The following is a 288358-nucleotide window of genomic DNA, read 5'->3' as shown; positions in this document are numbered from 1 at the left end:
CAACTGAAATGGAACTAGGGCCCAATTCCATGGTTCTGCTTACTGTAAGCACAGAATTGACGCTTAAAGAGGCAGGGAATTCTGTGCTTACGGCAAGCGTATTTCACGCGTAAGCGGTGAATTTTTGCTTCCACGATACTAGGCATTCTACACTAACAAGGCTAGCGCAGAAATTTGGCACTTGCACGTAAGCGGGGAATCGTGATCGTAAGCACAGAATTCGGCGGTAAGCAGAGCCATGAAATTGGGCCCAGGTGATGGTGGCGACTTCAGGAACACACCCCCATTACAATTTGAGGATGAGGCAGCCACGGACGCAAGTCTTGCTGAATGATGAAAATGTGACAAATATTATCTGACAACAAAAGTTTTTGGAGACCTTGTGTGCCCCTCATTTTGTGTGCCCATTGTTAAGCAAAACAATGTCCTGAGCAGAATTTTTCAGCTACCTGGCAAGTAGATACACACATGGTGTTACCGCAAACCAAATATACATTGATACCTCACCATGCAATGCCTCAAATCCTATATAAGTGGCTTTACTTACTTGTAATCCCAAGTATCCTCGCCGGACATGAAGTGGCGAGGCATCTGACCACAGCCGTAGTAATTTGCATAGCTGAGTGGTATGTGGTCCACGTCGTGATGAACGAAGCAATCCCATTCGTTGAATCGTAGCGACTCTAAAAATCCTACATTCATAAGGAACGCTTTATTGAAAGGTTCCTTATTATTCTGAAAATGAGAAACAAAAAAAAGGAAAGACAAATTATGACTGAGATGTGTTAATAAAAAAGAAAAAAAAGTGACAAATATATTTGAATATCTGTGCATACATGTAACTATCTTTCTAGGAAATTTCAAAGAGAGCAATTTTGCAAGGGTCCCTTGCTTAATTTGTAGCATGGTTTTAAAAATGTATAAAATGTACCTCGTGTGAAAGGAAAGGACAACAACTTTTCCTACAGTCCAAGTTCTCTTGCAAAATCTTGTCAAGCAATCGCTACATTTTACCACCATGCTAAAATTAAGCTAGGGACCCCAGTTAAATTGCTGTCGTGTGAATAGTACTTAAAGTCAACTGTACGTATACAATTGTCTACTTTTCTGGGGCACAACCCACATTCCTTGGCAACTTAGGATTACAGGTGTGCATGATCAGACTGTAATGCAATATTCAAGCACAGTGGAACATATTCTATGACCCAAGCAGAATCTAGTGTGTGCCAATCCAATGAAATGCACATTAGCGTACTAAGAAACCACCTTGGAAACACAACAACCCAATACCAATTGTACTTTACTAAAAACTACTTTTGAAGTGCTAACAAAAAAAGTACTCCAGTGGAATGTTGTGCACTTAATTATAATGAAGGTTGACAAATACTGGCTCAACAGGAAACTCTCAGCCCCCCCCCCCTTCCTTTTTTGTTGCACTTTCTACCACTCAAAATTTCATCTTTTTTTACCCCATTTGACTGCAATCTTTTACACCAGTTTGCATGCCGGCCTACTTGCTTATGTCTGCAGTTTTGTTGTCCTTAAAGACACTAATGGTAATTGTCAAAGACCGGTCTTCTCTCTTGGTGTACCTCAACATATGCACAAAGTAACAAACCTGTGAAAATTTGAGCTCAATTGGTCGTCGAAGTTGCGAGATGATAATGAAAGGAAAAAACACCCCTGTCACACAAAGTTGTATGCTTCTCGATGCTTGATTTCGAGACCTCAAATTCTAAATCCGAGGTCTGAAAATCAAATCCGTGGAAAATTACGTTACTTCAGAGGGAGCCGTTTCTCACAATGTTTTATTCCATCAACCTCTCCCTATTACTTGTTACCAAGTAAGGTTTTATGCTAATATATATTTTGAGTAATTACCAATAGTGTACACTGCCTTTAATAATTATAGCCTTCCAGAACAACTTTACCAGGTAAAAAAATGTCAGGCCTTTTAATATTTTGGTGCATCCATATAAAAAAAAAAGTCTAGGTTTTGCTGGCACCAAATTTGACACCAACAACTGGAGTAAAGAAGTTAGAAGAAGGGTTCGACTAAGCTTTTTTTAAACATATTGCAGACATGACATGTTTGGGTACATACACAAGTAGTGTACACCATACACGTACATCCAATAATTGTACAGTATAAATTTTTAGGCTCTAGTTTCAGTTTTGAAAAAAAAAAACAATTCTTGGCTGCATTTAAAAGTATTCTTGGCTGCATTTTAAAGTTCTTCACTTTCACAGGGCCAAAGATATGAGCTTTAGGCTTAAAAAATGTCACAATACTTGCAAAAATATTTTAAGTACACATGTGGCTAATGCCACACCCACCCCAAACAGGACCAAATTTCATAGAAAAGGCTGCTTACTATATTTTTTTCTGCTAAGCAAAAATAAGCAGGACACCAATCACAAATGGCAAGTGACATACTGTACACATGTAGAATTTGGGCTGGTAATCTTATTGAGGTAAGCACAATTAAGCTATGATTTAGTTATTTTTTATTTTTTTAAAGCCCTCAGAAATTAGTCAGCAGTTACGCCACTGCCAAGTGTGACTGTGAGGTAATGGAAAATTACTACTGCACGTGTACCATTGCACCTTGTACTTAAGAATGTACATGTACTCATACTGCACAATAGAATCTATTGGTTACAACAGCGTCATAATAAATCATTTACAGACTGCTTCCTGTTAGCATTTTGAAGGGTACAACAAAAAAAGGTTATACCATGGTTTCCTTCCTCTGCGGTTGAACAAAGTTATTTTCATTTCGTTCCAAAAACAGGACACTTCTTCTCAGAACTGAGAAGTCTCCCGAACAATCCAAAAAATCTACTCCGTGGTAGTAGCATATATAGCAAGACAGTTCTCTAAGAACAAACTCTACCTGTCAAGTAGACACACACATGGTGTTACCGAAAAACCAAATTAAACATGCAATATATTCATTCAAACATTCTTTCCTTTTCGTTTTTAGCAGTGTGCAAAATATTGCATTATTCAGGTATACTTTGGGGAAATTACTCCATAAGTAAATGTACATGTACATAAAAGCTAACTCAGTAAAAGGATGCTGGAGAGCTGTTGATATTATTAAACATTGTTGGAAACGACACCCTTTGAAGTATCTGAGCAGTTTTAAAGCCATTATACACTTTCCGTACAGAAAAAAAAAAAAAAAGTTCGCAGATTTACAAATAACTTACAGGGTTCACAGAAGGTAGTGGTGAACTTGAAATATTATTCCATGAAGTGCTTTACTTTTTGAGAAAACATGAAAACAATATCAATTCTTGATAGCGAGAATTACGAGTTTATTTTTACACGTGTCATGACACGAGGAAACGTGCGGAAACAAGGGTGGGTTTTCCCGTTACTTTCTCCCGACTCCGATGACCGATTGAGCCTAATTTTTCACAGGTTTGTTATTTCATATAGAAGTTGTGATACACGAAGTGTGGGCCTTGGACAATACTGTTTACCGAAAGAGTCCAATGGCTTTTAAAGAAAAAGGCTGTTTTTCACCACAAATTTGATCAAAGAAAGATTTTGGGCATGAAGCCCTTCTCAGGCATCTGAGAGCACACAATGCTACGCAACAATGGTGGTTCCGAATTTTATAAATCTGCATTTAAATGGCCGATTGAGCTCAACTTTTCACTGGTTAGTTATTTTATGCGTATGCTGGAATACATCAAGTGAGATTCTAGCTGGTCTTTGGCAATTACCAAAAGCACATCCTGATTTTAATGAGTTGAATGTCCCACAAACAAAGCTCAAGCCGCTAGTCGCATTAGTGCACGACTCCAAGATAGTGTACTGAAAGACAGGTCAAAGGTCAGCAAGTTTGTTGACCCAGAAGTGAATAAAGTACTTGGCAGGAAGTACTACTTTGTCTGGTTGAAGCAAGGTTGTTGAAAGGCGTAAGTCACGAGAAACGTTACAGTACATAAGACATGTAGTAGGCCTACAGTGTACAGTTTCTTATTGTAGTTTAATAGTATCTTATTTGCCTTGCTGTAAAGATACATCCAACACCAATGTACCATACAAAAATGGTATGGATAGAAAACATTGTTAAATTCCAGTCTGAAAGATGAAGTTCGGACTACAGTCATTTTCTCAGGAAGCATTTCCCTCTGAAATTGAGACACTTTCAAGAAGACTGTGCCTGAAAAACTTAAGAACATCCACAACTTAAGAACATCCACAACTCTTTAAAAGGGTATCAGTATTATACCAAGAAAAATCCTCTGAATTTTAATCAACAAGGATTTATTTCTTCTTGTGCCTTTGAGAGAACGAATAACTAGTGATTCAAACTGCCGAGTCCTCGGTTAACAAGTGCGTTATCACGAAAAAAGCAAAGTTTATTGTAAAGGAAATTAGATTAGATTTGTTATGTCTTTTGCCTAAAACCAGGAAGTATCTTTATCTGAACATCAAAGAACCAAACCGGGATTAGAAAAAATTTAAAATAAAGATCTACATTTTATGTAATGGCTAAAAATTGGTCCAGAGACCTATTTCTTTGTAACACAGCCGCCTTTTGTAGAAGCGATCCCATTACGATACACAGAGTCAGTTTTCAGATTTCTTACGGCAGCAGTTAACATCAAAGGTCCTTTTCCCTTCTCATACTTGTCGAGAAATTTACGCCGAGTCTTTCGCTGTCAGTGACACTGAAGTGCTATTCACACGACAGCAATTTAACTGAGGTCCCTTGCTTAATTTTAGCATGGTTGTAAAATGTAGCAATTGTTTGACAGCATTTTACAAGAGACCTTGAATAGTACAACATTTGTTGTCCTTTCACGCGAGGTACATTTTGTAAAATTTTACAACCAGGCTACAATTTAGCAAGGCTCCCTTGCCAAATTGCTGTCAGGTGAAAAGCATTTAAAGCCCCTTTCACACGAGAGCAATTTAGCAAGGGTCTCTTGCCAAATTGTAACCAGGTTGTACAATTTTACGAAATGTACCTCGTGTGAAAGGACAAAATTGTTTCTACTGTCCAAGCAAAATCTTGTCTTACACCGTTACATTTTACAACCTAGCTAAAATTAAACAAGGGACCCTAGTTTAATTTATTTCATGTGAATAGCACTTAAGCAGCCACTCCAATACAGTTCTCTCTTTAATCAATCTAGAATGGAACAAGCCAGACCAGACACTATCCTTTCATCCGGACATATCTAATACTGATAACTTATCCCCGAAACTGAATGAGCACTGATTGAAGTTTTTTTGTGATCGTCGCTTCATATGAGCAACTTGTGAGTATGTAATTAAATATTGGCGGTTGAAAAAGGAAAATCGAATCAATCATGATAACGTATACATTACTGGCCGTTGACAAAAATTGTGTCGTCCACAATATTTCAAACTAATCTACTTTCAGAGGACCCTCAACAGGACCCAACTTCATGCAATCAAGCAAATGGATTCATTAAAAATTTGTTCATAATTGAAAAACCATAATCTGCTTATAAATGCACAGTTTTCCTATTCTGTCGCAAACTAACACGGTCAGCCATTTTGTGGAGTACAAATTTTTGACTCCATAAAAAGGCCAACCGTGTTAGTTCGCGACATAAAAGGAAAACCATGCAAGTTCAAAGCATGTTTGTGTGGTTGATAGTTTAAAACATTGTGAGAAACGGCTCCCTCTGTTTTCGAGAAGGTCTCGAAATCAAGCGTCTGAAAGCACACAACTTTGTGTGACAAGGGTGTTTTTTTTTTCTTTCATAGTTATCTCACAACTCTGACTACCAATCAAGCTCAAATTTTCACAGATTTGTTATTTTATGCATATGTTGAGATACACCAAGTGAGAAGACAGGTCTTTGACAATTACCAATTAGTGTCCAGTGTCCTTTTCAAAGACCAACTCGCCCGACCCAAGGTGAAAGTTAAAACATCAAAGAGATGACAGTGAATGAGAAATTATTTTATATTTGAGCTGTTAGTATACATTGGCTTCAGATTCATGTACATGTAGGAATTGTTGCAAATAAAAAATACAATTTATTTTAGCATTTTAGCATAAAGGTATTTTTGAAAATTTCACACCTGTTTCTCCACACAGGTAATATTTTTTTGACAAACAACTAATTAAGCTGGATCGCATCACACAAAAATTATTCAACAAAAAATAGCTTCCCCCTAATCACACAAATGTAACAATTGAAAACCATGGAAACGATATTCTGGAAATTGCCCGTTTGACCGCGCTTCCTTTCAGAGAAAAGTGCAGCGCATTATTAGAAAAAGAGACATTCATTGTACTCTTAATTATCTCAAAAATAGTTAATGGCCTGACTTTTCGACCCTAGCAGAGTCTTTCTCGAAGGCTGAATGACAACGCAACAAACATAAGCGGGTAATCAAGTTTACCATTATTTATAAGCAACAGCTAATTCTATTTTCTTATTAAAGACTATTGGTAATTGTCAAAATCCAGTCTCCTCACTTGGTGTATCTCAACATAAGCATAAAATAACAAACCCGTGAAAATTTGAGCTCGATTGGTCGTCGAAGTTGCGAGATAACTATGAAAGAAAAAAACAGCCTTGTCACACGAAGTTGTGTGCTTTCAGATGCTTGACCTCAAATTCTAAACTTGAGGTCTCGAAATCAAATTCGTGGAAAATTACTTCTTTCTCGAAAACTACGTCACTTCAGAGGGATCTGTTTCTCACAATGTTTTATACTATCAACCTCTTCCCATTACTCCAAATCAATAAAGGTTTTATGCTAATAATTCTTTTAAGTATTACCAATAGTGTCCACTGCCTTTAATTATCTCCTTTAAAAAAAACCTACTCAGCAGCAGTCAAAATAAATTCAGTGCATCTCAAATTATTTATTCACCACTCAACTGATGTCGTTCTTGACTACAAAGCAGTTACACGCTCAACATTTCCAAGGACAAAATAAGCCCTTAAGACTTTAGAAACGTTGTCTCTGTCTGAGCTAGCTCCCTAGCCCCCCCCCCCCCTCCCCTAGGTCAAAATCACTGAAACTGAACACTGCAACGACCAACAATTGTAAATTCATGAAATCCCCCACCCCTTTTTTGATTTCTCCCTAATTTCTTTTTTCTTTTCTTTTTTAGGGGGGGGGGGCGGTCTTCTAATCCTCGCTAGCTCGCTAGCTCGCAAAGATCAACATAGTAGAGAGCACACATCGGCCGCAAGGGAATCAAATTACAGGATGATTTCTGCGTACACAGCCCAGTCAAATTATTCCTTGAATTGCATTTTAGTGGCTACTGTATCCTGAAGCTGACATTAAAAAGGCCTCCAACAAGTGCGGTTAGACTATTTATAATTTTCTTTTTTTTCACATTCTATCACACAAAAAAGATGTACAAATCGTGTTCAATCTCATCAAATAAAAACCCTGAGCCAAAATTGAACACAATTTTGTTGTGCACGCATACACTTGTATAATTATATTGAAAATTATTGAGTAGGCTTAATTGTATGTAACTAAAGGCAGCAAAAAGAAGTTTTTTTAACTATAACTAATAAAATGTTTCTTTTCAAATTCTCCAATTCAATTTGCTTTTTTGCAGATTTAAAGATGGCAACGAATTTTATTTTATTTGCCAATATATTTTGAGCATTTTTTTAAAAGCCATTGGACCCTTTCGGTACAGAAACAAAAATAAACGTTCACAGATTTATAAGAAAGTAACTAACAGGGTTTACAGAAGGTAGTGGTGAAAGACTTCTCTTGAAATATTATTCCATGAAATGCTTTACTTTTTGAGAAAACAGTAAAACAATATCAATTCTCGATAGCGAGAATTACGGATACAAGGGCGGGTTTTCCTGTTATTTTCTCCGGACTCCGATGACTGATTGAGCCTAAATTTTCACAGGTTTGTTATTTGATATAGAAGTAGTGATACACGAAGTGTGGGCCTTGGACAATAGACCTTATGCACATGACGTCATTTCAGTACGGCGCCCCCGCATTGAGGTCAAAAGGAGATTGTTCATTGGTCAATCTATGTGCGTTTTGATTGTTTCGTCACCGTTTGACCTCAAAGATGGCAGCTGGATGACGTCAATGCATAAGGTCTATACTGTTTACCGAAAGGGTCCAATGGCTTTAAAAGACTGATGTATGTTACCCCTACGTGGCCACAAAGCATTCAGAATGGAAAAGAGGACTTTTGATGATGTCATTGTGACCCTTTCTTTTGTGTAGGGGGGGGGGGTCTGGATTTGTAAAGAATTAGTAGTGTACACACACACACACCAAAGTTCATATACGCAATGTACCTTCCATATGTACGATGCATCTGACGTACCATCCACTACAAAATGCACTCACAGCATACAATAATACGTTCCTAAGATACAAGAGTAAACATTACAAACAAAATTTACTCTCCTCTTGTGCCAACACGTACATTGTACCCTTAGAGAGGAAATAGTTAATGAGATTGTACGAAGACGAGGGAAGCTGGGTCATATACTCATTATCCACACCCCCCCCCCCCCTTCGGGCCGGATAACCCATCCATAATTTAGTATCAATTCAGACAGGTTGAGAGGGCATGGCATTAAAGGGAAGGAAACTCTGTGCAAAATCCCCCTCACGACAAATTCAGTGACACACTTGTTCCACGAACGAATGTGATCACTAATTGCTTAGTTAGTATCTTCCTTTTTCCTGTTCCCACGCTGCTGTCAAATCACTACATCGCAGGGTTGGGAAAGTTTAACCAGGTTAAACAAACACTAAAATTCATTTCAAAATTTACACAAAGCAGATACTTTTTTTTTACTTGTTTTTTAATTATTATTTTTTATCCCAAACAAATCTCCTAATACATTATTTTCAATCCCTCAAAATTTGACAGACTTATAACTTTTTTTTAATACCGACTTGAATTAGTTGATGACTGCTGCATAAGCAAAACCCTCAGTTCCGCGATATATTTTGTCTATGTCATTTCCTTCCCATTTGGCTGTCCATGTTCTGTCGTTGCCTCAAGAGTGTTTCGGGGTAAACAAGTATTTATTTATTACTAATTAATTTCTGCCACCTTGAAAGGAACGTTTAAAGGGATTGGGCGAGTTGGTCTATGAAGGGCATTTGAAAATCATTTGTTATAAAATGCATATGGGTGGAAAGATGTTTTAAAGTAGAATATAATGATCCACACAAAAATGCCTCGAAATTGCACGGTTTTCCAATATACGTCATGAATTAACGCGGCACACCATTTTGTGAAGTCAAATATTTGACTCCACAAAATGACCCCGTGTTACATGTAGTTTACCAAATATAAGGAAAACACTGCAATTTTGAGGTGATCATTATGTGGAATGTGGATCATTAATTCTATTTTTGTTATACTTATTTCTAACCATATAACCTTTTCATATGCCTTTCATAACCTTTTTCAAGGCAACGTGTCCCTTTAAAGCTATTTGACACTTTCGGTAAACAATATTGTCCAAAGGCCCACACTTCGTGTATCACAACTTACATGTATAAAATAACAAACCTGTGAAAATTTAGGCTCAACCAGTCATCAGAGTCGGGAGAGAATAACGGGAAAACCCACCCTTGTTTCCGCACGTTTTGCCGTGTCATGACATATGTTTAAAATAAATCCGTAATTCTCGATATCGAGAATTGTTTTAATGTTTTCTCAAAAAGTAAAGCATGTCATGGAATAATATTTCAAGAGAAGTCTTTCACCATTACCTTCTCTAAACCCTGTAAGTTATTTGTAAATCTGTGAACTTTTATTTTTTTGTCTCAGAGATGATAATCGTGGCCCAGTACATTATCATCTATATTCAAAATGTTGTCACATAAAGCGCACTCAAATCCTGACTAAACCTTTCTGGTAAGTCTGTCCTTGAGCAAGACACTTTACCGGAACTCCTTTGTATCATCCAGGAATTTCTTTTATCAAGAGTGGATTATAATTTGATTAGTCATCACAATGTCGCCCGTAGTTCACACTGTAAACTTGCTAAAAGGAAGTCCTGAAAACATTTATTTGTTCTTAAATTTACCTTTTTTTAGCACCCACTTATCTCAAAAATGGAAGTTGGGTGTCCAATTTCATAGAGCTACTTTTTAGAAGCTATTAAGCACAACAAAATTTCACTTGCCAAAATAAGGTTACCGGTTACCAGCTGAAAAAACCCATGCAGTAACTGTAATTGGTATGACTGCTTTTGAACAGCGTAATTATGCAGGTATTTTTTCTTCATGCTTGCAGATAATAATAATAATAATAATAATAATAATCATAACAAATTCTTATGTAGCGTATTATCACAATAACCGTCTCAATGCGCTTTTACATTAGTCCCCTGGTCATTGGGCCAATAGCATCCCTTTATGATGTAATCTACCTCATAAAACAACTCCTGCCACGTATCAATTGGCCCTCCGGGTAAAAATAATCACATGACTGCCTTTCAACCTTTTAAGATTTCTTTAAAAACTGCCTGGGGTACTTGTTGTTTTTTTTTTTATTTATTATTGCTACTTAAATGTATACGTAATTGACATGCACTGACATTTGAGTGCACACCATGGCCCAACTTCATAGAGCTGCTTAAGCACAAAATTTTGCTTAAGCAAAAAACTCATTGCTTAGTAAGAATCAGATTACCGGCCAAGACTCCACTCAATTGTTATGCTAAGTAAACAACAGCTAAATACTAGTCATAAGCAATATATATGAAACATGTGTAAAATAAGCGAGCTATTTTCATGCTTAAGCAAATTTTTTGCTTAAGCAGCTCTGAGGGTGCATTTGCATGAGGTTGTACAGGTGGTAATGTACCAGGTTCTACATGCATTTCTGCACACACTTGAATGTTAATCACTCACAAAATCTTACAAAAGTTACGGCTTTTCCATACCAGCACCTGATACTAATATATATAAAAAACGGACTCAAGAAAAGAAGAAAAAAATATTCAGGGATTGATTTTTTTTTTTTTTTTTTTTTTTTTTTAAGCCTGAACTCCAGAGGCTTAATCAATACTGTACGTGTACCTCTGATGGTGCACGTACTATATGGTAATTAAAAATTGACAATTAAAATGTCTCCTACTTGACTTTATATGCACTGTATTTTTGACACGACCAATCATGTACGTACCTTCTTTGCTTTAGGTCAGTGGTTCATGTGATTAAAAATTAACTAAAGTGTTTTGTACTGCCTGGGTCGTCAATTGAACTTAAAGGTAAATTAATGTTCAGGACAAAAGGATATTATTGTCTATAAAAACCATCTTACTTCATAACCCCCCCCCCCCCCCCCATAAACAAAATTAAACGCTAATTTTATTGTTGACTTTGATTCCACTAAATTTATGGAATTATTTTTGTTGTAAAAGTATCTGGGGAAAAAGTAAGAAAAGAAGACAGGTTTTTGTCTAGGAATGTGGACCTGTACCGTATACAACCCGTGTTAAAGGGTCTGGGTACTTTTGTTGAAAATGATTTTCGTCTCAGGAGACGAAAATTATTTTAGCATGTAAAACGTATATATATATATCTAAAAACCGTGTAAGTTTAATGTACATATTTAAAGTTGTGGACATATGGTTTTATGCTGATAATTATTTTGAAATACTGTACGGAAATTGTGACAGAGCAATTCACAAATTTCACACATTGACTCGTGAGGATTTTGCGTACATCGTTGAATCATGCCTAGGCCTGAAAACCACAATTCCCCAAAGCAATATACTAGGATCCTTCCTCACTCAAAATAAAAATCCATCACGGAATCGTGACTCAACATCCTTAATGTTGGACATTGATTTTGAAGGTAATACCTCAAACTATGTCTGTATGTAAACTTACATCCTAAGCCCAATGTTTGCCTTAAGCTAAAAAAAAAAATTAAAAAAACTAGGCTGCAGCAAAAGTGTGCTTACCAGATATGTTACAAGCTAACATATCTTGTTATATGTACATGTACCCAGTTCTGACTGGCATCATGCACATTTTTACCAAGCAGTAAACTGCAATATGTTCTGCTTTAAAGCAGAATTGGGCCCAGTTTACTTCTACTATAATGAAGTGCAGTCATCAGAATAATTTTTAAAAAATGTTGTTGGATTTAAAACTGAATCCAACAAAATGTGAAGTTGGATTTTGGAACAGAATCCAACAAAACCTTAAGAAATTTGATTTTGGAACAGAATCCATCAAAACACAAAGCTGGATTTGAAACATCATCCCAAAAGAAATGAAGTAAGACTTTGAACAGAATCGAACAAGACATGGAGTAAGGTTTTGGAAGAGAATTCCATCAAAACATGGAAATGGATTTGGAACAAATTCCAACAAAATATGAAAATGGACTTGAAAGTACTTCCAACAAAACATGATAATGGATTTAGATCAAATTCCATCAATATATACAAAATGGACTTAACAAAATCCAACAAAGCATGAAAATGGATTTGGAACAAATACCAACAAAATATGAAAATGGACTTGAAACAAAATCGTTTTTGAAAGGGCAAAAACATGAAAATGAATTTGGAAAAAAAATCCAAAAAAACCTGGAAAAGGATTTGGAACTAATTCCAACAAAACATGAAAATGGATTTGGAAAAAAAATCCAACAAAACATGGTAAGGATTGGAACTAATTAAAAAAAAAACATGGACATGGAGTTGGATCAACATCGAACAAAACATGAAAGTCGACTTGAAACAAATCCAACAAAACATGGAAATGGATTTGGAACAAATTCCAACAAAATCCAACAAACATGAAACAGTAGGAGTGAAAGGCTACGTACCTGCTCTATGACATAAATACCAAACTCTAAGAGTTGAGCTTTTAGAAAGGGCACTAAATGACGGAGGAAGATAGGTAGTTGTGTAAATCGGTCCCGGAACGGAACTATAACTGCTACCTGTAAAGAGAAACAACAAAAACAAAATAAATGAATACTGAGTAACAGGGCTGTATGCTTCGTTTTTGAAAGGGCAAGGGCACCAAGGCAATTTCTCTTTGTCAAAGGGCACCCTATGAGGAAATTGTAAAATTCTACTGGAGCATTTCAAGGGCACCAAGGCAATGACAAGGGGCAATGGAGGCAATCGCCTCCGTTGCCTCTGTGAAGTATCAGGCCTGGAGTAAAATGCATGTTAAATTTGCATCGGGGATAAAGAATATTCATTTTTGTTTTTACCCATTGTTTATACACCGATGTGTGTTAGCACACATCGTTGTTTATAGGTAAAAATCGATGTTTACAAAAAAAAAAAAAAAAAAAAACGCTTTAAAACAATTGAAATTGGTACAATCTTAATTAAAAAAAATTAATGTCTTTAAAGATTTATTTTAAATAATTAATGATTTTTAATATATGGCCAGGAATATTGGAATTGAAGGCCTTTGATAAACTTTTTTAATTCCAGGCATACATGTATGTCCCTGGCTTTTGTTTTGTTTACGTTTGTATTTTGTATGTGTTTTTTATGCCAAATAAATAATCATAAACCTGTGTTTTCCAAATGCTTCCTTTATCCTTCGATCGTCACAATCATTCCTTTACCACAAGCAAACTTTTACTTATGGATCTAAATATGGAATTATTGCTAAACAATTAATTATTATCATTCTCAGCATATGCAGGTACCTATGAAGTACATTGTAGATCTATATATTAGGTATTAATCATGTACCCGCATGCCAGGTAACCTTGCCATCCTGCTAAGCAGTATTTGTCCAAGCGTGTTAGCTCGGAACAAAATATGTGCGAGCTGCTCAGCTGATGTAGACACGGTTGCCAGGTTACAAAACCCATCGCAAATTAAATGTATGCCACGCCTCCTTTGTTAGCCAATCAGATGTGAGCAGAATGGATTTGGTTTTTCCACCTACCCAGACATTGAGCTAATGTACACATTGAAAACAATGAGTCAATGTCAGGCAAGAGTAGGGATTATGTACCAGTTATAATTAACCTATTTACGCATTGCCATTATTCTTTCTGTAATGTTGTTGTGTCTGTTTTTCTTTGTGTTTTGTTTTTGTTTTGTTTTGGTTTTACTGCGCCTTGAACACCCAGCAGGGTGGATATGTGCGCATTACAAGTCTTATTATTATTATTATTATTATTATTATTATTATTATTATTATTATTATTATTATTATTATTATTATTATTATTATTATTATTATTATTATTATTATTATTATTATTATTATTATTATTATTATTATTATTATTATTATTATTATTATTATTATTATTATTATTATTATTATTATTATTATTATTATTATTATTATTTCTTCAGTCTTTTTTAAAGGTAGTGGTTACTATTGGTAATTACTCAAAACAATTATAAGCATTAAAACCTTACTTGGTAACGAGTAATGGGGAGAGGTTGATAGTATAAAACTTGGTTACACCAAATGAGAATACTGGTCTTTGACGTGTCCACTGTCCAGCGCCTTTTAAATTTAAGATGGGGAGGATGACTTATGACGCGGGGGAAACGATTCCACATCCAACCTCCCAACATATCAGCGCAAATTTAGCCGTGAGCACAAATTCAGTGGGATCGAATAAATCAGCAACACTGTTTGAATCACGGCCACTTCGTCTGCTCTGTGCTCCATATGGCCTACTTTTACCACAGGGTATCTAGAGCAAGCATTTAAAGGCACTGGACACTGATCTCAAAAAAAATTGTTAGCATAAAAACTTAATTGGTAACAAGCAATGGAGAGCTGTTGATAGTACAAAACATTGTGAGAAATGGCTCCCTCTGAAGTCACGTAGTTTTCAAGAAAGAAGTAAATTTTCGCTAAATTATTTGAACTAGAATTTGAGGTCTCGAAAACACACAACTTTGTTTGACAAGGGTGTTTTTTTCTTCCATTATTGTCTCGCAGCTCCGACGACCAATACAGTTCAAATTTTCAAAGGCTTGTTATTTTGTGCACAGTTGAGATACACCAAGTGAGAAGACTGATCTTTGACGATTACCAAAGGTGTTTAGCGTCTTTAAAGTGTGTTGATGCCTTTTGTAGATCAAGTTTTGTGCCGCGACATGAATCCCTTCTCACTGTGAATTTAGATGTGTATGTAATACAATTTACCTGTAGAAATTTCAGCTTCATTAGTCGTCAAGTTTTTGAGAGAAAAAAAGTCAAGATCACATCTGAGCAATGTTTATTAAAGGAGCGTCGCATAAATCTGTTGCACATGTACATGCAACAATAATTTTCGTCTCCCGAGACAAAAATTATTTTAATGAAATCGTTTTATTCGTTTCTCAAAAACTACAGCACCTCCCAAAGTAATATTTTACGGAAGCTTTCTGCCATCAGTATCTTCAAACTGAGTAAGTTTAATGTAAATCTGTGGAATTTGTGACTTGTGTCGTGCCAAAAGTACTTAAAACTTTTAAAGCGCAACCGCACAATTGACAGAAATTATTCCAAGCACTGTCAATGTTTCCATATGTGGACTGCTTCTTATGGGTGTCATTAGACAAGATTTTTATTTTATTTTTCCTAATTCTGGATTACTACAAGTCGTCCCTCGTAGTCATCAACATTTAACAATCTATTTGAGCAAAAACATTTATCAACAGGAAATCTATTTTAACTTGTTTAATAATGTCTTTGTTAAATCATTATAATGTAATTTTGATAATTTTTGACAACTCTCTTGTTTTTTTGGCAAACCAAAGCCTAAACGGCAAGACTTGTCGACTCATTTGTTTTTTGCAAATCAAAGCCTGAACGTCATGATTTGTCATTTGGAGATGTTACCTTGACCCAAGCTCTGATGACGAGCAATCCTAATTAGGATGTATTGATGTAATCGGCTGGCTTTTTGTTTAGTGCATTTCTGTGCACTTTGTTTGTGTGAATGACGTCGGTTTATGGTACTACAGAAGTCAAGCACTCACTCAGTTGATCAGCTTGTATTGAATATGTCTTCATATTATCCAAAGTGGTTTAAACACAACTAATCACAATTTATGAAAACCTAGAGTAAAAGTCCATTTACCACTTAATAATGTTGGTTGCTTTTAAACAATATAACTGATTGGAATCTAATTTTAATTTAATCTCACAATGCCAAGTGGACTGACCGTAGGTGCATACAACTTAGCATTTGTAAAGTATCATGTGCGAAGTATTGTGTAACATTAAATTTAAGGCAGCTGCATGCAATGTTAACTACAGTAAGGTTCCAAGTTCAATTTTGAGAAATGGCAGGATTGACTCAATGACCTTGACCTTAAATGACCTTTGAGAAAGTTCAAGTAGTGACCCACATCAAGTTTGGGAAGTCACCTTTGAACTTTGTGTATCATGCCTGAACTGTAACTACATGTATTGTTTTGATAATCTTTATTTTCAATTTCGTTTAAAAGAAGTAGAATTTTATAAGTCATTACACATGTTCAGTTGAGTGTGGGTTCGAGCCCCAGTCTTGACTCAAACTCTGGTGTTTCTGATCAGCAGAGTGTGGGTTCAAGCCCCCGTCTTGACTCAAACTCTAGGGTGTTTCTGATCAGCAGAGTGTGGGTTCAAGCCCCCATCTTGACTCGAACTCTGGTGTTTCTGATCAGCAGAGTGAGAGTTCGAGACCAGGTCTTGACACAAACTCTGGTGTTTCTGATCGAGCCCCCGTCTTGACTCGAACTCTGGTGTTTCTGATCAGCAGAGTGTGGGTTCGAGCCCCGGTCTTGACTCAAACTCTAGGGTGTTTCTGATCAGCAGAGTGTGGGTTCGAGCCCCGGACTTGTCTCAAACTCTTGTGTTTCTGATCAGCAGAGTGTGAGTTCGAGCCTCGGTCTTGACACAGTGTATTGCATGTAACCGATCCCAGTTACAATTTGGACTAAAGAGAAGGGGTTTGCCTCGGTGTTTCTGGCATTGGTTGCCAAGTGTGCCAAGGCACCTTGTAGAACCCTTAGAAGGTGCTATATAAAAGGATTTCATATTTAATAAACTTCAAAACTTAATTTAAAAGGTGTTTCTCTTTGTAACAGCACCTTGAACACCTTATTGGTGGATACATGCACTGTATAATTATTAAGTAGGATTTAAAACACTGCATGGTGGAAGTAAGAGATGGTAACACAAGATGAATTTCTCTTTTTGAGTAGTGTCGGTCGTAAAAAGAACCGGTGATAAACGACTCAACGTTTCGAAAAGTACATGGAGTTACCGCAAACCTCTCTTAGTAAATTTTATAATTATTAATAATTATTGCGGTTATTATATTTTTCATTTTGTCAATATGTAAATAGTCAAAAAGTTAGTTAATACGTACCTTCCATCGCGGTTCACAATTCCTGGGCCTCCAGTGGCCTCCTGGTGTGTATATATAATCATCCACATCAATGGAACCTCGTAAACACGTCTTTGAACGCCTGATCACATCTTTCAGGTTTTTCCGCCTTGTTTCGTCGAGGGCGCTCTGCGCCTCTCGGTTAAAACGCCGTATTTTGGCAAAAGTTCGATTGTTTAGGATCTTCCTGTTTATAAAGTCTATCGAAACACCTGAGAAATTGACTTGCACTCTGTCGTCTGCGGACAGAAGAAAAAGACGGTCAAAAAAAAAAAGCAATTAGGAAAATTTGATTTAGGAATGAACAGGGATGGAGGCAGTCTATGACAAGCTGAAGTGTAGTGAAATGTCATCAACTAAAAGCTGTATTTTAAGTGCAAAACGTGATAATGCCAATGTTATATATAGATAACAATTCCCCTCGATTTCAGACAATTCACACAGCTTGGGTATATTCCTGTATTTACAGGAAATTGGTTTCAGGTACACACCGAGATATTGTAAAGTGTGAAGAAGCAATTATGGTCGAACACCATCCAGTTATCAGTTATTGTTTCGTACTAGCACAGTTTATAACACTCTAAGGGTGGCAATATATCAATGCGGGGGCAACATCATAGACAGGGCTTTATTTAGTATGGGGGAAGGCAGATGAGTTTACAACTCGAAGTGCGTGTGCACTGCGTCAGGGGAATCAGGGCTTCTTCAAGCAAAACTGATTGTAAAAGTAAGACTTGCAAACTTTGCGTGGTAGAAAAAGACTAGGGACTGATCCAAAATAGCATCTAAGAAAACGGCTAAAGCACGTATTCATGCATAGACCTTATCGTGAGTCCGGCCTGGCTGATTTTTCTCAGTTTTCAAAAGGCATTGTGGGAAGTAAAAGGGGGCTCCAGAAAAAGCAGTCCGGGGAAAAAGCGGAGACCGGGAGAAAAACGACTAGCAGAGAATTAAAAAACGCAGATATTAATGTGGAAAATTCACATGCCTGTAGTATGTACTAACGCAATCTGTCAACGCAGTCAGTTTGCATCGGTTAAGGCTGAGCTACACTGCAGCGATATCGAAAAACGGTAATGATAACGACGAAAAGAGAATGCTACTATTGGTTGAATGAGCATGTGCGTATTCTGCGTGGAGCAATTCAACAAATAGAATGCATTCTCTTTGAGTCATTATCGTTATCGCTGCAAATTTGCTGGTGGGTGGCCCGGTCACGCCTGTCTGGTTTATTATTCGTTTAACCTGATGCACTGTACCCTTTCATGTGACGTAATCGCACATTACTACAATACACTGCAAATTCAAACACCTTGATTTTTCCTATCGAGGCCTATGTCAAGAGTTTTTTCCTGTTTCAAAGCAAAAGAGCATCCGTGTCTATTATTTATTACAAGAATGATTTCCTTTGAAACCTCAAGAGATTACGGGAATATAACTAGTAAATAGAGGTTTAGGTGTGTTAACGACACCCCCGCCCCTGCCGAAAACTACCCTCTACACAATGCACAGCTTCCATCTACATTAATAATTTACCGCCAGATTCTGAATAGATTTGTGCGTACCATAATTTTCGGAATAAAGCCCCCAGCATTTATAAGACGCGTCACTTAAAAGTCATTAAAACGAGATACATACACGTACGTCAATGTAAATATGCCGCATCAAAAAACACCTGACTTCCTTTGCAGTGACTCCCAAGCGCATTGAAAAGACTTTTGTTATTTTTCGGACCGGCGTTATCTCTTTACATAATTAATGAGGCAGGACCGTAAGTGGAATATTTATAAATTCTCATTAAAAAAATTTAGACGGAAATTCAGCAAAATATTTTTTCAATATGCCATGGCTTCAGTGGTCTGTTTATAAAAACACTATCCAAGATTGGAAGTATATATTGTTGGGTTCACTTTGAAAATGGTCAAATTTTCTGATATGCTAGTGGTATAATTTGAGCCTCAAATTTAGTTTCAAAATGAAATCAAGTCTTTGCTGATGAGACTAGTGATTTATAGTAAGGTGCCTTGTAACATAAAGTGTGGACCGTAAGATATTGACAAAATAGGGACACCGCCAATATAGGGCTAGATAGCTCAGTTGGTAGAGCGCCAGCACATTAATCCGGAGGTCGTTGGTTCGAATCCCACTCTAGTCAATTCTTTGTTCAACCCCAAAAATCATAAAGTGTGCTTACAACATTCAAAGGAATGTGGAACAAGACCACTCGGTTAAGCACACAATCATGCTAGACTTCACAGCAGCACCGTACTCAGTCGACGTTTCAAGCCTGGAATTTCACCTTTCGCAAAGGGCACTTTGGAAAGTCAGAAATTCTTAAAGTCTTTGGGAAACTTTTGAATGGGCACCAAGGCCAAGACTAGGGTCAACAGATGCCATGGTCTCTGAGGTCCATGTTTATAACCAAGCCTGCATCAACAATTTTTGCATTTTGCATCGGCAAGTACAGGCTTGACGTGTGAATTTGCAATCATTTCTTTTTTTCAATTTCGAGGGTCGACTTATTTTTCTTTGATCTATACATTTTTTGTAAATGTATCGAAGTGAAATGAATTGGCTGCCCAAATTATCAGGTCGCTGTTTAGTAGCCTGACACATAAGCAGCAGGGCACGTTGACGGACTGAAAACTACTTCATAAGCCTTGCTACATACATGTCTACTATACTAAGCACGGACGGCGGAGATGGCCTCTCCACCCCTGTAGTACAAGACACTAATAATGCATGATTTGAAGGGGACGGGTCTAGATGACATGGCGTGTGTGATGGCCTAATGACGTCTTCATGTGCGCCCTTTCTTGCTTACCTGGACTGGCAAACGTTGGCTCTGTACAAACATTAAAAGCTGTGCTGGATCCTTCTTTTTCTAACGACGTCTTTCCTGCACGAAGAAGAAGAAAAAAAACAAGGATGGAACTCAAAGAGTGATTTATAACACTGTGGACATAACACGCTCGTGAGCAATTAACCCTCACTGCTAATTGAGTAAATGTTCAACTATACGCAGTCTGATAATAAAATCCGCTTCGTGACATCATCTATATTTACACTTGAAAATGTCATGTGTACTTTGTAGGTCAATTTTTTTTTTTCGCTCGGCATTTTGGGATACTGTTGGAGAAGGAATTCCCACGTGAAAAAAATCTTCACAATAAACAACCCTATATAATCCTTGGTGACAGTTGCAGCCTGTGAAAAATTGATCGACCGCTGCAGAAATTTTGTACACTTTGGCGACGAGTGAGGACTGCACTGCCGATGGACACTACCGTAGCACACTATCGCATCCACCCTAAACTCCCCTGGAATTTTTTTTACTCTGCGAGCGGCCTTCTCATAATAACCATTGGATTCTGTTCAAGCATCAAATATGAATGCCCCTTGCTTTTTGCCATGATTTGCAGTGGTGCCCTTTGTAGAGTCCTACATTTACCTCTTCTTCTTCTTTTTTTCCCACAGAAATGAAACAGGAAATTCTGGACAATGGACCACAATTTTTTTGTAAAGAGTTTTCTGTAGCATTGACATAATATCAAGAATCACAATCACATTCCAACTTTCATTTAATTTTTTTTAATTTTTTTCTCCTTTTTTTTTTTTCGTCTCAATTAATTTTGACAGATGAGGCCGTTACAAAACAAAAAGCACTCAAAAGCTTATTGCATAATGCCTCAGACAATACACAACAGTATACATGAAATCCGCCACATTGTTTGTACATTGGCTGATGATGGACATGATATAACATCAGCATCCAGACTCGGACAATTATTTTATATTTCGTCATTGATTTACTCCCACTTATCATTTACAAGTCCACCATTATCAAAATGGCTTTATGAAAGGGTCAGTCGACAAACTCGGAGGCAATCCTTTGAAGTCGGGTAAGCGACTGACAACCGTACATGCTAACCCAGTATTCATGTTGACAGCGCCCTCTAGTGTTAATCTGTCACATGACACCTCGATGATGACGAGTTCTAGATCTCGTTTCTTGCGGAGTGTAACATTAGCCCACATTGCTGGCTTTAATCAATGGATGACTGTTGTTACGCATTGGTTGACTTGCCGCGCTGATTGAATAAAGAGCACACCCACTTTAAAGGCACTGGGGTGGATTTCACAAAGGTAGTCCTAACTTAGGACTAGTCCTAGCCAATGATAAGAGATAGGACCAGTCCTAAGTTAGGATGAGTTACTGGTCCTAACTTAGGACCAGTCCTATCTCTTAGCATTGCCTAGGACTAGTCCTAAGTTAGGACAATCTTTGTGAAATCCACCCCTGGTCACATTCTGGTAATTGTCAAAGACCAGTATTCTCACTCAGTGTATCCCAGCAAATTAACATGCATAAAATAACAAATCTGTGAAAATTTGTGCTTAATTAAATGTCGAAGTTGCGAGAGAATAATGAAAGAAAAAACACCCTTGTTGCACAATTAATTTTAAATAAAAACAGGTCAAAGTCTTTTATTAGATTCCAAAATTTGAGAAATAACTGCTTTCCCAAACACCACATTGCTTCAGAGGGAGCAGTTTCTCACATTGATTTACATGTATACTATAGACAGCTCTCCATTGTTCGTTACCTTGTAAGGTTTCCATGCTACCAATATTTAGAGTAAAAATCATTAGTGTCTATTGCCTTTAAAGTGTCGGTTAGAAGGCGGCCATCTTCCATGCTATTAAATCGCACCAAAAACATCCCTGTTGAGCAGTCTGTATCGAGACGCTTTATTGCTTCAGGCACTTGATACAGACAGGTATACACAAAATGCTTCACAGTGAATTTACAAAGTTCGATGCTGTGCAGTACATGGACTGTAAATTCAAGCACGATAGTCTATGAAGAAACAAGCTAACTGCATGTTACTTATTAACACTTCATTAACAAATATGGGGTAACGGTTTCGATAAGCCCATAGCGGTACATGTAGGCCTATGTGATATGTTTTGCGATGCAACATGTGCACTTTGTACTGTATATCGATGTACACATGTGTAGGCACAATTTTTGTGGAAAAAAAACCTGCTATTTGGATAAAGATTTTAATTGTCTGAAACTTGCGTATGTCACGCGTAATGGCCAGATAAGCTAGTCTACATGTACGCATTGGGAGTTGTGGTTGTACACTTACATGAATGTTTACCTTTCCATTGTGGGTGTGTGTGAAATGGGTCCATCAGGGCACTGGACACTATTGGTAATGGACCCTTCCCATGAAATATGCTAAATACATTCACGCATGCGTACAGACCCTGTTGGTTGGCAAACGCCATAGAGTTGTGCACTAAGCAGACGCGCAATTGCGTCTGCGTCACGCACCCATTAGCCGTGTACAAAACAGCGCGATGTTCCCTCATTCTGCCAACCAAAACGTTAGTGCGCACGCGCTACGTGCAATTTACATACTTCATGGGAAGGGTCTATTGCATGTACTCAGTTGTTAGCATCAAAAACTTACTTGGTAACAAGCAATAAAGAGCTGTTGGTAGTTTACAACATTTTGAGAAACGGCCCCCTCTGAAGTAATGTTGTTTTTAGAAAGAGGTAATTTCTCACTCAAATTATAAAAGACTTCTGCAGGAGCCTTTTAAAATGCATCTGAAAGCACACAAATTTATTATGCAACAAGGGTGTTTTTTCTTTCAGTAATCTCTTGCAAATTCGATGACCAATTGAGCCAACATTTTCACCAATGTGTTATTTTATGTACATGTATTGTTGGGATACACCAAGTGAGAACGCTGGTCTTTTGACAATTACCAGACTTGTCCAGTGCCTTTAAGTCTGGAAACCAAGATTGTGATTTCGCTGCTCGGCTATAATTATTAGTACACTTCATAAAGTACATTATAAAAAGTAGAGCTGGTTCCAGGTGCCAATAAAAACCTCTTAACTTGGCTCTGAAGACGGGGGAGTTACAGCCTAGCACTAAGACATGTACTGTACCAGACAAGGGGGAACGGTTATTACTACAATTAGCATGATCACGTCTGTTCCTACTTGCAAAGTGGATTTCCATCGCTAGCAGGCAATAACAGGTGTCCCGGCGTCAAGAATCAGGATCATTTTAAAGGGATTGTGCACTGTGCCAATTAGCCGAATAAAATTTATTTAAACATATTTAACGTCCTGCCTTTTTGAAAAGAGGAAGGAGGTGGGCCTTTTTTTTTTCTTTTCTTTTTTTCTTTTTTTTTTCCAAGCGAATGAGAGCTGTTGATAGTATAAAACAATGTGAGAAAGGGCTTTCTCTGAAGTAGCATAGTTTTTTGAGAAAGAGGTTATTTCTCACTTAAATATCAAAAGACTTAAGACCTGAAGCCTTTTTGGCATACTGAAAGTACACAAACTTGTGCAACAAGGGTGTTTTTTTCCTTTCCTTATTCTCTTGCAACTTTGTTGACCAAATGAGTCCAAATTTTCACAGGTTTGTTATTTTATAATGCATATAATGTTGGAATACAACAAGCATGACATGTGAGAATACTGGTCTTTGACAATTATCAAAAGGTGCCTCTAAAGGTAGAATGTACTTTTTTGGTAATTACTCCACAAGTTAATGACCATACTTGGTAAAGAGCACTGAGAGATGTTGATACTATTAAATGTTATTACAAATGTCAAATGACAACCGTTGAAGAGACTATAGTTGACCCAAAAGTTTGAATTTGAGAAAGGCTTCTCAGGCATCGGAAGACACACAATTCTAGGCAAAAGGGGTATTGGTTTTTTTTCTTCTTCCATTCTTGCACCTTCGATGACCAATTGAGCACAGATTTTCACAGGTTTGTAATTTTATGCATTTTAATTTGGGATACACCAAGTACATGTGTACATGTTACGGGTCTTTGACAATTACCAGTGGTGTACCCTGCCTTTAAACACACAAATCACATGAGCCCGATGCATTATCCGTTTTCGGAGGGTTGCAGTTTCTTTCTAACAAGTCATTGATTTTGTTTTGGACTGGACATGTTTTGGTTTACATTATAAAGTTTGCAGCAGCACTGCTCCATAGTCTCTGTAAACAGGGTGTTTTTTGGCGAGGGTCCAGTTGTTCGACGACGAGGGCAAGGGTTGCATTCTCTAAAGGCGGGAAAATCATTAGGACCTTATCATGGCACATGAATGGAGTCAAAGATCATTTTATAATGTACTTTGTACCACTTTATCCTGTATCTAAAAACCGTGCAGGGCTGATACTCAAAGGAGACTATGGTCGCCATCATGTTCCTGATCACTGCCTTGGTGCCCCTTAAAGGGATGGTACACGTTTGGTAATTACTGAAAACAAATATTAACTTAAAAACTGACTTGGTAACGAGAATTGGAGAGCTGTTGATAGAATACAACATTGTGGGAAACGACTCCCTCTGAAATAGAATAGATTTTGAGAAAGAGGTAATTTCTCACTAAAATAATAAAAGACTTATAGCTAGAAGTCTTTTATTCTTATCTGAAAGCACACAATTTCGTCCAACAAGGGCGTTTTTTCTTTCATCATTTTCTCGCAACTTCGATGACCAATTGAGCCCAAATTTTCACAGGCTTGTTATTTTATGGTTATGATGGGATACACCATTAGTGAGAAGACTGGTCTTTGACAATTGCGAAACGTGTACCTTCCCTTTAAAATGTTCCAGTACAAAAGTTAACTTCCTTCCCAGAGCATCATGCATGTCAGCATGTGGATACAATCTAGGTGTCCCTACTAAGGGAAAAAAATGCCTAGTACTCTTACAAAGTCCAGTATCACTATCATGAACAACTTCTTAAAGCTGCTTTAAAGGCAGAAAAAGTAGCTAAGCGCCAACAAAATGTTGCTTACCAGGATAAGGTTACCAGCCAAACTAACATGTCACACGCACAATTTGTGACTGGTATTCCTGCTCTTTCTGCTTAGCAGAAATTTGTAAGCAATATTCAGGCCTGTATGCTTCATTTTTGAAAGGGCAAGGGCACCGAGGCATTTTCTCCTTGGTAAAGGGCACCCTATGAGGAAATTGTAAATTTGTACTGTAGCATTTCAAGGGCACCAAGGCAATGACAAGGGGCAACGGAGGCAATCGCCTCCGCTGCCTCCGTGAAGTATTAGACCTGAATATTTTCTGCTTAAGCAGCTCTACACACTTGTTGTTGTATGAAACTTGGCCCAGGTCTGCACGCCTGTCACTAAGTGTACAACTGTACTTTCTTGTCTAGTACAGTGTACTTACAGATGTATACGTGATGAGTACACATTCTGAACCTATGCTCTATGCCTGAACTAATATTAGTCAATCTAAAATTCTGATGGCGTGAGACTAAGATTAGACTTGGGGGAGGGGAAGAAAATGGCAGTAATGTATTAGATTGTACTTTACTCGTACCTAGTGCGGGTACAAATTCCCTGAACGAAAATTACAGGGCATTAGTTTTGAGAATGTCAAAAGCATTGGATGGAGTTGTACATGTACTATCTGTGACAAACACATAGTAAATGTATTACCATCATGTATAAATGGTACAAATACATACATGTACATGAATGCATGTATTATTTCCCAAACAAAACGTTATCTCAAAGGGACAACACTTCTCATTAAATAAATGCTCAACAATTAAACAGTTATTGCCAAAATTGTAAAACAGATTTTATGATTTAGGATCTCAACTTCCCCGACTTCAAAGATTAAATTGTGAAATTTTCTACCAACCAGTAATTTCAAACGCATTTTTCTACAAACATGTACATTTTTAGCTGCAGGTGACTTTTTGGCACTTCTTGAAATTGCTGTCCACATACGTCCGTAGAGAAAGATCAATTAATTAACTTTCTGTTGTTTGTCTGTCAATAGGTTAAGGCACAAAAGACTCTGCTTCACCTTAACCTAATTGCTGTCCTACTCGAAGCTTCCTAATATAACTATCTAAATCATTGCGAACTTTCATTCGTTTTCATTTTATATCCTAAGTTGTACTATGTAATACTGTAAACTACTGTGTAAATGTACATGTAGGGAAGCAATAAAATAAATGTGTGCAAATACAAAAAACAAATACAAATTTACAGTAAAATATACAATCAGCTATTGACCCATACACTTTCAAAATACGTAGGAAAACAGTTGGTATTCCATTGGTGTACAATGTCCATGTACATGTACATGTAGTACTGACTGCATACATTTGCAAACCGTAACTGCATACAACCGGGGCCCAATTTCACAGAGCTGCTAAGCACAAAAATTTGCTTAGCATGACATTTCTTCCTCGATAAAAAACAGGGTTACCAACCAAATTTAAACGTGATTTTAAGGATATAAGCAAACTATTGCTCAAAACCAGTAACAAGCAAATATGCAACAAATTGTAACTCTGTTTGAAGTCCTGTTTTTATCAAGGAAGAAATTTCACGCTAAGCAAATTTTTGTGCTTCAAAGCAGCTCTATGAACTTGGGCCCTGTACTGTATACATTTGCAACCTGTACACCATCTGCATGACCTACTTGCATTTAACAATACAAAAAATTGCTTTGGAAATCCGTCTTGGTTGGATGAGCACATCTATATTTGCACTACAAAGATATAATACACATTTCCACTGGTACTATGTACATTTGATAAACATTTGTGTTGACTCCATGTCACAGAGAGAGATCATTTTCAATGCAGGCAGCCTCCCACGATTAAATCAATTATTTACCAACCATTGGCCAACTCCGCGGGGGCGGTTGTTAAGCATTTTTGACGAGGGGCCCACACTTTGTCAATGAAATGCCACAAGTGTGCACGCTACAATGTAAAGAACATACAGCTTTGGCGAACTGATAACATTTTATTATAATTGGATTTCAAATTAACTAGACTGCATTTTTAAAAAGTAATTTGACACTGCTGCTGTTGGCAATGCTGCATGAATTAAAGCTTAGTTCATACCACCGGCGAATGCGATACGAATTCTGACGCCACAGCCCTGTTTTTGCTGCAAATGTTTTGCAGGAGTTGAATAAATTTCAACTGGAATGCAAATTATCCATTTTCGAATCTGTGATGTTAACAATCAGGCCTGGAATTTCACGGAGGCAACGGAGGCCATGGCCTCCGTTGCCCCTGGTCTTGGCCTTGGTGCCCTTTCAAAAATTCCCATAGACTTTACGATTTTCCAATGGAAGCGTCCTTTTGAAAATAAAAATGGCCTTGCCCTCTCAAAGATGAAATTCCAGGCCTGAACATTTGTTTTGAAAAACGCATTCGCATTTGCAGGAAGTGCGAACCGGGCTTGAATCTCAATTGTCAAAGCCAACTTTAATGGTTGCCAAACTAAATTCCAGTGGATAAACAAAAATGACAGAATGAAAGTGAAAGTTCATCTACGAAGCTTTTATCAAGGATGCGGAAAGCACACAATTCAATGCAACAACATGAACAAGTAATGTCAAGGGTTTCCTTTCATTGTGTTATTACAATTTCAATGACTGATTCAGCCCAAATTTTTCGTAAAGTTTTGTTATTTTATGCATTAGTTGGGATACTCAAAGTGAGGATACTTCAACCGATTTCACGAAACACTAGGATTGATCCTATCTCAAGTTAGGACGAGTAACCCGTCCTAACTTAGGACGGGTTCAATGCGTCTTAACGTCGGAACTTGACTCGTCCTAAATCCTAAGATTAATCCTTAATTAGAAGGAGTTTGGTGAAATCGACCGATGGTCTTTAACAAAATTACCAAATATACCCTGCCTTAGTATAGGGTCTCTCGCACATAGTACAAATGCAGGCTGACCAACAAGGCAACTTTAGCACACCAAAAACCTTCTCTCGCAACACCAAAAATCACAAAGTTTTACCTCTTCTAAAAAGGCATCTGGTATTTTCTGCTGAGTTCTCCTTTATACCCCTCTCCGCCCGACTTCCCCTCGTTTCTTCCCTTAGCACACCGAGGATGTGTGTGTGCTGCTGTAGAGGGCCACGGTTGACGGGAACTTCAAAAACTGCGTAAAACAGAAAGAAAGACATACAAGTTAAAATTAAATACCACGGTTGGTTTGAATCCCAACCAAGTAATATGCCTGTAAAAAAAATTTCCACAGAACTCAGGAAAGCACCGAGTATACAGTGTTTAAAACATTTATCAGTGTATATGGGTAAAACCAAAAATGAATATTAATTAAAGTAGTATGGATTTTTTTTTTTTTTATTATTATATAAGGAGCAAATGTGAACAATAGCCCAACAGACATTGACATGGTCAATGAACAGAATGAAATTTAAATCAGACTGAAGGATCTTAAAAGAAGAACTCTGATGGGCTAATCAAATGGTTTACTGCAGCTCAAATTTACCAGAAAAGAATAACAGAAAAACAAAGATATATGCTATCAAGGAAACACTGAATTATGTAAGAAGGATGTCCTAAAGCAATGGTGACAGTATCTGAAAATAAATTATCATTTCTTTTCGTTCGGTAAGCACCAGAAGGTTAGCATGCCTTTTCGTGTGCTTACGGTTAGCAAAGCTATGAAATAAAAATTGCACAGTAAGCACAAAATTGGCCGCTAAGCAGCGCTATAAAATTGGGCCCAGATGGCAAAGCCTCTTTCATAAGACTGCAGGGGTGGATTTCACGAAGAGTTAGGACTAGTCTTATCTCGAGTTAGGACCAGTTACTCGTCCTAACTTAGGACTATCCATGCAATTTGTATCTCCTAGGACTAGTCCTAAGATAGGACTAGTCCTAACTCTTTGTGAAATCCACCCCTGCAACTCAAACTGAAAACAGGAATCTACAAGTCTACAATATATTGAAACAGGAGCATCAACTCCAACACCAGGACAACCGAGGCCGTTGCCCCAGTGAAACTCCAGTCTGAAAACCTGGCAGCTAGAAAAATTAGATTTCTGACAACTCACTTACAACACAATAAAAAGGACTGCTTCACGACATAATATAAGTGCAATATGAATCAGTTTGAGGCTTGAAGCATAGGTTTGTGTTTCTCTTCTTTCTGCGTAATGTAGATCTATTCCAATTTAGCCAATAAATGACACCATCACCCAAAGGGTATCAATCTTTAACACTCAGTCCACTTTGTCTGGAGTCAAAACAGGACCCTTCGAATGGAATTTCCCCCACAAGCAAACAGTCTATAGATATTAAAGGAACACGTTGCCTTGGATCGGACGAGTTGGTCTATAAAAAGCGTTTGTAGCCGCTATTTTTTTAAATGCATATGGTTGGAAAGATGTTGTAAAAGTAGAATACAATGATCCACATAAACATGCCTCGAAATTGCGTGGCTTACCTTTTACTGTGCGAACTAACACGGTCGGCCATCTCCCATAAATGGCCGACCGTGTTAGTCGACGAGGTAGAAGGAAAACCGTGCAATTTTGAGGCATGTTTGTGTGGATCATTGTATTCTACTTTTACAACATCTTTCTACCCATCATGCATTTTATAACAAATGGCTACAAACGCTTTTCAAAGACCAACTCGACCGGTCCAAGGCAACGTGCTCCTTTAAAGGTACATGAGTGATTTCTTGTTCTATCTACATGTACATGTACCAAATGCTTGAAAAAAGAGGTCAATAGACCTTTATCACAGCGCGGCCATCTTGAATTTCTCCCATTGATTAAACGTTACCGAACCGAGGCTGGAAGAACTAAATAGTCTGGTTCCTATTTTCAAAATGATTACAAGCTTCCATTACTGTTATTCGATACGAGGAACATGACCAAGATGGCGGCAGCATGATAAAGGTCTAATACCAAATGAATAAGGGATATCTTAGGCCGTGTCCGAAACGGCGACTTCGGCTACAGCTACGGCTAGATCGTGCGCGTCTGCCTATTCTTCAACACTGGTAGACTCGCTGATCTAGACGTAGCTGTAGCCGAAGTCGTCGTTTCGGACATGGCCTAAGTTTAAATACTTGCACTGGATACCAGTAAATGTACGTGTAAAGCCTTCTCCCTTATTAACATTTGTTACTTTTGATGGGTGTAAAATAATTATCACTGTCAGGCTTTGTTACGTGTTAACACAATTTTTCTGATTCATCCAAGGGCCAAAATATACATCAGAAATCAGACTGTGACCAAATCCTTCACAATTTGCTTTTTAAAAACAGCATCCACTACAATATGAAACACACTCTATTAACCACTTCAATAACGCAGACACCGTCCAATGTTTTGACCCCTGCATTAAGATGCTTTGAGCTCAACTATCCCTCTAGAGTCTTGCAATCTTGATCATGCGATACTGATCTGTTTCTATCGCTTGTACCTTTGTGTAATTCCTTCTCCCTGAACTACACTTGGAGTACATTGTACGTTTATGTAACTCGTCTTAATCCAGACTCCATTGTGTATTCCAATGATGGTTCTTACCAGGGTCTAGGACCAGTCTGAAAAAACCCATCAACCAACGACAAAGGGTACACGTTGGACCTTTTTTGCGCAATGCACTCTGTATACATTAGGGACCTGATTTGCGTTGATCAAGTCAGAATGCAGGTAGGCAGGCAGACGTAGATGCCGAGGCCTGGAACTAATTTAAGGCAGCGGAGGCTGCAGAGGCCTCCGTTGCCCCTGGTCTTATTTAGTCTTGGTGCCCCTTCAAAAGTTTCCAATAGACTTTAAGATTTTCCCAATGGAAGTGTGTCCTTTGCAAATTTGAAAATGGAAATGGCCTCCAAGAAGAAACCCATGGATGCACACAATGCTAGCCTGCCAGGTATGGTACTTTACAATGTGGTCTACCCAAAAAAAAAAATGTTTAAGAAATGATTTTCTAACATCAACTTGTCTTCATGGTTGTAGCATTTTAAACAGGGAAATCTAGCTCTCAAGAGTTTTCTTCACAAGCATCAACGTCATAAGGGTGCGTTTCCGATCAACATTAAAGAAAGTATAAAAGGGAAGGTACACGTTTGGTAATTACTAATAACAAATATTAACTTAAAAACTGACTTGGTAACGAGCAATGGAGAGCTATTGATAGTATCAAACATTGTGAGAAACGGCTCCCTCTGAAGTAGCATAGATTTTGAGAAAGAGGTAGTTTCTCACAAAAATAATAAAAGACTTCTAGCAAGAAGTCTTTTATTCGTATCTGAACGCGCGTAAATTCGCCCAACAAGGGTGGTTTTTTCTCTCATCATTTTCTTGCAACTTCGATGACCAACTTAGCTCAAATTTCCACAGGCTTGTTATTTTATGCTAAATGTTAGGATATACCAAGTAAGAAGACTACTCTTTGAAAATTACAAAACGTGTACCTTCCCTTGAAGTAATTAAGGTTCTGATAAATATCCAAAGAGATGTTTTTATTAAAAATTAAAGACAACTACTCTGAAGCGTTACTCTGGGACTCTGGCAGCAGGTGTTTCCATCTCGTTCATCAATATCAAGGTCATCAGACACTCACTATTTGTTACAAAACACAGACTGCAGTTGGGGAGATAGTCCCGATAACAACACAAGTCCTGAAGTCAGTTTTTGGTGATGATCAGAAGAAAAAATACCCAATATCAGAAAAACAACGTTTCCAATCAAGTTACGGAGGTTTTTTAACAAACTTCACAACGGATGGCATGTTTTCACTGGGTTTCCCTTTTCCCAGGCACTACGGAGGATGTTTATAAGCGACCGTACTTGAACCAAATGAAGCGTCAAATTATTAAGTAAAGTCATTGATGTTAAAATTTAGAATGTAAAATTATCAACCAGTGTAAATTTTGCCTGCCATAATATGCCCTGGAATACCCATCTGGTCACTGCTAAATGTAAACAACGTGGCATCTAGGCAATTGCTTCAATTTCTCCTGAAAGGGATCCAGCGTAGGGCTACATGTTTTGAACACTCAAATTTTGAAATTGCATACAAAAACCGCTGTTGAACATTTTAAAGCAGACCTGTGTTTAAATACACTGTGGTCTCTAGATTAGGTTCTTTCTCAAATAGTAAATTTTCTTGACAATTCTTTCCATTTTTCACACTTAAATTTAAATGATTAGTATAAACTTGCCCTTTTCACAAAAATAAGAGACACAATTTTATTTGAACTTTACATAAAACATGTACAGTGTGCACCCAACAACGTTTGACCAAAGCGCCTAATTTTGTTACACTAGGAATACAAGTACTCCAACAGAGGTAACAATCATGAGTTTCATCAGTTGTGTGGACATCTTTTCCCAAGGGTACAAAAACCACCTGTAAATATCGCATTCGTTCAATAAACGGAAAAGGCTCTGCCGTTGGGGAGGGGGGGGAGTATTTTCAATAAATTTACAGATGAACAACACAAAAGAATCCACACATGGCAAATGATACATGTGTTTATGGATGCTCAAACTCCGCGGCACTCCCAGAGGCCACATATTGACATTTAAAAAGATAGAGAGAAAAAATAGTCAATCGGGCTTGTTGCTTCACTGAGGCAACAGAGGCAATCGCCTCAAATGCCCTTTGGCCATTGCTATGCTGCCCCTTGAACGTTCCAAACAAAAAATATTACAATTTCCCTAATAAGAGGTGCCTTTAACTGAAGAGAAAATGCCTTAGTGCCCTTTGCCCTTTCAAAAACGAGACATTCGGTGCACATAATATCTTTCACTATCCTGTAAACATAAATCAAGGGTGTGTCAGTCTGACACACCCTTGATTTATCAGAGGTCGAAATTTAGTGTATTTTTATGATACAGGGCGTAGTAACCCAGAATTTTTAGTAGCCCTGATGAGATTTTGGTACCCCGAAAAACAACAATGCGTCTTAAGTTACGGCACAAATTGGTCACCGAAAGTATTTCATTTTAAAATACCATCAGCTCAGGTCAGAATGTTTGTGATGGATAACTTACTGCATTATTTTCCCACTAGCCCGCCGGGCTATCAAACTGGAAAAATGAGCAGCCCGGCTGTAAATCTGGTAGTCGCGGGCTAGCAGGCTAGTGGAAAATTACAAACCCTGTGTGTTCAACCATTTTATAAAGAAAGGTCATTTCTCTGGTTGAACGAACTTTCTTTTTGTTAGTATGCACAAACGAAAGAAATTTCTGTCAAATGTTCTAGTGTATAGTTCGCTTTGGTTGAACAAACTTTTTTGGTTTGCACAAAAGAAAGATTATTTCTGTCCAGTTTTCTAGGTAAGGTTTGATAAATTCCATTTCCTTGATGTAATTTTGGATAGCACTTCTCTGTTGTTTCATTGTGGGGTCAAATATGTATAATTTGTAACCGTTTTTTAAATATTGTTATTATGTCCTATCTTTTGTAATTACCCAAGTTTTTTTGGAATTGAATTAAAAGGAATTTGGGGGAATTTAATTGTTAAAGTCGCAGTTAAAACAAACATACATGAATAAATTAGGCCTTAAAAATCTGTGATTTAGATTAAGTGGTGGAGAATATAGACATTCAGTTATTTTTGTTTGAATGCTTTGGGAATAGGCACACATTCTTGTCTAGAAATACATACACAATGTAATGTAAGTTAAAAAAATATAATGTTTGTGTCCAAAACAACAGTCTAGACAGTTAAACTCCCCGGACCACTTACTGAAGTCCAGCATTCAAAATGGCCTACACAATTCAGAGTTTCAAAGACCGGACGGTTTTGTCAACTTTATCACTCATGGGTAAATACTTGATAGACCATTTCGCGCTGTCTCGATGGGAAAAAACAACTCAGGACCAAAAAAAACAAAAAACAAACAGAAAAAACACAGCGATCAAGAGGGGAGGTAAGCTTAAGGGGAGGAGCTGTCTATTTTCTTCATGTATAAATGACAAAGCGGCAAACCAAACAAGAGCGTGTCTACCTACACGTCTTGCCATCAACCAAGCATAAGATCTAAAAATACACACGGAATAGAACGACATCAAGAAGTGATGATGGCATCGCTACCCCGGAATCATTCCAGAAAATGGCTCCGTAGTCTCTTGTTTTGCCGGGGCTGTCCCTCCGGACCCTGCTCCAGGATCAATGTGTTATTTTTCTAGTGTCTAAATGGAAGTCAGCTCGCTAATGGAATCAGACAGAGGTTGGGATGTGGGGAATATTGTGTGACCGGCAAGTCAAAAAATTCAAGACAACTGATACCGGCATCCATGATGATGTGGTTTTGGAGACCATCAGAATGGAAAGTGTTAATAATGACCCCTTCATTAGGGGTTAAGTGGGCTCCCATTGTGATAATAATATAACTTATATGCAGTAGAGCTCTTTATCACCCGACTTCTCTGACAAAGCACTTTTTTGTTTAGGTCTACCAGCCCCAGTCCTTCTGAATCCTTCATTTTGGCAAATTTTGACACAGACAGATCTTGGGTTGTAATTTTACAGGAATATTAACAACGGGATCACCTGATTCCATTATTATTCATTGGATGAGGGTTGTGTTTCACAACAACAAGACACAAGAAATTCCAGGTTGACATATGAAAATTTAGTCTACTTAAAAAAACAATGCATTTAGGGCCTATCGCGACCAGGTAAGCATTATGTTGATAGCCCTAACCTACTTTCATCTGATTAGTGTGCGCAGCAATGGTTTATCAAGGACACGCGTGTCTTCTTGTCCTCAATATCGAATAAAGCTTCCTTTTAAACTGGCACTGTGATGTAAATCAACAAGGCAATTCATGGTTAAATGCGCCATATCCCAGTGGATTTTAAGAGCAAGGAAAATTTTTCCTTTGTCGAGAGATCTTTTGGCGAAAACGTACAAACACAAAAAAAAAAAAAAAAGGTTGAAAGAAACATCAATCTTTGGGGGTATTAGTAATGGAATTATCTGGGGCGTGGAATTTCCTTCTGCTGCTTTGGACTCTAAGAAAGCAGAAAACTACAACATGTAATCCAAGGGCTACGGGAAACTTCTTCCTCCATGATTAAAGGGGCGGTAGCCTAAACTTTTGGTAAATTACTCAAAAATTATTTACCATGGGAATTTACACTATCAATTTTGATCCATCATGACAATTTACTTGGTCAAGAGCACTGGAGAGCTGTTAATATTGTATAACAAAACATTGTAACAAACAAAACGATCCCCTTTGAGATAAAGTGGTTAATTTTTCCGCAAAATTTGAATCTAAGAAAGGCTACAAAAATTGCCAAATGAATTTTTTGTGTCAGGACATTCACAGGAAATGATTTTGTCTCTCAGTTTTTCAGAGCAAAATATTTGGACTTCCAACTTATTTTGTGCACACTGAATAGTTGCTAATCATCTCCTTTGTCTACTCTTCACATGTATAGATAGGTTGGCCTACATGTAAACCAATTTACTATTATAGCCAACTAGTTTCCTGTCACTCCCTTTGTCTACTGACTATTCACATCATCATTTGCCAAATCAACGAGCACACATTTTTCATGAATAGTTTTATATATTCAAATTAAATTACAATGATCTTCTCCAGTGTTGCATATTATGTAATATAAACAATCATGCCCATCTTGCATCAGGGCAATGGGGAGTCTACATTGTCAATAATTGAAGGTTTAATATACACAAACACAGTAGGTCTACACCAGGTATAATCTTGTGTGCCTTATAAGCCTTTATGCTACATTGTGTACACGTACATGTGTACAGTACATTTTGTGATGCATTGTGTATGGGGGTTGGTAGTGACAGCAAACACATGGTGGTTGGCATGGGGGCCTCCACAAGAAAGAACAACAAAACAATACCAAACATGTACAGCGTACCATACAAATTAAAGGCAGTGGACACTATTGGTAATTGTCAAAGACTAGCCTTCACAGTTGGTGTATCTCCACATATATGCATAAAATAACAAACCTGTGAAAATTTGAGCTCAATCGGTTATCGAAGTTGCAAAATGATCATGAATGAAAACAAAAACTTGTCACAAAAAGTTGTGTGCGTTTAGATGGTTGATTTTGAGACCTCAAGTTTAAAAGGACTATCATGGGCCCAATTTCATAGAGCTGCTTTTAAGCTTACTTTATGAAAGTTGTACCCTAGTGTACATTACAAAAACAAGAAGCCAATCAAACATAAAATATTTTTTTTTAAATGTACAGGAACTATGATAACCCCTTCAAAACATGAAACTGCTACAACCTTACAGGGGTGGATTTCACAAAGGTAGTCCTAACTTAGGACTAGTCCTAGGCAATGCTCTATCTCTTAGCATTGCCTAGGACTAGTCCTAAGTTAGGATTACCTTTGTGAAATCCACCCCTGGAGTCCTAAATAATGTTAAGATAAAAATAAGCAAAACTCAATTATTCTCCCACAACTTCGACGACCAATCGAGTCCAAATGTTCACAGATTTGTTATTGAATGCATGTTGAAATACACCAAGTGAAAATACTGGTCTTTTCCAATTGTGTCCAGTGCCTTTAACCTAGATACATGTACAATGCATTAAATGTGTATTGTCCCCACAAACTAACTGTGTTTTTATACACCATGCCACATATCGGGGGGGGGGGGGGGCAAATGCCATTTGATTGTGCTACTGTAACATTAAAACGTTGCTACGCGGCGCTACATACTAGGTTAATTTCCAAGTTGATTTTCATACCAACAGATGTCCCTAATTTTATGGTTTCTCCCCACATTCACAATGGCAGTTCTAAATTAGCAGTCGGTCATAACAGCAGTACAAAGAACAGGTGCTTTCCCCTCGGTCTGCCAGACCTCTACAGGGGTTGAGCGATTTTTCTGTATCAATCAATGCAGACAGGCATATCAATTATTAAATTGAAAACCAGCCATTGAACATTTAGCGTCTTCAAATACCCACTGGACCAACTAGTCAGAGTCCTGTAATTTTAGCACGTGACATACAGTTCATGTAGGAGTACGTGGATACTTCCCAGACATTTGAACAGGGTGAACAGTTCAAGTGTAAAAAGGGTGACAAATTGTTCCAGGAATTTCCTTGAAAATGCATAATTTTAAGCAATGTGAATGATTTTATCTTGATGACTTTTAAAACCATTCTCAAATTATAAACATTTATTATATTAAATAATTTGTTTTAATTTGTTTGCAATATCCGCAGCAATTCTACAAACTTTATTATTGTAGGAGAGTTTCAGTTCTCAATATCTTTTATTTTCTGACAAATACAGGTCAACTTTAATGGACTCTCTTCCAAACGTCCATGTATATGTGCACTTAATTTTGTCCCGGTGTTTTGTTTTCCTTCTTTTGTTTTCTTGCCACACAGCGGTAACGTAAAAGGCGGCCTTTGTACGAGAATCAGGCTTTTGTTTTTGCAAACTTGCCTGCAGCTGCACTGCCAAGGTAATCATATTAGGTAATACATAGTGTCTGAATTAATTCACCAAGCCATTTTCCCCGCTGCAATGTACTAGATTACTACAGAAGAGGGACGTCTGTAGTGACAGATCATTCTAGAAAATGAAAGAAGCTGGACGGCAAAGAAAACAAGAACATGATAGAAACTTGGTTTTTGGTTTCGTCCTTTAGATTTAAACTTAAATTCAACAAAAATCATGAGAAAAAATTTTCATATACTCTGGATTGCACAGTAGTAGAGTTTTTGAAACCTTGCAAAAATATCAGAATGGGAAAAAAAATCCTCTTAAGGCCTTTTTAATTCACTGTGCTTCGCCTAGACTTGGGTGCAGAATCCCAGTTTTGAAAAAAATCTGTAGCACTATTAAGAACACTCAACAAAAACTGGCTTATAGTTGTTGTTCCATTTCTGGTTGTTTTTGGTTTTGGGGTTTGGTTTTTGTTTTTGTTTTTGGGGGAAGGGTGTTTGTTGGAGTGTGTTTATTCTTTATCAATGTTTTATTCTTTCGTTGTACACACATTATGTAACAATGAGCAGAATAATGCACATGTGTTGCAATGTATATAGGGGTAATACACTGTCACATGTACTAATGCATCTGATGTATACACCCCCAAAAAAATCAATTTCTCCACAGCTTCATTTCAGTGAGGTTATATTTAGTTTAAAAGCACTAAACAATGTGGCATCTGCTACACAGTCTACTCTAGTCTGGTCACTGCTTGCACAAAAGCAACCATATCAATAATTCAACACAGAGACCCACACCTCTGCAGATTTGACACAACAAACTACATACACAGTATACAAATGGACCATTTCTGCACTGTGCCTCCTTCTGAACAATTCATCTGTTGAGAACTACACACGTGTACATAATTTTAAATTGTGCGCCCATGAAATCTATTGTTCGATGTTGTCGTTAAATCGGTCACTGACAAAAATACACACTGTTTAGAGAAAGAGATAAAACTAACCACAAAATTGAAGTGTACGTTAGACCGGGGTGCTCTTGGGCCATTTTAGGCCTAGATACCATGTACTTCACAAAAGTACATGCCCCCTGATCATTGCCTTGGTGCCCTTGAAATGCTCTGCAGTAGAAATGTACAATTTCCTTCTATAGGGTGCCCTTTACCAAGAAGAACATGCCTTGGTGCACTTATTCCTTTCAAAAACGAATACAGGCCTGGGGCGTTTGAGAATTAGAGGAAATTAGAAAACATGGCCAGAATGCTTTGGTTGGTAAGTAATGCCTACATTTGGCCTTGCTCCGGGCTGAATGTAAAATTATACATGCCTATACCACTACATGTATGTATAAAGGGTACACGTTTTTAAACATACAGGCTACACAATCAATCAATAGCCTTGACAAGATAATTATAATACAGGGTATGAAAGTGTTCTGTTGTGGGTACAAGTTTGTAACTAAGGGAATAAAAGATTAGCGACAAGTTTTTCAATGGCCGTTTACAGGCGGCAGTGTCGGCGGCCGTTGAATAAAGGCACGAGCCGAAGGCGGGGGCCTTTATCACACGGCAACACCCTGCAAGGTTTTAAACGGTTGTAGACTCTATCGACATGAATGTGGACTTGCATACAACCATGTAGACTTCCATACAACCAGTACAATCAGCAGCCGTTTATACCCACACTTGATCAAGACAGTTATATTAAATATTGTTTACACAATTCATTATTGTGTACACTGTACACTATACAGTGTTCTACAGAGGGCATGTAATTTATTGTACAAGTTTTTAATGCATGCAATCAGTACAATCATTGGTACTATCAGCAGAATAGATACCCACACTTAATCAAGACAGTTACATTCAATACTGTGTACTTATACACACTATATCCAAGAGCAAGGAACAGTGACTACATAATGTACCGTGTCCTGCTGAGTCCTGAGTAGTGACCAGTGCCCGGAATCCTCTAATTATTGTTTCCTCTTTGTAATGTGATTGTGCACCAATTTTAGTGTGTGTACTGGTACTACAGTATTTATGGTTTATTGTAGTTATATTTTGGTGTGATCCCTTGCTACTCGGCAGTTAACGGTTGTATGGCTTTCTGACTGGTACCACCGAACATTTTGACAAAATAAGGAAACCACGAATATAGGGCTCTGTTGGTAGAGCCCCACTTTAAAAAGGACCGTCTAAAGGTCACCAATCATTTTTTTAAAAGCCCCTAATACCCAGAAGAGTTTCTTGTACAAGTAGGCCTACTACAAGTACAATACCTCAGAAATGAGTGTGTATAGGGTATTAGCTTAGAAGGTCCAAAAAGCATGGATACAAAATGATGTGTCCTCACGTGTGCAGTGCAGTATTATAAACTCATCTGTTATGGTGCGTCACCCTGACCTTTGCATGACGTGTCAATAACAGACAACAGTGGAAAGGTTCCGAGTGGTCATATAGAAAGATTAAACAGTACGCGATGTACACACACTCAATTGGTCACTTCTTTTATTAGGTCAATTCAGTGAGTCATCACCATCACCCACATGCTTAGGGTGTGCCCAAAACAATGGTGTTGTATAGTAACATACAAGTAGGCCTCAAATTAACCATTCCCCAACTTGAGTCTACATGCAGGGTTCTACCATAAAACAAGAACAAAACTCTGGGGCAAATTTGTGGATGTTACATTACTGTAAGCCGAAGCACGCTGAACTGAAACAAGGTCTTCACCCACATGCTTAGGGTGGGCTCCAAACAATGGCGTTGTATAGTAACATACAAGTAGGCCTCAAATTAACCATTCCCCAACTTGAGTCTACATGCAGGGTTCTACCATAAAACAAGAACAAAACTCTGGGGCAAATTTGTGGATGTTACATTACTGTAAGCCGAAGCACGCTGAACTGAAACAAGGTCTTCACCCACATGCTTAGGGTGGGCTCCAAACAATGGCGTTGTATAGTAACATACAAGTAGGCCTCAAATTAACCATTCCCCAACTTGAGTCTACATGCAGGGTTCTACCATAAAACAAGAACAAAACTCTGGGGCAAATTTGTGGATGTTACATTACTGTAAGCCGAAGCACGCTGAACTGAAGCAAGGTCTTCACCCACATGCTTAGGGTGGGCTCCAAACAATGGCATTGTATAGTAACTTACAAGTAGGCCTCAAATTAACCATTTCCCAACTTGAGTCTACATGCATGTCTCTACCGTAAAACAAAAAGAAAACTCTGAGGCAAATTTGTGGATGTTACATGTCATGTACTGTAAGCTGAAGCACGTTGAATAAGTTCTTCACCCACATGCTTAGGTTGCACTCCAAACAATAGTAACTAGAAAGCACGGTAGCTGTATTTGAGCAAATACGGGTATCTCTGCCCGGCGGGGGGTGGAGCATAATATTCTGCATGGTTTATGTTGCACTTGGAGAAATGAAAATTGTGTGTGTTTTGGGGGTGATACAGAACAATATTCGCATACGTTACTCGCGAATACGAAATCCGACCATACGCAAGCGCATACGTAAGCATGCGCACATATTCCCAAATATTTTCACGACATACATGTACGTATGCCGACAAGTTTACAGTTATGCGATGTGCTTTTGGGCCACCGTACCTTTTTGATTGCATACGTTTGCGATGTCACAAATTTATTCGCAAATGTTTGCGCATACGTATGCGGTGTCAAGAAATTATTCGCGAATAAGTATGATGTCGCGATCAGACTGGATGCTAAAAATCCACAGATATATATTAGAAATTTTAATTAAACATATGCGACAAAGTATAATAAAATTTTTGACAACTCAAACATATTCGCATACGTTACTCGCGAATATCTTAACGAAATCCCACCATACGCAAGCGCATACGTAAGCATGCGCACATATTCCCAAATATTTTCACGGCATACGTATGCCGACAAGTTTACAGTTACCGTACCTTTTTGATTAGGTAAAAGTCAGCTGCGCACGACATACATGTACGTATGCCGACAAGTTTACAGTTATGCGATGTGCTTTTGGGCCACCGTACCTTTTTGATTGCATACGTTTGCGATGTCACAAATTTATTCGCAAATGTTTGCGCATACGTATGCGGTGTCAAGAAATTATTCGCGAATAAGTATGATGTCGCGATCAGACTGGATGCTAAAAATCCACAGATATATATTAGAAATTTTAATTAAACATATGCGACAAAGTATAATAAAATTTTCGACAACTCAAACATATTCGCATACGTTACTCGCAAATATCTTAACGAAATCCCACCATACGCAAGCGCATACGTAAGCATGCGCACATATTCCCAAATATTTTCACGGCATACGTATGCCGACAAGTTTACAGTTACCGTACCTTTTTGATTAGGTAAAAGTCAGCTGCCTATTATTACATGGACAAGTGATAACACTATTAATATCAAGTGTCCAACTTTTACTAAGAAACACTTAAGTTTGGTACTGTTACCAACAGTATCATGCAGTTGTTTTACAACATATTTCATTGCAAAGACATTTGGCAAGGTAATGAATCTCACATAAATTCCAAAAACATTCAAAACCTTTTCTTAAGATGCACTGTGAAAAGAATAATTTGTAAAAGCTAATAAGCTAATTTAAAACAATTTTTCTATAAAAATGCTCCGTTATTGAATGACTATTGACTTATGGATTAACGGTGACGATTGCGAAGTTTCCTCACTCAAACTAAAGCTCATGTAACTAACAACCATACACGGTTAGCACGGTTAACATCCGTTGGCTCTCCGGGTTTTCACCGAACCCGTATGCCGTGAATAAGCTCCAGACCACGGCAGAGTGTTTTTAACGTTCACGGTGCAGGTCACACTGCGACCGGAAAATCCCCCATTGCAATAACGTGGGGAAAAGCTTCGGTGGTGATCGTCTCGCAGCGCAGCGTAGAGGATTCACTCATCACGTAAATAAAACAACCTCGTTATATTTTTACGTTGCAATTCTGATCGGCTTACAAGCTTTAGGTACGAGGTTGGAATTTTTGGTTCCGTTTTTTACGAAACCGCGGCTTTAGCTTGGGATGTCACTTGGGCTTCGACTTGGGCTTCGTCTGCCTGTTTGAAGCCCCGTTAGAAAAGCACATGTTTTCTAAATAACTGACGGAGCCTAAGCCCAAGCCCAATATGTGGCCACGGTTTTGCAAATGCAAGCTGAAGAAGAAGGAGAAGGAGAAGAAGAAGAAGAAGAAGAAGAAGAAGAATATCCACCACAAGGACAATATCTCTGCCGTTGCACGGGCAGAGATAATGTACAAGTATGACTCAAATTCCCTCGTTGAGTAGGCCTTATATGCATGCTGTGCAGGTTTCTACCATAAAACAAAAACAAAACTCTGGGGAAAATTTGTGGCTGTTACATGTCATGTACTGTAAGCTGAAGCACGTTGAATTAGAATTTCACCCACATTCAAACAATGGCTTAGCATAGTAATGTACAAGTGTCTCAAATTAACCATTTCCAAACTAACATGCAGGGTTCTACCATAATAACAAACAAAAAACTGTGGGGCACTCTGCACCCGAATTTGACTGTGGATGTTACATGTACTGTTAGCTGAAGCACGTTCTATACCCACATTCTGTACCAAAATTTGTGGATGTTACATGTACTGTTAGTGTTAGCTGAAGCCGTTGAATTGAAACTCGGTCTTCGGTATGCTTTTTACTTGGTGTTAGACTTGGTTTTTAAAGCCCAACTGTGGGTAATCTGGAGCATGGTTTTCTCTGGATGTTTTTATGTGAAATTAATTGTTCTAAATTTGTTTGTAATTGATTGGCCCAAATTTGCACGTCTCGGCACGCACATTGCGCGTATCGGCACGATCAATAGCTTCTGCATCAACGGTAGAACCCTGGAGCTGGAGTTAAAATACGTAGTAGTACCAACTCAAATTGGGAGTGGACGGTCATGACGGTTGCTCAGCTTGTGTTGGGTTGAACATGCATAATCACCCTTGGGTTGTACACATAATTGTGGTTAAACAAAATTAACGCAATCAATGGGGGCCAATAACTAGGGTATGCGTTGGCCTGAACTGTACAGTATTCAGAGTATAGCCAACAACCATGATTACAGATTTCCTGCAAAACACAAAACTGTGCTGTTTTTGTTGGACAACATGGCGTATGTTACCGAAAATACCGATAGTCGTTACGCATGCTTATATCTCATCGATCACAGTTCATAATATTATCTCGCAATCACATTGATAAATAATATATAGCATTTATAGTTTGTCAGCATGTTTAGGACTTAGGTCCATGTAAAAATAGGGATGGCTATTCAGCAGCGCTCACTCAACAAAAATATAATATGATGTAAAGATATTGGGTATATTGCCGGTACCAGCTCTTTGCTGCGTAGAACACTATAAATTGTACAAAAATTATTAACAGTTAGATTACAGGCATGAGAACAAGTGTTTTTAGCGCTCGGCCAGTAATCTCAGAACTGGACAAGCTTTTAATAAAACCAAAATGATGTTCAAATGTTCAAATTCCAGAATAAGTATTTGTATACTTTAAGTGTTATTGCCTATTCATATTCATTTAATTTTAACAATATTTAAATAATCCCTCTTTTCTGACCATCCATGCTGACTAACTAAGTTGTTAAAATAAAATAAAAAACATTGCCTTTCCAAGAACAAGATCCATTCTGCATTCACCAATCAATTAACACTACTTAAATATAAAACAATGCAATTTTATTTAAAAAAATAAAAAATTGCTCAACACTAGTGTTTTTTAAAATTTTATATAGCTTTTATAGGCCTACCTACAGTTACACAGAAGAAAGAATAAATCCAACAAGACAAGACTATTTACAGGGAAAAAAGAAGGGATAACTTTCCGTATGGCGCCACCACTTTTTCACTCATTTTTACAAAAAGGGATATATCAATCAGGTAAATTAGATACTATATATTATTTTTTTTTCGAATGAAAAAGTGGTGGCGCCATACGGAAACTTTTCCAAAAGAAGAATTATTCCATCACAGAGCAGAGGGGGGGAATACTTACCACTTTTTAACTGCAGTGAAAGAAGAACTGTCCAGACCATAAAAAGGGTAATACATAGAAGGAATAGCCGTGACAACCAGGATCGATGTGTCCTGTAAACTACTGTCCCCATTATCATATAAACACGCATTGTTAAAATCGCTAAAAACTACCCCCACACCCCGGTCGACGGGACGGCTTGGGTAGAGAAAACCTCGAGAGTAGAGGCACACACAGGAGCCACAGATGATGTCAGAGGAACCGTAAAAATCCACAACGATTGGTGACGATAAATCCACGAAAAGCGATCGGGCGACTCAACGTCCGTTTTGCCGGTCGATGTTGATGAAATGTCCTGCTAAATGGAGGGTTGCTGCCGGTACTGCTGGAAATCCGCGCTCGGACATCAGCAGCCATTCCGAATTTGACACATGGTAAATCCAAGGGCAAGAAAACGCCTCCAAAAACAACCGATCAAACCGTTACAAATTAATCCATGGACACAGTTGATACTGTTTTAAGTACCAGTGAACATTGTGGTGTTCTTATCTGTCTGAAAATGCGGTAAAAATGGCAAACAAATATTGGCTGAAGTTCACTTCGACGTGTGTATCGGTCACTCACTTTTGTGCACGTACGTTCTACGGCCGGCCGAGTACATACGATGTACCTACTGCCACAACGCCTATTTCCATAACACACACACAGTATATTGATCTTCCGGGTCAAAATGCAGCACCGTGAATAGTCAATGGCCGTTCTGCTAATTATTCGTCACTAGCTATAGCGTGTGATGAAAGGAAAACAAAATATTTCGAAGGGCGTGAGCAAGGGCGCCCTCATTCAGTTTTGATTTTTGCACTCGGGGGGCGACACGTTTTTGTAATGATTACAAAACGTGTCGCCCCCTGAGTGCAAAAATCATTACTTCAATAGACCTTTCTTTTGTTGATAAACAAACCGCCTTGTTGGCATGGTCGGCCGAATGTTAGTAAAACACTCAATCGTAAAAACAGATGTTTCAACAAATTTCAACATTTTCAATTAAATAAAATACCTCTCATCATAAGTTGCTTTATTTTAAACAAAATCAACAAATTTTGTTACATTGTTACAAAAATAGCGATCTATTCTTGATTTGCACTTATGGCTTTCTATAGTTTTCCAATCTGGGTTGGCAAAAACTCGGGCTGTGACGTTACAAAAGAAAGGTCTATAAATCAGTAATTAATACTCAAAGCAAATGGTAGCATAAACAGTTACTTTCTAGAGAGCAACGGAGAGCTGTAGGTATTATAAAACATTGTGAGAAACGGCTCCTTCTGCAATACATAGTTTTTCGAGAAAGAATTCTCACTATAAACCTTTGAACCTGAAGACTCATCCGTGGATGAAGCCTTTTCTCAGCAGGCATTTGAAAGCACACAAACTTGTGCGAAAATGGTTGATCTTCCATTTTGTTTGGTTGCAACTTCAATGACCAATTTTGAGCCCAAAATTTCACAGCCGGTTTTTGACACCATTACCCCCAAAAACGTGTCCAGTGGCGTTGGTGTCAGCATATCCAAGAGAAACTTATTTCTCAGCTTGGAAAACAAATTCATCTCCCATCGAATCAGAATGAGTGGTAAAAAAGAGGGAGCTACCAATGGGTAGACGTTTATACACAGACTAGATCGCCGTATGGGAATAGACTCTCTGCAGCTGGGGTGAGGACACTGGAAAGGGTATAGACCTGTGGACATGCCACACCCGCTTTTAGCACCATAGAAAGTCCCGCCTCAATAAGTTAAGCCCGTGATTTATTCCGTTTTATCGCCATTTTGTATTCAGTTTTTTAACTTATCGTTAATAATGTTTAATTTGTTAGTGTTTGTAAGTTGTTATTGTTGTTGTTGTTGTTGTTGTTGTTTTTCCCAACATAATCTAATTGAAGCCCCAAAAAGTCTGCTTTACGGAAGGTTTTCCTAATCTCTGAAGGTTCGAGTGGTGACAACAACTGCCGAGTGTGATGTGGGGATGACGAGGTGTGTATTAAGGAGTTAATAATTAATGATCATGTACACCACACAAGGCTGTACTTGTTAATTTCTAACTGGAAATAACGACACACAAGGTCGATCGTTTGTTGTTTATAAGTGAGAAGATAACTCGAAAGTTCGTGTTCTTAAAACAAAAATTACTGATTCACGAACTTCAACCATTCTTCCTCCATGATTCAACAAACCATAATCTGACTGGTATGACAGCGCATTAATTAGTCGTTCTTTTGTTAATAATGATGAAAAGCTAAGTGGCCTCGTTAAAGACCTGCTTGAACGAAAATGTCAAGTCGTGAACTTTGCTGAATTCCACTTTAAATGTTTTCGATGAATAAGGAAATCGAATCATATGATTATAAATAGGTTTCAATTGTGTAAAAAAAACAATCATTTTGTATGCCCTTGTCCAGAGCTTTTCTGCGAGATTTGCGAAAAGCCCCGTTACGTAATCACTCTCAAAACGTCATAAGTAGATAAAGCCGCTTTGTTGCGGCGTGGATGTATAACAAAGCAAACTCCCACAAATGACGTCAGCGGCATTGTCCTTTGACGCCCGCTCTCAACGGCAGAAGTGTTTTTAGTTTTTCAAAAAACCTTTAGGTAGGGGCCTGATTTTTTACTCGATAATTACGAAAAGTTCAGAAGTGTACACATATCAAAATTACATTAAAATGGTGAACAAGTGCATTATAAACAAGTAAAAATACCATTTCTGTTGAAAACATTCCGCTCAGGTAGCTGTTTATTAAGTGAATTTTCAAGTTTTATTTTCCTTTGAGTGCATTGAGAAAATAAAATAAGCTGTTGTGAACAACTTACCAAGCATTGTAGACCGATGGTATAAATGAACAAAATAGTCAATGGCCTGGCGTTAATGGCATGGCCTTCGATAAAGACTCTGCTAGGGTCGAAACGTCAGGCCGTTAACTATTGTTTGCATTTCTGTTTTATAATACAAGACAATGTCGATAATAGTTTTCAGCTTGATGTTACGAAGGTGTGCGCTTGCCCGGTCGCGAATTTTTTTTTCTTCAAGGATGGTAAAGGCCAATAGATTTGCAGACACGCTCCCATTGACTGCCACGCACTTGACGCTGAATTATTCATCAGTGGGAATTCAGTGTATTTTGGCAAAACACCAAGGACTCCCCTATATTGACCGGCGCGTTTAATTTACACATTATTTTGGACAACAGTTACCATGAGGTTCCTGGGGGTTTTGACTCCAAAAACGGGGGGGGGGGGGGGGGGGACTGACCCCTCCCGACGCACACCCTACTTAACTTTATAATCACATCTTATCACCCAAAAGCACTTTTAAGCGCCCTAAACAGGAAGACTAGGGATCGAAAATAAAACAATTAATTAAATTTGCCGCGGAAACCCGAAGTTGGTGAAACCGAAACCCGAAGTTGGTGGAAACCCACACAATCATGTATGGACTAAGCAGATTTAACGTTTTGTGAAAATGCAATTTTCTATTACTCTGCTTTTCAGCCAGCTGAAAAGCAGATTTTACTCGGGCGGCCGAAAAGTGGTCATCTCATTTTCTTCTTTCAGATACCGGAAAATCAAATTTAACCTAGGAAATATAGGTGGCCGAGAAGTGACCATTTGCTTTTTTCACTTTCAAAGGACGGCCCGTGAACGTGAACCATAAAACGCGCACAATGCACGAGCGCTGAACTGTGTTTATGTTTGTGTTGGGGAACCAATCACGTCAGTCAGTCAGTCGATACTGGAAGAAGTAGGCCTTCTTTTGTGATAACCGCGCTTTCAGAATATACTTCAAGGATTCTTTCCTTACAAAGAACACGGTCAGCCATACAGTTTCCCGTGTGATGAACTGAAACATTCACGGGCGGTCCTTTGAACGAAAAAAGCAAATGGCCACTTTCCCGTGTGGTTTAAACGGGTGGCACGTTTAGACTTGTTCAATGAACTGAAACATTCACGGGCGGTCCTTTGAACGAAAAAAGCAAATGGCCACTTTTCGGCCACCTAGGTAAATTAATTTGATTTTCCGGTATCTGAAAGAAGAAAAGGAGATGGCCACTTTTCGGCCGCCCGAGTAAAATCTGCTTTTCAGGTGGCAGACAAGCAGAGAAATAGAAAATTGCATTTCACAGAACGTTCAATCTTCTTTTCTACTATCTGGTGGCAGTAAAGCAAAATGCCAATTTTCGTCCGCCAGCATTAGGAGAAAAAGTAAAACCTGCAGATTCGCATTGTGCGGTGGAGAGCTCCGCGTAAGGCGCTTGTAGAAATATGGCGTGAAAATCCAAAGTTGACAATTTTTAATTTTTTTTGTATAAGGCTTAATCAATAGTACGAAAAGTTTACAAAGCCGCCGCTGAAAAAGCCTGAGCTAGGTTCTACTCACATTGAGATACAACGGTGATCACCATAACACCAATGGTGAGCTGTACGAAGCACATTGCGGTGAGTACACATTTCTTTTGAGCGGGCATCATGGCAATCCCTTTTTACAACCACCGCCGGATCAACCAAACGAAGTCCGAACTGTTGATGCCACACCTCCCATCTATAGATACTGAGCAGGCTTTGATGAGAACATGGGGGAAACAAGTAAAAGTTCAGCCACCCAAGTACACTAGCCGGGTATTCAACTAGCCTTGTTATATTTTTAACAAGGCAATCTGCCCGGCCCGTCGTGCACACGTACTGTGACATCAGTGTTGATTTTTACCTTGATCATCACACATGACGCAGCGCACTTTAAGTTTATGAATCAATCGTAAACAATTCGACCTTTTCGTTGTTGATTATTGAACCGCGCCGGTTGGCCATGGCATGGACGAAAGTTTGTTACCAAAACATAGTTGCGCTAACATTTTCTGCAAACTAAATAAAATACCTCCAATGATTGGTCGCTTTGTTTCAAACAAAATAATTCGATATTTGTTTGTTTAATGTTTGATGTAACATTAATACGAATTGTTTTTGCTTTGCATATGGCTTTCCATAGTTTCCCAACCTCGGTTGGCAAAAAAAAAGTCTTTCTATAAATTCAAATATTATTTGAGTGAGAAATTACCTATTTCTCAAAAACTGAATTGCTTCAGCGGGAGTCATTTCTCATAATGTTTTATATTACATGTATTTCAATAGCTCTCCGTTGTTCGTTACCAAGAAGGCTCGAGTGCTTAAACATAATATTTTTATGGTGGGGCCATTTGGGCGTGTCTGGCTGGCCCAACCCACCACTGAAAATGTATGGCAGTGGTCATTCATGGTACCTGGGACTCTGCTAAACATTTTCCAAGAGGTTTCATCGGGTTAACTTTCCAGCTAAGCTAGCTCAATTTTGGGTCACTGGTTATGTACGTCTGGCTGGCCCCGCCCACCACCCAAAATGTCTGGCAGTGGCCATTCATGATACCTGGGACTATGCCAAACATGTTCCAAGAGGTTTCATCGGGTTTAACTTTCCAGCTGAGCTAGCTCGATTTTGGGGCCCTTTCCCAAGGCCCACTTGACCACACCCACCAGGAGTGTCCTCGGCAGACGTCCATTTCCTTACTTAGGCATGCACATTGGCCATTGCTATATACATGAAAATTGGTTAACTTTCCAGCTTGGCTGACCCCCCTGGGCTCCTGCTCAAATAAAAGGGCGGTTGTATCGACAACAGACTTTTATTCTTTTGATCACCATCAGCCCCATGTATAATAAACTTCAACGGCTGACGAATGCACTTTTGGTATTGTCATTGTTAAACTCCGGTTCCATTGTGTGCTGTATGTTACCCTCCACACATAGATTTTTCTTGTGAATAGTAGCTGTGTATGATTCATGTTTCGCTGAATAATGTGGCAATAACAAACTTTTATCATTTTGAACTGAATGCTTGATTTTTTATCTAGAGGTAAATGCTTGAGGCCAGTAAGAGTATTGTGCACGTACACCATGTAGTTTTTGTTGGAAACCGTTTGCTAACAGCCATTTATGTTACCCTTTGAAATAAAATCAGAAAATTTATAAGTTTGCTTGTTGCATAAAATTAAATTGAAGATGATGCCTGAATTGATTTTTACAATCAGAGTTGGACTCCAGACTGACGTGTTGGACTCCTTGAACACTCCAAGTGGTTCAATAGGTAGTGCAATTCCAATACTTATGCTGATGTTCTCATGATGTCAGCATCAACAGGAAGTTCCAACAACTTTGTCCCCTTGTACAATTAATTATGCAAATATGGGTCACGTGGTTAATTAATTACGATTTTTAATTTTATTTTGGGTCGGTGGTTTGATGTTTGATCTAGTACGATTTGATTTCACAGAACTCTTAACCACCAAACTCTGCGCTTATGATCACCATTTTCCGCTTACTGTGTTTTTCAAACATCATCGTGTCATGCATGCACACAGGTTATGTTTGGCTAACAATTGAGAAAAAGAAAAGGCAACACTATCGACATAAAGATAAGAATCTAATTTAAATATTACAAAAAGAAATATTTCTTTAGTTTTGGGGGATAAAAAAAAATATTAAATTCATATGGAGATTTGAACTCGCACGTATCAGAGATGTAAGCGCGACTGATACTAGGCCATGAGGCCCAATGCATAATACGAGGGTTTACATGTATTTGTATCAACAGAGGGGATTATGATCCGGCGAAATAATTCTCGTGTCATGATTTTGCGAACATTGTCACTAAATATGAACTGCTAACGCCTTTAACTATTAAGTAGGGTTGAAATGTAGTATTAGATGCCTTTAGGGGTTTACGCACATTCGTCCACGGAGGACGCCACCTCGGAGTCTAAATTTGACATTATTTTTTTCACTCATTTCTCAAAAACTACAACACCACAGCAAGTAATATTTTAAGGGAAGCTTTCAACTGTCATTATCTTCAAACTGTTTAAGTTTAGTGTAATTCTGTGGACACCATGGTATGTCGTCGTCGTCAAAAACCCCTATTTATATACGCACGTTCGTTAAACGAAAACCCTAAGCCTTCGTGTACAAAGCATATTGGTCCAGAACTCGGTTAGGAAACGAAGAAACAGAGACTGCGCTGTGGTCCAGAACGTATGTAGAAAAACAAGAAAAAGAGACTTGAGTAGACTCCTCTCAAGAAGTCACAACTCATGATAGGTACATACTGAATTGCATTTACCATAGAGAATGTTTAACAATAACATGGAAGTGACTGCATCCAGTTATGTTCAAACGCGTAGACTCATCTCAAGAAGTCACAACTCATGATAGGTACATACTGTATGGCATTTACCAAAGAGAATATTTAACAATAATATGGAAGCGACTGCATCCAGTTATATTCAAATGAAGATTACGTGGCTAATTAATGAAGATTTTTAATTTTGTTTACATTTAGAGTAAAGCTTATGTTCTAAGCTTCAATTTGGTATATGATTTCACTCTTTTGAAGTTATGGTCTAGGAGATTAGGTTTAAAGACAAAAACGTGTGCAATTGCTATGGGTTTGAAGCAGAAACAAAGAATAAGACAAAAATTAAAATCTCGACAGAAACAATACCTGTTCCGACAGTAGGTCGGAACAGCTAATTAAAAACTAATTGGTTAAACAAAGACAAAAAATGACATTTTTGATACAAGATTTGAAACCAGTGGTTTGTGTTGTTGATTTGTCATATGAAGGGCTAAGTGAATGATATAATTTAATGTTTAACGAACAATTTGATAATAGGGCTTCGATCAGTGTTCCATTGGGTTGGGTTTTTGTGTGCTGAAACTGGCATTGTCACTATTCTGTGATTCACAAGGTACTTATAATGAAACCAATTCATTGGTGGCATCGTGACGATGTGTCACTCACAAGTGACATTATTACCCCAGGTCACACTGGGCCTTCAATCATTCCTTAAACCATCTCAGCTCCCTGGGGAGTATACAGCCTGTGCACAATATAGGCTACTTGGCTAAACCAATCACAAGAATCATCTCTGCCCTCACACATTCACAGGTACCCATTTACCTAAGCTTGGGCGATATCGATTTATTTAATTCACGATATATCGCCGACAATATATCGCGATATTTGATATAATCGCAATTATTTAAATTTGACATCACCAGTCTTCAAACTCCAAGTGAAAGTTGTAGAAGAGACAGTCATAGCATAAGAGAGGTGTTCTAATGACCTATTCCTCTGGTTTTACTCCAAACCTATGGGGTGCAAGATGTCTCAGCTAGCAAATACATCGTGATATTGCGATATTTCGCGCCATATCGATATTTCGATTAAAACCGAATCCATCCAATATCGAAATCGTTTCCAAATTAATATCACGATATTCGATAATATCGTGATATCGCCCAAGCTTACATTTACCCCTAGGTGGAGAGAAGCAATTATAGTTAAACGATGGTTGTTTTATCTTTACCAGTCCTGCCAAATGTATTACAAAACCTTTTAAGGATTTGGGTACTTTTTGTTACACAAAACACAATGTCCACAGATTGACACTAAACTTACTCGGTTTGAAGATAATGATAATAGAAAGCCTACCTTCAAATAGTACTTGCTGAGGTGCTGTAGTTTTGGAGAAATGACTAAAACCATGTCACAATAATTATATAACACATTTTACATGCTAAAATAATTGTCTACTCACTGAGACAACAATTATTTTTGTGACTTGTTTGACTCGTATCTCAAAAAGAACAGCATCTCAGCATATATCATTTTAAGGAAAGGTTTCTAGCATTATTATCTTCAAACTGTGTAAGTTTAATGTAAATCTGTGGACTATTTATTTTTTGTCCAACAAAAAGTACCCAGACCCTTTAAGTGTGGCCAATCAAGTGAATGTCTAGAACTTCGGAGCACATGTAGTTTTTAACCTTGTGTATTGCTTTCGTCCATTTCTGTCTCCTAAAAAGTAGGTTTTCTCCGGATGCTGTACAATATCATTGAGAATCGCTTTAAGATGATCAGCCACAGGCTTAAGATCTCTTTTATCGTGAGCTGCCAGAAGGTTCGTCTCCGGCAGGAAAAAATGCGCAATGGTCCCCTTCAGGAGGGCTTGGATAAGAGCCAGGAATAAATCCACAAAGGCACGACCCAGCTTGCCTGGTTCCCAGTCTTCATCTTGTGGATACTGCACGCACTGATGGAGGAACACAGTGCGGATGATGCGGGCGCCGACCGGACTGAAGTCCTCTCGGTTTTCTTCACAAACAGCTAGGAGGGCATTTAAGGCATGTCGACGGCAAGTCTGGGTAGAGCTACCGATGTCCGCTTGGGATGCAAGGAGAATCTCACCTGGGTAGAAACAGCTACACCACATCTTGCGAGAATCTTCTCGTCCCTTTGGACTATTCAGAAGTGAAAAACAAAATAATAATTAAAAGATCAAAACATTCAATTAAATGCATTGCAGTTGAGGGTGGCTATCCCCCAAAAAATTAAACAAAAAATAAAACGAAAAAGTAAAAAAAAGACAAATGTTTCCATCTAAAATTCTTCAATGTTAAAGTAAAGGTTGAACAAATATAGATCCAATGTCTAAAATGTACATTAATTTATCACTTATAACACCCCTTTTACAAGGATTCTGTCTTTTGATTGGTTGAGAGCGCGTCAAATGATACCTTTGTGTCTTTTTTTTTACTGGAAAGCTGCACAAACGTGTCTTGCTGTACACATAACAAACAATGAACTACACGTATACCCATAGCAACCAGTGTACTACACCCATAGCAACCCATAGCAACAGTATCTAAACGTTTAGGCACAATATATGTATGGGGCATTATAAAACTGATATTGACTGCTTTTACTCATGCTATGGTTAAAACTATGACAACCTCTGTGACACCCATGGCTTTCTGCTTTCCCTTAGCTTTGCCTCAGGAAATAAAGAACCTCAGGAGTTGTAGTTTAACCATAGCACTCGAAGCAGTCAATATTTGTATAGTTCTCATTCTTTCAACTCAAGCTTACCCTATTGCAAAGAGATAAAAATGTGACTTGAGGGAGACTAGTCTGTCCATAGTCATCCATGCACATTGTGGCCAGCGCTGTACCATCCCTTCTGGCCATTGCTGGATATTAACGGCTGGTATGAGACTAACAATAAAGGTGTTGCCATTCAGCAGAAATGTTAACGTTACTGCTGGGCCTGAATGAAAAGAAAATAAGGGGGAAAACAAGTTTATTATACATGGTAAAAATGACTATCCTTACAGGTATACAGCATTGGTAGAGCTGACAGAATAGTCACAGACTGTGTTCATGTTTTGTGTGATGAAATAAAAAACCTGTGAAAATTTGAGATAATCCGTTTTGTGTGAAAATAGTGAAAAACTGACAAATCATCAGCATATAAAAACACACTGTCCTTAATTTTGGTTAACAACCAATATCAGGTGCTGGTTGTATTTAGGTTTCAAGGGGTGGATTTCACAAAGAGTTAAGACTAGTCTCATCTCTAGTCAGGGCGAGTTACTCATCCTAACTTAGGACTAGCCATACGTTTTTAATGTCTCCTACTTAACTCTTTGTGAAGTCGACCCCAGATACAGTTTTCTCGAATTAGCTTCAATTTGGGGGAAAATAGTTCAGACAAGATGATTCTACTATGAATTCCATAATAATAATAATAATAACAAATTCTTATATAGCGCATTTCACAATAAACCGTATCAATGCGCTTTACATTAGTCCCCTGGTCATTGGGCCAATAAACATCCCTTTAATCTTTCTCAGCTCCCATTAGGGAGTATACAGCCCCGAGCTGCCGTGGCGCTCCGAAAGCTTGTCATTCACAATATCAACCTCTACCCTCGCAGGTACCCATTTATACCCCTGGGTGAAGAGAAGCAATTATAGTAAAGTATCTTGCTCAAGGACACAAGTGTCACGACCAGGATTCGAACTAGCACCAGAACTTGAATTCGATGCTCTTAACCACTCGGCCGTGACACTCTACACTCTCCATAAACAGTAAATAGATAAATCTCCTGCGATCTTGTTGATTCCCCCCTTCCACTCTCAATTCAAGCCCTGATATAATGATACAGTCCCGGGCCCCCCACATTTACACTTAATGGACCCACCTTCTCTGTTTACTTTGACCTCATAGACAGTTGGCTCTCTCTCCCAGAAACATTTCTTCTCCAAAGTGGAGACCGCTTCTTGCACAAGGCGATGAAAACGTCGCAACACCTTCCCGGGTAGAAGCAGAGATCCCTGTCCCTGCAATGTGACATTAACATACATCAATTAAAGCTCATCAAACTCAATAGCATGTCTAATATGTGTGGCAGAGGGTGTGTCCCCCCCCCCCCCCCCCCCCCCAATGTGGCTTACTGAAAGACACTCTGGACACTATTGGTAATTGTCAAAGACCAGTCTTCTCATTTGGTGTATCTCATGCACAAAATAAAAAACCTGTGAAAATCTTAACTCAATTGGTCGTCGAAGTTATAAGATGATAATGGACAAATTTCAAAACACCCTTGTCACAAGAAGTTGTGTGCTTTCAGATGCTTGATTTCGAGACCTCAAAATCTAATTCTTAAGTCTTGAAACCAACTTTGTGGAAAACATCATTCAAGCACAAAATATAAATTTATTATCAGCAAACCTTGTTTTGATATAATAAAAAAAAATAATAATAATTATAGTTAAGGTAAAAAGATACACACATAAAAAAGAGTTTGATTAAATAGCCCCCTAAATTCTGTCTTAGCCCCCCCCCCCGAAAAAAAGGTAACGTGTCTTTTATGTTTTTGCTTTGTTTTGAACATGACAAAAAGTATAAAATGAAGATCCCTAAAAAAGAACAAAAGCAATATGACAACTAGTCCTTCAAATAAGCGTAAAAAAAAATCAGATGGATAATGCTACAGATGTGTAACCATGGCAACCTACATCATCCTTTTGCTGCCGATTAGTACAGCTCAAATCCTGAAGGAACGTAACATCTGTGTCCGTTGTCAAGTAACCGAACCCTTGTAACGGGGTCACATATGGATTGTCGCTCTGGCACGAGTCTGTGAAGGTGACACAGCGTCCATCATCAACGGGGATATCTGATCTCTTGACGGTGAGGAGATTTGGTAGAGGAACCAAAATGTCAAAACGGTGTTCGTCGCTGGCGGTCACGCCGAAGCGACAGTCGGAGGTAGTCGGGACGTCCGTCTGAAAACGATCATCCTGTTCACACACGAGGTGAAGAATTGGACAGATGGCCCTGTCAATGAGCCCCTGCTGGTTGGAATGTATTATTTTCTTCTCTGGATAGACGTGACCGTCGAGAAAACTGTTTAGATTTTCAGTCAAACTTGGTTTCTGATTTGCCATTTTGGTGTCATCGTGTTTACAAGTTTACAAGGAATGTTTAGACTGGTTACCTTTTTAAAACCAATAGCTTTCTCACAAGTGTATATGGACGCCAGACAAAGTATGGAAAGCCAAAGCACACAAAAAGTAGCACACTACTGCGTTAAACAATTCAAAAGATACATAAAACAGACGGAGATAAAAAAAATTACTTAGTTAAAACTAAGTAAAGTGGAACTATTGGTGGCGCTAATTCTTGATTCTGCTGCCGAGCAAAACTGTAAACATCAGCTGGCGGACTGTTGCATTTTTCTTGAAGTTTTCCTTTTTTCGGTTTAACAGTAGTTTAACAGAGTTTTCTCAAAAGATCAACATAATTTTGGGCAGAAAAATGGTTCGAAGTAAGTAAATGTCATCTATTTCGTCCTTGGTCTTTTCCCTTCTCCTGTGCCATTGTTTTTTAATTAATGTCAGTCATTGAGTGAGTGGCAGTTGTTTGGCATTTGGTAAACAACCGTTCAGTAAACGAAAAGGGTAATCTTCCGTATGGCGCCACCACTTTTTCATTCAAAATAAAATAATATAGTATCTAATTTACCTGATTGATTTATCCCTTTTTGTAAAAATGAGTGAAAAAGTGGTGGCGCCATACGGAAAGTTATCCATATTTTGTATTAATTGTTTAAAAATTTAACATCCAGATCAGGGCCGTAGTTCATGGCTCCGCTTACCGTAAGCACAGATTCGGCGCTTACGCCACGGAAGCAGGGAATTCTGTGCTTATGCCAAGCGTATTTCACAGGAATAGCGGGGAAATTTGGGGTTGTGGGGCAGTAAAAGAGAAAACAAAGTAGTACACGACTGAGGACAAAAGGATTATATCAACAATCCAGGTTTGCGGGGACTGACAAAAATGCCTGCACTAGTGACTAGTCATCACCAAGAAGTGTGTCATTAATCCAACCTGGAAGGACAAGACAAAAGGACAAACAATATTTCAGATTTCAGAGCCAATAATTGCACAGTACACACAATTCAAACTCTTCAGCCTAAACCTTTTAAAAGAACATTCAAACAAACTATTCTCCTCATTCTCATTTCCAAACTTTTACAGTTACGGAAAACCTGATCCGCAAACGGGCAGAACATAACAACATGGAGATCTCCACCCTTGAAGAAGTTTCCCTGCATCAGCAGGACATTGAACGGTGAGCAATCTTTAGCTGGGATGATCATCACCAACTGGTCCTAGCGGTCCCTGTCAGGGACTGGAAGGTTAGGCTGTATCTTAAATGGCCGCTACAGTTACGGCTACGACTGTTGCTAAGGGTGTCGCTAAGGCTGTCCTATACTTCAACATAATATGATGTAAAGTGATCTAGCCATAGTTGTAGCCATTGCCGCTTATTCAAACATAGCCCAACCCTCCTACTTTCGGTAACCTTACTCAGTGAGTTCACCAATCATTTTAAAGGCAAAGTAAACTTTTCTTTTTTTTACATTTGATTGTTTTAATACAAAGTATGTAAACATTAAAACTAGCTTGTGAAAATCTCATTTCAAAAGGTGGTCGCATATTTGGAAAAATCGACAAAATCTGTGGCAAATAGTTATTGTCCACGGAGAATAATCCCTTTACAACCTCTATGAGCCCGGCTGGTAGAGCAGAATGCACTACCTTCAAAACTTTTTAAAAACAGTTATGGTTTAAGTGCTTTGCTGAAGAGCACAAATGTCCTGACCGGGATTCGAACCCACACTCTGCTGCTGACAGTGGTGGTGTTTGATCCAGTTTGAATCCTGTATACAGCTGTTCTTCTTAGAAAAAGAAATTGTTCAGTTTATCCACAATTACTTCTTTACAACATTACTAAACTAAATCCTGTTTTTTTAGAATCGAGTATTTGGACAAGTGGTGCAGAGAGCTAAAGATTCTTTACCTTCAGAGCAACCTCATCCCCAGGATTGGTAAGCCGAATTGTGTCAGTGAAGACCCCTGGCATAGACCTTAAAGGGAAGGTACACATTTGGTAATTACTCAAAACAAATATTAACTTAAAAACTGACTTGGTAACGATCATTGGAGAGCTGTTGATAGTACAAAACATTGTGAGAAACGGCTCCCTCTGAAGTAGCATAGATTTTGAAATAGAGGTAATTTCTCACTAAAATAGTAAAAGACTTCTAGCTAGAAGTCTTTTATTCCTATCTGAGCGCACACAAAATTGTCTAACAAGGGTGTTTTTTTTTCATCTTTTTCTCCCAACTCTGATGACCAATTGAGCTCAAATTTTCACAGGTTTGTAATTTTATGCATATGTTGAGATACACCAAGTGAAAACACTGGTCTTTGACAATTACCAATAGTGTACCTTCCCTTTAAAGCAAATACTCAAGTTTGATCGCTAGCTAGACCAGTTTGAACCTCGTATTTGTGTTTCCCATTCTATCCCTTTCAGAAAATGTCAGCAGGCTGAAGAAATTGGAGTATCTTAACCTGGCCCTTAATAACGTTGAGAAGATTGAAAACCTAGGAGGTAGGTGATGAGTGAACCCTTTTATAGAATGGTAAAACCAGGGCCCAATTTCATAGAGCTGCTAAGCACAAAAATTTGCTAAGCATGAAAAATGTTCCCTGATAAAAACAGGATTACCAGCCAAATTTCCATTTGTTACATAGTGCTCGTTACTGGTATTCAGCTTTTGTTTGCTTATCCTGAAAATCACATGGAAATTTGGTTGGTAAACCTGTTTTTATCAAGGAAGAAATTTCATGCTTAGCAATTTTTGTGCTTAGCAGCTCTATGAAATTAGGCCCTGTATCTTAATAATTATTATAATAATGATCAGTTGTTGTATTGTGCTGTTCACACAGCACTGCCAACATTATTAACACTGGTCATTGGGCCATTTAAGTACTTCCTTTATCTCAGCTACATGTACCTTGGGAGTATACAGCCTGTGCAATTAATAGACGCTACTAAGCTCTGTAAATCACGAGAACCATCTCTGCCCTCACAGGTACCCGTTTACCCCTGGGTGGTGAGAAGCAATTATAGGGTGCGTTCGTTTAGCTTCCCTGGGTCGTCCCCTGTGTGTGGCGGTTTATTTTCCCAGGACGAACGTGTGCAGATAATTACCCACGTTCGTCCTGGGAAAAAAAACAGCCACACACCAGTCTTGCTCTAGGACACAAGTGTCACCACCGGGATTGAACCCACACTCTGCTGAAATATTTGTTTCAAACTGTCTGTATATGTCTTGCATTTATTATTTTATGAATAATTATAACTTAAATCAAAGACAAATTTGTCAACGATGAAATAACAGTGATTTGATTTAAAACAATTAAAATATGTTGACTATTTTTTGTCCATTAATTTGTATAGGTTGCGAGACACTCAAGAAATTGGACCTTACCATTAACTTTGTGGGGGAGATCACAAGTGTGGAGAGCCTAAGAGACAACTACAATCTACGAGAGCTGTAAGACACCAATAATATAGGGACAAAAATATGTGTTTATTTAGGAAGCCTAAGACACAAACTCTTTTCTGTCCCTGGAACGTTTCATTATTATAAATATTTTATATTTTGGTATTGAAGATAGATGCCTCTTAAATAAACTTAAACACTAGCTCACAAGGCTGAGGAAACCTGTGAATGGGGATGTTTGCTATTGAATCAGACACACCAGAATTTATGTGCTATAGAAGATCTTATTATTAAATAAGTAGGATAGATGGCCTTAGCTTTCGATCCAAACCGACCTTCTTCAAAGGCATCAACAAGAACAAAGAAATACATAACCATTTATAGAGAAAAATGTTCTGAAAAGAACAGGCGGGGAGTGGGAAAAGATCAAATGGATATGGTTGTAACAAATAAATACAAGACACAAGCAAATCAATGGGATCACCCCGAAGGGATACACAACAGAAAAATAAGTTTCTTACTACGACTGATGTGGGTCTAAATTTTGATTATAAACCTTATGGATTAGTGGCATGTAACCAGTTTCTGTGTTTAACAAGTTTTAATGCATACAAGCTTTAAGAAATTGAGCCCCGGTCATGAGGGAAGTTTGCCAAGCCTGCACCATGCAAAGGGTAAACGAAAAAAAAAGAAGGTATTTTCGTTCAAATTTTGACAATATTTCAAACACAATTTGATTATTTTGATAACATTTCAGATTTCTGACGGGAAATCCTTGCACAAAGTTCAAAGGTTACAGAGAGTACGTCATCGCAGTGCTACCACAGTTACAGGTACAGTACCAATAAAATGGTGACAAGTTTGGAGCGTCTCTCAGTTCTGTTGCCAATGTTGTGCCTACTCTAGACTTGTGGAAAAGTCGTTAAATGTTTGCCGCGGTGATGATAGCGTTCCGACTCTCCCCGCGATTCCCGTGGTATTCTCGCGAGACTGCTGGTCCCGCGAGACGACTGCTCTCACGACTACGGTCCCATTTAAAGGGGAGTATAAAAGTCGGGCAACCAGCAGAGAGCAGTGATCTCCCCAGAGCACCGCCACAACTTGACTATCTCAACGCGTGGGACCAGTAACGACTTGTTCACAAGTCTTTGCACACCCTAACGTTTTGACTGATGTTCTTTGGTATTTTTTTTTTATGTGGAATTTCGCAGTATCTGGATGGCAAAGAGATTGATAAGTCAGAGAGGATTACAGCGATGCAAGACTTGAAGATGATCAGACCCAAAATCTTAGAAGAACAAGAAGACTACAGAATCAAGAGAGTAGGTTGCTTGTCATGTATTTAGAGGAACAACAGGAGTGCGTTTTGGCGACCCCAACCAAAAAACTGTCTCGGTTGTTGGTCGTTGGTTCTGCTGTTCAGACTGAACGATATCCGAGTTGTGAGCTAGGTTACCGTTTTGGTTATGACGTCAGAAACAGTTTTTGGTTGGGGTCGTCAAAACGCAGTCCAGAGCATTGATTGATTGATTGATTGATTGATTGACTGATTGATTGATTGATTGATTGACTGATTGATTGATTGACTGATTGGTTGATCGATTGATGTTTTTTTTTTTTTGAGTGGGGGGACATCCACGCAAACACCCTCAAATGTATAAAGGAATAGGTCTCTTACTTAAAAACGTAGCTCCACATACCTTGCAGAAAAAATACTGAGTGCTTTGATATGTCCCTAGCGATGATAAAGCACTATATTAGAACACAGTAGTATTATTATTATTTTTATTATTACTAAATCCAAGGCAGCCACATTTTTCGAATGCATGAAGAAAAAGATTCATAGGTTTTCAGGTATGCAACTGCAGTTTGTACAAGCACATTGTTATGCACAGTATGATTTTGTATCATTATTTTCATTTGTCAATGGCATAGCTGAGAAACCTAAGAGGTACTTTAAACCAGCTGAAAAGGTTTTGTTTACATAAACAGGAAATTGTAACGATGGTTTATGGCCCTTTTTTGAAAACACAGCTTGGGCTTGGTGTTGTGTTCTATTCTGCCTGTTTGAAGCCCTGTAAGGTGGGGTTGAGGGTTAGGGTTGGGTTGAGGGTTAGGGTTGGGTTGATCGAGGGGGGTTTACAATATTAGTTTTATAATTAGTACTCTGATTTTAATTACATCCTCTGTCCTCTGATTGTGTTCCCAAGGAAAAGGAGAAGAAAGCTGCCAGTGGAGAGAAAGAGTCGACGGATGAGAATAAGAAAGGAAAAGGATTTGATGGCCGCTGGTATACTGATGTGAATAAAGAGTGAGTATTAAAAACAACAAAGTCTCCTGATGATGACTAGAGCAAGGTAGTCGAAATGTTGAGACCAATTAAGAACTTACATAGTAATGAAGTTAATAAAGAAAAGTCCCCGCGATCCACTAAGGAAAAGTAGTAGTCCTGGTTGCTAATCTTGTTGATTTTTGTGCACCATTATATTCAGGTAAAATTTCAGGAAAAGGATAAGAAACAGAAATACATGGTTTTGTTTTTGACTTGTGGAATCATTCATGGAAAACATTGAAAACAATCTGAATTCAGTCCCAAACCTTTTCTTTGGCACCATTGTTTGGTTCTTAATTTTTCAAAGTGCCTAATAAATGTGGCTCATTGTTTCACCTCATAGGGACAACAAGAGTAATGGACACGGTGATGCAGATGAGAAAGAAGTTGTTACCATGGAAACCGATGAGGATAACAGCAGGTGAGTCAAGACATAACTGGGGGAAGGGGGGTGGTTTGCCTTGAAAATTATTTCAGTTTTTCCTTTACCCTATTAAAATGAATCAACTGTTGATCAAATTTGTGGCATGTCTTGGCCGAGCTGTTAAAGAATAACAGACTCGATCTCTGGTGTTTCTGATCAGAAGAGAGTGGGTTCGAGTCCTGGTCATGGTGAATGGTATTAATTGGTCATACAGTAGGAGGGTTACCTGTGCACCATGTAGATGCATTCACCATGGTGTTGCATCTATCATTTAACACCACAGTGAATGGTATTAATTGGACATACAGTTGGAGGGTTAACTGTGCATGAATGTTGATGTTGATGAATGTAGTATTGCTGATTTGGTATAGTTCAAAACCACAGTAGACGAAACTGAATTTTTGATGTGTTTTTTTTCTTCAAAGTTTTTGGCAAGAAGAGACGGAATTTACACCTGAGTCTCGGATTGCTGTCCACGACCACATCAAGAAAACTAGAGAGAAGGAAGAACAAAAATCGTAAGTCCATAATGGGAATTATCAATATTTTTTTTAGGTATTAAGAACTGTCTACAATTTTCACTTCTGTTTCACTTGTGAAAAAGGGGTGGGGATGGTATTCAAGATTTTTTTATTTTTAATCACAGTTGGTCCAATAAACTAGATTTTGTATTCTTTGTCTTTTGATTTTGTTTTTCTTTCTTTCTTTCTTTCTTTCTTTCTTTCTTTCAAGGAAACCTACCCATGATGTACCAAAGAGGAAGATACGACTGACAACGGATGACGGAAAGTTCTTGAACATCAACGAAGCAAAGTAATCTCTGATTTCATCCTCTTTTTTAAATTTCTATTTCATTTATTCATTCTGGTTGTGAAGTCAAGGACTCTTAGGAAAGTGAACTTAATCACCGTACTATCCAAGAACCCAATAGAGAGAAGACCAAGAAGTTGGTTTTACAGTTTTATAAATAAAAGATAGATTGGCTGTTTCCTGCTCGGTGTTATTTATCCCCTTGCAGGAGTTTGCTGAGTTCTCTTGAGGGGAAGATCATCTAAACAAACAAACAAACAAACAAACAAACAAGCAAACAAACAAGCAAACAAACAAGCAACTGCATGCAGTTGGTCACAACTTCACACTAGAAAACTAAGTTTGTCTCGGGTTTTCTTCACAGGATGGACTTTGCACTGACTGAGGATGAAGAAACCAACTGCCTCTGCCTGGACGTAGCGTGCTATAAATACCTAGACACCTCGCTCATTGATGTTGACGTACAACCAACGCATGTTAAAGTTGTCGTCAAAGGAAAGGTATGTTACTGTTCAGTCACAGGGCTAAATATCCGTAAATAATAATAATAATAAAAGAATATTTATAAAGCTCCTTATGCCAGGCCTCAAGACGCTTTCCTTAAGCTGTAAAGCACAACAAATTACAAACCTCAGAAAGGTCATGCTGAGCCGATACCAGTTACAGTCAATCAATCAATCAATTGTTTTTACGGTTGGAGTCAGCTCTGATCGCTCTATATCGCTTACCTGTTCTCATCAACTCAAACAAACTATTCGCAGGGTGAAATTCATCTGAAATAATAGATCTTGATTTCTTTACCAGCCAAAATACAATGTATTGTTGTAGTTTTTCACTGGTTCCCAGCTTATGTTTGCTTTAAGGCACTGGACGCCTTTAGCAAATGTCAAAGACAGTCCAGTCTTCTCACTTGGTGTATCTCAACATATGCATAAAATAACAAACCTGGGAAAATTTGAGCTCAATCGGTCATCGAAGTTGCGAGATAATGGAATAATGGAAGAAAAAACACCCTTGTCGTGTGCTTCCCTGCAGCCTTGCCCTCTCTAAAGTTTGCCTGAATTTCTCTTTATTGTATCCTGTTTTATATTTTGTGTATTATATGTATGTAAATTAGAGAAGTAGAGTGAAATGAGTCATTAAAGGCAGTGGACATTATTGGTAATTACTCAAAATAATTATTAGCATAAAACCTTTCTTGGTGACAAGTAATAGGGAGAGATTGATGGTATAAAACATTGTGAGAAACGGCACCCTCAGAAGTGCCATAGTTTCCGAGAAAGAAGTAATTTTCCACGACTTTGATTTCGAGACCTCAGATTTAGAACTTGAGGTCTCGAAATCAACCGTTTAAACGCACACACCTTGGTGTGACAAGAACAAGGGTGTTTTTTTCTTTCATTTATATCTCGCAAGTTCGATGACCGATTGAGCTCAAATTTTCACAGGTTTGTTATTTTATGTATTTGTTGAGATACACCAACTATGAAGGCTAGTCTTTGACAATTACCAATAGTATCAACTGCCTTTAATTACATTGTTTTTCCCTCATTTCTTCAGGTGTTCCAGTTAGTATTGACGGAGGAGATCATGCCAGACAGCAGTAAAGCTCAGCGATCACAAACTACCGGCCATCTTCTTATTAGTATGCCAAAGGTATTTAAAGCCATTATACACTTTCGGAACAGAAGAAAAAATTAAAGTTCACAGATTAACAAATAACTTACAGGGTTTACAGAAGGTAGTGGTGAAAGACTCCTCTTGAAATATTATTACATGAAATGCTTATACTTTTTGAGAAAACATTAAAACAATTATGAATTCTCGATAGCCAGAATTACGGCCGAAACGTGCGGAAACAAGGGTGGGTTTTCTCCTTATTTTCTCCTGACTCCGATAACCGATTGAGCCTTACTTTTCACAGGTTTGTTATTTTATATATAAGTTGTGATACACAAAGTGTGGGCCTTCGGACAATACTGAATACCGGAAGTGTCCAATGGCTTTAAGAAAGTCACCAAGAAATATTTCCATGCAGGAAGTAAAACCCCTAACAGGAACACACAATCCGAGAAGCGTTTGCATCTCAAAATTCCAAATACCTTATACTATAGAAAGGCTGATGTAGGTTTCTATTCTAACTAGTAGTTTTTAAAGCCATTAATTTTCATTCAAATTTTGTTTTCATGTACCTTTCTCAGGTCAAGCAAGTCGTCAAAGCCCAAAAGGCAAAGAAACCCATCAACATTTCAACAAGAGGTGTGAAGAAAGATGAGGGAAAGACGCAGAAGACAGACACTCAAGGAAGGTGAGTCCTCCTTTAAATTAATTTAATAGTCCTCTAGGCATGTAAGTGTAGAGTGGTGGGCCTGTTTACGCCGCTACATTAGCTTCAACCGTACAACAATATTTTTGGCTAAAATTAAAAAGCAACATCCAGGGCCCACAATTTCATAAAGCCTGTAGCCCTAAGCACAAAACGTACTAAGCACAGAAAATGTTTGCTTACCAGAAACAGGTTACTAGCCAAAATAACATTATTAGTTTACATTGTTTTAACTGGTGTCTCCGCTAAATTGTTGCTTAGCAAAGAATTTTTTTCTTAAGCAGAATTTTCTGCTTAAGATCTTTATGAGAATTTGGCGGTAATCAGAGCCATGAAGTTGTGCCTAAGTGGCGCAAGGTAGAGTACCAAACCCATCTGCATACACAAAACCAAAACAAGAATAGCGATCTCAATACCAAGTTCTCTCTTTTTCCCCAAAAGGACAATTGGCGGCACTCTGGAGGTTGATCCATCATCGGCAAAGAACGTTGACCTAATGGTGACTAAGCAGCCTCGTCAACATGGACCATACGAAAGCATGAAGAGGAAAGAGGTCGTGGCCAGACCGAACAGTGAGGATTTCGTGGATGACCCGGATGTGCCTCCTTTGATATGATGAAAATATTTTATTTTATTTTATATTTCTGGTGATTAAACCAACGATGCTTCATAAGTGAACTTAATCACTGTAGCTGGCGAGTAGCTTGCTATGTGAGCCAGAAACACCAGGGTTAACCCCTACTCTTCCATGATAGGTGTATGGGTTCTTTTACGCGCATTCCAATCGCAGTACGCTGAATCTACCCCTCCATTCCATTCCTAGTATAGACCTACAGCTTATTGTCGCATCCTAAGGACAAAGAAATTATGATCAAGTATCTTGCTCTTGATCAGAAATGTGAAATTTTCTTTGAAAAGTAGTTTTCTTTTTGTGAATCCAAAAAAGAGTAACCTCTGCTGCACATGGTACTCAAGTGTAGATTCCATTTCAATATTCAGAAACAGTACATCCGTCCATAGAGTCGTTAATTTTTATATACATGTCATTTTGAAAAATGTATGTTATTGGGTTACATACAGTTTGTGTTTCTCATCTGCAGTTTTGTACAAGTTCACATTTTTGTATAGTTTTACTTTCTGTATATTTGCACTTCTTGTGTTTTCAAAAGATTTGTACAATAAATTTGTCTACATGTACTAAATTATGACATTGTTATTTTGTGTATGTTATGTACATGTATAGACCCGCTTGCATACAATGACGTTAGCTCAAACAGCGCCCTCGCCCATTGCAAAGGAAGACCCAGACTGAAAGTTGTGCGTGGCACATAATGCGCTTGCACATTTCCATTGTTTGACCTGGCGGCCTACTCAAGGGGTTATGTGCTTAAATGTGAAAAATTTTCTTGCAATACCTTTACATAATGTACATAAACTGCATGCAAATGGAAGACACAAAAAAAGCCTAAATTAGTGTTAGTTAAAGGATGCGCATCTTTATGTTACAATGAACAAATGTATTTGCCAATTTTTGTCAACATAATTTTGTTTATTGAAAAGTAAAAATAACGCCCACGCTCATTCAACCAATTAAGGGCGTGCATTGTTAACGTTCTCGTTGTCGTTCTCGTTGAATCCAAAGAACATTCCATAAGCGCTGTTTTGTTTGTAGCGGCGAGTACACACAATGTTTGCAACACATAAATCGACACCCAAACAATACGCCTTGTAGAATTGTGTCAATGTCTTGGTTCTATCACAATCAGAGAAGGGACAGCAGAACAAAGGAACACAAAAAAAGGAACAAACCTGTCTTTGTGTGGTTTAGCTGATGAAACAAAGGAAAGAAATGTCCTCACATCAATGGATAACAAAGTCAGAGAAAACACTTTTTTCTTACATTTTTCAGGCTTTTCTTTATTACAAAAATCCATGCATTGCTGACAAATATATTAAATGAACGTTATTAATAGACACTTTATTCACACAGTATTTACATATATTCAATCATCAGAGAGAAGTGCTTATTTATTTTTAAAAAACCTAAGTCCATACAGGCATGCATGTAGAATTTGACCATAACTATTTGATGGAAGATTTTTCTGTGCTGCTAAACTAAAAGATAAAATGTTGAATGCTTTTGATAAAATACCCCATACCGTTTGTATGTGTTTTTTTTCTGTGTAAAGGACTAGGCTTGGGAAAAGCCATGGTCTCTCCTAATTTGCATCTTACCCAAAAAAATTGTTTGCCTGTTTAAAAATATTTTAGAAGACAGTTCGTTGGGCACTATTGCGTCTTTGTTATTAAAACATTAGTTGGAAGTGGTCGGTTAAAAATAACAAATATGAGTTATAAAACCCCCCCCCAAGTTACCATTTCCTAAAAGTGCATAAATTCCCCAAATAATTGTTAAAAAGGCAATCGTATTTAAACGTATAATTCAAAAAATGACACTTAAAGTCAATTGCTATACAAACCAGGGCTTGTGTGCCATACTTAAAATTGGACGGAATTTAAAGGGACGGAATACAGCTGTATTTCTCAGCTGTTTATTATGTTAACATTACAAATTACAACTTCACATGATCACTTTAGTATTACTGAAAAAACCTTTTAAAAATGGTCTCACCCCCTAACACAGTGAAAATATAATCCTCTAACTTGGTCAGAATAAATTTTGTTGTGGGATAGTTTGAGAAGTGATGAATAGAAAGTACTATTTTATACTGGAAGAACCCAAATTGTTACTGCAAACCAGGAAGTCAGCGAGTCTTTTAATGGAGTTTTAACTTAAAATGTTTTAACCAAGTAAAGGCCCGGTCCCACTGCAGCGATAACGAGAACGATAACGATCACGACGCAAAGAGAACGCGTTCTATTGGTTGAATCGCTCCACGCAGAATACGCATTCGCCCATTCAACCAATAGAATGCATTCTCTTGGCGTAGTTATCGTTGCAGTGGGACCGGGCCTTTAATCAAAGAGACAAGCCCAGTCCTGGAATTTCACAGAGGCTATGGCCTCCGCTGCTCTTGTTCTTTTTAAAAAATGGAAATGGCCGAGCACTCCAATATGAAATTCCAGGCCTGCAAGCCCTCTGTTCATAACATCATTGCTCAGAAATTGCTTCATAAATTGAATGATATACCCTTCCTACAGTGTATGTAATACTGAAATGTCCCCCCCCCCCCCTTCCCCAACCCTTTGAACCAAACAAGACCCTCAATATTTCAATGCGTTCATGGCAGTGTAAACTTCCCGATCGGTGCGGAATGTGCCGAGGTTCTTCTGAGTGTCTGTGACTGGCCCGGTGGTCAGCTTCTGTCGGACAGCCATGCATTTGTTGTCAAGATCCAGTGAGTTATTCTTGAGGACAAGGTCCTGGTTGATGCGATACAGTTGCTTCTCGTTGGCATCACGGATGTTGCTGTTGATTATAAAAGAAGAGAGAGAGAGAGCGGTTAGATCTCCAGATTTCAAGGAAAATCCTTAAAAGGGGATTCATTTAAAGGGAAGGTATGAAGGTTGAGGTAACATTGAGGTAAAAATAAATAAAGTTGTTATATGCCCCAAAATTTGAATCTGATAAAAGGCTCCTTAGATCGTATATTCCTAAAAGGATTTGTCTTCCTGTGAGGACATAACCACCACAGATTTATGACGATATCTCAAAAACTCTACCAGTGGAAATATCACTGAGCAATTACGAACATCATAATACTGAAGTAGGCTTAAAGGAAATGCAATGTCAGAAGTTTTAACTTACTGTGCGTCTTGAAGCTTATTCTTCAATGCCTTGATAGAATCTTGGATCTCGTTCACTTCTCCAACCAGGCCATACTGGGCGTTATCTCGACACAACTCTACGTTAGGGCGGTAGGTACGGTTCTCTAGACGGGTCATGGCAAGCATGAGAGGGCGCTCTTTGTCCTGGATTGCACGCTCAAGATCGCGGATGTTCTTCTCCTGTTTAGCAATCTCTTCCTCGGTCTGGAATGGGAATCAAAGAATAAACAACTTATCAAGAATGCCACACACTTTCTTGAACAAGTTCATAAGAATAACTACAGCGAAATTCCCCAAACTTTTAGCAGAGACTTGTATTTTAAGTTTGAAATTGGCTTTTAATGAAAAAACCACTATATTTGCAATCAGGAAAATATTTAGAAAAAATTCAACATAATAAGGGAAAAAGTTTCCATACATAAGGAGATCATCAGAACTTTTTGTTAATTTTCTGCAAAATCAAGTTGAGTTGGCAGCTCTTTATTGAGTTTGCAACAAAAGGACAACTTTAAGGGAAACTTTGCGGAAATCAAACTTTGATAGTGTTAATTTTGCAACGAGGATAAAGAGTCTAACTTGTTTTTACCATTACATCGATGTGTACTACTAGGCCCTGTATACTCGGTACTTTTACCGAGTTCCGTGAAAACAAAAATTTACAGGCAAATCACTTGGGTGGAATTCTAACCCACAACCTCTTCATGCAAAGTTCCAAAATCTTTACTTACATTTTTCTTCTGCCACTCGTCCTCATCCTTAGCCTGTTCCATCTCATGGATGCGTTTCCGGAGAGCAAACTCTGATGCTTGACGCTGAGCCTCCAGGTCATTATCGGTCTGCTTGATGGTGCTATTGATGGCCTCGCGCAGGTGAGTAGAGGAACGGATCTCGGCGTTGGCGCGGTCTGTGTTGTACTGGCTGAAGTCTTGCCATGTCTGTGGTGTGACACTCCTGTAAGGAAGACAGAAAGTAACATTTATCAAAATGACATCTAGTACATAAATATTTTTACTACTCCAAGAATTTCACTGTATAACTAAACATTTTCATAAAGACAAAGTCATCTGGGCCAAAGTCTGTCCTGTCTGTAAGCACAAAAACTTGCTAAGCACAGACAAATATATAGGGCTCAGCTGAAACCAGCCAAAAGTCCACAAAGTTTACAATGTGACTGGGGCCCCATCCAGTTTTTGCTAGAGCATGGAAATATTCTAAGCATTTTCTGCTTAACAGCCCCATGGTACTTAGTACCATGGCACAATATCTTTAAGCTGCCTTGAGCACAAAATGCAGTTCAGCAAAACAAAAAATATGCCTTCCAGATTGTGATTATCAACCAAACTACCATGTCACAGGTACAACTTGCGACTGGTACCCTGGTAATTTCTGCTTATAGCATAAAAATGTTAAGCAATATTTTCTGCTTTAAGCAGCTCTATGGAATTGTGTCCAGGTCACCTTTCATGTGCCTTTTCAAACAAAACCACAAAGGAAAGTGGAAAGCCTTCAAGATAAGATAACAATTTTCCCGGTTACTATCTTGACGAGAGCTAGCTTACCCTTTGGGTGTGCGTGTGGAGTTAGGCTGCAGGCAGATATCGGGTGAGTCGATGCTTAGGTCCTGGCAGTATGTATCAATTTGCTTGGCTTCTGTCTTGTCTCGTAGATCAGCAGCGAGTTGCTGACGAGCTTCTTGGAGTAGACAGAGCTGCTCAAAAGCAGAGGCTACTTTGGCCTGTAGGGCCTCTTTGATACCTTCAATCACTTCCACTTCCTGCAATGAAAAAAAAAACCCAAACAAATAAAGTCGTAGTTGTTTATTAGGCATCGATGAACATAGAGAATCAACACTTGCTGACTCAAGCATGGTGGCAAAGAGTGTCCAGGGCCTGAAATAACATAAAAGCCAAAGTCTCTGTTGTTCTGTTTGGACGTGTTTAGGAAGTTCCATAGCCGAGCGAAGAAGCTACCTGTTTTTTTTTTTTTTTCAGTAAACAAGATTTGACCAAAAAACTACATATATATCTCCGTGATTCAAGGCCTGTAAGTCTTTATTAACTACCCTCTACAAAAAGTTTAAGAAGCTGCAGCTGCCAAAGCCGAGTCTCTTTTCAATGTTGCATGAGATTTAGATAAGACTTAAGACATCGTATTTGGGCAGTTACAAAAAAAAACGTTCTTCCTTTTTTTTTAGGCCCATAAGTCAGATCATTAGGTAGACTTTTTATTATTATTATACAAAATAATGAATCAGTCAAGGTGTTAAGGAGAATCTCACCTTGTTAAGCTGAGCACTGGCGTCGTCATCAACAATGTCAATTTTTCTGCGCCCATCTCGAAGTGTCACACATTCAGTTGCAACATCGAGGGGTAGTGCTTTAGCTTCAAGTGCTCTCTCCGCCTCATCTTTATCACGGGATAATCTTGCGATCTCCTCGTCGGTGTCGGCTAGGGTCTTCTCGAGGGTCTCCCTCCACTTTTCGATGTCGGTGATTCTGTTGGTCAACCTCGTGGTGCTGTCGTGAATACCCCATGCTGTGCGGTTGTAGGTGTCATTGCGGAGCTGATGTGAGGTCTGGCGTGTGTTGTGCGAGCCGTCGCGCAGCTTTTCTGCGTTTGTGGCTAGGAGGTGGTTGTTTGTGTGCCAATCAGAAGGAGCGTAGTGGGTGGCTGGCTTGCTTGCAATGTCTGCCCGGATCGACATGGTTGGTGATTTTCAGATAACCTGTTCGGAAAAAGAAGTTTGGATAATTTAGCATTTGGCAGACTTGTAAAACACTAACACGATTCATCAAATTAAAACAAAGTTGTGTAGCATAATATTAATAATGGAACTTTTGGAAGGCTCAAGTCAAAATGTTGTTTTCTGTTTCACTATTTCAGGACTGCTGTTTTCCACACATGTTATTCCTCCATGGTCTAATCAACTTTCATACAAAATGATAATGTTCCAACTTTCTAACCCAATCTCCTCACTCATTTTATATAAAAAAGTCTCTATAAATAAAAGCATTTATAATCAACAAATACGGCAACCTAAAACAGTTTATGTTCAGCCTTTTTAAAGAACTTTTAAAATTAAAGCTTTATTTTATTTTTATATTTTATTTTTACTTCTGATTAATTATTATTATAATCTATTTACAAAAACAGGATACTTACCCTCAAAAATTGAAAGGACTAGAACAAATCGTGTGTTCTTCAAAGGATGCAAACCAAAGCTGAATGTCTGAGTTTGTGGTTCGGTTTGGTTTGGTTTTGGTTTAGCCACCGTTATCCTGTTGAGCCTCCTTGCAATGCTGCACTACTGCTAATGTGATTTACGCGTGTTTATGATGTGCGGCTGGCCTAAACACACTGCCCATATGCTTGTTACTAAGCAACACAACACATCACCAACTCACATTACAACAGCGCCTTTGATTTGCTAATTAGACTCCATTCAGCGCTACTGGACCAATGAAAGGCCCGTTTGGTGGTAAGGTGGAGGGCGTTGCACCGGTGCCATAGAAACCGCAAGCTGTTATGAGGCCTGGACAATCATCGTTGGTGGCGCTAAAACAACATACTGGTGTCGTCTGCTGTTTTTACTTATTGGCGGCATCGTGAAGAACAATATTATCGCCTCCAGTTTCTGTATTATATGAACAGTATTTTCTAGTCAACTGATCGACATTTAAGTATTCGGTCCGTTACCAGGGCCCAATTTCATAGAGCTGCTAAGCACAAGTATTTGCTAAGCATGAAATTTCTTCCTTGATAAAAACAGGATTACCATTATAATTTCCACGTGATTTTCAGGATAAGCAAACAACAGCTAAATACCAGTAACAAGCAAAATGCAACAAATGGAAATTTGGTTGGTAATCCTGTTTTTATCAAGGAAGAAATTCCATGCTTAGCAAATGAAATTGGGCTCTGCTTAGTTTACGTCAATTTGACAAAGTTAACCATGTAAAATAAAGACCAATTGTAAGCTTGTATTTTGTTGTGCCTCATTTCCACCAACCCAGGCTCACAACCCATGTCCAGACAGGCTATCTGTGACTTTATCAATTTATGTGTTTATTTTATGGCCTCTGGCCACCCTCATTGACCATGTCACACTGACCAATGTGTATAATCATTTTTTTTTTCACCTATACATGTACATCATTTTTCTCTAGTCTGCTTTCTTCTAAAGATACTCCTAGTTAGCCCAGTGCGAAATCTTGCACTGTGGCCTGATCCAGTCTTCTATCTGTTTCTGCTACTTCTCTTATAGTGCTTGCTCGCCTCTGAACCTCACTGGACACCTTTGTATTGTCACACAGATCTAAATAAGTTTTCCTGTATTCAAGCCCAAAGATAACAGTTTGTTGGTCTCCTTTATGTTTTACCGGCCAGCCTGCTATTCTGCTTATATAGTGACACTATCATACATGTATTTTGTTCAAGCTTTACAAACAAATAATAATCAAATCTAATACGATTTGGGGTTTTTTAATAAAAGAATCATCAACAAGTGACATTTTGCTATTTCAAAATATTTTACACTTAAATATATTTAACAATCTGTTCGCAAATGGTAAATTTAATATCATTTCACAAGTTGAGACAAACAAAAACAAACACAATGGCTATACAAGTCAGTGATAATGAAATACAATTTTTAATGTCAAAATCGTCAAAATATACAATTTATTGTAGAAACAAAGATTATTGTATTTACATTAATAAATAAAACTTTTCTTGTAATATTTTTATTTACATAATGTACAACTTATTGTTAAGTACAGCACAACAGTTTTATGAAGTGTTTTATTAACTGTTTATGGAAACAACTAAAACTTTTGTAAGGTCAAAGCACCATGGATGGAATTGATAGAAATAGAGGAAATTTGTAATAGAAATGTATTTTGACATAACGCTGCGTCGCCTAAAATGTGCAAAAATAGTCATCAACCATTGTGTATAGAGCAGGAATGAGAGTCACTCCTAACTAAACAAAAGTATGTTACTTATGATCTAAATTTTAGGAGGTATTTTGAAATGATGGCTTTCCAACCTTAAATTAACCCCTTTCAAAATATAAATTTGTAAGAGCTTCTTGGAACAGTATCCTCAAAAGGGTTTAAAAAAGCAGGGTTTAATATCGGAAGAAAACAACAGCTGTTTACGTCACAAAGCAGATACTGAATGACTGAAGTCTGAATTCAGATAAAAGTCTGCAATTTCTCATCCCTAAATACAGTGACCTACGAATCCCCCCCCCCCACCCACCAGTGCAACCCTTCACTCTGAAATAATATCAAAATAATAACATAAATGATTGACAGCAATCATAATGTCCATTTCTTCTGCGCGTTGTAGAGGAATGACTGGCCTTTGCTTACGGTCTCTGGTCTGTACGTAGCTGCAATGGATTTAGAAAAAAAGGTCTTAACATTAGCACTGATGTATTATCAAAGACATGCTTCAATAGTTAAAATACATAGTTAATTTGGGTGAAAGGGTTTTAACATGAATTGGCATGTGTTGTGTTTCATAAACGTATTTGAATTTATTATAATTTTGAAATTACCTCTTTCAGTAAAACTATATTATTTTAAAAGGTGTCGTTTTGAGCGATGCTTTATAATATCAGCAGCTCTCAAATGCCTTTTACCAAGTAACTTTTGTTTATGGTTATTATATTAATTAAATGAAGTAATTACCAGAGGTGTACCCTCCCTTTAAAGGCACTGGACACATTGGTAATTACTCAAAACAATTGTTAGCATAAAAACTAACTTGGTAACGAGCAATGGAGAGCTGTTTACAGTATAAAACATTGTGAGAAACGGCTCCCTCTGATTGTAGTTTTTGAGAAAGAAGTAATATCTCAGTAAAATATTTGAACTTAATTGGGACTGCACACGCGAGGTTTTAAAATCAAGCATCTGAAAGCACACACCTTGTGCGACAAGGGTGTTTTTTCTTTCATTATTCTCTCGCAACTTTGACAACCAATTGAGATCAAATTTTCACAGGTTTGTTATTTTGTGCATATGTTGCGATACACCAAGTGAGAAGACTGGTCTATGACAATTACCGAAGGTGTCCAGTGTCTTTAACATCCCACCATGTTTGATTTGACTTACCTGGGCCAGGGTGATCAGCAGTTTTCTGGACATTTCCCACCCATCTACTCGTTGTCGAGACGAACGCTGCACCGGACATGTAATGTTTAGCGGGGCCCTTGTAGTTGACGAGCTCATAGCTCCCTGGGCCAGGCTCTGGGAGTGGGGGAGGTAGGGGCATGGCAGGAGCCGATATACACAGGTAGTGTTTCCTCCTGAAAGGGATCAACAAATTCTTAATTTTAATTTTACGTTCGTTTATAATTTTGGGCCGTCTGTTTTGGCAGCTTGAAATTTACCTGGGCCCAATTTCATATAGGTGCTTAAACAGAAAATATTGCTTAAGTTTGTTTTGCTTGGAAGGATACCAGTAACAAATTGTATGTGACATGGTATTTTGGCTGGTAACCCTGTTCTGGTAAGCAGCTCTATGACATTAGACCCTGATTTGTTTAGTTTTTTAATTACTCTAAGCCTGTATAACTCATATGAGCTCAATGACACGTTCAATAATCCAAATGTAAAAATATGACTTATTGATTTAAGAAGTATTTTTTTACATAATAATAAAACAAAAATAATCATTAAAATAAATGCAAAATAAACTTACTTTAACAAGCATTTATTTAATAACACAATGACTGATTACAATCAACATACATAGTTTTATTGATTTGAATCACAAGTTTACGAATAGTTATCAGAGCCTTTCTCTTGAAAGTTGCAATTCCTCTAGAATTGTGGGTTCAAATCCCACCAGAGTCGACACATTGAGTAAATACACACACCAGTGTTAAATCAAAATAGTATCAGAGAAAAATTTACTAGTGAGTTGTAACACTATTTCACTATTATAACACTACTCATGTTTTACTCATGCAAGGGTCATGGGTTCTAATCCCACCAGAGTGCTTATCACACATGTGTGGTAGGGTGACCCCCAAAGCATATTGTTCCAAAAGGTTTTAACACTTGTTATGTTTTACACATTTTTATGCATGGAGGAAATACAGAAATGGAAATTTAAGTTTGAGAGGGCAAGGCCATTTTCATTTTGCAAAGGGCATTTCCGTTGGAAAGTCTTACAGCAGAGAGCTTTGCCAGCATTTGCAGCTTAAAGATTAAATTAAGTTTAATTAATTTTAATTAATAAATATTTTTAATCTTTAACAAGATTAAAAATATTTATTTTCATAATAAAAAAAACATGACATTTGTCTTCCCTTTGTGAAGGAAAATACAAGAGAGGCATAACAACAGTAGACAACAAGAATAACAAATTACAATTAACAGATATATATACAAATATAAAGATTATTAAGAGCAGGTAAAAGTAAAACAAAATTAAAATAGATATTGTAATCAGGATCTGCATCTTGCAATCAGAAGATGTCATACAACAATCAGTGAGATGTTTATAAATAACATTCAGCACCATAGGGACAAAGTTTCCACAATCAGGGAGATTTTAGAATTTGCCCATCAGACTTGGAAATATTGGTTTGTTTTCAGGTAGGAGAAGAATTGTCAACTCAATGCCTGTAAATTATATGGATGTGTAATTTAAAGTGGTTGAACTTACGGCATTAACAACTTGTTGGCGGGGTCTTCAACTGGTTCATGAGGTCTGTACTGCCCTGGACCTGGGTTCTAAAAAAGTACAACAAATACAGATTTTCAAACATTTACTTTTGAGTACGATAATTTCTTACAATTCTGTTGAGTATCAAGTTACAAAGATAAATAAACTAGGTAAATGGTTTTTAATTGCTTGTTCAAATAAAAGCAATATTATGGGTGCGATCGTTTAGCTTCCCTGGTGCTATGTGAACAAATACCAAGGCCCACTTTCGAAAAAGCATGTAAGCATGAAAACCTGCCAACACAGGTAAATATGGCTTAGCAAAAACAGGTTATCAACCAACATTTCATTAAAAGGTTAGATTTTTGCATTGAAGATATTTGTTAAGCAGTATTTCCTGCTAAGCAGCTTTATCACGCTGTTTCCTGCTAAGCAGCTGTTTTTCAACTTACATCTGCTGGGGAGACAGCCATTTGCCGTTTCGTTGTTGACTTGAAGCTGCTTGTTGTTGCTTTGGATGACTCTTTTGTGAGGGAGTCGTTAATATTGTACTGGCCTGCATACACAAAGAAAGAACAAATTAGAAAAGATTTTTTTCAATACAAAATGCTGTGGTCCAGTAGGAATTCAAATTTCACTGTACAGTAACCGTTCAAAATACTTAGAGATTACAGCTGTGAAAACTTATAGAAAGGATCCTCAGGTTTTGAATCAAGTAAAGGGGAACTTCTATGAGGAAAATGTAAATTTGTATTGCAACTGCTCAAAGGGCACGCTGCGTGTGTCGTGGGTTATTTCGAAGCCTGTATCCTAGCAAAAAGCCTTAGAGCTCTCAAGTAAGAAAATAATTTTCAACGAAACTTTACAAAAATCTAAACGGATCATGTTTAAATACATTTAGAAAACAAAAATCAGAAAGAGATTCATCACTTACAAGGAGCTGGGGCTAGTGTCCGAGGGCCTTGGAAGTCAACCCTTTTTGTTGTGGATTTGAAGGATGCTTGAAACTGGCTGCCATGATTTTTATGCAGTATGTCGTCTGATATCTATGGTGGGAAAATAAAAATAATCATTCAATCAATTTATAAACCACTTTTTTTCAACACGACCAATAACAAGAACACAAAGAATGCAAGTTATTCATCTTGGGCTGAGGTTGAAATATGTATAACAAAATGACATAACACACATGTACTACTGATACTTCGAAAAATCTTTGAAAGCTCTTTAAAATTGTACCCAGGACACAGACTCCAGTACACAGGGCTCATCATTTTCCTCAGCAGAATTTCATGGAGCTGCTTAAGCAAACAAAATTGTGTAAACATTTTCTGCTTAGCAGAAATAAGCAGTATACCAGTCAAAAATTGTACATACACCAGGTTAGTTTGGCTGGTAACCTTGTTCTGGTAAGCATAATTTGTGTGCTAAGCTACTTTTTGAAATTGGGCACTGAATTCTATTGCAGTGGTGTGTGCACACTGGGGGTGAAAATGACTTACGTGGTATTGGTTAGGAGCTGGTTGACTACCTCTCTTGTCCTGAACAACAGCAATGGGTTTATGGAAGGAGCTGGATACCGACGCCTGGTTGTGATCTGACTGAGTACGGAGTAGACTAGGTAGATTGTAGGCCGCCGATCCTGGGCCTGGGGTGCCTTTATTTCGAGGTATTCTACGCACCTGTTCAAAAAATGACGATGTGAATAACTAAGTAGTAAACGACAAGGGGAAAAGGACTGGGTACATTTTTTAATGACTTTGCATTGAACAAAGAAAATAAAACTCGAGGGGGACTTGAACCTGTTACCTCCAGATTAATATTTGGCACTCTACCAACTGAGCTATCTAGCCCTATGCTGGTGGTCTCCCTATTTTGTCAATAAGTTTGTTCAGGGTTGCCATTCAGAAGCCATATAACCTGTAACTGCCTATAACCAGGGGCCAATTACATAGAGCTGCTAAGCCAAAAATTTGCTTAAGCATGAAAATAGCTCGCTTATTTTTCACATGTTACTAGCAAAAATGTCATGCTATATACTTTGCTTGTGGCTGGTATTTAGCTGTTGTTTACTTAGCATAACAATTGTGTGGAGTCTTGGCCGGTAATCTGATTTTACTAAGCAAGGATTTTTTTGCTTAAGCATAATTTTGTGCTTAAGCAGCTCTATGAAATTGGGCCCAGGTCTATACTAGTCAAACAATATCTTAAAAGTCCTTACCTTTGACACAAAGCCAACGCCTAGTCCCTTCTTTGATAGCGATGAACTTGTCTTATCAACCGCAACTCTGAGATTTCCATAGGAACCCGGCCCTGGATTGGCGTTCTGTAAGGTGTAATTAAATATCATCTTCATTTGAAGCCTTTAACAATCAAATTAATTTATAATAATATCCATAAAACACATGAATTAGCAAGTCCATTTAAAAAAAAAGGAAACACTCACATGTAATTTGAATAAAGGTATAACAATTAGAAATAGATTGTGATATAATAATGAGCAAAGCACAGAACATTAAAAATTATCAAATTGAAACAAGAAAACCCAAAATACAAATGTTTAGGCCTAATTCTAAGAAAAGCAAAGTCTTAAGGAGCAGAATCAAAGCAGTATGATAACTGAATTATAAATATTAAAATCCTGAACTACAAATACTGAACTAAAATTTTTAAACAGAGTCATGCATAAAACACAGATACAATACCACAAGTGACATGTTCACAATTTTAAGAAAAATAATAACAAAGTGTTACAAAGTTATAAAGTCAAAACAGGTTAAGTGTATTTTGCAAATACTGACAGCTGCAAAATGAAACAGAGCAAATTAATATACAGAGTCATGCATAAAACACAGGAACAATACCACAAGTGACATGTTCACAATTTTAACAGGAAAATAATAACAAAGTGTTACAAAGTTGTAAAGTCAAAACAGGTGAAGTGTATTTTGCAAATACTGACAGCTGCAAAATGAAACAGAGCAAATTAATATACAGAGTCATGCATAAAACACAGGAACAATACCACAAGTGACATATTCACGATTATAAGGAAAATAATAACAAAGTGTTTTAAAGTTATAAAGTCCAAACAGGTGAAAATGTACTTTGCAATTACTGCAGCTGCAAAATAAAGCAAAATTTGTGGCTGTAGTTGGCACGCAAATATGCTTACAGACAAATAAGCAGCAATATGAAACTGGCCCAGGGTTAATCCGATCCTGAACTCCTCTACTTACAGTGTTTAAATCATGGTTGAACCGTTTAGTCGTTCCCCCAAAACCCTTTTTATCAGCATTTGATGTTACTATGGTTTGATACTTTGTTGGTATTGAAGAAGTTGCTGCTACAACACCCGGTCCTGAAAAGATTCAAAGAACAGAATAAATCAAGAGAATTATTTTATTATTATTCAACAGTAACACTTATTATAGCGACTCTCATGACTCTCTACTGTAACTAAAGACAAAGGGTCAAGCATGGCAAAGACTTTTTAAAAATATGAAGATTTAGAAAAAATACTGCAAGTAAGAAGTATTCAAAACCTACACTATAATTTGTACGAACAATGTCAACAGCAAAAATGTTCCATCAATTCCATCATCCATTCCATTCCTTTGCTTTGTTTTTGTTTTTTAAATTAAAAATGAGTGAAAAAGTATAATATGCGGTAACCCTTCTTCTCAGGTAAGAAAACAATTCTGTGGTTTTGGAGTTAAATAACGGCGGATAAATTGGTGGCGACGTGCGGAAGATTATCCGGCGGGTGGGGCACCTTTTTCAACAATTTTGGTTTTATCACGAATTAGATTAAGTTCTGATCAATATTAAAAAAGTGTTATAATATAAAATAAAAATACAATAAATATTAAATTGTTAAACTGCTTTCAAAACTTACCTTTATGAAGTCTACCAGGTCTCCCTCCACCGACAGATCTCCGGTAACCGGGCTCTAATGTCTGCACACTGTCAGCCATAATTTCAATTAAGAATTTGATAAAATAGAAAAATCAGAACATGTTCCACCGTCCGCAAGAGACTAAACGCAAACGTGTTTACAAATAATACAATGCCTGTGCACTGCCAGCCACACTCGTTCAATACAAATGTTGCTACGCAGAGGAACTATTTTTTCAAAGGTTGTGTCGTTTATGTAGTCGTTGAATCGTTTAAAATCTACAATTTTGCAATTATTTTGCTAATTTGATAAGTGACATTTTGGTAACAGTCTGTTTGTCTGTGTGTGATTATATATGGTTAAAATTGTATTAAATTGTACGCGGATGAATTTACTGTTTCCATATCAACAAAAAGTTGATTGGCAAAGCGCCCGCAGTTGTTGAAAAACATGCTCAATTTGTTTTTTTTTTGCGGCTGGATGACAAGACTCTGTATGCGCGTGTACACTGTGTGGTGCCCACGGGCAGTAGAAAGGACCACTGTGGTATTTATGTCTGTGGACACACAAGTAAAACAAAAAAAGGGGGGGGGGGAAATGGCTGGGTAAAAACTTGCTTTTCAAATTGCTTCAATTTTTAGAAACGGATAAATTAGGTGTTTTACTACTAGCTACAAAGGAAAGGATGTTCATGATGAAGTGTGCTATTTTATTTTTATTTTTTCTTAATTCTTAAAATTTCTTTTCTTCAATATTTCAAAATTGTGTGAATGCGAAATATGGATTTTTAATGTTAAATTAAAAAGTTTACATCCTCTTATTTCATATTTTGATGCTGGGGATGGATCGAGGTGTGTTAAATCGTATAGAGAAATCCTCTATGGTGAATACCACTATATATCCATCTATCCCATTTCTGGTCATTCACGTACCATGGGGTTCAAGTCCATAGTGTAATATTTGGCTTGTTACAGCATGGAGGTAGAATGGTTACAGGGAGTTTCTAATGAAATAATCTAAAACCGCATACGTAGTTTGTTTTCATTTTTTTACCAGCTTTTTCACATGCAGCTAGTAATGTCGACATAGTGAAGTCGACTCTTGTCATAATTTAAACAACGTAATAATATTGGTAGCTGCTAGCTGCTTATGTCGACATTGCAAACATTAATAAACTGCGCCAATAAAGTATCTAAACACTTACAAATGGTCAGATATATCGGAACCTGAAATAGTATGCCAAAAAATAATTATTCATTTCGAGTCACCGTTAATTTCTGCACATTTTGACACATCTTGTGTTGCGCTATACGATGTTGTTTGGTGGATTTACGGGCACTTGAGTGGCTTAAGGTCGAATTTCAAAAGTTGCAAAAGCCCCTATTCAAGCTAAATCGTTGTATTGTGACGAGTAAGATCAGTGTTTCTTTTGCCCGCCTTTTAAAAATGATTTTTTTTTTGGTCGCGTGTTGGATAAATCGTTTGCGATGAACATCAGCAATAGTTGTCAGTAACCAAGCAAAGGGGTCAAAGATGGGAGGCATACAACAATGATAAGCAAGGAAAGGTGTTTCAAGATAAGATGGCTCAAATGACCAAACAGGAAAGAGGACGGATCGTTGGTTTGATAGAAGCCGGTACGTCGATGCAAGCTGCAGGTCATCAGGTAACAACGTCACCAGAGACGGTCAGTAAATGGTGGAATCGCTACCAAGCTCAGGGAAATGTGGACGACCTGCCAATGAGTGGCCGTCCGTGGTTACTTCTGCAGCAGAAGAAAGTGAACAAGTCCACCAAGCCTGACACCACTCTTGAGGGATTGCGACGCATCCTGATCGGTAAATGGCAGGGGATTGACCAGGGACAGATCAGAGGTCTCATTGAGAGTATGTGAAGACGACTCCTTGGCGTTCAGGACAGTGTGATGGAGGACACACCAAGAATGGGGGACAGGATATCAGCAGTTTTAAAGTTAAATATACGGCAATTAATGTCATGGTCATATAAACGAAACGAGTTTGTGTCTTTTGTCTTGATTTTGTCTGAGTGTGATGCTTATGTGAGTTCCCTTCTGGAATTGGGGTGAATAGGGGCTTTTGCAACTTTTGAAATTCGACCTCAAGCCACTCAAGTGTCCATAAATCCACCAAACAACATCGTAGCGCAACACAAGATGTGTCAAAATGTGCAGAAATTAACGGTGAATAGAAACGAACAATTAATTTTTTGTAGACTATTTCAGGTTCCGATAAATCTGACCATTTGTAAGTGTTTAGATACTTTATTGGCGCAGTTTAGTTTATGACATTCCTCTTTGTTTTTTATGGTTTTTTATAATACGTAGCTCGACGTGGCTGGCTGGTGCCCCCCCCCCCCACCCCGGCCCGGCCGCGCCATCCCAGTACACAAACAAAGGTGCAAGGTATGGTGTGTGTGCTGATGTGGGTGACTCAAGACTCCGCCAAACTTTATACGGGGGTGTTTGCTATTTTTGTATAAAAAAACATTGATTCGAAGACACATATTGTAGTAAAAAAGGTAATTTAAAGAGTCTAGATCTATTTTGAAAATAAATAAATTGTCAATTTTATTTAATGTTAGAGATTTGTTTTTATATTGAATAATACAGTGTCAAATTTTATAAGTACACCCCCAATTGGAGCATATATCAGCCCAAGCCCTTTTAAGGGGCAGCCAATCAACAAGTCTCTTCCCCAAGCATGATATGTGGACCAATCAGTTGGCTGCAGGAGTGTGGTCTATAGATTGACAATAGTGTGGCGCGAATCTCGATTTTGGACCGGCAATTTCCCACCAAATTATTTCATTCTTGTTGCTGCTCCCGCCCCGGTAACTTCTCCAAAACCTCACTAGTTTTAGTGTCATTTACACAACCCCCATTTAGAAAAATCTTGCACAAGTGTCAGTTTAGTTCATTTTCTTTTGCCTGTCAATATTTTATCCGTCAATATGTTGTCTGCACACTCACCGGAATCAACTAAAAACCTCGCAAAGAATTTACAAAACTTGAGAGTCAACGACCAAGAAAACCAGGTAAGTTTTCAAAACTTTTGAGACTTTCAGTCGGTCTCATTTGTTCCTTTCAGCTCACTTCAAATAAATACTGTGTATGAACACTTAAAGTTAAAGTGGCGAGTATAAAAGCAAAATCAGGCAAGATTTGCCGAGTGTTGCTTGTGCCTTTTTATGCCCGATTTTGAAGAAACCTTTTTGGACATGTTGGACGGACAATTTCACCATCAATTAACTCTTTATCATGTTTATATTTCTTGTTTTTCGTGTTTCTACAGCCGCCAAATGGATTGAAATCGAGACCAGCTCTTGGGGACTCAACAAACCTAAAAAAGGTGAGTACGACAACCGACAACTAATTCAAAGTATTTCTTTGACCGTCCTCCTTTGGGAAGTTTGGGTTAGGTAACTTTTCCGTTGGCATCGTTAAATGCTTGTGTAACAGCTGATCGGTTGTTTACCTAACAAAGTCGTTGGGCTTGGCGCGCTGTGTGGACAATGGCGGGAGATCGATTGCGTATTGTCTGGTTTCGCCCGGACAAAAGAGATGAATATTCAGAAGGATTATCTAGCAGGCGCAAAGACTGATGTTCAAGATGTTGTTATCAGGTTATAATCAATGAAGCGTAGTAAATTGCAAATCGGTTTCCTGCCTTCCCTTGCCAAGAAGATTGCATGACTACGATACGAGTTTCTAAACATAACATAATGCTAACTAACTAAAGGCAAAAATCATGTAAACTGTCCAGTCATTATGCTTGATCAGCAGGTTGATTGAGTCAGAAAGGTTTTCTTTCTTTGTTTTATTGTCATAAATTCCCAAGCAAATAAGCAAGGCACTCTAAACTAAGTCTAACTCTTGTTTAGTTAAAAAAAGCCTTTATTTTGATCTGTGTTTTCCCCCGCAGTGAGTCATGGACATGATCATTATTTTAATTTAAAAGTTCATTTCAAATCTCAGAATGTGCACAGATTTATTGCCACTTTTCTTTCGTGCCATGATCAAACAACCCCTGCTGAAATTGATGAAACTTTGCATACACAGACCATATAATTTAATGATACTAATGTGGCATCTTAAATTGAAGTAAATGTCAATGTGCCAAGTGACGTCGGATTAAAGAGGCACTTTCACTTTGCCAAAATCAAGCAACACAAATATTTTGCTCTTATTTTCGCCCCAAGATTTCCAATTTGAATTCTTCAAATCGTTTTAAATTGATTTATGATTAATTCATAATTGGTTTTTTCCCCACAGAATATTATTCCCACAACAACTAAACCAAAGAAAGTAGAAACAAAGAAAGAATTAACACCAGAAGAACAAATGAAGGAAGATGTAAAGGTAAGTTTTAACCGCCCCGCCATAAAAAAAAAATGAATAAATAAATAAGTAAAATAAGTAAAAAAAAAAACAGAACACGAGACAAAATCCAAGAAAAAGAAAAATTGTGAGTCAAATCAAAATTAAATTTTAAACCTGATAAACTAAATTGCCCAAGAAAAAAGTGTGGTTTATCACTGCAAAATGGCAACAAAAATGTGCTCGAGTTAAATCTAACTAAATTTTAAAATGTTTTCTCCATCAAAATTCATAAACTTTTGCAATACAATAAAACATGTTCTCTTGTTTTTGTTTTTTTACAGCGATTTCAGAAAGAACAACAGCAACTTATACAAGATGAGCCGCTCCTACGAGATAACCCTCATAGGTTCGTCATCTTCCCAATCCAGTACCAGGTAAGAATAAAATCTCATCAACATTTGGACCCAAGTCCGAAGAGCTGCTTAGCTAAAATTTATGCTTACTGCTAAAAAAAACCGGAGCACTACATTTATAGGACAAAATACCATGTCACATGTATTGATGTGAGTAAGAGTGGTGGTTGCCTGCTCATGCGGAAATCCAGAGTTACAAATACGTAACATAGGGGCAAGTGTGTGTAAATTGCAAGGAGATTTATTGATATGAACAGAGTCGGATCTAGGCAATTGTGCTAGTAGTTGGCTACTACAGTCGACTCCCGTTGGCGTTATAACGAGATACATACGTCATCATTGTGCATGCACACAACACGTGTACATGTACTTGCATATACAAGACATAATGGCCGCACGTGTGTACACACAGATGCATGGCAGAGCTGCACTTGACTATACTACTGTGTGCATAGAGTAGTACATTATGTGCGATGTACTGCACAAACAAGCACAACGAGGGGATTATAAAACTGTTTTAACTAAGTTGGTTTAGTCTTAAATTCAATTTTAAAATCAATTTACATTTTACAAGATTGATAAAAAGTGTAAGATTTTAACTTGCGTTCATGTTTTGGGAAGTTTCTCTTACAAAACTTTGGTCGCAGGCAGTTTATTGCCAATGCAATAAATAGAGTCTTGGTTTTCATTGGTAACCACCTGTTTAACGCTGGATGGTTCATTGCTGCTGCGAGACACCAGGGGAAATCTTACTGCTGCAATGCATACTGCACACACTGAACATTTTCAGTGAATAAAATAAAAGCTGGATTTTCATTGGTAATTATCCACTAGTGTAATAATAGAAGGTTCATTGCTAACGCGAGATACCAGGGAAGATGTTCTGTGCATGTGTGTGCATGTGCAATACACTCGTCGCAGCAACAAAAAATAGAATCTTGATTTTCATTGGTAAACACTGTGTCATGTTGGATGGTTCATTGCCAATGTGGGATACCAGGTAAAATCTTGCTTTTGCATTCAATAATATTGATCACGCAACTAGTTTTGATTGTAAGTTGCGGGTGTTTTTTTTCTTCTGAAAATTTATAATGCGCTTATAAACTCAGTGGATCAGTATCTTTTCTTAAGATTTCTCCAATGTTTGAACCATGCAAACCTCCTAATACCACCATTGTCCGGAGTTTGGAATTAACAACCTTGCTTGCTGACTCGTGACTCCCGATTTCGGATTAGTGTTGCTAGCGGTAGCGTCCACTTAACACCTCTATTGTATGTCTTAAAAGCCACATATTGACTTTACCAGCTGTACAGGTATTTCCTTTGTTGGTTTTTGAATTGTTCTCGTTATAGAAGGGTTTTAAACAATGTTTTGCTCGTAATGGGTCTCCCAAATTACCTCGTTATAACCGTGTTCTCGCTACTACCGTGCTCGTATAATCAGTATTTTAATGCATTGAAACACGCATGGGGCCGTTCGGGACCGGCAAAAAACCTCGTATCAACCGGAACCTCGTAACATGCGAGCTCGTAATAACGGGAGTCGACTGTAATTCCTTATTTATTGGCTACTAATTCCTTATTTATTGGCTACTAATTCCTTATTCATTGGCTACTAATTCCTTATTTATTTCCTTGAATCAGGACATTTGGGCTATGTACAAGAAAGCTGAAGCTTCCTTCTGGACTGTAGAGGAAGTGGATCTCTCTAAGGATAAACCAGACTGGGAGGATAAGCTGAAGCCTGATGAGAAGCACTTCATCTCCCACGTCTTGGCTTTCTTCGCGGCCAGCGACGGCATCGTCAACGAGAACCTGGTCGAGAGGTTCAGTCAGGAAGTACAGATCCCGGAGGCTCGATGCTTCTATGGCTTTCAGATTGCCATCGAGAATATCCACTCAGAGATGTACAGTCTACTCATAGATACATACGTCAAAGACCCAGAAAAAAGGTTGGTGTGAAAAAAAAGCAAGTGGGAGAGTCGCAAGCTTTGACCAAAAAAAGTTTGAATGTTCAGGCCTGGAATCTTCGAGGGGGCAAGGCCAATTTAATTTTGCAAAGGGCACACCCGTTGGACAATCTTGAAGTCTATGTGAAACATCCCTCTTTAAATTCCATGTTGTTTTTTTCAAAAAAAATTTCTTCACAAGGGTAAGAGTCTATCCTATCAGCAAGTTAAACTTCTGTAAACAACAGTTAAGAAATCTGTCCAAACTATTATTGCATTGCCAAGTAATATGCCAATTTCAAATTACAAAGGTTTTTAGGAAAGAAATAATAGTAGTTCAAATGTCTTTCAAGATGGAACTCAACGAGACAATTTTTTGAAGTTTTCCCTTTTGATTTTTCCTCCCACCAGGGAATTCCTCTTCAATGCCATCGAGACGTTACCCTGTGTCAAGCAGAAGGCCGACTGGGCTTTGAACTGGATCGGATCCGACACGACCACGTACGGCGAGAGAGTCGTGGCTTTCGCCGCTGTGGAAGGCATCTTCTTCTCTGGGTCGTTTGCGTCGATATTCTGGTTGAAGAAAAGGGGTCTCATGCCTGGATTGACGTTCTCTAATGAGCTCATCAGCAGAGATGAGGTAGGTGTACTCGTTGAGCTTCAAAATGGTTATAAGTTTTGACTCTCGTAATTGAACACTTGGTTGTTTTGAAAACAATGAGCTGGCCATTCCACTTGCTGAGTCAGCAAGATTTTTACTCTAACGAAGGTGGTGTTTGTGTTGCTGACACGTAAAAGCACTGTACACCCCAGGAGTGAGACATTTTGGACTTGTATTTGAATTCAGTCCTTTTGCCTTCTTAAAAGAAATGCTGTTATTTTCTCCTGGTGATAAACAAGTCTTGTTCTGTCAAGGATACCATTCCAAAAGCTTGAAATCTTTACCTGAGTGTGGTTACCAAAAGGTGGAAACGCCATCGTTTCAACATACGTCCCTTGTATTTTCATGATTTAGATCCTGGTTTGAGACTTCACGAAGCCTTAACTCTCACTCGTAATACTCAGTGCCTCAAGTTGTTAAATAAAATCCCCAAGAGTCTGGTCCATAACTAAGACGCTGTTTTCATCTTGATACAAAAATTCCATTATTAACAAAAGTATCATTGTCAAAACTTCGCAGGGTCTCCACTGCGACTTTGCTTGTCTGATGTTCAACCATCTCGTCCACAAACCCTCGGAGGAGCGTATCAAGTCGATCATCGCGGAGGCAGTCAAGATTGAGCAGGAGTTCCTTACGGACGCCCTCCCGTGCTCCCTCATCGGAATGAACGCTAAACTAATGAAGCAATACATCGAGTTTGTTGCCGACAGACTACTCCTTGAACTGAAATGCACCAAGGTGAGTTTCCAAGAACCATGAGGCTCAAGTTCTAATCAGAAATCCTTTAGTTGCAAAGTGCTTCAAAATGTAACTTCTGAACATAAATTAGCTGGACAAAAATTTGCTTGGCACCAGCCAAAAACATTAGGTCTCCACACATGGTAGCCTGTCAACCAATCAAAGCTTAGTAAAAGGGTGTCTAAATGAGTTGGAAAGTTAAAAACTGGGTGTTCAAATTGTCATGTAAACGACATATTAGACAGGGTGTCCAATTGGCAAAGGCACCCCCGATTTCCGACAGTTTAACCAAGTTCTACGATTGGAGACATGAATGAACATGTTGACATCCAAAATTCATTCAGACTAGTCCCAACCAGTTTCCAAAAACGCTTTTCAAAGAACTGGTGGTTAACAAGTCAACATTTCCAACAGTATAGACTGTATTGAATAACCCCTTATTGCTATGAAAAGTCGTCATCTTTTAGGGCACGCCGTATGCACATCTAAACGTGAACATCATCGAAGCACGCAACATTCCTGGTTTGATTTCTACGGCACATGCACGCAGTACGCACAGACGCCATCTTGTCATATTCAATACCGTCTATACTCTGGTGGTCTTCAGGAGAATGCAGTGTATAATTAGTATCAATTTTTAAAAATTTCTCTCTATTGTTTTCCCCCTAGGTCTGGAATGTAGAGAATCCTTTTGACTTCATGGAGAACATCTCGCTAGAAGGCAAGACGAACTTCTTCGAGAAGAGAGTCGGAGAGTACCAGAAGTCGGGTGTCATGGCCGCCAAAGAGGACTCCATGTTTACTTTGGACGCAGATTTCTAAACGGCACTAGTATCTAGAACAATTTTATAAGGATGGCCGACGCTCAAAGTTATATGTGCGATCCTCCACGCTCGCACATTGGATTGAAAAAGCTTCTGAAGATGGACGAAAATGGTTATCTCGAACATGGTGCTATAATTGAGTTTTAACCACGTGTTTTAAGATATTCTTCTCCAGGAAAACCAAAGGTTGACGATCAGAGTTTTTACTGTCCCCTTCCCCCCCGTTATATTTTTATCACCAGGGTATTGGCAGGTTTTTTTGGAACAAAACTGGCCATAGTTCTGCACAATAAGGTAGAACATTGCAAGATTTAAATGGGCCAATGTAGGTTGAGTTTTCACCAATACAGGGCAGCTTTGATAAAATTGCAATTTTCTTAAAGATACCGAAGGAAATTTTTTATTTGAGCACAACAGAATTTTTTAACGTGTATTTATTATTTGAATTTGAAAGTTTAGTAGTATTATTCGAGCGTCGTCTTGTCTTGTCTTTTACCGTAATATTAACCTGTAATTTAAAAAGTTTTTTTTCCCCGTCATTATTTATCCTGTGACTTTTAAATTGCCTAAACAGTAATTACATAACCAGCTTTCACTGCCAGTTTTTATTTTGACTAACAAGTTTTTAATTCAGCTTAATAGATTTCCAGTTGATGGTTCAATTATTTCAGATTGTTCCGTTACATTGTGGGGTTGCATGGCTGAACAAAATTTCATTCCGCATGGAATCAGAGATTGTTTCTATTTGGTCAAATAATTCCACTTTAGTAATTTTATCACTGGTAATTTAAACAGACTGAACAAAAAGGGACCAAAATGCTGTGTACATGTACTATGTTTTATTCTATTCTATAATTATGAACATTTATTGTACATTGTGTAGTTATAATTTTATTTGTACTCTGTACTGGTAATGCCGTATGTGCCTTGACTTAAGTAGATTTTTTTTTTTTCAAGTTTTAAGAAAATTATAGCTTAACTCGTAGGATTTGATCTGAAATTTTTAAGAGTGATCAGTTTTTAAGAAAAGTAAAGACATCCCAAACAGTTATTGTCCCCAAGTATCTTTTTTGACAGTTAAACTGTTCCAGGGACCAGACAGTCCTGAAGGTCTTATGTCGAGTGTGCTTAAAGGAAAACGTTGCCTTGGATCGGTCGAGTTGGTCTTTGAAAAGCGTTCTGTAACCGTTTCTTATAAAATCGGTATGGTTAGAAAGATGTTGTAAAAGTAGAATACAATGATCTACACAAATATGCCTCGAAATTGCCTGGTTTTCATTTTACTTGTGATACTTGTGTGGATCATTATATTCTACTTTGAAAACATCTTTCTAACCATATACATTTCATAACAAACGGTCTCAAACGCTGTTCAAAGACCAACTCGTCCGATCCAAGGCAACGTGTTCCTTTAAAAACATATAGTGCAGTGAACACCGTACATTCCTTGAATGTTTTTCAACTTTCGAATGACCTCATTGCAAAATATTTTTTAGTCGCGCAATTTTTACATTTCCAAACGACTGGTCATTGGTAAAAGCTGTATAATGTATTTTGTAAAGCATGGACAAATACTTCCATTTTTTTAGGAGGGATGTTCAATTTTTACTTTCTGTTCACAGTGTAAATAGACAATTGGCAATCTGCCCCTATAAATAAATTAAATATAAATTCCAAAGAATGTGTCATTTTCTGTTATTTTAAGTTACATGTACGTTTATCGCCTTTTCTGGACATGGCATAGTTTGGATACTGTACGACTTATAACAGAAATGTTATAAGAGGATGGCAACACAGCAGAATGAGCTTTAGGACTGCTCTGGCAGATTTTAATTTTAACACAAAAACAGATCGAACGAGAGAAATATCAGTCCTATAAAACAAGTACATGAAAATGAACTCTGACCCTAAAAGTATAGTACTTTTACCATAGAGTTAGATATGTAGTGTATAAGAACTTGAGGGTGTACTGGCCTATATATACACAGCCCGGCATGCGCATATGCAGCCATTTTCTAAGCCGACAAAACAGCATCGCGTAGAGCGTTCAATAAACACACTCCAATGTGTACTTCATATTCAACGCGCGTACAGAATGGCGCGCGTGTCTACTTCGCGTTTGTGTAAGCATCACCACCAGTGCGCCCTCTAGTTCTTATAACTCTATCACTCTTTTTTAAGGAGTTCCCCATGAAAAACAAGCAGCATAATATCCCTTTGGGATAGCTAAGTGCTCATTTCAACAGACCATCCTACTATAAAAATCATGAGAAAAGAAAGGAAATAATGGTTATTGGACTGTGCCTCACTCACTAGAAAGTGATGAGAGACTATTGCCCTAATACTAGTGTTGAAAACTTTAATCTTGTACAGACCATAGAAGCCACAAACCGGTAGTACCAAAATGCCTAGAAAGATTTGAACTATTTCTACTTCATGATCTGAATTGATATTTTCCCATATTATAACTTGGCATCTATGATTCTGAAAAACAACATTTCTGCTTAACATGATATTTTTTAGACGCGCTTATAAAAACAAGGCGTTTCAAAAGATCAACAACAAAACCAAGTCTGGGTGTATGGTGATGATTATACAGTAATAATTGGTCTGATTGAATCCATTACATCATGAAAGAGTAAGACAGAGGCAATGTGATCAGCAGTGAACACACCTAAAAATAAACCAATGAAGAGACGGGTTATATAAATTCAAGAAGTTGCTAGTTCTGTGAAAATTTCATTTCTGGTTTTAAAAACAAACGTGTTTTATTCAAACTCTGTGAGACTTGTACATAAACATAAACAAACAGCATATTCAACACAACCAAGTATTACATTTAGGTCCTAAAAGGACATGTTGCCATGGGACATTCTTGCAAAGGTTTACCTCTCACACATTTGCCATAAAAAATTATCTAAATGCAAAGTCGGGGGCAGATTTTACAATGTTTTGAAGCAGGGCAGTGTATAAAAGCAGTTCATGTTTTTAATTGTATAGATAAGTTGTTTCCACTTGACACCTCACTGTGTGTAACAACAGCTCTGCTCGTTACCAAGTAAGTTTTTATTCTACCTCTAGTGTCCAGTGCCTTTAAAATGGAGCTCTTTGAACATTACAGCTAACTGTTTTTTTATTATTAAAATTTTCACTTGCAAATAATCTTGTTATGCAACATTTTCTTGAGGGCGGTTTCTCCTGATATTGGGTGGGGCTCGGATTTGGAGCTGAGGGTTGCCACACAACTGATACAAAATAATCCCCACCTCTCACTGGAATTACATTCTATACCTCATAAATTTTATTTTCACTAAAAACATTTCAGGTTCTCTATGTCATGTCTAATGTAACACTATAAAGTAGCATTGTGAAAGACTTTTATTGAAACAGTTTTTAAACATGAAAACTGTCAAGGGGCACCAAGGCAATGACCGGGGGGGGGGGGGGGGGGGCACCCAATGCAATGTGAGGTATCAAGCCTGTATGGGATCGGGGGTGGATTTCACAAAGAGTTAGGACTAGTCTTATCTCAAGTTAGGACAAGTTACTCATCCTAACTTAGGACTAGCCATTCGTTTTTGATATCTCCTAGGACTAGTCCTAAGTTAGGACAAGTTACTCGTCCTAACTTAGGACTAGCCATTCGTTTTTGATATCTCCTAGGACTAGTCCTAAGTTAGGACAAGTTACTCGTCCTAACTTAGGACTAGCCATTCGTTTTTGATATCTCCTAGGACTAGTCCTAAGTTAGGACTAGTCCTAACTCTTTGTGAAATTGACCCCATGTACATGTACACCATACCAGGTTTGGAGTCAAGTTTACCCAATGGTGTTGGATTTTTCTAGAGGGAGGAAGGAGTTGTGGTTTTAATGGGTGCGTTCGATTAGCTTCCCTGTGTCGACTCCGCGGTGCTCATTCGGGAGAGCCCCTGACAAGAGCTAATCAAATCACTCACCCTCTCCTGGTGACGTCATGCACCTCGGGCCAGCCCCAAGTGACCCGTTCCACAAGCAGGGCACTTGGGGCTGACCCGGGTGAGCCCCTGGAATGACGTCAAAACTATTCAAACAGATCAGGGGCAGATTAGGGTTGACCCAGGGAAGCTGTTCAAACGCACACTATGATAATTATTACTATCATCACATTGTGCACAACATTGTTGTAATACTACTTTATGTACGGACACGCACATGGTGAATCGGCAATAAAATACTTCAGCTTTTGACCACCTCAAACATGACTACATGTACAGTGATGAGTGCATTTCTCTATTTATAATGACTTAGTCTAAACCACACACAGTCACAGGTTTTTTCATTCTTTTGTTCTCATTCAGATTAGCAACGAACACAAGGTACACAACAAAATTGCACGGCAAACGATGCTTGAGTAAATAAAAACCAAAACAATATGAAAATAATTTACCAAAATATAACGCTTCAAGTAATCAAGTATTCTTCACAACTGACAAAAAGAATTAAAGGCAGTAGACAATATTGGTAATGACTCAAAATAATTATTAGCACAAAACCTTCTTGGTGACGAGTAATGGGGAGAGGTTGATGGTTTAAAACATTGTAAGAAGTGGCTCCCTCTGAACTGACATAGTTTTTGAGAAAGAAGTAATTTTCCACGAATTTGATTTCGAGACCTCAGAATTAGAACTTGAGGTCTCGAAATCAACCATCTAAACGCACACAACTTTGTGTGACAAGGGTTGTTTTTCTTTCATTATTATCTCGCAAGTTCGATGACTGATTGAGCTCAAACTTTCACAGGTTTGTTTTTTTATGCATATGTTGAGATACACCAACTGTGAAGTCTAGTCTTTGACAATCACCAATAGTGTCCACTGCCTTTAAACTTATCAGAACACCTTAATGTGCAAAGGTTGTGCTTTATACATTGTAACTACCACAATGTCATCCATTATTTGTAAAAATATTACATAAATGTACAAAATTACACAGAGAATAATTGTTTCAAGTAAACTAACCACAAGGTGAATTGGCAGTTATAAATCAATTTTAGGGTGAACAAAGACAAACTGACTAGAGTGGGATTTGAACCAGCGCCCTCTGCTAAAATTCTCAGGCTAGTGGCATAGTGGCCTAGAAGGTATGTCAATCCATTGGGGTTACTGACACATTGTTAAAATTACTGGCCAGGTGGTCGAGCTCTTAACATCCACTGGAGTCAAAATATGACAAACAAAGTCCTACATGGAATCTACCCAAGCTCTCAGCAAAAAATCAGACAGAGAAGGATGCGCTTTGCTTGCCACTGCTACAGGAGCAAAGTGAACCAGTGTCCAATATTGTTCGGTGGACCCCTAAGCATGGGAGGAGGAAACCTGGTAGACCGGCACTAACTTATACTGACATTCTCAAAATGGACACGGGATTTGAATCAACAGATTTTAAGTCGGCAATGGGGGACAGAAAGGCTTGGGGAACCAACGTGATTCGATGACATCACTCGACTTAAGCAAGTAAGGTCGAGAGGGCAGTAACCGATTCTCCCAATTTAATTTTTAAAAAGAAATCCCATCTCATAGCCAATAAAACTACCGATGAACACCCAAAATGAATTACTTTAACATAAATAATTAATACAAATACACTGCCATATTTGCTAAAAATAAATTATAGATGAAGACAGTGGTTTTTTTTAGGCAGTGAAAGATGTTTTCACTTGTTTTAGAAGTGCTCAAAATCAGGATGGGAACAACGCTCATATTTGAAGACCATGATCTCTCTTAGCTAGCCCCTAAACTCTCACATGGCTAGCCCCTGAGCCAACATGACTAGCTGCTGACCTTACATGGCTAGCCCCTGAGCCAACATGGCTAGCTGCTGTCCTTACATGGCAGCCCCTAAGCTCTCACACAGGAAGCCCCCGAGCTCACATAGCTAGCCCCTAAACTCACATAGCTAGCCCCCGAGCTCTCATAGCTAGCCCCTAAACTCTCACATGGCTAGCCCCTAAGCTTTCACACAGCTAGCCCCTGAGCTCACACAGCTAGCCCCTGAACTCACATAGCTAGCCCCTGAGTTTATAGCTAGCCCCCTATCTCACATAGCTAGCCCCTGAGCTCTCATCTCTAGCCGCTGAACTCGCATAGCTAGCCCCCGAGCTCACATAGCTAGCCCCGAAGGTCACATAGCTAGCCCCTGAGCTCACATGGCTAGCCCCCTAGCTCATATACGTAGCTAGCCCCCGAGCTCTCATCTCTAGCCCCTGAGCTCACATAGCTAGCCCACGAGCTCACACAGCTAGCCCCTGAGATCACATAGCTAGCCCCGAGCTCATATAGCTAGCCCCCGAGCTCTCATCGCTAGCCACCGAGCTCTCACAGCTAGCCCCCGAGCTCACTCAGCTAGCTGCCGAACTCGCATAGCTAGCCCCGAGCTCACATAGCTAGCCCCGAAGGTCACATAGCTAGCCCCGAAGGTCACATAGCTAGCCCCTGAGCTCACATAGCTAGCCCCCTAGCTCACATCAATAGCTAGCCCCTGAGCTATCGTCGGATTGCGTGACTTGTCTTGTAGCGTGACTTGTCTTGTAGCTGGCAACCTAAGTTCCATGTGCTTCCCCCTTTGACAACAACGAAGGCCAAACATGCCAGAGTTTATAAAGCTTGCCAGCAAGTCTTTTTTCTTCTTCAAACGTGACATGTAGCAAATCAAATCGATCTACAATGTCTTTCCCAGAAAAACATTCACTGGAAACTCTCATAAGGACGTGTGACCCTCGGCTGACCGCCTGCACGTATTTTCCCCAATCGTGTCTCCTAAAACAAGACATTCAGATCCTTTAGATTGATGCGCCGTTTTATGCTGAGAAGATGTCCTCCCATCGGGCAAGGCTCGCTTCGACAAAATGTCCTTCAGCTGAGTCACATAATGTCTTCCTTGGGAACAAGAGGTTTTGAGAGAATAAACCACTATCCTTCTTTAACCTATGGTAGTGTACATGTATTTACTATATCCTTTTGATATTTACAGACTCGTCCCCTCGGTGTTGGCGTCTCAAGCTGGTGGGAGGTCGTCGTCTTCGTCGCAGCATCGACACCATTTACATTTACAGCAGAGGATGCATGGAGCAACGAGGAGGAGAAAGGGTGAGGCAAGAAAGAGGAGAAGGCCAAATCCAGCGAAGATTCCAATAACCTGAAATCAATCATTAAATAAATCAATCAATCAGTCAATTAATCAATCAATTAATTCACCTTTTTTTTCACTAACCTTGTTTAATGGTAAAAAAGTTCATTGTCTACTGACATGAATTTATTGTTATTGAATAAAACATAGATTACAGGCCAAGTTTTGTAAAGTAATAAAGAAGTAAATTTAATAATTTATTAATCAATCACCTTATTAATAAATAAATTAGGTACCGGTAAATAAAAATTCAATCAATTAACTTATCCAATAACCAACTAATTTATCAATCCATCAACTAATTTATCAATCAATATATTTATAAATTATTAAATATTCAATCAATCCATCCCTCCAATCACCTGAAATCAATAAGAATAAAATAATAAAAATACCAAAATTAATACAGCGCTTTAGTCATGTTGACATACACTAGGGTGCTGAACATGGCACTAGTAAAAACCTTACAAGTACAACTGTATGGACACATAATACAATAAGAAACAGAATTATCACAATATAATAGGAGTAAAAAACATTTACATTATTCAGTAAATTTTTAAAACATTCAATCTGGGCTGGCGGCAAATAGCACAACAATATTTTCAATAATAACTTTAGACAAGTTGACACAATCCTTCTGGTGGCATGCATATCAAGAAACATTTGTGGTGGAAACCAAAGTTATAAATAAACTCTGGGTTATCGTGGAAGCTGTTTCTATAAATATTGGTTAGAGTACACTATACCAGGAAATGACAGAGTTCAAGCGTATCCTAAAATAATCTTCACAGGAAACAAAGCCAAATCAACCCTCTTCAACTGAACACAAAATACTGACCGCAATAACATACTGTAGGCTCTTTTCCTTGTGACAAAACACAGCAGCAGTAAAAAGCCATTGGACACTTTCAGTGCAGACATTTTTTTTAAAGTTCACAGATTTACACATAACTTACAGGGTTTACAGAAGGTAATGGTAAAAGACTTCTCTTGAAATATTATTCCATGAAATGCTTTACTTTTTGGGAAAACATTAAAACAATATCAATTCTCGATATCGAGAAACATGGATTTATTTAAAACACATGTCATGACACGGTGAAACGTGCGGAAACAAGGGTTTTCCCATTATTTTCTCCCGACTCCGAAGACCGACTGAGCCTAATTTTTCACAGGTTTGTTATTTTATATATAAGTTGTGACACACGAAGTGTGGACCTTGGAATTACTGTTTACCGAAAGTGTCCAATGGCTTTAAATCAAATAAAGGGCAAACATTTTATGCAAATGACAGATTAAAAACAGGGTGTAAAAAGCTGAAAACGGGTCATCACTTGCAGCTCGGCCCTTCATGCCAAAACAGTCAAACTCAAAAATGTTGATCTATTATAGGATCATTTCTGGGTAAATTTAGTTTTTTTTTTTTTTTTTTTTTCAATTTCAAAGTTTCACAGACATACTAATGTACTGGTGTGAATATAACATATCGTAGCTCGGCCTTCTTTTTATACTTACATCCAGTGTTATGGCATAACAGATTATCTCTGCACTTGCTTTTCTCAATATGGAGTTGTTGGAGATTTTGCCATGGCCAAGCTACCACAGCCCCCTCTATCTGTGAATTATAGAGCACCCCTTACTCTTGACTACCCTTACCTGTGTTCTGTGCCAAATGACAGACGCTCTGGAATGCCCGAGTTTGTTCTTGCATGGCCCCTTATCATAGTGCCGCAGTAAAAAGTCGTCCTGTGAGAATGATTCGTAATAATAAAATAATAATATTAATGAAAACTTATAAAACGCACAAATCCAACAAAGTGCTCCTGGCGCTAAATACAAACAAAAACATACATAAATGTACACTTTATATAACCATTTAAAAAAGCGTAAGCCAAAGCTGAGAAAAAAATGTAGAACATGTGGTATAGAAATACAATACAAATGCAATATCTAAGAAAACATTGAAAATTTTAAACAAAAACAAACCATTTACTCAAAGAACTCAAAGAAATTTAAGTGGGAACAGAAGAAAAAAAAGTGTCTGAATCCCACCCGAGTGGTTTGTTTTGTTCGCAGAACTCGGGAAAGTACGAGTATACAGTGCTTAATTAACATTGGTGTAAGGGTTAAAACAATATACAACAAAAAGAAACAAAAACAAAAATTACCCTTCTTGGCACTGGGTCAGAAACCATAACCCCGCATGAATCATCTTTGATTTAATTTGTATATTTATTTTAGGCCTAATTTATGTATTTATTCGATGTACATTGTTTTAAAACAACCAAGACAAAATGGCAAACTCACACATGTCTAAAATTGATTTAACTAGAACAAAACAGTAAATATTTTTGAGCATTAAGAAATAAATACAGGAGTCAAGGCAACCTTGAAAAGTAAATAATATAAACCCACAAAACAGCGGGTGCAGTACAATATAGAAAACATTGGCAATAGTGAAACACCAATAATTTAGAGTCAAGAATAACTTTCAGCAAGACTTAGAGTAAATATTAAACTTACGTCAAGATTTAAAACAAAGAATATACATTCGTCCAGAATTACAATAAATTTGTCAATGGTTTGAGTCAATATTAATATTTCATCCAGATTTAGAATAAAGAATTAACTTTTGGCAAGATTTTGAATCAAGAATTAAACTTACGTCAAGATTTGCCAGGCAGTACCAACAGAATACGTGTTTACATCTTTTGCACATCATCTGTGCGCACCCCTCATCTCGTTCAATCGGTATATGACACATCGGACAGCGTTTAATCTTGGCTACATCCTCATTGTCAAAGGGTAAACTACAAGAGAACCACATCCAATATTATTATCTGCTTACAAGCGAAATCTGTTTGTTAAAGTAAAGGACATTCTTGAGGACGACCTTAGCAACATCCTTAGCAGCAGTCGTAGCCAGAGCTGAAGCTGCCAATTCAGATTAAGCCTTCATTTAAAGACACTGGACACCAGTCTTCTCACTTGGTGTATCTCAACATATGCATGAAATAACAAACCTGTGCAAGTTTGAGCTCAATTGGTCGTTTAAGTTGCGAGATAAAAATGCAAGAAAAAACACCATTGTCACCCAAAGTTGTGTGCTTTCAGATGCTTGGTTTCGGGACCTCAAAATCTAATTCTGAGGTCTAGAAATCAAATTCTTGAAAAAAAAAATCTTTCTGAAAAACTATGTTACTTCAGAAGGAACCGTTTCTCACAATGTTTTTTACTATCAACAGCTCTCTATTGCTCATTACCAAGTTAGTATTAATGCTACTATATATTTTGTGTAATTACGGATAGTGTCCAGTGTCTTTAACTTACCCGAGCGCTTCCAGAACATGAGAACTTGAGCTGGCCTTGTGTGTCAACGTGCCCATGTATTCACCACATGACAGGTTGGCGTGCCAACGGGATTTGCAGATTGAACAGAAATTTGTACCGCACTATAGACAAAAAATACAGAAAAGAAAAAACATCCTAAAAAGAACTATTGGACCGACTTGAAAATACTTGTTAAAAGTATGACAGGGTTTCTTCAAAAATATTTAATGGCCTGACGTGTCAACCCTAGCAGAGTCTTTCTCGAAGGCTAAAATTGGGATTTCTAGAACTGACAAAATAGTCCAGGAAGTGTTCATGCTTTGTGTGATCAAACCTGGGCCAAATTTAATAAAGCTGTTTTATAAGCAGACAGTAGTACTGCTTGACAAATTTCTTTGCTAAGCAAAAATTGAGTCGGGCACCAGCCACAACAATGCAAACTTTTAAATGTAATTTGGGCTGATAAACTGATTCTGCTAAGCAATACTATTCTGTGTTTAGCAAGTTTTTGTGCTTACACCCTTTATGAAGATGGGCCTATTCCAGTGAGTAGGTCAAAGAAATTAGTAGCAATGCAAATTTTCAACATAAAACACAATGTCCTTAATATTGAACCAGACTCAGCAGTCACATTTTGTTTAGGTTTCCAGATACGTACATTTATTCAGAATATGACTTCACTTTTATACAGGCAAGTATTTCACAGAAAAAAAAATGTTTTTAAATGTAGTAGTGTATTAACTTCATGATAATCAGTAAGTTTTCAGACTTCATGTATAACAATATAATATATATTATCCTGTAAATTAATGTATTTTTAATTTATCCAACTAGTTTTTTTAATGTGTTCTTAGTTTGATGAAGATGTAAAAAAAAATATATGCATACTCACGGTCGGGCAATGCACCGGCTTAGCTTTAGACGGGTCCCCGTTGCACACATGACAGATAGTCTCACAGCCGACTTCGGGGCACCAGGTTCTGCTGGGATCAAGGTCTACCTCTGCACGAAAATGAGATTGGTGGGCGTGTTACCATGGTAACCAAATATCGTTTGGCAATGAGAAAGTGGAAATTATGTTTTCAGATGCTAATCAAATGTGAGGGTCCTTGTGCAGTTTGGAATTTTGAGATGTGTTTAGGAGGATAAATGAGTAGGGATGCATGGATTCTTGGCCATGCTAACAAAGTCCAGATGATCCCATGTATTTTTATTACAAACATTAGGCCTACTTATTACTTATTTATTGTCTTTACTGTCTGTCTGTGTCTTGTTTAATGTTTGCACAAATGTGGTTGTTTCAGCATTCATGTTTTTTTTATTATAGTAATTGGACTAATGTTTTTTTTCTTCTTCTTTGTATTTGATAAAAACGAATGATCTTGTTCTTGCTAGGAATAGACCGATCCATTAGGCTCTGCCCACAACTCACGTGTGTGCAAGAACTAGGAGCCTCTCCAATGCCTTTCTGCACAACTCTACTGCGCGCGCCAGGCATACGCACACGCATGTCGGACTTGATTTGTCGGACCTTCGTTGCGTTGTGATTGGCCAATACGCAATAGGGCGGAGCTTAATGGATCGGTCTTTTGTTCAAACAGCATTTCCCTGAAAGGCTTCCCCAGAAATACTCAGAAGTTTTAATTGTTTACTACTTATTTTTAAAAATTATAATCCAACAATACATGTACATACAAAATAAAATAGGTTACCCCAGCCAATTTCAGCAAAAATTAATTCAACTAATTAAATCGCTTTAAAATGCAAGATCTCACTTATACATTGTAATTCGTGTGTATTGTAAATAAAAACCTTTCTTTTCATTCAGATTCGTTCCAATGGGAGACTTTGGAACGCTAGGTGGCAGCAGACTTACCAGGTAAATTTCCATTGCTTTTATAGTTCTGAGCATGCGCAGATTACTGAGAACAATGGATTTTTACCTGGTAAGTCTGCTGCCACCAAGCGTCCCAAAAGTCTCCCATTAAACTACACTTCAATTTTTACCCATTCTTGCCAGGTGTTAAACTTGCCCAGAACCACTGTTAGTTCAGTAATGTCACTAGAAAAGTATACTTATTAGTGGAAGTGTCGTGGCCGAGCGGTTAAGAGCACCGAATTCAAACTCTGGTGTTTCTGATCAGCAGAGTGTGGGTTCGAATCCCCAGCCGTGACACTTGTGTCCTTGAGCAAGACACTTAACCATTGCTTCGTCCTTCAGATGGGACGTAAAGCCGTTGGTCCCATGTGTTGTGTAACGCATGTAAAAGAACCCAGTGCACTTTTTGAAAAGAGAAGGGGTTCGCCCCGGTGTTCCTGGTTGTGGCTGCTTAATGCGCCTTAGCACCTTGTAAACCCTTATAAGGTGCTAAATAATTGGGTCTCAGAATTCATCACTGCAATTACCTATCTTTCTGAAAGTTTGTATATACTCAGCGCCTTGAGTACCTTGTTTGGTAGATACGTGCGCTATATAAGACTTTGATATCGATATTATATTATATTATTATTCAACGTCAGAAAAATGGTGCAGTAAAATGACTTGCAGCAAAAACAGAAAGCAGAGTGAGGAAAAAGTCAATTAGTTACACAAAATTAATACAGGTAGGGAAGCAGGAAATGATTGATAGAAAGATGCAGGTATCATTCAAGAATTGGGTCCCATCACACTGGTCGGGCCGGCCGTCACTCACAGCTACTAAGTAAAAATGAAATATTCATAATTTTAGTAGAATATTTCATTTTTTATTTATTTAAAGATGCTATGTCAGATTTTTGGCCCCAAACATTAAAAAATAGATTGTTTTGAGTGAATGGTATTTCAAAGAGTATCACACGCTCTAACAAAAAAAAGTTTAACTTTTACTTTTAATGGTCAGGAAACTTGACAAAAATTTAAAACGTTTCTTATAAAACACATAAGAATTGGTCACGTGTTATATTGGGATCCCGACAAAAACTAATTTTGAGCACTTTATTTCACTGCTACTAATAATTGGCGGACTTTTTCGAGCAATGGCTCAAATGAAAGCTTGTAACTTTCTCGACCCCCATCAAAATACATATTGAATTTTAAATCACAATTTTTGGGTCAAATCAGCAAAAAATCTGAGATAGCATCTTTAATCTGAAGCCAACACAACTTCCAAGATAACAAAACACATAAGGTTTTGTTTAGTGACACTGGACACTATTGGTTATTGTCAAAGGCCAGTCTTCTCACTTGGTGTATCTCAACATAATGCATAAAATAACAAACCTGTGAAAATTTGAGCTCAATGGTCGTCGAAGTTGCGAGATAACAATGGAAGAAAAAACACCATTGTCACACAAAGTTGTGTGCTTTCACATGCTTAATTTTGAAAACTCAAGTTCTAAATCTGAGGTCTCAAAATCAAATTCATAGAAAATAACTTCTCTCTCAAAAACTCTGTCATTTCAGAGGGAGCCGTTTCTCACAATGTTTAATACTTTCAACAGCTCTCCATTACTCGTTACCAAGTAAGGTTTTATGCTAATAATTATTTTGACTTTATACACCAATAGTGTTTACAGCCTTTAAAGCCATTGGACCCTTTCGGTTCAGAAAAAAAATAGAAATTCACAGATTTACAAATAACTTACAGGGTTTACAGAAGGCAATGGTGAAAGACTTCTCTTGAAATATTATTCCATGAAATGCTTTACTTTTTGAGAAAACAGCAAAACAATATAAATTCTTGTTTACGAGAATTACGGATTTATTTTAAACACATGTCATGACACGGCGAAACGCGCGGAAACAAGGGTGGGGTTTTCTGTTGTTTTCTCCCAACTCCGATGACCGATTGAGCCTAAATTTTCACAGGTTTGTTATTTGATATAGAAGTTGTGGTTCACAAAGTGTGGGCCTTGGACAACACTGTTTACCGAAAGGGTCCAATGGCTTTAAGTATTCAATCCTGACAATTTCTGACAAAATTCAATCACTGGATAACTTTTCATTTCCCTTCGCCAGAATTTATTTTGCCAGACTAAAAAGAGATCAGAGAAACTTACCGAGCTCAAATTTGACTTGCTTGTATCTCTCAAACACTTCACTTTCAACAAGAAATTTTACCTGTAGCATAAAAGAGAGAAAAATAAATGATAAATAAAAACCAATAACAACTAAATGTTTATTGTTTTATTTGTTTTTTAAAACATTTAAATTTTAATTTTATTTATTCATTAATTTTATTTTTCTTTGGGGGGGGGGGGCGGTAGACAATTCTAAGGCTGCACTGAAATCTGCATTTAGGTATTGTTAAATGTACACCCTTAGAGAACCGATGAAGTAACAACAGATGCAAAGAGCTTTGGGAATGCAATCATCAGTGCTAGAGAAGATCGTGTTTTTTAAAGGTTTTTTTGGGGGGGGGGGATTACAATACTCTTTTCATTGCTCTATGGTTTGCACCGGACAGATGTGAACAAAAAATATGAATTCAGATTAAAGTCTGACATTCTTCATCCCAAAACTTACACAGCTAGAGAATAATTTTGGCACTATCCTCGTGAGAGGAGTGGGCAATGAGCAGAGCGATGAAACAGGGCTTACTATTCAAGGTTTTTCTCTATCCATGTAGACATCATAAACCACTACAATTACAGACTGAGCAGTGTCATGGGTCCGGTACCGGTTGCATAATAGACATTGGTTTGTTAGCGAAATGAGAAACTTGCAGAGGGGAATACAGAGTAGGATACACTGTACAAAATGTAAAGGTTAATTCTGCTTGGTTCAGACCCCGAGGGGCAATACAGTGTACATGTACGTGGAAGAATAACTAATCGAACATTGCCATTTGTAAACACGTACATGTACAGTATGTATAAACTTTGGCATGTTTAGCCTAGGGGTACTACTACATGTCAGACATTACACCTTGTCTTATTTCACCAGAAATATATTTAGGCTGACAAAAAAAACCTTTAAAAAAAACAGTTGATCGTCCCGTCCCTCCTTCTTTTTTGAGGCTGCATCCTTGTTGAAAAGATTTTTTTATTTTCATTTTGTTTCTTCAAAAAGACACAATTTCTGTGTATTTCTCATTTAACTTACTAATCTTTGAAGACTTTGTATATAACTACATAAAAGTAAATGGTGACTTCAAACTGCAGAACTGGTGGCCAGTTTGAAATAAAATGAGTGCCGGCCATCATTGAAAGAAATTTAAAAAATAAAATAAAAAGGCCCTCATCCTCCTCTTTTTGGAAAAACCTGGACGGCCAACTGACACTTTCTTTTATTTGGCCTTAGTAAAGTACTAGTTGGAAACCTGCGCTAGCGCTACCCAGGGGTCCCCCTCTAGCAGAGTTTTAAATTTAAATTGGCCGGTTAGCACACTGACTTGTAATAGGTAGACCTGATAGTGCTTCAGCACACACTCCATTTTTACATCCCTGTTGAGACCTCTTTTGTTAAATTTTGTCAAAATCAAGCATCACAACCTGTGCAACAAGGGCGTTTTTTTTTTTATAAAAAAAAACTGCGTAGCAAAAAGAAAACGGTCACAATTATCTACTACAATGTGTGTACATCAGGCTCCTACATTCAGCATAAGAAAAAAAACTTTAAAAACAGTGATTTAAAAAACAACTAGCAACACTAATTTTACAATGACCGATAGTATCAAAACAGTTTTCTTTTCAAATCAATTAAGCAGGAAATCAAAAATCAAAATCAAATTTTGCTTTTATGTCAGACGTAATATTGGCCCATGGAAAAAAGTATTAACAAAGCAGTACAAGGGCTGTTGTGTGTCACTGTTCAAAAACCATTTTACTAAGACTTCTGGGTGCAAAAAAAACCAAAATCAGAAAAGCCACATCATTTTTTGATTGGGATATTATATTATCGACCAAATCGAGAAGAGAGAATACAATGAAGAAATTTCAGTTTTAGATGTCTGAGAAAACACAAGAGAATTATTCTAGGGAAAAACCTACGCAGTCAAGTAGGGACTGAAAACCCAATCCACATAGTGCCCCTGGTGGGATTCAAACCGCAGTCCCAGAGGTCGAAGGCAAGCCAAGACACCAGCTACACTAACCCGACTGCATCAGTGTTTGACCCTTTCACAATCTCCCCCCAAAAAGGTCAAGTGAATTGAGAATTCACCATTCCGTACATTGCCATGTTCCCTTGTGAACAAAACTAGCTGATGTAAATCCCCCAGGCTTTTTTTCACTGGAGAATTATGTTGCAACATGGCACAAAATGCCGATTGAAATATTGTACAGAAAAGCAGTCTTTGTGGGTATGACCTTTCACACAATGGGAGACTTTCTGGGACGATAGAGGGCAGCAGACTTACCGGGTAAATCCATTGTTCTCAGAATTATGCGCATGTTCAGAACTACGTAAACAATGGAAATTTACCCGGTATGTCTACTGCCACCTAGCGTTGGAAAGTCTCCTATAGGACAGTACTTACTGTTTTGCCCAAATATGGTGGTTCAAATGTAACGATAACACAGGCTGACAGTGTATAGGTACTGGACTTTGTGGGGCTGCGCTTGTATAGACCTTTATTATGCTGCCTCCATCTTGGTCATGTTCCTCGTATCGAATAACAATAATGAATGCTAATAATCATTTTGCAATTAGGAACCAGACTATTTTGTTCTTCCAGCCTCGGTTTGGTAACATTGGTATTTAAATGGGAGAAATTCAAGATGGCTGCACCGAGATAAAGGTTGATTGTAGTGTGAAACTTCTCACTGAATTTGAAGTATTCATTGTTAACTGGGGGAGGGGGGCATTAACTTTATCAAACCCTTCTTTTGCTATTTTTTTTATATCTCATTTGAGAGGGGAGGGCGGGGGTAGGGTGGAGGTAGGGGGAGGGGGAAGGGGAGGGGAAGGGTTCTGAGGCGGGGAGGGGACACCCACCAGTCAGAGGAACTAACTTACTGGCATGACTGGTGCATATATGAAAAACAAATCTTAAATTTATACGGTTGTTTCCAAGAGGCGTGCACTGGGTTCTGCCTAGGATTTCCTGAGGTGAACGCTTCTCTGGAAACCATTGCGAGATGGATCAGTTACACGTATCATATAAACAGACTCAATTCAACGAAGTGCTCAAAATTAATGGCTTCGGATACCATTTTTACTGGTAAATACCCAAGTTGACATTTTGTTGAAAACCTTTGAAAGGAAATTGCAAGTGTAATTTAAAAATTTCGAAAATGTGCGGTGGTTAGAAACAGAGTAAACTCTTCCAGTGGTGGTTGGAGAATCCTGAGTGCCGGGCGAGTTTTCCGGCATCCCACATTGTGCGTACAAACTTCAGTAAGGGACACTGACCGCAATCCACACATCATGTACAATACGTTTGTTACAACTGGTGCTGTAGTGTAATGCCAAATGCATTTTCTGCTCCACCTATCATGACATGAACTACATCCATCTACGCTAGGAGGGCATTATAAGCACCGTCAAGCAATTGGGCAGAAACTGTGACAAACTGGCATGCTACAGTAGATGGGCCTAGTTTCATTTTCATTTTCATTTGTAAACAATTTTAGGTAAGAACGAGGACAAATTTACTAGAGTGGGACTCAAACCTTATTTTTTGGATTAACGTTAAAACTTCTGGCTCCCAAATGAGAAAGAGGCAGAATTACAAAATGTGGATTTCAGGGAATAGGGTGTTCTGGCTGAGCAGTTAAGAGCATCGAATTCTGGTGACCGAGTCATCAGAGTATGGGTTCGAATCCCGGTAATGACACTTGTGTCCTTAAGCAAGATGCTTTACTCTTCACCCAGTGGTAAATAGGTACTCGCAAGGTTAGAGCTTGATATTACGGTGTATGTATGAACAAAGCCTTTGGAGCACCACGGCTATACTTCTCCAGGGAACCAAGACAGATTAAAGGCAGTGGACACTAATTGGTAATTACTCAAAATAATTATCAGCATAAAACCTCGTTTGGTAATGAGTAATGGGGAGAGGTTGATAGTATAAAACATTGTGAGAATAGGCTCCCTCTAAAGTGACGTAGTTTTCGAGAAAGAAGTAATTTTCCACGATTTTGATTTTGAGACCTCAAGTTTAGAATTTGAGGTCTCGAAATCAAGCATCTGAGAGCACACAACTTCGTGTGACAAGGGTGTTTTTTCCTTTCATAGTTATCTCGCAACTCCGACGACCAATCAAGCTCAAATTTTTACAGGTTTGTTAATTTATGCATATGTTGAGATACACCAAGTAAGAAGACTTGTCTTTGACAATTACCAATAGTGTCCATTGTCTTTAATGTTATTGGTGCAGTGACCAGGGCACTAATGTAAAACATCTTGATACAGATTCTAAAATGCCATAAGTTCCAAAAAAATAAGACAGTGCAGAGGCATAGAATAGTTTCTAAAATAACAACCCAAAGTGGTAAACAAATTTTTTTTTCTAAAATTCAATCCAAAATTCCTCCTTACACTCCTCTATAGATAGGAGGGCATTTAAGCTCAATCAAGCAATTGGGCAGAAACTGTTACAAACTGGCATGCTACAGTAGTGGGCCTAGATTCATTTTCATGTGTATACAATTTTAGGTATACTTATGTAAGAACAGTAAAAAGTTAACTAGATGACGTGAACCTACATGTATGTGTTCTAGATTAATGTTTCCGGCTCCCAGCAAAGAAGGAAGATGCAGATTTCAAAATGAACTTAGGTTTTGTGGAAACATGGAAAAGTATATAGGATTATGCATACATACAGGGTGTCATGGACAAGCGGTTAAGAGCATCAAACTTAAGTTCTTGTGGTTATAAGTCATCGGAGTATGGGTTCGAATCCTGGTCAATAATAATAATAATATCGAAGTCTTATATAGCGCACGTACCTACCAAACAAGGTACTCAAGGCGCTGAGTATATACAAAAATTCAGAAAGATAGGTTATTGCCGTGATGAATTTTGAGACCCATTTAGTTAGCACCTTATAAGGGTTTACAAGGTGCTACAAGGTGTCAAGACACGCTTTACTATGTCAATTAAATTCAATTAAATTCAATTCAATTCAATGCAATTCAATTCAATTCGATGCAATTCAATTCAATTCAATAATACTTTTATTCAATACTCTTGTTGCGAAAAGAACAATTGTGAGAATTAAACAGTGGTTTCACCCAGCGGTATAAAACGGAATGATTATTACAAAAGTTGTGAACAGTTCCAAAAAATAACACAGCGCAGAGGCACGGAATATTTTTCTAAAATAACAACCCAAACTGGTTTTTACAATGTAGATCTTCAATCCAAAATGCCATCTGTCATGTCTGCTAAGCTTGGGCAATATTAATTTATTTTATTTTACGATATATCGTTTACAATATATTGCGATATTCGATATAATCGCGATTAATTAAATTTGACATCATCAGTCTTCAAACTCCCAGCGAAAGTTGTAGAAGAGACAGTCATAGCATAAGAGAGGTGTTCTAATGACCTATTCTTCTGGTTTTACTCCAAGCCTATGGGGTGCAAGATGTCTCGGCTAGGAAATACATCGCGATACTTAATCGATATCACCATACTTAATCGATATTGTGATATATCAATATTTCGATTAAAACCAAATCGATCCGATATCGAAATTGTTTCCAAATTAGTATTGCGATACTCGATGATATTGTGGTATCGCCCAAGCTTAATGTCTGTGTACACAAAAGGGGTCTCTGTAGGTTCATGTCTTAACCAAGCTGACTTAATTCCGAATGAAGTGATCCGAACTGAGTGAACATTACCAACAGCAAGAACCACACTCTACAACAAACGTCTCATCTGATCAGGTTCCTTAGTCTCTCCTAGAAAAATCTACACTACACAACACACAGGGAAGTTGAGTTGCTAGACAATAGACAGCTGACCCTGTCAACCTTTTGTCTAAAACTGCTGCCGTCAGAGTGCAATGTCGGTCAGGTCATATCCTTTCAACAGTGGAGTGAATTCCAGGACGGAACATTCAACCGTGAAACACCCAACAATGCATTCAATAAATGCAGATTCTTACTATACCAAAGAGGGTTCAGACTAATTTGACTGACCTTCCAGCCTCAGTTTGGTTAGTATTGATTTGAATGGGAGATAAAAAACAAGATGGCTGACGGTATTTCCCCCTTACCTCATTGCCAAGGACTTTACCCTGAAAGAACTTCCAGCCTCAATTTGGTTAGCATTGATTTGAATGGGAGATAAAAAACAAGATGGCTGACGGTATTTCCCCCTTACCTCGTTGCCGAGGACTTTGCCCTTCTCTCTGCATGCTGCATCAGGGCAGGTTATACTACTGATGGCACTCTCCTGGATAAGAATTGACAAGTACTGACGAAGACACTGTCAAAGACAAAAAAGGTAAACCGTTTATTTTATCGTTATTGTGGCCTTGAATTTCAGTCTTGAAGGGCCACAGGAATTTTCCTCTGGGGGGTGCGTTCCACTCACGCAAACGTTGCCAACAGTTGCGCACGTTCGCCAACAATTTCAAGTGGAACGAGTTGTTCGCCGCCACCGTTGGCGAACGTTGGCAACTTTAGGCGAACATACTTCGGAGGTGTTGGCGAGTGATTTTTAAAATGGCGGACAAGCATACGGTATTATTTCTTTGTCACAAACATAATTACATTGTATTTTTGGTGGATGATAATGCAGATTTGGAATAACAAAGTTAATTAGTTGATGTAATGATGTCAAAAAGAGGACTATTGCAGCAAAAACGAAGTTTAAAAAAAACATAGTATGGTGCGCGCCATCTTCATTTCAGGGCGCCGCCATATTGACATCGCGTATACGCACCAATCGTTCAAACGATAAAAAAACGTTTGCGCGAACAGTTGCGAGTCGTTTGCGCGAGTGGAACGCACCCCTGGTAAGAGGCACTTAACTTGGACAGTAGAACAAATTAATGTCCCTTCACACTAGGTACATGTTGTAAATTTTTACAACCATGTTACAATTTAGCATGGGACCCTTGCTAAATTGCTCTAGTGTGAAAGGGGCTTAACTTTCATTGACTTCATTATTATTGAGAGAGATTTGTAGTGACTTACCAATATACAATACACACAGCTACATCCTTGCATTTGGTGCATTTCCTTCATGGGATATTCACAAAGGCACAGTTTACATGTTATAAGGGGATCCAGCGCTAGTTCACCACTCACTGTACTGATTGCCATGGCAACGCTTGGTTGATAAAAAAACAACACTGGATTGCTGGAAACAGTTAAGTAGTCAACCTGAAGATTTCTCTACCTCCGCATCGGAGACTGTTGTTTTCCGTGCACTGTACCTGTAGGTCTAAAAGAAGAGGCAAAACTTTAATTTAAAGGTAACTTCAACGGAATACACAAAGTCACCAGTGCCTCATAAAGCGGTTGACTGACCCCTTGCACGCACGTCACCCGCAGCGACTGTGTCACGCTAATCATTTTGGTTGTCAATAGGTTTACGTGTATACACCGCGTCACCTAAAATGCGCACTTCACTAAATAACGCACGGTGACATTGACCACCAATATGGAACATCCAAGATTATTCTAATGATGACGCCAGGTGAATTGGTCAATAGCAGAAAATAGACCGCATTGAGTATGACGTCACCATTCATTATACCTGCCCTACAACATTGCGTCTGTGAGCTTGTGATTGTCGTGTGCCATAGAAATCAAATTGGGAAGGCTGGGTGCTCCATTGATGTTCGCGTTTAGATGCAATTACGGTCTGCCCTACGATATGGCAATTTTCATAGCAACAAAGGGGTTAGTCGATTCGGTCTATACTATACTGCTTCTAAGAAAATGTCTTGGCGTAGCAAATTAATCATTAGTGGGGCACCGGTCCCAACAATGTGAACTTCATGGAATAGTGGTCGGTAATCGGCTTCTGCTAAGCAAAGTTTTTCTGTTTTTGTGGGCTTCATGAATATTGGGCCCCAGTGCCCATTTTTCCTCATTGACAATAAGGTCTACACAAAACTGGCTTACGGCAGATGTTTAAAGAAGTTGGGCATAACTTAAGAGCGCCCTCTGTCTTTGGGGTTAAGCTTGATGGCCGATGTGTGCAGTCAACTTGAAATTCATTATTGTGTACAACTGCATGATATACGAATAACCCTGCATTGTTTTGTTTCACCCATAGACCTTATCGTGATTACCGCCTGGTTGATTTTGCTGAATATCTGAAATAACTGTGGAAAGCAAACTTTAAAGGGACATACTGTGTCCCTTCTCCCTTCCCTCACTTCCTTATAACACCCCTTTCTTTCACAGAATGGTTCAGTCAAACTTGGCCGCGGCTCAGCGGGCATGGCGGGTGGTCGATCCCCTGACTGGTACCTGCTGGTACAATGTACATCGCTTGGTGACCAAAAAATAAAGCGTTGAACATATTGAGAAGTCAGAAAAACAACATTAAAACCCTCCTACTGTTCGCAACATTTTCAAGTGAGTTGACCAACCATTTGAAACCATTCAACTGCCAAAGTTGTGTATGGTGACAGAACTGTGCACAGAACTAACTGTGTACTGTGTACATGCATTCCCTCATGGTATCATATAGCAAGGCTGGCATAGCTTATCTATCATTCAAAACCACAGTGAATGGTATTGAATGGTCAGACAGCACGAGGGTTAAGTACAGAGAAGAAAATTGCATTTCATAAAGATGTTTTTTAATTTAACTCAACAAAAAGGTAATACAGGCATTAATATGAATGTATACTTAGTGTGTGGGGGAAAGTTTTGGTCATGTAGTACATGTTAAAAGGAAACTGAAGTTATTGATGGCAAACGATCGTAAAATTCACCTATCAACGATTAATTTATAAGTATAGCGTTTAGGAGGCCGAAAATGTTAGACCCCTAAGACTCATGTCGACAGGAGGGTTACGTTATCGCAAGGTAATGGGAGCCTTAAAAAAAAAGGAAAGGAAGTTCAACGTGCCTGTGCCTTGACTTTGCTATAAAAAAAAATGATACTGTCACTTCTGTCAGTGTCACGTTCTTGGCAGGTTAAAACATAAATGATTTGCCCTTCTTTTAATTTATTCATTAATATAGACCGTATGCACATGACATCATTTCAGTACGGCGCCCTCGCCTGAGGTCAAAAGGAGGTTGTTCATTGGCCAATCTACGTGCGTTTTGATTGTTTCGTCACCGTTTGACCTCAAAGATTAAATTGGTTCATTATTCTTTAAATTCAATCAATTCAAAGTTAAAAACAAAAATTAAGCCAGTGATATAAAGTGGTGGCCTGACGATGGGGACCATAACTCGACCGTAAATGATTCTAAGCTAATTCTACCTCTATCATCAAAATTAATATTGTTGATTCAACCTCCACACCTCATGACCGCAACACGGTGTGGACAGTACACTCACAATGCACACAGTACAGTCCGCCAACCACAACAATTCGTGAATGCGACTTCAATTCTTCAAGGAAACATTTGTACCAAATTAAATTCTTCACGTTTATAAATATAATTATACTCACTTGCTCATTCCAAAAAGTAACCGGCAGAATTAATTACTTGATGGAGCATTCTTGGGTACATAACCATCACCAAATGTTAAAAATGTAGCGAGAACAATACAATGCAATTGTCCTATTTTACGGACACAACAAGAAACACACAATTTTAACATTACAAATTAATGTGTGTACGTTTTTGTGATGTAGCCGACTTAACTTTCTAATGGGTATTTTTTATCGCCACTTCCGGTTTCAAAGAGTAGGTGACTTTAAATGGGGGTGTAGTTCTTGCAGTCATCAAATGTTGAATCAAAACCAAAATGTGAAGATATTCGATTTAAAAAAACACACTTCCTTTATGAACATATAAAACAATCCACAGTGTGATATTGAAAAACATTAAAACATCAGAGCTGTAAGCTTGTGGTTATAAATATTGTCCCCTATTGTTAAAAATGGACTGTGCCAATCTGAGAATTTTCCAATAGTGTATGTCCAAGATAGAGGGCGCCATCTTCAAAGTGCACGAGTAGTTCACTGTTTATGAAACAGGAGTTTGTGGACAATTCTTTCAAACAAGAGAGTTTGTAAATATTTTCCCCCATAATAATTGTTTACAGTTTTAATGGGTATATATCCTGCTTTACTCCCATTAAACAATGAAACCCCAAATTCTGGCTCCTTCAGCTGTTAGCATCATAGAGGAAGGCAGACTATTCACCTAATTTAGCAGATCCAGGATTTTCCGGATTTTGTGTAGGGTTGGGAGGGGGTGAGCCTTTGAGGGATGAAAATCAGGCCTCAAAGTCCCAAAACAGAGAAATAGAAAACTTTTGCATTTCACTACATTTACTGGAAATAGTTTCAATGTCATATGGTGGGGGTCAAGGAGCAGATGTAGGGTCCAGGAGGGGTAGGAAGGGGGGCAAGCTCCGAGCTTCGAAGTTCTGACATAGTGATGAATATTTCATTCTCCCTTTGGTGATTGCGTTACATTCAAGAAAACTTAAAGGATCAATGAGACTTTGAGAAAATATTAAAATCAGGAAAAATCCTAACCACACATGAGTGTATTGATAACTAAGGGTAAGGGGATGGGAATCAAAAGTCAATAAAACACATTTTAAAATTATATTATCACCCCTCACTTATTTCTTTATTTCTAAAACTGATTTTATCTGGGTCCCAATTTCATAGAGCTGCTTAAGCAGAAAATAACTGCTTCACAATGTGTTGCTTAGTACGAATGAGCAGGATACATGTGACATGGTAGTTTGGATGGTAACCTTACTCTAGTAAGCATATTTTTGTTGTGCTAAGCTACTTTCTTGTGCTTAAGCAGCTCAATGGTATTCGGCCCTGTTCATGTAAAAAAAATCTACTAGGGTAAAAATTCTATTTTTTTTCTGCATTTATACCTGCATTTTTTTAAACAGCTAACTTAATAAGAACCCATGATCGGTTCTTCTAAGTCTGGGAAAGAGCATTTATTTGTGAACATACAAGGCACTGTACCAGAGTCATTCAAATCTAACAGCAAAATGGTTTATATTGAGCACTGTTGTAAAACAAAATTGAAATATGGAATTATGTCATTCTTCCTAACATACAGAGAAAAAAAAGATAGCAAAAACCACAACCATTAAGTTTGTCACCAGACTAAACACAGGCCACCATACGCCTCTCTTAATATTCATACATGACGTCATAATTCTTACCAAACATGAGGGCATATAGGCGCATGTCCGCCACCACTTGCAGTGGCTGCGCCTATAGCCTCGATTTGGGTTAGAATTGTGACGCAATCATGCACTAAATATTAAGAGAGGCGTATAGGCGCACGTCCACCACCACTTGCAGTGGCTGCGCCTAAGGCCTTGTTTTGGGTTTATATAGAATTGTGACGTAGTGACAAATAAATATAAAGAGAGGCATATTGCCAGCATTGCTGAGGTCAAACAATAGAAATGTGCAAGCGTGTATGTACCACCCACAACATTCAGCCAATGGTGTCTTCCTTTTACCTCAGTGAGGGCGCTGTATTACGTCATATTACCTGTACACAAAATTTAAAACGTAGGCCCAACAATTTCATAAAGCTAGGGCCTCACTTCATTAAGCCTATAAGTATAAAGCTAAGCAAAGACCAATCTTGCAATATATAAGTCACATAAACTGGTTAATACCAGCTAAAATTACATAATTTTCCATTGTTGCAACTGGTGCCCCACTAATGTTATACTTGGCAAAGAAATTTGCTAAGCAGTATTTTCTGCTTACAGCTTTATGAAATTGGGCCCTGTTCACACAAAATCTTGCTAAGCAAAGAAACCATGCTTGGCAGAAACAGGTTGCCAGCCTGAAATGCCTTGAAGTTCACATTGTTGCAACTGGCACCCTATTCATCTTTAAACCGTGTAAGTTTGTGGCTTTTGTGTTTTGTGTCACAAAAAAAGTATCCAAACACTTTAAAGACACTGGACACTATTGGTAATTGTCAAAGACCAGTCTTCTTACTTGGTGTATCTCAAAATATGCATAAAATAACAAACCTGTGAAAATTGAGATTGATTGATCGTTGAACATGCGAGATAACTATGAAAGAAAAAGCACCCTCGTCACACGAAGTTGTTTGCTTTCAGATGCTTGATTTCGGGACCTCAAAATCTAATTCTGAGGTCTCAAAATCAACTTCAAATATTTCAGTGGAAAATTACTTCTTTCTCGAAAACTACGTTACTTCAGAGGGAGCCGTTTCTCACAATGTCTCAAACATTCAACAGCTCTCATTGCTTGTTACCAAGTAAGATTTTATGCTAACAATTATTTTGAGTAATTAGCAATAGTGTCCACTGCCTTTAAGCAATATTGTCAGCTCGAGCAGCTCTATAAAATTGGGCCCCCGTTGCCGAGAGTTTTCCAAAACTTGACGTCAGCTACCTGCTGTAGTCACGGATTGCTGCGACTAACTCTTTCATGATGGACATCTTTTCCATGTGGTGTTGCTCTCTGGCGAGACTCTGCCTCTTCTCTTGCTCTCTTAAGAAGTCGATAAGTTTATCAATGTTACCGGAACTGTGGCGTACTACAGGGAGAATGTGAAAGTCAATATTTTAGAAATTAATTTTGATTTTGCACCGATGTGTGTTAGCACTGTATACTCAGTATAGTATAGTATACATTTAATAGATGTTAAATTTGCATCCGGGTTAAATTTGCACCTGGGATACAGAGTATTAATTTTGGTTTAACCCTTGCATCGATGTGTGTTAGCATTGTATACTCAGTACTTTTAACCGATTTAATAGATATAAAATTTGCATCTGGGATAAAGAACATTAATTTTGGTTTAACCCTTGCATCGATGTGTGTTAGCATTGTATACTCAGTACTTTTAACCGATTTAATAGATATAAAATTTGCATCTGGGATAAAGAACACTAATTTTGGTTTAACCCTTGCACCGATGTGTGTTAGCACTTGGTACTTTCCCAGTTTCAAAACATCAATTAAATCGTTGCAGCGGCTGCTAAGGATTCAAACTGCCTCTAGCTACCGGGCAATCTCGGTGGTCTAGTTGGTAAGGCACTGCTCCAGAACTGCGAAGGTCGTGGGTTCGAATCCCACCCTCCCAGTACTATGCGTGTAACTTCTTTTGACAGAACTCGGGAATGTCAATTCAGAGGTCAAGGGTTCAAATCCAGCTCTCGTCAATTTGTCTTTTGTTCAACTCAAAATTAATTGAAGCAATACCCTACCTTCGCTTCCTGTGAATGACTGAACAAAGGTCTCACTGCCACCGTGGTCATTCTCAACGCCTACATGTGTGAGTTTCGTCCTCTTTGGCTTTGGTTTTCTTGGGTTCTTGAAAACTGAAGAATAGAATACAATGAACAGTGTCAAGTCTGATGGTATAATCTTAAGCTGTGAATGCATCCAAAAGGCACATCAGTCAACCCTCCTACTATCTGACCGTTTAATATCATCAGTTTGGGTGTAGAATGATAAGCTATGCCAGCCTGCAATAGAACTTTATCATGCTGCCTCCATCTTGGTCATGTTCCTCGAATAACAATAATTTATGATAACCATTTTTTTGAAAAAGGGAACCAGACTGTTTTGTTTTTCCAGCCTTGGTTTGGTAACATTTATATCAATGAGAGAAATTCAAGATGGCAGCACCGTGATAAAGGTCTACAATATACCAAGTGGTTAATGCATCTTAACAGTACACAGTCAACCCTCCTACTGTCTGACCATTCAAAAACATCCACTGTGGTTTTATATAACATAAGCTATATGTCATCCTGCAAAATGATATCAAGTGGTGAATGCACAGCCGTAAGTTACAAAAGTTTTGCGACACCTTGTGAATATACCAAGCCACTTTACGTCAAAAAAATGAGTTAGCAAACACAGGGTGCCCTATTGGGTTGTGTCGCACTTGGTGATGATAGGCGAACACTTTACGCAGAAGTCAACCTTCCCACCCAAATACAGAAGGATATGAAAGGATCCGATAGGGTAAGGCGTTTACATGTGAGGGCAGAGATGTTTTTTTGTGATTGATTTAGCCGGGTAGCGTATGAGCTGCAAAAGGCTGTATATAATCCCCAGGGATCTGAGATGGTTTAAGGAATGATTTAAGGCCCAGTGACCAGGGGTCGATTTCACAAAGAGTTAGGATGAGTCCTAACTTCGGACTAGCCCTTGTAGATATTACAAACTTAAAGGCAGTGGACACTATTGGTAATTACTCAAAATAATTATTAGCATAAAACCTTTCTTGGTGACGAGTAATGGGGAGAGGTTGATGGTATAAAACATTGTGAGAAACGGCTCCCTCTGAAGTGCCATAGTTTTCGAGAAAGAAGTAATTTTCAACGAATTTGATTTCGAGACCTCAGATTTAGAACTTGAGGTCTCAAAATCAACCATCTAAACGCACACAACTTCGTGTGACTAAGGTGTTTTTCTTTCATTATTATCTCGCAACTTTGATGACCGATTGAGCTCAAATTTTCACAGGTTTGTTATTTTATGCATATGTTGAGATACACCAACTGTGGAGGCTAGCCTTTGACAATTACCAATAGTGTCCACTGCCTTTAAGGCTAGTCCTAAGTTAGGACGAACTTAGGACTGGACTAGTCCTAACTCTTTGTGAAATCCACCCAAGGGGTAATAATGTGAAGCGCTTTGGGATGCCCTTCTGGCGTGAAAAGCGCTATATAAAAACTAAATATTATTATTATTGTTTATGTTCACAAAGCCCTTCCCCAAATCTGACAGTCTTCATGATACGAACCTCTCTTCACTCTCTCTGGAGTCGAGCAAACAGACGGGCTTCCAATATCGCTGCCATCAGTGTTAAAGGAGCCTGGGTCCCCTGCAAAATCGAACGAATACAAAATGGTCAGCATTAATCAAGTCAAACGCAATACATTTTCAAACGCAAATCGGGGATGAGAAATTCAGATTCTTTTCTGAATTCAGACCTTTTTGTGTCTGCCTGGTGAAGAATATAATAAAATAGTGGTTATAGTTTCTTCAAGTATATCGAAATTGTACTCTTTGATCTACTAACTCTAGCATTGAGGATATTGTTCCCAAAAGCTTGCAATCTTCAACTCTAAGGGTAATTTGAACTGTGAAAATTATTTTAAAAAGTGATTCAACATTTCTTTCTGCGTTAAAATTGAGGATAAAATGTTAATAATGGACAAACAATGGACATTCACACATCAGGAAATGACTTTTCCTTTTACCCTTTCAGGTTTCAGTGGTAGGTCAAAAATTTGTGGAAGCTATGGACATTTATTTTGATCAAATTTTATGGTTCTGCATAATGTAAGCAAAGAATTAGCGCTTGTGGAAGCAGGGAACTCCGTGCTTACATCAAGCCTGTTTCACCGATTATCTTTGATTTTTTTTATTGTGTGCATGTATACTCCATGTTAGCACACATTCTTCGCTTAAAGGAACACGTTGCCTTGAATCGGACGAGTTGGTCTTTGAAAAGCGTTTGTAACCGTTTGTTATAAAATGCATATGATTAGAAAGATATTTTAAAAGTAGAATATAATGATCCACACAAGTATCACTCTAAATTGCATGGTTTTCCTTTTACCTCATCAACTAACACGGTCTGCCATTTATGGGAGTCAAATTTTTAGTTCGCAAAGTAAATGGAAAACCATGCAATTTCGAGGACAATTTGTGCGGATCATTGTATTCTACTTTTAAAACATCTTTCTAACCATATGCATTTTGTCACAAATGGTTACAAACGCTTTTCAAAGACCAACTCGAATGATCCAATGCAACGTGTTCCTTGAAACAGATAGCATACAAATTTGGCACATGCACAGTAAGCGGACAATGGTGATAGTAAGCTTAGAATTTGGCAGTAAGCAGAGCCATGAAATCAGGCCCTGCATGCAAAACCCCTACAGTACAACAAACATAACACAATTTTGCATTGGGTCACAAGAGTCCTTCAAGCCTCACTGTGGTTACACTGATTGGAATGGGAGAAAAAACAAGATGGCCGTCCCACATGATTATGGTTTATTTCGTTTGACAATTCAAAAACAAACATGCAGTGTGTTAGTATTATTTAGCGTTATCTACTTAAACGCATCCATTCTTGACCTGCAAAACAAACAGTCAGTCATTAAATTCTTGACATTTCACATTATTTACTTAACTAATCGATGAATAAGTTACTTTTTGCCTTTCCACCTCTGTCAGCTTTAACAAGATCGATTTTAGTTGTTTAGCCTGTAGTTCTGGTAAATCCATTTAAAAACAACCATGAGACAAACAGTGCTATAATGCTCGTTACACAAATTTGTAAACAAAATCTCGAAACACAGCGCACCAAAGCGAAAAACACAAGCAGTACAGCATCTTTCAAAAGAGTACAAAATCTTGTCAATGCCGCGCTGAAGAAAACCTGATGCTACCGTCCATTCTTTCTAATTGCCTTTTGCCACTCAACTTTGCTGAACCGAGGAGAAACTGCGACTTAAAAGTAGTTTCTTGTCTTTACATTAAGATTTAGATTTAATGAGCTTAATAAATAACAATATCCTAGTGGCTGGATCAAGACAATATGGTACAACTTGAGAAGAAAATTATAATACGGAATAAGACCACAGCAATAGAATGCCACCCCTAACAGGATGGATAATCATAACGTGTCATTGAATTGGTGAGCAGGGCGAGCGACCGGATTGGGTGGAAGCCCCCCACTAAAAGAAGGTACAACATTATTATCCTTTTAATAGAAGGAAATTTGCATTATTATACTTGTTCATCGAGCAAACATTGAGAGCATTCCTCTAACTTTCTCAACTCCCCATTCCTGTAACTTCATCATACAACCCCTAGCTGCTTATATCTGCTTCAAAACATAACAAGAGTCCTGCAGATTTTAGGAAAGGGTGCATAACTTATGTCATGTCATAAAACCACGCCACACAAAATACTGCAAAGCTTTGCCAGTGTCTCCGATTGCATTACACCAAAACTCTGTCTAACTTTTGCTTACTTTCTTTTCACATGCACCTTTAACCAACTTTCTGTAGTCGATCTGGAGTTAATTTATGTTCCGTGCGCACAAATCAGTGTGTCATGCATGCCTATGTCTATCCAATGAAACCATTGGATTTGGGAGACCAGTGCCTGTCTTTATCATTGCAGACTAAAGACAGGGGACCAGTCTAAGCATGGTACGGTAACCATGCCTGATGTAAGGGTAGAGGGTATACCCCCTATTGCTCCCATCATTATCTGCTTTTATTATTGCTTTGTGTACTATATTATGTTAAATCTATATTAATTTTATTGTGTACCCCAGATGTGGGGCAACAGATCTACGGATCATAGTATGTATTTGCTTTTGTTGTCCCTTGCCCATCTTGGGGTATATTGTCAATGTATTTTGTTTTGTACTGTTATGGCAAATAAAATAATAATAATAATAATAATAATAATAATAATAATAATAATAATAATAATAATAATAATAATAATAATAATAATAATAATAATAATAATAATAATAATAATAATAATAATAATAATAATAATAATAATACTTTAACACACTATTTTCCTGTTGTACAGATTTACCCCCCGAAACCCATCCCCACCGAGAGAAGAAAAAACAAAAAACAAAAAAACAAAAACAAAAACATAGCAAAAAACAAACCCAAAACAACCCTAAAACCTTCTTAAGAATTCCTTAGATTCCAAGCACACATTAATGACACAATAGGGGCAGGGGTGCACCATGCCCCATTTATAAAGCATGCAGTGAGCATACCCATCAACAACTTGGTCTAGCCATGCAGTGCAGTATTAAGGATTCACAGATAAGACAGAGGCTTTGAGAGAGCCATAACAGTCCAACAAGGTGGGCTAGCGTTAAAGGCAGTGGACACTATTGGTAATTACTCAAAATAATAATTAACATAAAACCTTACTTTGTAATGAGTATTGGTGAGAGGTTGATAGTATAAAACATTGTGAGAAACGGCTCCCTCTGAAGTGGAGTAGTTTTTGAGATTTTCGATTTTGAGGTCTTGAAATAAAGTGTCACGAATTCGTGTGACAAGGGTGTTTTTCTTCCATTATTATCTTGCAAATTCAACGACCAATTGAGCTCAAATTTTCACAGGTTTGTTATTTTGTACATATGTTGAGATACACCAAGTGAGGAGACCGGTCTTTGACAATTACCAAACGTGTCCAGTGTCTTTAATATAGATACCTTTTAGTGTCTTCTCAAAAAGAGAATTATCCTCCACTGAGAACACTTCCTCAGTGTAAGAATGGATCTCTCTTAGCGACTTTCCAGGAGTTTCGTTGTTTCTCTTGTCGCGCATGTATTTGTGGTGTAGACTCTTGACCTTCAGTCGACACGCCTCTGAGCTCTTCTTGATCTTGGCGTGACGGTTGTATACCAGCGCCACCTTGTGCCATTTCTGCTTGGCGTGATCTCGATATCGGACGTAGCACTGGAGAAGAGCTTGCTCGGACCGGTTCGTCCAAGCACCTGAAAATGAACATTGAAAATTGAAAACATGGGCTCAATTGGTCACTGAAGTTGCAAGAAAATAATGAAAGAAAAAACACCCTTGTTGCACAATTGTGTGTGCTTTCAGGTTCCTGAGGGTGCTTCAGGCCTGAAGTCTTTCTCAGATTTAAATATTGAGTAGTTACGTCTTTTAAATATTGAGTAGCTACGTCTTTTTCAAAAACTAAGTTATTTCAGAGGGGGTCATTTCTCGAAAAGTTGCATACAGTCAATAGCTCTTCGTTGCTCGTAACCAAAAACTTTTTTATGCTAATATATATTTTGCAGTAAATTACCAAATGTGTCCAGTGCCTTCAAGGCAAACATGAACATCACCCAGTAGGCATAATGAGGGGATCCCAAAGCCAAAATGGGTGATTTATTTTCTACCGTCCAGGGAAAAGAAGAAACACTTTGTACCTCTCTTCAATTCCTCCTCTTCTTCTGGTTCATCAGGCACGATGATGGTTTCATCATCGGGCTCCTCCCCCGCAATGGACTGCATCCACTTCACTGTTGACAAAAAAACAAGGTTCACAGTTCACAGGCCTGGAATTTCATCTGTGAGAGGGCAATGTCATTTTTACTTTCAAAAGGGCACTTTCATTGAGAAACTTTTGAAACTTTTGAAGGGCACCAAGGCCAAGACCAGGGCAAAGGAGGCAATGAAAAAAGTTCACAGTTCACAGGCCTGGAATTTTATATGTGAGAGGGCAATGACATTTTTACTTTCAAAAGGGCACTTCCAGTGAAAAATCTTAGAGTCTATGGGAAACTTTTGAAGGGCCACCAAGGCCAAGACCAGGGCAAAGAAGGCCATGGCCTGCGTGAAGTTCCAGGCCTGAGTTCAAGTGGTTTTGAACTCTAACCCCTTAGTGTCTTTGGCTAGGGGACCATGCTCCGAATCCTCCAGTTTATGGCAGTAAAAATACAAGGGAAAAGAATTGACCAGTTTTTAGTCCACTATGATTGTTTTTAGTCAACCATCTTCCATCTATAATAGATGTTAAATTTACAACAGGGATAAAGATTTTTTTTTTTACCCATACACCGATGTGTGTTTGCACTGTATACTCAGTAATTTGCCTCTATTATATCGTTGCGGTACCCGATGCCAAAACATAGGATTCAAACTGCCCCTAGCTACCGGGCAACCTCGGTAGTCTAGTTGGTAAGACACTGCTCTAGAATTACAAAGGTCGTGGGTGTGAATCCCAATCGAGTAATATGTCTGTGAAATTTTTACCACAGGACTCAGGAAAGTACTGAGTATACAGTGTTTACACACGATCGGTGTATGGGTAAAAAATTTTTTTTTAAATAATCTTCCGTCTAGCATAAACTTAAAGGATTTAGGTACTTTTTCAAAATGTCCATAGATTTACATAAAACTTACAGGGTTTGAAGATAATGATAGTGGAAAGCTTCCCTTCAAATATTACTTACTGAGGTGCTGTAGTTTTTGAGAAATGAGTAAAACAATGTCATGAATATACGTTTGTAAATGATTAAAATAATTTTCGTCTCATGAGACGAAAATCATTTTCATGACATTGTTTTACTCATTTCCCAAAAACTACAGCACCTCAGCACGTAATATTTCCAGGGAAGCTTTCTACTATCATTATCTTCAAACTGTGTAAGTTTAGTGTAAATCTGTGGACATTTGTGGACGTTTTTTGTCCTACAAAAGTTACATAGACCCTTTAAGAAAGCAAACACTGTATCATAAATGGATCTTCCCAAATGAATAACCTACCGTTACCTTGGTACACGCCCCTCGTATTCTTGGCGCCATCTATAGGGCTGTCTCTCTTTGACTTTTCTGATGAAAAACAATGATCCGTTAACAAGAAAACACACATAAAATGTAGACGTTTCAAATAAGAAATATTTTGTTAAAAAAGAAATTTAGCACAGGTACTTTGAAAAACAAATACCCCCTAACTGCTAATACCCTGCTAAAAACTGCTAAAATATAAGTTGTAAAGAACTCAGCTCATTTTAATCAGATTACAGTTCGCCTTTACAAATGCGGTGTAATTATTATTATTACTACATGTATTAACACAAAAACTTTCTAAAGCTGCTTCATGATGGCTGTCATTTTGTATTTTACCTTTTATTTTTTAAATGAGGGAAACTGTTGACACATCATTCTTTCTATATCATGCTGGAGAAAGGTTACCTATGACGTTACATATATTACCTATGATGACGTCATGGTCATATCACTTGTTAGCGATAATAATTTCCACAACAGGTGCGTCAAGTGATCAGTTTCCTAGCTCAATAAAATGACCCGTTGGGTTCACATCACTTTCCTTACTAACTCCTAACACATTTCTAATTTTTGTGTGGCAAAACGCAAAGAACGGACGGATGCTACAGGCTTTCACGACGACAAATTTATCAGTGTCTGAGCCAGGACGTTGACATTTTTAATCGCATTTTGCTACGCTTAACTGGTAAGGCCTTTTGGATGCGGATTTTAACACTGTTTTGCTGTTCATCGGTTAAGCATCCTGACCCTAAAGCTCAAACTGTTGAACTGTTGAACTCCAATTGCAGTGTAGAGCTTAACCAGTTTACAAGTGAAGTCCTCAGTCCAACAGAATCAAACAAAACATAAAAATGGATTTTGATGGGATGGGGATGGTTAACACTATGTTCGAATTGTACTGCTGGTCTGCGGAAGGAACAATTCAGTCGAACACCTGTGAAAAATGTGCCACAAAAGGAAACGGGGTTAATTCAATTGATTGAATTAGTTTTTTTTACCTTCATCTTCCACTTCTTCCGCAAACGCATCCTCGAATAATTCATCCATGCGTATCATCAGGTTTCCCGGAGTACTATTGTGTCTTTTCTGCTTGATGTAGCGATTTTTCAAAGTCTTTATCTTGAGGCGGCATTCCAGTTTGGTTTTCGTAACGTGCATCTTTTCTTCAAAAAGTTCTGCAATCTTTTCCCATTTTTTGACCTCTTCGCGGCACTCAATGTACAACAACATCAATGTTTTCTCAGCTGACTGACTCCAACCTGAAAGGAAGGGTCAACAATTGAAAAGATGAATCGAAATTTGATTTTATTTAAAAGGTAAACATTGTTTTCTGTTACTGTAAAATTGAGCAAATTCAAGAGATTTTATTGATTTATTTAGTATATATTTTTTCATTCTGGTTGTGAAGCCAATGGTTCTCAGAATAGCAGACCTAATCACGATACTAGCCAAAGATGACAAAGACAAAAGTTTCAGTTTTATATTTGGGAGGAAAACCCAAGGGAATAATGATTGCACCCTTTGAGATGCATCAATCAGCAGCACGCGTGGACTGATTTAGAGTGCAAAATTTTGCTTTCAGACTTTTTAAAAATTTTTTTTATCCTAACCAGTAATGAATAATACCTTTGGAAGTGTCGTGGCCGAGTGGTTAAGAGCACCGAATTCAAACTCTGGTGTTTCTGATCAGCAGAGTGTGGGTTCGAATCCCCAGCCGTAAGCAAGACACTTTACCATTGCTTCGTCTTTCGGATGGGACGTAAAGCCGTTGGTCCCGTTGTGTAACGCATGTAAAAGAACCAAGTGCACTTATCGAAAAGAGAAGGGGTTCACCCCGGTGTTCCTGGTTGTGGCTGCTTAATGCGTCGTAGCACCTTGTAATTCCTTATAAGTGCTACATAATTGGGTCTCAGAATCCATCACTGCAATAACCTATCTTTCTGAAAGTTTGTATATACTCAGCACCTCGAGTACCTTGTTTGGTAGATACGTGCGCTATATAAGACTGCGATATTATTAAAACAAGAAACAAACAAACAGACAAATAAACAAACCTCGTTTCCATTTCTCTGGTGATTTCTCTCCATGAAGCCTTTTGTAAGTTTCTACACTCATTTTCCTACTCTTTTCTGATGATTAAAAAACAGTTGAACAATGTTCAATAATTCGTATACAAATTTGTCAATAGTTACAGGTTAATCAAACGTCAGAACGGTAGAAATGTTCTAATTGGATCGGATAAGTAATCCAGTGTGCGCTTTTGGACCCTTCCGTTGGACTGTCGGATCTTTCCAATACTATTGCTCACATTCACTCATGTAGAATGGCTCCCAACGATGCAGTCTTTTCCTGGCAGATCAATGGATTGTGGGTGAGCGCCCCTGGGAAACGTTATTTTGCGTCTAGAACGTGCCCAACTTTTGAGTTACTCCATAAATTGCTTTATCTGCGAGGGAAAACTCAAATGAAAAACTGCTTAACAGCCAAGTGTTATAAATGCACAAAAAAACACAAAAACAAGACTGCCGAACTCATCCATTCATAAGTTTACCAATACTCAAACTAGTGGCCTTGGGTCTATAGTCCAGTTGAAAATTTGAGCCCTGTGGTTCAATAAGGGAAAACGGCCGTTTAAAACAGGCAGGGTTGTTGCCGTGAGATATCTTAAATGCCTTTTTGGTTAAAAGGAGTAACAAGGTAAGATACTCTGTAAAACTTATCTGCTCTGTACGTAGGTGTGTTGCACGTTTTTAGATATGCATTTGAGACAATTTTCGGATATGCATTTGTGCGCGTATGGTGCAAGACGCTTTTCATTTTCCTTTCACACAAAGTGCCCCCATCGCCCGTAACGAGAAACGTTGTGCATCAAGACTAGCATGTAGTATCCGAAAACAACGCTCCAGGTGGTTATTATCAACCGTTTAAACACCCCCACGTGAGACGCTCTCCACCAATAGGAATAGCGAAACTGTCTGAGGTATTTATTAATAAGTATTTCGAGGCATGCAATGGGCTGAAGCAGTCAGTTTATAAGATGAACTGATACTTACCATTAGAGGGGCTTACAGGTACTGCAGTTGTCGTTGTTGTTTCCACCTCTGTGTAACTGCTTGCGTCAATCATTTCACTTGTTTCTGCAGCCAACTGTAAAGCCTGAAAAGCAAGGGGATCTGTAAGAAAAAAGAATGAATAACTTCAAAAACATGGTCCATTTTCTATAGTAATACTTTAATAATAAACAATGCAACTCGTACATAAAAAAGGGGGGGGGAAGAGAACACAAAATTACTTTGGTCGATGATAAACTTACAAAACAATGAGCATTATAAATAGAGAGTTCTCGAAAGGATTTTATCTTAATTTAAAGGAAATTTGGGTCTTGGCTGTCAGTTGCGCTTACAGGGCAGTTTCGTCCAACAATTTTGCATAGCAAAATATTGAGGCTAAACAAGTTTTTTGCACAATACTGAGTAGCAAATGACGACTTTTAAGTAGCAATTGATATAATTGCAACTGCTTTAAGCCCGGTTCATACTTCCTGCGAGTGCGAATGCGAAGCGAATTTGGCGTAAATTTGACGTCCTAACCCTCATTTCGCAGCGATATTCGCAAGTGAGTTGAGCAAAGTTGAACTGCTGCGAATTATTTGTTGCAAATTTGTGACGTCAACATTCGTATCGCATTCACATTCGCAGGAAGTATGAACCGGGCTTTACAAGGAAAACCATTCTCTGTCAAGCATTCTCATTTTACTAAAGCAGCAAAGTTTGAACTTAAAAGTGGTTCAATGACCAATCAATGAAAGGTATTTGAGAAAATTCCCGATTTAAACAGAATGCTTTCAACAAATGACGATCTTTGCCATTTAGTAATGACCCACTTTACACTGTGTGTGGATTTGAAACGCTTTTAAGAATACTTTTGTCAAATCTTCAAGGTAATGTTTACAATAATTATTTATTGCTTTCTTATTTTGTATATATCCAACATCAAAATTAGTCTCTATACCAGGATGAATAGGAAAATAGAAACTAAGTTTTAAATGTAGAGAAAAACCACTGAGCAAACCTTATCCCTGAGAAAACGTTTGAGTGTCAGGACATGTTTTCTGTGAATGAAAAAACTTTCTTTGGCGTTGAAAAAGCATTTGAGAGGTTTCATTTCTCATTTCTTAAAAGTACTTTTTGTCTACCTTTATTTTGACAAGTTCAGTGTCAACATGGTCAAGGGATTTGGTTCTTTTGCTTTTATGTTATAGTACTTGTTGTTAATTAAAGGACCCCTGGCAAAGTTCTGAAACTACAAGACCCGGGAAAGTTGTCTAGTGGGTATTTTGAGCCCATAAAAAAAGCATTCCCGGAGAACTTACCGCCTTGTTCCAGACGATCTCTCAGTTCTTTGTCCACCATGACGTTGTGTATTACTCTGTTGTCACTCAGTGTAACATCGAGACTGTATTCTTGACTGCAAAGGGCAAGAAAAGAAATAAAATGGGTGTGATTGCACAAAAACTGAAAACTGCGAACAAATTTGGTGCCGGTATCCAATGTTAGATTACTTTTAGGGTAATTTACATGAACACACAACTCTAAAACTAGAGATTTGGACTAGGGCCTAGAAGTTTGGACACGGCTTGGTTGGTACCCATGTCTTCCTTTTTTTGATTGATTGTTGGTAGTCAGTTCACATTTATATAGAAAATTTTGAGGAAATATTCTATTGTGAAATCTTTTGTACCAATCAGAACAAAGATTTCTTTGATTGGTGTACAATCTTCACAGGTTAGGAATGGAACCGAGTACGAATGGCACATTTAAAAATACTTCTTAATGTTCACTTTACAGCCAATCAATCCCAGGCCATTTATGTTGTTTTCTTTTTAGGCAACACTTTTTAAATGGAACAAAGGTCAAGGACTAATTTGTTATTTTGGGTTAAAATTTCCGTATCCGGCTGCCTCTTTTTCAAATTTCATTCATGATTATGATTATGAAAACTGTTATATATATTTTACTCAAAAGAGATTTGGGTCCATGCTTTTGGCAACGCCTCGAGAGAAGAAGTAGCCGTCTGATATAGAAATAGTTCCTTTTTCCTTTGATATTTACAATACTTAACAGCTCTGAAATGTAAACGAAAAGACTGGGGACTCAGACAAAATATTAGTTACTTCCTTGGTGAAGTTGTTCTCGTACTCCCCTGCGAAAAAAATTCCTCTATCCAACCATGGAGGAATAATATCCTTCCCCCATGATCCAACTGTTACCTTTTCACTTCAGTTGGATATTTAGTTAACAAAAACAACTTCTCATAATTTCATATTATTTTGTAGCAAAACCAATATTTTTGAGGGATAAGTTTCCATGACACTAACAGTGCCACCACTTTTTTCGTTATTTGATGAGTGAAAAAGTGGTGGCAGGATACAGAAAGTAATCAAATAAGACACAAACAAAATATTGTTTTTCAAAATAAATGAAAAGGTGGGCAGCCGTGGGATGCAGACATTTTACCTACTGCACCTCTTCCAGACCAATCCAGTAGTACTAACTCGTACGTAACCCAGGTCAAAATTCCAGTTGAACCCAGTTAACTGGGGTCAACTGGTTCAACTGGATAGTGACCAAAGTCATCCATTTTCCATATTAACCAACTGGTTTGGACTAGGTTTAACTGTGTTCATCTAGGTTTAAATTATAAACCAGTTGGTGTCTGTCCATTTTCCATATTAAACCAACTGGTTTTAACTGTGTTTAACTAGTTTATCAACTGGTTTTCAACTAGTTCCAGTTAAATCCAGTTTAACTAGGTTCAACTAGAATTTCGACCTGGGAAGTAGACTATTAATACATTTTTCTTTTGTTTGCCCAAATCATGTGACATTAATGATTAATTGCTCATATACTATAATAAGTCATGCGTCATACTCTAGTCATAAATAATCATATCTTTCCAATTTTATTTTAAAATTAAAAAGGAAAGGGCAATTCAATTGCGACAAAACTCACTGAAAATTATCAAACTTGTTACTGTTAGTGTTAGTTGTATTGTACATTTAATACTGAAATTGAATGTGTAGCGTATATTGAATTGGATGCTTCATCTCCTGTCTGTCCCTGTGTAGCTGTGGACCTTGAAAACATCAATTTCTAAGATGCTGACTATGTAATACCCACTGACTGTGTCACTGTCAGCAGACTGCGTGTTTTTTTTTCAGTTTGCCTGGAATAATTTAGCCCCACTTGTGTGGCCAAGGATAGCTGAATCCTTATTCAGCTATCCTTGGCCACACAAGTGGGGCTAGGAATAATTCTCTGGTGTTTTCCTCCCAAATATAAAACTGAAGTTTCTTCATATCGACAATAGTCTTCTCATCTAGTTTTGTTTACTCCTCTTAGTCTTAAGTAAATTCACTAGTATTACTATTAAATATTAAAGAGCGTTGAGAATTATCCAGATTCAGATCATCATCATGATGAACATGTTTGACAACAGCAACACACATACAACCAAACAACACAAGTTCTGTAATTCATGTTTTCAGCAGGCTTTATATTTTATCTTTTATTTTTTTAGCGGGAACACGCCAACGCCAACAACAACATGGCCAAGCTGACGCTCAGGCTTCATGACTAGGCCTAATTAATAAGCCTAAATGAACAACATGAAGATGCCCCACTCAGAAAGGATTCACGTGATAAAAAGTTCCGACTATGTTTTTCGTGATGTTAAATATTTTGAGACCCAAATACCGGGTACAGTTCGTTTTAAAACTTACTTTGGTAGCTCTGTCACTGCATTAACGATCGCCGCCATCTTTGCAAATAAGACAAACCGAGGGTGAACTTTGGTCAAATACCGAACATGACCGTCGTTTAATAACGCATTCACGCTGTCTTAAAAAAAATAGAGAGAAGCGTCTCTAGCTCGCGCGGCCCGCGCTTCTGCCGCCGTGGTCGATTTCATTAATTTTACTGCGGGAGCAGTCAAGTGTGGACGTTGACGCTCGTTGACGAACATTAAAAGGTTTGCTTGATTTTGAGGGTCGAGTTGGTCACGTCGTGCCGGGGATCAGCAGGAATTTCTGTAGACTCGATTTCAAGTCTGAGATCGTTGTTATCAGCATCAGCCACGCTAAACTCCCCGCAGTTTGGGTAGAGCCATAATCCACAAGAGGGCGCTTTTTTGGCAAATAATTATGAATCAATATTCAAAAACAAACAAACAGTACTCAGAAGTCTCACAGCTTTTAACAGTTAAGGCACTTGACGGGGCCTGGGGACTCCCCGATACATAAAATTGAGTAGAAGCGAAACTTTAAGAGTAAATTTTAATTATTAAAATAATTAATTTTCCTTTTAAAAAATTGTAAGACTTCTAAAGTATATTGTTCATGTTTCTCCATACACTATTGTTTGTAGGAGATGCGACTCCATTCCACAGAACAGTACTAGTTTGAGGGGACCAAACCAAATATTGTACCCAAGTTCACAACTTGTTCCCAAGCGAACTCTGGTCAAGTCCTTATTTCACTGTACAGAGCACAGAAGAGTCCATACATGCCCAGCCCCCTAAAAGCGTTCGTACAGTCAGTGACAGACATTAAAACGAAACTGTGACAAACTTTTTATTGATTGTATTCATGCAAATTTTATTTCTACTATTAAATGAGAACATAATCCTTTCTCCTGAAGTCGATCAGAGCTTACAGATCAAAACATTGGGTCGGTAACTACCGTTTAATTTCAGGCCAACGCGCAAAAGAGATTCACATGGTGTTCCACAAAACTTTCTTGGGTACATAATTATTGAACATTCTAAATTAAGGGTTTACTCAAAGTATAACAATTTTTTTTTAACTGTTCTAGTGCTACTACAAGAATAATAGCGCCCTCTAGCAGAAACAAGGTTTGTTCATGACTAGTCAAGATTACACAACTGGAGCGTCTTGAGGCCAAGACTACTGTCAATCAGCAAAATGAGGATGCGGCATGCTCTTGGTAGGGATGCCCTTATATAGCAATTTCCAGTAGCAAACGCTAAAGCCATATCATAGCCATGACCCCCTGCATGAGGCTTAAAAATACTTTCTAAGTAATGAGCGATGATTTTATAGAAGTTAATAGGCAATGAATATTATGCAATAAAAAAAAAATTCCCCCACATATAAAACTAATAACTATATTAAAATTGCCTCTAGTGGGAAATCTAAGGTCTAGTGGTATGAAGACATTTGCTACAGATCTGCAGCTCTGTAAAGGTTGTGGGTTCTTTTGCAACCGTATCAGAACCCCTACTTCAGCCAACCAATGATTGGCAAAAAGACAGGCATCATTCACTATTAACAACAGTTAACTATTTTGAACAATAATGCTATCAAATTAACACCATAAAATACTGATATAAATTTACCCAAAACAGCTTTTGCTGTTATACTAAAAAGAGATCATGACCTCTAATGTTCATATAAGTCAATAAATTAAGAAATAATAACTCTGACTATAGGTTAAAATGAGATCTAGGTGTTACAGGAGTTACACAAATAATGCAGGACGATTCCACTAGTTACTGGATCCTCAGTAAGGCAAAAAGTTTGATTGGCAGGGAGGGGTTTTGAACAAAACAAACTAGCAAAAGCTGTCGGCAAACCATCTGGACTCCCCAAACAATCTCAAAGAACAGCTCATGTTTGTACAATTGTGAGCACAAAGTATACAAGTAAACTTATTGTTCACCCTCAAATAACACACACCAAAAACAAATTTGATCCCACCCTTAGATAATTATGGAACGGTCCAGTGTAGGTAATCAAGTACTTTCCCCTAGGGCATTGCACTCTACAGTGGATTCATGTGCCATTTTAGTGTCACAAACGTCTTGCCACGAACCAACATGGTTACTTCACATAAGTAAGAATTGCAGAAAACCCGTTTTCCCCTTTACATTTATACAGCACCTATATTTGTGTACAAAAAGCACTCCAAAATAAACATGCTTTATCAGCATTTCTAAAGAAATTAAAATCAACTACCTTTGGTTTTGTTTTTTGTGTTTTGAAAACCTCCTTACCATTATATTTAGGTTTCACACAAAATATTTCAAATGACACATAATCATACAACCTTGCATTGGAGTAAATTTCTAATAATTACATACACATCTTATGTATATTTTTCATTTTTATGTAACGTACATAGATCCTTGTCATTTAGCCTCACTTGTCATACTTTTTTTGGCCATCGACATTGTTCCGACACTCCCAAAAGTTGACATAGGAGTCTGTTTTGTATGTTTGGCAAGTTACTTTGCCTGTACCAATAGATTTTACTACGAGTGCCAAATGTATTGATTGCTTAATGCATTCTAAAAGTTCTTATTAAACATGCGTATGGCTATGAATGTCAAACACGCTTAAATAAATTAGAAATTCTATGAACAAATATCAAATGACAAGGATCCATGTTTGGGATATACATGTATAAACCAAAATCGTATAATAATTTATTGTAAAAAAAGGGAGAAAAAAAAAAAAGATATACAATAAATCCTGCCATGCAGAGTTTCCCGATAGGTAATTCTCCTAATAAGTGTTTAATACTGCATTAAATGAACATCTCTCTTTGGTCTATAGATCGATATTTAATGCTTCAGTCGATAACTGCATAATTTCAGTGACTTCGTTCCGTCCATGCAGTTAGGGGTCGACCAACGATGTCACCAAGAAGTGGGGGCTCTGCTTACCGCCACATTCTGCGATTACCAATCTCCATTTACTGTGCAACTGCCGCACTTCTGGGGCCATCTTCATAGAGCTGCTTAAGCAACAAATTTGCTTAAGCACGAAAATAGCTCGCTTATTTTACACATGTTACTGGCCAAAATTTCCTGCCATATACATTGCTTATGACTTGTATTAAGCTGGTGTTTACTTAGCATTACAATTGAGTGGAGTCTTGGCCGGTAATCTGATTTTACTAAGCAATGGAATTTTTGCTCAAGCAAAATTTTTGCTTAAGCAGCTCTATGAAATTGGGCCCTGGGCTAGCTGAGTATTAGCAAAGAATGCCTAGAAATTTGGAGTACGCACATTCTTTGCTTACCGTAAGCACAGCCAAGAAATAGGCCCCTAGTTGGGCACACTATATATGAACATTAAAAGGTTCGACTCTCTACACGACCTTCAAAATGTTGTAATCTTTGAACGAACCCGCTAAATTATCTCTAATCCTTTCTACTATCTTACCAATGATTAAATTAAAAAATTGCACACAGAGGATCACTCAATTGGTATCCACACTTAGGTGAATTAATTTATAGCCCATTTTATAGAGCTGTTAAAAAAAAAGATTTAGAAAAAATGTTAGAAAAAAAATTGGTTCGCTCAAGTGTTCCTGGTTTGATTGGCTGCATATTGCACCACAGCACCTTGTAAACGATTTGCCAAATTGTGTGAATTTTGTCAAACAGGGGGTTATTTCACCAAGATAGTCCCAACTTGTCTTAGGACTTGGTAACGAGCAATGGAGAGCTGTTGATAGTATAAAACATTGTGAGAAATGGCTCCCTCTGAAGTAACAGAGTTTTTGAGAAAGGTTTAATTTCTCACTAAAATGTTTGAATTGAGACAAGCATCTGATGAAAGCACACAGCTTGTGCGACAAGGGTGTTTTTTTCTTCCATTATTCTCTCGCATCTTTGACGACCAACATTTTCACAGGTGTGTTATGATTTTATGCAATGCTGAGATACACCAAGTGAGAAGACTGGTCTTTGACAAAGGTGTCTAATGCCTTTAATGGTGGGTTGAATATTTTTTTTCTAAAACTTGTTACATTGTCTTCCGTAAATCAAACCAATGTTCTAGCTTTTGAGTAGAAAAAAAAACATGCAATAAACAAGGTCATAAAACCAAGGATTACTTTGTCTAATTACTTTTTAATAATGATAAAAAGACTAAAAACACACAAGTCTCTCAGGGTAACTGGTCAGATAAAAACCAGATTACATTGTCAGGGTTAAACAAAGAGGTGGACTTTTCACAAGTACAAATGTTACACAATGTCCTATAGACCCATAAGCTCCCATATTATGGAAAATGGGCGTCCGTTAACTTTAACAGCCGATATCTATGGCCAGTGTCAAAGTTATCTTAAAGGAACACGTTGCCCTGGATCGGACGAGTTGGTCTTTAAAAAGCGTTTGTAACCGTTTTTTATTAAATGCATATGGTTGGAAAGATGTATTAAAAGTAGAATACAATGATCCACACAAATTTGCCTCAAAATTGTGTGGTTTTCCTTTTACTGTGCGAACTAACACGGTCGGCCATTTATGGGAGTCAACAATTTGACTCCCATAAATGGCCGACCGTGTTAGTCGACAAGGTAAAAGGACAAGCGTGCAATTTAGAGGCATGTTTGTGTGGATCAATGTGTTCTACTTTTACAACATCTTTCTACCCATATGCATTTTATAACAAACGGTTACAAACGCTTTTCAAAGACCAACTCGACCGATCCAAGGCAACGTGTTCCTTTAAAGCAGCTCTGTGAAAGTTGGGCCCAGTAGATACACAAAAAACATGCTTAGCAGATACAAGCCACTTGCCAAATCTCATGAAGTTGATGTTGTTCTGACTTGCTGCCCATTTTCTGCAAAAAATCGTGATAGGCAGTATTTTCTGCTTAGTAGTTTTAATGATTTGGGCAAGGGTTGCATCAGGAGGAGAATTCTTGACACGTTGGTACAGGAAACACAAACCTCTACCGTCGATTTTACCAACCTCTTCCTAACTTAGGATTAATCTTAGGACTTAGGACGGGTTCAGTTCTGTATCCAAATACTTAGGACGCTTTGAAGTCATCCTAAGTTAGGACGGGTTACTCGTCCTAACTTGAGTTAGGATTAATCCTAGCGATTCGTGAAATCGGCTGCATGTCACGTTGAACTCCATCACTGTCTCCTATTGCACATTGCCTCACATGGCCCCTGCAAGCCATCCTCTACACTGCAGGCAAGAAAAAAAGTGAAACAAAGTTTATTAAGTAACAAAAAAACAAAACAAAACATAACAAAAACACTATCCATATAAATGATAAATAAAATTCACCCAAACCATCCAAAACAAAACAAGATTTATTCTTAAAAATTACACTTTGGTGCTAAAAAGAGCATATTGATTGAGCCAGTCAATGTATAAATATTTAGCTACTCACGCCCTTCTGTAAAAAAGGTCAACCTTTGTATACAAATAAAGGTCTACAAAACTAATTGAAAAAAAAAAAAAAATTAACAAAGCTTTTGAAAGTATGCAAAGATTTCAAGGAAAAAATTACTTTCTATAGCTTTAGAGAGGAATGTATGTTATAACAAAATGCTAGGGGAAACTGACTGAGTAAATTTGTAACGATTTGGGGTTGAACAAAGAAAAAATTGACCAGAGCAGGATTTGAACCAACGACTTCCAGTGCTATCTACCCCTATGTTGGCAGTCTCAATATTTTGTCAATATCTAGGTCCAGCGGCCAAGAAACGCTAGGATTAATCCTAGAGTTAGAGTTAGGACGGGTAACCCTTCCTAACTTAGGATGGGTTCACTGCCCACGTCTTCAGATAGGGAACTTAACTCGTCCTAAGTCCTAAGATGAGTTTTGTGAAATCGACAGGCAGGGGTGCCACTCAAAAGCCGAGTAACCATTAAAGATGCTATGTCAGATTTTTGGCCCCATACATTAAAAAAATAGTTTTTTTTTTAGTGTATGGTATTTCAAAGAGTATCACCCGCTCTAACGAAAACAAGTTTAACTTTTATTTTGAATGGTCAGGAACCATGACAAAAATTTAAAACGTTTCTTATAAAACACATAAGAAATGGTCACGTGATATATTATCAGGATCCCGACAAAAACTAATTTTAAGCACTTTATTTCACTGCTACTAATAATTGGCGGACTTTTTCGAGCAATGGCTCAAATGAAAGCTTGTAACTTTCTCGACCCCCATCAAAAACCTATTGAATTTTAAATCAAAATTTTGGGGTCAAATCGGCCAAAAATCTGACATGAGCATCTTTAACTGCGGAGTAAGCCAGGGTCTACAAACAAGTTCACGATACAACCCGGGAAGCGCCAGCACGGTGCTGCGTTTATTTCAGATGTCAAAGAATAAACCACAAGAATGTATCTTGTATGTTTCTCCATTGTGAAGCAATGGAACTTTTGTCAATTACAAACGAGATTGTTCTCCACTACTTTTTGGACTTCATTCTTTTGGGTTGACTTTGATCCAATTTAAATAAAGGCAAAGAAAAAAAAACCAAAAAAAAAACCAGTTGATCGTCCCTTGCCTCATCCTTTTTGAGGCAGCATTCTTTTTTAAATTATCTTTCTGTGTATTTCCCATTTAAAGGCAGTGGACACTATTGGTAATTACTCAAAATAATTATTAGCATGAAACCTTACTTGGTGACGAGTAATGGGGAGAGGTTGATGGTGTGAAACATTGTGAAAAACAGCTCCCTCTGAAGTGGAGTAGTTTTCGAGAACAAAGTAGTTTTCCACGAATTTGATTTCGAGACCTCAGGTTTAGAATTTGAGGTCTCAAAATCAAGCATCAGAAAGCACACAACTTCGTGTGAAAAGGGCGTTTTCTTTTTTCATTATTATCTCGCAACTTCGATGACCGATTGAGCTCAAATTATCCCAGGTTTGTTATTTCATGCGTATGTTGAGATACAGCAAGTGAGACGACTGGTCTTTGACAATTGCCAATAGTGTCCACTGTCTTTAACTTACTAATCATTTAAGAAACTTGTAGCTACATGAAGTAAGTGGTGACTTTAAGCTGAAGAATTGGTGAGCAGTTTATATTAAAATGTTTGGCGGCCAGCTTTGAAAGAAAAAAAGAAAAAAAATCAAATCTTCATCCTCTTTTTGGAAAAACCTGGACAATCAACTGGTACAATTTTTTACTTGGCCTTACATGATGGTATTTCAAAAGGATTACCATGATTAATACTGTCAAACCAATAATGATACTCATGACTTGACAAAACCAGCCCCTCAAGGTCTACATATTGTCAAATAACATCCAAGATAATTTAAAACCAAATCAGATAATATTTAGCTTATCTCTTTATGTAATCACCAAATAAAGGACTCAAAGTCAGTCGGAGGCTCAAGTTAGATCACTGTTTTCCCTGTTGGCTAGGAGGGGTGGGGGGGGGGGGGGGGGGGTGTATGCAAGTTTGCCCCCAAAACAAGGTTAAAAGTCACTTTTAGTATTAAGGGGCTAAACCAACAAATAACTTAAAGGCCATGGACACTATTGGTGATTACTAAAAATAATTATTATCATAAAACCTTGATATACTGGCAAGTATAGTCTAGATTTCAAGCTCGCCAGTAAATTAAATCATACCATTAGTTGGCGCGCTTTAGCGATTTACAATTGCGCGTAGTACACTATCCAATATCGAGCACTATCGTCTTGGGCCAAGACTACACATTTACCATAAAAATACAAAAAAGTACTCTTTTCCACCTAAAAGATTGTTATATTGATCAAAAATCTCCACAAACAAGATTAAAAACACGCTTCTGAAAGAATTCAGTAATTTCAGCACTTCAGTAGGCCCCTATATAACAGTACAAATTGTGTAACTGAACAAATCCTCATATTTTTTGTTGTTCAATAACATCACAGCAAATAATTCTGAGATTTGAAAACTGGTGAGGATTTCCGGCAAATGTTTATAAAGTAATACAATTTATTAAAAAGCTGGTGCCCAGAAGAGAGTAGCGACTAAAGCAAAACCCTACGCAACATGCGTAATCTAATTAAGGTATACGATCTGCAAAAAAATCTCGGTAAGCATTTTTTGTGGGTCAGGTCAGATTACCAGTGTACCTGACACACCACTATACTACTTCAGTGAGAGCGGCATATAAATATTTATGGATCCAAGAATTTCTTTTGCTGGTAGGCATTTCAAAGTAAAGGTGTCAGATTCCTCTGGTCGTATAAACTTTGGCAGTGATAATCAAAGGATGATCATGATTGATTGGTCAAAACAAATATTGTGATAGTAAAAAGAAAATATCTACAAATGCTGGTGGTGTTTTGGCAACAAAAAATTTAACTGATTTTTTTGTGAGTGTACTTGCGGTATCTACAATGCATCGGGTATATTGACTAGTCAGTCAATATTTAAACACCAAAATTTGGGGTTGGTTGATCGACCTATTTCAAAATGCCAAGTACTTTCTTAAGGCACTGGGCACCTTTGATCAATTTGAGCTCAATTGGTTGTCAAAGTTGCGAGAGAATAATGGAAGAAAAAACACCCTTGCGTTCTTTCAGATGTTTGACCTCAGCTCAGGTCTCAAATTCAATTCAAATATTTTAGGGAGAAATTACTTCTTTCTCAAAAACTACGTTACTTAAAAATGGAATCAATTCTCACAATGTATTATACTATCAACATTTCTCCATTGCTCGTTACCAAGTAAGTTTTTACGCTAACAATTGTTTTGTTTAGTATTTACCAATAGTGTCCAGTGCCTACAAGTCCATAGCAAAGGTCCTATAACATTGGAAGATGAAATCAACCCGATCTCTACACTGTATCTGTTGTTAGAATGTGAAGTACACAATAGGCGGCCATTTCAATAAGTACGTGTTTTGTTATATCATATCATCGATCAGCTATCGTCACTAATCTATTGTTGCATTACAAAAAGTTGCTTGCTGAAATGGCGCAGACTGTGTATCAATCAATCAATCAATCAATCAACATTTAGTGTGGTTTCACATGAACACTATTGGTAATTACTAAAAATAATTATTTTCATAAAACCTTTCTTGATTACGAGTAATGGGGAGAGGTTGATAGTATAAAACATTGTGAGAAACAGCTCCCTCAGAAGTGACGAATTTGATTTTGAGACCTCGGGTTTAGAATTTGAGGTTTTGAAATCAAGCATCTGAAAGCACACAACTTTGTGTGACCATGGTGCGACAATGGTATTTTCTTCTTTCATTATTATCTCGCAACTTCGATGACCGATTGAGCTCAAATTTTCACAGGTTTGTTATTTTATGCATATGTTGAGATACAGCAAGTGAGAAGACTGGTCTTTGACAATTACCAATAGTGTCCACTGTTTTAAGGTGATTATTATTATGTGATTTCTGATCCCCTTATCCTACTCTTTGAATGACCATGAGCATTTTGTAAACAAATACTTCGAATCATAGGTGTGGGTTTTTTTAAATTGCAAAATCATTTACTGTTTTTTTGATACTTACGTCACATCATAAAAAAGTTCTCTTCCGCCTATAACATTTTATTGAACCATGTAACCTACAAAGTACAGTACATGTAGAGAAAATCAACCAGTATGTTTGCCTCCCTCTTGAAATTATTTCCTTATTTAAAATTGCCTCAACCACAATTTGATCAAGACTTCCTACACCACCCGCATATTTTTACTGTAGTGATCTACCCTAAACCAACTGCAAAGCGTGAGCTAATTACTAAGCGCGAGCGTGCGCGCGGTTGGTTTGGAATTAAGAATATTGTGATATAGAAGATAATTAATAACAAGGTTTGGAATAAAGAAAAGGAATGTAAAAGGAAGAGTAGAGTTTGAGCTAGACTGGAGAACAGGAGGGTTCGAGAAGAGAACTCTTAATAAAATCATTTATCGTGACATCAACTTACTTTCGAGTTCAACTTGTCATTTGTTTGTTCTGTGGCGAACTTTAATTATTCAACGTCAACTTCAAGTTCAAGCCCTCCCGATTAACTTACTACTACTACTCTGCACGTACGTGAGGAAGAAGGACCCAAACCCAACCATGAAAATTACATTACAACCTCCATTTTTATATAATCTCAAAATTGAGCTTAGACACAGTTTTTGTCATTCACTACAACAACCAGGAGTTCGTTGTGAGGGATTTATGAGATTGAATGAGTTGTTGATGCCATGTCACCCTTCCCATCTTTAAAAGCTGCTAAGCATGAAAATTTACTTAGCATGAAATATCTTTGTTGATAAAAACAGGATTATGAACCAAATTTCCATATATTGTTGCACATTGCTGGTTACTGGTATTCAGCTGTTGTTTGCTTACAAATCCTGAAATTTCTGTACATAAAGATTTTGTAATACTCCTGTTTTTAACTCCGCGGCAGTAGAATATAGCAAGACAGTTCTCTAAGAACAATCTCTACCTGGCAAGTAGATACACACATGGTGTTACCAAAAAACAAATATACATTGATACCTCACCATGCAGTGCCTCAAATCCTATAATCCTGGTTTTTTAAGGAAGAAATTTTATGCATTAGCAGCTCTATGAAATGGGCCCTGGTTCAGGGGTTAGACTTTTCCAATATAAAACTCTGGAAGTCAAGGTCAAATGGCGCTCATGTGAACATAATGTGACATTTGTTGCCGTTTTCTCAGCAAGTACAGACAATGTCTCTAGCTGAAACTTTCACATGTGACTCTTCTTCTATCTTTCTCAAAAAAAAATGCAAATAAATCAGAATTCGAGTGACAAACGACCAATCTATGACCACAACTGAACTAAAAAAAGAAGAAAACAATTAATAAATAAATACCCACAATGGTACTAGTAAGATATACGTTTGCTTTAATATTTTCATACATGTACGGACAGGACGCATAGGTCACCTGAAATACATCGACTAGTTTCTTTTCAGATAAATCACAACACTTCACTTTATCCCATGAATCAAGGAGCTGGCGCGGTGCCAATCACGCGTAGAACGACTTCCGCATTTTTAGGGCGAAGGTAAGTGTTTTTCATGAAGCTGCTGGTATGTGTACACAGTTCACACCATGTTTTTCCCTTGTTTCCACGAAAAAAAATTTTTTGTAAAAGGAATTAACAACTTAGTATCGAAACAGTTGCAAGGTTGAAAACACATTGCAGTCCTAATGACGAGTCAGCTTTATATATTGCAATTTTGATTTTGTTTAAATAGTAATTCAATTCTGAAACATTGTTGTACTAAAGCCAATGGACACTTTCGAAAAAAAAATCAGAAACAAAATCACAGATTTACAAATAACTTACAGGGTTGTCTGTTTGTTTGTTTGTTTGTTTGGTTGTTTGAATGATCTTCCCATCAAGGGAACTCGGCAAACTCTCACAAATGGATATAAACACCAAGCTGGCAACAGCCAATCTCTCTCATACAAACATTGGTTTAATGTCTATGATTATAAATTACACAAATCAAGAAATTGTGATTCATTAACTAGATGACAATATTTATTCTAGTCATTGTGAAATCACAGAAGGTAATGGTGAAAGACTTCTCTTAAAATATTATTCCATGTAATGCTATACTTTTTGAGAGAACATTAAAACAATATCAATTCTCAATAGCGAGAATTACGGATTTATTTCAAACACATGTCATGACACTGCGAAACGTGCAGAAACAAGGGTGAGTTTTCTGGTTATTTTCTTCCGACTCCGATGACCGATTGAGCCTAAATTTTCACAGGTGGGCCTTGGACAATACTGTTTACCAAAAGTGTCTGATGGCTTTGAAGTATTCAAACCTAGCAAAGGGCACCACAGCACGAGTCCAGGGCACCCTGGCAATAGGAGACTTTCCAACGCTAGGCGGCAGCAGACATACCGGGTAAATTTCCATTGTTTACGTAGTTCTGAACATGCGCATAATTCTGAGAACAATGGATTTACCCGGTAAGTCTGCTGCCCTCTATCGTCCCAGAAAGTCTCCCATTGCTGGTGGTGGCAGGGGTTAATTCTGGATCTGGAATGGCTGCATGCAAATCCAAGGATACACAAGACACTTACGTGTATGACAACTCACTTCATGCAAAAAGGAGTCTAACAGAATGTGATTTTCCTTCAGTTTCCTCCCCTTACTTTACTGATGTGTGAAAAGTACCATACACATGGGGTGCTCCCGTCCTACCAACTAAAACTTAAGAAATGGTGGTGACCAGCTTGGTCCTGGAAGTCCCAAAACATGCGAGACTTGCACATTCTATCAAAGCTATTCATGGATGAAGAAAACTAATCTACATTAAGTTGTACATCCCGACTTCCAAAAAGAAGCCATTGGTGCAAAGGTTGTGGCTTTTGAATTGATTGATTTTACATGCTCTTTATTGGAAAAAGGAATTTTAGTGGTACATACCTCTGGCTTAGAAATTCCTAAAGAAACGCTTTAAAAGCAAGAAAAACAGAAAGATTATGAGAATTCACAAACTAGGGAATCATGCATGATTCTTTTTTATTCAAAGCTATCTTTATACCAGCGCATTGTATCTCTATACAATGCAGTTCTTATTTTATTTTTATTATCATTATTGTTAATCCAGCCTAAATAATCCATGGTTCCATAACTAGTACGGATCACATAAGAAGTTAAAGGCAGTGGACACTATTGGTAACTGTCAAAGACTAGCCTTCACAGTTGGTGTACCTCAACATTCGCATAAAATAACAAACCTGTGAAAATTTGAGCTCAATTGGTCATCGAACTTGCGAGATAATAGTGAAATAAAAAAACACCCTTGTCACAAGAAGTTGTGTGCGTTTAGATGGTTGATTTCGAGACCTCAAGTTCTAAATCTGAGGTGTCGATATCAAATTTGTGGAAAATTAATTCTTTCTCGAAAACTATGGTACTTCAAAGGAAGCTGTTTCTCACAATGCTTTGTACCATCAACCTCTCCCCATTACTCGTCACCAAAAAAGGTTTTATGCTAATAATTATTTTGAGTAATTACCAATAGTGTCCACTGCCTTTAAGAATGTCATACTATTTGGCAAGGGCCAAGGTACATGCTTATCTGTATTGTTTATCTGTCTGTAAATAAATGTTACGCAAAATGAATAATGTGTCATTGAATAATGATTGCACTTTACACAACCCTCAACATAGATGCAAAGTTGAGTTCCAAAGCGATCAAGGTTGATTTCCCAAGAGATCAAAGTGATTACATGAAGGTACACGTGCAAACAAACATACAGATAAGGACTGTCAAAAATTGTTGCTTTTAAAAGGTCTGGTGACTTTTTACGCGATGTCCACAGATTTACATTAAACTTAAACAGCTTTGAAGAGAATTAATGATGGTAGAAAGCTTCCCTTAAAATATTACCTGCTGAGGTGCTGTAGTTTTTTGAGAGATGAGTAAAACAATGGCACAAAAGTTATTCTAGAATATATTTTTAGGGAAGCTTTCTACCATCATTGCCTTCAAACTGAGTAAGTTTATTGTAAGTCTGTGGAAATTATGTTATTTGTAAAAAAAAAAAAAAGTACCAGGATCCTTCAATGGGTCGTTCATAATTATCAACTTTTTCACAAGCGTAAAAATCGCACACTTTCCCGCCCCTAAAAGTGTACAAAGAATTTGTTGTCGTCTTCCCACTATTCAACATCTACTTGAATGATACTTGAGATACTTGAATGTGAATTACATGCAAACCCTGTTTATTAAGAGCAGAGCTGGAAAAAAGAAACATAATAAAGAACATGATACATTATATATACTGTAACATGCCTGTGATATTTTTTCACAGGACTCGGGAAAGTACTGAGTATACAGTGCTAACACACATCGGTGTATGGGTAAAAACCAAAATTAATATACTGTAATGTTGTTATTTCCTGCGTCCACACACTCGGCTAAATAGGCATGGCCAAACGCACAAGGCGCAATAGATTTGACCAAAAGGCATCCCCTTTCGACCACTGCAGTGATGTCTTGAACATGAGATCAGGTTTTGCGGTTACATTTGAAACCCGTGATGTCATTGAAACCCGTGATGCCAGTGTTGGATCCAACCTCCCATCTGCAATAACTGATCTGGATGTTTGGTCGTCGGACAACAAAATGCAACTCAACGTGAAAAAGTGTTTCACCATGGACATTTGTTTCTCGCGGAACCAACCAGTTCCCCTCTCATTGACTCTAAATGACAAAACTATAACACAATGTGCAGTTATTAGGCTTTTAGGTGTTTTTATTCAAGCCGACTTAAGATGGGACACGCATGTAGGCTCAATGATCAAGCGTGCAAATTCCCGCCTTTTCATGCTTCGTAAATTGAAGTATCATTACCTAAGCATATCTGATCTTGTTGCTATATATACCTCCTTTGTGCGGCCAATTTTGGAGTACGCTGCACCCGCCTGGTCAGGTGCTTTGTCAAGTAAGCAGTGCAATGATCTGGAAAGGGTGCAAAAGCGCGCATGCAGAATTATTCTTGGCAATGACTACGTGCGCTACTCAGACGCTCTACAATTGTGCAGTATTGAAACACTGGTATGCCGTCGTAACCACTTGTGCCAATCTTTTGCCAAAACTCTCTCTTCATCAGTCCTAAAGTGCCTCTTGCCAAAGAGGTATGATAGTGGGTACCAACTTAGGAACTCCGGACTTCTGGGTCAGTTTAAATGCCGAACAGAGCGCTATAGAAAGAGCCCTCTCCCTCACCTCACACGCCTTTTTAACAACTGAATTGCAATAGAATGCAGCTTTTTATGCGCCCTTTGACTGTGCCAGCAATATTTTTTTATCCAGGTTTTTTTTTTCCCCGCAACTTTCAGAACAATTTATTTTATACATTGTAAATATTTGTCTCTCCTTAATCAATTATTTCTTAAATAATGTGAAATAGTGTGTTTTTTTCTTATTTTTTAATCTCTGTATATTATCCTGTAATTCGACCTCCGGTCGCCATGGGAATTTGTTTTTAAAATAATAAACCAATTATGAATGAATGAATGAATGAATTTATAATACTGGGTTGATGAGAATGCAAGGAAAAGCATGAGATTTGATCCAGTGAAAATACTGGCAAACTTTGTGGGGGAATGTCAAAGTTCAGCTAAACGTAGCTCAACTTCTGTGTCTAAAGGCACCGACACTGTTGGTAATAACTCAAAATAATTTTTAACATTAAACTTTACTTGGTAACGAGCAATGGAGAGCTGTTGATTGCATTAAACATTGTGAGAAAAGGCTCACAATGACAGTGATTAGTCAACTCCATGTAGGGGTTGCGTTATGGTTCTTTGGCTTCCACAGGCGGCCCTGTGGAGAAGGCCTCTTCCAACCTTTCCTAGGTCAAACAAGATTGGTAAAAAATGCTTTAAAAAACACAACTTGTAAAAAAAGGGTAAAAAAGAGAAGAAAATTTCATAAATATTTTTGCTCTTCATTTGTGCAATTTGCTTCAATTGATAAAATCATTTTGTGCTATGTGCTTGTACCTTCTTTTTCCGGTTCATTTTCATCGTTGGCCTCAACTGGGATTGCTTCCTTCTTCTCCACAGGGTTATCCCTCGCAACAACACCATTCCCGTTCTTCACTGAGAGACGGACCGTTTCAATTCCAGTCTCCATTTGAGGTTTATTATTCTCAGGATCGATGACAATTTCCATGCCATTTTTGTCAGCTTTCTCTATTGGTTTCCGTTTCAGGAGTCGCATACACGGCCTGAGAAGAGTCAGGAGTACGGGTAGAAAGAGTATGCCGTGAAGCAAGCCCAGGGTCATAACCAGAAACATAGTCTTAAAGAAGCTGCGGAAGATGTAAGCTGGCGATGTTGCGATGGCGATGATGCCGATAATGGTTGACAGTGCGCCCTGAACGATCGGCATGCCTAGACTGTGCAGGGCGTAGATAGCCGCTTCGTTACCAGTGTCACAAGGGGCGGTGACGAATGAGTACGTGATGTGCGCAGAGAAGTCCACGCTGAAGCCGATGCAAAGGATGATATTGATCATGGAGACGCCGTCCATATTGACTCCCCAGAACGACATGAAACCGATGATTCCGACCTCGATGGATATGACACAGAATGTAATCATGAGAGCTGATATGGGGTGGGGGATGAAAATTAAGGAAATAATGCACATGCAGACGGTAGCGATGATAAGATTCTGAATGGTGTTGGGCAGGACCACCAAGTATTGCTCGAAGAACTCAAAGGGGGGCGAAGTGACCAGGACTGGCACAGGGGCAGCATCAGCCAAGGCACGTATCTCTAGCATGAAATTGCTCTCCTCTATCGTGGTGGTCAAATTCCCGGGCATAAGGACTAGACGAGATGAAGCAATCACCACCTCGTCTGAAACGGTTTCAAATCTAACATCTAAACTAAACTGTTCATATAGTGGATGAGTAAGAAAACTATCCTGAAGCCTTGATATAAACAGATCCTTATCCAAACCGGTAGAATTGCTACGTATACTGTAAATCTCCTCCATTTCTAGATACTCCAGATATTTGCGAAGCCATGAGTCTGTAAATCTTGAATCGTAGACGTATTTATTTTGCTCAAATGTCTGTGTGATGTTCTCAACCTGTAGTTGGACGTCTTTCTCCCAGTAAGCGAGAGGCTCGGTAAAGACGACGCCTACAGGTACCGCAAACGCAGTGAAATACTGCACTCTCTCTATCATGAACGTATGCGCGTAGGAGTCATCCGAGAAGATGTCCTTATACTGCATCCCTTCTGTGACGTGGAAGCATCCCAGTATAGCTGCAGCGACGTACAGCATATACAGCAACACAGTCAAGACCTTCATTATGGGGGTAGTGATGAAGGGGCCGTAATAGTTCTTGAAGAACCTCATCAGGGCGTGCTCTGAATGCTCCCCGCTTGAAGAGGTCTTAGACACGCCCCCTGCGCAGCAGATGTAGTAGCATTTGGACGTGGCCTCGTCCTTTGGGAGTACCTGTTTGAGAGTGGTGCAGTGTTTGTTGTTTGCCTCTCGCCGCCCGGTGTATACCATGCAAGCTCCGAAAAAAGAAATCTGCCAAACGAAACAAAAAAGGACAGGATTCGATCGTGTTCACACAACAAGAATATTGTCAAAAACAGAATTTTTGCACTAAGATCTTGGACTATAATTTCATACAGACTTCTTTGAGCAGAAAATTATGCTTACATACTACTCAACTTAATAATAGCTACATAGCACGAAATCAGTCATATGCTGTACTTTTTGTTACAAGATTCGGCTGGCAAATTTTTTGCGGTGAGCAAAAATGGTTTTAAAACATGAACTTGAAAAGAGTCTTCCTATCCTCTAGTTTCTAAAAAAAACACCAGTGGTAGGGTCAAAACAATGGGGGAAAAAATGGTTTTGTAAAAACGTTTGCAAATGACGAGCTCATTCCGATAGCAGCAATTCCAATAGCAGCAATAACAAAAAGTCACACAGTTTTGTGGGGTCTTCAACTAAGCTATTTTTTTTAAACAGTGAGGTATTTCACACTGAAATCGCTCTCTAGCCTGGGCAAATACTGGTCGGTATGAACTTAGTAATTAGTGGACATGTAGACCTTCAACTCACTCTTGTAAGGCCACAACAATTTCTCTCTGGCAAGGGGCACTTCTACGAGGAAAATGTTATTTGGGGAAAACTTTCAGTATCCTGCCACTACTTTTACAGTCATTTTTACAAAAAGGATTTCTCATTGGAGTAAATTAAAAACGGTTTCGAATGAAAACATGGTGGCAGGCTACGGAAACTTTTTCCGTCAAATTGTGTTGGAACTTTGCACAGGGCACCACAGCAAAAGCAAGGGGTCACAATGGCAATTGCTGTAGGTGCTGTGGGTGATTTAACGGCCTGTACGCTGTTTACGTGTAAATACAACCCATCCCTGCCCCACCCAGCCTGCCACGCAAACCACTTTGTCCACTCACGAAACACAAACAAATCTCACCTGATATAAATAATCAAAGATGATTGCTATTCCTGTGTAGAGGCAGAACACCCTGATGGCCGGCAGCTTGGTGATGGAGCCGATTCCAAAAGCCAGAGCATCCGTGACGCTAGTGATGGTGATTGACACAGCTGCCTCCGAGTATGTCTGGCCCAGTCGTTCTTCTACCGGCAGTCGCACTGACGTCTTCCGCCATGTTGCAAGCATAATGAACATGTCATCAATTCCGATGCCTGAAGTGTCGAGGAATAAATTTTTACATTTTAGTAAATAAGTAATAGTTGTCAAGTCACTCCAAAGGGGCACATAGACACTTGGGTTAGTTCATTGCAAACGATGTATCTGAAATCATGACATTTGGAGGGTTAGTAGCATGAGTTACGCGTGGTTATGTCAATGGCCAATATTTGAACAGTTTTCACCAGGATTAAGCTGTAACAAAGAGAGGCCTACTTTTACAAGTTTTCCACCCGCAGACATTACACCCTCACCCTTGCTAGAAACAGCTTCAATCCTCTTAAACGATATGAGTTTTATGTTCGTCGTCTACTGTCTCTAAAATCACCCAATACACTCAATTTGTTCTAATGTTGAGTTTGAGACTCACAAATTTTTTTAATCCAGAGTATCACCCATAAAATAGAAGAGATAAATCTGATGTTTGTCTCTTTTCATTTTGATTCTAGTTTTGTAAATAAAATCCTGGTTCAGTAAAGATTCTGAGCTACAAGTCATGTGGTCTTGTGGATTTGTCCCCCAAGTTTGAGCCTACTGCACTCACCAATTGCAAGAAACGGCATCGATGCTGTGACCTCATTGAATGGTACGCCACAGTACGATAAGAGACCCATAGAGGACGCTATGGCCAACATCGCCGAAATCACTCCAAACTGCCCCAGCCATGGCTTGCTCTGCACCCAGTCTGCCATCATGCAGGACCCCACAGCAAACATGATGAGGAGACTGAATGTAACGCAGAACCTCGGCATCACGCGTGACGCCATTGCGATCAGCTCGTCAGAAAGGGTGCTGGAGGCAAACATTGAAAGCTCAATATGTTTGTAGGTTTTGCCGACCTCCACCAACTTTTGCAGGAAAAGCTGCTCCCATTCCCCAGCAAGGAGTGTTTCTTCCTCAGTACCTGATCGTAAAAAGTACATCAAGAACATCGCCTCGGCAGATTTCACAATGTCTGTACCCTCATATAAGACGACTCCGCCTAAAGTTGCCCCAATATTTATGCTAATGTTTTTTGGAGCATTTGGGATTAGATAGCTTAAATCGGGGAATGCAGATAGAAAATCTCCCGCGTCATCAAACGAAAAAGGATTGCCTTCAGACAGTCCTTCAGGAAGGAAATCAAAGGTTGTATCAGCAGGCATTGTTATCATATCCGCAAGATTTAGGTAAGAAAGAGGGTACGTAAAATTCATGGTCTTCACATTTTTTGAGGTATAGTTGAGCAGTTTTAGTACTGGATCATCGAAGCATTCATTTGGTTGGAAATGGACACAGATGTCAGCAAATGTTATAGTTCCGTTGAAGCCTACACTTTTCAGCTCCATCGTTCTGATAAGTTTGTTCAACTGAACTATCTCCTCCATAGTGTCTTCATCGAGGACGTTCCCAGAGCCTTTTGCCGTCACGACAATGTTGCCGCTCTGTTCGTAGTTTGTCAAAAGACGATTTGGATAAAATCTCTCGTGGTCAACAGGGAACAGCTTCGACATCTCCAAAATTTCGTCTTTTGCTCTGCTGTCGTCGGGTGTGAAAAGGTATGTAGCGTCTGTCTCAATGGTTAAAAACAACATCCCAGAGCTCAGACAGGCTGCAACAACTAACGGTACAATTAGAAAGACTGCAGGATGGCGAGCAAGCAATTTGCCATAGCGATAAAACTGCTTGCTGATGAAAACGTTGAAGCAGTCCAACCGTGCCATTTTCCTAGCCAAGATCTACAGTTAATAAATATCTTTTAAATTCTGTTCTGACTCTTAACACCAATGTTCAATGCCTGTAGAGGATCATACTATGTGTAGCTTAATACCAGCTTATCCTGGTGTGTGTAGCGAAAACTGCTGACTGATAATGAATCAGTTGTTTCACAATATGACTGATCAGGTGAACACAGTGTTTGGACTGCCTCTGATTGACAAGGTTGTTCCTGGAGTGGGGGAAAAAAAGGTGTTAAATTTATCAAGCAAATCAAGCAAATAGTGCTTAATGGCAAGGTAAAACAAAATATAGTTACATTGTTATTCTACTACTAGCTCATTATCTATTTATTCTAAAAATCAATATGGAAATAAAAGAGTAGACGATGAGGTCTCAAATGGCTAAAATCGACAGGGTTGTTGTTGTGGGGTTGTTGTTTCAAGTAAATTAAAACCATGCATTTTTATAAGCTTGCGAGCCAGGCCTCTGTTTAAACACTTCATACCGTGCCACCGAGGGTGTACAAAACCCATGGACCCCAGTCACAGCGTGCACCAATTTATTTGTTATACCTTGGTAACATTGTTATTCCTCTTCTCAAAGTTTTGTTGTCATCTTCAAACATTATTCAGACAGAGCAACGCATAGTTCAATCATGGTTTAATAAGCAGACAAACAGTTCAAATAAGAAACAACTCTTCACCTGTTCCCTCGAACCCGCGTGTGTTTCGTACAGCGCTGGAAATAGACCAACGGTGGGAACGATCAAGGTGATGTACACCGGTGTACATCACTTTTCATGTTACCCGGCGCACTGTACATTACGCGTAGCGCACATCTTTAGCCATGATACATGCGTATTTGTTGCATGCCACGTGATTGGTTCTTGACTAATCAAACTTCACAATTTGTACAGAGATATAACAATGATGATTGATAACTACATGCATGGAGCCTAGCCTGGGATAACTTTCCGTATCACAGCACGCCACCTTTTCACTCATTTTTACAAGAAGGGATACCTCACTTCATTGAGGTAAATTAGATACTTCTACTACGGTACTTACTTGGCATAGTCCTTCAGTCAGGTCCAGGATGTATACTATACATTTCATAGCGAATGAAAAAGTGGTGGCGTGATACGAAAACTTGTCCTTTCAGTATTCTCAAGCTTTGCATATTGATAAATAAACAAAACAAACGAACAAACAAACAAACAAACAAACAAACAAATAAACAAACAAACACCGCAAGAACCAAACAAACAACAAAAGTGGGTTTGGTCTATTCAGTTCAGTTACAAGTGGTTCCCAACAAAACACCAAAGTTTCAAATTTAATACAAAGTAGACTTAGGAAGTCGGTTTATGTTTATACAATAAAATAATACAAATCGTGCGTTTTTCGATCACTCACAGCCCAGACTCAGAGGGGTCAGAATAAAATACTGTCCACCAACCTTTCTGAAGCGAAGTATTCACCAGTTCACTGAACATTGACACTGACCATGCACTGACAGTGACAGAGCATTGTTTGAAATGGTTTGAAGTACCATCACCGTCACGTTGTTTCATTATCACAGATAACCATTCATTTCGTGGTTTGACAAGGACTTAAAATTAACTGTCTATGTGTTGTGTGTCACACGGTCACAGTCAAACAATGGCACAGAGAAAGTCGTCTCTAGGCAGAGGAGTAGCTAACAGCGGTCCCGTTTAAATACGTGACATGCATGGATGAGTAATAATTGAAGAGAAAGTGTTAATAGGTTCGCGCGTGCGCGCGGTGGTGAACTCAGAGGCATGTTCTATTATTAAAGAAGAAACTTTAATTCCATAAAATATCATAGTTATTTACTTTATCACAAAATTCGAGCAGAACTTATTTTATTGACCTACAAATTTTGTTTCTCTGCAGTTATAATGAAGTTAAATTGAATGAGTTTGGGAAAATAATTGACCCTGTAGAAATACAAACCTTACACTTCCAAGAAGATTTGTAAAGCGCCCCTAAGCGCAATTATGGACTGGTCTGATTAAAACGTTTGATAAGCTTCCATGCTGGGTCGACCCCGCAGCAGTGCTCACTCGGTCGGGTGAGCGCACTGGATTTCAAGTGGGTGCGTCGTTTAGCTTCCCTGGGTCGACCCCCGTGTGTGACATTTTTTTCCCAGGACGAACGTAATTAATCTGGGTAATTATCTGCACACTTTTGTCCTGGGAAAAAAATCCGCCACACACCGGGGTCGACCCAGGGAAGCTAGGTGGTCAGTGGATCGAACGATCTTACTCGCCCTCTCGTGGTGACGGCATGCACCTCAGGCTTATTAAGGCCGTGTCCGAAACGGCGACTTCGGCTACAGCTACGGCTAGATCGCGTGCGTCTGCCTATTCTTTAACACTGGTAGACGCGCTGATCTAGACGTAGCTGTAGCCGAAGTCGTCGTTTCGGACACGGCCTTATATAGCTCTACGACCTCAGGTCGTCACCCTTCGCCAAAGATACTTCTTCCGATATCGCCCTCTCTTGGGGGGGGGGGGGGTTCCCTGACAGAATGACTGATAATCCAATTATTTGCGGACGGATTTATTGTACTCTGAAGATGTTGGTGAAAAATAAAAATACAATATTGTCAAATAGTTTGAAACACTGATCTAGCTCCATAAATCGGTCCAATCCACTCCTTGGCCCCAGCACCACTGATATCAAAACCTTTCGCTTTTTTTGAAAAACGGTAAAAAGAGCGGTAGTTGAGAAAATTCACACTCAAAATTCATTTGATTTTTACTCAAAATATGTGATACATATTTGAACAATTCCAAGTGTAGGGCTATCTGCAATTTTTGAAGCATTCGATCGGTAAAAGTTTCATGATGCAGGTCGTTTTTCAAAAAACCCCGAAAGGTTTTGATATTAGTGGTGCTGGGGCCAAGGATACGGAGTGGATTGGACCAGTGGACCGATTTATGGGGCTATGATCTATACAAACAAAAGTTTCAAAAAGTGCATAAAAGTTCATTCAGTTATGTCAAACTTGGCATGGTCCGGATCTGGGGGGGGGGGCCGCTAACGGACCGTATGTAAATTGGCCAGGGCGCAATTTTTTTTCTTCTGTACATCATCAAATTATTTGTCACTGACGGTCTCGTATTAAAAAGAGGCCTACGGAAGTGCAAACATGGGGAACAAATCAGGACAAAATACTCTATACAGAAAACAACTTGATAGGCGATTTGTTTTCTACCTCCATGATTACATCATGGAGATATAAATAGCTCCATGATTACATATCAACGCAGCCCCTAGCAGCTAGTTAGGCGCATGCGTCAGATAAGCCAGGGGTCAGTATAAGGTGAGATCGTACACCACTGGAAACGATGCTGCACGGTAACCAACCACCGAATAATGATTTGCTACGAGGAAAGAAATAGGTACCAGACGGACAGATTTGAGAACGAGGTTACCCATAATAGCTGCACATAGAGTTTTTGTACACGTCTTCTGTGTCCCGTTTGTACGTGTGTGACAAATCATAACATTGGTTTACAAAATACAATCATGTTTTCCACAGTACCAACAACACAAAGTTCACAAAATCAGAGTAAGTAATCGGTTGAAGTGATTGTTTTCTTTGTTTTCTGTCGGAGGGGACCCAGAGTATAATTGTATGCAATAATTATTTTAGAAGAGAACCCACAAAAAGTGACAAACATAAAATCCAACAAATGTCATGTGTTTAATTTAAAACGTCATCTCATCTGATCATGATGAAGTCAGTGACTCATCCAATAATTATATTATAATGGATTGGTGATATGACTCTATTCTATCTAGCTCCTCCTCAGTTAGTCAGTCAGTGCATTGTTTGTTTGTTTGTTTTACTATGACATTTCTGTCAAGGGAACTCGGCCAACTCCCACTGGGGGCGGGGGGGGGGGCACAAGGGGAGATCATGGAGGTAGAGAATAGACCGATTGCGCTCTGCCTGTGGATCACGTAAATTAATATAGTCTTCATAAACATAACTTGGGTACTAAATGTGAACATGGAGGTAGAGATGTAAACAAACACGGCGTAGCCGTAGGGCCTACTGCATATATACATACATTACATGTGTTAAAAAGGGGTCCTACTAAAAGCCGACAACGCCGACGACAAGTCCAGAGCGCCGACAACTCGCCGCCAACAAGTTTTAATTACCTCAAAAATTGCCAATATACCATAGATGTATTAGAACTATATGTGTTCTGTAATATAAACATAAATTTAATGGAAAAACTTCACGAAAAGTGTGAATTTTTAACCAGAAAAAAAACTGAACGTTCACGGAAAACGGTCGGACGCCATCTTGGTTTAAAATCGTGTTCCGACCAGTCCATTATGATGCGGGTGAGTCAGACTTAGCAATAGAGGGCGGGCGTCATGCACTGTGCACACTGCAGTGAAGGTCTTCACATGAAGCCCGCCCTCTGGTGTTGACAAGTGCTAAATCTACCCGTATCATAATGGTCTGGTCCAAACACGGTTTTTAAGCCAAGATGGCGTCCGACCGCTTTTCGTACAAGTGAAGTTTTTTTCTGGTTAAAAATTCACACTTTTTGTGAAGTTTTTCCATTAACTTTATGTTTATATTATAGAACACATATAGTTCTAATACATCTATGGTTTATTGGCCATTTTTGAGGTAATTAAAACTTGTTGGCGGCGAGTTGTCGGCGCTCTGGACTTGTTGTCGGCGTTGTCGGCTTTTAGTAGGACCGGTTAAAAAGACATGATTACTGTTGTTAATAAAAACTCAATTTCCCTCGAAATCACTGAAGAATATTCTGGAGTTTGTAACATGAGACCTTTATTACCAGTAGTGGCTGAATGAATAATGCCAGTTATGGATAAACACAGTTCCACCAAATAGGAAGTTCCAACAGAATGTTCACATAATGTCATGTGTGTGGTGTGCACGGAAAGTCTGGTCATTGTAATGATTTGGCTGCCAATATTTTCAATAAAAATCTCCTGAAGAAGCTGCAAATCCCTTTTTTTCACCCTCAAATTATTTGATTAGAAGGGGTACATGTACATAGCTGTCAGCTATGAGTCGGACAACTTCGCGATCTCCCTTATCACAGCCCGACTTCATGCCGTGCACAGTGCAAAATCCAAGGCGCGTGAGAAACCTCTTTATTTAGTAGTATGAGTACTGGAAATTCCAACAGCAAATGTGATTTAAATAAGGGCTTCGTTTTAGTTAAAAGTGTTATTTATTGAAAATACAGCCAATTGTGGTCCATCGGTATGAGTCTTCCCATGTCTTTCCTATGCAGCTTTGTTTTTCTATACCCACTATAAGTCACGTGATCACATGTAAACATTGGTAGCGCAATCGGTCTATTGGATAAATACCAAGCTGACCAGCCACCAGCCATCTCTCACCACATGTTTAAACAAGTAAACATCATGAATTGCACAAATTAAGAAATTGTGATTCATTTCATTTTCAGTGACAAGATACAACAAATACTTTATATCTAGTTATTGTAAAATCAGCAATTTGCTAGGTGTTGGAAGTCGTGGTTTGGTATTGGTAGGATTCGAACCCACACAAAAATTTGATAAGAGGTACTTCCTTCTCGAAACGAAACGCCATGAAAATGCATGTCAAAACATTCTGCTGATTCTCAAACTTGATTGATTTTTAGTAGAAACTCACAGGATATTTGATCTCTGTTGATGTTTGTGCTTTGTCTCAAATTATAAGTTCTTTGTTTCTTTGTTTCTTATGTAGATGCATCAGCCAATAGGCCGGAGCTGTATGAAGTAAGTGAATAATAAAAAAAATAAAAAAATAAAACACTGAGTAAAATCTTTCAAAAGTTTAGACAGCAGTGTACAAAGCAACTCTAAAAGCTGTGTTATGAAAAAGACACCACAAATTTGGTTACTTACATGAATTTAAAAAAGGTGTGTTTGATAAAAACCTTTAAAAAAAATGAGTGAAAAAAGTGTAAAATCTTTTAAAAGTATGTGTGTATATTATGACAAAATACACAGTCAAAGTTTCAAAAGTGTCGGGCAATTTCCATTTTGCAAATGGCATTTTCATTGGACACTTTGGCTGTATCCAACTTGGTGGCTATGGCTGTTGCTTAGGGTGTTGCTAAGGACTTCCTATACTTTAATGCATGATTGTGCGAAACAACTAGCCGTAGCTGTAGCCGCTAGTTTGGACACAGCCTTTGTGTACTTCCAGGTCTGATTATGAGTGTGTACACTGACGAGCTTATAAATGTTTCGTTTAGGAGGTGAAACTTTTCCGGAATTTCCGGGAGAGGGAGAAGTATGACAACATGGCAGAGCTGTTTGCCGTAATAAATACTCTACAGTGGTTGGAGAAAGCCTATATCAGGGATGCTATCACGCCCAAACAGTAAGTGGAACTGGGTCTGTCCTATAGAAATAGAACCCGGCAACGACGAGTGTGTCATTGTGGGTGGGTTTCGTTGGAGACCATTTTTATGGACACACGTACGCTATTTTTTTTTCGTGTGTATGGCAAAATATTTTAAAATTTTTTGATGCCATCTTGCCATTTTGCCATACACACATGTTATGTGATGCTCATTTTGCCATACACACATATCAGCGATGTTCTTTTTGCCATACATGCATATAGCGCGGTATTGATACGCAGCGTCCACGGACGACACAGAGGGCTAAAATACTGTATCTTTTCTTTTTTGCCATTTAGCCATACACACATGTTCCATGATGCTCATTTTGCCATACACACGTATCAGCGATGTTCTTTTTGCTATACACGCGTATAGCGCGGTATTGATATGCCGCGTCCACAGACGACATAGAGAGCTAAAATACTGTATCTTTTCTTTTTTGCCATTTTGCCATACACACGTATCAGTGATGTTCTTTTTGCCATACATATGTATAGCGCGTTATTGTTACGCTACATCCACGAACGTCATAGAGGGCAGCCAAGCTCAGTGTTCTCCGGGTTCTATTTCTATGGTCTGTCCACACTAACGGGTCCTTTTGGGTTCATGAGATAACTTTTGGACTGGGACTGGGAGGGGTACAAAAAAGGCAACATTTCCCCCCTTTGTACAATTCTCAGCTGATACTGATTGTGCTTACCATTCAAACAGTATACAAAATGTCTTATTACATAACAAATATTACGCAGTCGTCTTTAGGACATATTGTTTGTAATGAGGACAGACATTTTGTATTTGGATTGACTTATTTACGTTGGATCAATCTTAAGGCCAGGACTCGTCCTTAATCCTATGAAGAGTTATGTGAAATGACCAACAGGGCGCTATCATAAAGCGCATTGATACGGTTATTGTAAAATATTATTAAAACTCATTATTTATATGTATTCTTTTTGTAGAGGCCAGACACTGTACAAGCCTAGGCTTTCTGTCTGTGACCTCCCCATACTGTTAAGTTCTATAATTAGTTTTTCCCTTACATTGTACATGTACACATGGTATGGAAAATAAAACCTGAAACCTGAAACCTGAATTAGCACCTTATGTAGCACCTTGTCAACCCTTAGAAGATGCTAAATAATTGGGTCTCAGAATTCATATCTTTCAATAAACTATCTTTCTGAAAGTTTGTATATTATACTCAGTCTCAGTGCTTTGAATACCTTGGTTGGTAGATACGTGCGCTACATGTATATAAGACTTCAATATTATTATTATTATTACATTAAAATGCGCTACATAAGAACTAGTTATTATTAATGTTGTTATTATTATTCCAATGACAGGTACACTGCAGCGTGCTCCAAGCTGCTGGTCCAGTACAAGGCAGCTTTCAAGCAGATACAGAGCGATCAGATCCGCACTGTCGAAGACTTCATGAAGAAATACAGGGTGAGGCCCTCTATTGTCACTCTTCAGTTATACTCTTTGGGAGTTTGAATTGAATTGAATTAAAAAACAAACCGGGACACCGCCAACAATTATTTTTGTGACATTGTTTTACTCATTTCTCAAAAACGACAGCACCTCAGCAAGTAATATTTTAAGGGAAGCTTTCTTGAATCATACTCTTCAAACTGTGTAAGTTTAATGTAAATCTGTGGACATTGTGTTTTGTGTTAGAAAAAAGTACATAGACCCTTTAAAGACATTTTTACATTTTGTTCCCCTTCTTCAGATGGATTGCCCCGCAGCGATGGAGAGGATAAAAGAAGATCGACCAATCACAATCAAGGGTGATGACGGTAACACTAGCGAGTGTATAGCACAAGTAGTTTCGGTCAGTATCAAGTAATACATGAATCAACAGAAGAAACCCTCAAATAATATCTTCTACTGGGCTCAATTTCAAAAACCTGTTTAGCAGAAAATAAGAATTTTTTTTTTTGGCTTAGCAAAAGTTGAGTAGGGCACATATTGCAACAATGTAAATTTAATGTAGTTTTGACTTTTAAGGACAATTTTCTTTGCTTAGAAAGTTTTTGTGCTTTCAGGCTCTATGAAATTGTGCCAGGTACCTCCAATGCACGATTTTGTGGCCGAAATTCATGGCTCAACTTTAAGTAAGCAAAGAATCAATCAACAGTTAATGAAGCAGGGAATTCCACGATAACGTTTTTTGCTTGTGTGCGTGCATAACTCCACGTAACTAGGCATTCTTCGCTTACACAATTAGCACAGAAAAGGACTTTTCTCAGGTTCTTATCAGGCTTATATATCAATTGCGGCAATCAAAATAAGTAATGGTGATTTGTGAAGACTTTAAGTGGGATTACGAGTAAACATGGTAAATGTGACGGCTCTACAAAAATGAGTCGCTTGTTGCAATACCGATTACTCACTTTCCAGTTAAGGGCTGTTGAGTGATGGGAGGGTGAAGACAAGAAAGATTTTGTAATTTTTTTCATGTGGTTTTATGCTTCTTTAGTGTCTGTATTTTCAAATTTCTCTTAAATGAAAGCTTTGTTTTTGATTTTTGTAATAGGTGATGTGTTTATTAAACGGGCTGTTTCCCCTATATGGATTATTTTTAGATTATGACAGAATCTATTTTTCAAAAGGTCATAACTTTTAAGCCAAACATCACACAAGTGTGTAAGATATATGTCAAAATGACGCTTGTTGTATGCTCTCTTCAGCCATGTATAAAACTCAACAAATTAATGTTCCCCTTGTGACTCATTTTTCACAGAGCCCATCACAAATGATCCCCCAAATTATTGTTGTTTTTGTTTTGTCCAGCTTTTCATCACCGTAATGGACAAGCTGAGGTTGGATATGAAAGCAGTAGATGAGATTGAGCCAGAGCTGCGAGAGTTGAGCGAGACAATGAATAAGATGAGCCTATTGGCCGAAGACTTTGAAGGCAAGGAGAAAGTCAACTCTTGGTGAGTAGTATTCATCTCAGTTAGTGGCCGTTCACAATTATCAACATTTCCATAAGAGAACAAATCGTAAACTTTTTCATTACCCCCTCCCCTCCCCCCTTTATGGCAGTGGACACTATTGGTAATTACTCAAAATAGTTATTAGCTTAAAACATTACTTGGTAATGAGTAATGGGGAGCTGCTGATAGTATAAAACATTGTGAGAAACGGCTCCCTCTGAAGTAACGTAGTTTTCGAGGAAGAAGTATTTTTCCATGAATTTGAGTTTGAGACCTCTGATTTAGAATTTGAGGTCTCGCAATCAGTCATTTGAAAGCACACAACTTCGTGTGACAAGGGTGTTTTTTCTTTCATTATTATCTCGCAACCTCAATGACCGATTGAGCTCAAATTTTCACAGGTTTGTTATTTTATGCATATGTTGATATACACCAAGTGAGAAGACTGGTCTTTGACAGTCACCAATAGTGTCCAGTGTCTTTAAAGTGTACGCTATTCTACATAGAGATACTTTAATGTGAATCGCATGCAAGCCCTGTTTAGTTTTAGTTTTATTAGACTTCACACTGGCATAAAAATATAAATATACAAATTGATAAATAAAGAAACAAAGAAGCAAAATAGCTAAAAAATACCAAGCCAGTGAGTGGCGAGGAGGAACAGGTGACCAGCACCTCTACAAAGCCGTCCTGCCACAAAGAATGTCCCCTGAAACCTACCCCACAGTTAAAAACAACCCATCCCATTGTTAAAAAAAAAAAAGGGGTGGGGCGCTTGAAGGCGGGATTGACAATTACAGACGACAACAAGAGCAATGGCAATGCGACACCCAAGTTCAACAAGTTTATTATGAGGCCAAAATTATCAGATAAAAGAAATATATAAAGCATGTCTAGTGTTTAAGGGTCTAGGTACTTTTTGTAGGACACAGAACAAAATGTCCACATATTTACATTTACTCACACAGTTTGAAGATAATGATGGGCGAAAGCTTCCCTTAAAATATTACTTGCTGTATTATTTTAGCATGTAAAACGTAGTTTCGTGGGGGTGACATTGTTTACTCATTTCTCAAAAACTACAGCACCTCAGTAAGTAATATTTTAAGTGAAGCTTTCTACCATCATTATCTTCAAATGGTGCAAGTTTAATGTAAATCTGTAGACATTGTGTTTCGTGTTACAAAAAGTACCCAGACCCTTTATTAGGGATTTGAACCACTTTGGGGTTTGATTAGTAAACTCATATTTATCTTGCCATAAAGCTACAAGTTGACATAAAGATTCTGACTTCATGATATTTGGTTTAGGAAATGTGAATTTTTTAATTTGAACTTCCGGTTTGGACCAGAAGGAAAGGTCAACTTAGAGCAAGTTCGAGTGTGCACAATGGTTAACTAAAGGTTGACTTTTTTGACTCGAACCCAGGCTGGTCGACCATTGGTTGACTACTGTGGTTGACCATCTGGAACTATCCTCAAGCCCATGGTTTATTCACTGGTCCCAACAGCATGTTCCATTCTAACATGGGTAAAACGCAGATGGGAACCAGTGACACTATAGCGAAAAGGCGAAAGGTTGGTTAGACTTCCTAACGGGTCGTTCACGTGAGTGCGTCACTGCTTATGTATGTTGCTGGTCAGTAGTCAACCATCGGTCGACTATTTGTGCCCACTCGAACTTGCTCCTAGGGTCACTTTTTTACTCAGAATGTCAAAAGTTTAAACAAGGTCTTCATGGCACAAAGATTATGTTTTAGTTATTCATGTCATTATATATGTTATAACTAAAGTTAATTGATTTATGATATTAAGCTAATGTGTTTTTCGGTAACTTCAAAAACCTAAGCTTTGATAACATAAAGGATCTGACTCTTTTGTATTAAACCACATGTAAATATGACTTTAGGAGCATATAGTTATTGGCTGTCTGTTAAGCAGCTCTTAAGCAGCCCTATGACTTTAATTGTGCCGTATCACTTTGTAAACCTGGCCCCGCCCCTGGGCTTAAACCCTCCAAAATTGCTAACACAGCACAGAATACACTGAACTATACATACGTTAATGTCTCTGAAAGGAATACTGCTCACTTCCAAAGCCCTGCTAAATTTAGGTTTATTGTATGGTTAGAGGTGTGATCCCGGTGTGGGGGAGAGTGGTGGCAACAGAGAACACCATATTCTCACACTGACTATATTTAGTGCCGTTGTTTCCCTATTTAGAGATCCTCGTCGCATTGGCATATGACAATCTGTAGCATTCCAAGTAATAAATGCAGACGTAACTTTAGTTTAATTGGCAATTTCAATTTTTAATTACTTTGGCTGCCTGTGAATGTACTTGATTTCCCCCTGCCCCCCCCCCCCACTGGGCCTACATTTTTTTTTTTTTTTCCCCCTCTTTTAGTGATGCATGCTTGTCTTTTCTTGAAAAAAAAAAGTGCAGAAGAGAATTGTTTTTAGCAAAAGGATCGTGCATTTGGGGAGGGGGTGGGGGGAGGTTGACACATCTAGAAAACCTGACATTCTGTCTTGGATATTATAGGCCACTGAACGTGTACGAAGAATACAATAACATCCAGCTCTTACGTAGACCTAAATATTCACACCGTATCAAAGTGCAAGACATATGTAGCTATGTTTGAATCTGGAAAGGTTTGCGTAACACCATGTAATGACTATCTCTAAGAGATTTAGAGATAGTCATTACATGGTGTTACTGCAAACTTTTCCATATCGTATTTCCACCATGCAAAGTTTCAAACCCTACTCATGTTTGAATTATTAAACACGATTATTACCATGTTTGAAACAGATTCAGTCAGATAAGTCCCCCTCCCCCTTACCATGGCCCCAAACAAACCAAAGTGGAAATTGATCTTGTGTGTGCAAACAATGAAACGTCTCGTGGCTACTTTGTGAACGACTGTCAGCCCCCCCCTCTCCTACTGCAATCCCCTCACCCCTTCCCACCCTGTCCCAAGCCATAGTGATATATCTTGCAAGCCTAGCACAACACTGTGTAGATGGACCTCAGCTGGCCCTTATTACTGAAGATGAGATTTTTCTCAACTCTCAGCTGTGACCAGTGAACCTGTTTGGAACCAGAGGTGTGCGCCAAGGATAGTTAACACACACCTGCACATGGCCTACCCTTTGCTCCCCCCCCCCTCCCTGGAGGGCTTCAAATGGTTTATTATAATACTGAAGGATTTGCATTGATGCTTTATACAGCATAGCTTTAGAATGCATTTTTACAGGAATGCTGTTGGCCAGAGATTCAGGTCCTGATTTTCACTTCACTTTATGATTGAATGATATTTATTTTCAATAACAACAAATCGTTTCTATAGGAGCATGGTTGGATTGCAAACTGAATTTGAAAAACAAAATCTCCTTGCATTGATGCATTGAATACAGCATATTTTTTAGAAAGCATTTGTAAAGGAATGCTGTTGGACACAGATTCAGTTCCGATGACGTAAACAGATGATTTTCACTTCACTTTGTGGTCAAACGATTTTTATTATCAATAAAAACTGTTTTAAGCTTGTTCATGGTTCAGTGAAGTGGCTCAGTAGAGCGATATGTTCAGCTGAGTATCGTCAACATTCTGGAGCGAACTAAAAATAATCTCTGTTCCAGAGAATATTCCAGCAAGTTCCAGACAAATAATTTGGTACATGGGTGTATCACAAACTGGATTTGACCTTGGGGCCCTCTTTTAAAGGCACTTTTGGTAATTACTCAAAATAATTATTATCATAAAACCTAGTTATGAGGAGAGGTTGATAGTATAAAACATTGTGAGAAACAGCTCCCTCTGAAGTGACGTAGTTTTCGAGAAAGAAGTACTTTCCACGAATTTGATAGAATTTGAGGTCTCAAAACCAAGCATCTGAAAGCAGCTTCATGTGACAAGGGTGTTTTTTCTTTCATTAATATCTAGCAACTTCGTAGACCGATTGAGCTCAAATTTTCACAGGTTTGTTATTGTATGCATATGTTGAGATACACCAAGCGAGAAGACTAGTCTTTGACAATTACCAATAGTGTCCAGTGTCTTTAAAGCATCTTAACTGACTTTGTTATCATGTGAATGGAATTTCAGACTTATAAACCATTCACACACAAGGTAAACCTCAGAGGCATTTTTTTTGTACGTGATGCGATCAGGCATGAGTAGTTTGTCTGAAATGTCATCAATATGGAAATGCCACCACCTGTGAAATTTCCAAAAATATTTGTTGGGGTAAATTTTAATGCAAAAATATATCTTAATTTATATTGGGACCTTCCTTCCTGATAAATCACATCAACACAGGGTTAAATTTAGCATTGAAAGAAAACGTTTTTTTAATTCTGGGTACTTTTTGAGGACAAAACACATTGTCCACAGATGTCCAGAAAGAAGTTATTTCTCGCTAAAAAAATATTTGGGTTTGATTTTGAGGTCTCGAATTCAAACATCTGAAAGCATACAACTTCGCGTGACAGTGGGTTTTTTCTTCCATTATTATCTCACAACTTTGATGACCAGTTGAGTTCAAATTTTCATGGTTTTTTTGTTGTTGTTATTTTCACAGCTTTTTTATTTTGACTGGTCTATGACAACTACCGAAGGTGTCCAGTGTCTTTAATATTATTTTTGTTATAATCTTTTGTTTGTCTCAGGTTGAAAACCATGTCATCCATGAGGGCATCAGATGAACTAGATGAAGACCAAATCAGACAGATTCTCCATGATCTAGACTCGGCATATCAAAGCTTCATACGTATACTGGGTACAGGATCGTGAGTAAAATAGACAAAGTTGCGAGACAGAAAAAAAAAAACACTGTAAATTTACTTGTATTATACTTATTATTACAAGCGCTATTTTTAGTTGATATAAAAATAAAAGACTTATTTGTATGTACTTTTACGTATTTGTCAAGTTACGTATTTGATTAGGGCCCAATTTCGTAGAGCTGCTTAATTACTGTGCGATTTCCATTTCATAGCGCTGCTAACGGCAAGCACGAGAAAAGGCTTGCTAACCTTCCGGTGCTTACTGTATGAAATTATTGACATCACTATGCAAATCCATGGTGAAGACGCAAAGATGGCCGCCTAACACCCAGCAGGGTGGATATGTGCGCATTACAAGTCTTTATTATTGATTTGTTTTATTTTATTTTATTGCTAACCTGTGAAATTAATTTGCTCTGCTTTAGCAAAATTTTCTGCTACAGTTAGCCCAAAAGTTTGGCGACGCTATTAAATTGGGCCCAGAATGTATTTAAACCTAACCCTCAACACTGACATGATGTCAATGTTCTGTCTGGGTTTTCTATATTATTTTATATTATAGACGTTTATCACGGTGTGGCCATCTTGATTTTACTCCTTTCCAACTCATTGTAACCAAACTGAGGCTGGATGAAATAATAGTCTGGTGGCATGTTTTCGCAATGAATGTTAGCATTCATTACCGTTATTGGAAACAATTATTATTATTTATTATTATTAAACATTATTGATACAGGTTAGCCCCATCAGTGTAAAAACACTGTTCTCCCTGGGCGCCCTGTAGAAAAAGCAAAACAAGAGATAAACAAATACACATGTATAAAGAACAACCCCCACAAAAGCACCAACAGCACTCTATACCACCAGGAACAAAACAGAGAGAAAAGGCAACAAAAAGCCAATAATGCAAAATAAATCAACGACTCCGTAAACGCCAGTACCTAGAAGTAAATGAAGTCAAGGTTGGCTCATTTTTTGAAACCCATCTAAATTTCGAAAATACAACATCTGGGCCCAATTTCATGGCTCTGCTTACCTCACAATTCTGCGATTACGATTGTGATTCCCGCTTACGTGCAAGCGACGAATTTCTGCGCTAGCCTTGTAAGCCTAGAATGCATAGTAACATGAAGTACGCATGCGCAGAAGCCAAAATTCGCCGCTCATCTGTGAAATACGCTTGCCGTAAGCACAGAATTCCCCGTTTCCGTAAGCGCCGATTCTTTGCTTACGGTAAGCAGAGCCATGAAATTGGACCCAGTAGGGTTTCGAGGGTCAGCTTGCAGTATAATGCGTCCCATTTTCATTTGCAGTTTGACAAGATTATCTCCGAGGTTGGCATTACAATTTGTTACAATAAAGTTACAAAATGTGTGTAAGGAAATGAACATTGCACATGTCTTGCTTAACACCTTTCTACAGGTTATTTCTTATTACTAAACTCCTTTTTGCAAAATTGTACTGGATTATTCATGCAAAGGAAATAAATTACACAGAAAGTGCACCCGACCCTACTTTTTGATTCTTTTTATTTCATGTATTGGCCTTGGCCAATTCCTTAATGGTCTATTGGTGGCATTGTGAAATGTCTCCATATAGTCATTAGTATCCAAGCCCACTTGCCCGTGGTAATTATTCAGTGAGTGATGATAAAAAATACTTAAAGGCACTGGACACTGTTGGTAATTACTCAAAATAATTGTAAGCATAAAAACGTACTTGGTAACGAGCAATGGAGAGCTGTTGACATTATAAAACATTGTCTGAAGTAACATGGTTTTGGAGAAAGAATTAATTTTCCACGAAAATATTTGAATTTAATTTCGAGACCTCAGAATATGTTTTTGAGGTCTTGAAATCAAGCATCTGAAAGCACACAACTTCGTGTGACAAGGGTAGGGTGTTTTTCCTTCCATTATTATCACGCAACTTCAACTTCAACAACCAATTGAGTTCAAATTTTTCACAGGTTTGTTATTTTATGCATGTTGAGATACACCAAGTGAGTAGACTGGTCTTTGACAATTACCAATAGTGTCCAGTGTCTTTAATCCAGCTAATAATAAAAATAATAGTAATAATAACAACTGCATTTCTATAGTGCCAAAAGAAAGTCTCTAAGAGCTCCAGAGGAACGAAAGCTAGACATTATATTCACTTATTATTGTAAACTACTATATATTTCTTGTTGCAAACTAAAGATGTCTCATAAGTGAACTTAATCACTGTAGCTCATCACAAGCCTGAGGAAACCTGTAAATAAAGGTGCTATCCGAACCAGAAACACCAGGGTTAACCCCTACTCGTCCATGAAGAAGAAAGAAATGAAAGTCAAGACTTGGAACCCCCCACCCCCCAGCAGATTCTGCGATGGCAGTCTATTACTCAAGCTGCGCAGCCACCTGCCTCCATCGCATTTCCATGAATAATCATCTCAGAATTAATTAACACATCTCAAGTCACTGTTATTATAAACAAAGGGAAATGGAATGGAAGTGTGCCATTCAAGATCCCAGCCCCCCCCCCCCCCATCCCCTCTGCCCCACTCGCCCTGTAGAGCTGAGAACCAAGCGTGTCAACTCAAGAGAGGCGTCAAGTTATTAAACGGGGGGTATTAAAAGATGTGATTGCTTGACACTGGGGTGTCAGATGAATGTGGATTGCTGTGCGGACGGAGCTGGAAGTTTGGGATACTTACCTGACGAGATCGGTGGAGACGGTTAGGATTTGCAGATTTGTCCGGAGCATAGGATTTGGAATTGTAAGTACTCTTTCAGGAATTCTTTTAAACAAAATTAAAAGAGTCTTTATTCTGGGTTGTTTCGCAAACTGACAAATATGAAATGGTTGCAATTTAGAGACAAGTATAATGCGCAGAATGGGTAATTTTAAAACATTTGCGTTGAACAATGACAAATTGACTGGAGTGGTTCTATTTTATCCTAATTTTTCAGAAATTTTACCTCAATTGTGGGTTAGTACTTGATGTATAAATAATAAATATTTAAAAACTATTAGTTTCAATCTAAAAGCTGTGATTAAAAAGTTTACCTCGATACAAATTCCCAATCATTCTGTCAAATTCAAATTTTATTGCCTCAACCGAAGTAAGCATGATTTGAATGTACACATTGTCTTTGAGGCATTGTATGGTGAGGTATCAATATATAGACTTAAAATCTAGGTTTGCGGTAACACCATGTGTGTGCCTATTTGTCAGGTAGATTTGTTCTTGAAATGTCTTGCCATATATTCTACTACCGCTGAATTGATTTTCAGATTTTCGGGAGACTTCTCAGTTTTTAAAAGATAAGTCCTGCTTTTCAAATACTACCTGGCCGGACAGTATAGAAAATTGGCTGGGACTACTACTTTAGCTTGTAGGATAGTCATTAACTTCACTAACACAGAGTGAGTTTTTAATTGGTCTCAATATAATAAAAGGCTTCAGGCCTGAAGTATTTTAATATTTGAGTAAAAATAATTACCTCTTTCTCAAAAACTATTTTTCTTCAGAGGGAGCTGTTTCTCACAATGTTTTATACTATCAACAGCTCTCCATTGCTAGTTACCAAGCTAGTTGTTTTGCTTACAATTAATTTGAGTAACTACCAACAGCGTCCAGAGCTTTTAAATGATTGAACTATTGCATTCGGGAGAGACAACATGATGTTGTTAAGCCTCTTACTGATGTATAGATGTAGAGAAGTGCCGTCTTTTTCAAGAAAATTATATTTAAATCAGATTTTTAATTTTGTAAAAAAAAAAACTGTGAATATGACTCGTTATTTCATGCGTATGTTGAGATACACCAAGTGAGAAGACTGGTCTTTGACAACTGGGGTGGATTTCACAAAGGTAGTCATAACTTAGGACTAGTCCTAGGCAATGCTAAGAGATAGGACTGGTCCTAAGTTAGGACCAGTAACTCATCCTAACTTAGGACTGGTCCTATCTCTTAGCATTGCCTAGGACTAGTCCCAAGTTAGGACTACCTTTGTGATATCCACCCCAGTGCCTTTGAAGCCAACCTGTAACTGTTGTATAGCCTGGGACCACACCCAGTTTTTGATATAACTTTGGAAGTGGCAGGAGAGGGATCTCCGTAAAGGGGTATGTCTTTTTATTTCAAATATCAAATTCCAAACTACATGTGAAAATTTACTGGGTAAATTTAAAATAGCTTAGGGTGGAGACAAATTGACTCGCGCGTGATTTGAAACCATGACCCCAGATTAACAGATTAAGCAATCTAATAAATTTATTAATGCTTACTTAGCCCTTTTCATACTTCCTGCGAATGCGAATGGGATGCGAATTTGATGTGAACTTGACGTCACACTCCATTTTTTGCCGCGATATTTGTACGAAAGTTTGAGTTGTGCCAGTTGCTGCGAAATACTTGTTACAAATTTGTGACGTCGACAATCGTATCTCATTCGCAATAATTGCGGGAAGTATGAACCAGGCTTTATGGTGTCGTCAATTAATACATCCCACAGATCTACTACAATATGGGTGATGAAGAGAATGCAGCCTTAGTTATTGACAATGGATCTGGGATGTGCAAAGCCGGATTTGCGGGCGACGATGCACCAAGAGCTATCTTTCCCTCTATTGTGGGTCGGCCTCGTCATCAGGTAATTTCATAATAATAACAATAATCAAACATGTAGTGGCTTCTTATATAGAGCGCTTATACGTCCACTCAGTGATGCTCATCAAGGAGTATTTGCCAGCAAAAAAGGGGTCCACAGAGATGAAAGAGGAAAAAGAAACCACTGAGCAAAATGTGAATGCTCTTCTGGTGGGAATCGAACCGGGGCCCAAGGATGTTAACATGAGAGAAGTAACCATTGAGTCAGTGTGAATGCTGAAATGGTTCAAAGTGGGATTTGAATTGGGGTCCACAGAGGTTGAGAGAAGTAACCATTGAGCCGTGTGAAGGCCGTAAAGGTTTTGGTTAATTTTAAACAGGGTCTACAGAGATGAAGGGAAGAAAAAAAAAACACTGAGAAACTGTGAATGCTCTGATGGAGGGATTCGAACCGGGGTCCTCACAGAGATGAAAAGGACCAGAAAAAACCCACTTGGATTGAATGCTCTAATGGTTTGAAGCGGGACTCGAAGGTCCACAGAAGTGAAGGGGAGAGAGAACTAATGTGAATGGTTACAAGTGGTATTGGAACAGGGGTCAAATGATGATGTGAAAGGTAGAAAGAAAAAAAAAACTGAGCATCATGATCCAGTGGTTGAACTGCAGGACTTGCAATCACAAGGCTGTGGGTTCAAATCCTACTCGGCCAATCACTGATTTCACAATGGTCGTCTAGTTGCTGAATCACAATTTCTTGATTTGTGCAGCTCAAAATCATAGACATGGTGAAACCAATTTTTGTATGAGAGAAGTTTGGCTGTTGCCAGCTTTGTGTTTACATCCCAAGTGAGAGTTTGCCAAGTTACTTTGATGGGTACAAAAATGACAAAATATACAAAATGAAAACAATTCTAATGCTTCATATAAGGTTAAAGTAGGATTCGAACCAGGGAATGAAGAAATACAGAAAATCATATAATCTGGTATAATTTCTCATCATCATTCGGCAAAACTTGCGTCCGTGGCTGCCTCATCCTCAAATTGTAACGGGGGCACACTCCTGTAGTCGCCGCCATCACCTGATCTCTTCCAATCGCTGCTCTTCTCAGCTCTCCTAGGCTTCTAATACTCCACTCCATCCACTATTATTTCTATGTAGTAAAAAATCTGTATCTCGTCTCTTCAAAAGGGTGTAATGGTCGGCATGGGACAGAAGGACAGCTACGTTGGTGAGGAAGCCCAGAACAAGAGAGGTATCCTGACCCTCAAGTACCCCATCGAGCATGGCGTCGTCACTAACTGGGATGACATGGAGCGAATCTGGCACCACACCTTCTACAATGAGCTACGTGTGGCTCCGGAGGAGCACCCCATACTATTGACTGAGGCCCCGCTGAATCCAAAAGGCAACCGAGAAAAAATGGTTCAGGTAGGCATGGGTGGCTATGAATAAGAAGACATTAACTTATCTTTTGCCAAGCAAAAACTTTGGGGAACATATTATGTGTATCACCCATAAAGCCGTCAAATTCATCACTCAACAACGCTCACGGCGCTCCAACATATTCATTCAGTGTTTTTCTAATTCCTAAATGGCATGTGGAGCTACGTTTTGAAATATGAGACCCATTTTTTTACAGCACCACTAAATGGTCTACAAGGTGCTGTGGCACAACATGCTGCCATTATAACATGCTGCCATTCTAACCAGGAACACCTGGGAGAACTCACTTCTGTTTTCTTTTGTGTGCCTTACACAACACACAGGACCAACAGCTTTACGTCCCATCTGAAGGACGAAGCAATAATGGTCAAGTGTCTTGCTTTAGGATACAAATGTCACAACCAGGACTCAAACCCACACTCTGCTGATCAGAAACACCAGAGTCCTGTGCTCTTACCCGCTTGACCACGACATACCCTAACCATCAGGAGCGCATGTATGGGCAAATCCCCCTCTCTTTACAGTAAGTGCACAGCTACGTCCCATCTGAAGGACGCAGCAATTCACAAGTAGGAAATTTAAACAGTGTTCATACTTTCTGTTTTTCAGATCATGTTTGAGACGTTCAACTGTCCCGCAGCCTACGTCGCCATCCAGGCCGTTCTCTCTCTATATGCATCAGGTCGCACCACCGGGATTGTCCTGGACTCTGGTGACGGTGTCTCCCATACTGTACCCATCTATGAAGGGTACGCCTTACCCCATGCGATATGTAGGCTGGACCTGGCCGGGCGTGACATGACGGACTACTTGATGAAGATAATGACGGAGAGGGGCTACTCCTTCACAACAACTGGTAAGGGCAGAGGCTTATTTAGAATAACTGGCGTTTCCTACGGGTGTGCTTATTTTCGATACCTTATGAAAACCAAGGACAAAACAAAAGCAAGAAAACAAAAGGATTCCATAGGGGAATTTTAAAGACAGGGTTGCTAGAAGACAGGGTTGCTAGAAATTTGTGCGCAAAGTCTATTGGAATCTATAAGGTGCAAGGAATAAGGAAAGAACAAAAGAATGCGCCACAAGGATACATTTCTCAGAATAGGTGTTTAACTTGGAAACGAGATTATGCAAACACAAGGTCTCGGATTAGAAAGTGTTAGAAAGTGCCTCTGTGAAATGAATCGTATTGGATGTATGTATGTCTAAATTTACAAAAAGTTTTCTCCTCGACTCTTTGTTACAGCTGAACGTGAAATAGTCCGCGATATCAAGGAGAAGTTGTGCTACGTTTCGTTAGACTTTGAACAGGAAATGAAGCTAAGCATTGGAAGCTCAGCGATAGAGAAAAGTTATGAACTCCCAGATGGGCAGGTTATTACTATAGGTAAGTGGATCAGGACTTCATTTTTAGGTGGATGAGTATAGTGTTGGTTCTAAGACCTTTTGCACTGAGAGGCAGTGACAATCCGGCAATGGGTTGCTATCAATGCTACCATTGCGTTTCTCTTGATTGTCGCTTGATGGACTGTTACTTTCATTATTTGACATTCATGGAGGTGTATCGAGGCTGTATGTGAAATGGCTGGGGGCGACTTGGATTTCACAAAGAGTTAAGAGTAGTCTTATCTCGAGTTACTCATCCTAACTTTGGACTAGCCTTAAGTTTTTTTAAATAACTCCTAAAAAGCCCCAGAGGACTATGTCCTTAGTTGGGACTATCTTTGTGAAATCGACCCCTGGTCCCTTAATTGAATTCAATCATTTTGAGAATGCATGGTGAAGTCAGACTTTAGCCCGGTTCATACTTCCGGCGAATGTGAATGCAAATCGAATTTGACGTGAATTTCACGTCACACCCGCCGTTTCGCAGCGATATTCGCAAGTGAGTTGAGCAGAGCTGAACTGTTGGGAATATTCGTTGCGAATTGTGTGACGTCAACATTCGCTTCGCATTCGCAGGAAGTATGATAAGATAATCTCCATTGTCTGCATTGTTTTGATCATACAAAGTGCTGCTACCTTGTTCTGATCATGCACACAGTGCTGTTGTCAGCCTGTGTCCGTAAAAGTCTCCTGCTGTAGTTCCAATTACTGTTCTTTAATGTCTCATGTCTTTACTTCCAGGGAATGAACGTTTCCGATGCCCAGAGTTGATGTTCCAGCCCTCATTCATCGGCATCGAGTCAAGTGGTATACAAGAAACGACCTATCAGAGTATAATGAAATGTGACGTCGATATACGCAGAGACCTCTACGCCAATACCGTCCTGTCTGGAGGCTCCACCATGTTTGCCGGTATCGCCGACCGCATGCAGCGCGAGCTGACGGTCCTGTCTCCAAACTCCATGAAGGTGAAAGTGGTGGCCCCTCCGGAGAGGAAGTACTCGGTGTGGATCGGAGGCTCAATCCTGTCGTCGCTCTCGACGTTCCAGCAGATGTGGATCAGCAAGCAGGAGTACGATGAAATGGGTCCTGGCATAGTACACAGGAAATGTTTCTAGAACCCTCCTTTAGAGAAGGTACATTCAATGTCCCCCCTTTCTAGCTTCCCCCCCCCCCCCCCCAAAAGTAAAAGAAAGTTCTAAGACATAATGTTTTAAGGAAAGACAAGATATAGTCCATCAACCTCTACAAAAGGAAAAAGGTTAAAACATGAGGCTTAAGGCAAGGGTGCAGTGAATGATGTAATAACAGTAATATGAAGAGGGCTAGGAAATGTTTAAACAAAAAAAACAGATTGTTTGAAGGAAAGACAATATACAGTTCAATAAACCTAGAGCAAAAGCAAAAAAGAAAGGAAGTTAAAAAATGAGGCTTATTAGGCAAGGGTGTTAAGAATGATGCATCAAACAGTAAAAAATGAACAGGGACAGGAAATATACAAAGAAAATTGTCAAAACATAAAAAAAGAAAGAATCTGAGCGAACCAATTTGTAACAGTACAAACAAATATTTCCATACTTCTTTGAAGTAATAGTTTGTAACAAGATTTAGATTGCGGTTTTCATTTAGAGACACCGCGGAAGTTTTCAAATTGATTGTCTATACAATAGCGATTTGGGAATTCAAACATCACTTTTAAAACCTCAGTACTAATCAGTTTTATAAAAGAGCACTTTTGTGTGAGCTTCAAAGTGACCGGGTATTATATCATAACGACCTTAAAGCCAGTGGACACTATTGGTAATTACTCAAAATATTTATTAGCATAAAACCTTTCTTGGTGAAGAGTAATGGGGAGAGGTTGTATGGTATGAAACATTATGAGAAACGGCTCCCACTGAAGTGCCATAGTTTTCGAGAAAGAAGTAATTTTCCACGAATTTGATTTTGAGACCTCAGGTTTAGAACTTGAGGTCTCGAAATCAACCATCTAAACGCACACAACTTCGTTTGACGAGGGTGTTTTTTCCTTTCATTATTATCTCGCAAGTTCGATGACCGATTGAGCTCAAATTTTCACAGGTTAGTTATTTTATGCATATGTTGAGATACACCAACCGTGAAGACTAGTCTTTGACAATTACCAATAGTGTCCACTGTCTTTAAAGCCCTTCTTTGCTTTTCAGTTGGGGGAGAGGGCAGGGTCAGTGTTTTGAGTGCTTTTATGCAACACTAAAATACTTGAATTAATGATCATTGTACAGATCGAGGGGTCAACATTTAGAAAGAATGTGCATAAGTCTGTTTTCTACACAACTTTTGACAATCGGTAACTATGGGTCATTTCAACAGTATTTGTAAGTTGAACTGATGTCAACCTTTAACATAATGTTGTCTTTTAATTTTATTGAGTATGCATACAACATACCAACCATTTTTAGACTATCTGACTTGTAAACTTGTGTATTATTTGTATACTAGCTGCAGTGTTTTGAGCTGTTGAAGTCTCTTTCAGTGTTGTAATCGAGACCTGATGGTCTGGGACCAAGACCTAATAATAAAATAATAAGACTTGTTATGCGCACATATCCACCCTGATGGGTGTTCAAGGCGTTGACCTGGATGAAGGTACGAGACTGATTCCGCAGAGACCAGTCTTGAGACCTACAACACTGCTCTTTGTATGATCTAGGCGTGACATACTTCATACTTTGATATGGATTTTTGTTGGCCTACTAAAATATTTTCATTCTCGAAAAATCAAGACCTATACAATATGTAAGGAATTAAGCCCTTGTACTAAATAATAGCAAAAGTGCTTATATTATAGCGCATTTTACGATTGCGAATCAATGCGCTTTGCATAAGTGCCCTAGGGTCGATTACACAAAGAGTTAGGACTAGTCCTAACTTAGGACTAGTCCTAGTCCTATTTTAGGACTAGAGTCCTAGGAGATATTAAAAACTTAAGGCTAACTCGTTCTAACTCGATAAAAATCTGTGATAATTTCTTTGTGAAATCCACCCCTGGTTATTGTGAAAATAACGTTCCTTTAACATTTCCCAGCTCCCTGGGGAGTATACAGACCGAGCTAGAAGAGGGAAATATATTGCTTTAATATGAATGCATGAGAAGGGGTTAGGATGAGCCAAACTCGAGATAAGACTAGTCTTAACTCTTCGTGAAATCCACCCCTGGTCATTGAGAAAATATAGTTCTTTGAATCTTTCCCAGCTCCCTGGGAAGTATACAGCCTGAGCTGAAGAGGGAAATTGCTTTAATATGAATGCATGAAAAGGAAAATATGCCATTTTTTCCCCAAAATGAACTGGAAATTCAAGTAAAACAAATCTTGATTTGTTCTTGGTATCAGAAAGGCATTTTATGACGTCTAAACTGGCTGGGTATTTCCTCACAAACACCTTCAGTATGTATCAGGTGCCACCTTGATAAGGTTTATGAATCTGCCCATGACATACATATTATTATACTATATTTGATTTACACTGTGCAATTTCTTTTGTATTATATTTAAATATTATGTAAATGTTGCTTTTATTATATTGTTGATATGGCTATAAATGGATACATTTTATGATAATCAATGGTTTGAAATAAAGGAACAAAAAATTATAGCTTAGAATTCTGACTTTTCTAGTCTTGTGTGTTATTCCTTTTGTGGACGTCTACAGTGATTATGGTTTATGGGTTATGATAGGTTGTGATAATGTGGGTTTGTAGGGACAATGGTTTGGGGTTATGTTTTGGATAAGGGTTTGGTTGGGTGGTGTTGGGAGTTATGGTTTGTGATAGTGTTGGGGTAAGGGTTAGGGTTTGGAATAATAGTGGGTATTGTTAGGATTAGGGTAGGAGTAGTGATGGGTATTGGAGTTAGGGTTTGGGAGGATGGTTTGGCGTAAAGGTTTTTTTTTTTGGGGGGGGGGGATGGGGGGGGGGGACGACTCATGTGAGTAATTTTTGACCTTTTTCCCCCTTCAACTCCTCTCACTGAAAAACATGCATTGGAAATAGAGTCTGCCAATAGTTAAATTCATATTTAATTTCATTTTATAATTTGGTGATTTTATAAGTTTATCAAGTTTGGTTAAGAACAGAATAAAATAATAATTCAAGTGTAAAATTGCATATCATATGAGTCTCTGAGTAACTTTGTTTAAGTTGAATAAATACTAATTTGTTGATAGCTAGGCAATTTTAACAATGAGGCAATTAAAACACTATAAATAAGTGTTCATAAAAACTCATAAAATTGAACACACGGGTTTGGTGGAAACATAAATATTTCATACTGGAAAATAGTTTTTTTAAATATATATATATTAAATTTGGTCATATATAACTCTTATTACATATATTTATTATACTTATTATGTATAAACTTCCTGTTTTAAGTGGAAGTGTCCATTGGCTGGTGCCGGATAAAGTGAACATGTCACGTTAATTATTCACTTCAAAATGACACAAAAATAGTGAACGTATCCTATAAGTTCACGAGATACGATTTGTCCTACAAATTAAACTTATAATTAAAATGTATTTCGGGCTCTGATGAAGGCACTGACCAATTTGACCGTAAAAAAAACTAAAAAGAAACAAGTACATGAAGATGAAAGAAAAAGCTTATCCAAACCAAAAGCAGAAATGTTACCAACTGTAAACATTTAAATAAGTAGGGCCAATATAAACAATTGCATTAAATAAAAAGTGTGTGTGTGGGGGGGGGGGAGTGAAGGCAAAAAGAAGAAGAAAAACGTTGATTTAAAATGACCAACTCATTTCCACAATATATTTGTCAGATCATACTATCCTAGAAAAATGTGTGTGACAGGTCCTTCTTCTAGAGATTTGCTGTCAATGGCTGCCTGTAAATTGCCTCAAATGACATATCCCTGAAAGGCACTGGACGCTATTGGAGAAAGAGGTGATTTCTTACTAAAACATTTGAATTTGAAAACGACTTCAGGATGAAGTCATTTTCAAGCATCTGAAAGCACACACATTTGTGCAGCAAGTTTTTTCTTTCATTATTTTCTTGCAACTCCGATGACCAATTGAGCCCAAACCTTGTTGGGAAACACCAAGTGAGAATACTGGTCTTTGATAGTAAGAAAGGTGTCCAGTGCCTTTAAATCCATCCTCCATACCTGATCTTGTTTGGGAGATACACCTTGGTCAGGTAGTCCATCGAGATGGCAGTCAGGCACTGGATCTCAGCCTTCTTACCCATATCCAACAATATTTGCATCTGTAGGAAAAAGGGAAATCAATAGCAATATTTCCACATTTGCACACTTAGGGGGTATATTCATTTAAACCAGGGGTATATTCCTTCAAACCCAAAACAGTTATTAAAGATAAATACTTGAACACATTACCACCACAGACATCATATCCATCACGGACAATGAGACCTTTAACGGAGCTGTTATAAGCAACTTACAACTAAGGGCCAACAAAAGTGACAGAGCGCTGACTAAAACTGTGCAGGACGATTCGCGTATACCCCCGGAAGTGATAAAAATATTATTGAGAGCGCCCTCACACGGTTAACAATACGGTGCTTTGGCCCTGTACACATACCTCTTTCATCCAGTCAGGGAGATGTTGATAGTAGGGTCTTCTTATAAGCTCCTTGGCCTTCCGAAGATCAGACTTATTCAGTGGAATCAAGACATCTCTTGAGACCTGTAACCTCTGGATATCTGAGGGTAGAACACCGAGCCATCGGATGCAGGGAACGGTTAGACTGCGAGACTCGTACGCCATAGACTGAAATAAAACATTTAAAAAAAGTGTTAATTCTGACATTCAGCATCTAATTTGGGGGTTTTAAAATAAAGGTAGAAAACATGGTCTATAAAACTTTGAAATTCCTTCTAGAATAAAGTGGAAAGAGTTTATAATGGTAACAATAACAATAAATATCTTTTTGTTTCTTTTTTTCTTTTGAGTGGAGCTCTAAGACTCCGTTTTTTTCATCTCCGGTGAAAACAAAGCATAAACATCTTCAATGAAACATTAACACACATACTGTGATAGTGCCTAAAGTTTACATCACAAAAGTGGAGAGCACAATGAAGTAATTAAAGAGATCACATAAATACCATGGATTAAACAAATGTAAGATGAAACTAAAGAATTTAAGAAAACTGTCTTACCCTTGATCCGAACTTGTAAACACAGAGTATCTCTAAACCTGAAGAATACAGTCACACAATACAATTATTATTACAAATTGAACAAATATTTGGTCGTGGATTCATTCTGGGGTCAACGAAATTTTATTTATTTATTTATTTCTTATTTACTCTGGAGAGACCTCACAGTGAAACACCGTTTTTCAGAGGTGCCCAGCAACTACAAACAAACATAAAATTTAAAAAAATGTATCAATATAATAAACTGTTGGGAAGGTTGAGGTGAGAAACAAATTCAAAAGTTAAGAAACAAATTCCTACCGTGAGGGTCTGCATCAACCAGACAAAGTACAGGTATTTGTAGCACATCCCAGAGCTTTCTAACCATCAGGCGAGTGTTTACATCAGGAAATCCTTTCCCCTAGAAAACAACAACAACAACAAAAACAGTTTGTGTCAGTAGTATCTAGAATGTACAAAAAGGCACAGTGCACATCTGGTTTTTGGAAGGTTTGATTAATTCACTGCAGTTACACTTTTTAGGTTCAAATTTTACCGCATAAAAACTGAATTTGTATAGCGCATAAAAACTGAATAAATACTTTTATAACCAAATTACTCCAAGGTGAAATGTTTTGAAAATGCTATACACTAATAGTTTTTGTTCCAATCAATTTTAAGAGTGACTACAAAATGTGTAATTTCCCTTTAAGGAGATTTTGATACTCCTGTCTGATTAAGCGACAACAGTAGGTCTATAAGGTATTAAGTTAGGCGAGACACTTACAGTGATCATGATTGAAGGCGCTAAATCTTGAAGAAACCCATCATCAAGTAACTTTTGGAAGGTTGCATCTTTCTCAACCACCAGGATAAAGCGGGCTCTAGATTGAATGTCTAGTAGAGGATCCATTGTTAAGGGAAACGATCAACGGGAATCGGGGATGTATTCACTTGTAGAAATGTTTGTTTGTTCAGAAATCATGGACATGTTGGGTAATAATTCTACAACTCTTCAAAGGGTTGAAACACTTTACTGGGATCAAAATGTCAGTGACTAAGAATTAACTTGAGATAACTTAGAGCAACTAAGAGTTACAATGAGTAACTTGTGTAAGTGTAACCTAGAGAAACAAAGAGTAACTAAAGTAATTTGAGTGTAACTGAAGAGTAATTTAGAGTAACTAAAAGTAACTCAAAGGAAAATAAATAATTGATAGAAAAAAAGGATACTGTTAATTCCTTCAACATGAGCTGGAACAAGAATACCCTGCAAGGCAAGAAAATAAAAGCAATAGGCAAACAACTTGAGACACATATGTCAAAATGCACAAATCACTTTACAATTAGGAAACAAAAGCAAGCACAACTCCTCACAACAGTTAAAAATTCATTTCAATTGAATTCATCGTAACAATTATTTTCATAGTCAAAATAAGAAAAGACAGAATCAATTAGACAATAATAGTGACAGTACAAGCAAAGAGACCAAAGAAACATAATAAATATAAGCAAGCAAAACTCCTTATCCACAGTTGCAACATTCACAACATTTCACAATTCAATTCAAATCAATTAAGTTCAACTCCATTCAATAAGACATAAGACACTTTATTAATCTCCAAAAAGAAGAAATTACACTGCTTGCAAAAGTTTAAGCACCGCAAATATTGCACAAAAAAACAACAAACAAGGATTGAAGAATAAAATCTATACACACCCAGTCAGGCCATGTAAAAAACAAATGTAACCACACAAGCTGTGAGTAAGGAGGCTGTCCTGTACTTCACAGACAGTACTTATTTTACAACTGAGTATGTTTCAACAAGCAAGTTACCTTAAAACAGGCATGATATTTGTTCCTTGGGGAAAAAAGTAGGACAATTTTATCAAGCACAAGGGCTGACCTGCACACTATGGTGAAGGCTTTAATGGAATTTTCTTTCTATTTAGTAACAATTTTTCTGAATTTTCCCAAGGGCAAAAAAAAAAAAAAAAAGAAAGAAATCAGGCAAAATTAGAAAGCCTACCATGCCTAAGCAGTTTTTGGCAGTTTTGTAAATAAATTTTGTGTACAACTTACTGTTCTTGATGAGCTACAATCAATGTGATTCCCATCAACCTCCGTGAACTTCAGACCACCTGCAATAAAACCCTTGGATGTAGCCAGCTGAAAAAAACCCCAACACAACAAAAGCTTAAGTTGAATATAATTAATAGCAAGACAGTTCTCTATAATGAACAAAATCTACACATGGTGTTACCGCAAACCAAATAATATATTGATACCTAACCATGCATTGCCTCATATCATATAAAAGCTTAAAGGCAGTGGACACTATTATCATCATAAAACCTTTCTTGATTACGAGTAATGGGGAGAGGTTGATAGTATAAAACATTGTGAGAAACAGCTCCCTCTGAAGTGACGTAGTTTTAGAAAGAAGTAATTTTCCACGAATTTGATTTCAAGACCTCAAGTTTAGAATTTGAGGTCTCAAAATCAAGCATCAGAAAGCACACTACCACGTGTGACAAGGGTGTTTTTTCTATCATTATTATTTCGCAACTTCAACGACTATAATTGAGCTCAAATTTTCACAGGTTTGTTATTTTATGCATATGTTGAGATACACCAACTGTGAAGACTATTTTTTGACAATTACCAATAGTGTCCACTGTCTTTAAGTCTTGCTTTAAAGGACACAAGTCCCAACCAAGACTTGAACCCACACTCTGCTGATCAGAAATGATGATGAAGCGATCCAGCCAGAGCAAATTAAACCTATAGCCGTCAATTCAGACACTCCCTAAGGGGCCTTTCAGAATAGTCAATGTTAAAACATTTTGACTTCTTTAAAAATTGTTTTGACCCACCCGCCCACCCCAAAATACGATTTTTAAATATTGAATGGCTTCATAATTTAATTTATACACTGAAGAAAAAAATAATGCCTCAAATGAACCAGATATCTTAGATCAAATGTCTTCAAAATCAATTGCTTAATTGGATTTTCCTGGCTTAAGAAGAACAACTTTGTAGTTCAGGAATGATGACAATCTTGCCAGCTCGGCCAGCTGTGTATTATGTCTTCTTCTTTAAAACTGTTATGCTATTGTTAGAAATCTGTTATTCTATTGTTAGAAATCTTTAACATTGACTATTCTGAATGGCCCCTTAGATTACAAATCATTCAATTCTTGAATCATTTGTAGGGTAGGTATCCTTCATAGAGTTACATATAAGAAGTAGAGGGCGCACTGGCATATAAACGCGGCCCGGCATGCGCGCATGCCGCCATTTTGTAAGCTGACAAAACAGCATCGCGTAGCGTTCAATAAACACAAACTCAAACGTGTACTTCATATTCAACGCACGTACAAAATTTAGCGCGTTTCTCCTCGTGTTTGTGCAAGCAGCATAACCAGTGCGCCCTCTAGATCTTATTAACTCTATGGTATCGTTGTATAATCTTTTTAAAATGGCCATGATGCCTTACCACATGGAGGCACCTCCTGGGTACAATCAGCATACAGCAAATATTCTCCAACACACCATCAAGCATCGACTGTCTCCCAAACAGCTTGGGTTCGTTGTAGTACAGATCCCTGGAAATCAAAACCACTTGAAAATGAAACTCATAAAATGGAAACTGGGTTGACAATCCTGTGTTTATCAGGGAAGAAATGTCATGCTACGCAAGTTTGTGTGCTTAGCAGCTCTATGAAATTGGGCCCAGATCATAAATGTGCAGATCACATCTTAAGCGACTCACCTCTTTGTTGAGTAGGTATTACTCTGTACCAGTTTGTAACACATTGCCATCACCTTCATAGTAACACCTAAAGTCAATAAAAACCATTTGTGTGATTTAGATTTTGAATAATAATTGGTATGACTTGATTGGTCACAAGTGAACACTTATTGTTTTCCTAGAAACTGAAGACAGTTCTACGTCACAGATAATAATAACAAATAATAATAATATAAACTAGTTCTTATATTATAGCGCATTTTACAATATCCGTCTCAATGCACTTTACATTTAAGTGCCCTGGTCATTGGGCCAATGACATTCCTGTAATCTTCCTCAGCTCCCTGGAGAGTATACAGCCCCAGGCTGCCAGGGATCCAAAGGATTTTTCATATGCAATTTCAACCTCTTCGCAGGTACCCATTTTTACTCCTGGGTGGAGAGAAGCAATTACAGTAAAGCTTCTTGCTCAAGGACACAAGTGTCTTGTTTGGGATTCGAACCAACAATCCGATGACTAAACCACCAGATGTTTAATGTGATGATCTAAACTGCTCGGCCATGACAGGCCTACAAAATAATAGCAATGAAATCAAATCCATCTCACTCAAGAAGAACGATTTATCTTCTCAGTAGAACGCTCACTCCGGCTCCACTATATGGCAACCAAGTTTGTCAACTCCATACATCAGCACACACCTAACTAAATTGACACACCAAACCAGCTGAAATTTTTGTTCTAGTGAAAAAAAAAAAAACTTACCGAACTTATTGATGGAATTCGCCGAATCAAATCGGACCTCGGTGAGAACAGGATTGTCTCTCATCTCCAGTCCAACATCATCATTAAACCTTAAGGAATCAAATGATAAGATAGCTCTTAATAGTTGTTAAATTTGCATCAGGGATAAAGAATATTCATTTTGGTTTTTGCCCATGTGTTAGTACTGTTTACTCAGTGCTTACCTGAAACCTGTGAAAAAAATCACAGGCATTTTACTCGGGTTCGATTCGAACCCATGACCTTTGCGATTCTAGAGCAGTGTCATGCCAACTTGACCATCGAGATTGCCTGGTGGCTAGATGGAGTTTGAATCCTATGTTTTAGAAGTGGGTACTGCAATTGACTTTTGATGTTAAATTTGATAGTTCTTAATATACAAAGTGGGTCACACTTTTGGTTGGAGGGAAAAAAGATAACAAGGTGTTGAATTACTTTTATTGTTGTATTTTTATTTAAAGCAACCAGCACTGTGACATGTAGGCCTGAAGATACCTGTGTAGAGAAGACGATGAAGAACCTTTTTTCCCAGTTTAGCTGTTTGAGGAAATCACCAAAACTAGGGAAAACAGGTAGGGATTGAAACTCCATCTAAAGCAAGGCTCCGGTCCGTGATTCAAACCGAGGTCCAAAAGATTTAGTATGGTAGAATTAATTTCGTCAAATTGCAGGATTTCATTCTACTTAAAGGAAGACGTTGCCTTGGATCGGACGAGTTGGTCTTTGAAAAATGTTTGAAACCGTTTGTTATGAAATGCATATGGTTAGAAAGATATTTTAAAAGTAGAATACAATGATCCACACAAGTATCACTCGAAATTGCGTGGTTTCCTTTTACCTCGTTGACTAACACGGTCAGCCATTTATGGGAGTCAAATTTTTGACTCCCATAAATGGCCGACCGTGTTAGTTCGTAAAGTAAAAGGAAAACCACGCAATTTCGAGGCAAGTTTGTGTGGATCATTGTATTCTACTTTTAAAACATCTTTCTAACCATATGCATTTGATAACAAACGGTTACAAACGCTTTTTAAAGACCAGCTCGACCGATCCAAGCCATTGTGTTCCGTTAAATGGTTGGAAGATAGTACTTTTGAACATAGTATTTTTGGATTTTAAGAATGCATAAATAATAAAAGACAACAACTTGATAAGAGTCTGGATTTACTTACTGAATGTTATCCCATCTAGTCCTGCTGTTGTATGATAGTACTGGTGCTCGATGGCTGGATAAACTTGTCACTATGTCCACAAATATTCTCTCCAATCGCCTCAACACTTCTTCCCTGCAATATCATGAGATTAAACTGGTTGGACGAGCTAAAATCCCAAAAGCAAAGGCCAAGAATTAAAAAAAACAACACATACCTTTAGTTTTTGAAACCATTCAATTGTTTTAATCAGTCAAACTAAATCTCTTCATTTCAAAAGGTCCAGTAGCATTTTTGAGATCATAAAATACTGAATACTCTGCATCAGTAAAATTATACAAAAGTTTTTATTTGCCGACTGCAATTACGAACCTTACTTTCCCTCAAAATTCCCAGGAGCTGATGAAATATCCACTGCCTTTTTTCCAATGTAGACATGCCTTAAAATCCTACCATCCATTCAGTTTTAGTTTTACACTAGACAGGACAACTACAATTTTCAGAAAATTCCTCATTTTTGAAGAACTCTTCAGTTTACTTGCTTGTCCGGTTGTCGGGTGTGGTGTACAAAATAACCTATCCCCGGAGACTTTTACTACCAGACTACTGTACTACTACTATACTAGTACTAGTACTGTGCACAACTAAATCTTTTTTGTGTCGACTTGCATCACTGATCATTGTTCATACACATTATTGTTCATACAGTTTTCTGTTTTTGTTTAGTGCCAATCCACAACAAGGGTATACACATTCCATACAAAGCATGCAAAAGTGGATTAGCACTAAACTAAAAATTGGGCCCAATTTCTCCCTCTTTTGTACCTTTTGACGTGGCCAGTGTTCAGTGTTGATTGTCCACATTCATCCCCCTGTCCTCTATCATTTAGACACCGTCTTTTTATCTGTTTTAGCTGTTCTTCTCGTAACAAATACTCTTGTAGATCATTCAACCTTTTCCATTTGAAATTTTCGTCATTCTCCACCATTTTGAACTCTTTGTGTCGTCTGCTAAAAAAAAATTAAACAGCTGTGACGCGTACATAACGCGTGCGCGAACGAAGGCAAGTGACGTAATCTTCCAAAGTTTCGGACGAATTCATTATCAAAATTCGGGACAAAAATAAGAACAAAATAAACAATTCACAACGAATCATAATCACAGTCCAATTTTGAAATACTCAAGAGCATTTTAAGACTACTTATGAAAAGTTGAGATCGTATTTTGGGAAATAACTACTTTACTTTGGAACATTTTGCTTTTGTTGATTTTATACTAGACAGTTACTACCCCTCTGATAAAAATAGAAGAGTCTGACCGTCAGCGCCCTCATTTTTCGCAAGAGGGCGCTATATAAAATTGAGGCGCTATTAGAAATCGACAGTAGATCCGAGAACTGCAGTATTACGGATTGTGAGGGGTGAATTACATTTGACAAGAGCAGGGTAAAGTTTCATAAAGCATAATAAGCACACAAATACGCACAAATAAGCACAGAAAAGTCTTGTTTGCAGAAACGCTTTATCAGCCAAAATTACATTGGTTGCATTGTTGTTACGGATGCACCACTCAATTTCTGTTTAGCAAAATAAAATGAGTTGTATTTTCAGCTTTATGAAATTGGGTTCAGGCAGTGTATGTATAGCCTACAAGTCACGGTGTTGCTAAGACTTGCCCGCGGGACCCAAACCAACACCGGCGACGAGGAGGCGCAATCTTGCTAAGACCTCTACCTGCTCCCCGGGTTCGAGTTTCCCTATCTAAAGAGCCCGAGGAACTCACGTCACGAACAATCAAGAAACTATGTCCAAAAACATAACATCCATTTACTCACCAAATTGTTTTTCCCATTCGGCAACAGACTAGACACGGCCCAAAGCTAGCTTTAGGGATCCCGGAGGTTGTGTGTTGCTCGTTTGTTGGTCTTGAAGTGTTGGCAAACAACATTAGCTGTGCTGCGATGTGGTAGGTCCAATGACGTCTTCGAAGACGTAGGAAGCGAAAAGTGATATGAGGTTGCAATGACACATGATGGATCTTCTGATTAAGAAATGAATTGCATAAAGAGGGATTTGCTTGTAAAGGGGTGTGAGGAGGGTGGGACGGGTTGTTTGTTTGTTTGTTTGTTTGTTTGTTTGTTTGTTTGTTTGTTTGTTTGTTTGTTTAGATGACCTTTTCGTCAAAAGGGAATATAACAAGCTGATAACAGCCAATCTCTCTCATAAACATTGATTTAACGTCTAATGACATGAAGTTTCACAACTCAAGAAATTGTGAATCAATTAAACTTAAACAGTCATTGTCAAATTAGCGGCTTAGCTTGGTAGCTTGGTTAAAATCCACAACCTTGCTGGGATTCCCGGTTCTTCACACGTGACTCTAACCTTGGGGCCCTGCTTTTGCAGCACCTATACCAATCTGAAATACTGGGTGCGTTCGTTTAGCTTCCCTGGGTCGACCCCGCAGTGCTCACTCGGGTGAGCCCTAGACAGAGCCAATCGAACGATCACACTCGCGGCGAGTGTGATCGTTCGATTAGCTCTGTCTAGGGCTCACGACTCGCCCCCTCGTGGTGACGGCATGCACCTCAGGTCACCCCCAAGTGACCCACTTCACAAGCAGCGCAAGCACTGCAGGGCAATGTGGGCTGACCCGGGTGAGCCCCGTCAAAGCTATTCGACCGGGGCAGACCGGGGTCGACCCAGGGAAGCTAAACGAACGCATCCACTGTAAGCCCCTTGTATTTACGTGTATTATTATATACGCATATATTTTTTAAATAATAAGAAGTAGTTTTTATAGCATTACCCCAAAATCACCTTTGCTCAGGCCTACTTCAAATTAAGAATGGATGTGTGAGGGCGTGGTGTTACCATAACAACATAGTCTCGTTTTCATTATCACCGCTTTAAAATAACATAGTTTAAGTAATCTTTACATAATACGGTAGTGCGCTGCAATAACCCAGTTTTCCTGTATTTGGTTTCGTATTATTTCATAATATTATTTTCCCAGGGGAAATTTTTCCAGAATATTTTTAGCATGAGTCATTGGGGCTTAAAGGCCTGTGGTCATTACATACAGTTATGGGTATAACTCTTACCGGACATAATATACACAATCTCACCGAAGATAATAGTTTGTGCTTTACAAAGCCCAAGGTGTTCAAACAACAATTAATGTTATAACTAATTTGTTAAGCAATTATTACTATTTGGAGTAAAGAGTGGTTGTGATTATAGCTATTTTGGGTGGGCCTTGTGCTGCTTAGCAAACGTTTGTCCCGTGCTAAGTTAAAGGAACACGTTGCCTTGGATCGGACGAGTTGGTCTATAAAAAGCGCTTGAAACCGTTTGTATGAAATGCATATGGTTAGAAAGATGTTTTAAAAGTAGAATATAATGATCCACACAAGTATCACTCACAAATGCACGGTTTTCCTTTTACGTCACGAACTAACACGGTCGGCCATTTATGGGAGTCAAAATTATTTTAATTTGACTCCCATAAATGGCCGACCGTGTAAGTCGACGAGGTAAAAAGAAAACCTTTTACAACATCTTTCTACTCATATGCATTTTATAACAAATGGTTACAGAACGCTTTTCAAAGATCAACTCGACTAATCCAAGGCAACGTGCTCCTTTAAGTTGATATTATTGTCTAACATGACCGATATTTGACAAAGAGTGCTCCCCAAATGTTCCCATTATACGGTCCACTGCCCCTCTTGAGCAAAAGTATACCCCCCCAACACAATGATAACACAATCATAAGAAGGCGGGCGGTGCATGAGGGGCACACGGGCCATTAGCGTCAAAATAATGATCTTTGTTCTAAACGTTGCACCACATTATTTACAGCTCTATTATCGTGAAATTTCCAAAGGGTAGGAATTTCAGTCGATTTTTCCTCCAATTGTTTCTCGGGGATCATTCAGGGCTCAATTTCATAGAGCTGTTTAAGCAGACAAATTTTACATGACAATTTTCTGCTAAGCAGGAATGAGCAGGATACCAGTCACAAATTGTGCAAGTGGCATGATAGTTTGGCTGGTAACCTTATTCTGGTGAGCATAATTTTGATGTGCTTAGCTACTTTGTTGTGCTTAAGCAGCTCTATAAATTTGGGTACAGTCCTGTTATAACGTATCGCATGTCTTTGTTATGATCCGCCGCGAACAAGAATAACACTGCGTGTTCCTGCACTTTTCTTGTGTATTATAGACCACCTTCGGGAAAAATAGCATGCAGACTCATTATTTGGGAAGAAAACAGAGATTGGTTTTTGGCCAAATACAAATACAGCTCAAGATGTGAGATTTCTACCCGTCTCCACAGTGTCTACGTAATGGAAACTTGATATGAAAATGATATCGGCAAAATAAACACCTCATCGTTTTGCGTGAAAACAACGCAAATGAGTCCACCGGGGAAGATTGCACTTTTGGCGAGAGACAGAGATACGAACACCCTGACATCGCGTCCAAAGTCCCCGCTGTGAATCGCCTGCTGACACCACTAGTGGAACGATGACGCATTATATCAACTTGTTTATAATAAAAAGGGTGCGGTTGTTTATTACTGTACATATCAGACAATTCAGAATGAAGAAAGAATGAAAATATAGCGAAAGTTAGATCTGTCAGTGGTGGATGCATGAGGACCGCAATTGATATCCATTGGCGAGCCTCTATGCTCTGATTAACAGTTTTAACCGGCCAATTTGCATTTTACCGGGAAAGGAAAACATTACAGAAAATAAATTTCTGTCCAACTTGAGGATCCTTAAATCTATCTTCTTTATTATTTCAATTAGTGGTTCCATTGTCACCATTCTTGCAGCCATAGATCATTGGAGTGGTTTCATCTAATAAACTAAAACTTAATTCAATTATACTCCCATTGTAAAAATCTATAGTCCCCAATTAGAAGTTTCGGTTTGCAATTTCGGGGTATTAGTGATTGGGAACCGCCTATCCCATTGAGGATCACAACGATTCGCAGTTGGGAAAAGTATTATGGGTGACAACGACATCCATTTCATGTTCTATTTCTTTCCTATATTATGCCATACCTAGATGTCACTCTTTCGTCATTTGTTTATCAAAGAAGTGTTGTGTGCTTATAGCAGAATCGGGTTCCCCAGTCAACATATCAATATAGGCTGCTCATTTTGACTGGTTTCGCGCTTAGCAGATCATTTGCTATAAGCGTTTGGTAAGTGCAGAGCCAGTCAGACGATCGGCAAATGCTGACTGTAACTCAGAAGACGATCGGCAATATTGGGACCAACATTGAAAGGGGGCAGGGGGGCCCATCAAACGAGATATTATGGCCGGGATTGTAGTCTTAACTTTTTGTGAAATCCACCCAGATCGTTTGGGTAGCCTGTTTCCTAGTTTGACCCTTCAGGCATCTACTGATGACCGAGTACAAACGACCACTCATGTATTATTTCATAACCCACAGTAGACCGCAACAACTTCCCACAATATGCTGAACAGAATTCGGCGGGTGGTGATGTTGCCACTTCAAAGCGGAACTGACCGGGAATGTTTTGCCCTGCTACCAGGGCTTCAAGGAGCGTTGACCTCTTTGTAGTTTTATTGAAAGTTGTAAAATGAGAGTTTTGATATTTTTATGTAAACTTCTCACACAAGGAAAAGGAATTGATTTGATAACTTTGCTGGGAAATTTGAAAGTCACGGGACGATGAAGGATGGGTTGGGGGTTATACTCTCCTGATTGGGGGGGGGGGGGCATTTTGTGACTGATAACCTGCTCATTTCTGCTGAGCAAAAATTTGTGAAGCAGATTTTTTCTGCTTAAGCAGCTCAATGAAATTGGTCCCTGATATTTGGATCCTTCGGTCATTGAGGCTATGATGTCATAAGCTCAAAAGCCCTATGAGGACAAGTGTACTAAGACATTTTGCATAGCGCGTCCCGTGGACGTATTCGGAACCAAAGCTCAACTTGAGGAATTGACTCCCAAAATGATTGAAAAGGTAGACGGGCATTCTTACGAGATGATAAGAGGTCTTTTAATACTTAATTGCCATAAGCCAACTAACTGCTTTGAGCTATGGACATTCGATCAAAAGGCCGTGTCCGAAACGGTGACTTCGGCTACAGGCAGCTACGGCTACATCTCGTAAGTCAGTGTTAAAGAGAAGTTATATGGGCGACGCGATCTAGCCGAAGTCGCCTTTTCGGACACGGCATAAGCATAGTTTTTCAAACCTTTTTTTCCCAAAGATGACACACCTCTATCACGCTGTCACCATCTTGGTCATGTTCCCTGTTTCCATAACAGTAATAAATGCTATCATTCACTGCGCAAACATGGCACCGGACAATTATTTCGTCCAGCCTCAGTTTGGTTAGGCCCTATGATGAGTTGGAATTGAGTAAAATCAAGATGGCCACACTTTGATTAAGGTCTATAATATTAAAAAAAAATAGGCTTTGCCAATATCTCGTCTGCGGATAATTTCCCACATTGATCTCAAAATAAGAGATCAGAGATTTTCCCCATGTCATCAGGTGTTATATATGTCTCCCGGTTTTCTTTGATGAAAACCAGCGCCCTCACAGTGTGGGACAGGGCGACCGGCACATTTCTTACAGATGTAAAAAATTCACCGCCATTTTGCCTGGGGAGGTTTTCGAAGTTTACCCAAATATCTGTTTTGCCTGGAGCTTCTGGGAAAAATTGGTTTGTTGCTTTCGTTGCTTGAGGCGTAACACATTGGCTTCATATAATTCATGTTTTCAAAACAAAATCAACATGATTTTATAAGTAAAATGCCTGCAACTCGTCAAGATGTTTTGATATTTTACATGAACAGACCGCTCCACTGGGTAAAAACACATTTTCTTATGCACCTCGCCTGCATGGGCCCAACTTCATAATAGAGTCGCTTAAGCAGAAACGAATTGCCTTACAATTTGTTGCCAAGCAGGAATGGCCAGGATACCGGTCACATTTTGTACAAGTGACATGGGAGAAAAGAGGCCCAAGTCGTTACTGGGAGCAATTTAAGATTTGATTTGTGTACAAAACAAATGAAGCTACAAAAAAAAAAAAAAAAATACAATTTACAAAATTTATAATCACAATTATTTACAATTTTTAATAATGAATGTTTTAATGCAATGCATATTTTGTTTGATACTCGCACGTTTTTATAAATAATTATCTTACAAACCCATAAGGTCAGGGATTGATTTATTAAGTCATATTGTCTTAAAGGCAGTTGGTGTATCTCAACATAAGCATAAAATAACAAACATGTGAAAATTTCAGCTCAATCGGTCATCGAACTTGCGAGATAATAATGGAAGAAAAAAATACCCTTGTCTCCCTAAGTTGTGTGCGTTTAGATGGTTGATTTCGAGACCTCATATTCTAAACTTGTCACTTCAGAAAACTATGTCACTTCAGGGGGAGCCGTTTCTAACAATGTTTTATACCATCAACCTCTCCCCATTACTCGTCACCAAGTAAGTTTTTATGCTAATAATTATTTTCAGTAATTAGCAATAGTGTCCACTGCCTTTAAAACAGGGCCACTGTACAACAAAGCAAACTGGAGCCCAATTTACTTCAGAGCACACAAAGGAAATAAGCAACATTTTAACATGTTGAGAAAACAGCAAATCAAGGGTAGAATTTCACATTAAATCATTTCAGGCTTGCTTACCAACATCTTCATGGCAAGTAAGCTTTCGGATGAAAATTACACAACCTCTCCCCGACTCTACTTTTTGAACTGAGCTCAACCCATCATAATATTATACAATTCGAGAGATTCGAAGCATTAATTTATAACTTTATTATTAACATTATTACAACCATTTTTGAATCGGGGAATGCCAAAACAAAACAGCTTTGCTCCAAAAATCAAGTTTACAACATGCCACTGTTATAGTTCAAGTTTATAGTTTAAAGAGAAAACCAAAGTCTACAATATTTAATAAAATGGAACGTTAGTAACAAGCAGTCTTAAATCTTTCAGCAATGTTTATAAACTTACATTGAGTACATTTTGTTCCCAGTGCTTGCCATAACTTGATCTGATGCACTGACTTTTCTAAAGGTGAAGCCGTATCCGATTTTGCGGCTACAGCTACGGCTACGACTGTTGCTAAGAGTGTTGCTAAGGACATCATACGCCTCAATGCACGATGAAGCAGAAATAAAGCCGCCATTTCGGAAACGGTCTATGCGTCTCCGCTTTTTATTTGAAACAACTATGGAAAGCCTCTTGTCACAAACAAACATTTAATTATTTACAGTCGAGGTATATATAGTATATACAAATAACAATAGTAATAACAACATTCAAAAACGCTTAAGGTAAACCCCCCCAAGCAAAATAAAATAATGAAAGTACACTAAACAAGAAGAAAAATATTAATAAGAGAGAAGCTGATAAATAGTTTTTAAATAATGTACATATAAAAATCAAATGCGCCCCTCACAGTACATAAAACCAAAAGTGAAAATTTACAATTTTATTTAATTTTAAAAGTCACATTTCCATAGAATACTGCGGAAGATTTCAAAGAAAGGCTCTTAAATAAGACGAAGAATTAAAATATTCACTCCAGCAAAAATCAATTGTGTCCATAAATTCTTCTACGAAATGTTTCTGCAAATCTCCGGCAATGAGCAACAAGGTCTGTTAATCTGCGTCATCGTTGAGGGCGGTCTCATGTTGGTTGTTTCACCAGCCAATCAGAAACTTCAGTGGAAAAACATCTAAAAATGAAAGAACTCTTGAGTCGTCCAATCGTATCGCTCGTTAGATCACGATCCGTTGGCGGGAACACAGCCCAGCAACGCCCCGGCGTAGAGTCTCGAGCGCATCGGCCATTTCTGCAGAAACGAGAAAAAGTAAAAACCTATGAGATTATTAAGAAAAACAAACAAAACCAGGTAAAAACCAAAAAGATGGATGCTTTTTATTACAAGAGAACCACCTTTTATCAACAACTCGAACCAAATTACATAGAACAAAAGAATCCCTTAAAAACCCGAATAACCCCTAATAATAATAATAATAATAAATACAAATAACTAAAATAAAATTAAATAAATAAGTAAATAAGTAAATAAATAAACAAATAAATAAATATTAAATAAATAAATATTAACAACAACAACAACGACATCAACAACATAAAAAAACAAAAACATAAAACAATACTAAATAAATGTGCTAAACTTCTTTGCGAATATAAAACCGAAGAAATATGAACACAATCAAAATGGTGGAGCTCATAATTTTGCTCGCAAAAAAAAAAGAGTAGAAGGGTAAAAGGTTAGGAAACATGATCCCCGATCGAAACAATTGCATTATGAATCGGACCAATCAGATCCGTCGACACATAGCTCTTAGCAGCTGCCAAGAAAGTTTCCTGCCGCGCTAGTCTTCACTGGGTCAACTACGGTGGCCTCAAGAGGACAGGTGTCCAAATAAAAAAACATAACATTTTGCTGTGTATTCTATTTTAAGAGCATTTTTGTGTTATGATGATTTTGGACGGGGTGCAATACATGAACGTTTTAATGTAAAGAGCCAGGAACACCAACGTAGAGGCTACATAAACATATTTGCAAGATTATTCAAATACCAGCAATGCTATTTCGAGAAGGAGCCATGGCAGAGTTGGTCCCATTTGATCGATTTGTTTCTTTAAAACTAGCGTTGCACTGGATTAATTACTCCTCATTACAACCCCAAATTACCATCCACTGTGTTTCATTTCCTAGTAGGAAAAGCATACACATTATTGTAAACGTATGGGTCATGTTACACGGTGCAATTTACAGACAACCAGTTCCAGGCAATCTTATAGAAGAGAATCCATTCACATTTGAATGTTCTCAAAATTTCCTTGAGAATCGTAAGACATTTTCATTAGAAATAACTATTGCTACCAAAGTGGTCCTGTAGCATGCATTGCAGTTGGTTGCCTCCAAGTTGCCTGCAAAAGTTGCCTTGTGTGATAAGGCCATAAAGGTCCACGCGGGAAGAACAGACTAAATAAAACCCGATCAATTTAGCATGTCATTTTGATTTACGCGATAGTTCGAGATATAACGGAGTCTATTTCTGTCTTTAATGGGCGATATATTTCCTCCCACTTCAGTTGCCTCATTATCGCTGCAAAGTCAATGAGGTACATCATAACGTCAAAGGTTTGTTTTAACGAGGAACTGGCGTCAACGTTGTTTCATCGAGGTCGTAATGACATGTCAGTTATAGATGACTGGGTAGGGAGAGAGAGAAACGGACGGGGGGAGAGAGAGGCTGAGGCACGGGGGTCGTTGGCCCCGGAGAGTAAGGGCTGAAACTTCACAAATCTCGGAGTTCAAACTTTGTACTCGCACTACACGTGTTGAAGATCATGCTGCCAAAAAAATGGCTTGAGATACTTACTCCGACGTGAAACACTTTCGAAAGCAATCACATCGCTAGGTCATGATGTTGCGAAGGAAGGCCGAACACTAGACTTGATTCAAGTCCCATTCTCGTGTGAGAGGTCCCTAAGCTAGTACCCCAACTTACCATGAAACAACTCGTAGCGTACTACAATGCGCGCTCGTCGTCAAAATGTGGTCCCGAGAATAGAACAGGTTTTGGAATGCAGAGCATCATAAAACAGTAGTTTCCTGGGGATGGCACGGGATTGGGACTTGAGTCAAGTCTAGCCGAACTCAGGCTTATGGGTCTAGGCACACATTGAGGTTGATTTCACCTGGTGTGAGACATAGACCATTAAAGGCAGTGGACACTTTTGGTAATTACTCATAATAATTATCATCATAAAACCTTTCTTCATTACGAGTAATGGGGAGAGGTTGATAGTATAAAACATTGTGAGAAACAGCACCCTCTGAAGTGACGTAGTTTTTGAGAAAGAAGTAATTTTCCACGAATTTGATTTCGAGACCTCAAGTTTAGAATTTGAGGTCCCGAAATCAAGCATTATGAAAGCACACAACTTCGTATGACAATGGTGTTTTTTCTTTCATTATTATCTCGCAACTTTGATGACCGATTGAGCTCAAATTTTCACAGGTTTGTTACTTTATACATATGTTGATATACACCAAGTGAGAAGACTGGTTTTTGACAATTACCAATAGTGTCCACTGTCTTTAAATTACGATTTTTTTAGAGTGACCGAGAGCGCAGAAAAAATAAAGAAATAAAAAGTCACATTGTCCAAATTAAAAGCTGAGAATCATCAACTCGGGAAATTTCTGCCAGCTAATAAATGTAAAAGTCTCCGGTTGAGTATCATGGCATTTACTATTTCCATGCTGATTGCGGCAACATGTCATCAATATTTGTAAACGGTTTGTGTTCCTTTGGACTCACTTTGTGATTTGATACTGTGTCTTTACTTGTGGGTGTTATGAGATCGTCGCTGACGGACACTTTTCAGAGCTATATGCGCACATGCACATTTCTGTAGTGTTAGGCCGTGTCCGAAACGACGACTTCGGCTACAGCTACGTCTAGATCAGCGCGTCTACCAGTGTTGAAGAATAGGCAGACGCGCGCGATCTAGCCGTAGCTGTAGCCGAAGTCGCCGTTTCGGACACGGCCTAAGTGTTTGTTTTAGTCACCACTGTACTTCAATCGGAACATTTAGGTCTACTCTAAAAAATTCTTGGTCAGAATTGACCCGGATGCTGGTCTGGTGCGGCCTTATTGTCCGTGCTATTAGAGGGAGCCGTTTCTCACAATGTTTTATACTATCAAAAGCTCCCCGTTGCTTGTTACCGAAGTCAGTTTTTATGCTAACAATTGTTTTGAGTAATTACCAGTGCCTTTGAACATAAACACTGTATGCGCCTATTTTGGCAGCTCTACCAAATTCTGTATAACAGCCTAACTTTAAAGTTCAAAAGTATACCCGAAACTAAATTCATGCGTGTCATATCAACCATTGTGAACTCTGCCCAGCATCGATCATTAATCTTCGCTTATTGAACGATGAGCGGCTCTATAGCTATATACTTGATTCAAGTCCCGTTCTCGTGTCAGAGGTCCCTAAGCATATCGTGCCAACTAGCAGACAAGCCGGTTGGGACTTGAGTCAAGTCTAACCGAATAACCGACCAGCCTTTTTTTAGTATCGTGTCAGTCGTAAATGATGCGTGTAATGCTTGCAGTATTGATAATTAATCTTTCCGGTTATTGAATGTCGACGGATGGTTCGACGTTAACCGAATTTCTAAGTGCCCTCTTTCAAAACTCATTTATTATTCCACTTCGAGCTAAAGTGACTTGGGGTAACCTATACACTCCAATCTTCCTGACTTAAAGGGAAATTGTACCCTTGTTATTGAACCTTTTGAATGTTTTAATCCTACACATAAATGTAGCTGTGGGCAATAAAACTTACATCGTGACAATTTCATTTCTAAAGGTGGTCGCGATGTTGAGATATCGCTCAAAATCAATATCACTGAGTCTTTCCACGCAGGATAAATAATCACTATGGAGATAGGAATACCCAATCAGATTAAACTTTTTGGCTGAAAATATGATATTTGTTTTTTAACACATAACTGCATTACTTTGAAGATATGTTTCTCAAAATGCTTTATACTATCGAGAGTTGCTTAGAGGCTCCTCACCAACACTTTTTGCCGCTGTGGAGTTAAGGCTAGCTATGTAACAAGTCAAGTTGATAGATATTGGTGACAGGTTCGAATCAACGCAAGGATGTCATAGTCTACACTTTGTCGTCTCAAACGAAAATTTAAAGTTGTTGTTGGAATAAAATAAACATTTTCATTACTATTAAGGCACTATAGAAATACTCCGCTTACAGCATCCATCATTCGATACCAAAACATCGCACGAAGAATTTCTCATCAATTTTCTCTTTAATTCTGTCCAGCACAAGATCAATTTTACAAACCGTACATGTCGCTAAATACCAAGTTCGCAGTGCGAGATCCGGACGGGGGGCTCGTTCACATTACCCCGCCAGCGGGTCAAGAACCGCCGTTGCCCCCGGTCCCCTGACGGGGAAAAGGCCGTGGGGCGCCCGGTAAAGATCCGCCTTGTCTTCGCAAGACTGGGCGCCGGGCCTAATGCTCGACTGTCCCACGCAATTAGGTTGCCTCCGCTCGCTGAAAGACAAGCAGCTGACATTTATAGAGCTCATATTTTCTCTCCCCTCTGGATAATGTGACACTATGCAACTGGTTTATTGACCCCGTAGGCTATGCATGTCTGTGAGCAGCCGCCATCTTGCTTTTCATGGGTGTGAAACTTCACAGGATGAGAGCGAGGTTGGAAGCAGAATAGTATGTTCTCTTGCGTGTCTTACATTTTTGCACATGAGACATTTGCTGCAACATGGCGTCTAATATTATCACTTTACAAACGTCTTACTTTTCTACGGTCATTTCCATCATCATTAGAAGGACAGAGATTTGTCTCTGTTTCCATTAACACATGTATACTCGCTTTATGTAAAAGAGTGACAATGTTAGTCCTAGTGGTATCACTTTCACTCTTTGAGAGTGAAAGTCAATCTATTTGAGTGAAATTGGTACGAACTTCACTCTAAATCGAGTTGAAAGTGCCCGTCTTTCACTCTTAAAAGAGTTGTCCGCCATGTGGCTCTTTGCAAGAGTGGTATGGCGGACATAATGAGTTGTTTTTCACTCGTTTTCATTAAGAGAGTACCTTTCCCGTACATCGTATGTTCGTATTTTAATGCTTTTACTGTTCGTTTGTACTGCATTTGCCTACGTTAGTTTTGTACTCATTGTTGACTGGGACAAAGCATTAATGCTAATCTAATATAATATTATCTATTGTGAACCCCTTTGAGTGCAATAAACACATATTTGTTTAATTATATGGCTGCTTACTACTAGGAATATTTGCCTGGGATGCATGACCACTTGTGACTATTTCCTTTAAAATGCACCTGACTCTTCGGCGATCATTGCTTTACCCCCCCCCCCCCCACCCCCAGTCCTATCGCCACACAATTCCTGCTCATAAAACTGTCATCTTGAAGGTGATTAGGACCAGAATGAGACCCTTGTTTTCTACGACAGATTACTCACATCACTCATAAAAGAGATATATCTTATGAAAGGATCTAGAGTTGTCAGGCAGACCGTGGATAGCTCCACGGTCGAGTTGACACCGGGGGTTATAGAGTTGCTCAAGTATTGGACTGGAATGAAATTGATTGCTTCCTGGACGGAGGTGAACTAGTGTCGCCGTAGAGGGCGTTGATCATTATTGGGTGCGTTCGTTTAGCTTCCCTGGGGTCGATTTCACAAAGAGTTAGGACTAGTCCTAACTTAGGACTAGTCCTAAGAGATATACAAATTGCATAGATAGTCCTAAGTTAGGACGAGTAACTGGTCCTAACTCGAGATAAGACTAGTCCTAACTCTTTGTGAAATCTCCCCCCCCCCTCCCCCTGGGTTGCCAAGCCCTTGAGGAACAGTGCTGCCTTGAATACCTGGAAGTTTCAAGGGGCACCAAGAGAAATACATGAAAGGAGTGTAATAGTTTCCCCTCGTTGTACCTCTATGCAGAGTCAAGAAGTGGCTATGTTGGGTTGGTAATTGAACCACTCTTTACTATGATCATTGCATGATGAGACTACGATTAAAGCTATAGGCCTAGGCATACACGGCAATAGCACGAGAAGGAAATACTAATCTAAACAGTTTTCCCCAATCATTTCCCTTTTGCCCAAATTGAGACATCACTCGCCACCGTTGATAAACTCCTAAACTAGATCTCAACCGACGCGTGACGGCACCTCAGAGAAAACCCAACAAACCACACAGCCGTTGATGGCACTCTCGGTGCCCGTGTATTCCCCCGGCTGCGTGGGCATCTCTTACGCCGGGTATTCGGTGTGTCTCCTCCCATCAGATCCTCTTGGGGTGTACGGTGATAGTGTGACTGACCCTTGTGGCCCTCCTCCTACGATTGGAGCATGGTCTCTCGATGACCAAGCTAGTTTTTTTTTCATATCAAGAGGCTCTCTCGATTTCTTTTGTGTTCGATCCAACTTTTCATTTGCTGTTTTTATTTTACAAATGTTTCTTAGACACAAACTGCAGTCTATGTACGAGGGGCAGACACTGATGCTCTGGTCCTCGTATGGATTCGAACCGAGTGACCCTGAATGTGTAAGGACTGTAGTGTATACATGAAATGACTAGTAAGGACAGTTCATTCATCAGAATGACACAACAAGCTACAAAAAAATGACACGGTAACAAAATACAATGGAGACTGAAAAATTGATACAAACTCAAAATAATCACATAAACTTGGCTCACTGACCCCCTACCCTATTATTGAGCGAACCAACAAAATGGCAGCAGGTCTGATACTTCGCTGAGGCAATTGCCTCCATGCCCCCTGGTCATTGCCACGGTGCCATTGAAATGCTCCAGTCGAAATTTACAATTTCCTCATATAGGGTGTCATTTACCCTGCAGCAAAAAAAAAAGCCTGGGTGCCCTTACCCTTTCAAAAACGAAGCATATTATACACTGCCTGTGTTGATTCACAGAGAACTTAACTTGGGACACTGTCCTAGGAGATATTAAAAACTTAAAGGCAGTGGACACTATTGGTAATTTCTGAAAATAATTATTATCATAAAACCTTTCTTGATTACAAGTAATGGGGAGAGGTTGATGGTATAAAACATTGTGAGAAACGGCTCCCTCTGAAGTGCCATAGTTTTCGAGAAAATTTGATTTCGAGACCTCAAGTTTAGAACTTGAGGTCTCGAAATCAACCATCTAAACGCACACAACTTCGGGTGAGAAGGGTTATTTTTCTTTCATTATTATCTCGCAACTTCGATGACCGATTGAACTCAAATTTTCACAGGTTTATTATTTTATGCATATGTTGAGATACACCAACTGTGAAGGCTAGTCTTTGACAATAACCAATAGTGTCCACTGCCTTTAAGGCTAGTCCTAAGTCAGGACGAGTAACTCGTCCTAACTCGAGATAAGACTAGTTAGTTCTTTGTGAAACCCACCCCATCCCATCACAATCAACAGCCGTCGATCGCACCACGACATGCAACCGACGAATCAAAACTCAAACAAGACACTCTCCTCTGGAAACCCAAACCCTCGTTTGTCTGAAAGAAAATGCAAGAGAAGTATTTCCATCTTAATCGCCAACAATTCCTCGTCTCCACTCAACACGAGGTGATCCACAACAAACATGACGGTGATACCATCCTACCGAGGAGGAATCCAAACCGATCCACGGCGTGCATCCGATCCGTCTGCAGCCATCACGCCCCCCGGGATACCTTTCAACAGCTTCTAAAGTTTCCTTTAGTTTTGATTTCTAATCCGTGATATGTCATGACTAGGCTGAATGGAAAGGAGGGGCTTCGCGAGTTTAAGCTTTGTTGAGTCCAGAGGGGGGTAGAAAGTGTCGCCACCTCGCCATTTTGCCTTGCGGGTAATGAACTTGTACAGAATGCCGACCGAACGGTAATAATTTTTTTTTCTTTTTCAATTCATTTCAATAAGGTTTATTAAAGGCAGTGAACACTATTGGTAATTACTCAAAATAATTATTAGCATAAAACCTTTCTTGGTGACGAGTAATGGGGAGAGGTTGATGGTATAAAACATTGTGAGAAACGGCTCCCTCTGAAGTGCCATAGTTTTCGAGAAAGAAGTAATATTCCATGAATTTGATTTCAAGACCTCAAGTTTAGAACTTGAGGTCCCGAAATCAACCATCTAAACGCACACAACTTTGTGTGACAAGGGTGTTTTTTTTCTTTCATTATCATCTCGCAAGTTCGATGACCGACTGAGCTCAAATTTTCACAGGTTTGTTACTTTATGCGTATGTTGAGATACACCAACTGTGAAGGCTAGTCTTTGACAATTACCAATAGTGTCCACTGCCTTTAAAGAAACCTAAAAATCTGCGCTAGAGATCCAGTTAACACTTTTCAATGTTTGGAGAAGAGTAGTAAGGCCCCAACTAATTAAATTGACAACAAATATCATCGGTTTGACCGTGCCATTCCTTTTTTTCCAAGAGCATGTGCTTAAAAATAAAACATTAAAAAAAGGTACCGTCTAGTGAAAAAAACAAACTTAAAATACACCTTTAGGATAGGCATTTTAACAGGGAAAATTAAAACAGGGGAAAATCACTTTTTGACAAAAGAGTCGATGAAATACATTTGGAAATTGCATCGAGTTTACCGAATCTTAATGTTGGTCCCATCCTTACACAATGTATGGCCCTTTTCGAAACCACGTCTTCGGCTTTGGATTCGGCTTCAGGCTCCGTCTTCTCGTCTGAAGCCCTGAGCATGTACGCAAAGCACGCGCAAATTGTGTTAGTTTTTACCTGGTTTTTACAGAGGGAGTCTGACAAAATTGGCTACATAAAGGTCTGAACTACTGCAAATTTAACATGAAAAAGAGTCAGTTTTTTAACAGGGTAAATATTACCTCTTTCTAAAACAACTATGTTACTTCATGTAGGCCTATACGGAAAAAGAGTCAGATTTACAATATTTGTCCTCCCAACCTCGCTTTGAGTATACTACTTTGAATGAGTTGAAATCAATATGGCTACATCGTTTTTACACAGGCCTATTATCGCACTATGTGTACATTATGACAGCAATATCAACATCCATAATAGCTTGTCCGTGCTTTCTCGACCATTCCTTTCTATTAAGCCAGTGCTCCTGTTACCTAAATATTACCAGTTAGATTTACACGTTGCGGTTTTATCGTGTTGGGACGAAGTTGCGTTGCCGCACGTACGGGCCGCGGGACGGGGGCTCGGTACGTGATGTGGCTCGGTGAAGGACAGATCACGGACTTCCGAATCAAAACAACAATTTCAACCTAGTTTGTGATACTTATTTATGATGTCATAGATGAAAGCAAACCGAAGGTTATGAAAAGATAGAAGTAAAAGTAAAACATTGTGACTGTGCCTTGTATATTTGTTTTATATTTGTTTATATTGCGCAGTACTGTATTTTGCAATGGCGAAATGTGTCAATTTCTTTTGCAAATTTTGATTTCAACTGGTTAAAAATACATCAGAAAATAATCTGAAAAACGTTGTAAATAGTGGTGGTGTTCCAAAACGGCTTGGCAAAAGTAAATTAATTTTTACAAAGTAATTCAGTAAATTAGAAATAAACAGGCCTACAAAGCCCAATTAGACGAAACACAGATTAATTAGTTTGTAAAAGATGTGCTTCAGAAAACAGTCTGCAAACAAAGCTTTATATTTCGATTATTGTTCAGGCAAGAAAAATAAGACTTGCTCCATTTCTCTCTCAATATTACACCAGATATGATCGAATGTTTGCACGACCATTTAAAATTACTTCTCTATATCACCCTCTGCTATACGGTTGCTGGTTTAAACAAAATTACAGTGCGCATGAATTTATATTGTTTACAAGTTTGCATACAAAACCAACCTGTGCCCAATTTCATGAAGCCTGTAAGCACAAAAAGTTGCCAAGCACAGAATAGTATTGCTTAGCAGAAGTAGGTTACCAGCCAAAACTACATTAAGTTCGGATGGTTGTGGCTGGTGCTCCACTCAATTTTGCTTAGCAAAGACACTTGTCCTGTAACCATTATTGTTGAAAACAAAAGCTCTATCTTTCTTTCTCAAATAATTAGTAACAAAAACTACACTCGAGGCCGGCCTTATAGGGCAATGGAACCCGTCAGAACGCGTCGAGTGGTAGCGGAGTGACGGGACCTACGGGATACCGGCTTGTTGGCCGGTAAGGCCCCGAGGCAACACGGCATACATCAAGCGGGTGCCGTACGCTCTCGACTCCGGGTACCCAAAAAAAAGCCAACCCATCAACTCTGATGGGTACAATATGATTACGATTGCCGGGAACAAACTAATAATATTATATCTTTTTTTATAGTAATTTGACTGCCTTATTGTTATTATTTACATTATTTAACTATTTATAAGAACTGTTTAAAAGTCTACCGAATTCCGAAATCTACTCGGCAGTAGAATGACGCTTTGGTATTTTCAAAGACCAGTATTCTCACTTGATACATTGCAAAATATGCTTAAAGTAATAACGCTGTGGACGACTCAATAGTGGTAATTGAAGTTGCAATAATGAAAGAAGAAATACCCTTGTTGCACACATTTTGTGCTTTCACAGATACCTAAAAACGCTGCAGTCCTGAAGTCTTTTAATATTTGAGTGAGAAATTACCTCTTTCTCAAAAACTATATACATATACCTTACTTCAGAGGGAGCCTCTTTCACAAAGGTTTATAGGCCTACTATCAACAGTTCTCTATTGCTCGTTACCAAGTACGTTTTATGTTAACAATTGTTTTGAGTACTGCCGATAGTGTCTAGTGCCTTTAAAGAGGTTATTTTTTAAAGACACTGGACACTATTGGTAATTGTCATAGACTATGTCTTCTCACTTCGTGTGTCTCAACATATGCATAAAATAACAAACCTGTGAAAATTTGAGCTCAATTGGTCGTCGAAGTTGCGATAAAATGATGAAAGAAAAAACACCCTTGTCACACGAAGTTGTATGCTTTCCGATGCTTGATTTCGAGACCTCAAATTCTAAATCTGAAGTCTCTATATCAAATTCGTGGAAAATTACTTCTTTCTTGAAAACTATGTCACTTCAGAGGGATCCGTTTCTCACAATAATGGTTTATACTATCAACAGCTCCCCACTACTCGTCACCAAGCTTTTATGCTAATAATTATTTTAAGTAATTACCAATAGTGTCCACTGCCTTTAAAGCCATGCCTCGCAGTTAGAGCTAGCCTTATGTATTTCTTACTTGAAGTTCAAGGATACCAACCGTGGTGTTACGACGTTTACAATTTCAAACAGATTTTCAAGGCAGAGCTCGAATAAAAAAAAGATGACAACAAGATCACAGGACTAGTAACTTGAACTGAGGTTTATAACTGAACCAGAGATGTATTTTACACTTTTAAATAAACGCTATTTCTTTGTTTTCCATATGGTTTTTATTTGCTCAACTTTTTGAAAATGTTTTTGACACACTCTCTTTTTTCCAGTTCGTATGATATTTAATAATTATAAAAAAAGTAACTGATCTATATGTTGGTGAGATTGTTGTTACTGTTAGAAAAAACTACTCAAAATATCAGTAACATCATTGAGAGCATAAAACTAACTTCAAAATATTATTTTATGAGCTGTGTATAAAGGTCACCGATAGAGGGTGTTTAGTCTTTGCAGGTGTGAGCCGTTCGCTGCTTCGCGAACCAGGCACTGTCCCTGCGGCGGCTACACGGTCTCGTACGGCGGGCCAAGATCAAGGGGTTACGGCACCGGACGCTGAAGAGTGACCCGGTGTCGATGCCCCCATCGGTCAGGTGTGTTGGTATCAACCACCTTCAAGAGTGACCCACGCTAACTCATGTGTGGTCTGAGAGAGGCTACTTATGGTCATTGTCTCCAGCTTTTGTCCGGTTAATTTATAAGGTCATGAAAACAAGGTCTCTTCATAAATCTAGCCCGAGTAGGAGTTAATGACAACAAATCAATTTTTACCCTTTTTAAAGCCTAAATTATTTTGTTAACAGTTTGTACACGAAGCTTTTGTTATAGTGTTTAATTTCAAGGATTTCAGTCTAAACAAAGCTTGACGATGATTTATTTCGATTGTTCAAAGTGGGTTTTATTTTTGTTACACAGTTTAAAAATCCATTAAGCATATAATATCAAACACGAGTAAAAAAAAAGGAGTATAACATCATTTGGTTTTAGAAAGTAATAGAATAATATGCATAATGTACTGAAAATGCAAAGAGCAAATTAGTCTGACATCTTTTTGGTGCGATAAATCAGTACTCAGTACTGTCTGAGGGCACTCTGAGAACACGACCAAGATGGCACAAAGACGGAGACAACGGAGGCGATAGTCTTTGTTACCCTTGACTAAGGCCGGATCCGGAACGGCTGCGGCTACGACCGTTGCCAGGGGGTGTTGCTAAGGGCGTCCTATACTTCAATGCACGACGCGGCGATCCAGCCGTAGCCGTAGCCGTAGCCGCCAATTCGCATACGGCCTTAGCCTTGGTGCTTTGGACCCTTCTCAAAGATGCAGGTCCATTTTCATAGAACTGCTTCAGCAGTTGCTTAACAATAATCTGGTTAGCAGAAGTGAGCAGGATACCGGTCACAAATTGTGTAGGTGTGGTATGGTACTTTGGCTGGTAACCCTATTCTGGTAGCGGTTAGCATTATTTTGTGCGCTTAGCTACCTTTGCGCTTATTAGGGTCCAGATGACAGCCAGATGAAGGTATAATACGGACCCCAAGACTGCTATTTTGTCCAAGATACAAAACACGCGAGTCCCCCGCAATGCTACTTATTTCTATTACTTACGAACCATTAATCATCACACGGGACCTATATGTAAAGATTGTTTAATGTTTATAATATACAAAAACCCTTTTTAATGGCGCTATAATGATGTGTCTGTCTAAACAGTTTGATCAACTCTCGAGAGGGGGAAGAAAGCTCTGGGTTTAATGGGAAGAAGGAGCAATTATTTCCCGCCTACAATGTTTGAGTCTGACCCAATAATCTATGCGTCAATTCCAGCCTTCTCTTGGTCGCCATGTTGGTCCATTGACCGATTTAAAGGGACGGTACTTATATTTTTATAAATTTTATTTTAAATCTTCGAACAGTAAAACATCTGGACTAGTCCAAGGACCAGAGTTAAAAGAAAACTGTCATCAAAAGATGTGTCTTCCACATTGGTTTTAAACAAAAAAAACTAAACTGTTGCTACACTCCAAAATGTTAAAATTATAAATTGAAAATCGATGTTGGATCTTTTTTGCGGCTAGTTCAAAAGGAACATGTGTTCTATAGTTGGAAAAGGGCTTTTCTGAGTTCTTGTATACCTGTACACAAGACACACGGCTTAATGTCCCATCGGGACGACAAAGCAACTATGGTTGACTCATCAAAATACACAAGTGCCAAAACCGGGACTCGAACCCACACTCTGCCGAGTCAGGAACACTAGAGCTTGAGTCAAGTGCTCTGAAAAGCTCGGCCACGACATACCACATTTAAAAAAAATCGCACAATAGTTCCTGTGTTATAGTCATTTTCTGTGGGTGCGTTCGTTTAGCTTCCCTGGGTCGACCCCGGTGTGTGGCGGTCTTTTTTTCCAGGACGAACGTGGGTTATTATCTGCACACGTTTGTCCTGGAAAAAAAACACGCCACACACCTGGGTCGACCCAGGGAAGCTAAACGAACGCACCCTGTATAGAGTCAGTTTGTAGACGAGCAGAGTATACTGTTCGAAACGTCGAGAACATACCGGCTCTTTTCAGAGCCAGCACTCCCTCAAAAAAAGATATACATGGTTGTACCCGCAAGTTTACTATTCAGTATTTAAAGTTACTTCTTATTTTTCACACCATGCAAAGCTTCAAACACCACTAAACCCTTCGAGCATAGCCCCTTTAATGACTTGTTCAGTCTGTCAGCGCATGGGCTCGTGGATGGCGAGAAAGTTAAACAAACATTACGGTCCAAAAAGAACTGATAAACTTCAAGAAAAGCGACGGGCATTATTACTATCGATATTGGGTTTTGATGAGCTATAAAACTCTATAAAAACTATAGAAATATGAAACTTGACTGGCCAAAAGTGCAAGTCGTGTATTGTATTGGTTTTTTTTTTGTCGCGTAGATGCGGCACTTGGTTTGTTTATATATCAAGAAATTAGGGGAGAAATGCCACGCTGTAACAAAAACATTTTGGATACCATGGTCCGCGGTCACTGTACTGCATGGGCATGAACAATTATTATAAGTGTGCATGTACAGTGAACGTTTTTCTCGAAGACTTTTTCAAATCTGACATCAGAGAATGACAGAAAACCTTCACAAGGGATTATAAGAAGTACTGGAAAGGAAGATAATGCGAGATGGAACATAAATATTGCTGCAACGGTAACATGTTGAAGAAGAGTCTGTGATGAGACCTTTCTTTGAACTTGGTTGTGACACAAAAATTGTACCCACCACACCAACGGCCATCCGAAGACAGCCGGTTTTGAGCAACAACCGAGCCTTATTCCATAGAGCTGCTTAAGCAGAAAATAGTGCTTAAGAAATTGCTGCTAAGCGACAATAAGTAAGATCCCAGTCACAAACTGTACACGTGACATGGCATTTTAGTTGTTTAACTTAGTCTAGTAAGTAAAAAGCACAATGTTTTCGTACTTGGGCCCAGAACTTGAGTCCGGTGCAAGACATTGTGGCCATCAAGACATACCTCGGAAACATTATAACATACTATCAATAGAGAGACGTAAAGATGCTAAGCGTAAACATTCCGCTTAGCAAACAACTTGCCAAAGACGGTGGTTTAGAGTGCATAGAGAAAGGCAACGGCCTTGGCAATGGATAGCTGCTGTATGCACATGGGCCGATCAAGGATTCTTTGGGCCGATCAAGGATACTGGGCCGATTAAAGAACTGTAAAGCGACTTAGCATTGGCAGCGTGAACCTTGAACCCAAGCTATAGGTGCACAACCCTGGGCCGATCAAGGACACTTGGTCCAATTAAGGAATTGTAAAACAAATATGTGAGCATTGGTAATAATAGTGTAATCCAAGCTGGGTGCATCAGAAACTGGGCCGATCGCAAAATAAATATTTAAGAAAATTTAAGAATTATTGTAAACGATGTATGCATTGACGTAAACCGTAAACATAAGGCAAATATGCACTCAAACTCTGGCAATAAAAAGTGCTCAAATTAGTCGACATACATTTGATTTTCTTACCAACGGTGGCATTTCAGAATATGATTTCCCACGATGCTTACTATTATACTGCTACCGCCTTTACAAAGAGGCTTTCGGATAAACCGCTTACACAACTTTCTGTCTGTGTCCTTACCAAAGTATAATCTTCGGTTTTTCAGTTCTTTATAAGAAAAGGTGATTTTTATTATTATTTTTTTTTATTTTATAGAAAGGAGCAAGTTTCACATTCTTGAGTTCACGTGTTCCATACTTCATTAACACCACTGACTAAAGGTGAACTTTCCCCGTGACCATTCTAAAACTAATAACACATCACTCGGGGCAACCTGACCCCCTTATTAACCCTAAGCTAAAAACAATCAGCCTAGAATAATAGAACTGATTATGGAGAGAAAAGAAATGAAACAATCACACACGCAACCCCACGTCGCACGTGTTTGGAGCCCAGTCCAAGGTGGCTTGCACCTCTCCGCACGCGCCCAGGTACGGCTTGATAGGGGTGTGTGAACCACGACACATTTACAACGGCCACGTCCGGTGAATATTTTTAAAGGCACTGCAACCGATTTCACAAAAAAAGCTAGGAGTAATCTTAAGGTTTACATGTTACAGCGCAGGGTTGGGACTCGTCTTAAGTCCTAAGATTAATCCTGGTTTAGGAAGAGTTTTGTGAAATCGACGTCTGGTGGTAATTACCCAAAATGCATATCAGCATAAAAACTTACTTGATGGCATCGGAGAGTTCGTAGTATAAAACATTTTGAGAAACGACTCCCTCTTAAGTTTCATATAGTATCTGTGAAAGACTTATTTCTCACTGAAAAATTTGAATCTGAAAAAGACTTCAAGCCTGAAACCTTTCTCATTCAATCTGAAGGCACACACATTTTGGGTGTTTTTCTTTCATTATTTTCTTGCAACTTCGATAACCAATGAGCCAAATTTTCACAGACTTGTTATTTTATGCATAAAATGTTTGGATACACCAAGTCAGACTACTGGTCTTTGACAATAATTACCAAAAAGTGTCGGTTCTATTTCACAGAGAGTTAGGACTAGGTCCTAACTTAGGACTAGTCCTGTAGGAGATATTACAAACTTAAGGCTAGTCCTAAGTTAGGACGAGTAACTCGTCCTACAGGTATGTTATTTTATGCATATGTTGAAATACACCAAGTGAGAAGACTGGTCTTTGACAATTACCAATAGTGTCCAGTGCCTTTAATGAGCGTTCACCATTTTGGGGCAAACGAATCGCCTGTCTAATTAAAAAGTGGCCGTGAGCGGACCATGAGAGCGCCACGCTGTGACGGCACTCCGTACCATCGGGCATCGCCCCGCTATTGTTTTTGTTCTCGTTCTGTGGTGATATTAATAGCAAGTCTATATTAAGTACACGTGCGGCGTATGCTTACGGGCATTGACTGCTAAATACGAGAAAAAAAGGTTAGAAGAGGTTTTTGGGGGAGGTTTGTTACTTTTTATAGGGTATCAAAAGGAATCAATCTGGCGGGAGAAAAGTTTTGAATTTTGGCCAGATCGCAGTCATGAGCAATACTGAGCTCAGCCCAAGCTATCTCACAGTGTGAACTTTCAATTATGCATTTTAAAGGCACTGGACATCTTTGGTAATTGTCAAAGACAAGATTCACACATATACATCGTCAAATAACGAATCTGTGAAAATTTGGGCTCAATTGGTCATCGAATTTGCAAGAGAATAATAAAAGACAAGACACCCTTGTTGCATTGTGTGCTTTCAGATGCATAATAAAAGTAGAAGTCTAGTATTATTTGAGTGAGAAATTAACCTCTTTCTCAAAAACGTAGTTACTTCAGAGGAAAAAAATTGCACTGTCTGATTTTATTAAATGTTGATATGAAAAACTTGTTTATCAGCCGTTTTTTTCAAATCTTGAATTTGTGTAGAAATTATGACAAATTATAAAATTTTCTATAATAGGCCAAAACCAATTTGCCAGGCATCGGAATCGCCTGGAAAGTGCAATGCTATTCTTGTTGTATAGACACAAGTCATGATCTATACTTTCTGTTTCACGCTGAATAACAAAAAGCATTTAAACCAAAAGCATTTTCCATAAAGTATTACAAGTTTTCCAAACAAAAACCAGCCCCGCGGTCGGTCGAGTTGAATGTATTCAACTCTCTCTCTCGACAGAGGACTCTCCCTGTCATCGGCAGCCGTTGAGAGCCGCTGACAGCCCGGCGGTTCGCTCGGCCTATTTGTGGTCGGCGTACGGTACACCTCGGTGTTTATGACGACACCAATATACAACCAACACTTTTAAGATGTTTCTGGTCGTGTACTATAAGGGTATAAATACATCACTCACACTCGGTAAAAAGGTCTAGGGGTTTCAGCGGCTCGTTCTATAAACATCTGTAATTGCCCTTTAAATGTTTTCTACTAATATTTAAGTACGACTTTTATGGTTGTGTTGACTTAGCTTGGTGTAGCATGTAATTTCTTGGATTGTACTCTCGTTGCGTCAGTGTGATTATATAGCTGTTGATGTATTTCTTGGTAAATTTATTGACAAGATTATTTTTAAGACTTAAACTTTTATGAAAGGGCGCACCACTTTACGGCTCATGCATAATGGGTAGGCCTACAAGTCAAACTATTACGCGTGCCAAACATTTTATTCCACTACTCGTTTTAAAACGTTTTCTTGTAATATCTGGTTCTAGTCAGTGTTTTTTTTTTAAGACAGTGTACACTATTGGTTATTGTCAAAGATTAGTCTCTACAGTTAGTGTATTTCAACATATGCATAAAACAACAAACCTGTGAAAATTTGAGCTCAATCGGTCGTCGAAGTTGCGAGATAATAATGAAAGAAAAAACACACTTGTCGTACGACGTTGTGTGCTATCTGATGCTTGATTTCGAGACCTCAAATTCTAAACTTGAGGTCTCGAAATCAAATTCGTGGAAATTTACATCTTTCTCGAAAACTATGTCACTTCAGAGGGAGCAGTTTCTCACAATGTTTAATACTATCAGCCTCTCCCCATTACTCGTAATCAAGAAAGGTTTTATGATGATAATTATTTTGAGTAATTACCAATAGTGTCCACTGCCTTTAACATAAGGGATGGAATTTCGTTTTTATATTTCACGATGAAATATATTTAATGAAATTAAATGAAATAAAAGACCCTTTGTATCGTGCCTGAGTATTCTCGCCTACACCGGAAGTTTTTTTTTTTTTTTTTTTTAGACAGATAAATTTATTTTAATCTTCTTGTTTTCAATAAAAATCATTATGGCTACAGGTATGAATGCCCACATTCATTTAGAATGCTTCAATTCTCTTAAGTTACATTGAGCTACCGGTTGAAACATCTCTGCAACTCGCGTTTGTGTTGATTAAAGAAATTGTATTTTGTTAGTAAACAAAGAAAACAAGATTTCTCTTTTTTTCTTTTCTTCTTTCATTCAGTCGTTCATTCTGACCCCTAAAAAATAACCCAGCACCGGAAAATGGAACTTTCAATGGGATAATAAACACCAAGCTGTCATCAGCAAATTTCTCTACTCATAAATATTGGTTTAACATCTAATTAGGATTATGAACTGCACAAACCGAGTAACTTATAGACAATAATAATTATCTAGTCGTATTGAAATAAGTGGTTAGCTCGGTAGAAATCGAACCCAAAACCCTGTGATTGCAAGTCCTGTAGTCTAATCACTTGACTCTTTCCTCCGTAAACACATCATTTCACTACTTTAGTTCAACACTTGGAAGAGTTTTGTTTAATCGACCGGTAGACTAGAAGTATCACTAAGATCTCACTTTTTTTTTTAACCGGAGTTTAACTGGAATCAGCAAATTTAGCTACCGGGCAATCTCGGTGGTCTAGTTGGTAAGACACTGCTTTAGAGTTAGGCCAACAAGTTGTGAACAAATTGTAACCACGGGCTTCGTCTAAAACTCAGAAAATATAGATTTTGTTCACACGTTTAAAGACACTGGACACCATAATTGCCAAAGACAGGTCTTCTCACTTGGTGTATCTCAACATGCATAAAATAACAAACCTGTGAAAATTTGAGCTCAATTGCTCGTCGAAGTTGCGAGATATTCTAAGAAAGAAAAAACACCCTTGTCACACAAAGTTGTGTGCTCTGCAGATGCTTGATTTCGCGACCTCAAAGTCTAATTCTGAGGTTTCGAAATTAAATTCGTGGAAAATTACTTCTCTTTCTCGAGAACTACGTCACTTCAGAGTGAGCCGTTTCTCACAATGTTTTATAGTATCAATCTCTCCCCATTACTCGTTACCAGGTATGGTTTTATGCTAATAATTATTTTGAGTAATTACCAATAGTGTCCACTGCCTTTGTAATTACCGTACAACCTCAATATAAATAGCCGTAATAATCATAGCTTTCGGTTATGCTCTTTTTTTTAATAGCAAGTTGGGATGATCGTACAATTACTGCATGCCTAACACTATTTCCTCAAAATGGAAGTCACAGGATCAAAAATGTGATAAAACGAAACAAATTCACAAACACAATTAAAAAAAACACACAAAGAAAAACAGCAAATAAACAAAATACACAAGCGATTCTAATGACCAACCTATATGTAAAGATGTACACATCTCAAAAGATTAAAGAAAACATTTGTGTTCTTGTACTAAACTGTAATTATTTGAAATAAGCCTTTAACAAATATATAAAAATATAAAAATAACAGAAAGCCAACATTTCTAAGCCTTAAAAATGTAGACTGGATTAAATGACGATATCGGACTAGTGACAAGACAAAATGGCGCACATACTTTTTAGTTTTTAATTTGCTTTATCAACGGAAGATGAATCTACGAAACAAAACTAACCTTAACTGGGTGCAGGTATCCATCAGCTTTCAGTCTGTGCTTCCTATCCGAGTTTGGTGCCGTCATATCACCGTCAGCTCCCCCGTTAGGTCTCGACTCTCTCCCCGCTCTCATGACGCTACTGACGGCTCCAATCTCCGGCACGTCTGCCTCACCGTCTAATGTCTTCATGAGATGGGCAATGTAGGTCGTAGCGAGCACTAAGACGTCGAGTTTAGAGAGTTTGGTGTCTGGAGGAACGGAGGGCAGAGATTTCTGCAGGTCGAGGAAGGCATCTCGGAGCGTCTTGACACGGGAGCGTTCACGGGCAGCGTTGCAGACCACTCCACACTCGTCCACGCTGCAGCTGCCGGTAGACGACGGGGAGGAATTCGAAGCAATACGGTCGGTCGAGGCTGCAGCTGCGGCGGCAGCAGCAGCGGCAGCGGCAGCGGCTGCTGCCGAGGCATTGCTCGGTCTTCCCCGTCCACGTTTGACGGGCTTGGGTTCTAGGTCTGATCTGGAGTCGGTGGTGATACCGGGATCTTTGCGTTTTCTGCCCCGTCTCTTCGGCTTGGCTTGGTCGGTACCTTCTTGGCTGTTTTCATTCCTCTCGCCAAGGAGGGTCAGTACTGTGGCCTCCATTTGGTCTGGGTCCAGCAATAACTCTGGCTGCTTTGTCATCTTCGGCGTGTGGAAATCCGTGTATTGTGAAAATAGGCCTTTCATTGACAAAACGATGGCCCCTTTTTTTGCAAGCTGTGTGATTAGCAGCAGTATTTTGAGAATGTTCTGCCAATACAAAAAGGTCCTTTTATTTAAAAGAGACCTATACACACATTGCGACTAACAACAAGAAAAAAAATATGTTCGGCGAAAACGTCCTGCTACGTTTCCCACAGTCGTGTCACACTCTGCTCTCAACTCCGCCGCCATTCGTGTTTTTTATAACTTCACGACAACTTTGTCACGACAACCCTAGCGACCAATCACAGGCAGGCTTTAATGGCAGAACCAGCAGGCGACTGCATTTCCACATAGGGGTGTACACAATCACCACTCAGCTCCTCAGGCGAGTCGACTTTGAGGGTGAACTTGAACCAAGTGCGGGGATCGGAGAACAGCTTGAGTCTCGAGTCAGTGCCGGGAGCGCAGTTCGGTGTTACTTGATACTTTACACGGTGGTGCTCTTGCAGCCTGCCGTGAACCCTCCAGCATGTTTTGAAGTGTACGGTCAATGTTAAATCATCATATAATTTGCGGTTTATACTTGTGAAAATATAGAGTTGACCGGCGACTACATGCATTTGAAGATCGCAGAAGAAGAAGAGAAAGAAAAAGTAGAGTAGCAGTTTGTGTATAAACATTCAACAAGGACTCAATTCTTTGCAAAATGCTATAAAACCTGCCTAATAGGTTTGTCTGCATCTTTCACAACGTATAGCTTCCATTGGCTTTAATTTACATCAAGTTTTTGACCACTCGCTATTTTCTGTGAATGTTTTATCGTTTTTGTATTGTGTTTGTTTATCTTGGCTTTGTACATTTATAACCAGTTTACTTTGTATTGTTTGTAACTCTATGCATTTGATTTACAGTGACACTTTGCATTAAATTGTGCAATTTGATCTAATTTAGAAAGACGCTCTTGGATATTTACCCCGGTGCTCTCTTCCTAATTACCAGTGAGCCTTTATCGTTGGCTTGTGCACGCTTTGCCTTGTTCTCTATTATTGCTTTTAAGTGATCTCAATCGTATAGGTGGGGGGGGGGGGCAGGAGAAAGTATAGGAACTGTCCTTAACTGAAAAAGGACGAGCATTCACAAAAAACACAAAATGTACGTCTCAAGATATAGTAGCAACCAATTTATTCTTGACCAGAAAATAAAATAGCAGGATACATAGTATAAGTACACTCTATATCACTGCATATCAAAATGCGGTCTTTTAAAACGACCACTCCATGAACTCCCACCAAAAAATAATTACCCAAAGAAATGATATTATTATTTGCTCTTTCCCCGCTGCAAGCTTAACGGGGAAGCGAAAGTTCAAAGATCGGCAGCGCAAACTTGTTCCAACAGCGTATCATAATGTGCATAAGTTAACGCAACACTGAGGTCACACTTTACTACCCTCTATAAATTTAAAAGAGTGAAAAACACCACTCTTTACGTTTCGAGTTGTCCCTCATATTGCTTTTTAAAAAGAGTGGTGGTTATTTTCACTCTTTTAGAGGGGTTTCACTCCAGGACAGAGTGAATAAATCGCTTAAAAAGATGCAAACTTCAATCTAAAAGAGTGGAAGACCACTCGAAAAAAGAGTTGTCCTTCATAATGCCTCTCCTGTTCACTTTTTTTGCATTCAGAGTGATTCGTACAATCGATTTGGTGTACATTGGTCTGAAAAACAAAGATGGCTGTACTATAGCAAGGGTTTATAATCAAACCTAATAATCAACTTTTAAAAACAAGTTGTTATTGATGTACAAAAGTTCATTTTCAAAATCAACGTTAATTAGTAAGTCAACGAGCTCCACTTCCCTTCCTTATGAACACCACTGACTGAACGTGAACTTTCTCTATAACCATGACAAACTAATAATACATCACTCGGGGCAACCTGACCCCTTTATTAACCCTAAGCTAAAAACAATCAGCCTAGAATAATAGAACTGATTAAGGAGAGAAAAGAAATGAAACAATCACAGCTGCAGACCGAGGCGTGTGATTGTGCTGCGAGCCCGGTTCAAGGCACTGGACACGTTTAGTAATTACTGAAAAAGGTTAGCATACAACTTACTTATCGAGCAATAGTGAGAGCTGTCGATAGTATACAACTATTGACTGCGTCGAGTGCTATGGTTAAAACTATGACTCCCGAGGTGATCCCCGGAATACTGTACTATTAAGTTACAGACCTGAATGCTACAACGGACGACGCAAATACAGATTGCGAACACTTTTACTGTGCTGCATGTAGTGTCATGTAATCCGAAATGGTTACAGACTATTAATTTATTATCCTCGTACACGCAACGGACGTCTGGGTACTGCACGCCGTGTGATAGTCTTCGGACTAGCGCACGGCAAACCGATGCACTATCACACGGCCGTCGTCTAGTAAAACTAAGACATATCATGTGACGCGCTCTAAACCAATGAAAAGGCACAATATTTGTAAGGGGTGTTATAATATAAAACATTGTGAGAAACGAGGACGGACTTAGATCAGACCTGCAAGTTTCTCAGGCATCTGAAAGCACACAGATTAACTGTACATGTTTTTTCTTTATTGTTTTCATGCAACAGTTGAGCACAAATTTTCACAGATTTGTTTCATGCATATGTTGGGATACACCAAGTGACAATACTGGGCCCAATTTCATAGAGCTGCTAAGCACACACATTTGCTTAGCATGAAATTTCTTCCTTGATAAAAACAGGATTACCAACCAAATTTCCATTTGTTGCTTAATGCTTGTTGTTGGTATTCAGCTGTTGTTTGTTTATCCTGAAAGTCACGAGGAAATTTGGTTGGTAATCCTTTTTTTATCAAGGCAAAAATGTCATGCTAAGCAATGCTTTTGTGCTTAGCAGCTCTATAAAATTAGGCCTTGGTCTTTGACAATGAACCAATGTGCCCAGTGTCTGTAAGGTTGTTTGTTTGCACCCCTCCACAAGCGTCCAGACACGGCATTGAGGAATCCTGAGTAATTTTGATCATAAAGGTAGCTCGCTTTTTTTTTCTAGGCAGGGAGAATGTGCCGAGTTTCTTGTGTTTTTGTTGTTTCTTTGAAAGAAATGACAATGAAATTATCTTTTCATGAAATTGTCTTTTAAATGAGCAAAAGGCAGAAGAGACCATCAAAACTGAACACCACAAATAGTGTAATATAAAGAGGCTATATAAATACACCGATTAGAAAAAAGTTCCAGAAAACTTTTTTCATTTACACAAAATAAGACCACCCTTCATCAAAATCCACAAATCATCGGCTGAGCTTCATTCTACATAAAATTACTGGCAAAAATAATTTTCGCGGTTGGTGATCAAACCACACAGCTTTCTGTGTAACCCATCTTTGCCTTGGAGTCCGTGTTTGACGACCGGCATAGCTCGTCACGCCTTGCCCGTTCGCGCGGCCCAGTCGCCGGTCAGGACGGGCTTTAATTTACGGTGTGATTTCACGGTGTGGATGTTCTGCCGTTAGTTTAACTGTAGTGATGAATGAATGAGTGTCATTTTTTATCGGGCCGAGCTCGCAGCTCCGAGACTGTACACCGTGTCAAATGATTTGGTTTTTGCTTTAGATACAAGAACAAAAGAAAATTTGCCTTTTGTTTGGTGGAAGAGTAAATAATTTCCTCTTTTTTGTTACGGACTTTTGAGTTCCAGAACAATGAACTTCTACAAATTTGTATAAAATAATTATAAAAACGAATCAAATTTCAGCCCCCGGGGAGCGTGTATATAAATATGCAAAGTTTGATCTATAAATAACCCAGAGATCCGCACGTGTTCAATATTCAGCCTCAATTATTAATATCATTTATTTCTTCTTCCTAAAAGCATAACCCGGGCACCCCCTGGACGGCCTGCAGTCCTTCCGGTACGATTCCTTTCTGCCCCTGTCCCTTATGGACACGAACGCGGCATGAGTCGAGTGGGGTGCAACACCATCATGGGCACTGGGTCGTGTTTGCATAACCAGAGCCATGCCTACGGTGATACACTGCTACACATGCAACAGTCGTACACTAGATGCCATGCCTTAATGGTACGGGTTCGAAACCGTCAAAAGGAGAGAGCCGAACAAGTTGCAGAAATTAACGTTTGAAACATTTTGGTATTAAAACAAATTGTATTTCTTAATGTGTTTTTTCTGTTAATTTTAACATATTTATTTTCATAAATCTCTGTATTTTAAACTCAATTCAGCCTTTGGCTGTATACGATGTTAAAATGTTTCTAATAAACCAATAATAATCATATTTTGTGAGAACAAAAACATACATATTGATTTTCTTTTAAAAGCTCGATTATGAAACTCATTTCTTAAAATTACAAAACGGGTGCGGGCTAAGATCTAACCCCTAAACCCTATCTTGGTTACGGTTTTTAAATATCAAATTTTCAGATCAGCAATTGAGAAACAAAGATCCACGTCCAGACGTCAGTTCTCTGAAGTCATTTAAAAATGCTGAATATGATTACAAACCTTTCCCGTCAACATACATCGCGAAGTATCAGTTCAACCACCATCTATGATTATGAATTACACAAATCATTAAATTTGCGATTCTAGACGACAATACTTATTCTAGTCATTGTTAAATCAGCCTCGTTTGGCTTGCCCGGATTTGAACCCACAACCTTGTGGTAGCAAGTCATCGTGCAGTCTAACCACTTGACATTGGCATTTGGGACTATGGGGTACCAAGACAATGTACTGACAATATTAGACCCCGCCCAAACAGTTAGCCAGCAATGCATAATTCTTCCTTATAAATATTTACAAAGACAAATTCCAGTTCAAATTCTCATCAATTCATACAAGAAGAACCAGAATATATTTTCCTCTCAGCCTCGGTTTGGTTACGCATGCTGATGTAAAGACAGAAAGCAAGACAATAATATCTAGTTTTTATAATAGCGCTTTTCACATCCGAATGGCGTCTCAAAGCGCGTCCAACAGTAATACCCCTGGGGTCGATTTCACAAAGAGTTCGGACTAGTCCTAACTTTTTCAGGGGTAGTCCTAGAAGATATACTTTAGGGCTAGTCCTTAGTTAGGACAAGTAACTAGTCCTAACTCGAGATAGGACTAGTCGTAACTCTTTGTGAAATCCACTCCTGGTCACTGGGCCTAAATTCATTCCTTAAACCATCTCAGCTCCCCGGGGAGTATACAGCCTGTGAAACAAAATAATAATATGCGCTATTCAGTCTAAATCAATCAACAATCTCTGTCAGCACAGGTGCCCTTTTAACGCCTGTGTGGAGAGAAGCAATTATAACTAATAAGTGTCTTGCCCAGGGACACAAGTGTCACGACCGGGATTCGAACCCACACTCTGCTGAACAGAATCACGTGACTTTGAGTTTGGCGCTCTTATTCGCTCGGCCACGACACCCTACAAAAAGAAGATGGCCAAAACCGAACCGTTTCATCAGTTCACGAAGCCTCGCTGTCGTCCGGTCTCCACCCCTGCCTGAAAGCGTCAAATTTCTCCGCCTCGAAGTCCGAGAGTGCCAACTCTTCTTTGACGGTGGCCCCGGAGAGTTGGGCCAGCAGTGGCCCGTTAATCTGGCTCCGTTGGACTCGCTCCACGACCTGATCGTCGAGATTTAGAAGGCGAAGACACTGCATGAGTTGGGAGCAGGTGAGATTTCCGATGTCCAGTGGGATGTCTTTAACTGTCCTAATGGATGTAGCTTGAAGACCACTGATCTGAAGATTAGATTCCGATGAGCTCCGTTCCTTTGAAAACACAAAACAAACGTGAACCCCAAAACGTAAAATCAGTGGGAGACTTTGGAACGCTAGGTGGCAGCAGACTTACCAGGTAAATTGTCCTTGTTTACGTAGTTCTGATCATGCGCGCATTACCGAGAACAATGGATTCTACCTGGTAAGTCTGCTGCCACCAAGCGACCCGAAAGTCCCCCATAAGTGAACAGTGTTGCTCTTCCATAAGCCTTTATGAGATATGGTGGACACAACGCTATGACACTACGGGTTTGGGTCAATTTGTCTGTATACACCAGAACCAAACAGTGCATTCATATAATGTCCGCCATACCTCAAAAATGCTAAACAGCCTAACTCGAAAAACAACGTTTTGAGAAAAGAAAGATAGATAGTTGTTTTGCTATAAAAGCGAGATGGAAGTGTAAAAAGAGGCTGGGATATGACATACTACTGTTATTATTCACACCCATACATAGCATGCCTTTGACCCAGAAATGATTTAGGCAGCTATGCTTTCAGTTCGCATCAGTAGCACAAAGAAGAACATTCTCACGAAGGTTTTGTTTAAAGGCAGTGGACACTATTGGTAATTACTCAAAATAATTATTAGCACGAAACCTTACGGAATTAAAAAAAAAAGTTCCGGTAATTTTGCTGCCGGAAAAAAACAAAAGAATCCGTATTCCTGCAGCAAAATTACACGGACAAAGTTTTTCATTCCGTAAAATATAAAATCCCTTAACGTGGGTTTGTACATGTGTACACGGTTGTGGCTGAAACTAAATATGTACTTACATGTACTTTATTATATGTAGGTGTTTGGGCAAAGGTGGTTAATTGTAATTACGCTAATTAGCATAATTAATATTTGCATATACGGAAAACCCGTAAAATAACGGCGAAATTTACGGAATAGTTCACTTTACGGAGTCCGTTAAAATACGGATAAATTTTACAGTGTAGAGTTAGATGTTGCAAACTTCAACTCCAACCAAAATGATCACAAATAGTTTGTGGTCTGACGCTTCAACCCTAGCAGAGTCTTTCTCGAAGGCTAAAAGATATGACATAAACTTTAATGATAAATATCCATTTTGACATTGAAGGCACTGGACAATATTGGTAATTACTCAAATTAATGTTAGCATAAAAACGTACTTGTAATCAACGAGTAATGGAGAGCTGTTGATAGTATGAAACACTGTGAGAAACGGCTCCCTCTGAAGTAACGTAGCTGTTGAGAAAGATGTAATTTTTCAACAAAATATTTGAATTGAATTCGAGACCTCACAGCTGAGGTCTCGAGTTCAAGGCATCTGAAAGCACATAACTTGTGCGACAAGGGTGTTTTTTCTTCCATTTTTTTCTCGCAACTTCGGCGACCAATTGAGCTCAACTTTTCACCGGTTTGTTATGTTAATATGCATATGTTGAGATACACTGGTGAGAATACTGGTGTTTGACAATTACCAAAGGTGTCCAATGCCTTTAATGACAATGTTCATTTTGACATTACAGAGACTATACCTTGGTTGGTTTCACATACGACAGATCGATGTCATCCAAGAGCAATCCAGTGGAATGATGGTGCGATCGAAACGAAGCAGTTCTTGGTGAGGCTGCAGGCTTGGTCGATGCTATCGCACGTGGCCTTCGAGGTTGGAGGTAGTCGGCATGAGTGTCATCATGAGAGGAGTCCAAACTCCCGGCAACACTGATTGCGCGTGACTCTTTGCCCCTTTTTAGAGGTATCGTGTGGAACATAGAGTGCGCCGCCAAGCGGTCAGTCGAAGGTCTCTGGTCCGTGTTTAAACTATGGCTTCCTTTTTTGAGGCCGCCTCCGCGGCGAGGCACGACCTCTGGAGGGGATCCCCCGGTAGGTTTAGATGGAAGGGTGACGTCATTGTTGGGAGAAGGGGCAGCAGGGAGGAGAGGACTGGTAGGGGGAGAGGAAGAGTCTAGGTTAGAGTATATGGATTCTTGTTTTACCATCCGCGCTGTCGTCGTGCGTGGAGGAGGAGGGGGCGCACGCCTGTTCGGGAGCCTCTCTGGCGACTCGGACGACGGGCTCTGGAACCGGTCTTCTTGGTTACGCTCGCCGGTCTCGATCGAATCTGAGGTGAACCCCGGAGGTGGGTCAGTGTGGGGTACAGACACCGGGTTGAAACGCAGCGGTTTGAGCCCTATTTGTGATGGGTAGTCCGTTGGAGTTAACTTGAGGGGACCGAGGGTTGTCGATCTACTTTTAGGCCAACTGCTGGTAAGTTGAGTATTGATACCTTTTAGTTGACGTGTCTGCAAAAACATTAAAGAAGAAAACAAAGGTAAATTTTACCAGATAGACAGAGTTTTTATACGAAAGTGGTAACAAGTTGCAATTCTCGAACCCCACGCTTAAAAAGTTGCCACATAATACATGGACATTGTGAGAGCTGTTATGAACAAAACAGAGACACTTACGGCTCGTTGGTCAATTTCATTTTCATGATTAACTTTCAGAGACGACACCGGCAACGTATCTGAAAACGAAAAAGTGTTTACTTTCATAAAATATATTAGTTTCTCAACAATTATCAACAATGTTCATAACCATAATCTACATAAAACTAAAGTTTTTGAATGAACCGAATCGCTCGTAAAACTAATTGCTGGGGACCATTTTGGGCCCAGAAGTTCCGCTCAAAAATACACGCGAGATTGACAAAGTCGATTTCAACTTGCATCGGTTCTTTTAAGAACAATTACCAATAGTATCCAGTGTCTTTAAAAAGACACTGGATACTATTGGTAATTGTCAAAGACTAGCCTTCATAGTTGGTGTATCTCAACATATGCATAAAATAACAAACCTGTAAACATTTGAGCTCAATCGGTCGTCGAAGTTGCGAGATAAAAACGAATTTAAGAAGAAAAAAACACCCTTGTCACACGAAGTTGTGTGCTTTAAGATGCTTGATTTCGAGACCTCAAATCCTAAATCAGAGGTCTCGAAATCAAATTCGTGGAAAATCACTTCAGAGGGAGCCGATTCTCACAATGCTTTATACTATCAACCTCTCCCAAATACTCGTTACCAAGAAAGGTTTTAATGCTAATAATCATTTTGAGTAATTACAAATAGTGTCCACAGCTTGGACAGATTTAGAAGTCCGAACTTACTTGTACGTGGTTGTGCTATAAAACTGATCCTGGGTTGGGACTCGTTCGGCAACGGCGGCAGGGCTCGCCGGCTCTTTGCCCCGATTCCCGGGTCGGCATAGTTATGAATGACCTCGTCCGCCGACGTACTTTCTTGGTGGAACATATCCTCTGCAGGGAAATAGGTGTTAGTAGACCTTTATTTTAATTGCCACCATTTTGGATATGTTTCCTGAATCCAGTAACAGTATTGGATGATAATGTTCATTGCACAAAAAAAAAAGAACCAGACTTTTTTTTCTTCTTCTTCTATCAGCCTTGCATTGGTTACAACACGATTTGGATTAAAGGGAAGGTACTCGTTTGGTAATTGTCAAAGAGCAGACTTCTCACTTGCTGTATCCCATCATAAATAATAATAAATAAATAAATAAATAATTAATATGACACTTGTAAAGCGCAAACATATCCACCTAACAAGTAGGCGCTCAAGGCGCGACAAAGAAAAACAATGAACAAAAACAAGATACTTAAATTAAACTGTGTTGTTGTAGGCAATTACCATGAGGTGGGTTTTGAGGGAGTTTTAAAGGAGTTGAGGGATGAAATAGAGCGAATGTTGTGAGGAAGGCTGTTCCAAAGACGAGGGGCAGCAATACGGAAAGATCTATCTCCCCACAAGGGGATATAAACATCAGGAGCGATAAGATTTCCGTTCAGACAGAAGATGTTGACTTGCTGAACGAAGACCAGATCGACTGGGGTTATAAGGCCTGGTGAGTTCAGATAAATATGACGGTGCGGTACCATGTTTTGAACGGTGGGTTAAGATCATGAGTTTATAAATGATTCTAAATTTAATTGGAAGCCAGTGAAGATTGCATAAAGTTGAAGTAACATGTGAAGAGCGTCGAGAACGTGTAATTAGGCGTGCTGCTGTGTTTTGTTTTAACTGAAGACGGTCGGGTTGTTTTTGATGAATACCATAAAGAAGCGAGTTGCACATGTCCAAACGAATAGTGATGAAAGCATGAACCAACTGTTTTGTTGCTTGTTGTGAAAGATATTTTCGGATCTTGCTTAAATTTCTGAGATTGTTGGATGTGGATTGTACAACTTGAGAAATATGTTGATGAAGAGACATTGTAGAATCAATCGTAAAACCTAGATTACGGGCACGTTTTACAGGAGTGATGTTAGAGCCGCCAACAGTGATGTGATCAACTTGAATTTTGTCAAGCTGTTTTTTTTTCCATAACCATAAAATAACAAGCCTGTGAAAGTTTTGGCTCAATTGGTCATCGAAGTTGCGAGAAAATGATGAGAGAAAAAACACCCTTGTTGGATGGACGAATTTGTGTGCTTTCAGATAAAAAACTTCTAGCTAGAAGTCTTTTATTATTTTAGTGAGAAATTACCTCTTTAAAACAAATACGTTACTTCAGAGGGAGTCGTTTCCCACAATGTTTTATACTATCAACAGCTCTCCGTTTTTAAGTTAATATTTGTAATGAGTAATTACCAAGCGTGTACCTTCCCTTTAAAGACACATCAAGATGATGGAAACATGATAATGGCGCAGTCAGTGACGTCATATGCAAGCCATCTATCTTTCAGGACACGAAGTGGAGCATCATCTCTAGCTGCGACTGATAGTCTGAGGAATTTTGTTGTCAAGATGGAGTTGATGTGTCCAAACTGTTACTCGAAGAAGGCTGTTCTACACGACCCAATTAAAATAGAGGTTCTGTATAGTTTGTTTGTTTGTTTGTTTGTTTAGATGATCTTCCCATCAAAGGAACTCGGCAAACTCCCACAAGGGGATATAAACATCAAGCTGGCAACAAATCTCTCACGTACAAACATTGGTTTAACGTCTATGATTATGAAATGCACAAATCAAGAAATTGTGATTCAGGAACTAGACGACAAAATTTATTCTAGTCATTGTGAAATCAGCGGTTAGCTGAGGGGATTCGAACCCACAACCTTTAGTAACAGCTTATTGGTCGCGTGGTGATGTTTTGCAGCTGCACCTGTTTACTAACTACATATGCACGTAGGCCTTGACTTCAAATATCCAAGGGAAATTGATGCGAGGTCAAAGGTGATTTCGGGCGGGGATTGACGTATGGCTCAAGGCAGATCTCTGGCGTAACTCACGAGCCTCGATGTGTGACGTCAGATGCTCAGGCTATATAGATGCGACCTAACACAGGCTTAAAAATTAGTTTCAAAGAGGGCGCTATCATCTGAAATAATATATTATTCATCAAATTCCACATAATTAATACAATTCTCTCAAACCACGAAATTCCTTACCGTTGTCGTTCAGAGTTGAGGGGAGGTCAGGTGTACTCCGGCTTAGCCCCCATTGAGACCTTTGTGAATTTCTCGAGGTTGCCGTTGGCGGCGCTTCCAAATATAAATCTGACCTCATGAATGCGACGAAGGGTGCAGCGTATTCGCTGATGAACAGTTCCTAGGAAAACATAGAAGAACAATAGATTACTAGGAACAGAGAAAAACAATAGGTTTACTCACACGCACATCAGCATTGATGAAGCAATCTTCTTTTATAATGATGTTTTTTCTGCACTCAATTCGAAATGATCTACCGGTGACAAGCATACTGGAGAACAGAAAAACAACATCTTTAAATTACATTTCAATTGTGCATTTAATTGCAAGTGGGTTGTTTCTTATGGGAGACTTTGGAACGATCCACTCGCCCAACTCACAGGGCCGGACGGCCACTTTAAGATGAGGGCTACTCTCTTTATGTAAAAGAATGAAAAGGCACTCTTTGAAGAGCCATATGAGGGACAACTCTTTTTTGAGTGATCTTCCACTCTTTTAGATTGAAGTTTGCATCTTTTTGAATGATTTTTCACTCTGTCTTGGTGTGAAACCCCTCTAAAAGAGTGAAATACTCACCTCTCCTTTTAAAGAGCTTTTTGAGGAAAAACTCGAAATGTACAAAGTGGTGTTTTTCACTCTTTTACGGAGTACATACTGATTTGGGCTATCAACCCAAATCAACTGTCACCAGGGGCACGTTAACGCCTACGCATGGGTCTGAAGCAGGGTAACCTCCTTCACAGTCCATGATGTAGGCAAGACTATCATGCACTCTAGAAGCTTGGTTGTACGAAGAAATTATGGTTAATGCCTTGCTATAGGGCGCAAGTGTCATGACCGGGATTCGAACCCCCACTCTGCTGCTGACAGCATCAGAGCTTGGGTCTGGTGAACTAGACCGCTCGGCCACGACACGCCATGTGCTTCGACGTGTGACGTCAGAATCTGAAAGCCCCCCCCCCCCCCCCCCCCCAGTATGGTTCGAGCAGGACCCATCGATCTAAAATTTTACTGTTGGATGGCAGCAGGTTGACGGGTAAACTAATTTCCTTTTGAAAAGTCTGCGTGCTCAGTAGGCAAACTTTTAGAGTCTGCTGCCACCTTGAGTCTAATTACCCCCCCCCCATACACACACACACACACTTTTTTAAGACAACAATTTAACTGACCAATGGTATCTTATCCAACATACACTCTCCAAACATATCAATAAGGGACGTGTAGGTAATCCTACGGTGCACCATATCTTGGCATATCTGGAAGCAGACATTTGCATTCTTGGACAGGACGACAATGGCGGGCTGCTGCTGTTCATTTTGTGTTCGTGACGACGATACACTTCTGCCATCATTTCCTGGTAGTTATCAATGGACAGAAGAAAACAGAAACACAGAAATATTACCGGGGCTGGATTTCACAAAGAGCTAAGACTAGTCTTGTTTCGAGACACTCATCAAAAACTTAGGACTTGGGCTGTCTTTGTGAAACGGCCCCTGGAGTCGACCGAGCTGGTTATATTCGGTGGAATGATGAGACCGTGGTCCAGTGGTTAGACTGCAGGGCCCAATTTCATAGAGCTGCTAAGCACAAAAATTTGCTTAGCATGACATTTTTTGTCTTGATAAAAACAGGATTACCAACCAAATTTCCACGTGATTTTCAGGATAAGCAAACAACAGCTGAATACATGTATCAAGCAATATGCAACAAATTGGGATTTGGTTGGTAAACCTGTTTTTATCAAGGAAGAAATTTCATGCTAAGCATATTTTTGTGCTAAGCAGCTCTATGAAATTGGGCCCAGGACTTGCAACTACATGGTTGTAAGGTCGAATCCCTCAGCAAACCGCTGCTTTCACAATGACTATGGATAAGTATTGTAGTATAGTAACTGAATAACAATTTCTTGGTTTGTGTTATTCATATAGACGTCGTTAAACCAATGTTTGTATGAAACAAAATTGGCTGTTGCCAGTTTGGCGTTTTCATCCCCTTGTGGGAGTTTGTAAATACGCTGTACATGCACAAAAAATCGTGACATTCTTTTACTCATTTTTCCAAAACTACAGCACCTCAGCAAGGAATAGTAATTCAAGGGAAGCTTTCTACTATCAATCTTCAAACTGTGTAAATTTAAATACTCTGTACACTATTGGTAATTGTCAAAGACCAGTCTCCTCACTTGGTGTATCTCAACATAATGTGAAAATTTGAGCTCAATTGGTCGTCGAAGTTGCGAGATAACTATAAGAGATACCTTGTCACACGAAGTTGTGTGCTTTCAGATGCTTGATTTCGAGACCTAAAAACTTAATTATGAGGTCTCGAAATCAAATTCGTGGAAAAATACTTCTTTTTCGAACACTACGTCACTTCACTTCAGAGGGAGCTGTTTCTCACAATGTTTCATACTATCAACCTCTCCCCATTACTCATTACCAAGTAAGGTTTTATGCGAATAATTATTTTGAGTAAATACCAATAGTTTCCACTGCCTTTGATGTAAATCTGCGGACTTTGTGTTTAGTTTCCTACAAAAAGTACCCAAACCTCTCAACCCGATATACACATCTATAAGACGACACCCCACTTTCAGTTCAACATCATAAGATGATTATCTCTGGAAAATGACATCCTGCTTTCAGGATGTCGGTTTCTTACAGGATGTCATTTAATTTGAAAGTAAAAATAATTAACAAGCTGTCTTAATATTATTTTCATTCATTGTTGCCTCTCAATGCATTACAGAATTTGTTTTTTTTTGCTAACAGGGCAGGGTAAGCACTTGTTGTAATCCACCACATACATAAACCGACAAACCTGTAGAAAATTGAGATCGATCGGCCATCTGGGTCACGAGAAAATAGTGAAAACCGATTAATTTGCATGACATCAATTTAAAACATTTTTTTGAATAAAACAAACGCTTACTGAGCGATAAACTCCGAGTGGGAATTTAGTGTTATTTATTTCTCATTCAGACAGAACTATTTCAAGAGATGTTTTTATCTATCATCATCATTAGACCGTGAATGTTTTATGTAAATCTGAGGTCTAAGACGAGTTTTTTCTGCAATGTTCCTTTAGTTATTAGTTTAGTCCATTTTCCTTTGTTAAAGGCAGAGGACACTATCGATAATTACTCAAAATAATTATTAGCATAAAACCTTACTTGGTAACGAGTGATGGGGAGAGGTTAGTGGTATAAAACACTGTGAGGAAACAGCACCCTCTAATGTGACGTAGTTTTCGAGAAAGAAGTAATTTTCCACGAATTTGATTTCGAGACCTTGAGGTCTCGAAATCAACCATCTAAACGCACACAACTTCGTGTGACAAGGGTGTTTTTTATTTCATTTTTATCTCGCAACTTCGACGACCAATTGAGCTCAAATTTTCACAGGTTTGTTATTTTATGCAAATGTTGAGATACACCAAGTGAGAAGACTGGTCTTTGACAATAACCAATAGTGTCCTCTGTCTTTATATTTGTAAAATGTAATTAAATTACTGTTTTGTCTTCCTTAATTGTGACGGGCCGGTGTTTATGATAAAACTTACCAAAACGTTCTTTGGGAGAAGAACAAGGTCCACCACCGATTGTCGTACCGACCAGAAATTCGGTCGTGATCTCCCTTTCAAGCACAAGAGGGCGCTCTAGGTGTGGAAGTAAGCTGCTGATGGAGCCTGACAGCTGAGACACGTGATCTTCTGGGCTTCGGAGGCTAACCTGCATGTCGAGGAACCAAACTAGTGTAAAGTAGGGTACAGAAAACAGGGTGCAATATTTCATAGAGCTACTTAGGTAGAAAATATATAGCCTACTTGATAGTTTTCTGCTCAGCAAAAACTTGCTGCAGGAGTTAAACCAGTCATTGATAGTCAAGTTGAATTGTATTTGGACTGGTAACCTTATTATGGTAAGCAAAATGTTTTGTGCTTAGTTATACATATGCGTATGTCTCAGATTAAGCTACGATTCGATGGTACAATTGGTGTTAATTAGCCATTGTGTGGCCATACCGCGTAGTTAAAGCAGCGCCTGGGACCTGGGTTGACCCTGCGCACTACGTGGAACGCACCTCTGCGCAATGAGCGTTAATTCTTTGCGTATTGACTATACCAGAATGGCAGGATTGTCGCCTGTAAAGGTTCGCTGCTCCTCGTGAAATAGTTCAGTATATGATTAATTTAAAGGCACTGGACACACTTTGTTAATGGTCAAGGACCAATATTCTCACTTGGTGTATCCTAACATATCCATAAAATATGTGAAAATTTGGGCTCAAATGGTCGAGAAAAAAAGAGAAAAAAAAACACCCCTGCTTGCACAATGTGCTCTCAGATGCTTGAGAAAGGCCTGGAGTCTTTACCATATGCAAATATTTAATAGTAAGAAATGATCATGATAATTTTCTCAAAAACTACGTTACGTAAAAAAAAAAACAGTCACTGCTCTGACGTAAAGCCAGTGTCATATCGACTGTAATTTTGACTTGATTTTAAGTCTGAGCTCGCGGTGTTTTTTGCAAGTTTTTCCGCGGTATTTAAGCAGAAAAAATATCTACATATCGTTAGCAGCTCCCTGAAATTGACACCAGATAATATGGAATATACTATGTATATTTGTTAAAGCTTACCATGCATGGCAACTTGTTTTTGGACAATAAATTTGCCAAAGTGTAGCCGTCAGGATCTGCTATGGTCCTGTACTGGCCTTTCCACTTCAGGTTCAAAAAGACATCCTCATTCGGTTCACTTTGCTTTCGGCACCTGTTAAGTGGAAAAAGTAATAATAAGAGAACTTTGTAGATTTGCTGTGATGGACTCAAGAGGTGGTACAAGTTACACCAAAAAAAAAGACACTGCCGTCGATTTAAAAAAAAACTCTTCCTAACTTAAGACTAATCTTGGACTTAGGACGACTCCCAACCCTGCACTGTAGCATGCAGACCTTAAGATTAATCCTAAGTTAGGACGAGTTACTCGTCCTAACTCGAGATAAGACGAGTCCTAACTATTTGTGAAATCGACGGCTGGACACCTTCGGTAATTGTCACAGACCAGTCTTCTCACTTGGTGTATCCCAACATATGCACAAAATAACAAACCTGTGACAATTTGAACTCAATTGGTCGTCGAAGCTGCGAGATAATAATGGAAGAAAAAATTCCTTGTCACACGTAGTTGTGGGCTTTTAGATGCTTGAATTCGAGTCTCGAATTCAAATTCAAATATTTTAGTGAGAAATAACTTATTTCTCGAAAACGACATTATTTCAGAGGGAGCCGTTTTTACAATGTTTTATACTATCAACATCTCTCCATTGATCGCAAACAGGTAAGTTTTTATGCTAACAATTTTTTTGAGCAATTACCAATAGTATCCAGTGCCTATATAAGCCTATACCCGAATATTCTAAATAAAAATGTATGCCACACGCACTTTCATTTACGCACACGAATCGCTGGTTATTATATGCTCTAAAAACACTTTCGCAGCCGCACTAACAAAAAGTAAGAAAACGAAAGCAGGAAGTGCATTGGATTAGAAGACCAAGAACCCAAACCAAACCCTTAAAACATGAACAGCCGTTTATTAATAACATTGTTTTTGACACACTCTTGAATTGTGAAATACAACTGTGATTTAGAATTATTTTCAACCGACAAACAAACACTAATACATTTGAACTGCAAAGTTCAGAATGCAAAAGTGAAAAGAGTAAATATACTTTTACAATAATATACAAGTTTTAAAAATGCTTTAAACGTTATTTTAACAAGAAATACAAAATTCTTTTTTATGAGAATGTTCAATGAAGTAAAGCTTCAGTTTGCACTGGAAAAACTTCAGCTGTTTCATTACAACCACAGGACAGTAATCCCGCATTTCATATGGTGCAATTTAATTGTTTGTTTCTATAGCTTTTTAAGAGACATATCGGCACAGAAAAATAAATAAAAGTTCACAGATTTACAAATAACTTACAGGGTTTACAGAAGGTAACGGTGAAAGACTTCTCTTGAAATATTATTCCATGAAATGCTTCACTTTTCGAGAAAACATTAAAACGATTATCAATTCTCGTTGTCGAGAATTACGGATTTATTTTAAACACATGTCATGACACGGCGAAACGTGCGGAAACAATGGTGGGTTTTCCCCGTTATTTTCTCCCGACTCCGATGACCGATTGAACCTAAATTTTCACACGAAGTGTGGGCCTTGGACAATACTGTTTACCGAAAGTATCCAATGGCTTTAATTACACCACCGAAACAAAGGTAAACAATCTTTTTAAGTGGTTGGGATGGCTGGGGGTTCAGCATAATTTCTACTGGGTACTTCTGTCTCCTTCGAACAAAGACGGGGGGGGGGGGGGTCGTGGGGGGGCGGCAGGGAACTAGTCCACTAAAAACTCACCTAAGTCCTTGCTCAAACAGTCCGTTGCACATCGTTATCCCGATCGTCCGGAGGATGTCCCCCTTGACAACTCCGCAATCTCTCCGCAAAGGTTTCTTTAAAACAACGACGCACTGCGGGGAATCATCGGATAACTGTCGGACGCTCTTGTACAGCTTCGTGCCCTTGTCGTTGCCGTCTTCGGTTTGGTGAACGTTGAAGACACTTGGTAACCCCCTGGGTAGGCAGATGCGGATGGGCGGGGCAGAGCTTGGGTCATCTTTGTCATTCTAGAGAGACAAACAAAAGTAGTAATAACTTCGGGATGTGATAAATAATTTTTGAAATCCCACTTGTTTGAGAGGCGAAGTTTCATCGGAGGTGCGTACGAGTTTTTGCAGTTTGATTTCTAAAATATAAGATTATTTTGAGAATTACTGATAAAAAGAAACAGTCCTACATAACCTTGGCCCAGTTTCATAGAGCTGCTGCTTAAAAGCACAAAAAGTAGCTAAGCACAATCAAATGTTCTTACCAGAATAAGGTTACCAGCTAAAATACTATGACACTATGTACAATTTGTGACTGGTATCCTGATCATTTATGCTCAGCAGAAATCGCATTTTCTTTTTTTAGGTTGATACAGTGGAGACAAAATGAACCTTAAACTTTTGAATTTCTTAAAGGGGCCACTCACCAAGCCTTGTGCAATGACCATGTCCACCCTCTGCACACCATGCAGTTTCACAACCTCCATTGCCGAGAAACATGTATCATCCGCGTTGCCGTAGTGCCCTTCGCCGATGCGAACCAAGGTTGGCAGCCTAAATCTAAATCAGAGATACCGTCATTAAAGGGAGGGTCAATCACTTAAAGGGTAATCACTCTTAAAATAGCAATGCCAATAACAACTTTTGGTTAAAAGCCTATATGTATTATTTCAATAAATTTTCACATGTTAATTTTATAATTACGTATTGCCATTATGAAATACTGTGATATCTCCGATTTAAACGAAAACATTCAAACCTCCCAAAAACCCATACCCCTTCAAAGTAAAAAAATAAAAAAAAAATAAAAAAAGACACAACCAGAATTTAAAATCACCTCTTACCATCTGCCGGTACACAAAATAAAATGTCTGTACAATAAAATCCATAATTATGAGAAACAAAATAACATCCTTGCAAAATACAGAATTGTATTGGTGAGCCTATATACTTTTTCGAGAAGATTGGTACACCGACCAAGAACATCATACATTATATTAGAGCTGTCACGTTGTCCAGACATAACAAATCGTCACAATTCCAACTTACTTTTCAGTTAGTTGCAGCGGGTTGTAGGATACATCCAGCCAGTCCAAGCTTCCCACGGCCGATGCGTAGCCATCTTGGCTCATACTTCCTCCAGTCGTCATGATGCTCGAGCTTGATATCTCAGTGCGTAATAGATAAGTCCCCACCGGAGCTAAAAGACTTTCCACGACTTGAGGTGCTTCTTCAATCACAATTATCGATTCTTTAACTCATTTCAACGTACAGAAAACAACACACCGTCTCAGTGCACTGGACGCTCTGGAGTCATTGATGAATTGCATTATGTTCATTTTCGTGCCAACGGAACTTTAAGGGAAAATCAGGTGGTGCTTGACTTTCACACCCCCGAGTTACCCTAAAAACCACAATCAGTCTTCTGGCAAAAATATTCAAAGTCTCAGATAGAATAAAGACGTAAACCTAATTGATATCCACTAAAGCATTTCTGAAGATTATGTTGCCTTGCAATGCAAGACTTAAATCAGATGTAGGTTCCACACGAAATAAAGTCCTAGTCACAGTTCACGGAATCATAATAATTTGATCCTACTGCATGTAGTTCCAAACCAAAGCTGACTAGCAGTACCAGGCACTAACACCAACGTCAAAGTGAAAGAGATCGTGGTCGGGTAGTCCTACATCATTAAACTCAGTACATTATTCATGCAATCGTCACCACTGATTATGAAAATAAAACTATTTTGTATCAACCACATACTTCTAACGAGTGTTTACTCTCACTTCCTTCCGCTGGCTCCTCCACTAATTTATACTGGTCACCAAGGGTAGGGGCAGATATAACGAACTCGAACTTTAGGCTGATGGTTCGTATTTTGTGAATAATTCAATTCCTGAAACTGGGGTTACATTATTTTATTTGCCGGGCCGACCAATATTATCCATTAGTCTTACAATGTCAGTTAGCAGTTCGCTAATTAAAGGCATTGGACACCTTTGGTAATTGCACAAATAAATTTGGTGGGATCTCAGAATATGCCTAATAAAAGGCTTCGGGCCTTAAGTCTCTGAATATTTGAGTGAGCAATAACCTTTCTCAAAAACTACTATCAAAAGCTCTCAATTGCTCGTTAATAGTAAAATTATAAGCTTGTAAATTATGCTTGTACATATGTAACTATTTTGAGTATTTACCAATATTGTCCAGTGCCTTTAAGCATGTTTTATTACTCTCGCCATAATCCTCATCTTGTTTTTAAACACATCTTTTCATCTTTATTTTTTCGTTTCATATTTCATCCATTATACACGAGGTTGGAAATTCCCTTGACTCATGTAACGGAAAGCGAAATTATAATTTTATTACCAAGAACCATATTTATAACATGAAGGCACTATCAGTTTCGGTAAAGGTTGTTATGTTTCTGATGCGTATTTTACTGAATAAGCACAGGTTGCAATGGAAGTCCGTGTGGGAGATGTTAACGCCCATTAGTTTCTACACGCATTTGCAAAATCAAAATGGCGCAAGCGTTGGCTGACTTGGCACAATGCGGACTTGAACGCTAGGTGGCAGCAAACAGGTAACTTTTCCATGGCTTATGTTATGAGGTTCTGATTTAAAGAAAAAGAATTATACTTGGTAAATTCACGGCCAACATTTGTTACGAACAACAAAATTTGTACTAATTTTCATTGAGTAGTGTTAAAAAAACACAAAATGATGTTGTCCTGATAATTATTCAAGCCTAAATATACATTCACCACGCAAGCAAGAAATATTTAACATTTTTGTTGGCCAGTGCAAACACTGACACTGACTCAAACATAAACAGTTTGAAAAGTAATGGATTAATGATCATTCCACAAATTGTTGACAGGATTTTCAAAGTAAGCTCCCTTCATGACGCTTGAACAAAAAAAATAAAAACGAGATTACTTATCCAATTAACAATGTGGGAAAGCACATACACACGAAACAATTGAAAAACAGCTTTTTCAACACAATGAAAACCATTCATTGTTGTTTTATTGCAAGCAGTTCTTCCTCAAGCCAGTATATTATTTAAACAAACAAGAAAGCTTTTAAGTCTTTAGGCCTATTACAAAAGTATCACCAAAGGCAAGAATTACGGATGGGAATTGGTTCATTTGTTTTATGGAAACCGAAAATAGTAAGTTAAAAAAAAAAAAAAAAAAAAAAAAAATACCGTTTTCTAAATCAATTATTTACCCTGACTTTCCTTGTTTAGTTTTCTCTTTCAAAAAGGTTTAAAACTGTATCTGAGAGAATGATATTTTAAAGGCAGTGGACACTATTGGTAATTACTCTAAATAATTATTAGCATAAAACCTTATTTGGTGACGAGTAATGGGGAGAGGTTGGTAGTATAAAATATTGTGAGCAACGGCCCCCTCTGAAGTGATGTAGTTTTCGAGAAAGAAGTAATGTTCCGCGAATTTGATTTCGAGACCTCAGGTTTAAAACTTGAGGTCTCGAAATCAAGCATCTGAAAGCACACAACTTCGTGTGACAAGGGTTTTTTTTTCTTTCATATTATCTCGCAACTTCGACAACCAATTGATCTCCAATTTTCACAGGTTTGTTATAAGTTATGCATATGTTGAGATACAACCAGTGAGAAGACTGGTCTTTGACAATTACCAATAGTGTCCAGTGTCTTTAAGTACAATATTATATTATGGGTAATAAGTTCTAATAAACATCGTGTGGGAGGGGAGGGCAGGGAGGGGTGAAAGTTTGATAAATTGTTGATGTTAATCTTGCACACAAAATGGTGAATTCAGGGACAAAGCAAAGAACTTGAAGACAAAAAACACCAAAACCAACACTTCAAAATTCAATAGGGGTAAAAAAAAAGGTATAAAAAGACAAGTCTAAAATAACTAAATACAATCATATGTATATTTATGAGTAGGCCTAAAAAGGAAATATTTGAAGAATAAAAAATCGATCTTCAAGACAAACAAAGTGGCACAAACGAAATGTTATGCAGAAAGGAGAGTACCAGTAAACAAAATGTGTATAAAAGATAAAAGCATTTGGTGATTATTGCCGAATCTGCTGCAATAAAAATCGTAAATACATACATTTTAAGAAATTGCATAGTAATGAACTTCAGAAAGTAACGCTTGCACTATATTTGATAAAATAGCAAGTATAAATGTCAGCTAATAATTACATGATATACAATGTACAACTGTATAATATACACATAGTGATTTAAAATATAATGTAGACTCTAACATTCGAGTATTTGAAAAAAAGAGAAACAACTGTTGTTGGTAGTGAAATTATCCCGAAGTGCAATGAAAATAAAACCCCACCAACGATGTGGACAGGATTATGTTTAAACTAAGAAACAAAGCTATAATTAAAACAATGTCAGTGTTATGTTAACAAAGAAATAACATACAACACCCCCCCCCCCCCCCATACAAAACCCCCAACCAGAAAGTTGTTAACATACTTTTTGCATTTCGGCCAATGTCTAAGTGTAGATTACATAAAAAACAGCTTTTTGAAAATAAAAGTAAAAAAAAAAATACATTTTACAGGTACAATGTATAGAGTATAAAATCATCATGCAATTCTGTTTATAAGCTAAACAGCTTCAAATATAATTTATTTATTTAATTTATTAAACAAATTATGCTTATGCTTGATTGTACATGTGTGCTATTGTAACATGTCATACTCTTAAGTAAAGAAATTGAGAACATTATGCTTAGCATAAGCATTAATTTAGCAGAATAAGTATGTGTGGGCTAATTTTATGTTCAAATTCTCAGAGGACACAGAGATAAGTGACAAGTAGTGTTCGGGCACAAAATATTGCTTATTACAAACTACTGCTTAGCAGATATGAGCAGGATACCAGTCACATTGTGTACATGTGATATTGTAGTTTGGCTGGCAACCATACTCTGGTAAGTTTAACGGTGTTGTGAGAGAGCGGGTTTGGGTCCTAGTAGAGTAATTGAACTTGGGTCCATGAGCACGGCAACAAACTATGGTTGCCATTGTGCTTTGTGGATTGGGTTTACACATGGGTTTTCCCTGTAGTAAAATATCTGGGGTTTTCCTCCCGCATCAGAAACCGAAACTTCCCTCCTAATTGACTTCTCTCCATTTGGTTCTTGGTTAGTACCACAGTGATTAAAGGGAAGGTACACGTTTGGTAATTACTCAAAACAAATATTAACTTAAAAACCGACTTGGTAACAAGCATTCGAAAGCTGGTGATAGTATAAAACATTGTGACAAACGGCACCCTCTGAAGTAGCATAGATTTTAAGAAAGAGGTAATTTCTCACTAAAATAATAAAATACTTCTAGCTTGAAGTCTTTTATTCCTATCTGAAAGCACACAAACTCGTCCAACAAGGGAGTTTTTTTCTGTCATCATTTTCTCACAACTCCGATGACCAATTGAGCTCAAATTTTCACAGGTTTGTTATTTTATGCTTATGTTGGGATACACCAAGTGAAAAGACTGGTCTTTGACAGTTACCAATTGTGTACCTTCCCTTTAAGTTCACTTTTCTGAGAGTCCCTGGATTCACAACCACAACAAAATGAGATGAACCGAGTACACTTATTACGAAGGGGATTTACCTGGTTTTTCTGGCATGACTGGTTAAAGGCAGTGGACACTATTGGTAATTGTCAAAGACTAGCCTTCACAGTTGGTATATCTCAACATATGCATAAAATAACAAACCTTTGAAAATTTGAGCTCAATCGGTCATCAAACTTGCGAGATAATAATGAAAGAAAAAAACACCCTTGTCACACGAAGTTGTCTGCGTTTAGATGGTTGATTTCGAGACCTCAAGTTCTAAACTTGAGGTCTCGAAATCAAATTCGTGGAAAATCACTTCTTTCTCGAAAACTATGGCACTTCAGAGGGAGCCGTTTCTAACAATGTTTTATACCATCAACCTCTCCCCATTACTCGTCACCAAGAAAGGTTTTATGCTAATAATTATTTTGAGTAGTTACCAATAGTGTCCACTGCCTTTAAAGGTTTGCAGTAACACCATATGCAAATGATATGTCTCTTAATGAGTTGGGGTTGTTCTGGAAATTTGGGGTTTCAACTCTTATAAGAATGCTTGCACCGCATTGCCTGGTAAATTCTAAAAAAGCGCTGCATACATAATGTCAAGAAAATACTGAGTGCGTGAGACACCAAATGGTGTGATAATTGCTAAGAATAAAAATGTGAGTCTTAATGACATTAATATTTATTTTCCTGTCAATTTCAGCCAATAATATATCAAACAAACTCACAATGTACATTTATGTACTTGTACTTGTTAGTTGTTAATGTCTGATTGCCTTGGCATATCAACCACAAGCTTATTAGGCTTTCTGGACATGCCCCCATTTCCAATTATTTTACAAATATGATGGCACTAAAAACCTTAGTGGGCTTGACAAGCTCTTATTTACCGAACAAAGCAACATTTTCAGCAACCTTATTTGTGGGGATCCTACCAAGAGATTTCCTGGGAGGTTTCTTTTGAGGGGCTGGGCTGACGGCAGAGGAGGGGCTCAGCAGGGCTAGTCTAGCACTCAAGGGAGTCAGTTGCTTATTTTCCTTCCCACGAGGACCCACTGTCACCCTATCTGTTGATTTATGTGGAGTTGTAAGAATGGAAGTCTTAGGCTCTGTCTCAAGCCGTCTTGGCGTTAAGATCTTTGAGCCGGGACTGGGCGTGTTGGCGGTATTTATCATGGGGTTTAGGGGGCGCTTTTGATTTTCCAAAGCTAGTGTGTCATGTTTGTTTTGTGTTCTGCTGTTTGATTTGTAATCCCCACCATCACTTTGGGTCAGAGGTCCTGGGGATTTGGATGGGGTCAAGGGGGTAGTGAGTTGACTTTTTCTTGGGCTGGCATCGAGGACAGCTTGAGAGCTGTGTTTCTCTTCCAATCTCGCATCTCTGTTTTTACCATTGCCTGTTCTGACTGCCAGAAGATATTTGGCAGGACTGACTGGTTGAGGTGTTGTGGCAGATATTTTAGCCGAGGGATGAAGGGGGTTGCTGGAACTTGTCATTGTATTTCTGGTGATTTCTTGCAAGTTCACTGACTCTGAACTCCCCAGAGCTGGAGTGAGAGCCAATTTGGGTTTGTGGTCAGGGTTAATTGTGGATTCCCCTTGCAGGTGCAAAGGAACCACTACACTCAGAGCGCAACCTGGCTTCAAAGCTGCCTTTGATGGTTGGGGCTCTGTTTGTTCTGAACCTGATATTGAACCATCCCTAACTTTTCTTAATGATGAACACTTGGCAAGATCCTTTCCGTGTGCCTGGGAATTCAGGTTAGCATAATTGCCTGTTTCACAGGTGCCTGGATTGCATTTATCAGAGGTGCCTGGATTGCCTGTATCAGAGGTACCTAGATTGCCTGTATCAGAGGTACCTAGATTGCCAGTATCAGAGGTGCCTGGATTGCCAGTATCAGAGGTGCCTGGACTGCATTTGGAAGGATTGCTTGCCAAAACAGGTGTTTCCCAAACTGCTTGCTTTTGGTTCGTTCCAGGACTTTTGCTTTCTGTAGAGGGCTGCGCGATGTCAGTAGAGGAATGGTTGTCATATCTTTCACTCTTAGTCGGAGTAAACTGAGTTGGCTTTAAGTCAAAATTACTGTGTACTGGCTCGTTTGTGTTGTTCTTGGGGGTTGTGGGTTTCTTGAAAGGTTCAGACATGCAGGGTGGACATTGTGGGATATTTGACCCGGATATTTCCGCATCATCTTGGACATTGACCCCTTTTTTGTCGAAGGTTTTTCGAATCACCTGAGAATGCCCCGAGTGTTTCTGAACATCTTCCGAGTCCAAGTTGCTGGTAACTTCACCAAAGTTTAACTGCCGCTTTGAAACACGCTGCAATGGCTCCCTCCCGAGTATTTGATCGTAGATCTGTTGAACCTCAAATGCGTTCATTGCTCCTGTCATATCAGGAGAATCAATGTATTGTGGCAGCTCGGGAAGATCACATGAAACCTGGCTTATTTCTAGAGTTTCTGTCTCGGCCTTGGGTGCCTTCTGACACACAGCTTGAATCTGATTGCCAGCGCTATCGTTAAAGCGAACTGAGCTTTTTGGATTCGCACCATGCCGAGTTTCCTTAGCGGTTGATGGCAGGTTTGGTTGCGAGAAAGAGCGCCATCTCTGACGAGAGGAATTATTCATTTGACTCACTCGACTGAGATTGAAATCTAAGCAAGCTTTACATGGCGTGCCTTGTTTACCGGCAGCAGAGTACAGACTCATTCTGGACTCGTCTGCAAGCAGAGACTGGGCCAGCATCATGTCTTTACGCTTGTCAAACCTATCGACTAACTCGGTAGCGAACCCTGAAAGTTCGTAAGCCTGAAAACTACAAGTGCACACCCCAGGAGAGTCCATGTACTCGGAGTTCAGATGGGCAGGAGTTGTTTGCAACCCTGCTTCTTCTAACCACTCCAACGACTTTGTATTTCCCCTCAGTGTGTTGCTACCCTCGCATTCACTCTCACTTGCGAACAAACACCCTAAGCTTTTACTCCTGTGCGAGGGCGCTACTCGCCCGTCCACAGAGTGTGGATCTCCTTTCAGTGGTGAGTAATTACAGGGGGGTGCCGCCCTAACTAAACCCTGGTTGTCCACACCCCTGTCGGAATCTGCACCTGCAGGTGATTTCTGTGGGGAAGGGGTCCTGGAGCGATGGAAGATTTCTGCATCAACGTTCCCGTGATGTAACGAGAGACGATTTGACTTACCATGGCGGCAGGCTTTCCCGATGTCATGTTTTGATTTTCCGCAGAGTGATATGGCTCCCCTTGGATGGAAGAAGCGGTAGTACAAGACCATTGTAACTGTCCCTGAGGGGGAAGGAGATGAACAAAAAAATAAATTCAAAAGTCTGTAGGTTTTACAAGGTAGTGGACACATTTGGTAACCACTCAAAATATATATAAGCTTAAAAACTTACTTGGTAACTAGCAACAAAGAGCTGTCAATAGTATAAAACAATGTGAGAAACAACTCCCTCTGAAGTAACACAGATTTTTAGAAAGTCGTAATTTCTCACAAAGTTATTTGAATCTGAGAAGGGGGCGGGGTTTTTCTTTCAACATTTTCTTGCAAATTCGAGAAGTTTTGTTATTTTATGCATATGTGAGAATACTGGTCTTTGACGATTACCAAACTTGTCGAGAGCCTTAAGTTCAAAATAACAACTCTCAATATTGTCTGAACCCTGTCCATACAAAAATGTGCAACTCTTCAGGCTTACCTATGAGGAAGCCACCAAACACGATAGTAAACCCCACTGATGTATACCAGTCGTCTAGCATGCCAAATCGGTGCCACAGAAGGAGGAGGACGACATTCTCGATGGCCACGACGATGTAGAAGATGCTGATGCGGTACCTCGTGTTGCCCTCCTTCAGGTTGAAGAAACAGAAGACGTAGATGGTGCCAATGACGCTGTTGAAGAGGCGCTCTTCAAGCCATGTGTCGCAGAAGTCCGTCTTCTGAAGGAATACCCAGAGAACCATGACGAGCCAGTGGATACCTATGAATTGAAAAACAAAGTTCAGAGTCAGAGTTGTTCATTTGGTGTTCAATATGTGGCATGGTGGTCCCCTCCCCCCCCAGAATATTGTAGAAATCATGCTGAAAGATTTGAAGGATTGTGCCACTGATGTCTGGTTGTGTTTGGTAAATAAGTTATGTTGTCGGGAATTGTCGTGAGCGACACAATTGGTCCACCAAGCAGGAAGTTTGACTATTTTTGTAGTAGTCATGGCGGCACGATTAACCGGGTAGTTGAAAAAGGGTAGTTACGACTAAGCAATCAATAGTCACGTCTTTCACACTAGCTGCACAGGCTTAGTAAAAAATGATTAGTAACATCATTCATTTAAAGGAACACGTTGCCTTGGATCGGTCAAGTTGGTCTTTGAAAAGCGTTTGTAACCGTTTGTTATAAAATGCATAATGATTAGAAATATTCTTTAAAAGTAGAATATAATGATCGACACAAGTATCACAAGTGTTTCCTTTTAGCTCGTCGATAACACGGTCGGCCATTTAAAAAAAAATAAAAAAATTACGGGAGTTAAACTTTTAACTCCCATAAATGGCCGACCGTGTTAGTTCGCAAAGTAAAAGGCAAACCAAGCAATTTTGAGGCAAATTTGTGTGGATCATTGTAGTCTACTTTTAAATCATCTTTCTAACCAAACGCTCTTCAAAGACCAACTCGACCGATCCAAGGCAACGTGTTCCTTTAAGCACTTTGAGCTTACCAACAACTATGAAGGTGTAGGCCTTGAAGGCAGATGCGAACAGAACTAAAGCGACAACTCGTGATGAGATCATTCCAATGCGCCATATCGTCTGCAAGACGACACCTGGCCACGACACGACTTTCTTGTCTGTGCGGACACGGCGATGGGCGCGACTGTACGCCACCACAGCCCAACAGAGGGAGAAAAGTGACACCATGCCTGATACGCCTGTATTTAAATGTAAAAAAGAGAGATTTGGTAAACCGTGGAGAAAGAACGTGGAGTTTTCTGAAATTAAAGTCAATTGCAAGTATGAAAAAGGTCTGGTACACCGACTTGTGTTGTCACAAATTACACCTAAAGTTCGGGGCAAGCTTTTGTTTAGCAACCTCCAGATGAGCAAACCCTAGTACCATTAAACCATCTCCATCTCTTACATGAATACGCAAAACTTGCCCCAAAATATATGAAATACCAACAGTCTCTTCAGTCCAAGGAATTCAAATTTAACGAGTGAACAGTTGGACTTTACATGTCTGCAGCTTGACCACATTGTAGTAAGGTCCGTTGTAACTCAGCTTCTCAGTTCCCAGTATGGATAATTAGCATTCCCAATAGGAGACTTTCCAACGCTAGGTGGCAGCAGACATATCGGGTAAATTTCCATTGTTTACGTAGTTCTGAACATGCGCATAATTCTGAGAACAATGGATTTACAATCAGAAGACTAGTCTATCTTCTCTTCTCACCTGTAAACAAGTTCTCATCGTTGGTGGCGACCATAATGTAGAGTTGAAGAACAATTTGTGGGGCGGACTCCAAGAAGGCTTCAAACAGACGGAGCATGCTCACATCACTCTGCTGATGATGTAAACGTTCGAAGTCTATTGGGTCTTTACTCCGTCGTGCCTCCAGTCCCGTCTCAAAGACTGTGACGTATCTAACAGATTAATTTCAAAAACAATTAAGATTAATCACCTTTAGTCTGAAAGAAGTGCATTTCTCGGTTTGGGTGGGGGCGGACAGGGAATTCATTTGTGTACTTTGTCACTATTCGTTGCAAATTTGTGACGCCCATTTGTATTGCATTTCATTCGCAGGAAGTATGAAGAAAGCTTTAGATGTGTTGTGACTGTGAGAATGAGGCCTTGTCCGAAATGATGACTTCGGCTACAGCTACGGCTAGATTGCCGCGTCTGCCTATTCTTTAAAGGCAGTGGACACTATTGGTAATTACTCAAAATAATTATTAGCATAAAACCTTTCTTGGTGACGAGTATTTGGGAGAGGTTGATGGTATAAAACATTGTAAGAAACGGCTCCCTCTGAAGTGCCATAGTTTTCGAGAAAGAAGTAATTTTCCACGCATTTGATTTTGAGACCTCAGATTTAGAACTTGAGGTCTCGAAATCAACAATCTTAACGCACACAACTTCGTATGACAAGGGTGTTTTTTTCTTTCATTATTATCTCGCAAATTCGATGGCCGATTGAGCTCAAATTTTCACAGGTTTGTTATTTTATGCATGTGTTGAGATCACTGTGAAGGCTGGTCTTTGACAATTACCAATAGTGTCCACTGCCTTTAAGTTTTAACACAGGCAGACACATTGACTAGCCAGAGCTGTAGCTGAAGTCACTATTTCAGACACGGCCTTACAAACCTCTCTAACGGTCCAAGAAGGCAACTGTGGAAGATCCACCTCCACCGCGTCATATCTTCATCTGCCAGGTACCAGCGGATGCTAAACACTTGCATGATGATAGAGGGCGCTAGAGTGAAGCCGAGCGTCAGACATCCCCAACCTGGCTCCCCATGAATGAAATACTGGCTTGCGGCGAGACCATCTACAGAAAAACAATAAAGTAAAAATAAGAGGGGCCATATCACAAACCTTATAATGCTGAATTCAACGTTTCACCTGTCTTAGAAGTAGAACTATGATGAGGTTCGTTCCACTACCGTCTTCTTGAAAGTGGTCATACACTAGTTCTTAGGTAAGGAGGGAAACTCCCAGGATACTTCTCTAGATAGAAACTAAAAGTTAGGGCTTCCGCTCAAGGAGTCACAGGAAGCCTTAATTCAAAAGTAACCTGAACTGTGAGTGCTCATACTAGCAGTCGCAATTGCCGTTATAAATTAGTGGCAGACTACTGTACTACTACGTACGGGGGAACCTTACTTGCAGTTTCTAAAGTAGTGCTAGTGGCAGAGGTTTGTTCCGCTATCGTCTCCACAAACTTATAATAGTCATATAATTCTAGAGGAGTATGGCAGACAACCTAAATAGTCCACATCTGAGTTTAGACCCAGTAACTGGGGCGCTGTATTCCTTTTTGAAATTTTTACATTATCGGCAAATGGCCGATAATGTCAAAATTTCGAAAAAGGAATACACTATAGCGCCCCAGTTACTGGGTCTAATCTGAGTTCACATAAATTTGCATTGTTCTTTGTTATGTATTGCGTATTAACATGTCCTGATCCTGGCATGCCTGGCATAGGCCTACTTCTAGAAACTAAGGCTCCCCCGTGAGCCTTGATTATAGTTTCTAGAAGTAGCATTTACAAACTAAGTTTATTATTTGTTAATTAAATCTGCTCATCTTTTCACAGTCTAAACCTAAAATTTAACTATTATTAGTAAGTTTCATTTTGTATAACACAGACAGAATAACATTACAGTAGCACTACTCCTCTAGAACTTTACAAGGGAGTTCAAAAAGGCAAAAGAATAGTTTCAGCATGATATTTAAACACTTATCACCCACACACACAGTCACATTCACGACACAAAAAATCCAAAGCACGTACCTGTCACAATGTCCGCAGCAAATGTGAGCATAGAAATTAGAACAACCGCTGCATCAAACACGTTGAAAGTGCTGTTACGAGCGAAGAAATGTCTCTCACATTCACGACATGGTGGGAGAGTTTCGTCAAGATCATTCATTTCGATTCGGACAGGCGATTCATTGGCTGTGTCGACCACATTTCCCGATGAATTTGGAGCCATTTTGTAGGCACCCTGTCGATTTTGACATGCAGTGAAAGTGTTTTGAAAATCCCCCGTGCGGCTACTGAGCATGCGCAGATCTGGTAAGGTTTGGGATAGTCTCTCTTTCGAGTCAACGTAATATTATGTTATTATTTTTAGAAAGGCATTTAGCCTCCATTAACTAGTTTTTGCATTTTTAGAAAGTGTTAGGGGCCTATACTCCTATAGCCAGCTAAAGATATTTTTATTGGCAATAATTATATGATGACCAGCTTTTGACAGCGATTGCTGCAAGATTTTGAGAAAGACAAAGCATAGTTCGGCTACCCGGACAGTTTTTATGCTCGAAAAAGACCACATCAAACACAATTTAAACCAGCGACTGTTCTATGTGTAGTTATAACCGACGGCTGTTATAGTACCGGCAGTGTGAGGATTTTTCAAATAAGAAAATAATAATTGGTTGACAAAAAACTCGTGTGTTAGTAGAGCGAGGGTAATTAATTACTAAAAATCGTTTTCATTTATTTATTAGTATTTTTAATTTTTTTTAGTCTTGTTTCTCGGGGCGATAACGGTTGTGGTTGATAGAGCGTCGGGGTGATAGCGCGCCCTCTTGTGGCAAATCCAGGAGATTCTTGAACCAAGGCTATGTCAGGAATTATGAACAAACTTTTTTTAATGCAATTTGAAAAGGCGATAACTCTCAGACGGGACTGCCGTCCCGTGTGAACGACCTACCTTCTCCCAATCCAGTCACTTGGGATAGCGGCTTTCCAACCCATGAAGGCCTTGACAAAAAGTATATGCGCACCCGACTCTAATATCTAGCTTGCAAGAGCCAGGTTGAATAAGTTCTTATACAAACAAATTGACACCACTTAACAATCAACCAGGAAGTGAAACTTATAGATGCTTAGGGCTATAATATGGCTATGGGCAATCCACTCACCTAATGCGCCATTCAAATCAATTTAGTATTAAACCTTTATTCCACGGCAAAAATAATGTTCGTTCATGAAAAGAAGTTTTGCTATTGCATTGAGATGAACAACAGATGACTCAGAGTAACTCTCTGCAGATCTTGTATTCGACAATCAAGCACTTTTTATTCATCATAGACACAAAAACATTATAGACCTTTTCGCAAATACTGGGGCGCGCGCGTAAAGCTTGGAATTAGGTGCATTGTGGTCTAGCTGGTATCCAAATTTGATCCATATCTATCCCACAATGCACCTCTTTCAACAGTATGCGCTTGCGCATTGGTATTTGCGATAAGGTCTATAGAGATAACATTAGTGCTTACATCATTGGTGGTTTTCAAACTAAAATATAGGTGTATCCCAGTTGTGGCTTGTATTCGACAAACTCAAGCACTTTTTATTTATCATAGACACAAAAACATATTGTTTTATAGAGATCATTCAAACTAAAGAAATGTAGGCGTATCCCTGTTGTGGCTGTGTAAAAATGCAATGAATAGGTTTTTCTGTAAATGAATTTCTTAGTCTTTCATCTGCATGCTGATTAAACATTTTTTTTGCTAAGCTATTTCTTCCATGTTTATGTTTGAGGACGATGCTCCCACCTATTTCCTGACTCAATCGCTCTCTTCCGTTTCTATCAAAATATCCCATGGGGGAAACCACGTCGACTGATAGCTTAAAGGCACTGTACACCTTTGGTTGTTGCCAAAGACCAGTCTTTTTCACTTCTCAACACATGCACAAAAAAACAAACCTGTGAAAATGTGAACTCAACTGGTCGTCGAAGTTGCGAGATAGTAATGACAAGAAAAAACACCCTTATCACACAAAGTTGTGTGCTTTTAGATGCTTGATTTCGAGACCCCCAAAATCTAAATCTGAGGTCTCGAAATTAAATTCGTCGAAAATTACGAAAACTGCGTTACTTCAGAGAAAGCTGTTTCTCACAATGTGTTATACTATCAGAAGCTCTCCATTGCTTGTTACCAAATAATTTTTATGCTGACAATTATTTTGAGTAATTACCAATAGTGGCCAGTGCCTTTAACCGGAAGAAAAACAAACTTGAATCGTGTGTACCTATTATTGAAATATAAATGGTTTACAGACATGCTTTTGCTCATTATCATGTAAACACTAGTCCTCTCGATATATCAGAAGGAAAGGAAGTCACGTATATAATTGAACAAAATGGCGCCGCTTATTCGTGCACTTTTGGTTGTTCTGATCGTTAAGTTACAAACTGAACTGCAAGTTGAATCTGCCACCAATCAAAAAACGATTTCTTCTGATTTGAAGGTAGACATGTTGAAGACTGTACTAACAAACTATCTAACCATGGTTAACGTTGAACTAAGAAAGACGAACGACCACGTGAGAGAACTCGAATTTTCTGTGAACGATAACCAAGAAACGGTTTCTACAGATTTAGACGATACAAAACGTCAGATGGGAGTGATGGAGCGTAAGGTGGATGATCTCCAGGAGTCTGTATCTGCGTTAACGAAACTTCTAAATGGTAGGTTTCAGTATTTTTCTTCCGTAAAAAAACCTTCAACTTCGGCTTGTGAGGACACTTATATAAAAAGTTACTTAGGTAACGAGCATTGGAGAGTGTTCATACAACTTTGTGAGAAATGGCTCCCTCTGAAGGGAGGTATATTTATAAAATACCACACCTCAAACCCTTTTTAGGCAACTGACAGCACACGTTTTGATATTGTGCAACAAAGGTGTTTTTTATTTTTATTTTCTTGCAACTTCGATGACCAACTAAGCCCAAGTTTTCATAGATGTTTCATCTTGATGCATTATGTTGGGATATACACCATTCAAGTGAGAATACTTGACTTTGACAATATACGTTAATCCGGAGGTCGTATCTTCAAGTTCCGCCCAAGTCAATTTGTCTTTGTCCAAACTCAAAACTATTAAAGGCAGTGGACACTATTGGTAATTACTCAAAATTATTATCAGCATAAAACCTTTCTTGGTGACGAGTAATGAGGAGAGGTTAATGGTATAAATCATTGTGAGAAATGGCTCCCTTTGAAGTGCCATAGTTTTCGAGAAAGAAGTAATTTTCCATGAATTTGATTTCGATACCTCAGATTTAGAACTTGAGGTCTCGAAATCAACCATCCAAACGCACACAACTTTGTGTGACAAGGTGTTTTTTCTTTCATTATTTCGATGACCGATTAAGCTCAAATTTTCACAGGTTTGTTATTTTATGCCCATTATGTTGAGATACACTAACTGTGAAGACTTGTCTTTGACAATTACCAATAGTGTCCACTGCCTTTAATTATAAAATTACTCAGTTAGTTTCCCTGAGTTTAATACTAAACAAAAAAGCAACGTATGAGAAGTGATTTTTACTGGAAGATTATATTCTCGTCCATACTTTCGTGAAATTAATTTGTATCTTACACATACACAGGATATTTACTGTTCCAGTGGGTAGGCCTACCTAAAGATTGCTCTGATATTCTTGCCATGGGCGTAACGGTGAGTGGCGTGTACACAGTCAAGCCAATGGACTCTGGTAAACCATTCAGAGTGTTCTGTGACATGGAGACGGACGGCGGAGGCTGGACGGTAAGACAATGCAAATTTTGAAGAAAAAAAGCGGGGGAAAATTTAATGTCAATTTTTTTTTACAATAAAAATGAATGAATATACGCCTCTCTTACTATTTATGCATGAGGTACGTCACAATGCTAACTCAAAACGAGGCGATGTGCGCAGCCACTGCAAGTGATGGGAAACGTGCGCCCATAGCCTCATTTTGGGTAGGAATTATGACGTCATGCATAAGTATTAAGAGAGGCGTATCGTTTGTACACACGTGACATAGAATGGTCCCCTGAAGACAGGTTGCTTTTTAGAACCACTGATTTCATTGGATAAATTGATTTCATTGGATAAAACGTGCAGTGCCAAGAGCTTTCCGTAGCTGTGTTTTGATTGGTCGGAGGTGATGTGGGTGCAGCTTACAAACATCACCTCGGACCAATCAAAACACAGATTGGAAACATGTACTTAAATTTAAATGTTGGTGTAGAATTTTACTGCGTATCTCCATGTGAAATGAATCTAGGTGAAGATGACTGGACAGAGATTGACCTATGGTAAAAACAAAAGAACACTCTCTGGCGTTATCCTCTCATCACGAGCCCCGAAGTGTGACGTCAGATGTTCAGGCAAGTGAACACACCTTGATATTCAAAATGATATATTATGTTTCTCCCTTTAGGTTTTCCAGCGGCGCCAGGACGGCAGTGTTGATTTCTATTTGGACTTTGCCAGCTACAGCCGGGGCTTTGGGAATCTAGAGGGAGAGTTTTGGCTCGGTAACGACTACTTGCACCGTCTGACTGCTCAGGGCGAGTACGAACTCCGCGTAGATCTCTCAGATTTCAGTAAAGAATCCACGTATGCTGCCTATGACTCGTTCAGCATCGCTGATATGAGTGAAAACTACAGGTTGGCGTTGGGGGTTCACACGGGAACTGCAAGTAAGAGTTCATGGCTCATTCAGGCTCACACAAAAGCATTGTGCGACCAACTATAGTCGTTGCCTTTTATAGGTGTTTGGTTGTCAGACGAAGATGTGCAATTCCCACCAAAAGCGTTTGGGCCAGAATTATTGTTTCAATTTTTAAAATTCCTGGATTTTCAGTTACAATTACCCCATTTAGACGCGATGTGTATTCGATATCGGTGTAATGCCGACCCAAGGAAAGACTAATAAGTTGTAAAGTGTAATGATACCAGCACTATAGAGGGCGCTATTCTTCATCACTGGTTGACAAACATGCGTTCATAGGCTCTTTTCAACACCACGGCTTCAGCTCCAGATTCGGCTTATGCTAGCTTGGCCCCGCAGGTTGTTTTGACGTTTTTGCGCGTGCCTTGAGGACGGGGCTTCAGGCGAGAGAACGGAGCATAAAGCCGAAGCCGTGGATTTGAAAAGGGCAATAGAAGTGTATCTCAGAAGTTGTTAACTCGTGGAGAAGAATCAACTCATTTTTTAGCATAACAACCATCGCCCATGGACATACGGTTCAGTTTAGAGTAAAACTTGATTAATAGTTCGTGATTGTTTTTAATTCCCTTCTCCCAGTTCCCCTTGCTCAATTTTGATAAATTACTTCCGCGGAGGCCCACACTTCATTGAGATACCTAAATTCTGTACGAAACAATTTTGTTTCAGGAGACTCGTTGGCAATCCACAATAACCAAGACTTTACGACCAAAGACCGAGACAACGATGCCTTCAGGAGCACTAACTGCGCCGTGCAATACCACGGAGCCTGGTGGTACAAGAGCTGCTTCGAGTCCAATTTGAACGGGAGATACGTCGATGAGGCTGCTTATGGTCAAGGAATAATATGGTCTGGTTTTTCAGGTAACCACTCACTCAAAAATACCGAGATGAAAATTAGAAGCAAAGATTAGTCCTGAAAAAGGGTCTGTGTGTATACGTTTGGTAATGACTCTTGAAATAATGGCACTACAAATTTATGTGGAAAGAAGTGCAGCAGTATAATTGCATTGTGAGAATTTTAAATTCACTTCGCAGTACTACAGTTATGTATACTTTGTATCCCCCAAATTTTAGACCTGTGGACAAGTCGTTTATGGTCCCACGCGGTGAGATAGTCGAGTTGCAGCGTAGCGACTACTGCGCGCTGCCCGACTTCTACAGAAGTCGACAACCGGAAGCTCGCGCGAGAGCAGTGAAAACTCGACAATCTCACCGCGTGGGACCATTAACGACTTGTCCACCTACCAAACTTGGAGTGTTTAAAGTGTTACTGCGGTATAGGTTCCTTTAATGGATCATTCGTCCTGCTGGGACACATCATCCCGAGTTTCGGCGAAATCTGAAAGACGCTACCAAAATGTCATAGGGTTAATTTTATTGTATATTATGCGTAACACATTTTGAGAAAAGTTTTAACTTAGAAATACTACGGTCATCGCACAAGGTTTTACTTGTTATCACAAACAATTTGAATATAAGAAGCATTACCGCGGCGCGTCTCATCTCAGATCATCAAAAACTCGACCACCTAGGGATTAAAATAATCAAACGGTTTCAAAAGCCAAGGGTATAACCCTAGAATAAGGTGATGAATAACAGACGCATTTATTAAAGCACCAAGTAAACATCTCAACAATAATCACCTGATCACGTGATCATTTATTTTGTAATATACCTTACTTAGTTTCCAGTAATCACTCATACATGAACTTTTAAAGCCTCAATGTAAAAACGTTAGTCGTTTGTTTTAAAACATTATTAATGATAAGTCAACAGTCTGACGCAAAACGATGGGCGAATATAAGGTACACTGTTAAAAATTAATGTTGTGCCCAATTTAAATAATGTATGTTTAAAGGAAAATGTTTATCATTTTGAAACCTGCTCAAAGTGGTTTGTATAGCATCCGAACACACAAAACATATGGAAAAGTTGGTACAAATTTACCGATGCTTAGAAATGTGGTGAAATTCTAAACACTATTTTTTAGAGTGTAGTTTATTAAGGGTGCGTTCGTTTAGCTTCCCTGGGTCGACCCCGGTGGGTGGTGGTTGTTTTTTTCCAGGACGAACGTGTGCAGATAATTACCCACGTACGTCCCGGAAAAAAAAAACGCCACACACCGGGGTCGACCCAGGGAAGCTAAACGAACGCATCCTAAATTGTCTTTAAAGTAAACACGTCATCATTTTGCGCCCTGTCTGGTTCCTACGCCAACTTGCTGAAACTATTAAAAGAACTAGCCAAAAAGGTCTGCAGCCGATTTCAGGAAACGCTAGGATTAATCCTAACTCGAGTTAGGACGAGTAACTTAGGATGGGTTCAATGCCTCCTACGTATTTAGATACGGAACTGAACATGTTCCAAGTCCTAAGATTAATCCTAAGTTAGGAAGAGTTTGGTGAAATCGACGGCTAAATAGCTTGCAAAGTTTTTGCATAGACTTTGTTTTCAAGCTAACTGGGCCAAATTTCATAGAGCTGCTTAGCACAAAAATTTGCTTAGCATGAAGTTGTTGCCTGGATAAAAACAGGATTACCAACCAAGTTTCCACGTCGGATAAGCCAATAATAGCCAAGTCCAGTAACAAGAAATTTTCAGCAAATGGACATTTGGTTGGTAATCTTGTTTTTCACAAGGAAGAAATTTCATGCTAAGCAAATGTTTGTGCTTGGCAGTGCTATGAAATTGGGCCCTGCTCCTGCTAGCTCCTGCAAGTTATAAACAACATAATTGAGACAAAAGGAAGTCCAACACCAGGGCCTAATTTCATAGAGCTGCTTTTTTTAAGACTGCCTAAATCCCTGCTTAGCAATAATGAGCAGGATACCAGTCAAAAAATGTACTTGTGACACTGTATTTTAACTGCTCACTTTGTTCTAATTAGCATTTTATTTTGCTTAGATTATTAATAGTGTGCTTAAAAGCATGGCTGCAGCACTATGAAATTGGGTCCAGGTTGGGGAAGTTTTTTCCCGGTTGTCTACCGTCATCAAATAAATTATTCTGTAGAGCATTTGTTTTCTAACTGAAACTTATTAAACACGAGTATTTCTAGCTGTGATTTCTAAAACAAATTTAGGGAAAATAACTATCTTAAATGAGCTTTGTGTGTGTTCATGATCAAAGCAGGCTTGTGATTTCAAAACCAAGGAGGTGATTCCATGTACATGGAAATTATTCAACCAGTTATTGCGCGCAAGCTTCCTTTTATTAGCTCTCAGTCTATGGGTGTGGAAGCATAACATTCCATGCAACAGGCCTTCTTTGATCAAGGCGACAAAGCTCCTCTCAGATGTACCATCTTTAAAGGCAGTGGACACTATTGGTAATTACTCAAAATAATTATTAGCATAAAACCTTACTTGGTACTTGAAATGGCTTCCTCTGAAGTAACGTAGTTTTCGAGAGAGAAATAATTTTCCACGAATTTGATTTCGAGACCTCAGAATGGGAGACTTTGGGACGCTAGGTGGCAGCAGACCTACCAGGTAAATTGACATTGTTTACGTAGTTCTGAGCGTGCGCACATGACCGAGGACAATGGATTTTACGTGGTAAGTCTGCTGCCACCAAGCGTCCAAAAAGTCTCCCATTAGATTATCATAATGGTCCAGCTTGTATCAGTTGAACATTGTGTAGGAGTTCATCCGGCGAGAATTGACAGTGTTTGTTCATTTGTTGACCGTCAATTGCAATGAAGGTATCGAGATCACTTCATCTCTTGAGCACTGAGCTGAACTTGCAGAGAGTCATTTTGAGTAGACTTAACACAGTCTTTCTTTAGTATGACAATCCAAACTAAAATGTAGCATCAACATTACTACATGAAATCACTTGAGTTGAACTGTAGCAGAAAGTCGTCTGGGTAGACTTGACACAGTCTTTCTTCAGTTGGCGGCACTCCAAACTTACAAAATGTAGCATCAACACCACTTGAACAGTAATTGACCTGTATGCAGAGAGTTATCGGCTAGTCTTTCTTCAGTTGGCGACAGTCCAAAAACGTTACTGTATGTGGTCTCAACACCACTATATCACTTGACGAGTTGAACTGTAGCAGAGAATCATCTGGGTAGACTTGACACAGTCTTTCTTCGGATGGTTGCAAACAGTCCAAAAAGCGTTGATTAGCCTCAAGATTTTGATTATGTCGTCTCATTATTTGAGGTCATCGCCTGAACCTGTGGTAAATAATATTTAAAACAATTGTTGAGAATAATGTTTATACAAGTATAACAATTATTTTGGGGAATAGCCAAGTTTGAATGCTATTATGTGCAAGGAATTCTTCCATGCTTACGTCAAATTTGTGCGCGTTAGCAGTAACACAGTTAGCGCATAAATGGTGTTTGTAAGAGCAGAATTCGGCGGTAAGCAGAGCCATGAAGTTGAACCACGATCATCAACTCGTCGAACATGGCACAATATTTAAAAAATGTTGTTTCCTTTTTTTGTGGTTAACAATATTTTTCCTAAAAAAACTTGACCTCCTATGAAATTGTCCACCAGTTGGTTGAATAATGTGTTTGTTACAAATTTAAGGATAGGAATGATTGAATTTAGTCAAAATTAATGTGCGATTTGAAACCTTCAAAGTTGCTAATTCTGAAACATCAGCTCCTTTACTAAACATTAAAAAGGAACACGTTGCCTTGGATCGGTCGAGTTGGTCTTTGAAAAGCGTCTGCAACAGTTTGTTATAAAATGCATTATGGTTAGAAAGATGTTTTAAAGTAGAAAGTCATGACCAACACATTTGCCTCGAACTTGCGTGGTTTTCCTTTTACTTGGCGAACTAACACAGTCGGCCAGAATGGGAACATTTGACTCCCATAAATGGGAGACCGTGTTAGTTGACGAGGTTAAAGGAAAACCACGCAACTGAGTGATACTTGTGTGGATCATCATATTCTACTTTTATAATATCTTTCTAACCATATGCATTTTATAACAAACGGTTACTAACGCTTTTCATAGACCAACTCGACCGATCCAAGACAATGTTTTCTTTTAACACTTTTGCCAAAACTTACAGTTGAACTTATATAGCTAGACTTGCAAAGTCTTTCTTCGGATGATGGCAAGCCAATAGTCCATAAAGCGTTGATTAGCCTCGATATTGGGAGTACTTCATCTCATATAGCTCATTCGCCTAAATCTGTGGTAAATAATAAAAGATTTCAAAAGATAAACTTCGCTAAATAATGTTTAGACAAGTAAATGGGTGCGTTCGTTTAGCTTCCCTGGGTCGACCCCGGTGTGTGGCGGTTTTTTTTCCAGGACGAACGTGGGTAATATTTGCACACGTTCGTCCTTGCAAAAAAATAAAAAACGCCACACACCGGGGTCGACCCAGGGAAGCTAAACGAACGCACCCAATGGTTGTTCTAAGGAAAAGTTAGGTTTGAAGTCTCCTTCAGGTCCAATAATTTCTTCAACTCATTCAACAAGACAAAACATGACATACTATTTTTTGTAAATATTTTTCCGGAAAACTTAACTCTGTGGTAAATAATAAAGGATTTCTAAAGATCAATTTTTGAGAATACTGTTTACACAAGTGACAGTTGTTTTCTAACAAGGAATAGTCAAGTTAAAATGCTTCCATATGCAAGGAATTCTCCTTTAGGCCTAAACAGTTCGTCAACTCATCGAACATGACAGAATTTGTCTTTCCTTTTGTGTTTTTTCTAATCTTTTTTTCCTGAAATTCTTGACCTCCTTTTCTGATGAAATTTGTCACCAGTTGGTTGTATGGTGTGTTTATTGCAAAATAAAGGCTGGGAACGAATGTAATTTTAGTAAAAAGTATGATTTGAAATCTTCAAAGTTGCCGATTCTGAAACATTAGCTCATTTACCAATTGTTACCTTTGCTAAAACTTACGAAGCTGCTCCTTGCACATGTACCCTCCATCAATGCCCATCCATACAGATCCAATAGTCAGCACTTCCAGTATCTTCCACATCTGTTCATCCAAACAATTTAGTTTGTGTTAATTAACATAATTTAATGAACAATTGCAAGAAGAGCACACGCCATTGTTTTAGAAAGGATTTTGTTTGGAGCGTACAAAAAATAACTGTATGGCAGGTTTAACATGATTCTCAACTTGTTTCACCACGGTGGTTGGGGTCAGAGTCGTCTGTGCTTGTTGTCAAATCTCAAATGACATTATTTTAACTTCAGTTTACAACTGTCTTTCGTTTGATAGATTCAAAAACTGGTTTTTCAGTCAACTGACGTTTAGATTTGTTCACGCTCCTCCAAATTTTCTTGACTGAGGAGTTGTTGCCTCATTTAGAAGGTACTTTCTTCACCAGTTACTAAATGGTTATAAACCGATACATTACCGCATCTTGTGAATGACCATGGTCCCTGTTGATAGACATCAACTCAGCTCAGTGAAGATTTCAGCACCCAAACTACTTCATCATCTTCAAGATTAAACATAATCTGCTTTTTGAAGAAAGACAAAAAAAGGATGGTCAGCATTTTGGAGTCAGAACAATGGGAGACTATGGAACGCTAGGTGGCAGCAGACCTACCAGCTAAATTTCAATTGTTTACGTAGCTCTGAGCATGCGCACATTACCGGGAACAATGGAATTTACCTGGTAAGTCTGCTGCCACCAAGCGTCCTAAAAGTCTCCTATTAGCGAAAGTCAGGTTATCCATCCGAAATAACCCCAATACTTTACCAAGCCGACGTCATCTACGGTGTCTTAGAGCTGCCATCTGTGCACACTTGTTTGCCACTATCAATTTTAGCAATCCAACTGTGGAAAATAAAAGCAAGGATAAACATTAGAAGCTACAGAGGAGAGGATTATGTTTGCGTTCACACCTACCCTTATACTTTACCTAATACTGCACTTTATATACTTAGCCTTTGCTGCAAACACTTCACCGACTTCAGAGCTCAATTTCACAGATCTGCTAAGCACAAAAATTCTGCTTAGCATAAAATGTTTGCCTTGATAAAAACAGAATTACCAACCAAATTTCCACGTGATTTTTCAGCATAAGCAAACAGCAGCTGAATATTCAACAAATGGAAATTTGGTTGGTAACCCTGTTTTTTATCAAGGATTTTTTTTAAATGCTAAGCAAATTGTTGTGCTTAGCAGCTCTATGAAATTGGGCCCAGGTCACACATGAGATCAAAGGAACATCGTCACGTAACTTTCTGCATTTCAACGTCCTCATCTGTGTGAAAAAAAGGTTACAGCGTTAGAAAACATAAACAAGTATTGTGTCTTGTGAAAGAAAGATTAAAGGTTAGACTACCAGTGGAGGAAGCGGTTGTTAGAATCCCTGTGGAGGAAGCGGTTGTTATGTGGAGGAAACGGTTGTTAGAATCCCTGTGGAGGAAGCGGTTGTTAGAATCCCTGTGGAGGAAGCGGTTGTTAGAATCCCTGTGGAGGAAGCGGTTGTTAGATACTTCACCTGTTATACTTGACCTTTGTTGCAAACAGCCGACCTCGGTCTTGCCTCCGGTCACTCATCAGGAACATCACAGGGAGAGTCTTCATCGTCAAGCCACTCGTTTACTTCTGACGGCGTAGTTCTTAGTTTTGATTCAAGAGCGTCTTGGAACCAAGACTAAGCACTACGCCAGTCAACCCTTATACTTAACCTTTCGCCATTGGATCTGCTGAATAAGTAGATAGTTAGTCTTATTTCTAGGCCAACACAATCTTACCACCCGTACATACCCAGGTCAGTGATGTCATCCTTCATGGATTATCTGCTCTTGTTCACCATCTTTTCTCCTCTCTCGTCTTCTCCGGGATTTTTTTTTTATATATATTTTTTTTATAGTTGTTTTCCTTCACCGCAGCGCTGACGAATACTTGAGCTAAGCGCATTTATTTGATAAGCCCTAAAAGCTTTCAGATAAAATGTTTCAGTTTTAGAACTTCTTTGTTGTACAAAAAAAGATTAAGTTTGTTATATTTGTTGCATTTTAAGTTTTAAATTTCACATTCAGAATTGATGCTATGCTGACAATGTCAGGAATATGTAAATATTTATTTAGCTGGTCTGAATAATATATTTACAATTCCTAAATCAAACATTAGTCATCAAGTGAATAGTGATAGGACTGGAATAATATTTTACTACTATGATATATATTTTTTAAACACAGGGGAGGGTTATGTGCTTACGATACGAAATAAAACAGTAAAGGCAGTATCTAATTTGTATTTTATAAATTTTATTTCTCATTTTTATTTTATATTTTATTTCCAGGAAGAATATTACTCATCTTTCTGGACAAATAGTTACAATAATTTAAACATTTTACAACTATAATAAACATGACAACTGAAGATTTTAAACACAGGGGAGGGTTATGTGCTTACGATACGAAATAAAGCAGTAAAGGCAGTATCTATTTTGTATTTTATAAATTTTATTTCTCATTTTTATTTTATTTCCAGAGAGAATATTACTCATCTTTCTGGACAAATAGTTACAATAATTTAAACATTTTACAACTATAATAAACATGACAACTGACGATTTTAAACACAGGGGAGGGTTATGTGCTTACGATACGAAATAAAGCAGTAAAGGCAGTATCTAATTTGTATTTTTGAATTTTATTTCTCATTTCTATTTTATTTCCAGAAAGAATATTACCCATCTTTCTGGACAAATAATTACAATAATTTATACATTTTACAACTATAATAAACATGATAACTGAAGATTTTAAACACAGGGGAGGGTTATGTGCCTACGATACGAAATAAAGCAGTAAAGGCAGTATCTAATTTGTATTTTATAAATTTTATTTCTCATTTTTATTTTATTTCCAGGAAGAATATTACTCATCTTTCTGGACAAATAGTTACAATAATTTAAACATTTTACAACTATAATAAACATGACAACTGACGATTTTAAACACAGGGGAGGGTTATGTGCTTACGATACGAAATAAAGCAGTAAAGGCAGTATCTAATTTGTATTTTTGAATTTTATTTCTCATTTTTATTTTATTTCCAGGAAGAATATTACTCATCTTTCTGGACAAATAGTTACAATATTTTAAATATTTTACAACTATAATAAGCATGACAACTGACGACTTTGAAGTATCAACCCCGACAGAAATTTCCAGTAGGACCAGTCTCCCAACTAAAAAGCATCATTGGCTTCGACCAATATGCATCTCAAGAAAAGCCAGGAAAATGTGACGTCACCTTTGAAAGCTGCACAAGTAAGGACAACATCAACAAGATCGAAGAATATCTTGGAGGGGAAGGGCGGTACGAGGGGTGGGATTCTGCAAGAGAACGGGTTAGATCTTCTCTTACACTTCGACGTCTTCGCCTTGATCTTGATCTTGACTGGATAACTTGCGTTATCCGACCTCCACTATTTATTATTTATGTGTGTGTAAAAATTGTCTTAAACTATTTAATTTGAAAAATTCTTTCATATTATAATTTTTTTTAAATTCAACCTATAAACGGAAGGTTCTTTCTTTCACAATAAAGAGTTTTCAATTCAACTCGTGTTTATTGTGTGTTTTCTAAAATAATTGTACAAATTGTAACAAATTTGTTTAATTATACCTTTAAATCGCAGGTTCTTTTCACAACTTATAAGAGGCAGTTTTCAATTCAACTCAAATTTTGTATTTATCACAAAATGAAACGTGATTTCCCACTACAGTAAAACTTGTACAACCCCCCTGTTCAACATTTTAGTATCAAGGTGTTTTTTTCAGCCAGCTAAAAAGTGGAGGTCGGATGGTGCCAAGTTTTCCTTACCTGAATCCGGCGGTGACTCCGGCGAGGACTCCAATGTTCGTCCACAAACCACATATCCACAGATAATACACGCTCATCTTGAGGTCCCATCCAGCCTCTTTAGAATCTCAGCATATCACAAAAAGTCATATCAATGTTCATTAAAGTCTGGCTGGATGGGAGCTGGCTGGATGGGAGCTGGCTGGATGGGAGCTGGCTAGATTGGAGGTGGCTAGATTGGAGCTGGCTTCGGTCGTGAAGTTTCACTATTGCAGTTCACAGCCAATCCCCCGGGCTCTCTCCATTAGGTCCTACTTCCACTTTCGGCAAAACCTCCGATAACGAATGTCATAATTGGATCAAAAGGTGCACCATTTATTGCCCAAATGTTTTTGAATGCCCATGGTTGGCCACAGTAAGAATGTTTGATAAATTTACAAGTAAAAGTTCATCAGAAAAGGCGAGGTCCAGATCCCACGAAGAGCCGAGAGATACGGCTGTGCTCCAGCGCGACTTGGTCCAAAGTGAACGATGCCCTGCCTTGCATGCACCAAGCAGCAAGGCTTGCACGTGTAGAGCCTCGACTTCGCGCTTCATATGTATTGTACTTGTCTGTTTCGATGAATGGATAAGTCATTACCGGTATTTTACCGTTACAATACAGAGTTATATAATGCCTCTAATCACTGCTGTCCAGCGTTGGAGGATCTACACACATTGACTGGCCATTCAGACGGCGAATTCGCCACTATAAGTACTTTGAAAACAACGCAATCATCCTCATTTGCATAACAGTGAGGATTTTCAGTCCACAGTGACACCCCAGGCTTAGGAATGTTCAGCTGGTCACTTGTTTAGTAATGGTCTCAATCCCGTATGCATATTTTTTCCAGGCGAAAACAGATTGCGGGTACTAGGTCAAAAATAGAGAAAGGACTCAACAAAGCTTTATCGAGAATGCTTTTTCTGTAGACGGGGTTCGGGTATAGTCACCCCATGTATATTTGTGTCTTTCTTTGTTTGCCTGTTTGGATGTTTTTGGGGTTTTTTTATAGTTGTTTTTTATTTGTTTTTAACAATATGGATCCACGTGTAATTCGGACACGATATAAGTATACATCCTACCTGCCGCGGGTCGAAATATGGCACCCAAAAGAGTTGTGTTTGTTTAGTACAATGGGTCATTTTGGTTGTCAACAGCTTATTTTTCATTTAATTATTTTGTTATCACAAATAAAGAGAATACAGATTTACTATAACAAACAAAAAACAGTTTAATGGACTCGAGGAAGTTTAAGAGAGGAAACATTAAAATGGCAACTTTGAACGCAGTGTGGGCACACCTTATGACATGGTCGTGATCTAATTAGTTATGCACACATAATATAACTCGATATTTTTATATTTTCCTCTACTGGCCCACAGTGCATGGTTGCGTTTGTTTAGCTTCCCTGGGTCGACCCCGGTCTGCCCCGGTGCGTTCGAATAGCTTTGACGGGCTCACCCGGGTCAGCCCCAGTGCCCTGCTTGTAGAGTGGGTCACTTGGGGTGACCCGAGGTGCATGCCGTTACCACGAGAGGGCGAGTGTGATCGTTCGATTAGCTCATGTCAGGGGCTCACCCGAGTGAGCACCGCGGGGTCGACCCAGGGAAGCTAATCGAACGCACCAAATGTGAGCACATTGTGGGCACACCTTATGACATGGTCGTGATCTAATTAGTTATGCACACATTATAAACTTCATGTTTATTCAAAACAATTGTTAGTTTAACAACCTGTCATGCGCTGTGTCTAACGGCTTAAGCCGAGGAAGTTCAATTGAAAAAACGTATTTTTGTATCAGTTCCTAAAAGTAAAAACCGTAGGTATTCAGTTAAACCTCGAGAGTGGGTCATTGGAATGAACAATTTAGCCAAACACACCTGTTTCAGCATTGCTGAATTAATGGTGCCAATGCTTATTGCTCACATTTGTATGAATATGCAAATATCACACAGCCTATGGTGGTTCCTGAGGAAACCATAGTGGTGTTCCTGTGGAGTCCTTATGAGGTGTCTGTGGAAACCCTGTCGAGTTCATCTGGTGGAGTCCATGTGGGGGTTTCTGTGGAGTCCTTGTGGGGTTCTTGTGGAACCCTCTGTGGAAACCGTCTGGGGATCTTGGGCAAACCCTGTGGGTTCCCTGTGGAAATCCCATGGAGGTTCCCGTGGAGACCCCCCTCTGGGGGTTCCTGGGGAAATAATGAGGATGTTCCTGTGGAAACTCTGTGGGGTCCCTGTGGAAACCCCATGGAGGTTTCTGTGGAGTCTTTGTGGATTCCTTCCGAAACCCTCTGAGGTTTCCACCTGGGGAAATACTGAGGAGGTTCCTGAGGAAATAATGTGCTGTGTCTGTGGAAACCTGTGGGGTTCCTTAGGGTTTCCTGTGGGGGTTCCTGTGTGGAAACCATGTGGGGGTTCCAGGGGTGTCTGGTGGAAACTGTACATGTTTGATGGTAAAATTTATGTTGATATTGATTGTTGACTCTGTATTCCGACTATGTGTTCACACTATGAATCAAGATGGCACAGTTAAGTGATGGTTCCAAATTCGTTAAGAAACCGCGCAGAGATCATAGTGTTACCACACGTGTTTATATTCACAATGCTAAATATAACAAACATAAAGTCTCCCAGCCTCTTGAAAACCAATCAACAGATATGTTTTCAGTCAACTAAACTTCAGATTTCTTTTCATGATAACCATAACTTTGTATTATTATAATTATAGTATTTTAGGAACCCTTACGCACGGATTACAATGTTTGTACCCATGGATTTGTACAACAATAAAATAGATGTAAAATTTAGCATCGGATGCAAAGAAAATAGGTTTTCTCGGTCAATTTCGCCTGGAGAAGCCATTGTAACCTCCAAACCACTCCATTTTACACGAAATTGACTGCTGTCTGAATTTGTAATTTAATTTCTTTTTGAGCCTTTAGGTAAAAGTAATGTTGCGTCATTCGATTGAACAAACTAAACATCCAACTTACATTCAATAAAACAACATTCAAACTCGCAGGAGCCCTTCCAGTCCAACGAGCTTATAATCTTATATTGAACACATTGCTAAAGGAATTCGAATGTCACAAAATGAAATTGAATGAATGCACGATTTCTGAATTTGAAACACAGGAACAACTGGTTTGGCAAGATCGCTTTAATAACTCGAATGCATGAACACTAAATTGGCTGTACTTTTTTGACTGAGAAAACCTAAAGATGCGCAAACTCTGTTTTTTTCCACAGGAGTACTAGTCGTTATACCATAAAGAAATTTCTCTATGGTTATACGTAGGTACTCGAATGGTTATTGGTACATGCACAATTGTGCAATCAACATTATTTTAGTCAAAAAAGTATTGGTAGACCCACATTTGTGCAATCAGCATTAATTATTGAAATGTACTCAAATGGCTTTGGGTATACCCACGTTTGTGCAATCAGCATTAGTTATTGAAATGTACTCAATAAATAGTTATTGGTATATCCACGTTTGTGCAATCAACATTATTTTACTCAAACAAAGATTGGTAGACCCACAAGTGCAATCAGCATTAATTATTGAATGTACTTAAATAGTTATTGGTATATCCACGTTTGTGCCATCAGCATTAATCATGAAATGTGACATACAGTTGGGAGGTTCTCCACTCAAGCATAAAGAAAGCATTAATTAGAGAAGCCGAGTCCTTAGTAGCCAAGCAACAGTTGTATTAAACACCATGTTTTTGTGTCTGTGTTTTTGATACCACGCTCATCATTGTCTATAATTTACTTGGAGAGCAACCGACATAGAGAGTGGAAGTCCTCAATATCAGAAAATTTAGCCAGATTTATCTTCCCAGCCTGCTAGCTAGATTCATTTTGAACTTTGTCTGATAAGAGTCGAGATGTCTGCATCTACTGCTTGGGTTTTCCACGTGTGCTTTCTATTTGTATTTTTCATTGACGGGTTGCAAGCAGCTTGTCCTCCCGGCTGGTTTACTTGGCAAGACTCCTGCTACGTCTTTCTACCCGAGAGGATGAATTGGTTCGATGCTACGAGGGCTTGTGACCGGCCCGGAAGTACCATGGTTATGCCTGAATCTCGAGACAAGCATGATTATGTTTGGCAAGAGCTAAATAATTTCTGTAATTGCTGTAATGTTTTCAACACTAACAAACAATTGACATGCTCTGGGGTGGACGTAAAACTTAAGTTTGACAACTGGTTTGTAGGCGAACCAAATGAGGTGACTGCTCACTGTATCAGAATGGCTAGCAAGTACATGTACAGTGGTAAATGGGGCGATACAGACTGTAATAAGGTCAGCTTCGCTGCTTGTGAGATGCGCGTCCCTCATCCCGTGTGCCTTACAGCTGATGGTGACGGTCGGTTCGCATCACAGTGTCTGCTCAACCATGACATCAAGAACCTGACAGCCAAGGGAGTCATTGGGTGTGGTCAGGCGTGCTTGGCGGAGCCTCGATGCCACTCCTTCAATCTCTGGCAGCAGGGTAAGATTTGTCAGCTCAACAACGCTACTCGCAAGGCTGATGTCTGCGACTTCAAGAAAGTGAATGATTGCTCTTACTTCGAACTGTAAAAAAAAACCAAGGTCGCGACTGATTGGTATGTACTTTTATCACGGTGTGGCCATCTTGATTTTACTCCATTTCAAGTCATTGTAACCAAACTGAGGCTGGACGAAATAATAGTCTGGTGCCCTGTTTGCGCAATGAATGTAAAACCATTCATTACTGTTGGAAACAGGGAACATGGCCAAGATGGTGACAGCGTGATTAAGATAAAGGTCTTTTACATGGGGTTACATAAAAGACCTCGTATACAATCGTAATATTTTCACTCAAAAATAACACCTAAAACTGTCCATTTAAAATTATTACACCGAATGTAGCAATGAGCAAGTTCGCGGCTCTGTCAATTTGGGTCCGGAGCGACTGTCATTTGCATGGGGAGAAAATTGATCGGATCAGAATTATTTGGACTTTTGGGATTCTATGTGGTAGCAGCCCTTACAGAACGTAATTTTGTTACGTAGTTATGAACATGCGCAAATCACCAAGAACGATAGATTTACCTTTTGAGTCTGTCGCCACCAAGCGTTCAAATAGTCCCCGTTGGAAAAAGTCCTTTATGTGAGTGAACTATAACACTGTATCATAATAGCGAAAAAACAAGAAGCTGTAAATACACTATGTGGAGTCTTATTCTTTGAAGTATAGTTTTTAATATCAATGTAAAGATATCATTATTTAAAGACAGTGGACACTATTGGTAATTGTCAAAGACTAGCCTTCACAGTTGGTGTATCTCAACATATGCAAAAACTAACAAACCTGTGAAAATTTGAGCTCAATTGGTCATCAAACTTGCGAGATAATAAAAAAATACAAAAGTAGGAGGTTACTATAATACCACACATCGAGCACCAGATACAAGTTTTTTTTTTTTTAAGAAACCCAGGTACAATACCTTGAACGAGGATAGGCATCAGGCGGGAAACACGGTGTATAGGTAAACTGCAGTGCAAGGGAGCATAACTTTATGACTACAAAATGGCATTGCATTGATTTGGGAAACAAAGCATGATGTTTTCGTGTTTAAGATTTTGGTTTAAAGCCAGTGGACACTGTTGGTACATGTCAAAGACCAGTCATCTCACTTGCTGTGGCGCAACATATGCATAAAATAACAAACCTGTGAAAATTGGAGCTCGATTGGTCGATGGAGTTGCGAGATAACTATGAAAGAAAAAACACCCTTGTCACACGAAGTTGTGTGCGTTTAGATGATTGATTTCGAGACCTCAAATTCTAAACTTGAGGTCTCGAAATCAAATAAGTGGAAAATTACTTCTTTCTCGAAAACTACTCCACTTCAGAGGGAACAGTTTGTCACAATATTTTATACCATCAACCTCTCCCCATTACTCGTTACTAAATAAGGTTTGATGCTAATAATTATTTTGTGTAATTACCAATAGTGTCCGCTGCCTTTAATATCAATGTAAAGATATCATTATTTAAAGCAATTATTTACAAATTAATAGACTGAGCAAGTCCCGTATGAATGAAAACGAGAAAAACACCCCAACTCAGATTATTATAAAAAACATTTATTCAATCTTATTTCAAAATCTATTTAAACTCACTTATTGAGAAAAAAAACGAATACAATTTTAATTTTAATATAAGCAAAACAAATGTCGAAGTTAACATTAAAAAAAAACAAGTAATTTTGGACGAGGCCGCCCTTTAAAACAAATTTCAACAAAATTTGAACGACCATATAAAAAACAGACAATATCAAACACTTCATCGTTTATCGTGATTTCTGACAGCACGCTAAAATAATATTTCAGCGTCGGATGAAGGGTTTATTGTCGTTTATTTGGCATTCAAAGTATAAAATACTTTAAAAAATAAAGTAAAAAAAAACACCAAATGGAAAAAAAAAACGCTACCGTGGATTTCTGGTCGGTCGGAAAAGGGCATTAACAAGGTTTTTTTATGCCTAAGATAGCTAGGTTTGATGGTAATTTTGAGTGTTAGTGTTGATGACAACTCGATATTATGGTTTACAAAACAACTCGATCCCGGAATGTCTAACACTAGAACCGCGAGATTTGCACAGTTTATGAATAGATGCAAAATATACCTGAAGTTTTGAGTCATTCAATTATCATTATAATACATGAATGTATAGATGTCACGCATGGAACCCTTTTTTCAGATAAGATATTAGTGTTATTAACTTTTGAAGTGATAACCACACTATATGCCATCCATTTAAATTAACATTCGATCTTGTTTTAACGGCCGGGCTCGATTTCACAAAGCACTGAGATTAGGTTTTTTTTAAAGATGCGTTTGTCAGTATAACCATAGTAAAACAGCACACTTTTTGTTGCATTTAAGGTTAATATAGAGTTAAGATCAATATATAGTTATTTGTTAAATCGGCATGTGGTTTATTAAAGACTCTGGACACTATTGGTAATTATCAAAGACTAGCCTTGGTTATCTCAACATATGTATAAAATAACAAACCTGTGAAAATTTGAGCTCAATTGGTCATCGAACTTGCGAGATAATAATGTAGGAAAAAAACACCCTTGTCGCACAAATTTGTGTCATTTAGATGGTTGATTTCGAGACCTCAAGTTCTAAATCTGAGGTCTCGAAATCAAATTCATGGAAAATTACTTCTTTCTCGAAAACTATGGCACTTCAGAGGGAGCCGTTTCTCACAATGTTTTATACCATCAACCTCTCCCCATTACTCGTCACCAAGAACGGTTTTATGCTAATAATTATTTTGAGTAATTACCAATAGTGTCCACTGCCTTTAAGCGTATAAAGTAAAGCTTTGTAGAAATATGAAACCAGTGAGAATGTGGGCTCCATCGGTCATAAGAAAATAAGCCAACGCACATGTTGTACTGTATTGTGTGCTTTGAGTTGGCAGAGAAAGGCTAAATGTTTGAAACCTCATGCTCAAATTCATTTTTTCTCAAACTGGATGAACTAAAATTGGTCGTTTCTAAAATATATTTTGTAATAATTTGTATTAACAACCATCCGCTACTCTTGAAAAGTTCATAACAAAAAAGTAAGTACACAACTCCTACATCTGATCCCCTTTTTGCTATGTGGAATGTTTTTTTTATATATTTTTTTGTATGCAAGTCGCCTGACACACAAGGCCTGAAGGCCACTTCAAGGTGTGGGCTACAATTATTTTTTTCCAGAGACCGTTGCCACCTACTCCTAGGGCTGAAACAGGGTTAACCCCTTTACAGTCCATACGGATGTAGGCTTGGGTATCATCAATTCGAAGCCTGGCCGGTAGAGCAGAAAGCACTGCCCCCCCAATTTTATGAAGCAAGTGTCACGACCGGGATCCGAACGCACACCCTGCTGATCAAACAGCAGTGCTTGAATCCGGTGCTCTTAACCGCTCGGCCATGACGCTGCCAAATCTGGCGATTTGTCCTTGGAGAAAAAAAACAATTAACATGTGCCATGACGCAGTGTTTAACCAGCCCTCGTTTTAAGAGTTTGACAAAGAAATTACAGTGAAGTCAACCCGCCTACCCATTACTAGGGGAGGGGGTATGGGCTGGTTGAGGAAGAAAACCTTGTCTCTTACAATCTGCACCCGAACAAAGATATTGACAAGATAGGGAGACCGCTAGCATTGTTTCAGTTGGTAGGACGGCGGCACGTTTATCCGGAGGTCGTTGGTTCAAATCTCGCTCTAGTCAATTTGTCTTTATTCCACCCCAAATGAAAAGTAATATTTTAGACCTATTATCTCCCGAGTCAAAATGTTCCCCTCATCTTATGGGTATGTTCAAATTGAACAACAGGCACAGTGCGAGACCAGAATGATGACGTCAAGAAGAAATTGATGCGTAAAATGGAGATCTCGTCTCGCCTTTCCAATGTCCAAGTAAGGTTTCTCGCAAAATGATAGGCTGAACATGTCCATCGAAATCATTATGCAGAGTCTTGCAAGCTCATCTCTAGGACGACCCTGAAAGAAACAAGTACCAAACTATTCAACATCAAAACATTCCGGAAAGTCAGTTTTTACTAATAGATGTCATTGGCCAGTAGACTTCATTGACCGCCATCTTTAATGAATTGTGCAAACATGAAGAGCTCTCATTGGCTGAGAGTATTGCGTAGTGCGTACACGCGAGCATTTTTCAATCGGTTTACATTAAAGATGGCGGTCAATGACGCGTTTTGCAATCCATCTATTATCATATAAGTTTATTGGCAATGTAAAAATGTACATTCACGTTACCTGGTATTGTCGTAGCAGATGCTCGACAACGAAATGGCGCCATGGTTGTCGAATGCGTTGCTATTCAGTGATCTTCATGTAACGTCGGTTGATTGGTGTGAATGTAGCCGCTGATGTACGTGATTGACAGCTCAGACCCGCCTTCCGTGTCGCGTCTTCTCCATACTCCGTACACATGCTATCTAGTGCTTCTCAAAGAATAACAACTCAGAAAGAAGACGATTAGAATCTTGTGAGCACGAGAACATACGAGAGATTACCTTCACTGCACGTAGCTCCCCGTGGAAGGTCGCGACTCTGCAGTCCTGATCCAGTACCTTCAGAAAGCCAACCGTCAAAACACTCCAACAACCTGGATAAAACCCTGCAAAAAATTCAGCTCAATAGAAGGACAGAACAGATGTCTGTAGAGAAAGAGGAAGATTTAAGGAGACACAGACCTTGTTTCATTGTCCCTAAATTCATACTTACCTAGCTTCCTGGTGACTGCAACACCCGCAGTCGCCGTGCCGTTATTAATGGAGCAAATGTAGTACCCGTCAAACGCTTCGGAATAATTGCCTATATCCAGGTACAGGTGAAATAGCCCACCCGCACGGTCTTCATGGATGGTATAAGAGGCATCACTGGTCAGCGCCATCTCGGTGTTGTTACCGATGTCTCTCATCCAATCGGCGTGATAGACGGAAGTGACGTTACTAGCATCGCAGGCGAGGTTAACCAGTTGGTCCAATATGATGGGTGTTGTCGCGCTGGCTCGGACTTCTCCCTGGTAAGCTAATGTTCACAAACATGACAGCAGTTTGATAGAGTTTTGTTTTGATACCCATTGCGCAAGCCTTGTTAGTGACTTACTGTTGAATGAGGTGCATGCTGGTAGACCATGCAGCATGCACCTCATTCAACGCCTCACGTGCCTAAAAAGTATTTGCGATAAAGGTCTATGGTAAATGGGTTTTATGGAGTTGTAAAGATCATTGTAGAATTAGAAAATCAAATGATGTTTGCATCCGTGTGAGCCAGCCGTATAGGGAAATGTGAAGTATTCAAGCTGGCAAGCTAACGAGGATAATATTTGTTTAAAGCACGTATTATTACAATGTTACACTATTGCCGGTGTCCCAGAGAAATCGGTCCGCCGGAGATTCTGTTCCCCCAATAGAAATTAACGTGGGCTGAAGGAGGATGTTTCAAAAGAGGGCGCTATCAGAAGTTGTCTGTAAACAGTTCGCCGTATAGACCTTATCGCAAATACCGGGGCGCGCGCGTAAAGCTTGGAATTAGGTGCATTGTGGTCTTGCTGGTATCCAAATTTGATCCATATATATCCCACAATGCACCTCATTCAACAGTCTGCGCTTGCGCATTGGTATTTGCGATAAGGTATATGGGGGACAGCAACTCCGGGGGGACAGAATCTCCTGCCATACCGTAGACTTGACTCAAGTCCCAATCCCGTGCCATCCCCAGGAAAGTTCTGTTTTGTGTCGCTCTGCATTCCAAAACCTGTTCCGCATTTGTATGGCGAGCGCGCACTGTACTTTGTATGCCATACGTGTTGTTTTATAGTAAGTTGTGGGGGGGGGGTTACTTGCTGAGGGACCTCTCACACGATAATGGGACTTGAATCAAGTCTAGCCATACCGGTGTGCCAATAATTTTCGGATGCGTAAAATGTCAAACCCCCAACCCCCAGATTTTGAGTGTCTGATTTTCTTTACCGTATGAAGCTGCAAGCGTTTCACTGATGGATTCCCCGGTCGCTGCAACCTCTGCGGTGCACACGTAGCTACCATCATCCACATTGTGTTGGTACTGGTGTATCAGTAACAGATATTGCTTGGCAGAAAATCCAACATTTGTTGACTGAATCTACACATAGATAATAAGAACAGATTTAACCATTAGTCAACAGTATAACAACTTTAAAACCTGTGCCCTTTTCGGAACCAGTGGTGGAATTAATATAGGGGCCTTTACTCGCGGTAGCTTTTAAGGCACCTTAGAGGCAACAAACTGCTGTGCATGCTACAAAACCACTTTAAAGTGCCTCGTTTGACATGATAAGGCTCGGGCGCTTTCAATAATGTTGAAAATTGTATTGTACCATAGGCCTACTGATAACGTTTTACATGCTAAAATAATGTTCGTCTCCTGGGACGAAAGTTATTTTCGTGACTGTTTTCTCATATCTCAAAAACTACAGCACCTCCGCAAGTAATATTTATGGGAAGCCATCATTATCTTCAAACTGTGTAAAGTTTAATTCAAATCTATGGACAGTGTGCTTTGGATCCTACAACAAGTACCCAAACCCTTTAAAGTACACTCCTAGAGCAATAGGGATGGTTTACCCCAAAATAAATTTCCTTTGAAAAAAATGTTCAAACCAAAAACACACGGTAAGTCTAACCTCATGTCTTCCTGTCGTCTGATTCACTGATTCAAGGCTGGGAGTTAACCACGTGACGTCGGGAATGAGATTCGAGTAGAGCACTTCACATTCCAGTCGGTACGTATTTGTGTTCTCGTCGTAGATGGCGCTTTGCGATCCAAATCTCATACCACTCTCTGGAGAAGTGGAGAGAATTTAGTCAATGAACAAAACAGATGAAAATAGCCGAGGGACTTTAGGGACGCTTGGTGGCAGCAGACTTACCGGGTAAATCTATTGTTCTCTGTAGTTTGCGCATGTTCAGAACTACGTTACAATGGAAATTTACCTGGTATATTTGCTGCCACCTAGCGTTCCAAAGCCTTCAATTGAAGTAAAGTGGTTAAACTGAGCCAGCAAAAAAAAGAAGAAAAAAAACACAAAACAAAAACCTTCTATGGAAGAAAACATCTTTCTGGATAAAAGTGTACCTCTTTTTTCTTATAACACTTTCCAATATTTTGGAAATGGACACTTACTGCCAATCACGACCGTGACGTCCCTGGCAGTGTCAGAGTTCACTTGACATGCGTACTCTCCATCATCTACTTCAACAAATTGCTTTATCGTAAGAGTTGAGTCCCAGTCAGTAGCGCTGTTTTCTACGTTCACTATGTCGAACCGTCCGCCTGCACTGAGTGGACTGAACGGTGCGCTCGACCCGTTCGAGCGTTTACTCCACTCTATGACGTAAATGTCGTCACCGGAAGCTGTACAAGTCATGTTTACTTCACTGCCAAAATATACAGGTGAGTCAGCGGTAACTGACACGGAGCCAGTGAAACCTATAATGATAATAAAATACCAAATATGTTTTTTGCATCTTGAAATGGTAGTATAGTTTGTATGCAAAAGTATGTATAATTCGTATAGTCATGCTTCAATGAGTCAACATATGTTTGTTTCAAACACCATTATGTAAACCAACATGCAATTTTCTCCTCTTAGATCAACGAAGAAACTTCTACAGAGAAATTTCACTTCATTGAATTGTCATTTAATTATAGATTTAAAACGACTAAGAGAGGTTTGTGGTAACAGCATTTGAATATCTCTTTTTGAGTAGTATTTATTCTGAAAGGGACCGCTGGTTAACGACTCAACGTTTTGATCAGTATGCTCCGGTCGTGTTATACTCAAAAAGATTTTACTTCGATTTAGATCGATTCTTCCTGTCAAATTAATAAATCAAAAGTGTCTACTCACTGTATTGTGTGTTAATGCGTTCAACCACGGTATCAGCTCCTGCCGTGGCCTGGCAGGCAAACTCCACGCTGTCATTGGCTGGCTGGAAACCAATCAGAGTCAATACAGACACCTTGGTGGGGAACACGCCATCGTATTCAGAGATTTGAAAGACGCCCTCTTGTGCTGATATCGATGCATTATCAGCCAGCCACGTGATGTTGGGTACAGGGTAATGCTCAGCCCGGCACGTGAAGGTGAAGTTATTGGTAAAGACGTCATACTTTTTAGTTAGTTCCATAATTCTTAGTGTAGGCTCTGCAATCGATGGAGAGAAAGAGTGAAGTTAGAATTGCTGACTCTTCTATATAATCCATGCATCAAACATGAAAAAGCTGAATAATTAAAATAACATGAAGAATACTAAATCAGGAGGTTAGCCATCTGGGCCCAAGTTCATAGAGCTGCTTAAGCAAAAAAAATTGCTTAAGCAAAAACCTTGCTTAGTAAAACCAGATTACCGGCCAAGACTTCACTCAATTGTTAGGCTAAGTAAACAACAGCTAAATACCAGTCACAAGCAATGTATATGGCATGAATTTTTGGCCGGTAACATGTGTAAATAAGCAATTTTTTTGCTTAAGCAGCTCTATGAAATTAGGCCCTATACTTGCAGCTGGGAAGCTGAGATACGCAGGATACGGCTACATTGTGGTCAGGACGCAGGCACGTAAAAGGCTAACTTTGACATACAGCCACAGATCGACCCACAAGGACTAAGTGTATGAGAGCCATAAATAAAAACCCTCGAGACACAGGAGAGAACAGGAGAGGACGCGTGAGAGGCATAATTGAAAGAGTGAGTTGCAAAGGCAAGGTCGTTTACCAGCTGGAGTTTTTACAACATACACTGGTCCGCTGTCTCAAATGAATTTCCCATTGCATTGACGATCACGGGCCTTAGTCTGGTGTGTACCTGACCCCACCCGTGCACATATTCATGGGTCCGCCCCTGGAATGGTAGAATGCGTCCCAAATGGACTTTTGGGCACTTGGGGTTTAAAACAAATGTTGAAGACGTGTCACATACCTCCCACTGCGCAGCCGTAGATCTCCACTTTCATCATGATTTCACTACCTTGCCACAGTCTTGGGTTGAACCGTAGAAACCTCGTGGTGATGTTAGGATCTAGAGTATTGTAGCTTGCTTGACCTCCATTGAAAGCAGCAGTTACGATGCGTAGAGGCTGGAATGAGACATCGTAACGAATGAGATTGTCGGCTGTTAATTTAGATGTGAATATTTGTCTATTCTAATTGTATTTTTCTGAGTTTTATAAATATTTTTGTACTTTTCGTTACTTTTCCATTTTATTTTAAATTGTATTCTGTTAATTTGTTTATGATTATTTGTTTGTTTTTTATTGAAACAAATTTGTTTTTCTTTGTACAGTTATTCATTTACAAGTACTCATTGAATGAATGATTGATTGATTGATTAATTAATGTTTTCATTGCTTGCTCGATTGATAGATTGATTAAATGATTGTTGACTGATTATTTTTGAATGGGGTTATTCCACCAAGTAACATTTTCACAGCTTCAAATTGGACGAATCTTCCCACAAACTGAAGCAGACAGCAATACAAATAACCTTAAAAGGCAAAGTAAATAAAAAGAGATTGATCATGCCAAGTTTTTAAATTTTACAGCACCCCTCCCCAGTCAACCACACAAAACAATCCTACTGGATCCCGCATTTGTGTAATTCCTACATGGGTTTCTCTTTTACTTGAGTGTTCAGGAGTTCCAATACTTTGTCTCAAATCGAATCTCATCAGAGATTCTGATGTTGTACATCAAAAACCAGCAATTATACAATACGAGATATTACATACTTGTATCCATGTAGCGGAGCCATTGTCTTTACGATACAGGTCTAGCTCCGTTACCATAGAGGTAGGGCTGTCAGTTGGCGGATCGCCTTGTACTGCAATACCGGTTATCTATAATAAACATTGATAAATAAGTTGTTACAAAAAACTAAACGTCTTGCCCTCTTATCAAACCGATTTCAAAATATGGGCAACCGGGAAACAAAAATTTAACAGTTCTGATACTGAGCCGGAGGGTTAAAACGATTGAAGAAGATTGTACTAGGAGGCGAATATAGAAGGAAAGAGAGAAGGAGGGGGGGACGTACTTCATATTCCACACCAAGATCGAAATCAAGCATCTGAGATGTATCGCTGACAGCTGGTACCCACGCGTCCAAACCATTGACGCGAGGAATCTGAAAACGAAACACATTTTCAACATTGATTCCGTGATATCGAGATAGCAATATAGAAAGGATGTTCACAAGAGTTCACTCTATAATGGAGCTATGATCAACAAGGCATCGGCATGTGCGTGAGGTTCATCATGGACCAATTTCATAAAGCCTGTAAGCACGTTAATTTGCTTAGCATGAAATTTCTTCCTTGATAAAAACAAGATTACCAATCAAACTTTAATTAATTGCATATTGCTTGTTACTATAGCATTCAGCTGTATCATGAAAATAACGAGGACATTTGGTTGGTAATCCTGTTTTTATTAAGGAAGAAATTTCATGCTTAGCAAATTGTTGTGCTTACAGGATTTATGGAATGGGGCCCTGTACATAAGTGCAATTTATAACAGTGTATGGGTCAACTTCATCAAGGTAGACGCTTCTACCAAGATCTGCCAAGATGCTCGTAATCTTCGCCATGAGATTGATGCGTGCAAATCTTGCGCGCCTTCAAACAGTTTTGTTTTTTGAGCCTTGTTGGTAAAAAAGCAAGTTTACTGACCCTGTTATTTTCCACACCATGCAGAGCTTCAAACGTCACTTAAACCAAAAATACCATGGGCAGTTAGAAATGACGACGAACACAAAGAATAAGTGATGAGTGAGTCAAGAAATAATGCCAACTGAACGATACCTTGAAAGGTTCAGATTTCACTGAAGACGGTGAAATTTGACTCAGCTGAATCTGGTCACTTGATATGCCGATGGGAGCCTCGCATTCAGATGCTGCATTAAACAAACCAAAACAGTAATTTGTTAATTGAAAAAAACACAACAATAAGCGGATTTGAGAGAACTTTCATTATTTGATCCGTAAATAAAAAAAAACACCTTTATTTGGACTTTGTTTTACTACACAGAAAACAAATCAGAGGAAAAAATTGAAGGAAGAAGAAGACGGAAGGCTTAAAAACATTTCTTTGAGGTTGTAAAGAAGTCCTCAATACTTATGTGGCTGCATATTAAAGACGAGGCGCGTCTTATATAGGGTAAAGAGTAACTCGTGACGAAGGGCTAAAGGTGTCCAACTGTCATCTTGGAAATGGACCGAAACCTTCTTAAAGACAGTGGACACTATTGGTAATTGTCAAAGACCAGTCTTCTCACTTGGTGTATCTCAACATATGCATAAAATAACAAACCTGTGAAAATTTGAGCTCAATCGGTCGTCGAGTTTGCGAGATAATAATGAAAGAAAAAACACCCTTGTCACACGAAGTTGTGTGCTTTCTGATGCTTGATTTCGAGACCTCGAATTCTAAACTTGAGGTCTCGAAATCAAATTCGTCTAAAATTACTTCTTTCTCGAAAACTGCGTCACTTCAGAGGGAGCTGTTTCTCACAACGTTTTATACCATCAACCTCTCCCCATTACTCGTAATCAAGAAAGGTTTTATGATGATAATTGTTTTGAGTAATTACCAATAGTGTTCACTGCCTTTAAGAATATGTGTAATTGTTGCCGTTTCTGTTATGTATATGCGTCAACAGCTTAATAGTTAAAAATTTATAATTCATCATTCTTATATAGCGCCTGTTACCGCGAGGTCCAAGTGCGCTGTTTTCCATAATACAATTTTCAAACTGGAGCTACGTGTTCAAGTATGCTTCCGAATACTTTAGATAGCACAAAGTCATGGTCTTTAAGGTGTTGTAGTAGCGCAATAGGCTATAAATCTTGGTGAAATTGGCCACTGATACTCTCGAATAAATTGTTACTTACGCAGTTTAATTGCTGCAATCGTTTTTGCATCTTTTACAATCCCGTCTCTCGCGATGCAAACCAGCGTCCTGTTGGTGAATACACTACTGGCAAAATCGTCGATCTTCAAGACAGAGGTATGCGATGTGAGGGGTGTAATCGTGATATCGCCACCTGGCGATATCGGCACGGCAGCTTGGGACTGGGATCGATCCAGCCACAGCCACTCCGTCGAGAAGGAGGATGACACTGGAATGCCTTCGGTGACGTCACACTGCAGCCTAAGATTGGGATCTAGGTGGTGGCTAATCTTCTGTAAACTGTTGACTTGAAGATGCGTCACTAAATTTGGACACAGAAAAGTATACATCAAATTTAATGAACAAAAAACAAAAGGGTTTAGGTTCTTTGTGTACGAAACAAAACACTAATGTCCACAGATTTACATTAAACCTACACGTTTTAAAGATAATGATAGTAGAAAGTTTCCCTTAATTTACTGCTGAGGTGCTGTAGAATTTGAGAAACGAGATAAAACAATTCTCAAAAAAAATCATGCCTCAGTGAGACGAAAATCAGTTTAGCATTGTGCAACGGATTTACGCAACTCTCCTGAAAATATTGCTCTGTGATTTGCACTTTTGTTTCTTAAAAACTTGACGAAAACTGCAACTTCTAGAGGTGAATTAATTTACATACATCTTCATTCCAAATGAGTAGGAATTCATGTCAACATGGCCAAAAACTTGACATACCAAATGTATCAAGCCCTTTAGTTTGCAAACACGACGACAATCACGACGACAATCACGACGACGACGAGAACGACCACGACCACGACCACGACGATGACGACAACAACACCAACAAAAACATCATCAACAAACCGGAAAGTATTTTAAAAAAAGAATGTGGTCAAGTACATGCAACAAACTTCAAGTATTTGAAAAAGCAACGTAGACAACTATACCTAATGTAGTCGGGCATCTGTAGCGCACCTCAACGTCTGGACAAGGAATAGTATTATTTGCATCTTGGCAGCGGAATCCGTTTGCGTTACAAAGATACGGAGTCTCTGGAATAATCCCACTGGTAAGGATGTCTTCATTGGTTCCTTTGATTCGACACTCTGCACCGATTGGCTGGACGCACAAATCTGGGTAAGACTGATAAAAGAAAACCGTGATGTAAACATTGAACTTCTGGAAGATTAGGAACAATCTGACTATCCTAATAGAGATGTCTTGATTGGTTCCTTTGATTCGACACTCGGCACTGAATGGCTGAATGCACAAATCTGGGTAAGGCTGATAATATATGAGATTTTAATATCAAGGTACTGGATTGGTTGAATCCGGGGTTAGGAAAAATCTGACTATCGTAATCTTATATGTCAAGTATATACATGTATAATAATAACACTTTGTCGTTTTACACTTTGAGAGAAAAGGCCCGGTCACACGGGCCTCGATAACGAGAATGAAAACGAGAACGTAAAAAATGAATGCCCTCGGTTGGTTAAATAAGCGATGGCGTATCCTGCGTGGAGCAATTCAACCAATAGAATGTGTTCTATTTGCGTCGTTATCTTTATCGTTTTCGTTATCGCTGCAGTATGACTCGGCCTTCATGCGGGACTATAGACTATGTTCCCGACGAAGGTTGCAGACATGAAACAAACTTGGTATAAAGATAACATCGCTCCCACCCCACCCCAACAGAAGTTTTTAAAATTACCTGCAACTTATGTGTAGCGAGAGACTCATCCTCCATCGAGCCTGTTGGATCACTCGTGTCGTACCAGTCGGTCCACTGAAATGTAGCTATAGGTAGTGAAAGAATGACAGTTCAGATTAAATGTCAGCTAAAAGTACATGTACATCTATACCATTTAGCCACATTGAAACCTGCGTACATTTTTAACTTGTTGTTTTTCAAGATACAATATACCTGGATAAACAACAAATATTCTCTTCAAAATCTCCCAATCTAGGAGTAGTAAGCACCTTACGCTTGGGTCACGTCATGTTCGTCGACGATGCGCCTTATATATGTTAACAGGTTAATTTTAATTTGGTAATTTAAGGGCACTGCGCTTTGTTCGTCGAGCGCCTTATACGCAGGAAATTACGAAGTCTACTCACACTCTGGACACGAATACCGAACCTCGTAGTCATAACATGATCGACCGTCTTCAATGCTCTGGGAAGCTCCTCGGCAATCTAAACCAGTTGATACCGTGCAGTTGATGTCAAGAATCTGCCCGGTCTGAGTGGACGATACGTCGTCATAAAGTGTACGACACTGGATGTCACTCGGGATATTGCAGAGCAAATCGTAAACCTTTGGAACGGACAGTCAACGATTTGGAATATTACAATAGTTGAAACTAATGCAAAACCAAATTAACCTGCTGCCTTTGTGTTTGGGGGATACAACACTGTAAAAACAGTGTCTAGAGTTTCAACACATTTGTGGAACCCCTTTTTGTAAACATGTTTGAATAAGTTTATCATTTGACACCTGCTTACATGGTTTGTAGGATTCAAACCCACCCAAGAATCTAAACATATTTTAGGATAAACATGTGAACAAAGTGGGTACAAAACTTATGCTTAGAAATGTGTTGAAAATCTAAAGCACTGTTTTTAGAGTGTACTTTTATTTTAAGTGTCGCTGATCTGAGTCCCATTCGTCATAGACGTTTTTCACCAGATAAGACAAAAGTACAAATTAAATATAGACATTCTAGTGTCGCTATAGTTTGAAGATATGTTTGTTTGTAAAATTTATATATACAACGAGTTTAGAGGAATGTATAATGCCTCACCTGTTTTTGAGCCGTCAGCGTTTCAACGTCGTCCCCGTCGGCCGGGTCATCAGCGCTTAACCAAGGCGTCCAGTACATGCTACCTGTAACCCATAAACACACACTTAAAAATGAAGTTGCAGTTTATGCAAGCGTAGACTGGTCCCTTGTTTTTATACGCAAGGATAAATACAAGTACTTGCTTTTCAGAACCAGTGATTTCATTGGATACAATCATTTCATTGGATACAAGTAGAAGAGTCACGTAAGCTTTCTATTCTGTGTTTTGATTAGTCCGAGGTGACGTTTGGCAGCTCTGCATTTGCGGCCGTCTGCATATGGGTCTAGGTGAAAGGTGTTTATGGACGGGGATTGACCTAGGGCTAGAGGCCACTCTCTGGCGTTATTCACGAACCTCGAAGTGTAAAGTCAGATGTCCAGGCTAATGCAAGCGTTGTAGGCAATGTGAGACTTTTGGGACCCTAGGTGACAGCAGAGGTGAATCCATTGTTCTCTGTAATGTGCGGGTGCTCATAACAACGTACACAATGGAAATTTACTTGGTAAGTCTGCTGCCACCTAGCGTTCCAAAGTCTCCAATTACACATACTACATAAGACGTCCCTACTTACGTTTTGGAATTGTTACGATTTTGGACACCGCTCCTCCAGTTCTGCCATCTAAAGCTTCACAAACAAAAATGACATCGGTTGCGAATGACAGTCCGCGGACCATTAGCAGAGAGCGCCGCCTGTAGCTGTTGGGGGAGCTTTCGAAGATAGCAACGTCTCCTGATGAAGGAGACACCACGCTGAAGTGGTCTCCGTCGTCCGAGCGATACCAGGTGATGTTAGGGGATCGTCCTGCCTTTGCTAAGCATTCGATCTCCACATCGAAACTGTCACTGTGGCTGTGTTTACGCAAGTAGTGGATCAATAAAGTTGATTCTGAAAGAAAAATAAATAAAGAGTTTGTTAAAGAGTGTAGTGTAACTTAATTTTAAGCACACAATGAATGTAAAAAACGAAAGAAAATAAATTAATCCAAATATCTTTTACAAAATGTCATATCGAATTGCACTGGGAAGTCTGGATTTTTGATTAAGGATTTACATCACTCCTCCTAGACAAACACAATGTAAAGTTTTGGTGGAAGCAGGTTAGTCTGATACAAATACGAATGGAAAACGCCAAATACTATAATAATGGTGGACTTTTGGGACGCTGGGTGGCAGCAGACTTACAAGGTCAATCCTTTGTTCTCGGGGTTGTGCCCATGCTAAGATCTACGTAAACAATGTAGTTTTACATGTAGGTCTGCGGCAACTATAGCGATCAAAAGTCTCAAATTGACTTGACGCCGTGCTACCACTCACTTATTACCTTATGGTTAAACTATGAAGAGGCTGTTTCATATTCTGTTCTGTGATTTCGGTAGCTTCTTTTTGTAAAGCCATCCATACACAAGTTAAAACAAGTTGAAAACAATTTAGGAATGTGTTCATTTGTTATCTTTTTTATTTGAGTTTTGTTTTATGCCTGCGGAAATACAAGTACAAACTACTATTTCAAATAATATCAAGTGAAACACTGGCCAGGTAAATTTTATCCCGTGAAATTTGAGATGATATTGTGTGCATAAACCTTTTTGAAAAGTGGTGGTTCCGAGAAGAACCGGTGGTTTAACACCTCGACGTTTCAAACAGTAAAACCTGGTCGTCTTCAAGAGAAGGCTGGACTGGGTTGTTGCAGTAAACGTATTGCATTGTGCAACATCATAAAACGGACACTTTGTTTAGTGCCCGAATATGTCTACGGAACTCCTAAATGAACAGATGTACCATGGTAAAACAAAATTCAACGCTATTCGTTCCTATGAAATATTATTTCGTCACCTCGACATTTCGTTCCCTCGAAACATTACTTCGAGGAAACAAAATAACTCATTTCGGGGAACGAATGATTAATTGGAGGGGAAAAAATACATATGACAATTTCTGTTTTTGACATGTCCCTTTGGGGATTCCATATCCGTCTGTGATTTCTTTTGGGTGGTGATTCAACAGTTATGAAGTGGGTACAAACAGGTAAATATAATAATACCGATAACTACCACTTACCGGATGTTTCTTTTGAGTATAACTTTTGAACTTCAGTGTTATTAAATGTTCTGTAAAACATCTTGAAATCGCTGTAATCTCCTTCGGGAAAATTGCCGGTTCCCAAAGAGGTGGGCGCGAACATGATAACGTCGTCAAGGTCTTCTGAAGGACTGTTTATTACAGGTGGTACAAGCGAATAAAGTAAATCACCATTTTTGAAATACTTCGTTCCCTCTACCAGATCGTATGTGAAGCAGTGGTGGGTCCATGCTTCCGGTGGGAAGGTGGATGCACCCGACATTTTCATTTCCCACGACTTGCCGCCTAAAGCCCCGCGGACCATCAGCCCGAATTTCCTGGTGAGATAAACATTCAGACCACCTCGCGATGCTGACGTATGCCCTCCACTGTTAAAGACATGTCTCGTTGTAGGACTTGGCGTGCTTCGGTATCTCATCCAGAACGCGAAGGTCCACCCCGAGGTGCAACAGACAGTGCTCGAGATGCACTTCCCGGCGGCCGAGCCGTAAACTACCCAACCAGTATGCTGCGGGTCAGAAATCCTGACGGCGCACAGGTGATCAGATGAATCGTAAGCATGTGCAGCTCCCAGGGTACCCCCATTAACGGTGCCTGTCATGCCACCGATATTGGGGTAGATTGACGTCACCGTGGCGCCATCACAGGTCAGGGGTTCGTCGTCATGTACCGATACCTTTGTGCTCAAATCCCAATGAAAATGGGGTTCAGGAAGAGTGTCTGAAAAAAAATAATGCTTACATTTTAAAAGTTAATAAAAAACTAACACTACTTCATTGTCCAAATAAATAGCAACAACAGCAGCAACAGCAACAGCAAGACCAACAACAACAGCAACAGCAAAACAACACCAGATACGAACACGTTAACGGCACGAGAACGAGAACAACAACAAAAACAACAACAACAACAACAACAACAACAACAATGACAACGACAACGGGGTGGACCTTCGCGTTCTGGATGAGGTACCGAAGACAACGACAACGATACCTCAACGACAACGAAAACGACAACGACAACGACAACGACAACGACAACGACAACGACATGGACAACGACAACGACAACGACAACGGCAACGACAACGACAACGACAACGACGACAACAGCGACAACGACAGCAACAGCAGAGAGCAACATCAACAACAAACGAACAAATTAACAAACAAACAAACATACACACACCCCAACATGTAAACCCTGAATTAAAATAACTGTTTATTACCACTCGGAGATGGGCATTCAAATCTGATCTCGTAATCCAGGCATACTTCTTGGTTTGGCTGGTCCGAGTTTTGGCACAAGAGTCCGGCGATTGGTGTGCAGCCGGTCACAAGAACTTGCCCCTTGGTTACTGAGTCGGTGTCGATGAATCTTACTCGACACTCGGCAAGAGTCGGATTTGTACATACTGACGGGTCAATCTAGAACATTGATAAGAACTTACTCTGTCAAATCAAACAGCAAATCAAATCAAATCACAAAGAGTTTCAAAGCACTGGACACTAATGGTAATTGCTCAAGATAATTGTTAGCATAAAACCTTACTTGTTTTAACAAGTTTTAACTTGTTTTAACAAGTAAGTCCACATTATGCTAAAACAATCAACGGAGAGCTGTTGATAGTATAAAACATTGTGGGAAACGGCTCCCTCTGTAGTAATGTATCGTTTTGTCGACAAGGGTGTTTTTAATTTATTTCTATATTCTCTCGAAACTTCGACGACACATTGAGTTCAAGTTTTCACAGGTTTGCTATTTTGTGCATCCCCGGTCTTTGACAATTACTAATAAAGGTGTCCAGTGTATTTAAGGTTTAGTCTTATCCCAAGTTAGGATGAGTTTTTAATATAGGACAAGTCTTAAGTTCTTTGTGAGTCGACCACAGTGCCTTTAGCCTACCTCTCTGATAGCCAATAGTGTTTCATTCTCTGTGCCGTCCATCGGGTCATCCACGCTGTACCAAGCCGTCCAGGTAGTAGGGGGAACAACGGGAGGTAAAGGCGACTCTGCATAGAAAACAATGAAATCCACTCATTGCTTATAACTTCAAGCGCAGTGCACACACTAGACTTGACTCAAGTCCCAATCCCGTGCCAGTCTCAGAAAACGATTGCTTTGTGATGCTTTGCATTCCGCGACCTGTCCCGCACCACAATAACTACATTTTGAAGGCGGCGAGGGTATGCGTAACGGGACTTGAATCAAGTCTATGCACACACACGCGCTGCCTGCCGCCGTTTCGGAAAAACAAAAAAATACGCAAACATTTGAGGCTACATCTATGGCCACACTGCAAAAACTGGGGTGTTATTAGCACCATGGTTTTTAACACATGATACAAAAACAAAAGAATCAAAACTTACACAATAGGTTGTTTAAATAACACAAATTTCTCAAAAAGCAAACACATTTTGATTCTTTGTTCGGTATCCATACCCAGTGTTTATAGTGCACGGAAAATATGACACAAAACGTTGCAAAACCTGTAGACGTGCTTTGTGCGATGACGACGAGTATGTGTGGAGTATTGATGAATAATAATTTTGGTTTTTACCCATTTTGTAATCTACATTTTCATCAATAGAGTGACTTCACAGCAATAGTTTGATAGTAAAAAATCACAGAACAAAAATAAAATGAGAAGAAACACTTACCGTCAACACATTGTCCAGATGCACGCAAAGCTTGCATGCAAAGGCACTGTATGGAACGACAGGGAAATAAATCAATATTTGGTAATTGTCAAAGACTAGCCCTCACAGTTGGTGTATCTCACCAAATGCATAAACAAGCAAATCTGTGAAAACTTGAGCTCAATCGGTCATTGAACTGGCGAGAAAATAACAAAGAAAAAAACACCCTTGTCACACGAAGTTGTGTGCATTAAATGGTTGATTTCGAGACCTCAAATTCTAAATCTGAGGTCTCAAAATCAAATTCGTGGAAAGTTACTTCTTTTTCAAAAACTATATCACTTCAGAGGGAGCCGTTTTCCACAGTGTTTTACCATCAATAGCTCTCAACTGCTCGATACCTAGTAAGTTTTTATGCTAACAATTATTTTGAGTAAATACCAATAGTGCCCACACGTTTACTCGTGTACATTCCCCCTCCCCGACCAGAGATTTCCAGAGATTTGGATAACAAAATGAAAATACAAAAGTAGGAGGTTACTATAATACCACACATCGAGCACCAGATACAAGTTTTTTTTTTAAAGAAACCCAGGTAGAATACCTTGAACGAGGATAGGCATCAGGCGGGAAACACGGTGTATAGGTAAACTGCAGTGCAAGGGAGCATAACTTTATGACTACAAAATGGCATTGCATTGATTTGGGAAACAAAGCATGATGTTTTCGTGTTTAAGATTTTGGTTTAAAGCCAGTGGACACTGTTGGTACATGTCAAAGACAAGTCATCTCACTTGCTGTGGCGCGACATATGCATAAAATAACAAACCTGTGAAAACTGGAGCTCGATTGGTCGATGGAGTTGCGAGACAACTATGAAAGAAAAAACACCCTTGTCACACGAAGTTGTGTGCTTTCAGATGCTTGATTTCGAGACCTCAAATTCTAAACTTGAGGTCTCGAAATCAAATTCGTGGAAAATTACTTCTTTTTAGAAACCTACTCCACTTCAGAGGTAGCCGTTTCTCACAATGTTTTATACTATCAACCTCTATCCATTACTCGTTAGCAAGTGAGGTTTTCTGATAATAATTATTTTGAGTAGTTACCAATAGTGTCCACTGCCTTTAAAACGTGTGTGTACCATTGAGAAACAAAACCATTATCCCCTAGTGATGCTTCTCCCTCAAAAAAGGAAACTGCAAGAAGACACTCCAGACCAAATGACTTACCACAAACAGGATGATTCCACCCATGGTGTCCACTTTGACTCAGTTGATCATGTCCGGAAAAACAGACTGCAAAAGACGATGCCTGAATATTGTAGAGCTACACCGTAGATATCTTGTTAAATGAACGCCGCATTCGATTCAAACTGGCTGCACGAGTTGCATGCAATCAACTTAAATACAGAATATCACTCCAAACTCGCCAAACTGCCGTCGCGTCAGTGTAATGCGCAGTGATCAACTGTTACACAAGACTTGCTAATTAACGTGCCATACAAATGTAGTAAATATAATTGCTAAGTCAGCAGTTGTTGCAGATAATCAACGATGTTTAGGTTGTTTATCAGTAAGAAAAACCTTGGGCTGATGAACTCGTATTTGACTTTGATTCGTCAATTGTGCTTCATGCTCATCAGTAAATATGGATATGTTGGTTGGTGTTTGCTGCCAGCAAAGTGGAATCGAATGGAATCGATCGTGCGTTTTATTCCAGGGCTTTTTTCCCTTCCAACCCATTTTCCGATTAGTGGACGTCCTTTCTCCTTGGATCTCGTTTGGTGCTATCAATAAATACAACCTCTTTCCTTTTCATAAAGAGGGCTGACCGGCGGGACTGAACATTTTGATAGGATGTTGCGTATTAATCGAAAAGTCAAAAGCACTCGAGCACAAACTCATACAGTTGTTTCCCCTTGACCAAGGTTGCTTGAAAAAATGACAGAAAAAAAACTTAAGTAAACGAAAAGGCAATTTTGTGTTATTCCAATAAAGCTCAGTGAGCCCTACACTCCACATTCTGATGTCAAATTAACAAATTTAACAAAATAATCTCGTTATTATCATTATTGTTATTGTTATGTTTTACCCATATACACTGATGTGTGTTGGCAATGTATATACTCAGTACTTTCCCGAGTCCTGTGAAAGCAAACATAACAGGCATAGTAATATTACTCGGGTGGGATTCGAATCCACGACCCTTGCTATTCTAGAGCATTTTAAAAAGTTGTTTCTATACCATAGTGTGATACATTTATCCCGTTTTGGGGTCACACAGAGCTTACCATAAAACGTCAGTTCAGTTCAGTTCAGAAGTAAAAAGGTTTGTGGCCAATATGATAAACACTAAGCCGTTGCTTGGGAGATGAAAGAACAAATTACAATTTCTACACCGGGCAACTTATTTCTTGCAACGCGGCATATCGATCGCCTTGATAAGCTCCTTATCAATCTTAAAGGCACCATACCGTGCGTCTCATAAAACCTATACACTTTTGAAATGGCTGCCGAAAAAAAAATATATGACTCTGGGGGAAATGTTTAGATTTATGGATAGCTTGGACTCAGTTTTGAAAGTGCCACCTAAAACTCTAAAAATAATTCATGATTGGGTGAGCACCGCTCACTGAAGAATAAGTAGCCGATATAATTGGAGTGAATTTTGTGAGCTCACAAAGGACTTACCTCTCACAAATTAGAAGGCTAATTACTGCGCAACCTAATTTTCATACCCTTTACAAAAGTGAGCCAAGCTCACCCAATCATGGTTTATTTTCGGACTTTTTGGTGTCACCTGAGAGTTGAATCCATAAGCTATCCATATATACAAACCCTTTCCCCCAGAATCATGTATTTTTTATTCGGCAGACATTTCAAAAGTGTATAGTTTTTTTTTATGCATCCTGGTATAGACACCTTGGTAAACGTCAAAGACCAGTATTCTCACTTGTGTAACTCAAAATTATGCATAAAATAATAAGTCTGTGAACAGTTTTACTCAATTGGTCATTGAAGTTGCAAGAGAATAATAAAAGGAAAGACCCTTGTTGCACAAATTTGTGTGCTTTTAGATGTCTAAAGGCTTTCAGGTCTGGAGTCTTTCGATATTTGAGTGAGAAATTACCTCTTTCTCAAAACTACGAATACTTCAGAGAGAGGCGTTTCTCTCCATATGTTATACTATCAATAGCTCTCCATTGCTAGTTACCAAGTAAGTCTTTATGCTAACAATTATTTTGAGTAATTCCTTAACGTGCAGTGCCTTAAAACTCCACATACAGTTTCCCATTGTGTGACAAGGCCAGTTTGGATGGAGAGATAAAAACATTGGGGTCATTACCATGTAAGTCTGTATGCTAACAATTATTTTGAGTAATTCCCAAACGTGCAATGCCTTAAAACTCTACATGGTTTCCCATTGTGTGACAAGGCCAGTTTGGCTGGAGAGTATACCACTGAGGTTCATTACCATGTAAGGCTGTATGCTAACAATTATTTTGAGTAATTACCA

General features: G+C 38.8%; 17 protein-coding genes, 1 long non-coding RNA gene and 1 other non-coding gene across 25 annotated transcripts in view; 6 read left to right on the top strand and 13 right to left on the bottom strand.

The window, feature by feature from the left end:
• LOC117304503 (beta-1,4-galactosyltransferase 6-like) overlaps positions 1 to 49402 on the bottom strand; it is a 56150-nt gene extending 6748 nt beyond the window's left edge. Inside the window, exons 1-6 of one of the 2 annotated variants that reach the window (XM_033789008.1) lie at positions 49128 to 49402; positions 28206 to 28349; positions 20176 to 20250; positions 17334 to 17590; positions 12822 to 12938; positions 548 to 735 (exon numbers count right to left, since the gene is read on the bottom strand). In XM_033789008.1, coding sequence (XP_033644899.1) covers positions 548 to 735; positions 12822 to 12938; positions 17334 to 17590; positions 20176 to 20250; positions 28206 to 28349; positions 49128 to 49218 — 872 coding nt within the window. In that variant the 5' untranslated portion in view covers positions 49219 to 49402. Of the gene's footprint in view, positions 1 to 547; positions 736 to 12821; positions 12939 to 17333; positions 17591 to 20175; positions 20251 to 28205; positions 28350 to 44723; positions 45448 to 49127 lie in introns of those variants that run through there. The other variant, XM_033789007.1, reaches the window with a different exon arrangement.
• On the top strand, positions 19434 to 19506 carry Trnan-auu. Its single transcript has one exon. It is a non-coding gene; the product is annotated as a tRNA-Asn (tRNA).
• Positions 49403 to 53483: 4081 nt separating the features above from the next.
• Positions 53484 to 57088, bottom strand: LOC117304589 (cyclic GMP-AMP synthase-like). The gene is made up of 4 exons (XM_033789122.1): positions 56640 to 57088; positions 55823 to 55961; positions 54708 to 54885; positions 53484 to 54079 (listed from the first exon to the last, which is right to left on the bottom strand). The coding sequence occupies exons 1-4, from the start codon at positions 57069 to 57071 to the stop codon at positions 53575 to 53577; spliced, it is 1254 nt and encodes a 417-aa protein (XP_033645013.1). The 5' UTR covers positions 57072 to 57088; the 3' UTR covers positions 53484 to 53574.
• LOC117304588 (protein tilB homolog) lies at positions 56863 to 69229 on the top strand. 3 transcript variants are annotated; one of them, XM_033789121.1, is made up of 15 exons: positions 56863 to 56939; positions 58165 to 58258; positions 58945 to 59018; positions 59510 to 59587; positions 60440 to 60536; positions 61243 to 61318; positions 61697 to 61807; positions 62696 to 62796; positions 63161 to 63238; positions 63667 to 63759; positions 63974 to 64054; positions 64416 to 64551; positions 65612 to 65707; positions 66253 to 66359; positions 66819 to 69229. In XM_033789121.1, exons 2-15 carry the CDS (start codon positions 58206 to 58208, stop codon positions 66991 to 66993), a joined length of 1356 nt encoding a protein of 451 aa, XP_033645012.1. In that variant the 5' UTR covers positions 56863 to 56939; positions 58165 to 58205; the 3' UTR covers positions 66994 to 69229. The 3 variants fall into 3 exon arrangements, with proteins under 3 accessions (XP_033645012.1, XP_033645011.1, XP_033645010.1); XM_033789120.1 differs by having other exon boundaries at positions 56904 to 56981; XM_033789119.1 differs by lacking the exon at positions 56863 to 56939 and adding an exon at positions 57263 to 57451.
• Positions 69230 to 69296: 67 nt separating this feature from the next.
• LOC117304539 (tektin-B1-like) lies at positions 69297 to 73493 on the bottom strand. Its single transcript, XM_033789059.1, has 6 exons — positions 73329 to 73493; positions 72445 to 72891; positions 71726 to 71940; positions 70895 to 71117; positions 70147 to 70370; positions 69297 to 69807 (listed from the first exon to the last, which is right to left on the bottom strand). Exons 2-6 carry the CDS (start codon positions 72868 to 72870, stop codon positions 69603 to 69605), a joined length of 1293 nt encoding a protein of 430 aa, XP_033644950.1. The 5' UTR covers positions 72871 to 72891; positions 73329 to 73493; the 3' UTR covers positions 69297 to 69602.
• A 1301-nt stretch (positions 73494 to 74794) lies between these two features.
• LOC117304581 (O(6)-methylguanine-induced apoptosis 2-like) lies at positions 74795 to 81888 on the bottom strand. The gene is made up of 9 exons (XM_033789106.1): positions 81748 to 81888; positions 81089 to 81210; positions 80071 to 80175; positions 79352 to 79531; positions 78784 to 78895; positions 78302 to 78405; positions 77850 to 77917; positions 76289 to 76482; positions 74795 to 75561 (listed from the first exon to the last, which is right to left on the bottom strand). The coding sequence occupies exons 1-9, from the start codon at positions 81824 to 81826 to the stop codon at positions 75488 to 75490; spliced, it is 1038 nt and encodes a 345-aa protein (XP_033644997.1). The 5' UTR covers positions 81827 to 81888; the 3' UTR covers positions 74795 to 75487.
• A 2679-nt stretch (positions 81889 to 84567) lies between these two features.
• On the top strand, positions 84568 to 91871 carry LOC117304702 (ribonucleoside-diphosphate reductase subunit M2 B-like). The gene is made up of 8 exons (XM_033789298.1): positions 84568 to 84801; positions 85059 to 85115; positions 86039 to 86125; positions 86428 to 86520; positions 88144 to 88451; positions 88860 to 89088; positions 89629 to 89847; positions 90517 to 91871. The coding sequence occupies exons 1-8, from the start codon at positions 84718 to 84720 to the stop codon at positions 90667 to 90669; spliced, it is 1230 nt and encodes a 409-aa protein (XP_033645189.1). The 5' UTR covers positions 84568 to 84717; the 3' UTR covers positions 90670 to 91871.
• A 3601-nt stretch (positions 91872 to 95472) lies between these two features.
• LOC117304465 (probable E3 ubiquitin-protein ligase RNF144A-A) lies at positions 95473 to 114863 on the bottom strand. 2 transcript variants are annotated; one of them, XM_033788944.1, is made up of 9 exons: positions 114694 to 114863; positions 112245 to 112494; positions 111427 to 111531; positions 105207 to 105267; positions 102061 to 102170; positions 101169 to 101290; positions 100504 to 100648; positions 99495 to 99584; positions 95473 to 97844 (listed from the first exon to the last, which is right to left on the bottom strand). In XM_033788944.1, the coding sequence occupies exons 2-9, from the start codon at positions 112371 to 112373 to the stop codon at positions 97704 to 97706; spliced, it is 903 nt and encodes a 300-aa protein (XP_033644835.1). In that variant the 5' UTR covers positions 112374 to 112494; positions 114694 to 114863; the 3' UTR covers positions 95473 to 97703. The 2 variants fall into 2 exon arrangements, with proteins under 2 accessions (XP_033644835.1, XP_033644836.1); XM_033788945.1 differs by lacking the exon at positions 114694 to 114863 and adding an exon at positions 114002 to 114033.
• A 2641-nt stretch (positions 114864 to 117504) lies between these two features.
• LOC117304306 lies at positions 117505 to 132467 on the bottom strand. Of its 2 annotated transcripts, none has more exons than XM_033788683.1 (11): positions 132322 to 132467; positions 129913 to 130007; positions 128594 to 128713; positions 127595 to 127669; positions 126539 to 126799; positions 125517 to 125582; positions 124178 to 124270; positions 123452 to 123736; positions 119981 to 120061; positions 118431 to 118544; positions 117505 to 117757 (listed from the first exon to the last, which is right to left on the bottom strand). In XM_033788683.1, exons 1-11 carry the CDS (start codon positions 132357 to 132359, stop codon positions 117609 to 117611), a joined length of 1377 nt encoding a protein of 458 aa, XP_033644574.1. In that variant the 5' UTR covers positions 132360 to 132467; the 3' UTR covers positions 117505 to 117608. The 2 variants fall into 2 exon arrangements, with proteins under 2 accessions (XP_033644574.1, XP_033644575.1); XM_033788684.1 differs by having other exon boundaries at positions 125523 to 125582; positions 132322 to 132466.
• A 4561-nt stretch (positions 132468 to 137028) lies between these two features.
• Positions 137029 to 153966, bottom strand: LOC117304421 (patched domain-containing protein 3-like). Of its 2 annotated transcripts, XM_033788864.1 has the most exons (6): positions 153708 to 153966; positions 151096 to 152478; positions 150315 to 150547; positions 147847 to 149395; positions 144757 to 144784; positions 137029 to 137550 (listed from the first exon to the last, which is right to left on the bottom strand). In XM_033788864.1, exons 2-5 carry the CDS (start codon positions 152252 to 152254, stop codon positions 144774 to 144776), a joined length of 2952 nt encoding a protein of 983 aa, XP_033644755.1. In that variant the 5' UTR covers positions 152255 to 152478; positions 153708 to 153966; the 3' UTR covers positions 137029 to 137550; positions 144757 to 144773. The 2 variants fall into 2 exon arrangements, with proteins under 2 accessions (XP_033644755.1, XP_033644756.1); XM_033788865.1 differs by lacking the exon at positions 144757 to 144784.
• Positions 153967 to 155730: 1764 nt separating this feature from the next.
• LOC117304422 (vacuolar protein sorting-associated protein 28 homolog) lies at positions 155731 to 166752 on the top strand. The gene is made up of 7 exons (XM_033788866.1): positions 155731 to 155849; positions 158031 to 158062; positions 158545 to 158672; positions 160044 to 160149; positions 160436 to 160537; positions 161500 to 161645; positions 166318 to 166752. The coding sequence occupies exons 1-7, from the start codon at positions 155807 to 155809 to the stop codon at positions 166439 to 166441; spliced, it is 681 nt and encodes a 226-aa protein (XP_033644757.1). The 5' UTR covers positions 155731 to 155806; the 3' UTR covers positions 166442 to 166752.
• A 2243-nt stretch (positions 166753 to 168995) lies between these two features.
• On the top strand, positions 168996 to 175712 carry LOC117304709 (actin-5-like). Its single transcript, XM_033789306.1, has 6 exons — positions 168996 to 169195; positions 170937 to 171074; positions 172221 to 172460; positions 173085 to 173331; positions 173722 to 173862; positions 174603 to 175712. The coding sequence occupies exons 1-6, from the start codon at positions 169088 to 169090 to the stop codon at positions 174977 to 174979; spliced, it is 1251 nt and encodes a 416-aa protein (XP_033645197.1). The 5' UTR covers positions 168996 to 169087; the 3' UTR covers positions 174980 to 175712.
• A 3264-nt stretch (positions 175713 to 178976) lies between these two features.
• LOC117304860 (meiotic recombination protein SPO11-like) lies at positions 178977 to 186696 on the bottom strand. Its single transcript, XM_033789485.1, has 12 exons — positions 186533 to 186696; positions 185729 to 185842; positions 184539 to 184627; positions 183797 to 183863; positions 183521 to 183629; positions 182104 to 182190; positions 181254 to 181290; positions 180808 to 180917; positions 180342 to 180441; positions 180042 to 180079; positions 179464 to 179652; positions 178977 to 179128 (listed from the first exon to the last, which is right to left on the bottom strand). The coding sequence occupies exons 1-12, from the start codon at positions 186694 to 186696 to the stop codon at positions 179009 to 179011; spliced, it is 1224 nt and encodes a 407-aa protein (XP_033645376.1). The 3' UTR covers positions 178977 to 179008.
• Positions 186697 to 194369: 7673 nt separating this feature from the next.
• LOC117304904 (transcription factor 24-like) lies at positions 194370 to 215151 on the bottom strand. The gene is made up of 2 exons (XM_033789552.1): positions 214478 to 215151; positions 194370 to 194593 (listed from the first exon to the last, which is right to left on the bottom strand). The coding sequence occupies exons 1-2, from the start codon at positions 215138 to 215140 to the stop codon at positions 194525 to 194527; spliced, it is 732 nt and encodes a 243-aa protein (XP_033645443.1). The 5' UTR covers positions 215141 to 215151; the 3' UTR covers positions 194370 to 194524.
• A 5171-nt stretch (positions 215152 to 220322) lies between these two features.
• LOC117304903 lies at positions 220323 to 234741 on the bottom strand. The gene is made up of 11 exons (XM_033789551.1): positions 234157 to 234741; positions 233535 to 233667; positions 232859 to 233127; positions 231073 to 231205; positions 229994 to 230162; positions 227602 to 227786; positions 226394 to 226553; positions 224093 to 224242; positions 223394 to 223452; positions 222461 to 223228; positions 220323 to 220942 (listed from the first exon to the last, which is right to left on the bottom strand). The coding sequence occupies exons 1-11, from the start codon at positions 234255 to 234257 to the stop codon at positions 220637 to 220639; spliced, it is 2433 nt and encodes an 810-aa protein (XP_033645442.1). The 5' UTR covers positions 234258 to 234741; the 3' UTR covers positions 220323 to 220636.
• Positions 234742 to 239196: 4455 nt separating this feature from the next.
• On the bottom strand, positions 239197 to 246458 carry LOC117304576. Its single transcript, XM_033789101.1, has 6 exons — positions 246237 to 246458; positions 245086 to 245269; positions 244171 to 244361; positions 243440 to 243649; positions 242422 to 242703; positions 239197 to 242008 (listed from the first exon to the last, which is right to left on the bottom strand). Exons 1-6 carry the CDS (start codon positions 246436 to 246438, stop codon positions 239586 to 239588), a joined length of 3492 nt encoding a protein of 1163 aa, XP_033644992.1. The 5' UTR covers positions 246439 to 246458; the 3' UTR covers positions 239197 to 239585.
• A 2042-nt stretch (positions 246459 to 248500) lies between these two features.
• On the top strand, positions 248501 to 252449 carry LOC117304495 (ficolin-1-like). Its single transcript, XM_033788994.1, has 4 exons — positions 248501 to 248928; positions 249853 to 250010; positions 250669 to 250930; positions 251629 to 252449. Exons 1-4 carry the CDS (start codon positions 248601 to 248603, stop codon positions 251871 to 251873), a joined length of 993 nt encoding a protein of 330 aa, XP_033644885.1. The 5' UTR covers positions 248501 to 248600; the 3' UTR covers positions 251874 to 252449.
• A 2062-nt stretch (positions 252450 to 254511) lies between these two features.
• LOC117304566 lies at positions 254512 to 257496 on the bottom strand. Its single transcript, XR_004520601.1, has 4 exons — positions 257319 to 257496; positions 256836 to 256933; positions 255999 to 256123; positions 254512 to 255146 (listed from the first exon to the last, which is right to left on the bottom strand). It is a non-coding gene; the product is annotated as an uncharacterized LOC117304566 (long non-coding RNA).
• Positions 257497 to 268733: 11237 nt separating this feature from the next.
• Positions 268734 to 286187, bottom strand: LOC117304299. Its single transcript, XM_033788676.1, has 21 exons — positions 286072 to 286187; positions 284861 to 284906; positions 284106 to 284212; positions 283429 to 283627; positions 282180 to 282920; positions 280693 to 281007; positions 280082 to 280164; positions 279396 to 279594; positions 278989 to 279074; positions 278222 to 278417; positions 277273 to 277593; positions 276184 to 276275; positions 275418 to 275507; positions 275113 to 275220; positions 274305 to 274461; positions 273236 to 273532; positions 272509 to 272814; positions 272009 to 272166; positions 271317 to 271467; positions 269596 to 270372; positions 268734 to 269319 (listed from the first exon to the last, which is right to left on the bottom strand). The coding sequence occupies exons 1-20, from the start codon at positions 286093 to 286095 to the stop codon at positions 270020 to 270022; spliced, it is 4029 nt and encodes a 1342-aa protein (XP_033644567.1). The 5' UTR covers positions 286096 to 286187; the 3' UTR covers positions 268734 to 269319; positions 269596 to 270019.
• Positions 286188 to 288358: the final 2171 nt, after the last annotated feature.

Source organism: Asterias rubens, chromosome 21, assembly GCF_902459465.1.
Source record: "Asterias rubens chromosome 21, eAstRub1.3, whole genome shotgun sequence".
In the NCBI taxonomy this organism is placed as follows: Eukaryota; Metazoa; Echinodermata; class Asteroidea; order Forcipulatida; family Asteriidae; genus Asterias; species Asterias rubens.
Note: the sequence above shows the minus strand (reverse complement) of the source record. Positions and strands in the feature narration are given on the sequence as shown.

Excerpts from the sequence above, each read along its gene's own strand:
- LOC117304589 (XM_033789122.1), bottom strand. The coding sequence starts at position 57,071 with ATGGCAAATCAGAAACCAAGTTTGACTGAAAATCTAAACAGTTTTCTC. Across the intron at positions 55,962-56,639 it reads ATCGGCAGCAAAAGGATGAT|GGACAGGGATCTCTGCTTCT; the intron begins GTAGGTTGCCAT and ends GTCACATTGCAG. Across the intron at positions 54,080-54,707 it reads TTTTATCTCTTTGCAATAGG|TCCAAAGGGACGAGAAGATT; the intron begins GTAAGCTTGAGT and ends ACTTCTGAATAG.
- LOC117304588 (XM_033789119.1), top strand. Across the intron at positions 61,808-62,695 it reads AAGACTACAGAATCAAGAGA|GAAAAGGAGAAGAAAGCTGC; the intron begins GTAGGTTGCTTG and ends TGTGTTCCCAAG. Across the intron at positions 65,708-66,252 it reads TTCTTATTAGTATGCCAAAG|GTCAAGCAAGTCGTCAAAGC; the intron begins GTATTTAAAGCC and ends TACCTTTCTCAG.
- LOC117304539 (XM_033789059.1), bottom strand. The coding sequence starts at position 72,870 with ATGTCGATCCGGGCAGACATTGCAAGCAAGCCAGCCACCCACTACGCT. Across the intron at positions 70,371-70,894 it reads ACGAGTGGCAGAAGAAAAAT|ACCGAGGAAGAGATTGCTAA; the intron begins GTAAGTAAAGAT and ends TTCCCATTCCAG. Across the intron at positions 69,808-70,146 it reads AATAAGCTTCAAGACGCACA|CAACATCCGTGATGCCAACG; the intron begins GTAAGTTAAAAC and ends TATAATCAACAG.
- LOC117304581 (XM_033789106.1), bottom strand. The coding sequence starts at position 81,826 with ATGGCTGACAGTGTGCAGACATTAGAGCCCGGTTACCGGAGATCTGTC. Across the intron at positions 78,896-79,351 it reads CAGCTCCTAACCAATACCAC|ATATCAGACGACATACTGCA; the intron begins GTAAGTCATTTT and ends TTCCCACCATAG. Across the intron at positions 77,918-78,301 it reads TGGCTGTCTCCCCAGCAGAT|AACCCAGGTCCAGGGCAGTA; the intron begins GTAAGTTGAAAA and ends GTACTTTTTTAG.
- LOC117304702 (XM_033789298.1), top strand. The coding sequence starts at position 84,718 with ATGTTGTCTGCACACTCACCGGAATCAACTAAAAACCTCGCAAAGAAT. Across the intron at positions 85,116-86,038 it reads ACTCAACAAACCTAAAAAAG|AATATTATTCCCACAACAAC; the intron begins GTGAGTACGACA and ends TTTTCCCCACAG. Across the intron at positions 89,089-89,628 it reads AGCTCATCAGCAGAGATGAG|GGTCTCCACTGCGACTTTGC; the intron begins GTAGGTGTACTC and ends AAAACTTCGCAG.
- LOC117304465 (XM_033788944.1), bottom strand. The coding sequence starts at position 112,373 with ATGGCAATCAGTACAGTGAGTGGTGAACTAGCGCTGGATCCCCTTATA. Across the intron at positions 102,171-105,206 it reads GCAAGTCAAATTTGAGCTCG|AGGTAGACCTTGATCCCAGC; the intron begins GTAAGTTTCTCT and ends ATTTTCGTGCAG. Across the intron at positions 101,291-102,060 it reads AGCCGGTGCATTGCCCGACC|TGCGGTACAAATTTCTGTTC; the intron begins GTGAGTATGCAT and ends TTTTGTCTATAG.
- LOC117304306 (XM_033788683.1), bottom strand. The coding sequence starts at position 132,359 with ATGGCGGCGATCGTTAATGCAGTGACAGAGCTACCAAA. Across the intron at positions 130,008-132,321 it reads GCAGTGACAGAGCTACCAAA|TCAAGAATACAGTCTCGATG; the intron begins GTAAGTTTTAAA and ends TGCCCTTTGCAG. Across the intron at positions 120,062-123,451 it reads TTTTGAGAAGACACTAAAAG|GGGACCCAGGCTCCTTTAAC; the intron begins GTATCTATATTA and ends TCGATTTTGCAG.
- LOC117304421 (XM_033788864.1), bottom strand. The coding sequence starts at position 152,254 with ATGGCACGGTTGGACTGCTTCAACGTTTTCATCAGCAAGCAGTTTTAT. Across the intron at positions 150,548-151,095 it reads GATGCCGTTTCTTGCAATTG|GCATCGGAATTGATGACATG; the intron begins GTGAGTGCAGTA and ends TCGACACTTCAG. Across the intron at positions 149,396-150,314 it reads TCTTTGATTATTTATATCAG|ATTTCTTTTTTCGGAGCTTG; the intron begins GTGAGATTTGTT and ends TTCGTTTGGCAG.
- LOC117304422 (XM_033788866.1), top strand. The coding sequence starts at position 155,807 with ATGTTTTCCACAGTACCAACAACACAAAGTTCACAAAATCAGA. Across the intron at positions 155,850-158,030 it reads ACAAAGTTCACAAAATCAGA|ATGCATCAGCCAATAGGCCG; the intron begins GTAAGTAATCGG and ends TTTCTTATGTAG. Across the intron at positions 160,538-161,499 it reads GTATAGCACAAGTAGTTTCG|CTTTTCATCACCGTAATGGA; the intron begins GTCAGTATCAAG and ends TGTTTTGTCCAG.
- LOC117304709 (XM_033789306.1), top strand. The coding sequence starts at position 169,088 with ATGTGGATTGCTGTGCGGACGGAGCTGGAAGTTTGGGATACTTACCTG. Across the intron at positions 171,075-172,220 it reads TGGGTCGGCCTCGTCATCAG|GGTGTAATGGTCGGCATGGG; the intron begins GTAATTTCATAA and ends TCTCTTCAAAAG. Across the intron at positions 173,863-174,602 it reads TGGGCAGGTTATTACTATAG|GGAATGAACGTTTCCGATGC; the intron begins GTAAGTGGATCA and ends CTTTACTTCCAG.
- LOC117304860 (XM_033789485.1), bottom strand. The coding sequence starts at position 186,696 with ATGGTGGAGAATGACGAAAATTTCAAATGGAAAAGGTTGAATGATCTA. Across the intron at positions 183,864-184,538 it reads GAATTCCATCAATAAGTTCG|GTGTTACTATGAAGGTGATG; the intron begins GTAAGTTTTTTT and ends TATTGACTTTAG. Across the intron at positions 180,080-180,341 it reads GGTTGATGCAGACCCTCACG|GTTTAGAGATACTCTGTGTT; the intron begins GTAGGAATTTGT and ends TGTATTCTTCAG.
- LOC117304904 (XM_033789552.1), bottom strand. The coding sequence starts at position 215,140 with ATGACAAAGCAGCCAGAGTTATTGCTGGACCCAGACCAAATGGAGGCC. Across the intron at positions 194,594-214,477 it reads GATACCTGCACCCAGTTAAG|AAATGGCCGATGCGCTCGAG; the intron begins GTTAGTTTTGTT and ends TCGTTTCTGCAG.
- LOC117304903 (XM_033789551.1), bottom strand. The coding sequence starts at position 234,257 with ATGACGACTGGAGGAAGTATGAGCCAAGATGGCTACGCATCGGCCGTG. Across the intron at positions 227,787-229,993 it reads TTCTCCCAAAGAACGTTTTG|GAAATGATGGCAGAAGTGTA; the intron begins GTAAGTTTTATC and ends GATAACTACCAG. Across the intron at positions 224,243-226,393 it reads CTCAACTCTGAACGACAACG|AGGATATGTTCCACCAAGAA; the intron begins GTAAGGAATTTC and ends ATTTCCCTGCAG.
- LOC117304576 (XM_033789101.1), bottom strand. The coding sequence starts at position 246,438 with ATGGCTCCAAATTCATCGGGAAATGTGGTCGACACAGCCAATGAATCG. Across the intron at positions 244,362-245,085 it reads CTTCTTGGACCGTTAGAGAG|ATACGTCACAGTCTTTGAGA; the intron begins GTTTGTAAGGCC and ends TTAATCTGTTAG. Across the intron at positions 242,704-243,439 it reads CTACACCTTCATAGTTGTTG|GTATCCACTGGCTCGTCATG; the intron begins GTAAGCTCAAAG and ends TTCAATTCATAG.
- LOC117304495 (XM_033788994.1), top strand. The coding sequence starts at position 248,601 with ATGGCGCCGCTTATTCGTGCACTTTTGGTTGTTCTGATCGTTAAGTTA. Across the intron at positions 250,011-250,668 it reads CGGACGGCGGAGGCTGGACG|GTTTTCCAGCGGCGCCAGGA; the intron begins GTAAGACAATGC and ends TTCTCCCTTTAG. Across the intron at positions 250,931-251,628 it reads GGTTCACACGGGAACTGCAA|GAGACTCGTTGGCAATCCAC; the intron begins GTAAGAGTTCAT and ends ATTTTGTTTCAG.
- LOC117304299 (XM_033788676.1), bottom strand. The coding sequence starts at position 286,095 with ATGGGTGGAATCATCCTGTTTGTG. Across the intron at positions 275,508-276,183 it reads TGAAATCTGAACCTTTCAAG|ATTCCTCGCGTCAATGGTTT; the intron begins GTATCGTTCAGT and ends TTTCGTTTTCAG. Across the intron at positions 272,167-272,508 it reads CGTCACGGTCGTGATTGGCA|AGAGTGGTATGAGATTTGGA; the intron begins GTAAGTGTCCAT and ends CCACTTCTCCAG.